This window comes from Ambystoma mexicanum, chromosome 8 (genome assembly GCF_040938575.1).
Source record: "Ambystoma mexicanum isolate Mex_15411 chromosome 8, UKY_AmexF1_1, whole genome shotgun sequence".
In the NCBI taxonomy this organism is placed as follows: Eukaryota; Metazoa; Chordata; class Amphibia; order Caudata; family Ambystomatidae; genus Ambystoma; species Ambystoma mexicanum.
The window spans coordinates 1,039,764,749-1,040,053,106 of NC_090929.1; positions in this window are offsets into that span (position 1 = coordinate 1,039,764,749).

The following is a 288,358-nucleotide window of genomic DNA, read 5'->3' on the forward strand; positions in this document are numbered from 1 at the left end:
ATGCGTCTACAACGACATATCAAGGAGGCCTGTGTGATCGACGGAACTTAGATACTGTTGTTATTCTGCGCATAACTCTCATTCCATCTGATACGTTTAGACTTTTAAATGACAATTAATAAGTCACAGGAACCTACACCCCCTTCCTAGAAGCGATCAGTGGTAATTCCAATATTCAGGAAGAGGGACAGAAGTGACCCTGTGAATTACCGACCAATATTGCCCTTTCAGATATGCTACAACAGCATATGTTACCCCAGGAACAGATAGTTATTTTTGATTCTTTGAGTCATTCCGGAAATGAGCTGGCAATGCTTCCTGGCTGCTTGGCATTGCTGGAGGAGACAAGCCCTACTAGCTCGAGAAAATGCTCTCAGTACGTAGACTTGCAGAGGTCCTTGCTGTGACAAATACATCTTTTTTTCTTATTGTAATTTCTTTCTAAAAACAAATAAAGCTGTTCCATGTATGGGGTGGTGGTGTGGAGTTTACTAGGAGCTAAAGCATCTCTGTAAAGTGATCCGTTGCTTCTCGAATCTAGGTCCACACTCCATAAATACAATTATAATTATTATTGTTATAAAGCATCTGGTGAGTAGGCCATGCAGGAGAACAATGTCACATTTTGATTCTAGAAAACAGATAGTGATGCTAGTCTTCCTGCCTAGTTCTGCCTCTGAAATCCTTACCTAAAGAAATTGTTTTAATTCTTAATCCAATGATAAGGCAATTACCCCCTTGCTCGACAGTCCAACCAGGGCACATCTGATCAACTGACTTGTAAGACTTTATAACGCTTCTGCAGGGTTATTACAAAATAGAGACTTTTAAAGCGAGGCAAAAACTGGTCAGATAGCTCAGTGAGTTCAGCGCCCACTTCAGACATCTGAGAGTAAAGCGCAGACCACCGATTTAAAGCCTGGTGGATAGGCGTGTCCCTTCTTCCCTTTGAGTCGAGTAATAATGAAAGCTCTTTATTAAGCAGCAAAAGACAACTTCAATTCTGCAAAGGGAGCCAATCACTGTTCTTGCCTGCCTGGCTATTCTTAGCTACAAGCAGGGGAACTCACATAGTGATGCATGGAATGCTCGAGCTGACTCCCTGTAGCCACTTGGACTTTTTCTGACTAGCACTCCATTGCTTTTAATAGGTCCATGTCACTAGAGAAGAGGACTAGTGCTTTGCAAATCAGTCTTGTCCCTCCCCCTGGCCCCCAGGAAGCAGTCTTGACAGAACTGCTAGGTCACGGCCCCTCTGCACAGGAACACAAACAACCACACGTGGGTTTTTGTCTCGTTAAACCCCATAATTTAAACTTAGGCTGAGCATCAAGAGTGGGTGCCACTGATTGGTACAGTGCGTAGAAACTGGAAGATTCTGGTATGACGCACTTTATAAATCAACAGGTATTATTGATTGATAGGTAGGGTAGGCAAGTCTGGGGGCGTTTAGAGAGGCTCCATGAAATTCCAAAATAATGGTGGTAAATGCTTAAGTGGCACATAACACGGCCGCCAAGGTGAGTATGTGTCGCTTAGCAACTCGTGCAGGTAATCAAAATACACTCAGTGCGTGGTCTCATCCGGACTGACGACAAGCGTTTGCCTGAAGTGACAGTGCTGTTAAATTATGAGTTTCTGCTGAGTCTTTGCTTCGAATCGTGGAGTCCCGCAGGGCAAAGGAGCAGACAAACAGCTTCTCCTGCCCTGATTCTGGGGTGGAAGCTCTTGAGTAAGGGCAGAAGGCGGATGCTGGCTTTACAGATGAAAACGGAGCTCTTTCTAGTCTACATTACGCTGAGTTGTCCCCTGCCTTAATGTTTCATTGTTCTCAAAGCATCTCAACGAGAGGAAAGCAACAGGGCAATGCATGTTCAATATTTAAACATAACCAGTGCCCCAGTGAAGCTTTTTGTGGATATTTTTTAAGTCCAAGAGAAAAGGCAAAATAAAAAAGGGGCGCAGGAATAAAAGACCTTCATATGGCACTGTGTTGAGAACTTACCTTCCAAAAAAGTTATCTCAAGCTCTACTGTGGGATACCCACCCTTGACCGACTAAGAGACAGCGGCCCGTACTAACAGAGCGTTTTCCAATGGGGTTTGGCCATTATAAAACGCTCCAGTGAATTAGGCCCTGTGTGTATTCTGGTAACAGCAAAAACACTGTTGCATGAAGGGGACCACCAACATTAGCACTTACATGTTATGTTATTTGATCTTTGCATAGCACCTGCTGCCAACAAAGCGCTGCAATGGATGAACTCCCTTCGGTAGACCATAGTCTGCGAAAACATGTAAACAAAGGAGCAATGCAATGCAAGTAAACAGAAATTGGCATTCTGTGATAAGAAGAAAGGACAAGGTTGATGCATTTTTAATCATGCAGCTCACATTTCATGCAGAACATATTGCAAAGTCATAAGGGAGACTGCTAAGTCAGTGACTGTGACAGCTAGGCCACATTTTTGGTGGGACTAAGCTTTATTCTATATGTTACGGCTGCAGAGGGGTCCAGGGTTTTGCAAATACTCTATCAATCCTTAGGGCAACTGCCTACGGTTGAGGGCTCTGCTATACTTAAAATGCAGAACACATGCATCAGTGGTTAACATGCAGTCAACATGCGAATTACATGCACAGTTGTCAGATAAGAAAAAGATACCACCAGCACAGGTCCTCTTGTTTGTACCATCTTGATATTGCAGAATAATTTAGTATAGTGGGGAAACCTCAAAATAAAAGCAGTGAAACCTCACAGTAGCAAAATTCAAATGTTGCAAAACATCACATTGGCAGCATACAGAGTAGAAACATTGAAATGCCGCAGAAATCAAAATGGTACAAACCTCACATTAGCAAAATTCAAAGTGGTGAAACCTAACAGTAGAAAAAATGCAAAGTGGTGGAACCTCACAGAAGAACAAATTAAAAACGGTGGAACCTCACAGTAACAAAATTCAAAATGGCAAAATTCATAAGCAGCACAATTCCAAATGACACAGGCAGTGCTCCTGCAAAATTCAAATATGGTGAAACCTCACAGTAGCAAAGTTCAAATGGCAAAATTCATAAGCAGCAGAACTCAAAATGATACAAAAAACCCAGTGGGAAAAATTAAATTGGCAAAATTTAAGATGAACAAATTCCAAGTGGTGAGACTTCACTTTAACATGATTCAAAACAGTAGATTTAAACATGGTAACAAATGATGGGTTCAAAACTTTTGTGAGTAAATGTTGCCATCCCTTACCTTGTTTTTAGTGGTCCTTTGGGTCAGCGGGGGGTTGCAGTGCCGGGTTGGACACCAGCCGAACAGGGAAGATACCCTTATCCACTGTCCTTTGCTGACTGGTTGGGTTATGTGACCCCCAGCAACACAATCAGGGTACCTTCCCCCCCAACCAGGCAGCCTACCATTGGAACAGTTTAACATGTATCATCAGTACAACACCGAGCCACAACCTCACTTCCACAACTTCAAAGATTCTCTGATACAAGAAGGACAAACAAACGAGGATGGAAAACAGAACAAAGCAAGGCAAAAGAAACCACACTCCCCACCAAACAACATGAACTACTTACCGGAATTCACAACACCTCTAAATCACCAGCACCACCCCCTAAAGGAACTCAATACCTCTCCACCTACAAGCCAGCCATACCAGAAATCAAACAGCCCACAATAAAGGACCCATGGAGTACTAGAGGAGGCCCCACTATACTATCCAACCACAGACCCCAACACAAAGAAGCCGACAGTGCTGTTCTGTCCCCCAGGTTCCCTCATTTGTAAAACAGAGTGCAAAGGCAAAGCTTAAAAACCGACATAAATTGCCTTTTGTCTTGCTTTTTGCATTCAATTTGGCAAAAAGTGTAAAGGCCAAAGGCCGTTTACCCTTTGTAGACTGCATTTTTACAATGGAATTAAACGGAATCCGCCTACTTTTAGCTCGTGCTAATAAACACGTGGATTCCAAAGGAATCCATTCACTTTACGCCTGCATGAAAATTGAATGCATGCAAAAAAACACACGCTCTTTGGTGACAGAGGCGGAATGCATAGAGGAAAAGTTATTCCCACTTATTGCCCCTACATTCCCTTTAAATGAAATTAAAGTCCACTTGAATGTAAAGGTGAGGCATAAACCACGTATTCCTTAGTTTAATGCTTACTTTCATAGTGTGACATTTACAAAATTACCCCAACAGTATGGGAGTCGTTTGGGAGGATGGGGGATCCTCCGGATTTGTAATTAGTGGTCGTAAAAGTGGTGGCTGTGGTTACTGACACCTTTCATGCCACTTTAAGCAATATGGAGGATTTTAGTGGGCTTACCAGATAAACTGGTGATGAGGAGCAGACTTAGCATGTCAGCTAGCTTTACCGAACCGCCTTGCATGTCCACCAACACTACCGCTCATCATGTGATTTGCATGCTGCTGGTAATGTAATGCATTACTATAAAATCCGCCTGAATGTATCACCTGGTTAAAGCCGGTGGATTCCATTTTAATTAATTGTAAATGCTTCCTGCAATCGTTAATTGCAAGAGGCATATACACCCTTTCCAAAATAAAGTGGGAAAGTGACGAGTAAAGGCAAATTTACCTGTATATTACTCTTTACACGTCCACTCAATTTTGTGAATGTATACCTTTTTTACCAGCCATACTCAGTATGAGAAATTGGGTATTTACCTCATGCAGTGTGTATGAAATACCACATTCTGTAAATACCTCATGATCGGGAGCTTGAATACCCCCTCCCCCCAAAAATACCCTGTAGTATTACCTTCCCTCATAACGTTGAGGGAAATACATGTCTTGTCTAAAACATTTTGTACCATAAGTGAAGGGATGCACTAGCACCGGGGTCTGCAACGTTTGGCTTTCTAGATGTTTTGGACTACAACTCCCATCAGTGCTGGACAGCAAAGCCAATGAAGAAGCATCATGGGAGTCATAGTCCAAAAAATCTGAAGAGCCCCAGCTTGCAGACCCCCGCGCTAGCACATCTGTCTACCTATTGAGCAAAACGATCCAGAGTGCCACAGGGGCGGGTGACAATGTGAGCATTCCAGGTGCTCCTGTTTTCACCTCCTCTGTGGCTGGGGATACGCAATGCACAGAAGGGCCCTTACTGACTTTTCTGTGTTGTGTGAACTACTGCTGTCCCTTGCACTTTTCCAGCCCTCAAAAAGAGATAAAAATGCTTTTTAAAAATGATTTCTGAAATGCTTTATCTAGTATTCCAGAAGAACCACCTTTGTGGAAAGCGTTTACCACCCTACCGGCTGTAAACCAGTGAGACAAGAGGGCACCCTAAGTTTTCTGTATTCAGTACCATTAGCTACCAGATGCTCCCTCCTGATGGGAAATCTGCAAAGCTCGCCACAATCCCATAAATCAGGTTCACATGGACCTTATCCCATATAACAGAACCTTTGCCCAGGTGAGGTGCAATTTTTGCACTAGTGGACACATTAACTGACACAAAACTTGCACTGGTGCTTTTGTTTGCACAAGTGAAACATTACACTGTGTTGCCATGATTTTCTGTAATATGTCCTGTGTGATTAGTGTATGAACCTTTTCACAGCAGCCACTTGAAACGATGGTATCTCCCCTATACATCACCTATAAAACTTTCCCTACACTTTCTGAGCCTACCTTCACCTGGCCACACATTGAGCATCATTACGAGTCTGCCGATACAGAAACAAGGGAGCCTGCAGCAACGTACCGGCACCCATTCCGGACCAGAAGACTACAACTCTCCCTGCCGCAGCAGGTCTGACCTGCCGCGCGCATCGGCTCCGGCAGGCAGGGTTGCCATGGAAGCACTGGCACCGCTGACAATGGTGCCGGTGCTTCCGTGCGCCCATTCCTATGCAGTCCTATGGAATCCAGAGGAATGGGATACAACATTTTCTGCCGCCTGATATCCCGGGCCGCCGGGACTGTAATGTCCTAGTGGCACCGGGATCTCAGGCAGAAGATACGGTGTTACGGGGTTGGCGGCAACCTTGCATTCAGGCCCATACTTCTTCATGCCTTTACATTGTCTGAATCTTCACATTGAGAAGGAGGAAATGAATGTGGTTAAGGTTAGCTAAAGGTTAGGGTTAAGGGTCAAAGGTTGGCAGGGGGTAGAATAAGGAGAAGAAGTAGGGTACAGGAGTTCTACCCCTGTAATGACAAAGTGAATTCTAGGGGAGGTAAAGACATACATCCAAAATGATTGCCCCAAGAAAATTAAACATGGAGTGCACCCCACCGAGAGGCTATTTTTGTGTGTTGATTCTGGTGGGCAGACTCTGACAATGTGCCCTGGGGGGGCGGGGGTCTATGGGCGATTACGGGTAATGTTTAGGTTTCAGTGCAATTACCACGAGTGCTTTTACCCCTTTTCACAACATTGACATTGTTAAGTATCCCTTCTGGACTGAAATGGAGAGCCCTGATGTGCTCGTGTGTTTTGTATTTTCAAACTTAATTTCTGCATTAGCTGTTTTCTCCGGGAAACCCGAGGCCCGCCTCACAGAAACAGGAGCCGGCGGTAATGGCTTTACCCTTCCGAGTGATGGCTCTGGCGGGGTATTTCCAGTAATGGCGACATCCTGCCACCAGCATAAAACACAACAATTCATTATAAAGCTCACAACACTTCACGTGGAAATGAAATTACTAGCCAGGGTAGAAAACATCGCGATAACACGGCGGCCCCTCTGGAGAAATCATGGCTGCTAATGGCGAGCAACACAGCAAACCCGCTTCTAATACTCCCTGGGAAACTGTAAACACCGATTTTAAGCAAATTAAAGCGTGTACGTCTGCCAAAGTGTTGGTACAAACACAGAGTCCGCCAGATACGTCAAGTCTCTACACGGCACGTTATGCTGCCTCCGTGACAGGTGTGGATTGCGAAATCTCGGATATGCACAGCAAATACAAGAGAGGAAACCGGTGCTAGCTCTATGGCTACTTTAGCCCCAGTGAGACAAAGGCTATTCACAATTCACCAAAGCCCTAGGAACGCAGCCTTACTTCCACCCTCGCCTTCGGCCTAGCTGTGTCTTCAGACCGGATAGCAACTGAGAACTACAGGAGAGGGAACCAGTTAGACTTTTAAAATTCCTGCAATTATTTTGTTCTAGTGCCACCAATCAACCTGAAGTAACTGCAAGTTGACAGATTCTACAAAACGACTAATAAAGAACGAAATACAAATACATTTAATTGTGTAACAGTCTTCCTTCGTAGATTTGCCTTCCATTCAAATTTCCTTTAGATCTGCAACTTTCATTACCAGACTTCGGTACCTGTCCCCACCTTACTTCCTACAGGCGGATCGCCCATCTCTACTTTACTTCCTGTAGGTGGATCGCCCGTCCCCACCTTACTTCCTGCGGGTGGATCGTTTGTCCCCACCTTACTTCCTACAGGTAGATCGCCCGCACCACTTTACTTCCTGCAGGTGGATCGCCCACCCCCGTCCAGGTTAATGACTGGAGCACCAGCCATTGGAGGAAAACTGGATGGGGGGTATATTAATGAGCCCCAGCAATAAGATTTCTCGGCTCTCTTTCCTCTGTTCCATTTCTCTGTCTACTAAGATACTGCGCATGCGTAGATTCAAATACAGGAAATGGAGGGTGAGTCGTGGGCAGTCTGTCCTTTTTATCCCCAAAAATAGCAAGTATGTATCCGCATAAATGCCCAAATCATTGTTAGGCACTGTTGAGGCGTAGACAGGGTAGGGCTTAGGTGGGCAAGGCCCACCCAAAATCTGTAAATGCCCACTGAGCAGCACTGTCTGGGCATTTACAGATGTTAATGTCACTGCGTTGGGCCCAACTACATTAGCTTCAGGCCCGACTTGCTAGACAAGCCTGACTACGTCTACAGATGTACCAAAACATTAGGGTGCCCTTACTAACAGGCCTCTATGACAGGCAAGGAACAGAAGACATGCTGTCCCTTCAAACATTACAATATGTGAAGACCCCTCGCGACTGTGCATTAGGATAGAGGGTGGGGGGTTGGTCATGGCAGACTGGGGGCCGCCACCCGCTAGGTGATGCTCAATCTGGGGAAGGAATGCAGAGGATCTCCTAACATACCCACCACGCTTCAGACCCTTGGCAGCAGATTGTCACATGGGACCAACAATGCACTCTTCCCATGTGAGCAGCGTTGGTGTTCCTAGAACCCAAATACATCTAGCGGCACACTCGTTTTGCGCATTCACCCAGAATCAGAGCTCAGAATTGTTAGATCAAGTTACGGGTGTCCTGAGGCACGGGAGAGAGGCATTGATGGCTTCCACTCTCCCAGAACAGTCGTAGGAGAGAAGCGTGTGCTTTGCGTGGGCGGTCAACCTTGTGCTGGAAGAATAGAATATTATGAATACAAAATGGAGGGCAAGGCTCAGCTAGGCTTGTGGTTAAGTAGCCCTTAGCTGACTCTCACAAAACGATTCTGTAACATTAATTCATTTTGTCATTTGTACTGCGCCTTTCACCATAATGATGTTGTTGGTTGAACACCCTCAGAGGGACTGGAGTCTAAATTCTGGAGTATTGGGAGGTGCTATTATGCATGTGTGCATTTTAGCCATTACATTTATGTGCGGGTGGCCAAGACCCTGCTAGTCACCCATGTCTGAAAGGCGTGTGGATGGGCTCCGCAGAGGTAGAATATGAACTAAACAGGGTGGATTGTGTTAAGGAGATAGAGAATGATGTGAGAAGCTACCGTTCGAATTGTTGTCATTAAAGTTAGCTTCATTCTTATTGCAGAGGAGTTGTGCGATAGTGTTTGTGTTATATGTGAATGCAGGGTCTGTGGTATGAGCCTGTGTTCTCTGCTAAATTACGAAAGTGTGGTATGAGAGGGGGCGGTGAAACTGCTGGAAGAAGCTAGTGTGCGAGTGGAGGGGGATTGGGCCTGGGGAAGGGGGAAATCAGGATGTGGGATGGAACAGCCAGGTTTTGAGGGCTTTCCTAAAGGACAGGTGATCCTCTATGAGATGGAGTGAGAGGCGTATGGAGTTCCAGAAGGTGGGTGCAAGGATGGAGATCCACGTGCCTCCTAGTCTGGAGAACTTGAAAGGGGGGACTACCAGGAGGTGTGCAGAGCCTGATCTGAGCATTCGGGTGGGGCGGTAGCGTGTGAGCTTGTTTGTGAGGAATCTGGGGCCTTTCTTGTGTATGGCACGGTGGGTAATGCACATGGCTTTAAAAGAAGCCCGGTGGCTGATGGGCAGCCAGTGAAGCATCCTGAGTGCAAGGGAGATGTGTTTCACTGGGGGATAGTGCGAGGAAGAGCCTTGATGTGGAGTTTTGGATCTGTTGGAGCTTTCTGAGGTGATATGCAGATGAGCCCAGGTAGAGGGAGTTGGAGTAGTTTACTCGAGAGAGGATGATAGCCATGATTACGGAGACTCTATGGGGGTAGGAGAGATGGGGAAAGATCTGCTTCAGGATGCAGAGGTGGAAGGTGCAGGATCTGGAGACTGTATTGATGTGACGTGAGAGGGTCAAGTCTGAGCTAAAAGTGCATCCTAGGTTTTTGACTGAGGGGAATGCAGTGGGTGCGGGTCCTAATAAAGGCGGCCATGGGATAGGTTGCCGCAGATTAGGATTTTGTTTTTTCCAGAGTTGGGGAGCAGATGGTTGTTCATCATCCAGAGGTCAATGTCTGAGAGCCAAAATGCCAGGTCTGGGTGGGGTGAGGAGGGGGGCGTTTGGAATCTTGAGGATGATCTGATTGTTATCAGCATAGTTGTAACCGGTGAGATTGAGAGAGTTGATGAGCGTGGGGAAGGGTGAAAGATAGCGTTTGAAGAGGAGAGGAGAGGAGAGGAGAGAAGAGAGGGAGGATCCCTGAGGGACTTGGAGAAAGGATGCATAAAGACAATTTGGGAGCAGTCTTAGAGGAAAGAGGAGATCCATCTGAGGGCGGAGTCCCTGATGCCTAGGTCCAAGAGTCTGTCTGTTCATGAGGAGGGAGTGGTTGATCGTGTTGAAGGCTGCTGAGAGGATGATGAGTGCAGCACAGCCCTCAGAGTCTGATGTTCTTTTCAGGTCATCCTAGAGACAGAGAGGATTCAGTTCCATGCAGGTTCGGAAGACAGACTGGGCAGGGTCCAGTTGGCCGTGCGATTCAGCGAGAAGACTGAGCAAGCAAGTCATAACGATTGCCCACAGGTGATCCCAGTAGTAAGGGGGCAGCCCAAGGTGAGGAGCCATTCTCCTGCATAATTTAAAGGTGATATATCCAGGGTATTGGGAATTATAATCCGGAGCATGAACCAAGAAGAGCATAAGGGAACTCCAGTCAACCTTACTGCCAGAGTGTGGCTGTCAAGCTGTTGATGGTCGGCCTGGGGGTCTTCTTACACTGTCTGATACTCAGAGCTTGCCTTGGTCTGTGCCTGTTATCAGGCATATGCAGACCATCAGATATCCAAGGCCTCTTGGAAGACCACAACGAGGAGACAAGAACCTGAAACTACAGATAAGAAACAGAGGACCTGAATTGACGCGCACCCAGACACAAGAAAGAAGTGGAAGGGACAATGTTAAAACCTTCTGCAAAATTGTGAGTGACTAAGAGACATTGAGATAGCCTGGAGATGATCCTGATATAGAATGTGCAAAAAACCCAGACACTGCAAGGTGTTTTTCTGGAAGCATTACATTGCTGAACTCCCAGTGGAGGAATATCGGGGAAGCACTGTCTCATCACTTGTTGTTGCCTGGGGAGACGTGGCATATCACAGCCTTTTCTTTTCTTGTCGTCTATGTTTCTTTTCCTAAACCTTGTACAGAGAAACACTTGTTTTTTTAAAAAAAACTTTATTTTTGGTTTGCATATCACATCACGTACGCTTCAATTTCCCTCCATCATTGAGATACAAATATTTATTAAAGAGTGGCTTTCTTCCCCCCGCATCCCAACAGTTCATACTGTACTCCTTCATCTTTGTACATTTGCATTGTTTTGGCTGTATTAGGGTTCCTGGTCACTGGGGATTCATGTTAAGTTCAATCAGTATCTGAGTTCTCCGTGTCCGAAGGAGTGCCACGTAGGTATGCTCTGAATGGGGATCAGATGTCTTTCGGTCTGCACGGTGTGGGCAGCATCCTTGTGTACATCTCCTCGCATTCATTAACGTATGTTAGAGCTGCAAGGAATTGCTCCATGCATGGGGCGTGATTGCTCTTCCAATTTTGAAGGATACACTTCTTGGCTATTGCGCAGGTGACATTGAACAGTCTCCTGTTTTTTTCTGTGGTTTTACCTATGTCGCCAAACAGATATTTTTGGGGTTTGAGCTGTGCCGGAATTTGTGTCACATCCTCCAAAATAATCGCCACCTCACGCCAGAACCCAACTATCAGGGGGCAGGCCCAGTACATGTGGAAAGCGTCTGCATGGGGGTTGTTGCATTTCAGGCATTTCCAGATAAGGAATTATGAAACTCTGCCATTTTGAATGGAGTGTAGTGGAGTTTGTTCAGCATTTTGAACTGTATTAGTCTTAGGCCAGCATTCAGCTAGACTTTCTTAGAGAGGAGACAGTATCTGGCCCATTTCCCTTCTTCTATTGTAGTGTCCATGTCCTTTTCCCAAGAAGCCTTGATGTTGTTCGATGATTTTGTGTGCCTTTGGACTATGTTATATAGTTTGGATACTCCTGTGTCAGTTTGTGAATACAAAGATTGATAACGTGTATGTTCGGGCGGTTCTACTGGGAATGTTAGCCATCGTTTCTTGAACGTCGCTTTCATACGATGGTATTGCAATGTGACACGTTGGTTTCCCCCTACTGTGTCCGCAAAGTCTTCTGGGGTTACGAATCTACCATTCGGGAACATGGCTTTCATTTTGAATTCATACCCCGGGATCCAAGCCTTCTGTATGCTGATGTCGTAGGTTGGCTTAATGCCCGGGAAGTTCCATAGCGGGGCCTGTGAATCGTAGGGAGTGTCTATGCAGAGCCTCTTACTGAAAGCAGCCCATGCTGCGATTGTACAGGATGCTGGGTCGAATTTGCAATCATCTTTATGAGATTTCTCAAATATTATTGATCTCAGGTCTGTTGGGCGGACCAAGTGTCGTTCAATGGGAACATGTGGTGTTCTGTCTGTGGGCTCCTGCCAGTATTTAGCATATTGTGCCTGTGCCACTTGATAATATAGCTCAAAGTCGGGCACGGCAAAGCCGCCCCATTTCATAGGGTTCCACCAGTTTATCCCAATTCAGCCTGTTGACTCCGCCATTCCATATGAAGGTGGTTGCCATGGAGCATAGGTTTTCGAAAAAGGGTTTGCCTGGCCATATTGGGACATTGCTGAACATATAGAGGAGCTTGTGGAGCACTACCATCTTAAGTACTGCGACTCAGCCAGCCAGTGATATGGGAAGTCTAGCCCAGATTTGGAGTTTGGTATGGATCATCTGCATTGGGGATTCGTAGTTGTCTATGTATAAGAACGTTTTGTCTCTGGAGACCAGTATTCCCAAATACCTGATGTGGTTAGGGGTCCATCTGAGACCGTGTGTGTGCGTAGGGCAGATAGTGGCCTGTGTTAATGGGAACATTTCTGATTTAGTGGTGTTTATTTTATAGCTTGAGTGTGCAGTGAATTCTTCTATCACTGTTAGTATGGGGCTAGGTTCTTTTCTGGTTCTCGTATATAGAACAGTGCTTCATCCGCATATAATGAGATGGATTGATAAACACCCACCATTCTTACGCCCCTTAGTTCTTGCTCCAGTCTGATTGCGGCCGCCACTGGTTCTATAGTGAGAGCGAAGAGAATGGGAGAGAAGGGACATCCCTGTCAGGTGCCTCTATGCAAGGTGAAATGTTTGGATAGGGTACGATTTGTTAGGACCCTAGCTTTGGGAGAGGAGTAAAGCAATCTGACACACTGTGTAAAGTACGGGCCAAACCCAAGTTTGTTAAGCACTTCGAACAGGTATGCCCATGAAACCGAGTCGAATGCTCTCTCTGCATCCAATGATACAGCTACTGCCTGTACTTCCGGGTTAATCTGAGCCATGATACTGAATAGTCTATGCAGGTTTAAGGCTGTGGACCTTGTTGGAATAAAGCTGCACTGGTTGGGGTGTATTAGGCTGGTCATTTTGGGTAACAGTCTAGTGGCAAGTACTTTAGCATAGATCTTGGCGTCTGTGTTAATCAAGGAGAGGGGGCGATAGGAGGAGCGCCCATGGGCGGGGCGTCTGGGCTTCAGTAAAACCGTTATTACTGCATCTGTCATTGTGTCCGGGAGTGAGCCGGAACTCATGGCTTCCTCCCACACTAGGGTTAGTATTGGAGCTAATATTGTGGAATATTCTTTATAGAGTTCAGACCTCAGGCCGCCTGGGCCCGGGGTTTTGCCAGCCGCCAGTGATTTGATCCCTTCAGCAATCTCTTCGCTAGTTATTTGCTGCTCGAGGGCCCAGTTATCTTCTAGCGAGAGTCTAGGGAGATTGATTTTACTCAGGTATTTCCTTATGTCTTCCTGCGTGCGTGTGTCCTGGTTTGCGTATAGTGTGTTGTAGTATTCAGTGAATTCAGCATTGATTTCCTCCTCCCCGTGTACAGCTATTACATCGCCTGTCAAGATGCTTGTGATTGGGGTATTGTTTTATTCATTTCATAATAAATGCGGCAGGTGATGTCACGTCCTGTTGCCCTCCCCGTATCTACGCGCCCTGGTTGGCGTGGCCATATATTGTTGTTCTCGGAGGTGTGCGTTGATATCGGCCAACGTTTGCTTATTATGTGTTGTGCTATATTGGTTTTCAAGTGTTTTTAGATGCGTTTCAGTATTGTCTAATTCTGCTCTGACGGTTCTAAGGAGTCCAGTGGTTTTGGACATTATGCTGCCTCTTATCCACACCTTGAATGTTTCCCATATTGTGGCCCACTTGTCTACTGACCCTTTATTCAGTTGGAAAAATTCTTCCATTTCAATATATAGTGATTCTGCCACACTTGGGTCCTTCAAAATATTTGGAGGCATTCTCCATCACTGACATGGTGGTTTAATATTATGCATTGATGCCTCGAGTATGACCGGAGAGTGATCCGAGAGGGTGTGGGGAAGTATATCGCAGCGCTCTACTGAGTTGATCAGGGACGAGGAAATGAGCAATTAGTCTATTCTGGATTCTGTGTCGTCTACTGACAAGTAGAACGTGTATTGCCTGTCTGTTGGATGTATCCCTCTCCAGGCATCGCTCAGGGTTAATTCCGCTAGGGATTGTTGTATGATGGTGGCCGATCTAGTGAGGGTCCTCTGTCTACTCAAAGACCTGTCTAATGAAACATCAAGGATCATGTTAAAGTCCCCTGCCCACAACACCCATGCATCCGCTGTCGAACCAATTTCAACAAGGAGTTGGACATAGAATTCGGGGTCATCTAGATTTGGGCCATAGGTATTGATCAATATCAATTTTTTGCCTGCCACCGTGCCCCAGACCACAGCATATCTACCCTGTGGATCGATTTTGCTTTTATTCGGTGGCAAACCCCAGTGAGGAATGTATTAGCGTAAGGACACCCCTATTCTGGGATGAATATTCGGTGTAATGTCTGTTTTTACCCCATTGTCGTAAAACGCTTTCATTGGTTCGCTTCAATGTGTGAGTCTCTTGGAGCATGGCAATGTGCGGGCGATGTCTATTGATGTATGCTCCCACTTAATTGGCTTTTGCTCTATTGTTCAGGCCCCGGACATTCCAGGTAAGCAATTTAAGTTTTAACCCAGCAGGTGTTTTGGTTTTCTGTGCCATTTCGCTGGGATCCAACAAAGCTTTAGGGGGGAGATCATCTCTTTGGGGGTAATAGCACGTGATACAGTGATTGCATTTTTGACTTCAAACAAACCAGTTAACCTCTTCTCCTTGTGCACAACTGGGGCCTCCACCGGGAGTAACTGTGTCTTTGAACAGTAGAACAGTCCCATATTGCCCGTGCCCACCCCCACCCACACCATCGACCCCAACTTGATGATGATCCCTTTGTTACTAACTTGTGGTTCTCCCGAAAGGGGGAACGAGTGCTGCAACGCCGCTTCTGTAGTCGAGCCATCTCATCCGGCTTCATTTACAATATGGAGGCTGTGATACCCCCTTCTGCCACCTTAACTGTGTATGTTCAATGTAGGGATATAATGGAGTTGGAAGCAGACAATGGACGCCTTTGAGGCTTATACTGGTTGTTGCAGATCATTTTGATCAGGTTCATGTCTTCCAGGGGGGAGAGGAATTGAGGCCTCCACGTATGCCAATGCCGCTGTGGGGGATTCAAAGAAGTGCGCCCGGCCGCCATGATCTATGCGTAGTTTTGCTGGGAACAAGAGAGCGTAGGGCACCTTTCTTAGTTGCAGCTGACGTTTGATGGATTCATAGGATCATCTTTGGGTTTGGACTCCTGCTGAGAAGTCGGGGTATATGTGGATGTTGTCATTACTGTGTTTCAGGGGACCCTTTTCCCATGCCAGCCTCAAGACTGTATGTCTGTCCCTGTAGTTCAGCAGTCTGAAGATGATCGTACGGGAAGGGGCCCCCGGTTTGGGTGGTGGAGCAAGAGCGCGATGTGCCCTTTCAACCAGAAATTGTGGGGAGAATGAGTCTTCACCCAGGAGGGATTTCAGTAGAGTTTCGATTCAAGATTCCACTGGGCCTTTACAAAAGGATTCTGAAAGTCCAACTATACGTATATTGTTCTGTCTAGATCTCGACTCCAAGCCGTCACACTTGTCTTACAGCTTATTCATTTCCCCTTTTAGGAGTGTGATGTTGTGGGTGTTTTGATGGGTTGAGTCCTCGTTCGCATTGATTCTGTTTTCGGAGTCTGTGATCCTGGCACTCTCTTTGTCTACTCGGGCTTTGAGGGAGCCTATTGTTGAGACAATGTCATCCAATTTAACATTGATCGCCAGGAACCCATTTTTCACCGTAGTAAGGAGGTGGTCGGATTTTGTGCCTTCAGTAGATGAAGATGAGGTGGCTGTCGGTGGGTCCGGGCTTTCGGAGGGTGATTGTGAGTTCGTGAAGGAATCCATTGGTCCGGTTTTCCTGCTTTTGACCATGTTTTTCCCAGGCATTTCAGGGTTATTTGCTATGATTGTTCTTGATTGGAATGATGAGCACGGATGCCCTATTAGGTTCAAAGATGTCTAATCTGAGATGCAGGTTGATGTGGGTGCCGGTTTCCTCTCCACGTTGCTCGGCAAGGATGTCAGAGCGCCTTCCCCCGGGCAGCCGCACTCGCCGGGCCCCGGAGTCCCAGCAGGCGCTGCTCCCTTCCAAGGATGTTTGCTGGGCGTATGTTGCCCGCTCGTCCAGTGCATAGCGCAAGTGCTGTGTGCTGTATGGGGGCCCTTCTTCTGCGTTCCACTTTCACCATCGGGTCAGGACGCCGCTGGATTTTGAGCCACGCGTGTGGCATTTGTGGCCGGCGTCTGGCCGTGTTTCCCATGGCGTATGGGCGGTCCAGCGAGGCACGGCCGGGATCAGCTGTGTTGCGGCCACCCTGGCCTGACACCGCCCAGTGGATTATCTCTTTCTGCGTCCCGTGGGCTCGCCCACCCAGCACGGTCCGTTCAGGGGACACGAGAAGCCCACCGATGAAGGGCGGGCCGCGGCGCACTGTTGGTGTCCCGCTGGGGAGTGCGGGGGGGGGGCGTCTGGCAGGGCAGCTGTTTCCTACCGGTACGTTCTCCCCTCTGGCCTCGAGCCAACCTATGTTGTGCGCTCCTGGGTGTTGCCGGCTCCCGGGGATGTCTAGGATGGTGGCACCGTCGTCTCGGATGTGCTCCGACTGCAAGGTCGGCTCTGCCAATGGAGAGGCCCGCGCGCAGCTTGGAGCCGCGGCCCTGGTGTTGATCTTCTTTGAGCCGTGGATCGGGCCAGAGCTGCTTCTCCGCGACCCTTGCACGGATTATGGCCCACAGTGTCCGATTTCTTCCGTTCCTTCGGCAGGTGATCGTCGGATGTCTCACGAAGGCAGTCCAATTATATTCGTGGTTCGGGGGGATCCCAAAATAGGATATTTTCTTGCAGGATTATTTGCCGGAGAGGAGCTCCACTTTTAGGCGGCCATCTTGTTGAGCAACAGTGCCCCCTCCAGAGAAACACTTGTTTAAAACATGGATTCAATCTGGACCAAATTAGTTTGGTGTTGATTTTTCTCGACTTTGTGACATTTGGTGTGAGGAGTGGGATAGAAGTGTTGAGGCCTTACTGAACCAACCGACCGCTAAACCTATTCATTTTGGCTCACTGGATCCATCCAGTGAGATTTCAGTATATAGTCCCATGCCAAGGTCTTCCTTGTTGGTACAGATAATCAACACATCCAGCATCCTCCCAACATGTGGGTTTTCCAACCATCCTTTGTTGGGACGTCAATCAAACCTCTTCCACCTACAGCAGTGAGGCTCCGGCTGGGCCAGTACATAGCCACCCCACCCGTTGATGATCTGCAGGCGGCCTTCAACACTCTCAATCCTGACATGCAGACACCATATGAGATCCTGATACATGGGATCCTAGAAAACCAAGGCTATAACCAGGAGAACCACAGAAAGCAACTTTGGGAGGTGCACCTACTATGTCATAAACCTCCTCTCCAGATGGCATATTGAGTCATGCACATCTTGGAGTAATGGCTTAGGAAGATGACGGTTTAGGAGATCAAAGATCAGTTTGTAATGAAGCAATCCCTGAGCTTCTTACCTCCTAGTCTACACCATCCCCTCCAGCAACTCCACCAGCAGACTTCAGATACAGCAATTCAAACTACTACTGATTTGATGTGATTTTGATTTACTTATCATGTGCAACCGAGCGGAATTAACTGCATCCGGACGCCGATCTTTATCAAGCTTCAACATTTCCAGCAAGGAGCCAAGTTAGTCCCTGTTAAGTGACCACTAGTCTTCATTAAAAACGTGGGTCTTCAATTCTTTCTGAAACTGTGTCAACACTTTCAGGTTTCTAATACTCCAAGGGATGGAGTTCCAAAGTTACGGTCCATAGACTGAGAAGCTTCTGTGTCCTTTTGTGACACAGCAAGAAGGGGGAATAACAAGCAGCAGCTTATCAGATGAACCTAGAGAGTGGGTTGGTTTGTATCAAATTAGCTTCTCTGCTAAGTAGGTGGGGGCAAGACCATGTAAGCATTTATAAAGCATGCACAGAATCTTAAACTCTATTCTCTGCTTGAACGGAATCCAGGAACCCACCGTCACACTGCGTCTATTGATACTAGCTTCCATAGCTCCCGTATCTATGTGTACCTATTATATAAATGTATTGCGACATATCACATTGTCTGATTGCTATCTGCAATAATTGTATTTTTGTAAACTGTATAAATGCGGCACAACTGTTCCAATGTATATATCTTTGTCCTGTAACCATATCCTTGAGCACCCATATACCCCTGGGTCTGGAGCGCTTTACAAATAAAATAAACAAACAAGCAAAAAAACAGTGTAAGGATTAATGCAACGCAGAGATGGATTTAGCTTTTGGGACTTTACAAATCCTCAGGAGGATAGCTCAGGGACAACGCGCTCGCCTTGGAAGCAAGACATCACGGAGCAACACAGGTTCGATCTCCGGGTCCGCGCTTAGAAACCTCTGGGTATTAATTACAATTAGAAATAAGTCTAACATCGGCATTTTGGGCTTTCTGCAGCTTGTTGCTACAGCTGGCACTTAGGTATACTGACTAGCATGCAGTTTCGTAGTCCAGTCTAGAATTAAAGTCCCTACTATCACGGTATGATCTTGAGATGGAATATATGGCAGTACCAAACACGAAATACGCAGAGAGTAGAAAACAAACTGCAATTTGGCCCCTACCTGGCTACTGCACCCAGAGTCGGATTGTCATATGCAACCCAAGTTCTTGATCTTGATTGCATAGTTCAACTTAGAACCCAGGAAGCTTTGGGGGGAGGACCCTCCGCAGCCTTCCTTGCCATTAATCCTGTTACTGCAAGTTAATCAAGGACCTTTGCCAAGTGAACACAAAATGTGAAATGTTCCTATTGCAAAGAATGAGGCTCTAAATTTCATGAGGTCAAGGACCCATTCGGTGCTGAATATTTGGAAGGTCGGGTGCCTGTTTTATCAATACTGCACCGAAACCATTCTCACTGGTATCAAGAGGACAAAAGATGCTGAAGGTCAGTGTCTCAACCACTTTCAACGTTCTAGATGCAAAAGCTGTCGCTGAGAAAGCAATGGCCTGTCTGTCTGCTATACAGACATTTACTGTGGTAGAGGTTTAGTGTTCTGCAGTGATCACAACCCCTTAGTCTCCATCTTTGATAAAAAGGGAGAATAGTGCCCAGAGGAATAGTCTGATGGATCACGCCATGATGGGAGCACAATTTTAATGTTAACAAGCACTGAAAAATCTGTTTGCATGTGCCCTTTTAGAGCAATATTAAGGGAGTATTTGGCAGCTCTTACGCAGTCGCAGATCTACCATCAAGGCGACTTTTGCTATCCAGCTGTGTGCTCGAGAGCAAATGGGATGTAAATTGACAGATGCATTGGATTGTCTGCAAAGAATGCCCTGTTGGGTTTTGAAGATCCAGACCACAGAAGTAAAGGACAAGGTAGGGCTAGATGACAGGAGGCTGGTAAGAGAAGTGCCTAGAAGCCTGTGTCAAACTTGTGTCTAGCCACGGCACTTGATTCCAAGACTAGGGTGTGTATCAGAATTATTGGCAGTCCCATATGGATGAATATTTGTACCACATGCAGTGCTAATGACCAGGTCTTTGGCACCAGGTTTGGTCTAAATTGCAGTCATGCAAGGAAATAGCAAATGACTTGTTGGAGCTACTCAGCCTAGTGCTCTCCCACAACTACTTTCTGCTTGTCCTGGTGGATCTATATTCAAAGTAGCCAGAGGTGGTTTTGTGAAGTACATGTTAAGGAGATGCAATTGCGTCAGGTTGCTTTGCAGCAAAGGGTCCCGAAGTTATCAAACTTCTGGACCCAATTTTGTACTACTTGAAATAGTTTTTTTTTAAAAAAGGGTGCATACAGATCATCCTCATTGAGCTAGATCTGGGTAATTTAGTTGGCCTTGGAGATGGTATATGTGGAATAAGCAAGGGTTGACATTGCAACTTAATGTGGAGCGATGCACAGGTGAATATGTGCCCTCTCCATTAATTTGCCATTCTGATGAGGGATGCTCGGCTTCTAGGTTGATCTGGTGTTGCAGTGTCATGGTATCTCCTAGGGTTTGCCTCCCCACATGTCTCTTCCCTTGCAACTTCTATTGGATTTGCCTTACACTGCTGCAAGGGGGGACTACCTTTTTGTTTGTTGCACGTGAGTTATTCTGGAACTTTGTAGCTCTTGGGAGGTCTGGAGGCGTATGCCTCGCAATTAAATTACTTGCCACAACACTCCCCAAAATTGCCATCTTGTTGCGCTTTACAACAGGTATCCTTAGAGAGTATGGATTCTGTTAACACTGTAGCTTACCCTTAGTTTTTCCCACAGCCCTCTGTTGCAATATCTATCCCAACTGGACCCATGGCCTAAAGTCCAGCTACCAACATCCACTTCATTCAAACAATATACTCTGTATGACACTGTGAACCCTCCTAATGGTTTGCTGAATACATTTTTCCTGCAGAACCCCCTAGAGTGATCACGCCTAATGAACCTTGAAGATGTCCTGAAATCAAAAGATGGCTGACTTGAAGGTACCAGAGTTGATCTTTACCAATGATGTCAACAGAGTGCATAATGGCAAAGTAATTCTTTCAAGACTTAAATGAAAGCAGCGCTTGAATTGATTGGGCAAGATTAAAACAAACATCTGTAGCTAGAGTGTGCCTGTATTTTATCAACTGGCATTTGGCTCACTTTAGTATGAACATGAATTCCACAGGATTACTATTAATGAATGTTTTTCGTTTAGCACATCTTGCTTAGATGTAAAACCTTGGAACCCCCTCCCCAGAGAAAAACAAACTATAAAGGACCATCTAAAATTCAGAAAACATCTAAAAACCTGGCTCTTCAGCTCAGAACGGGATGGAAATGATTAAACATCCATGCACCACGAAATGAACACACAACTAAGGAGTGAGGAGTACGCCGGACTGGAGTGAAGAGAGGCATCTGAATTGGAGGGGTGGTTTTTGGGACCTATAGAGGGTCAAAGGGGAAACAGGGGAGGGAGATGGGTCTAACTTAATTGGACCAATGATAAAGGGCCTAAGCTTCAAATACTGGGAGAGAGCTGTCCCGATCTCGGAACGGATGGACCGCAGGGCACAGGAAGCACCTCCCCCCTGGAGGAACCTGTGGGGTTGGTAATTTGCTGCACACCATAATGTACTAAAAAGGAAGCCGTGTGGGTGGAACTTAGTCTTAACACCGGGGTAGAAAAGGTACTGCCACTAAATAACCCTACTAACAACCCACACATCGGCATACACTGTAAGGATGGTAATTGCATAACACCAGAATACATGACAGGGAAGGGATACGGGCCACAGTTAGTCAGAACAGTGGGGGTAGGAAAGGGTACTGCCACTAACCAACCCTACTAAAAACTCACCCTTCTGCATAGATCTCCAACTCTGAACTAAACACAACCGTACCTCTACAGCACAACAAACCGCACGCACTTCACTACACCAACAAAACAAACCACACATAGCCTCGCCCAGCAGCACATGGTTGCTAGCAACTGAAAAACACACCTACACTCAGTTAACAGTGTCTACCAAACGGAAGATTCCAACGCACATCACAAGCTGTAGAAGAAGAGCCTGTCTGTGCTGGCACCTCAGTATCAGCATCATCGTCGTTGAGAGAGGGCAGGAGCCCCATCCCTCCAGGCTTGCTGCCTCATCGTCGATCCACCAGGATCACCGTTCTCCTCCAACAGCCTCTACGTGATTTGCTGTGCAGCAGCCTAGCTTTGAAACTCACCATAAGCGGCTTCACTTTATTGCTTTTATTACCTAAAAACTTGTTTGGGGCATTTCTACTGCCTTTAGCACACTGCCGCTGGTGCATTTCAACTGTGGGATTCTCTACACCATGCCATTTTGCCAGGCTACAAGGCGACATAAGAATGGCCGCCGCATTCACAGCATATATTCAAATTTGCCGCACTTTCCGCTACAACGCAGCCTGCACCCTGAATGGCTGAGCGCCGCCTTTTTCTTCCAATAGCCTGAGCCGACAGGCAGAAACCGGCACAATGAAGGGCCGTAGAAGATGGGCCTGTCTGTGCCTGTCCGGGCCGATAGGGCATTGGGCCCGTCCCGCTGCCCTACCGTACAACTTTTCTGCTACATAAAGTCTTCTTCTGACTTCATCATGGCTGTGACTTGGGGAAGCTTCCTTCTGAAACTCATCCATACAGTAACTTTTCGCGACTTGGCCCGATGATCTATGATCGGCCTTCAGAGCCCGCTAGCCGGCAGAACTATGAATGTATAAACTAGTTGACCTTTTCTACTTTTGCGCTTTCATTGTCTCTACCCTCGATGCTCACTTAGTAAGCATGTTATTATCAGCATTATAATTCCCGTATTCTGGTGCGCACACGATTTGTAAATACATACGACTGTTTTACAGATTTGCTAGTTTGAACCTGCTTCATTTCATATCCTCTTCTGCACTTCTCCACCTTTTGTCGCATCTCATTCTGTACCCTAACATTACCTTTGATCTTCTCGCACTGTATCTGAAATATTATGTTGCATAGACAACGTTGTACGCTGCACCTTGTTAAGCCTGCTACGTGTGTGAAGTGCCCTTACCTGCCCTTTGAAATGCCTGCTACTCTGATTTTCAGCCGCACATGACACAATAAGGCCTTCTTTTCTCATTGCTTCTATTGTGATAATAGTATCTCATGACTACATGTTTGTATGCTTATAGACAGACCACCCGTATGCGCTTCTGTAGCACTGGGCAACCGCTATGCCTGATCGCTACTTATGCATGCTCTCATCCAACACTGCTTTCATCCCTCATGGCATCCACGGCATTGCATGCCTATCCGATTAGGGTTGGATCCTGCTCTTAATTCTGCCTACCAGCCTTTTAGGGAATTACAGAACAACTTCCTTAGCCTCATCTCCGCTATCGATGATCACACTCACAACTGGACCGACTCATTACTTCAACCATGTATTCGGCTCCTATTAAGCTCACAGCTTTAATTTTGATAACCTACTACCTTAGTTCTCTCTTGTGAGTGGGACATACCCCTAACGCTAAGGTTAAAACTCTGCCACCCATGGCTAACAACACAACTGCTGACAATACGAACACCCCACTTCTAATTATCGTCGGCCACTACTTCATTCGAATCAAATCAGACCCACCTATTTTTTGCCAATATTATTTCCCACTCAGAACAAACCAATCTCAGTGGGCGGCACTGCCATTGCACCTACCGACCTAATGACTCCATCCCAATGGATTCAATTATTTGCAACCAGACCCAATCCTAATCAACCTTGCTCGACCAGTCTCAGAAACCACAGGCTGAGATCTGGGTTCAATAAAATCACACCTCCTACCCCCATCACATACAATAAACCTAACCCACCTACGCCTCGTAATAGTAAGGCTAAACCCAATGCAGAGTCCTTCTACCAACCCGTACTGCAATCTCAAACCTGCCATTCCGTCGGTCAAGATAAGAAACTGCCAATCATTAAAGGTCAAGATAAGAAACCGCCTGTGATTAAAGATCAAGATATAAAACCGTCAGTGGTTAAAGGCACCCTCATAAATGCCAGACAGATGGTTGCCCACTCTACTGATATCGCTGACCTCATCATCGCCAATCAGTTAGACTTCCTAGCCATTACAGAGACCTGGCTCCACCCTGCAGCAGGTCCCTCTCTTCCGCTAGCAATCCCCGAAAATGACTCCATCTTTAGGTTAGGTAGAGAATCTTCAAAAGGCGGGGGCATCGCCTTGATTGCCAAATCTAAACTGGGATTAAGGATCAACCAGCATCCCCCGTTCCCCTCGGGCGAACTCCTGTCAATAAAATACCCACTATCTGCTTCTCGCACAATTACCATGCAACTTGTACACAGGCCACCTGCCTCCATCTCCTCATTCGAGGAAGACGTAACCGCCTTACTCAACTCCAACTTGAAACCAGGTTCTCAAATTATAATACTTGGAGACTTTAACTTTGACCTGAATGATCCTAATGACGCGAATGCTACCACCCTTGCTAACACCATTGCTGAGGCAGGCCTCACCCTTAGAATCAACAAGCCTACTCACATTAAAGGCTGCACCTTAGATTGATTCGCAGACATTAACTGCATGACTGTTGTAACTTCTATTGAGCCCTGTGCTTGGACAGATCACCATCTTATCTCCTTTGATATTAAAGACAACCCACAACTGAACTCTAACACTCAAATTACCCCTCCAGCCTTAACGAGAAATAAATGTAACATCAAGTAAATAATCTACTACCGCTGCAACACGCTATCACAAATACTGCAGCCCTGACTACAGACCCTGTAGCGTTAGTTGAATTGTACAACTCCACCCTCAACCAAGTCTTGGATAAAATAGCACCTCTAAAACTATGCAAAGGGAAACCACATTCTCATCTGAACTCCTGGTTCACTCCTGGTCTTAAAGCCACACGCAAAGAAAAAAGACATGCAGAAGCCCTCTGGAAAAAAAAACCTCAAACGATATAAGGCTACTCCCCCTCAAATATCAACCAGATATAAACAGGAGATCCTTCAAACTAAGAGAGACATGTTTAATGAAAGAATCACAAAAGTCAAATCAAGAGAACTTGAATCTCCTTCCACCCCCAACCGGCACCTGCACCAAAAATAAAACTTGGTGCACTAATATTCAAGATGCCCTCTGTAACAAAATCTCCATGTTTCAAGATAGAATAGCAGCAAAAAAAAATCAACCATTCTACCTATGACCCAACTATATTAGAGGCCCCTGTAAATCAAACCAAACTAACTAATCCGTTTAAATTTGCCCAGGTCTCCATCCTTGAAGGGAAGAAAATAATTACTTCACTCAAACCATCTAGATGCCTAGGGGACTCCTGCCCTGCATCTATAATCAAAGAGGTTGCTAGGGACCTAGCACCATTTATCACCATACTAATCAACTCCTCCTTCGACATGTGCATTGTCCCTACAAACCTTAAAGATGCATGGGTTCTTCCCTTATTGAAGAAACCGAATTTAGACCCAAACATACCCACAAACTACAGACCGATAACAACTGTACCGTTTCTCCTAAAAATATTAGACAAGACAGCCTACATCCAGATTCAAATGTATCTAGAGACTGATAATTTGCTAGAATTCCGTCAATCTGGCTTTCGACCATGACATGGTACAGAAACTGTGCTCATTAACTTAAAAAACCAAATGGATGAACTGAAGGATAAAGGAGAATTAGCCATCCTTCTCTTTTTGGACCTATCTGCTGCATTCGATTTTTTGGTGGATCACAAAGTACTATGCAATCATCTTATTTCAGCTGCCCATTTCTCAAAGGAAGTTAGTGCATGGATCCAATCCTTCTTAGACAATCACTCCATAAGAGTGTTCTCTCCTACGTCAGCTGCAGAACCAGTACCGGTTACCTCCAGAGTTCCTCAGGGCTCCTGCGTCTCACCTACTATGTACAATATTTTCACGAAGCCACTATTTGACGACCTTGATAATATGGGCGTCTCCTACACTAACTATGCAGACGACACCCAGATTCTCATTCCAATCTCTGGCGCCTACGACTCAACAATATCAACATCCTCCACCTCACTCCCCTGTAATCGCTCCCACCCTACACACATATCCTAGAATCCCTACCAAGAGTTTGACTATTCCCCAACTACCACCTCTTTCAAGCCCTCCTCATGAAACTCACCCACTGCGAATAAAAACTCACCACACATGCCCACCCTCAAACCTACACCTTTCCTCCCACAATACAGTTAGATTACATTGTGAAGCTTGGCCAACTCTCAGCAATCAACAAAAAAAAAACATTCCTTCTCAGAAACATTTCCTCTTCTCCCACAGCACACTTTACCACTTCTCCCACAGCATACTTTACCACTTCTATGCCTGAAAATAAACTCCTGTCTTAAGCCAAAGAAATCAAAACTTCAATGTCAGCATTACTACTGGACTTTCCTACCCCATCATTATCACATATCCAATCTGTCCTACAAGGAGGGAAATGACCATGAATACCCAGGATCTGCTCGTACTACACCCTAAGCACAAAAACCAATGGCTTAATATCTCACCTCTCCCATCACCAGTATGCCAAAATCGACCCTTCCACATCTTCCGAGACAGCTATCAGTATCTCCAAGAAATTCCCATGAGGCTGATATACTAAATTACTCAATACCTTTACTATCTCTGGCAAAGCCTCTACTTTCTTAAGGAATTTCCGACGCCAAACACTGGCAGCCCACACACTGCCAGGTATGAGAAAAGGCCATTTCACTTTTCATATACACACGCCACACCAGCACTCTATCCAGCCAGGACAACCACACTTTTCTATGAAAAGACACAAGAAGTCAGGAATCTGGCGAGAAATATCTTGGAACAAGGTGCACCCATTTGCTCAGCAAAATCTTACAATACCTCCTCACCAGGAATCTCTTAGACGCCTTCTAAGGCCTATCTGGCAAAAAGGAGAAACTCTTGATGAACACTATCTAGTGTTAAACCAATTTCAGCATTTACCTTGGGCCTGTCACAATTACCTATATTGAATGCTCGCCTAAATTCACCCTTTGCCAACAGTCTAATAAGGGACACTCTTGCGATGAGGAGAATTTCCCTGATAAAGTCTCCTTCTCTACCTCCTAATCCAACAAATAACAGGAACCCTTCTCCTAATTTGTTATTTACACCAACCCTCTCCCCAAATCACTCAACTATAACAATACATCCACTCACATTTCTTCTGGTTCTACTACTTACCCCACATGTTCAATCCTGAATGTGGGATCATTGATCAACTATAAGTTTGAAACATTTGGCTTAATTTGAGAACATCAGCCAGACAACGCATTTTTAACTAAAACATGGCTTAAAGAAAACTACCCTCCCACAGTCAACGAGGACATTTTGCAAGGTTATACAATCATTCTTAAAAACAAGATAAAAAGAGGCGGTGGAATTTCAGTAGTCTTCAAAGATACCCTATCTATTTACTGCTCTCCCAAACTCTCTGATCCTCTTTGCAAATCAATGTTTTACGGTTGGAAACTCTACCGTTCCTATCCCATCAATGTCTTCCTTATTTACAGACCCCAGACTACACAGCCAAATTTCAAGAAGACTGAGAGGAATTTATGATAAGCTTGCTTTAAGTACATGCCAAGCGGGTGCATTCAAAATGGGTCTAAATCTACCATCAAACAGGCTCACTACGAACATAATTTCGACTGATTGGACCTTTTCCTACCGAGCACAGAAGCTAAAGACTCAGCTGAACATACACTGGACAGTCTCTTCAACCCACCAAATATGATCCTTATCTTTTTGTTATTATTGTTTTGATCAAACATTATACAATTATCATCAACCACAAACAATAGGGACTTCCCATAAGATGTGGTTCCATTCGTTAAACATAACATTACATCTGATCCTTACTTCACACACATTTACTATACCCTGGGTGGATCATTCCATTATTAATTATAGATATAGATGTTTTAATATTAAGTACTTTTGCTGGCCATAAAATCAATTTTTTTCTCATAATACTTCCGGGCACATGGCTGTACGGCATTCTTATAATATTTACCTCCAGCTCAGTTTGAGAACAGTACGTAATCTCCATTACTTTAACGTACTTAACATGCATGCTGGCAACTAGGCATTAAGAACCAGCAATAACAAGAGGGTCTTTATGATAACTCTTCCTTTTCCTATTTGTTTGAGTATCTCCTATGTGTTAGAAATCCACTATAATGGACAGGGGTCTCTGCACTGTCTCCACTCTCTCTTCAACGTCTGGAAATTAGTCTTGGAGACTGAACCCATAGCTCCATGTGGCCGACTGTTCAAGGCAGGTACTGCACTAGAAGAGTGTGTGTTGCAGTCCCACTGGGAAAGATCTGCTGTACCTCAAACACAAGCAAAGGTTAGGAAAATCAAGAGCTGCCATACTGCAAGAAAACCAAAATTACCCAAAATCCTAAAAACAACAAATGTCTGTTGCTTTTCTAGCCAGCAATTTTTTTTATCAGAATAGATAATATTTTATGAACACTGGCAGACCCTCCTTCCTATGCTGCAAACCCAAAGGGATTTCCAAAATCAAGGGTCAGTTTGGTCAAAATGTCACCTATTTCTGAATTATTTGAAGCTCTCACTTGTACGCCTTATATATGTTACAAACTCTCAGGATCGGATTGAGACAGACATGTTTTACTCTGCACCCAAAAACGTTTGCTCATAATCACAAATTACAATTCACAACTTTTTTGACAAAGGTGGCCATTATGATTTGGGCCATATCAGTAATGGGCAAAATATGGTACCTTTCAAATTCCTCCGTTTTTTATCTGCTCAGGGGAACATGTCGGATTTCACTCAGAGGTGGGGTAAATATTTCAAATTGGCCCCAAACATATTTGTAAGTTTTTGTGACTGGAATGAGCATGGTGCTTCCTTTCTCTACCGTGAAATGGTTTTCAGACTATTACAATGCAAACAGTGAAAAGGGAGCATCTCTGAGGTCCCTTTTTCACCACCATACTCTTTAAAGGGTAGACATTACCACTTCTGTGTATTTAAAAAAATGTGCAGTAGTGGTAGAAACCACGACTGTACATTATGCATTTCCACCACCAATTTTGGAAATCAATGAAAAAAAAGTTATTTAAAAAGGAAGGAAGTGGGCCTCAAGGCCAGGGATCGTATCTCTCCAGCTCTGAAATCTCTTCACTGGCTCCTCGTGGCTGTAAGGATCAACTTCAAGACACTCTGCACTGTCCACACGGCTTTCTGGGGCCTGGGACCGCACTACCTCCAACTTTCTCTTCCAAAACAACTTCCTTCTCGAGCTCTCTGCTCATCCACCTCCAACTCTCTGAGGGTCAGACGCGTCTCCAAGCAGAGAGTTGAGGGCAGATCTATCTCCTCGGCTGGGGCCTCCCTCTGGAACAGCCTCCCTGCCTCTCTAAAACATGAGCAGAACCAACTCTGGTTCCGGAAGCAACTCCAGACCTTCCTTTTCGCTTCCGCTTTCTCTCTGAATCTCCCCTGCTGATGCACCTGACTGCTCCGCGCACTGGTCACCTGTTCACCCTCTGAACTCAGTCCCAGGCTCCTGCATGTCCAGTTGCCCTTGCACTGCCTCTGGGCTCCCCAGCACTTAAGGGTCTGTATCTGCAACCCTTCAGTGCCTTCTCATTGCACTTATGAGCCACCCGCTGGCTGCACATGTGAGTTAACTGCACTTCCCCCTTCCCCTCCCCCCTGGCACTTCTCCCCTTCCCTCTTTCCCGCACTTGCGTGATCTGAATGACACAAGGCCTAGTAAGATCGTTATTTTGTCCTCCTTTGTTTCCCCCTCCTTGTCTTAGAAACACTTGTGTACAGGCAGTATTCCAGGAATACCACTATGTTACTAAGGAACATGGTGCTAACTTGTGATTGGGTGGATTATCAGAAATACCACCTGTGGAGGTATTCATTACCTCTGGCGATATTTGTATCCGAAAGTCTGCCCACCTCATAATGACTCCCAAATTGGTTGTGTAGTATCTCGGAGTGGGTCATTACGGACAATGTGTGGGGAAAGAGGCTGCATACATCATATTGGCCCATTAACATTGGTTAAAACTAGAAGAAGAACAATTGTTAAGGGGGCTACAGAGGCCCAGAAAACTGCCCTACAGTGGGATTTCAGGCTGGCCCTTTGGGTTTTGCCCTTCTGCCAGTCCGCACCTGCTGACTCTGCCCCATGCCTACTCACCATGCAGAGGATCCAGCTCGCAATATTTTTATTTTTATTTGTATTGCTTATAGCGCGTACCTAGCTCAAGATCAGAGGAGAGCTTTGCAACAGGATCGTGCCAGAACTGGGCTTGGAATGAGAAATCTCCCAAATTATCTGTGCCCCTGTTTTATATGATGTCATTTAAAACTGTGTGTGGTGAACGCAGTAGGGGTATGACACATCAGCAACTGGAAATGATGAAACAAACTTCAGTCCATTAAATAACATAAACTATTCGACTTAACAGCACCAAAGGCACTGTGGCTTAAGGGTAGATGACTCTAAACTAGCCTGAGGTCTATCCGTGCCTCTTATTCTTCTCATCACAGTAGGTAAGGGCCAGGGTTACTACTCAATCTGGGTTTCCTTGTAGGGGAACTAAGTGAGGGGTTACTTACACAAACAGTGGTTGTGTTTGGGCCAAAGGAACAAGCAGCCCCCCCTCCCCCACCAGCCCACCTGTGCCCTATAGAGGTCAATGAACGTGCCACCCCAAGTGATCTCATCAAGCACCCTTATGAAGCATGTCTGGGGAGCTACTGGGGGAGCTACTGGGAACAAGTGATGGGATATTTACTAGGTTTACTAGTTTTCTTAGGACAGCAGTCCTGTGTCTGTCTCTGTATTCCTTGGCTTATGGTTGCCGCCCTAGGTGGCTCGTGGAGTCACTGGCAGTCCATGGGATTCTGGATGGCTCCCAAGCACTTCTTTCTTGGGCTGGGACTTTCTTGGCTTGCATAGAATATGTCGTGGTGTCACGTTGATCCTCCTGGATTTTGTTTACCAAGCGTCAACGCAACTGCACCCTTACGCTGTCTGACGGGGTCAGGCCTCAGACTCTGCAGCAACAAGTGGGTGCCAGGGTACTTTTATTTCCCCCTCCATAGAAAGTTTTGGGAGGCCCTTCTACTCCTAGGGCTTACAAGCCTTCACTCCTGCTCTTCTCTTTATCTCACTTGTTTGTGGCCCTTTGGCTGCAATCTGCTCTAAAAACTCAGAAGCACACGCCTGATGCAGTTCTAAACGTTATCACCTTTTTCTTCCTGGTTGCCACTTCCCTCCTCCCCTCCCTCTTCTTTTGAAGTTCCTTCTTGCACTGGGGTATCACCTCTCACCTTTCCTTCAAATGGTATTTTCCTCCTTCATTATTTCTCCACCTCCTTTCTCTCTAGGCTCTGGTTCCTCATCTCCTGTCTTTTGAGATTTCGCTGCCTTCTCTTCTCTCTTGATATGATATGGCATTCATAACGCGCCTATACACAAGTGTTTCTTGATACCTTGAGGTCCCCCTTCCTCCTCATCTCTCTTCCTTGCTTCTCCCCTTTTCTCCCATGACGGTTTATATCCTCTCCTTCCTCTCACCTTAATATTCCTCCTCCACCGCCTTCTAATCCCCCTCTCTCGCTCATTCTTACCACTCTGTCCTCTGCCTCCTTTGTTTCTATCCCCTCTCCAGTCTTGCCTCTCTATGAGTCCACCATCCGGCTCCTACTTGTCACACTCTTCTGTTGATCGGGCTTGCTTTGACACCCCTTCCCTCTCACTGACTGTCGGGTTTGAGTGGGAGCACCAGAGCCTGGCGATCACTGACACCTTTTGATTGATTTCGGCTTGTTTGTCCTGCCTCCTGCCCATGTGCAGCAAATTAAGTATCACTTAGTCTTAAGCAGCGATGTCTCTGCAGACTGAAAGCTCAAAAAAGCTGGTCGGCCATCTTGAAGTCAGGTGTCATGGATTCTAGTGAAAGCGGTTGTTATTGTTCTAGTGCTACTTGGTCCGTGTGCTTTTCTGACCAGCGGTATGAACTGTGGACCTAGCCCTGCCGTAGCCGTAAAACTATGTACCTTACGTTTCAAACCCACTTTCTGCATCTGCCTCGGTAAGCACTTGATTTCTGAGGGAGACTCTGCAAGTCCTTCGGAATCTCTCAAACAGCCGCTCACTAGCCATAGGGTTTGGCATTTCTCTATTACAAAAATACACACATCACTGTGTACTGGGGAATCCTGGGGAAGGATCCTAGTAATTAAGTGGGTGGCAGCCCACAAGGATAGGGGTGGGATAGAGGCCAATGGGGATTCCCTATACGTACATCACATTGAGGGGGGCTGTCTGTAAGCATCTCCAGGGACCCATGGACTAGCCCATCTTTGTCACATATTTCCCTGGTTCCCCAAATCTCCCCTTTAGGGCTTGGGAATACATGCCAACCATACAGATTTAGTCACGAGACTTTAGTCACGAATTTTAAAATAAAAATGTTGCTATGGGTTTACTTTCTCCCACCTAAGACATAGCTCTCAACCATTTCTGTTGCAAAGGCGGGTGAAATCACCCGATTTTGTTTTTGGCGGGTGAGACGCCCATTGAAATGAATGGGCGTGCAGGAGGCTTGGCGGGTGAGTCAGCCCTTTACAAGGCGGGTGACACCCGCCAAAAGCGTGTGAGTTGAGAGCTATGCTAAGATAATAATAACCCCAATGCATTCCTATAGGAACATTATTTTCTCCTGATTTCTCTGATGAAATCTCCATCGCAGGTGTTCCAGAATGTTGGCATGTATGCTTGGGCCATGGCGAGAGTTTTGCTGCACTGGGTCCATTTAAAATGTACACTATACATTTCAGATTCCAAGGGCAAACCAACAAGACTGGGTGCTTAATCACTCATGGAACAGCGAGATTTGAGAACTCTAAAGGAAAGTATGTTGTATTGTACTATAAAAACTCTGGAAGCAACATCAAGGAACCTCCCAGCCTACCCCATGTACCTTTTCTGCATGCCTGGAATTCACATTTACCTCACACGTGCAGGAAGTGACGTCACTACAACCGTGTTCTTTAGAATCTGTCCGCTTGATCTAGAGCGATGTACCCTTCGTGTCCTATTTCTCTCTCGGTACAAACATCCTCTGTAGAAAGAGAGCAGTGGAGAGGGCAGAGCTTGCTGCAAGCAACGTTATCTCTCCAGTAATCTCCGATAGGAAATCTAGATTTCAACACGTAGCTTATATCAAGATATTTATATACTGGACTTCGAAAGGCACGTGCTCACCCTGGGCCCACCGACTTTTCAGAGGCACATACATGCCTGTCAGGAAATCTTCCCACGGGGCGGCAATGGAAAGAGGCCCACGAGGGTCTATGCGTTGTCAGGGGGCTCGGGATCATCCTGTTCTATAAATGGGAAAGCAGTGAATGCAGAGCATTTTACAGCAGCAGACCTTCTCACCAAAAGGGCAATAGGCAAGCCAAGGACACCGGAAGCACACGCAGAGGTCAGCGGCGAGCGCTCCTCGGATGCTGCTCCCCCATTGGAGGCATGCAGAGAATGGCAATGTACATATTCGGTGATCAAGGGGGCTATCCCACGGCATTAGGAGTTCAGGCAAGCGTGCCAATCAGGGCTTTGCTGTAGGCGTGTATGTCATCTTTACAGGAGAAGTGCTACCCAGAGTTTCATATAAAATACGCCCAACTCAGGTAGCGTTGCCACCTTTGTTTGAAGCAAAAAAAACGACGTTAAGCCATGCCCACATTTTAGAAGCCCCCAACCCTTTCATAGATTCAAAAACTGTCGTACAATAGCAAGGGGAAAGAAAACATCTTCCTAGCAGTTATGTTTTTAACTGACCTATATTCGTTTAAAAATAAATAAATCTGCAGTATTAAAATACAAAATAATTGACTATGGCTAAAATGACATTTCACAAAATGATATACCATACATTGTATTACCTTGGAATGATGAAAAGCTGAGCCGCATCTGTCAAAATGTTACCAATTATGTCAAGCCAGACCTGTTTTCAGTTTAAATAAAACCTCCGACTGACATTTCTGCTATTTGTGGCACACGTCTAACACCACTCCTAGGCATTAAACATTCTGCTATTGTCTTATGCTAGGGTAAAAATGTGTGGGTGTAATAATACACACACACATACTGATGGCAATATTTGTAGCTATCTAGAAAAAAATGTAACAATTGTAACTTATAATCATCTTTTTTAATTGATTTCATCTTAATAGAAATATATATATTAATTCTTCCTTCCTGAGGAATGATAGCTCGGGGGCAAAGTGTTTCTCTTGGAAGACAATACAGCGCAGCAAAGGTTCAAATCCCGATCCTGCGCTTAAAAACCACTTGCTGGTATTAAGCGCAGTATAAAAAAACAATTATAATTATAATTATTATTTGAAGGAAAAACAGGTCTTACGAAGTTCACATTAGATGTGCCACAGATAAGGAAGATAAAGATAAACTGATCTGTCCAGGATCACACACTTTAGTTAAAAGATGAAGCCAGGATTTGAGACTAGTCCACCACTCAGGGGCTTGACCTCATTGTACGTGCAAGATAGGAAGATTCCTCTGACTGAGCTGATGACACTGTGCATTGCAAGGGTTGATGGCAGGTAGAGGATCAACGCGTTATAGCTTTATTCCCCCGCCCCCACTGAGATAGGCTGAAAACCAGAAGTCTCTGGGCCAATCCCAGAGGTTAGGCAGGTCTGTATCAACCTGTTCGGATTTGATTAAGATATGCATTAACCCACTTGTCTATTTTGCCAGCTCAATAGGGGGCACTGATCATTTAATTAAAAAATTCTTAGTTTCAAAAGCAGCTGTAAAATCATTCCTAGAATCTTTATTTTAAGATTTAAAATCCCTAAGAAAGCTCAGCGGATTAAGAACCTGCAGCAGATATCTAGCTGCAGTCAGCACATAAATCACTGCAACTGGCACATTAATCCACCAACCCAACATTCCTAAAGACATTCATAGGGAGGAAAGATGTAAGTGATTCTTCAACCATTTTATAAAGCACACATCAATAACGGAATGGTCTCTTAAAACTGTTAAGCTATATTGCCAATGTTGCCCAAGCAATTTTATTTTAGAGGAGCAAGAACGTTTACAAGCTGATTTAGGTACATCAAACATTAAGCTGAATATTCCCAAACCCTATCACCCTTTTAGCGGCAAAGGTCAGTCAGAACATCCTGCCAGATAATATTTTCCACCAGAATCATATTCATTTTGTGAGACGAGATAAAAGACTGAGCAGGGTACACTGACTTGCGACTGACTTTCCCCCGTTCCTTCCAGCTTTTTACAGTAACATGCCTGTTATTAAAATTCCCCATTTTATCTTTGTTGTTGTACTTGGTAAGCAGATCATTCGGCAATATTATAGACATCTTGCTACCTTACACAATAGTGAAGTTTAATGTTCCTAGCGGGAATGCATATTTACAAGTAGCATGCTTGTAAGTTGATGTGGTCGGGAATCCATGAATGCTGCAACTCTCACTAGAAATTGATCAACTCGAAAAGGTCTACAGAGAAGGGGCTACATTCCAATAAAGCTGTCAGCATTGAGAAGTGGTCCCAAAAAACATCCCGTCCAGCCATAGCTGTTCATTCGACAGCGGTTTTCATTTGGGGCTTGTTGTTCAGCTTTTCCTAAATGTGTGTACAGTGTCAGAACCAAGTGCCTAACGGGCATGGCGTACTCTTGAACTCGTAGTGAAGAAATGAGTTCTTCCCACCAATGCAATACTCAGTTGTACTTAAGAACAGTGCTGAGCGTTTAATTGGTTGAAAGAGTAATTGACGATGGCTGGACACGCTGGACCCCAAATGGCTGCAAAGAAAACACTGGGTTAGCAACTGGTATATGGACGGTACTTAGTAACATAAATGACAAATGGTAACCCACCTGACTATAACCAAGATGACTCCTGGGATAGCAGGTACGAAATGGCCAGCACTGGAGTCAGATAGCGAATCTATAGTACACAACACACCACAGGTAAGCCTAGGACTGGAAATAGAATTGGATAGAAATAACCAGGCACTAGTGCCCTTTGCTTACCTATGTGTCCAAAAGCAGAAGCTCTTTTGTAGCACCAGCACAGCAAGACGTAAACTTGAAAAGCAAATTGTTCCAAAATTCCACAATGAAGCAAGAACTCCACCTGTACCGCCGAAACGAGGACGCCTAGGTTTCACAAGTGCTGCAGGCAGTCTCTAGTCCAACACAGTCGAGTTCCAAAGTGCTGCAGGCAGTCTCTAGTCCAGCACAGAAATAAACACCCTATTCCCACTGGCACAAGTACGCCTAGGAGATGGTATTTCCAGCGCAGCTGTTTGTAGAGGTGTTTAAGCAATGTCCATAAAGCAAAGCATTCCGTAAGCAATCCAGGTCCTCAATCCACGAGCAACAAGAAGAAATGAAATCACGAGACAAAAGCACAGCCAGTTACACAGTCCAGGTCGTAGCAGTTCAAGAAGGCTTAGACAGGAGGGCAAGACAAACAAAGTCCAAAAAACAAGCAAGGGTAAAAAACCAGGAGTTCAGTAGTACATAAGCGCTGCTATTGAAGTCTGAGGAGAAAACAATCAGAAGCGCCGGGGGAAGGAGCGGGCGTGACTATATCGGCGTTGCTGCGGCGTGGGAGTCACATGAGCAGAAAGCAGACGGGAACGTGACTGCAGCCGTGTGAAGTGCCAGCGTCACCATGGCAAACCCCAATGCCTTCGAAATAGTCCATTGTGCAATCGCCTGCCCGTATGTGAGATTGTTCATTTAGTATCACCAGGTGAGCGAGGGGAACGTGCCAGCGATTGCAACCTGACATACAGCAAACCAAATGCAGATTGGCATTGGCTAAAGAGCAAACACTAACCACTAGTCAGCTTCTTCCCCATCAGTGCCTCCTTACTCTATATGATGGTTGTGAAGCATAGATGTATATTCCCTTGTGCCATCTTAGTCGGGTGTGAGTAGTGCATCCCGTGCTTCTCATTTATCATTGCATAGCTGTAAGTCACAGAATGCAAAAATGGAGGTATGTCTGGATGCCCTATTCACACGTAACACTGCAAAAAGGAGGTGTCTGGAGTGTGGTGTGGGTTGGTTGTTTTATTTATTTATTTATTTATTTATTGGTTATTTAAATGGCACTTAAACAACAAAACAGTGTTTCAAAGCTCCAAAAGGGATGTTTCAAAGTTCCAAAAGGGAAGGGAACAAGGGAGCAAATAAGCCATGGAAATGACAATGAATAAGTGAATCAACGGTCCTAGTAGGTAGGCCTTGTGACATTCAGAATGTGCGTGTTCCAAAAAGGAGTGGGGGACGAGGGAGTAAGTGCTAAAGGACCCCTAAGAGAGGGTGGGGGGGGCAGGGTGCCTGTTGGGGTGGCAACAGGTAGGTGCATCGGCAGAGGCATCCCAAGCCAAGAGGGAGGTCTGATGCCCATCAGGTAAGTGCAGGGCTGAGACAAAACACAACTTGCAAGTGTAGGCCCAGAGGGTAGTGCAGAGGGGGTGGAAGCTGGTGGTGATTGGGCAGGTAGCCGGGACCCTATTGGACTCTTGAGGGACCAAGCCGGCAATCTCAGCAACTGAGGGGATGATTTGCACAGGAGGGAGAGAGAGAAAGAGGAGGAGAAGAGAAAGGTCTTGAGTAGTTTGCAGAATTTGAGATGATCGGTTCAAGACTGAGAAGGAGAGGGAGACTGATCCAAAGGAGGGAGCCAGCCGAAGAGAGACACCTGCCACCAGCTCTCTGCTTGAAGAAGCATTTGACCAGCAGAAAATGGGAGCAAGAAGATCCAAGGAATCTGGAGGGAGAGTATTTAGGGAGAGTTGCAGGTAGCGTGGTCCCAGGCCCCAGACAGCCTTATGGATGATGCAAAGGGTCTTGAATTTGATCGTTGCGGCAACCGGGAGCCAGTGGAGAGATTTTAGGGCTGGAGAGAAATGGGCCTTGGGCTTGAGGACAATGATAAGTCTTGCAGCCCTATTCTGGATTAGTTGAAGAGGACGGGGGGACGAAAGAGGTAGGTTGAGAAAGAGGCAGTTGCAATAATCAAGCCTGGAGAGGACCAGAGCTCCAGTGACAATGAGCTTCTGGGGGAAGGAGAGGAATGGGGGAGTCCCTCTAAGAGGAAAAGTTGAAAGTGGGCCTTTTTGGCAAGGTCCACGATGTAAGGAGTGAAGGAGAGAGAGGACTCGAAGATGACCCCAAGGTTTCTGGCTGCAGTGGAGGGTGAGGGAGGGGAGCCCATAGAGGGCGCACAGAGTGCAGGAGAAAAACGGGAAATAGGAGTCCCAAAAAGAAGAATCTCAGTCTTACTGACATTAAGACAGAGATCATTGGAGGTGCACCAGGACTGGATAGCAGACAAGAAATCCGGGATGAGACAGGAGGAGGAAAAAGAAGGAGGAGGGGAGCGTGAAGAAGAGCTGTCTGTCATATATGTATACCACTAGAAATGAGGAGAGAAGGCGGAGATCAGTTGAGCAAGAGGTGCAAGGTAGATATTGAAGAGCCAGGGCGAGAGGATAGATCCCTGGAAAACACCACATGAAGAGTGGGTGGTGGTGGAGGAGAAGGAAATCAGTACAACCTGGGACGGCCGGTCAATGAGGAAGGAAGTCAACCAGTCCAGTGCCCGCTCTGAGATAACAAGAGTATCTTGGAGCCGCTTTATGAGGATATAATGGTTGACCGTGTCAAAGGTGGAAGAGAGGTTAAGGAGAATGAGAACAGCAGGGAAGTTAGAGTCAAAATTTGCAAGCAGTTCTTTACGAGTGTTCAGGAGAGCAGTTTCCATGCCTCTGGATGCTCGGAATCCAGATTGATAGTGGTGTAAAAAACCAATGAGCTCAGCGTGTTGGGTCAGTTGGGGAAAAACCAACTTCTCCAGGAGTTTCCCAAGAAAGGGTGTGGTAGAGATAGGGCAGTAGTAGGGAAAGACCTAGATGCTAAAGAGTGGTTGCAGAAGTGAGCAAGAGTCGGAACAAGGGAGGGAATGTTGTCTTTTATGGTTCTGGATGAAAAGGGAGAAACCTCTTTGGATGAGACCTTCGTAGAGTGGACTACTCTAGAGATCTCATCTGTTGTGATAGGTGAGAAGGAGGAGAGAGTGTGCAGGGGAGGAAGTGAGGCCAAGGTAGGCAGGGGGACAGGGTTTGGAATGGAAGAAAGTGAAGATGAGAGAGAGGTCAGAATGTCCTGAGTTTTAGAGGTGAAGTGGGAGGCCAGTGCAGTACAGGGGGCCTGCAAGGGAAAAAGAGAGGTGCAGACTGCAGATGGATTGGGTAGTTCCTTGCAGATTTTGAAGAGTTAAGCCGTGTTGTTAGAGGCTCCAGAGATATGTGCATGGATGTGGGCCCTCTTCTTGGAGCAGATAGCAAGACAGTATTGCCTTTGGAGCTGGCGACAGAGGATGAGCCAGAGGTCTGCCACTTCCTTTCAGCCGCTCTGCACTTGCATTTCAGAGCGGCTAGATTGGAATTGTACCAGCTGTTATGCTCAGAGACAGGTTTAAGGTGGATCCTCATGACATGGGCAATAGTATCAAGAGTATTAGTGTTGGCAAGATGAATATTGGCAAGGACAGAGTCAGTGGGAGAGTTAAAAGGGGGGAAGGAGGAGGGATGAATGTAGAGGCAAATGCAGTAACTGACACCCATTTAATTGGTCGGATGTCTGCGAAGGAGGCTGGCAGTGCTGGTGGAGGCTCAGGTAACATGGGCCGCGAGGACCCAGGTGAGAAGAGACGAGACAGTAATCAGACTATGCAAGAGGGGCAGTGAGAAGATTGGAGAGCGGGGAGATCAGTGAGGGTGAAGGCATCAAGAGGATATCCCTACATATTATCCCCACCAAAAATATCGCCGTACATATGGTCGTTTGTAGTGCCATAGGCAATATTTTTGGGGGGGATAATTTGTGGGAGCAGGGGCTGCGGGGGTGTCCCCCACACATTTAAAAATAATTCAGGGGTTGCGGGGGTGTCCCGCGCAGGGTCGATGGCTCAATATCGCTGCAAAAATATGGCGATATTTTTGTATTGCAATATTTTTGCAGGGATATTAACACATGGAACCATCAAGAGTGTGTCTGGCAGCTTCAAGACACTCTGCACTGTCCACACGGCTTTCTGGGGCCTGGGACCGCACTACCTCAAACTTTCTCTTCCAAAACAACTTCCTTCTCGAGCTCTCTGCTCATCCACCTCCAACTCTCTGAGGGTAAGACGTGTCTCCAAGCAGAGAGTTGAGGGCAGATCTATCTCCTCGGCTGGGGCCTCCCTCTGGAACAGCCTCCCTGCCTCTCTAAAACATGAGCAGAACCAACTCTGGTTCCGGAAGCAACTCCAGACCTTCCTTTTCGCTTCCGCTTTCTCTCTGAATCTCCCCTGCTGATGCACCTGACTGCTCCGCGCACTGGTCACCTGTTCACCCTCTGAACTCAGTCCCAGGCTCCTGCATGTCCAGTTGCCCTTGCACTGCCTCTGGGCTCCCCAGCACTTAAGGGTCTGTATCTGCAACCCTACAGTGCCTTCTCATTGCACTTATGAGCCACCCGCTGGCTGCACATGTGAGTTAACTGCACTTCCCCCTTCCCCTCCCCCCTGGCACTTCTCCCTTTCCCTCTTTCCCGCACTTGCGTGATCTGAATGACACAAGGCCTAGTAAGATCGTTATTTTGTCCTCCTTTGTTTCCCCCTCCTTGTCTTAGAAACACTTGTGTACAGGCAGTATTCCAGGAATACCACTATGTTACTAAGGAACATGGTGCTAACTTGTGATTGGGTGGATTATCAGAAATACCACCTGTGGAGGTATTCATTACCTCTGGCGATATTTGTATCCGAAAGTCTGCCCACCTCATAATGACTCCCAAATTGGTTGTGTAGTATCTCGGAGTGGGTCATTACGGACAATGTGTGGGGAAAGAGGCTGCATACATCATATTGGCCCATTAACATTGGTTAAAACTACCAGAAGAACAATTGTTAAGGGGGCTACAGAGGCCCAGAAAACTGCCCTACAGTGGTATTTCAGGCTGGCCCTTTGGGTTTTGCCCTTGTGCCAGTCCGCACCTGCTGACTCTGCCCCATGCCTACTCACCATGCAGAGGATCCAGCTCGCAATATTTTTATTTTTATTTGTATTGCTTATAGCGCGTACCTAGCTCAAGATCAGAGGAGAGCTTTGCAACAGGATTGTGCCAGAAGTGGGCTTGGAATGAGAAATCTCCCAAATTATCTGTGCCCCTGTTTTATATGATGTCATTTAAAACTGTGTGTGGTGAACTCAGTAGGGGTATGACACATCAGCAACTGGAAATGATGAAACACACTTCAGTCCATTAAATAACATAAACTATTCGACTTAACAGCACCAAAGGCACTGTGGCTTAAGGGTAGATGACTCTAAACTAGCCTGAGGTCTATCCGTGCCTCTTATTCTTCTCATCACAGTAGGCAAGGGCGAGGGTTACTACTCAATCTGGGTTTCCTTGTAGGGGAACTAAGTGAGGGGTTACTTACACAAACAGTGGTTGTGTTTGGGCCAAAGGAACAAGCAGCCCCCCTCCCCCACCAGCCCACCTGTGCCCTATAGAGGTCAATGAACGTGCCACCCCAAGTGATCTCATCAAGCACCCTTATGAAGCATGTCTGGGGAGCTACTGGGGGAGCTACTGGGAACAAGTGATGGGATATTTACTAGGTTTACTAGTTTTCTTAGGACAGCAGTCCTGTGTCTGTCTCTGTATTCCTTGGCTTATGGTTGCCGCCCTAGGTGGCTCGTGGAGTCACTGGCAGTCCATGGGATTCTGGATGGCTCCCAAGCACTTCTTTCTTGGGCTGGGACTTTCTTGGCTTGCATAGAATATGTCGTGGTGTCACGTTGGTCCACCTGGATTTTGTTTACCAAGCGTCAACGCAACTGCACCCTTACACTGTCTGACGGGGTCAGGCCTCAGACTCTGCAGCAACAGGTGGGTGCCAGGGTACTTTTATTTCCCCCTCCATAGAAAGTTTTGGGAGGCCCTTCTACTCCTAGGGCTTACAAGCCTTCACTCCTGCTCTTCTCTTTATCTCACTTGTTTGTGGCCCTTTGGCTGCAATCTGCTCTAAAAACTCAGAAGCACACGCCTGATGCAGTTATAAACGTTATCACCTTTTTCTTCCTGGTTGCCACTTCCCTCCTCCCCTCCCTCTTCTTTTGAAGTTCCTTCTTGCACTGGGGTATCACCTCTCACCTTTCCTTCAAATGGTCTTTTGCTCCTTCATTATTTCTCCACCTCCTTTCTCTCTAGGCTCTGGTTCCTCATCTCCTGTCTTATGAGATTTCGCTTCCTTCTCTTCTCTCTTGATATGATATGATATGGCATTCATAACGCGCCTATACACAAGTGTTTCTTGATACCTTGAGGTCCCCCTTCCTCCTCATCTCTCTTCCTTGCTACTCCCCTTTTCTCCCATGACGGTTTATATCCTCTCCTTCCTCTCACCTTAATATTCCTCCTCCACCGCCTTCTAATCCCCCTCTCTCGCTCATTCTTACCACTCTGTCCTCTGCCTCCTTTGTTTCTATCCCCTCTCCAGTCTTGCCTCTCTATGTGTCCACCATCCGGCTCCTACTTGTCACACTCTTCTGTTGATCGGGCTTGCTTTGACACCCCTTCCCTCTCACTGACTGTCGGGTTTGAGTGGGAGCACCAGAGCCTGGCGATCACTGACACCTTTTGATTGATTTCGGCTTGTTTGTCCTGCCTCCTGCCCATGTGCAGCAAATTAAGTATCACTTAGTCTTAAGCAGCGATGTCTCTGCAGACTGAAAGCTCAAAAAAGCTGGTCAGCCATCTTGAAGTCAGGTGTCATGGATTCTAGTGAAAGCGGTTGTTATTGTTCTAGTGCTACTTGGTCCGTGTGCTTTTCTGACCAGCGGTATGAACTGTGGACCTAGCCCTGCCGTAGCCGTAAAACTATGTACCTTACGTTTCAAACCCACTTTCTGCATCTGCCTCGGTAAGCACTTGATTTCTGAGGGAGACTCTGCAAGTCCTTCGGAATCTCTCAAACAGCCGCTCACTAGCCATAGGGTTTGGCATTTCTCTATTACAAAAATACACACATCACTGTGTACTGGGGAATCCTGGGGAAGGATCCTAGTAATTAAGTGGGTGGCAGCCCACAAGGATAGGGGTGGGATAGAGGCCAATGGGGATTCCCTATACGTACATCACATTGAGGGGGGCTGTCTGTAAGCATCTCCAGGGACCCATGGACTAGCCCATCTTTGTCACATATTTCCCTGGTTCCCCAAATCTCCCCTTTAGGGCTTGGGAATACATGCCAACCATACAGATTTAGTCACGAGACTTTAGTCACGAATTTTAAAATAAAAATGTTGCTATGGGTTTACTTTCTCCCACCTAAGACATAGCTCTCAACCATTTCTGTTGCAAAGGCGGGTTAAATCACCCGATTTTGTTTTTGGCGGGTGAGACGCCCATTGAAATGAATGGGCGTGCAGGAGGCTTGGCGGGTGAGTCAGCCCTTTACAAGGCGGGTGACACCCGCCAAAAGCGTGTGAGTTGAGAGCTATGCTAAGATAATAATAACCCCAATGCATTCCTATAGGAACATTATTTTCTCCTGATTTCTCTGATGAAATCTCCATCGCAGGTGTTCCAGAATGTTGGCATGTATGCTTGGGCCATGGCGAGAGTTTTGCTGCACTGGGTCCATTTAAAATGCACACTATACATTTCAGATTCCAAGGGCAAACCAACAAGACTGGGTGCTTAATCACTCATGGAACGGCGAGATTTGAGAACTCTAAAGGAAAGTATGTTGTATTGTACTATAAAACCTCTGGAAGCAACATCAAGGAACCTCCCAGCCTACCCCATGTACCTTTTCTGAATGCCTGGAATTCACATTTACCTCACACGTGCAGGAAGTGACGTCACTACAACCGTGTTCTTTAGAATCTGTCCGCTTGATCTAGAGCGATGTACCCTTCGTGTCCTATTTCTCTCTCGGTACAAACATCCTCTGTAGAAAGAGAGCAGTGGAGAGGGCAGAGCTTGCTGCAAGCAACGTTATCTCTCCAGTAATCTCCGATAGGAAATCTAGATTTCAACACGTAGCTTATATCAAGATATTTATATACTGGACTTCGAAAGGCACGTGCTCACCCTGGGCCCACCGACTTTTCAGAGGCACATACATGCCTGTCAGGAAATCTTCCCACGGGGCGGCAATGGAAAGAGGCCCACGAGGGTCTATGCGTTGTCAGGGGGCTCGGGATCATCCTGTTCTATAAATGGGAAAGCAGTGAATGCAGAGCATTTTACAGCAGCAGACCTTCTCACCAAAAGGGCAATAGGCAAGCCAAGGACACCGGAAGCACACGCAGAGGTCAGCGGCGAGCGCTCCTCGGATGCTGCTCCCCCATTGGAGGCATGCAGAGAATGGCAATGTACATATTCGGTGATCAAGGGGGCTAACCCACGGCATTAGGAGTTCAGGCAAGCGTGCCAATCAGGGCTTTGCTGTAGGCGTGTATGTCATCTTTACAGGAGAAGTGCTACCCAGAGTTTCATATAAAATACGCCCAACTCAGGTAGCGTTGCCACCTTTGTTGGAAGCAAAAAAAACGACGTTAAGCCATGCCCACATTTTAGAAGCCCCCACCCCTTTCATAGATTCAAAAACTGTCGTACAATAGCAAGGGGAAAGAAAACATCTTCCTAGCAGTTATGTTTTTAACTGACCTATATTCGTTTAAAAATAAATAAATCTGCAGTTTTAAAATACAAAATAATTGCATATGGCTAAAATGACATTTCACAAAATGATATACCATACATTGTATTACCTTGGAATGATGAAAAGCTGAGCCGCATCTGTCAAAATGTTACCAATTATGTCAAGCCAGACCTGTTTTCAGTTTAAATAAAACCTCCGACTGACATTTCTGCTATTTGTGGCACACGTCTAACACCACTCCTAGGCATTAAACATTCTGCTATTGTCTTATGCTAGGGTAAAAATGTGTGGGGGTAATAATACACACACACATACTGATGGCAATATTTGTAGATATCTAGAAAGAAATGTAACAATTGTAACTTATAATCATCTTTTTTAATTGATTTCATCTTAATAGAAATATATATATTAATTCTTCCTTCCTGAGGAATGATAGCTCGGGGGCAAAGTGTTTCTCTTGGAAGACAATACAGCGCAGCAAAGGTTCAAATCCCGATCCTGCGCTTAAAAACCACTTGCTGGTATTAAGCGCAGTATAAAAAAACAATTATAATTATAATTATTATTTGAAGGAAAAACAGGTCTTACGAAGTTCACATTAGATGTGCCACAGATAAGGAAGATAAAGATAAACTGATCTGTCCAGGATCACACACTTTAGTTAAAAGATGAAGCCAGGATTGGAGACTAGTCCACCACTCAGGGGCTTGACCTCATTGTACGTGCAAGATAGGAAGATTCCTCTGGCTGAGCTGATGACACTGTGCATTGCAAGGGTTGATGGCAGGTAGAGGTTATAGCTTTATTCCCCCGCCCCCGCTGAGGTAGGCTGAAAACCAGAAGTCTCGGGGCCAATACCGGAGGTTAGGCAGGTCTGTATCAACCTGTTCGGATTTGATTAAGATATGCATTAACCCACTTGTCTATCTTGCCAGCTCAATAGGGGGCGCTGATCATTTAATTAAAACATTCTTAGTTTCAAAAGCAGCTGTAAAATCATTCCTAGAATCTTTATTTTAAGCTTTAAAATCCCTAAGAAAGCTCAGCGGGTTAAGAACCTGCAGCAGATATCTAGCTGCAGTCAGCACATAAATCACTGCAGCTGGCACATTAATCCACCAACCCAACATTCCTAAAGACATTCATAGGGAGGAAAGATGTAAGTGATTCTTCAACCATTTTATAAAGCACACATCAATAGCGGAATGGTCTCTTAAAACTGTTAAGCTATATTGCCAATGTTGCCCAAGCAATTTTATTTTAGAGGAGCAAGAACGTTTACAAGCTGATTTAGGTACATCAAACATTAAGCTGAATATTCCCAAACCCTATCACCCTTTTAGCGGCAAAGGTCAGTCAGAACATCCTGCCAGATAATATTTTCCACCAGAATCATATTCATTTTGTGAGACGAGATAAAAGACTGAGCAGGGTACACTGACTTGCGACTGACTTTCCCCCGTTCCTTCCAGCTTTTTACAGTAACATGCCTGTTATTAAAATTCCCCATTTTATCTTTGTTGTTGTACTTGGTAAGCAGATCATTCGGCAATATTATAGACATCTTGCTACCTTACACAATAGTGAAGTTTAATGTTCCTAGGGGGAATGCATATTTACAAGTAGCATGCTTGTAAGTTGATGTGGTCGGGAATCCATGAATGCTGCAACTCTCACTAGAAATTGATCAACTCGAAAAGGTCTACAGAGAAGGGGCTACATTCCAATAAAGCTGTCAGCATTGAGAAGTGGTCCCAAAAAACATCCCGTCCAGCCATAGCTGTTCATTCAACAGCGGTTTTCATTTGGGGCTTGTTGTTCAGCTTTTCCTAAATGTGTGTACAGTGTCAGAACCAAGTGCCTAACGGGCATGGGGTACTCTTGAACTCGTGGTGAAGAAATGAGTTCTTCCCACCAATGCAATACTCAGTTGTACTTAAGAACAGTCCTGAGCGTTTAATTGGTTGAAAGAGTAATTGACGATGGCTGGACACGCTGGACCCCAAAAGGCTGCAAAGAAAACACTGGGTTAGCAACTGGTATATGGACGGTACTTAGTAACATAAATGACAATTGGTAACCCACCTGACTATAACCAAGATGACTCCTGGGATAGCAGGTACGAAATGGCCAGCACTGGAGTCAGATAGCGAATCTATAGTAAACACAACACACCACAGGTAAGCCTAGGACTGGAAATAGAATTGGATAGAAATAACCAGGCACTAGTGCCCTTTGCTTACCTATGTGTCCAAAAGCAAAAGCTCTTTTGTAGCACCAGCACAGCAAGACGTAAACTTGAAAAGCGAATAGTTCCAAAATTCCACAATGAAGCAAGAACGCCACCTGTACCGCCGAAACGAGGACGCCTAGGTTTCACAAGTGCTGCAGGCAGTCTCTAGTCCAACACAGCCGAGTTCCAAAGTGCTGCAGGCAGTCTCTAGTCCAGCACAGAAATAAACACCCTATTCCCACTGGCACAAGTCCGCCTAGGAGATGGTATTTCCAGCGCAGCTGTTTGTAGAGGTGTTTAAGCAATGTCCATAAAGCAAAGCATTCCGTAAGCAATCCAGGTCCTCAATCCACGAGCAACAAGAAGAAATGAAATCACGAGACAAAAGCACAGCAAGTTACACAGTCCAGGTCGTAGCAGTTCAAGAAGGCTTAGACAGGAGGGCAAGACAAACGAAGTCCAAAAAACAAGCAAGGGTAAAAAACCAGGAGTTCAGTAGTACATAAGCGCTGCTGTTGAAGTCTGAGGAGAAAACAATCAGAAGCGCCGGGGGAAGGAGCGGGCGTGACTATATCGGCGTTGCTGCGGCGTGGGAGTCACATGAGCAGAAAGCAGACGGGAACGTGACTGCAGCCGTGTGAAGTGCCAGCGTCACCATGGCAACCCCCAATGCCTTCGAAATAGTCCATTGTGCAATCGCCTGCCCGTATGTGAGATTGTTCATTTAGTATCACCAGGTGAGCGAGGGGAACGTGCCAGCTATTGCAACCTGACATACAGCAAACCAAATGCAGATTGGCATTGGCTAAAGAGCAAACACTAACCACTAGTCAGCTTCTTCCCCATCAGTGCCTCCTTACTCTATATGATGGTTGTGAAGCATAGATGTATATTCCCTTGTGCCATCTTAGTCGGGTGTGAGTAGTGCATCCCGTGCTTCTCATTTATCATTGCATAGCTGTAAGTCACAGAATGCAAAAATGGAGGTATGCCTGGATGCCCTATTCACACGTAACACTGCAAAAAGGAGGTGTCTGGAGTGTGGTGTGGGTTGGTTGTTTTATTTATTTATTTATTTATTTATTTATTGGTTATTTAAATGGCACTTAAACAACAAAACAGTGTTTCAAAGCTCCCAAAGGGATGTTTCAAAGTTCCAAAAGGGAAGGGAACAAGGGAGCAAATAAGCCATGGAAATGACAATGAATAAGTGAATCAACGGTCCTAGTAGGTAGGCCTTGTGACATTCAGAATGTGCGTGTTCCAAAAAGGAGTGGGGGACGAGGGAGTTAGTGCTAAAGGACCCCTAAGAGAGGGTGGGGGGCCAGGGTGCCTGTTGGGGTGGCAACAGGTAGGTACATCGGCAGAGGCATCCAAAGCCAAGAGGGAGGTCTGATGCCCATCAGGTAAGTGCAGGGCTGAGACAAAACACAACTTGCAAGTGTAGGCCCAGAGGGTAGTGCAGAGGGGGTGGAAGCTGGTGGTGATTGGGCAGGTAGCCGGGACCCTATTGGACTCTTGAGGGACCAAGCCGGCAATCTCAGCAACTGAGGGGATGATTTGCACAGGAGGGAGAGAGAGAAAGAGGAGGAGAAGAGAAAGGTCTTGAGTAGTTTGCAGAATTTGAGGTGATCGGTTCAAGACTGAGAAGGAGAGGGAGACTGATCCAAAGGAGGGAGCCAGCCGAAGAGAGACACCTGCCACCAGCTCTCTGCTTGAAGAAGCATTTGACCAGCAGAAAATGGGAGCAAGAAGATCCAAGGAATCTGGAGGGAGAGTATTTAGGGAGAGTTGCAGGTAGCGTGGTCCCAGGCCCCAGACAGCCTTATGGATGATGCAAAGGGTCTTGAATTTGATCGTTGCGGCAACCGGGAGCCAGTGGAGAGATTTTAGGGCTGGAGAGAAACGGGCCTTGGGCTTGAGGACAAGGATAAGTCTTGCAGCCCTATTCTGGATTAGTTGAAGAGGACAGGGGGACGAAAGAGGTAGGTTGAGAAAGAGGCAGTTGCAATAATCAAGCCTGGAGAGGACCAGAGCTCCAGTGACAATGAGCTTCTGGGGGAAGGAGAGAAAAGGGGGAGTCCCTCTAAGAGGAAAAGTTGAAAGTGGGCCTTTTTGGCAAGGTCCAAGATGTAAGGAGTGAAGGAGAGAGAGGACTCTAAGATGACGCCAAGGTTTCTGGCTGCAGTGGAGGGTGAGGGAGGGGAGCCCATAGAGGGCGCACAGAGTGCAGGAGAAAAACGGGAAATAGGAGTCCCAAAAAGAAGAATCTCAGTCTTACTGGCATTAAGACAGAGATCATTGGAGGTGCACCAGGACTGGATAGCAGACAAGAAATCCGGGATGAGACAGGAGGAGGAAAAAGAAGGCGGAGGGGAGCGTGAAGAAGAGCTGTCTGTCATATATCTATACCACTAGAAATGAGGAGAGAAGGCGGAGATCAGTTGAGCAAGAGGTGCAAGGTAGATATTGAAGAGCCAGGGCGAGAGGATAGAGCCCTGGGAAACACCACATGAAGAGTGGGTGGTGGTGGAGGAGAAGGAAATCAGTACAACCTGGGACGGCCGGTCAATGAGGAAGGAAGTCAACCAGTCCAGTGCCCGCTCTGAGATAACATGAGTATCTTGGAGCCGCTTTATGAGGATATAATGGTTGACCGTGTCAAAGGTGGAAGAGAGGTTAAGGAGAATGAGAACAGCAGGGAAGTTAGAGTCAAAATTTGCAAGCAGTTCTTTACGAGTGTTCAGGAGAGCAGTTTCCATGCCTCTGGATGCTCGGAATCCAGATTGATAGTCGTGTAAACAACCAATGAGCTCAGTGTGTTGGGTCAGTTGGGGAAAAACCAACTTCTCCAGGAGTTTCCCAAGAAAGGGTGTGGTAGAGATAGGGCAGTAGTAGGGAAAGACCTAGATGCTAAAGAGTGGTTGCAGAAGTGAACAAGAGTCGGAACAAGGGAGGGAATGTTGTCCTTTATGGTTCTGGATGAACAGGGAGAAACCTCTTTGGATGAGACCTTCGTAGAGTGGACTACTCTAGAGATCTCATCTGTTGTGATAGGTGAGAAGAAGGAGAGAGTGTGCAGGGGAGGAAGTGAGGCCAAGGTAGGCAGGGGGACAGGGTTTGGAATGAAAGAAGGTGAAGATGAGAGAGAGGTCAGAATGTCTTGAGTTTTAGAGGTGAAGTGGGAGGCCAGTGCAGTACAGGGGGCCTGCAAGGGAAAAAGAGAGGTGCAGACTGCAGATGGATTGGCTAGTTCCTTGCAGATTTTGAAGAGTTCAGCCGTGTTGTTAGAGGCTCCAGAGATATGTGCATGGATGTGGGCCCTCTTCTTGGAGCAGATAGCAAGACGGTATTGCCTTTGGAGCTGGCGACAGAGGATGAGCAAGAGGTCTGCCACTTCCTTTCAGCCGCTCTGCACTTGCATTTCAGAGCGGCTAGATTGGAATTGTACCAGCTGTTATGCTCAGAGACAGGTTTCAGGTGGATCCTCATGGCAGGGGCAATAGTATCAAGAGTATTAGTGATGGCAAGATGAATATTGGCAAGGACAGAGTCAGTGGGAGAGTTAAAAGGGGGGAAGGAGGAGGGACTAATGTAGAGGCAAATGCAGTAACTGACACCCATTTAATTGGTCGGATGTCTGCGAAGGAGGCTGGCAGTGCTGGTGGAGGCTCGGCCCATGGGCCGCGAGGACCCAGGTGAGAAGAGAGGAGACAGTAATCAGACCATGCAAGAGGGGCAGTGAGAAGATTGGAGAGCGGGGAGATCAGTGAGGATGAAGGCATCAAGAGGATATCTCTACATATTATCCCCACCAAAAATATCGCCGTACATATGGTCGTTTGTAGTGCCATAGGCAATATTTTTGGGGGGGATAATTTGTGGGAGCAGGGGCTGCGGGGGTGTCCCCCACACATTTAAAAATAATTCAGGGGTTGCGGGGGGTGTCCCGCGCAGGGTCGATGGCTCAATATCGCTGCAAAAATATGGTGATATTTTTGTATTGCAATATTTTTGCAGGGATATTAACACATGGAACCATCAAGAGTGTGTCTGGCAGAGTGGGTAGGGCCGGAGGGGAGAATAGTGAGAGAGAGAGGTACAGAGATCACGGAACAGTGAGGAGGGAGGAATAGTGGAATCAAGGTGGATGTTTAAGTCTCCAAGAAGGAGAAGTTTACAGGTAGAGGTCAGAAGTGTGGAGGCAAAGACAGCACATCCAGAAAGGAAGTTAGACACGGGGCCAGGGAGCCTATAGATAGTGGCATGGGTGAAAGAGAAAGTCGGAGAGACAACAAGTTTGCAGACAAAACATTCAAGGGAGTTGTAGTTCTGGGTGGGTATGAGACAGGCAGGGACCCACTAAGGGAAGATCAGGGCTACTCCACCACCAGATTGGTTGGACCGAGGCTTGGAGATGATCTTGTAGCCATCAGGGAGAAGGGAGTCAAAAGCATTGACTCAGCTGGCATTGATTCACGTTTCGATGAGAGCGAGGAAGTTAATATTAAAGTCTTCGACAAGGAGGCAAATGTCAGAGGAATGTCTGACAGCAGATCGAGCATTCAGAGTGGCTAAGTATAGCTGGTCACCACCTTTGAAGGTTTTCTGAGAAGCGGTATAGGGAAGTGGTACACCCGTCGGAGGTGGTGACAGAGGTGCAGAGAGAGAGGAAGGAGGACTAGCAGGAGAAGGTAGGAAGTTGATAAGGGCTGGCAGGAGCCAGTTAAAGAGAAAAAGATTGGGTTGAGGACCCTGGGCCATGACAGTGCCATTGTAATAGGCATTGATGATGCACCTAGAGGATGAGAAGTGTGCCAAGAGTGGGTGAAGAGGAAAAAGGGGAGAGGGTAGAGATCAGTTGGGAGGTTCATAGGTCTGGAGAGGGGACAGAGAAGAGGATATCTGTGAAAGTCTGTCTGGAAGTAGCACTGACATAGGTTTCAGCAATAGATAGTCCAGGATTAGAGGACAGATCTTTTTTTAGCTTTTATCTTCCAGACTTCGTTAGAGAGGTGGGGTAGGTGATAGAGAAGCAGTTAGAGTAGATGGGAGGGATGGAAAGTGCCATTGGGGTAGAGAGGATGGACAGATGGAGAGGCTGCACAATGCATGAGCAAAGTCACCAGGCAGCCTAGCAGCCGAGGGGGGACGTGTGGATGCACAGATGGAAAGCACACCAAATCGAATTTACCACAGAGCACTAGAACACAGCACAAACTGGAAGGATGCACCGATGGAAAGCACACGTAAATTCGAATTGACCACAGAGCACTAAAATGCAGCACAAAATGGAATGATGCACAGATTGAAAACACACCAAATTCGAATTTACCACAGAGCACTAGAATGCAGCACAAAATGGAAGGATGCACAGATGGAAAGCACACATAATTAATAAATTAATAATGCCTGCTTGCTTATTTCATTTTTGAAAACAGGCATCCAGCATATCGTTTTTTTTAAAAGTGTAAATAGAATGTGTAGTTTTGTACAAAAAAATGGTTTGCGCTTACAACCAAACAGGCAGGCTTGTATTGTTTTTATTAATATACGATTGGCATATTCTTTCACAAATTACTATGTTATGTTAACTAATTTTGCATTTGTATAGCGCCTTATGTACCATTGGTATGATCTTAAGGCGCTGGTAGGTTTAACGCCCTCGGGAACCTCAGTTCAAGTCAGTTTAGAGAGAGAGACTCGTAAAGTGCGTGGGCGCACCAGGTATGTGTGCAGCTGGTGTGGTTGTTGCATAATAGCTGATTCTTAGCGGTAGGTGTGGTGCTGAGGAGATCAGTTGAATGTGTTCAGTCTGGAGGGTCGACATCCAGACTGAGTTTTGGCTGCGTTAGGCCTGAGGAGATGCCTGAGCTAGCCGGTATGTGCTAGCTAGCTGTGTTTTATTAGAATGATGGGTAGTTTGATGAGTCATGTCAGTATGAGAACAGCTTTACCGAATGTGTCATAGTACTTCTGTGTTCTAGTTTAATGGTGGTGTATAGGAGAGAGTAAGCCTAGTAGTGTGATATTGTTACGCTCACCTGGCTCCCACAGGGGCGACGGTCGGAACTGGATAGCTGCGGCCTCCACCAACGTGACTCGTAGAGAAGAGATGACTGACTGGACTGGCCTGCTCAATTTTGTCTGCTTGACCCCTAGGAGTATTCTCCTGAGAGCGGAGAAAGGGAATTAGCCACCCGTGGATTGAGCGAGCACACCTCCCCTCTGTTTTCCCACGAATCACCTCCGATATTCCCTTTCACCAGTCTCACCTTATGGTTTTGAATGATGAGCTCTCCATCCTGCGTGGAGTGCAGGGGCGCGTAGATAACCAGTTACTTCACTGGTCCGAAGGAATTGGGTGAGTTCCAGACAAATATTGACTCAGAGGTAAGTGGTGAGGAGCCGTAAGTGTTTGGTTCGTAAGAGTTCAAAATGTCTGTTATTCACTCTTGTCCGATTCCTTCCTTTGTCTTGCAGCTTGATTTGAGAGGAGATAATAATAATAATTAACCTGTTGCTTTCTCTTTCCTTACAGGTACAGCGTAAAACGATGTGGCGTGTAGAAGAATAATATCTCCAGCTTAGTAAGTCTATTGTGATAATTGAAATTGTCTTTGTTGGTTTTCACAGCTCACCTTTTTGTCTTTCTTCATCCCCTTTAGGTGCCCGGAGTTCGGCGATGAATGATGGAGCAGCGCCGGGTCGAGGAGGTGCTGTGAAGACTGGTAAGTATAGCGCGGCACTGCAGCTGGCGGTGCGACGCGTACAAATAAAGTATTTTTCCTTGTTCGGATACGCGAAGGATCCAGGATCTGTTGAAGAATGAAGGTAATGTTCTTGCTCTGACCTTTTCTTATTATTTCCCTTCTTTCTAGGAGCTCCGGATTCGAGGCGGGCGTGGCAGAAGACTGGATGCTGGACTGACAGGCACGGTAAGCGTTACGCTGCAGGATGCAGAATAACGCGAAGGGTGTGCTGCTCATCGGGCGTGGTTTAAATAGCCTCCAAAGTAGTCCCAGTAAGAAGTTCCCCAAGACCACACCTGAGTAAAAAATAGTCCCTGAAACAAAGTAGTTCCTTCCAGGCCTCACGTTGGTTTGGATTCTTTGCAGCATGGTCTGCATGAGGTAAGTTTATTCATATGAGCCTGGCGCCTACAGCGCCAGGACTGAACCCAGATAGCCCCTAGACGGGGTGGCTGGGTTTTCATTAGGTGTCTGGATGCCTGCTCCCTGGACTGATGGACCTGGTCTGGATGTTCAGGGATAGGCACCATGACAGCACTCCCCCACAAGGACCCCCCCTAAGTTCATTCTTCCCCTTGGTCCTGGTTTGCCTGGGAAATTTTGATGGAATCTTTCCACCAATTAAGGTGCATGAACGTGGTCACTAGGCTCCCATGACCTTTCTTGTGGCCCGTAACCCTTCCAGTCAATTAAATAAAAAAGTTGTGATTTGACCATCTTAGAGTCCAGGATGTTTTTAACTTCGAATTCGGGTACCCCGTCTATTAGGATGGGGTCGGGTGGTTTAGTTAACCTGGTTCCGGGTTGTACTGTCTTCAGAAGTGAAACGTGAAAGACGGGATGAATTCGCATATTGGAAGGTAATTCCAATTTGACGGCCACCGGGTTAATAATGGCTTTAATGGTGTAAGGTCCCAAATATCTAGGGTTAAAGGTCTGAGTTCCTTTTAGAGGTAGGTTTCTTGTAGCTAGCCAAACTTGATTCCCAACCTGGTATTGTGGGGCTTCACTTCTATGTTGATCTGCATTTTTCTTGTATCTTTCTTTTGCTCGTTTCAAATGTTCAGTTGCCTCCTTAAAGGCTTGTGTAATAGTAGCGTGTAGATGATTCACTGCAGGCATTTCCAAGTGTTGGGGCGAGTCGAGTTCTGAGGTCCAAGGATGATGCCCATATATGGTGTAAAAGGGGCTTTGTCCGGTTCCTGAATGTACAGAGTTGTTGTATGCGTATTCGGAAATCCATAAAATATCCTTCCAATTGCCTTGGGTTTGGTGTAACATGCAACGTAGGTATTGCTCACGAGTCTGGTTGGTCCTCTCGATCTGACCATCGGTCTGGGGATGATGACTGGTTGATAACCTCACGTTGATTTGCGCCAATTGACAGCATTTCCTCCAAAACTGCGAAATAAAATGACTACCTCGGTCAGAGACCAACACGGAAGGGAATCCATGTATTCGAACAATGTTTTCAAGAAATTCCTTGGGCAAAGTTGAAGCTGAAGGTAATCCTTTTAAAAGAATAAAGTGAGCCATCTTGGAAAAAAAAATCCACTATAACTAGAATGGTGTTGAATCTACTACATGGAGGAAGGTCAGTAATAAAATCTAGGGACAATGTGTGCCATTGTGTAGGCGGAATATCCAAAGGTTGTAAAAGACCAGCTGGTTTCTTCTTCAGACTCTTGTTTTGGGCACAGATACCACAAGATTGCACAAATGACTTTACGTCTCTTCGCCAGGTGGGCCACCAAAATTGTCTTTTAATTTTGGCCTCAGTCTTTGCAAATCCTGGGTGTCCCTCAATCAAGTAATCACGAAATTGAATTCCGCGAAGAACAAGGCCCACCTAAGTTGACGTGATGATTGGGCTTTGGCAGTCTTCAAATATTGTAAATTCCTGTGATCGGTGATTACAGTGATTGTATGCCTGGCACCGAGAAGATAATGCCGCCAAGCCTTGAATGCAGATTTGATGGCCAATAACTCCTTATCGGTAACTGCATAGTTCAATTCGGGTGCCGAAAATGTTCTTGACCAGAATGCTACTGGATGAAGTTGCCCGGTTTCAGGATCCTTCTGGGAAAGAACAGCCCCCATGGCTAAACTGGATGCATCGGTTTCAACTACGTATGGAAGTTCAGGGCGTGGGTGCCTTAAAACAGGTGCAGACGTGAATTTCAATTTTAGTTCTTGGAAGGCCCTTTCAGCCTCTTCGGTCCATAGGAAACGCTTATTCTTTCGCAAGAGTGCTGTGATGGGATGTACAGTATGTGAGAATTCTGGAATGAATCTGCTGTAGAAATTAGCAAATCCAAGCATGCTTTGTACTCCTTTAACTGAACTAGGTGATGGCCACTTGAGGTTTGCGTCCACCTTTCGAGAGTCCATTCAAACTCCTTTTGGGGTCAGGATAAATCCAAGGAATTCGACTTCTGTAGAGCAAAAAACGCATTTTTCCAATTTTGCAGTGAACTTATGCTAGCGCAGTTTTTCAAGAACGGCACGAACGTGCTTAACATGGTCTGATTCTGAGGAGGAGTACACAAGGATATTGGCCCTCATTACAACTCAGGCGTTAAGGGTTAACGCCACCGTTAACCCTTAACGCCTGATTCTGATTTTAACGCCTGCTTTTAGCAGGCGTTAAAATCCATGGCGCTAACCCACCATGGTGCTAATTACGCCGCCGTAATTAACGGCGGCGTAATTAGCGCCTTCCCCACTCCCATTATGCCCTATGGGGCAAAAATGGGAATGGGGAAGGGAAAATGGGAAATGGGGATTTACCGCCCCACTCACCTTGGAATGGGGCGGTAAATCCGCCACCCACCATGGTGTAAACAGAGTTTACACCATGGTGGTAAAGTTGGTGCACTTAGCACCAAGGTCGTAATGACCTCCATTGTCTATGTATACAACAACACAGACGTCAATGAGTTTTCGAAGGACATCGTTCATAAAATACTGGAAGGCTGCCGGTGCATTGCACAACCCGAAAGGCATCACCTGATATTCGAACAATCCATACTTGGTGCGAAAGGCAGTCTTCCATTCGTCGCCTTTCTTTACACGTACCAGATGATATGCCCCTCGGAGATCTAACTTGGTGTAGATACAACCATCCTTTACTTGGTCCAGTAATTCGGGGATCAGAGGCAATGGGTATCGGTTTTTTACCGTAATTTGGTTTAATGCGCGGTAATCTATGCACGTTCTAAGGTCACCTTCCTTTTTGGGCACAAAGAATAAAGCTGAGGCTGCGGGGGACTTGGATGGACGAATGAATCCATTAGCAAGGTATTGATCCAGGTATTGTCGTAGATGACTGTTTTCGGGCTCCGTAAGGGCGTAGATCCTACTGAATGGAGGTTGTGCACCGGGTAAAAGATCGATCTGACAATCATATGATCTGTGAGGCGGTAACGTGTTTGCCTGTTCTTTCTGAGAAACATCCTGAAAAACTTGATATTCCTGTGGTAACTGCGCCATTGAAGTAGCGACTGTGGCCAAGCCTTTATTTAAGGTTTTCTCCAGGTAACAGGTGTGTGCACAATCCGGGAAGGTCATTCTCTTCTCTCGCCAATCAATACAAGGATTATGTGTTTCCAACCACGGCATCCCCAGAATTATTTGGAACTGCAGGGCCTTGTTTAAGTCAAACACAATGCTTTCTCGATGCCCATCTTGACCCAACAGCTTCACCTCTGTAGTGGAGTGAGTTACTGGCCCGGAGGCAATTTCAGTCCCATCAACAGTGGTGATTACATCAGTTGTGGTCTTTTTGCAAAGAGGCAGGTTTATCCTAGTAGCCAATTCGTGGTCCATGTAGTTTCCGATGGCCCCGCGTGCACACGTGATGGCTGCCTTGGATCAATAAGGACCATTGGCACAATTAGGTGCGAGGTCTGAGTGTCCTTTTTTAAGCTCGGCAAGCAGACCTCTACGCTTGTCGGGCGTGTTTGTTTCCCGAGTCAGGCTCTTTATGGCTTTTGTCTGCAACTCATACCACCTTCTTGGGTGGTTTAACAGGGCAATCTCGCAGAAAATGTCCCGAAGTTCCCCAGTACAGACACAATTGCAATTGCCGTCTCTTTTCTTTTTCCTTTTGAGTCAAGGGTCCTTTAACCCCCCCCCCGATCTGCATGGGTTCTGATGCATCTGTTCCCTTGGGGGTAACGTTGGGTTTAATAAATATGCGATTCTCAAATTTAGCTCGATCAGCCTTTCTATTCTGAAGTCTGTGATCTAACTGGACCACCAGGTCTATGTATTCAGCACAATCCTGGGGTGGATTTACTACTTGAGCTAACACATCTTTGAGTTCTCCTCGGAGTCCACGATGAAATAACGTAATTCGTTTTGCCACAGGCCATCCGGTTTCTACCACCAACCTATTAAAGGTTGCAATGTAGGTGAGCAGATCCTGGTTACCCTGCCGTAGGGACAAAAGTTTGTTATCCAACGCCTGTCCTTGTAAATGTCGGGCGAATAGTCTTTCCATGCTTGTTTGAAAGCCCTGAAAATCCCGAAGAAGAGGATCATCCTGGTTGACTAGTGGAATTGACCAATCAGCTGCGCTGCCACTGAGATACGATAGTACAAAGGCTACTTTGGCTTGATCGTTCAGAAAGGCTCCAGGTCTACATAAAAAGTGAAAGCGGCACTGGTTCATAAATACTGCAAACCTTTTTGGGTCTCCAGCAAAGCGTTCGGGTGGCGCTAAAGGGATATTTCCAGATAAAACTATTTGCACAGGGTTGCTTGATGGAGCAGGATTTGGGATCCCCCCGAGTCCAGGTAAGGGTGTTTGCCCAGCTTGGTTTTGCAGCAGTTGCCTAGCAAGATCATCAGTGTGTTCCTTAGACATTAGTTTCTTGGCTGGCGGAATGTACTTCTGCCCTAAGTTCCCCTAATAAATGGGCCAGTTGGTCGGTTTCTGAGTTCTCCATAACGCCCGGGTGGGAATTTCTAGGGTGGCTTCATGTTCTGTTACGCTCACCTGGCTCCCGCAGGGACGATGGTTGGAACTGGATAGCTGCGGCCTCCACCAACGTGACTCGTAGAGTAGAGATGACTGACTGGACTGGCCTGCTCAATTTCGTCTGCTTGACCCGTAGGAGTTTTCTCCTGAAAGCAGAGAAAGGGAATTAGCCACCCGTGGATTGAGCGAGCACACCTACCCTCCGTTTTCCCACTAATCACCTCTGATATTCCCTTTCACCAGTCTCACCTTATGGTTTTGAATGGTGAGCTCTCCATCCTGTGTGGAGTGCAGGGGCGCATAGATAACCAGTTACTTCACTGGTCCGAAGGAATTGGGTGAGTTCCAGATGAATATTGACTCTGAGGTAAGTGGCGAGGAGCCGTAAGTGTTTGGTTCGTAAGAGTTCAAAATGTCTGTTATTCACTCTTGTCCGATTCCTTCCTTTGTCTTGCAGCTTGATTCGAGAGGAGATTGTCCCGTAGCAGCTGATTGCGTTTAGGTAAGAGTCTATATTACCCAACACTGTCCGGTAAAAAAATGCCAGTGCTTAACCTGTTGCTTTCTCTTTCCTTACAGGAACAGCGTAAGATGATGTGGCGTGTAGAAGAATAATATCTCCAGTGGTCACTCGGTAAGTCTATTGTGATAATTGAAATTGTCTTTGTTGGTTTTCACGGCTCACCTTTTTGTCTTTCTTCGTCCCCTTTAGGTGCCCGGAGTTCGGCGATGAATGATGGAGCAGCGCCGGGTCGAGGAGGTGCTGTGAAGACTGGTAAGTATAGCGCGGCACTGCAGCTGGCGGTGCAACGTGTACAAATAAAGTATTTTTCCTTGTTCGGATGCGCAAAGGATCCAGGATCTGTTGAAGAATGAAGGTAATGTTCTTGCTCTAACCTTTTCTTCTTATTTTCCCTTCTTTCTAGGAGCTCCGGATTCGAGGCGAGCGTGGCAGAAGACTGGATGCTGAACTGACTGGCACGGTGAGCGTTACGCTGCAGGATGCAGAATAACGCGAAGCGTGTGCTGCTCATCGGGCCTGGTTTAAATTGCCTCCAAAGTAGTCCCAGGTAAGAAGTTCCCCAAGACCACGCCCGAGTAGAAAATAGTCCCTGAAACAAAGTAGTTCCTTCCAGGCCTCACGTTGGTTTGGATTCTTTGCAGCATGGTCTGCAGGAGGTAATTTTATTCATATGAGCCTGGTGCCTATGGCGCCAGGACTGATCCCAGATAGCCCCTAGCCGGGGTGGCTGAGTTTTCAATAGGTGTCTGGATGCCTGCTCCCTGGACTGATGGACCTGGTCTGGATGTCCGGGGGTAGGCATCATGACAGATATTGTGGTAATCAGTGAAGTGTATGCAACCAGACACACTCAATAATGTTGGGAATACCTTCTAAATTCAACTTTTAACACAGTGACGCTATTAGGGCACACTCAATGATGTTGGGATTACCTTCTAGATTTCGACTTTAAAACAGTGACGCTTTAGGCACACTTTCTTAATTCAACTTTAGCACAGTGACGCTATAGGGCACACTCAATGATGTTGGGATTACCTTCTAGATTCGACTTTAACACAGTGACGCTTTAGGCACACTTTCTTATTTCAACTTTAACACAGTGACGCTATTGGGCACACTGAATGATGATGGGAATACAGTTAGCACAGTGATGCTATTAGGGCACACTCAGTGATGTTGGGAATACCCTCTAAGTTCAACATTAATACAGTGACGCTATTAGGGCACACTTTCTAAGTTCAACTTTAACACAGTGACGTTATTACGGCACACTTTCTGAGTTCAACTTTGACACAGTGACGCTATTAGGGCACACTCAGTGATGTTGGGAATAACCTCTAAGTTCAACATTAATACAGTGGCGCTATTAGGGCACACTTTCTTGATTCCATTTTAACGCAGCAACGCTATTAGGGCACACTTTCTAAGTTCAGCTTTAACACAGTGACGCTATTAGGGCACAAGCTATTGATCAGAATTGTGTCTAAATGTGGTACATGCTATCTTTCGCAATTCCGTCTAAATGTGGGACATGCTATCATTCACAATGCACCTACGCGAGCGATATGCTACCAGTCATAATTCTATCTAGGAGAGGCATATGCTAACATTTGCAATTACGTCTAAGTGTGGCACATGCTAACATTCACAATTCTGTCTGAGTGTGGCACATGCTATTTTCCACAATTCAGTCTAAGTGTGGCACATGCTAACATTCGCAATTCTGTCTGAGTATGGCACATGCTATTTTCCACAATTCAGCCTAAGTGTGGCACATGCTAACATTCGCAATTCAGTCTAAGTGTGGCACATGCTAACATTTGCAATTCAGTCTAAGTGTGGCACATGCTAACATTCGCAATTCTGTCTGAGTGTGGCACATGCTATTTTCCACAATTCAGTCTACGTGTGGCACATGCTAACATTCGCAATTCAGTCTGCGTGTGGCACATGCTGTTTTCCACAATTCAGTCTAAGTGTGGCACATGCTATTTTCCACAATTCAGTCCAAGTGTGGCACTTGCTAACATTCGCAATTCCAGCTGGGAGTGGGATATGCTATCATTCACAATGCACCTACATGAGGGATATGCTACCAGTCATAATTCCATCTACGAGAGGCATATGCTAACATTTGCAATTCCGTCCGAGTCTGGTACATGCCACTTTCCACAACTCAGTCTAAGTGTGGCATATGCTATTTTCCACAATTCAGTCTAAGTGAGGCACATGCTATTTTCCACAATTCAGTCCAAGTGTGGCACATGCTAACATTTGCAATTCCAACTGGGAGTGAGACATGCTATCATTCATAATGCACCTACATGAGGGATATGCTACCAGTCATAATTTTATCTAGGAAAGGCAGATGCTATTTTCCACAATTCAAGCTAAGAGTGGGACATGCTAACATTGTTACACTCGTCTTAATGTGAGGCTGGCTAATTACCACTATTGTCTCTGGGAATGGCACTAGTTAGTATTGCGGGTATGTTAGACTGTTATGCAGGATAACATTTACAGTCCAGCCTTGAATTATGTTGGTGCTCGGAACTCTCTAGGTGTGCATGGTGAGATTCTTTGGCAGTTTGCGTTATGGGAAGGTAAGGTAAGGTAGAGTAGCAAGGACTTTCTGGCATAGAGTAATTGCTCTACACCCCACACATGCCACTCTTACAGTTTGGTCGGTGTCTGTCCACTGCTGGCTTCCCCTGTTGACACCTGAAGGCACTTTGTGGAGCCGCTACTGTAGGAGTCACCCTTTGCCTTGGGCCCTTGGCCAAAGGGGCTGCCAGGCAGAGGGGTGCCTTAGGTGGGCGGTTTTGACGCTTAGGCTCGCCAATCACGGCATGGTGGCCGGGGGCGGGATGGGAAACGGGATGAGGGAGGGAGGGGGAGAGGAACAGAGATGCCAGGGACCGCAAGGGTCGCTGGCTGGATCTGACCGGGAAATGGAGGCCAAAGTGGTGAAAAGCAGGCCCAGGAGGGTCTCAGGCACGGCACACTCACCTGCAAGTGCTCATGATGGAAACGAGCGTGCAGGGAGCAGCCGGTGCATACACCAGGCAGGATACTCAAGGCAGCCAATCAGGGTCCGGTGAGGGAGGGAGGGGGAGAGGATCAGAGATGCCGGGGACCGCAAGGGTCGCTGGCTGGATCTGGCCAGGAAATGGAGGCCAAAGTGGTGAAAAGCAGACCCAGGAGGGTCTCAGGCACGGCACACTCACCTGCAAGAGCTCATGACGGAAACGAGCGTGCAGGGAGCAGCCGGTGCATACACCAGGCAGGATACTCAAGGCAGCCTATCAGGGCCCGGGGGCGGGATGAGAAAGAGCGGAACAGAGATGTCGGGGACCGCGAGGGTCGCTGCCTGGCTATGGCCAGGAAATGGAGGCCAAAGTGGTGAAAAGCGGGCCCAGGAGGGTCTCAGGCACGGCACACTCACCTGCAAGTGCTCATGATGGAAACAAGCGTGCAGGGAGCAGCCGGTGCATACACCAGGCAGGATACTCAAGGCAGTCAATCAGGGTCCGGGGGCAGGATGGGAGGCAGGATGAGGGAGGGAGGCGGAGAGGAACAGAGATGCCGGGGATCGTGAGGGTCGCTGGCTGGATCTGGTCTGCAAATGGAGGCCAAAGTGGTAAAAAGCGGGCCCAGGAGGGTCTCAGGCACGGCACACTCACCTGCAAGCGCTCATGATGGAAACGAGCATGCAGGGAGCAGCCGGTGCATACACCAGGCAGGATACTCAAGGCAGCCAATTAGGGTCCGGGCGGGATGGGAGGCGGGATGAGGGAGGGAGGGGGGAGAGGAACAGAGATGCCGGGGACCGCGAGGGTCGCTGGCTGGATCTGGCCAGGAAATGGAGGCCAAAGTGGTGAAAAGCAGGCCCACGAGGGTCTCAGGCACGGCACACTCACCTGCAAGCGCTCATGATGGAAACGAGCGTGCAGGGAGCAGCCAGTGCATACACCAGGCAGGATACTCAAGGCAGTCAATCAGGGTCTGGGGCGGGATGGGAGGCGGGATGAAGGAGGGAGGAGGAGAGGAGGAAAGATGGCGGGGACCGCGAGGGTCGCTGGCTGGATCTGGCCAGGAAATGGAGGCCAAAGTGGTGAAAAGCGGGCCCACGAGGGTCTCGGGCACGGCACACTCACCTGCAAGCACTCATGATGGAAACAAGCGTGCAGGGAGCAGCCGGTGCATACACAAGGCAGCATACTCAAGGCAGCCAATCAGGGTCCGGGGGCAGGATGGGAGGCGGGATGAGTGAGGGAGGGGGGGGAGAGGAACAGAGATGCCGGGGACCGCAAGGGTCGCTGGCTGGATCTGGCCAGGATATGGAGGCCAAAGTGGTGAAAAGCGGGCCCAGGAGGGTCTCAGGCACGGCACACTCACCTGCAAGCCCTCATGATGGAAACGGCGTGCAGGGAGCAGCCGGTGCATATACCAGGCAGGATACTCAAGGCAGCCAATCAGGATCCGGGGGCGGGATGGGAGGCGGGATGAGGGAGGGAAGGGGAGAGGAACAGAGATGCCGTGGATCGCAAGGGTCGCTGGCTGGATCTGGCCAGGAAATGGAGGCCAAAGTGGTGAAAAGCAAGCCAGGAGGGTCTCGGGCACAGCACACTCACCTGCAAGTGCTCATGATGGAAACGAGCGTGCAGGGAGCAGCCGGTGCATAGACCAGGCAGGATACTCAAGGCAGCCAATCAGGGTCCGGGGGCGGGATGGGAGGCGGGATGAGGGGGGGAGGGGGAGAGGAATAGAGATGCCGGGGACCGCAAGGGTCACTGGCTGGGTCTGGCCAAGAAATGGAGGCCAAAGTGGTGAAAAGCGGGCCCAGGATGGTCTCAGGCACGGCACACTCACCTGCAAGTGCTCATGATGACGCATCAACCAAATAGCTTCACAGACCTGTGTCTGGACTTGCCTTGAAAATACATATGAGCCATCAAAATGAACAACCCCAACATTAGCACTTTGGATGCAGAGTTGGTATTTTGCACTAGAAAAGTTCACTGAAAGTGACCTTGCTGACCCAGTTTCATTGATGTGCTGCCTGCTTGGCAGCCCTTTTCTTACAAAAGAGCTGTAAATCACAGCTCCAAAAAGAACACTGCACGAAGCCCATTCCGCTTGACTGACACACACCTTCAAAGGCCACAGGCCACTCCTGCTGCAACATCCCTGCCTTCTGAGTCTTGAAAACTCAGACTACTGCTGTCCCAGGAGACACATAACATCCAGACGTATTACACCTAAACTGGACAACCAGACATACCTAAACAATACGGTCAGACTGGTCGAAATCCAGCCATGTGGCAAACCGAAATAAAGGGGCGGGGCTACCCAGAGTGTCATATAAAATACATCCAATAATGCTACCTACAGTCTCATATGAAAGACATTCAACCAAGGGTCGGTGCTTCCTACAGTCGAAAATAAAATAATCCAATCAAGGGCTGGTGCTACCTACAGTCTCATATAAATACATCCAATCAAGGAGCTATGCTACTGTAACGCTCACCTGATTCCCGTAGAGGCGCCGGTCTTGACTGGGCGTATACCGTATCTTCAAAGGTGATGTGTAACACACGGCTGGCTCTTTGGGCTGGACCTCTGTGCACTGTATGTCTGACTCGAAGGGTAAGATGTCTGCAGATAGAAAATTTGGGATTAAGGAACTGGGTTATTGAATGTCTCTCTCTTCTTCCCTTTCTCTTCTCCTGTAGAACCCCAAAGGTTAACGCTCTCACCTTAGGTAAGTGAACGCCGTGCTCTCCATCTGCCTCGGGGCAGGGTGCTGTAACCAGTTTCTTCACTGGATAAGGGGAGCAGGCCTCTTGACTTCAGAGGACTGCTGTCCGTCGTTTACTGCACGAACGGTAAGTTTCGAGTAATTCTAATGTCTTCAAAGTCTTTAGTAATGATGTCTCTTGTTTTGCAGGGTTCCGGCGATGGCGGATGACGGGCTGAAGTGAGTTGAAGATGGAGCCCGTGTGATGAATAGAAGCGCCTAGAAGCACGTAAGTAAGCGCTTGTTGCCTGCTTCACGATGCGCTCTAACTGTCTTTTTATTTTGCAGGTACAAGTTCGGAGGGGCTGAAGGGTGCCGGAATACCCACTGGGTTAGATGTGGAAAGGAGTAATGGCACGTGAGTATTAAAGTTCCCCAATGTCTTTAAACGCACCTTGTTTTGTCTTTCAGATGCCGGAATGCAGTGTGAAGACCTCCGGAGCGCACGAAGAGTAGGTAAGCCTTTGTCTTTCAGATGCCGGAATGCAGCGCGAGGCGTTGGTGACAGCCGATGGACCAGGTAAGTGAAGAGCTGTCACTGAAGACCGTAATGCTAACCTGTTCTTTCTTGTCTTTATAGGTGTTGGTGAAGACTGGATTCAGGATGGTAAGCCTTTTTCCTTAGGCCCAGGATCAGATGCAGAAGACACGATGAGCGTTCTGCTGCAGAGGATGCAGAATAACGCAAAGCAAGATTCATCCATCGGGTGTGGTTTAAATAGCCTCCTGTAGTGCTTAGGTGTCTCCTTCCACAGCCACGCCTAGGTAAGAAAAGAGTTCCTGCTTTCCAGAAGAGTTCCAGTGTTCTGAATCTAGGGAGTGGCTCCTGCCCCACCCAACAGGAAAAGTAGTTCCAAACAGAAGAGGATCAGAGGCTCAACTGGCAGGCAAGTAAGCAGCATGGTCTGCTGCAGGTAAGTCCACCCAAGCATTATGAGCCCGGCGCTTCCAGCGCTGGGACTGGGCATATTTATGAGCCTGGTGCCACTGGCGCCAGGACTGGGTCCAAAAGGTCCCAATTGGGACTGGTTGGCACTCGGAACCTGGGTTATGGATCTGCTTCCAAGGGAGTTGGGAAAACCCTGACCTTTTGGAAGCAGAGATCATGACAGTACCCCTCCTCAAGGCCCCTCCCAAACCGGGCTTCTCCGGGGGTTTTGGCTTGTCAGGAAATGTTCGGTGAAATCTTTTGATTAGGCGAGGAGCGTGGACATATTCAGCAGGTTCCCAGGATCTCTCTTGGGGGCCGTAGCCTTTCCAGTAAATTAGGTAAAATAGTTTAGATTTGGAGATCTTGGAGTCCAGAATGCTTTTGACTTCAAACTCGAGTTCTCCATCAACTAGGATAGGTTTTGGAGATTTAGTTAGTCGGGTTTGAGGTTGCACGGGTTTTAATAGAGAGACGTGGAAGAACGGATGTATCTTCATGTGCGGGGGCAAGTCCAACTTGACCGCTACTGGGTTTACTATGGTAGTGATGGAATAGGGACCAAGGTATCTTGGGTTGAATGTGCGTGGCCCTTTTAGAGGTAGATATTTGGTGGATAACCAGACTTGATCCCCTACTTGATATTGAGGGGCTTCCTTCCGATGTTGATCTGCTCCTTTCTTGTATTGTTCTTTAGCCCTTTGAAGGTGAGAAACAGCTTCCTTAAAGGCTTGGGTGATTGTAGAATGCAGGTAGTCTACTGCTGGTGTTTCAAGATCTTGGAGGGGATCCAACTCCGAGGTTCGAGGGTGACTGCCGTACAAAAGAAAAAACGGGGTTTTCCCAGTTCCCGAATGGACAGAGTTATTGTAGGCATATTCGGCTATCCAAAGGATGTCTTTCCAAGTTTTTTCAGTTTGTTGCAGCATGCAGCGTAAATACTGTTCCAGAGTTTGATTGGTCCTCTCGGTTTGTCCGTCGGTCTGAGGGTGGTGACTGGTCGATAGTCTCACATCAATTTGAGCCGACCGACAGCAACTTCGCCAAAAATGAGAAATAAATTAACTACCTCGATCCGAAATTAGAACCGAAGGAAAACCGTGCAGTCGGACGATGTTGTCGAGAAATTCTCTGGCCAGAGTTGCTGCTGTTGGCAAGCCTTTGAGCGGAATGAAATGCGCCATCTTGGAGAATAAGTCCACGATTACTAGAATCGTATTGTATCCGGAGCATGGAGGTAGATCGGTGATGAAGTCCATAGAAAGCGTATGCCAAGGGCGAGGTGGGATGTCAATAGGGCGTAAGAGGCCTGCTGGTCTTTCCTTTTGACTCTTGTTTTGGGCGCATACTCCACAGGACATTGTAAAGTCTCTGATATCTTTTTTCCAAGACGGCCACCAGAAGTAGCGCTTGATCTTTTCTGAGGTCTTGGCCATACCGGGATGTCCTTCCATTAAAGAATCGTGATAACAAGAGATTACTTTTTTCTGTAAATCTGTGCTGGGTAGGTATAATCGTTCTTGGAAATACAATAAGTTGTCCTTTACTGCAAAGTCCTTTCCCTGCAGATGCCAATTCTGTATGTCTGCTGGAGTTACAAGTTGCCTGGCTTTATCCTTAACTTCCTCTATGGATTCTGTGGCGATTACACCCAGTATTTTTTGTTCGGGAATGATTGGTACAGGTTTAGGGTTGATCAAGTGTTCTTCCACTCCCATCCGAGAAAGGGTACAGCTTTACCGTTCTTTGTACCAGGTCGATAGGTAATTATGAAGTTAAACTCGGCAAAGAATAATGCCCAACGGAGTTGTCTAGAGGATTGGGCTTTTGCGGTTTTCAAATATTGCAGGTTTCGGTGATCCGTAATCACAGTAATGGTGTGTCGGGCCCCCAGCAGATAATGCCGCCAAGCCTTAAAGGCAGACTTGATAGCCAGAAGTTCCTTGTCAGTAATCGTGTAATTGATTTCAGGAGGCGAGAATTTGCGGGACCAAAATGCCACTGGATGCAACTGATTGGTTACCGGGTCCTTTTGTGATAGAACTGCCCTCATGGCAAGGCTTGAAGCATCAGTTTCCATGATGTAGGGGAGTTCGGGGCGAGGGTGTTTTAAGATTGGTGCAGAGATAATATTAGTCTTCAAATCCTGGAAAGCTTGTTCCGCCTCGGTAGACCATTCAAAACGTTTGTTTTTCTTTAACAAGGCAGTGATGGGCTGGACTATTCGAGAGAATTCGGGGATAAACCTGCGGTAAAAGTTAGCGAAGCCTAACATGCTTTGCACACCTTTTACGGAGGATGGTGATGGCCATTTGAGAACTGCATCGACCTTCATTGAATCCATACGCACTCCGCCAGGTGATAATATGAATCCCAAGAATTCAACTTCAGTCACGTTGAAAACACATTTTTCCAACTTAGCGAAAAGTTTGTGTTGACGCAATCTTTCGAAGACCATTTTCACGTGTTTCCGATGTTCAGATTCTGATGAAGAATAAACGAGGATGTCGTCAATGTAAACAACAACACACACATCTATGAGCTCTCTGAGGACATCTTTCATAAAATATTGAAAGGCGGCCGGGGCATTGCAAAGTCCGAAGGGCATGACCTGATATTCAAATAGCCCATACTTGGTGCGGGAGGCCGTCTTCCATTCATCGCCCTCTCTTACTCGTACCAAGTGGTAAGCTCCTCTAAGATCCAGCTTTGTATATATGCATGCTTTTCTGACTTGGTCCAGGAGTTCAGGGATCAAAGGTAACGGATATCTATTCTTAACAGTGATCTGGTTCAGGGAGCGATAATCTATACAAGTTCTAAGGTCTCCTTCCTTTTTTGGAACGAAGAACAAAGCTGAAGAAGCAGGGGACTTGGAAGGACGAATAAACCCATTTGCCAGGTATTGATCCAGGTATTGTCGAAGGTGAAGGTTCTCAGGCTCGGTGAGGGCATAAATTCTACTACAAGGAGGAGTAGATCCAGGTATCAGGTCTATCTGGCAGTCATAAGACCTATGAGGAGGTAGAGAGTTAGCCTGATCCTTCCGGAAAACATCTTGGTATTCTAGGTATTCGGGAGGTAACTGGGGAGTCTCTGAAGAAATTGCTGCCAGTGCAACACCAGGTGGAGGGTGACAAGTAGAGACACATTCTGGAAACTGGACCGTTCTTGCTCGCCAATCGATCAGAGGATTGTGTTTCTCTAACCAAGGTATTCCTAGAATAATCTGAAACTGAGGGGCCTTGATCACATCGAACACGATCTTCTCATGGTGTCCATCTTGACTTACTAGCGTCACCTCTTGAGTGGTATGCGTTACTGGCCCGGAGGCTATCTCCGTACCATCCACCGTAGTAATGACGTCCTTTACAGCCTTGGGACAAAGAGTTAGATTCATCCTCAAAACCATTTCATGATCCACATAATTGCCGATGGCACCGCTGTCAACGTAAGCTTCAATTGCATGTAATCGATCCGGATTATCAGGGCTAATGAGGACCATAGGTATCACGAAATGCGAGGTCACGGAACTGGTTTTCACGCTCGGCAAGAGGACCTCTATTCTTGTCGGGCGAGGTTGTTTCCCTGCTCAGAGTTTGTAACTTTGGTAACTGCAGCTCCTACTGCCTTCTTGGCAGGTTTCACCGGACAGTCTCGAAGAAAGTGCCCTGAGTTTCCGCAATAGAGGCATAATTGCAACTGTTTTCTCCTTTCCCGCTCCTTTTGTGTTAGAGGACCTTTCAGACCCCCTATTTGCATGGGTTCCCGGAGTCTACTCCTTTGGAAGGAGTTGGCGGTTTGGAAAATACTCGAGCATCAAACTTGGAACGATCGGCCTTCCTGTTCTGCAGTCTGTGATCTATTTGAACGACTAAGTCTATATAGTCCGAACAATCTTGTGGGGGATTCACTACTTGGGCTAACACATCTTTGAGCTCTCCACGTAGACCTCTATAAAACAGCGTAATCCTTTTGTCCTCAGGCCATTGAGTTTCCACTATCAGTCTGTTGAAAGACGCAATATAAGCCAAAAGGTCTTGATTACCTTGTCGCAACGAAAGAAGCTCATTGTCCAAGGCCTGCCCCTGTGAATGTCTTGCGAACAGTTTTTCCATACTGAGCTGAAAAGCTTGAAAATCATGGAGGACCGGATCATCTTGATTTACTAGAGGGATCGACCAGTCTGCCGCATTGCCACTAAGGTACGAAAGCACGAAAGCTACTTTAGCTTGATCAGTTGGAAAGGCTGCTGGCCGGCATAAGAAATGCAACCGGCACTGATTGATAAATCCTGCAAACCTCTTTGGGTCACCAGAAAATCGTTCGGGCGGAGCCAGAGGTACATTCCCAGGTAGGTTGATCTGCACTGGATTCATAGAGGATGTAGAAGTAAGATTTCCGCCAGATGCGGGTAACGGGGTCTGTCCGGCTTGTGACTGTAGCAATTGTCTAGTGAGATCATCTGTTCGCTCCTTGGAAATAATCAGTTCCCTTCTTAGAGCGTTCGTTTCCTGACGGGCTGCATGCACTTCTGCCCTTAGTTCCCCAAGTAACTGGGCTAGCTGGTCGGTATCCGAGGTTTCCATAGCTGCTGGACGGGAGTTTTGTGGTAGGCTTTGCGTTCTGTAACGCTCACCTGATTCCCGTAGAGGCGCCGGTCTTGACTGGGCGTATACCGTATCTTCAAAGGTGATGTGTAACACACGGCTGGCTCTTTGGGCTGGACCTCTGTGCACTGTATGTCTGACTCGAAGGGTAAGATGTCTGCAGATAGAAAATATGGGATTAAGGAACTGGGTTATTGAATGTCTCTCTCTTCTTCCCTTTCTCTTCTCCTGTAGAACCCCAAAGGTTAACGCTCTCACCTTAGGTAAGTGAACGCCGTGCTCTCCATCTGCCTCGGGGCAGGGTGCTGTAACCAGTTTCTTCACTGGATAAGGGGAGCAGGCCTCTTGACTTCAGAGGACTGCTGTCCGTCGTTTACTGCACGAACGGTAAGTTTCGAGTAATTCTAATGTCTTTAAAGTCTTTAGTAATGATGTCTCTTGTTTTGCAGGGTTCCGGCGATGGCGGGTGACGGGCTGAAGTGAGTTGAAGATGGAGCCCGTGTGATGAATAGAAGCGCCTGGAAGCACGGAAGTAAGCGCTTGTTGCCTGCTTCACGATGCGCTCTAACTGTCTTTTTATTTTGCAGGTACAAGTTCGGAGCGGCTGCAGGGTGCCGGAATACCCACTGGGTTAGATGTGGAAAGGAGTAATGGCACGTGAGTATTAAAGTTCCCCAATGTCTTTAAACGCACCTTGTTTTGTCTTTCAGATGCCGGAATGCAGTGTGAAGACCTCCGGAGCGCACGAAGAGTAGGTAAGCCTTTGTCTTTCAGATGCCGGAATGCAACGCGAGGCGTTGGTGACAGCCGATGGACCAGGTAAGTGAAGAGCTGTCACTGAAGACCGTAATGCTAACCTGTTCTTTCTTGTCTTTATAGGTGTTGCTGAAGACTGGATTCAGGATGGTAAGCCTTTTTCCTTAGGCCCAGGATCAGATGCAGAAGACACGATGAGCGTTCTGCTGCAGAGGATGCAGAATAACGCAAAGCAAGATTCATCCATCGGGTGTGGTTTAAATAGCCTCCTGTAGTGCTTAGATGTCTCCTTCCACAGCCACGCCTAGGCAAGAAAAGAGTTCCTGCTTTCCAAAAGAGTTCCAGTGTTCTGAATCTAGGGAGTGGCTCCTGCCCCACCCAACAGGAAAAGTAGTTCCAAACAGAAGAGGATCAGAGGCTCAACTGGCAGGCAAGTAAGCAGCATGGTCTGCTGCAGGTAAGTCCACCCAAGCATTATGAGCCCGGCGCTTCCAGCGCTGGGACTGGGCATATTTATGAGCCTGGTGCCACTGGCGCCAGGACTGGGTCCAAAAGGTCCCAATTGGGACTGGCTGGCACTCGGAACCTGGGTTATGGATCTGCTTCCAAGGGAGTTGGGAAAACCCTGACCTTTTGGAAGCAGAGATCATGACAGCTACGTACAGTCCCATGTAAAATACATCCAATCAAGGGGCTGTGCTACCTACAGTCGCATATAAAATCCAACCAAGTGGCAGTGCTTCCTGCAGTCTCATATAAAATACATCCAATCAAGGGGCAGTGCTATACAGTCTCATATAAAATACATCCAATCAAGGGGCTGTGCTACCTACAGTCTCATATAAAATCCAACCAATGGGCAGTGCTACCTACAGTCTCATATAACATCCAACCAAGTGGCAGTGCAACCTACAGGCTCATATAAAATCCAACCAACCAAGGGGCCGTGTTACCTAGTCTCATACGAAATCCAACCAAGGGGCCGTGCTACCTACAGTCTCATATAAAACCCATCCAATCAAGGGGCAGTGCTGGAATCCATCCAACCTTTAAAGGGGCAGTGCTACCTATATTGCTATAGATAATACCTCCGACTTTTAAAGGGTGGGTATTATCCACGGCAAGGTCGCACTGGGACAACGAACTGATCAGGGAAAACAAAAGTGGCCCACACTCATGAATCAGAAATGGAAATGGTAAATTTTAAGTTGCATTTTGCGATCGATCAAGCTTTATTTCGAGTGAAACCCTTAAAGCACAACAATTGGCAGCATTTAAAACAATCATGAATGAATTGGATAAATTCATAACAATTTCTTTGAGGTAACTTCATTGTTTGAGCACTCATTATTTAAAAAATGTGTCAACTTGATTTGATATGTGGATATATAGGCTGCGCCCAGTGTTAAAACAACATAATCAGTTTAATCAAAGGGTAAAAATGAATTCCAAAAATAGTCTTAAAATGGCACATCAGTTACAATTGATTTGTGCTAATAAAACGTATATAGGGCTTTGTGTACTGGGCTTGGTTCCAGGAGATATTCAGCTTTCTGTTGGTCAGCTCTTTTGGTCTTATAGGGCGCTATTGGCAGCTGAAAAGCAAATCTTGAAACACTGGAAAAGTGATGCAAAGCCTTCAGTTGACGACTGGTTGCAGGATTTAGCCATTCTTTCAAGCAGTGTGGGATATATTAACCCACTAGGCTCTGCCCTGCAACATCACTGTGTGCTGATGGCACCAGAATCAGCAAAATGGCTGCGTAAATCCCATGCGCGGTCTACCAAGCACAAAAAGATGGCTGCCAAACCTACCATGCATGTTGTCAGAGGTGAAATGGAGACCGCACTCTGAAACATGTCATTGGGGTGTCCAATATGTAAAAATGGAGCAAAGATGAAAATCAGTGCTTGCTGAAAGAAATCTGAAATCTGCTTTAAAATCTTTTCTTAGTTGCTAAAAAAAATACAGAATGCTGGTTTCAAACGCCCACAAACATCCCATCTTCTTGCGGGGTGTCCTATGCTATGGAATCCCAGGAATTATTGTGCATTTGCAATGTCCAGGAAAGTTGAATTGGTCACAAAAACATCCACAGCCAGTTTGCCTGCCTGGGAAAGCTGTCAAATCTGGGTGCAGTACCAACAGCCACCTGTGACTGTTTCAAAAGCCTGTTTTAAACTGTAAAAGTTGTACCACTAAGATAGAATATCTCAAATCTAAGTGACTTGTTATCTAGAGCAAACTAGGTTGTCACAATTTAAACTTCATGGTTTGGAACCTAGAATCAGTGTTCTCAGTGTTTGTTTTTAAAATTGTAAGTTTATTTGCAACAAATAAAAATGTAACAAATGTACTTTTAAAATAAGCCTGATTCAGCAAAACTACAAACAAGCTTCCCTCAACAAAAGGCACCTCCCTTCTGCTTCCCACCAAAAGGCTAGGAACTTACATTCAGGTGTTGATTAATTCAGGGGAGGAGATTTTGAGCTGCTCCTGGGATAGACAAAGGACCTTCCTGGGCTGAAAGAATATGCAGATTAAAGTGTCAACAGTGCTCTCTGCCAGAAGGAAGTAGGCGGAGATTACTGCTGGAGCTACAAGAGAGCCAAGGAGGTGGGGATAGACATTTTTGTTGATTCTCAATGGACAAAATGCAGATTTCTAATGAGACTGATAATTTATTGTGGACAATTGTTAAAAATATAGAAACCCCGGACTTCTGAATCTAAATTTTGGGTGCACAATTTAAGAGGTGCCAGAACTCTGTGCTATGTTCTGGGACATAACTGTCAAAATTGTGGTTTTATAGCTAATGCATTGATGTCAGAAATATGAAACTTCACACACTTATGTCCCTATGCAATGCGCACATGTGTACCAAGTTTGGACAAAATAGATATTGTATCCCAGACAAAAAGTGCGAAAATTTGTCAAATCCAGACCCAACATCCTACAGAGACGGGGCTTGGATGAATACTTACTCCACAAAATATGTGATCTAGATATGCTATTGCTATCAAGTTTTTAAAATTGTAAATATGTATTATATAAAAAGTAGATTTCATGTGCAAAAACAAAGGGGAGGTTTTTCCTGCCTCATAAACTACCTCATCATGATGACACACTGTTTTCTCCTCCAATCAAGGGAGAGAGCAGACCATAGCCAATGTAATGCCTAGGGGGTGCGCCTGGGATAATTCAGCTTACCCATCCCTTTAGTAAACGTATAAATAGACACAGCTGAGGGCTCACAAGGACACAGACATTCACCCACCAACCGATTGCTGGCAGAGCACATTGCAAGAGAAATCCATGTTCCAGAGTCCAGACTCCAGAAACTTTGAAAGCAGAAAGGCCCATTTCCAAAGCTGAACCCTTCTCAGCTTGGCCTTTAAAAATCCAGAAACCAGATTTTACCTCAGACCTCTAAATGGAACCAAAGAACAGACTGGCTGTGTTGTGCTGCTTTCCTGCTAAGAATTATTGCCAGAATCCAAAGATCCAACCCAGTAGAGCCGTGCTGTGATCAGATAGCTGTGAACCAGAGCCCATGAGATTCATCCAGTCCCACTGTGCGGTGTCCAGAGCGCCTTGATGATCATTGACCAAACCAGTCCGGTGTGCCCAGCAGTCTGTCCCAGAAAGTATCCCTGACCAGAGCTCTGACGGGTCCATTCAAAACATTGGTAGTGAGTATCCATAGTATAGGATTGTCACTGGCCTATGTACTGTCCATAGTCATCCCTATTCAAATCTCTCTTAGATCCAAAACTGTATTGTTAGAAATCCTTTTTGTCTTGCCTGAACACTCAATCTCATTCCCTATTATCTTCTGCACCAGTAGTGTTAAAATCATCTTTGCGCTGATATATTTTCTGAAGAAGGCGAGCATCTCGGCAGGCAAAACGATCCAGAGATATCCTGGGCTGGCGGCCGTGCTGTCGTGTAGTTTGCATCTTCATAGTCTACCCTTAGTGTAAAGAAACCTTGTTTGTAATTTTAAAAGTGCATTCTTGTTTTACAATTTGCCTCTTTCTGAAATAAAATGACCTCCACAAATATCCTTCATAACTTCTTCGTTTATACTAGAAACGAAATGTAAGTGTCTATTTGAAGCTAACCTCCTAAGCTTTCTAAAGGACCCAAAACTGCATCTCAACTCCTTATAGTTTTTCCGTAATCGCGCTTACCACGCGTGGAAAAGTTTCCCGCAAATTTTTCGTTTGGCTCAAATCTATAACATGTGAAATAGCTGTTCATTGCGCACAACCTCAAAATTAAGTTTTCTACTTGCTTCTTACTCTATGATCATTGCTAGTGGTTGTATGAACCCATACAAAGTGGCTCCCCTTAGTATTTGAAACAATTTCAGTGAATTAAAACCATTTTCAGTGTTTTCCCATTCATGTAAAGCCAACTTTAAAACCATTTTTGACAAGTTTGCATCATTGCTGTTTCACTTCTGTGTTAGCTGGGGGGGGGATTGGGATTGATACATTTGCTTGAATTCTGCATTCCTTAAACCTGTGCTCTCCTTCCATTTCTTTGTATTGCATTTTGGGGGGTTTGAGGGGTGTGCAGGGGAAATAGTAATCTCATTGCCATTTGATTGAACCCATACAAAAGTATTATTTCTATGCTGCATCATTTATCCTATCATTACTCCTTCTGATTAAAGAGATTGTTAGTGTGACATCACTCCTTTGCTGATCATTGTATAACCATTTAAAATAGTGTGATATATATTGTGCCATACATAAATAAATATTTTTAACTTTGCAAACCAGTCTGCTTCCTGTTTCAGTTTGACCCGGGGGGATTCGAAGAGAGGGGCGTGATATAAGTGGTACATCGTTCAGAAATAAAAGAACTTATAGACATAAATAAATAATTAAGGGTTTCAGCTGTGCATCACACGCTAGAAATTGACTTAGGTGGAGTGCCGGGTTGAAATCACTTACAAGATTGGGGGCTTGTGTCCGGGATTTCTGAATTAGATATACCACTTGTTACAGTCTAATACAGTGTGCTAACTATTGGGGTACATAAACCCTGTTGGGCTACCACGCTGTGTTACACTGTGAAAAGCACCCCTCAATAGGAACGCTCTAAGGAATTGGTCTGTTTGCAAAAATAAAATAACTCCTGTAAATCAGAAAGGAAATTAATATTTCCAGAATGGCAACCTTGGTAGATATCAATATGGCTAAAGAACACCTACTGCATAAATTATTTGTAAGGGGTGAATAGACAGTACAGGATCAGAATGTGTGGTTGCAGGGAATTAAAGAACAGGCCACTGCAACAGGATTAAATATATGGCAAGATCAGGGTCCCTTACATATGGCACTGAGTGAACTGTACATGGACCCTAAGGTAAAAGAAGAGCAAAGTAACATTGCCAAAATAGCGGCATATCTGTATCTCCACATTGGAGCAATACAGAACAAATATGCTGAGAACCTAGATCTGGCAAGCAAGCAACTACAATCATTACAAAAATCCGAAACTGATCTGATTCTGCAGAGCAAAGGCTACAAAAGAGCCATGAAACAGAAAATGAAACCAGGCAGCACCTGATAAAAATAAAAGAAGATATGGGTATCCTGTAGCAGGAGAAGGTAGAGCAGGATACCAAAGTGCTGGCCCTGCAGAAGGAGTACCAAGAAAATGTGGACTCCCTACTACAGAGCCAGAAAAGGCTGGAACAGCAAATACATTTTAACAGGGCATGTGCAGAGCAGGTAGTCACCCTGCAAAACAGCCTAGACCAAGAAAAAGAAGAAAATAATACATTCATTCTCAAAGACCTCGACACCCAGGCAGAATTTGATGAGGAGCGCCAGGAAGCTGGTGCGCTCCAAAGACAGAGGGACAACTTGGCTGCACAGTTGCATACTCTTATTCAGGAAAGGGAAACCTTTGGCCAGGAGGTCAGTTATTTAAAAGATAAAATGGAAGAAACTCACCTGGCCCTCCAGGGACTGGGTGAGCTCCAAAAAGATTACACAAAACTGTTAGAGCACTCCAGAAGGATGGAAGATGCTCTGGACTCAGGAGGTAACCCTCCTGCAGCAAAAACTGGCCCAGTACTCTAAAATGACAAAGGAAGCAAAAAGAGACAATGAGGCTCTCTGTGAGAAAAATGACAGGCTCCACAGACAGGTAGCTATGCAAGAACAATTGATAGAGACTAGCAAGGCCTTGATAGAAGAGCAGAAAGGTCAGGTTCTTGCATGGCAATAGGGAGCAGGGTCTGAGAGAGATGAGGTCCGCTGGGAAAGGGAGACACCTGAGCATAACCTCATGAACCCTAGTACCAGAGGCCTTCATCTCTTCCACTCCATGAACTCTGCCACCCCCATGTCCACTGGCGAACATGAGCCAAGTGCCACGGGGATGGCAGACTTCAATCCAATGAGGAATATGGGGCTCATAGATCAGCACCTCCCAGGAATGGATGGGCTGGCATCTGGGTATGGGTTCCCAAGTGCTGTAAAATTTAGTGGGGAACTCCATGAGAGTAGGCCTACTAAGGGCCTCCTGAAAACCTCTGCCCAGCTAGGACAGTGGGGGGGCGGATACTCGGCAAATCCTGGGAGCAAGGAGGAATCAGAAGACTCCTCTGAGCGCCACAGGACACAAGAAACTAAGCCCCACATTCTGCCAGCCATTCCCAGGCCCGCAGAATCCGGGAGAGCCTAGAAGACCAGACAGGCACCTCTTTTAGCAGTGCCTCTGAGTCAGAGGAGGAGTGGACCAGGGTGACCCGAACCAAGAAAGCCAACAAGGTCAAAAGGGCATTGCTCAAGGATCCCCTGAAGCAGATAAAGGCCATTAGGAGAGTCATCACGCCCTATCATAAGAACGCGAAATATTCAGTTTGGGAGCACCTTGAGCTCTTTGAACAAATGATGGAAACTTTCCATTTGAAGGACAGCCAAAGCTGTATTCAATATGTGAAATGGACCTTCTATCCCGAGTACTCCAGCTTCTTTGCAGGGCTGGAGGATCAGAATCATTCCAGATGGTCCACCTATGGGGCGGCCATCTTGAAACATTTTTCTGTGCACAGGAATCCTCAGCAGGCTTGCAAGCCAGCCTATAACTTGCAATGTGGGGAGGATCAGGCCCCACAAGAATTTGTTCAAGAATTAAAGCATGCCTTTGCGCAGACCACTAGAAGGATACGCACTGACAGCAAAGAGTTTGTAAATACTTTCTTCCATGGTCTCCCCAAGTACATCATGACCCAGCTAGTGAGAGATGTTCACGAGAAAAGATCACTAGACTGGGTCATCGAACAAGCCACATGCATTTATGAGGTGCAAAAGCCAGTGGAAAACAAAAATAATCAGAAAAGCACCAAAACAACCAACACCCCTGCTGCTGCTAAGGTGGCAGAGGTGAAGGTTGCCCCCATTTTAGATTTAGAGATGGGGGACCTAAAACCTGCCTGCACAGAATCAAAGCAACCCCAAGCCCAGAAGGCCCTCGGGCCAATCACAAACAGGGAGCCAGGGAGGCAACCCCACAAATGGGACCCCTAACTCCCCTGATTACATCAGCCCACGCTACAAGGGAAATAGGCCCATCCTGGGTTATGTGTGGACTCCTCCAGCCCAGCGAGGCGGGGGGGGTCCAACCAGACTGCAGATAACCCAGGGAACTTCCCTCCTCACTTCCCCCAGGAGGGCAGTAATTCCACAAATACTGGACAGAATTTCTTCCCAAGGTACCCGCAAAACGTCAACCCCCAAAACAATCCATCCTTCTTTCCCCAATTTGCTGAGCCCAGACAGCCCAATCCAGGAGAGGGGAGGCCAAGGGTGGAGGGGTACCCAAACTTCCCTAACCCAGGGTATTTTGTGAGAAGGGCTAGCTACCCTTCCTGGGATCAGCCCAGCGGAGACATGAGGGCCCTGTACCAGCCTGAGCGGGTGTCACAACTAGAGCGCCAGGTCCAAAACATGGCACAGGATCTGTCTGGGTCGCATGCTGAGGGCTCAACAAAACCCTCAGATGAGCATGGTGGTGCAGAATGCCTCAAACCCAGGACCTGGTGCTCCAGAGCAATGACGGGGAAGAACCCCGACAACCCACCGGTTCCCAGGGAGGAGGCACAAGGGGAAGGGGGATGTAAAGCCTTGGAGGAAGCTTCCTTCCCCACTTGTAGAAAGTCCCTGGAAACCCAGGACCCGGAACCAAAATCTCCTGCCCCTGAAAGTCTGCAACCCAAGGAGCAGGAGAGGGGGTAGGAGAAATAAAGAGCCCAAAAAAGAGCCATTTTGAGGAGGAGGTACAAGTCTTCCAGTTTGAAGGAGAAGGATCCTCAGAGGATCCTGGGAAAAGGATCTTCTCCTTCAGAGATGGGGGAAATCCTCCCAAACAAAAATGGGTCCCAAAGAATTCAAAACCAGACTGGGTAGGTCTGGGGAATGAGTTAGCACCGCCCATCATCAAACCCCAGAATCATCAGCATGAAAATCCCCCGGTGCAAACTCATCCTGGGGACTGCCTCCAAAAAGGGGGGGAAGCACAGAACCAGAACCAGGGGAAACCAAGACTTCCCCCATATCTAGCTGTCACCTTTTTCTTTCAGATTCCCAAGACACCAAACAGAATCCTGCCCAAATCACCTTTCTGTCAGCATCCAAAACCAAGTAACTAGCCCACCAGTTGTCCAAAAATGTACATTATCTTTGCACCCTTGAGGAGAAGAAGGGAGGATTCTATGCCCCGGTCCAAATAAAGGGGCAGTGTACAATTTTGCCAATGGTGGACACTGGATCCCAAGCTACCCTTCTGTCAAAAAGGGCCTTTGATAAACTGAATTCGGGAAGAGGGGGGGGATACCAAATCCCTCTCACCCCTCTTCCTGGACAACTTCAGAACTTCGACGGGAAGGAAATTCCCATCGAGGGGACTGCGGATTTGGATATTAAAATTGGGCGACACAAGGTGAAGCACCTGGTCATAGTGGTGACTCCAGAGGGCACACCTTGTTTACTAGGGAATGACATCCTGTGAAGGTTGTCACCCCTCATAGATTGTGCAAACAAGGTCCTCTGGACCCAGACTAGCCGACCAATAAAATTAAAACGGAGTGTCAACCATGTTAGTTTAAACGGCACATGCCACATGGTTGAACAAAAGTCTGACCAAGTAGAATTTCACTTACAGTATAATCAAATCCCAGACGTGACAGTAATAGCAGTAGGACAACAAACTGGTGATGGGGGGTCCTCTCTATTTCTGAAAATCAACCTTCCTTCCAGTCTAAGGTGGCATTCCACAATGGAAGAAAACACTCTGAAATTCTTTACAAATTCACAATCAGAAAATCCCACTCCTATAGTCCAGAAAGATGAGAAATCAGCTCAAAGCCTGGCTGATATTCAGAAAATTGCAGAGCAGTTGTTCATCCTTATTCAGTTAAATGAAGGGAAGGAATCTGTTCTCGCCCGAGTGTGTGTGAACAACGGTAAGAGCTTCATCAGTGAAGCCATGGTCCGCAAACTCCCAAAAGATCCAGCCATTCCCACATTTAAACTGATAGACAAATGGGAAATGGACCTGGAAGCACCCAATTCCAAACATCTCCTGCCTAGCAGGTGTATGCTCAGAATTTTCATAGGCAACAAGAGCATAGTCCATAAGTGTTGGGTCGTGCGCGATGTCCCTGCTGCATTTTACTTAGGCAGTGACATTCTCAATCGCTTTGCCATTAGTTTGGACCTAATAAACTTCAAAGCTTAGTCCCGATTAGCAGATAATCCCATGGGCTTTGATGACCCAGAGAAAGCATCTAGGTCAGCTAAACTGCTGCCATATGTAGTTGAAATTCAGATTGCATAGGAAGTCACCATCCCAGAAAGGACCCGACAATTCTCACTGGAAGTGGAAGTTAAAAGAGGACAGAAACTGAAAAACCCTGACGGCTATATTCATCTGAATGCTTATTTCCAACAGCAAGGGTTGGGGGTAAACCCAACACCACTAGTCAACATAGAACCACCTGCCTTTCCCACCTGAAGCCACCAGTCCAAATCAGCACTTTGACCAGGGACTTCTCCACCCATCTGGAGGAGGCCGCTGAGATAGCAAAACCGGAAGTCTTTCCAGGCTTAAGGCAGATGGTTGAAGAGCGAGTTAACCTAGCTGATGCCTGTGAGACTCTGGAGCAAAGGCAAAAATTGAAACAAGTTTTCTTGGATTTTCAAGATCTCTTTGCGGTGGACTCATATGACTGTGGTCGCACCGACATCCGCACAACAACAATTCCCACGGACCCTGGCATGACTCCAGTGTTTGTAAAGCAATATCGCTTGCCTCTTGCATCAGTGGAGTCGCTTGCTGAAATAATTAAGAACCTTGAGTCCCATGGGATAATTCGTCCAGTCTACAGCACCTTCAATAATCCGGTGCTGGGGATTTTGAAGCCAAACGGCCAGTGGAGACTCTGCGCCGACCTTAGGGAGCTCAACAAACCGATCCATACTTCCCGATGGCCTCTTCCCTACATAGACCAAGGGCTGGCCCAGATCCAGGGGTCACAGGTATTCACTGCAATAGACCTGGCCAATTGGTACTGGACTGTACCTGTCAGAAGGGAGGACCAATATAAGCTGGCTTTCACCTTCGGGGGGCAGCAATACACATGGACCCGGACTCCCTTCAGATACATCAACTCCGGCAGTGAATTTAACATTTTTTTACACAAGGCCATGCCCGACCTGGGTGAGAGGGGTAACCTGGCCTATGTAGATGATGTTTTAGTCAAAAGCTCAACTGTGGAGGAACACATAGCGGAGATCCGTTATGTTCTGACACAGTTGAGGGCTGCCGGAGCAAAACTCTCCTTTCAAAAGGCACAGTGGTGCAGAACCCGTGTCAATTTCTTGGGGCATGAGATTACTCCTCAGGGTCTCTGTCCCCAGCAAAAGAAAGTGGAAGCACTTCAGAAATTAAAAGACCCCACAACTCTGCGAGAACTAAGGAGCCTCATTGGACTAACTAATTACAGCAGAAAGTTCATTGAGGACTATGCAGAGATCACAAGACCCCTGTTCCATCTTTTGAAGGGGGGGGTCAAGTGGGAGTGGGGTCCAGAACAAGCCGAGGCAGTAAGACAACTCAAAAGAAGCCTCTCACAAGCGCCTTGCCTAGCTTACCCTGTCAAAAACAAGGAGTTCTTCTTGGAGACAGGGTTCTCAAATACATGCTTGACTGCAGTATTATACCAAAAGCATGACAAGGTCAATAAAGTAATCTATTCGAATAAAACTTTATCCTCTGTGGAGGAAAAATTCAACGATTGTGAGAAGGCACTCCTGGCAACGGTGTGGGCATAGAAGAATTACCGCCCGTTATCCAGGGGGAACACATCATAGTGGAGACTCCACACCAGACTCTTCAATATCCCCAAAGTGACAGAATCCGGGCCGGAAATGTGAGTAATTCCCGAATTACTTCCTGGATTCTGTCAATGCAAGGCTTTCCTGTGGAGGTCAGATATGGCCAAAACAAGAAGAGTCCCCTCGCACAAGGTCTGGCTGACTTACATGATTGTGCCAGAGAAAACTGTCTCGAGAACGAAAGTCTTAAAATCAAGGACAACATGGAGGCATACCTTAATTCCCCACAGAAAGTCTTTGAAGAAGACCAGTGTGAGGGAATGCCCACTGTCTATGTGGATGGGTGCTCTTACCATGTTGGCAACAACGGGGAAAAGGAACTTGTGGCCGGCGTAGGGAATGCATGGGTGAATGACGCCCCAGAACCCTTAGCTGGGTACAAAATCGGTCCCCGAAGTAGTCAAGTGTCAGAATTAATGGCTGTGCATCAAGCCATCCTCACTGTTGTCCAAGACCAACTCCACAAACTGGTCATAATCACTGATTCGGATTATGTACTGAACGGGTTCGTGGAGCACCTGGTTAACTGGAAAACCAGAGGCATGCTCTGTGCTAATAACAAACCATTGAAACATGGGAAATTAATCTAAAATATTGATGATCTGGTCACCTCGAATGGGATGACCATCTACTGGAAAAAGATCAAGGGTCATTCTAAAGTAGAGGGACCTGATAAAACTGGAAATGACCTAGCTGATCAGCTGGCCAAAACCAGAGCCATCCAACGGGATCTATTTGAGATCGAGTCCCTGTTGGGGAAAATCCAGGTCACTACTATCACTAGGTCCCAGACAAATGCTCACAATGAACGCTCAACTGCACAATGGAGTAAGGAGACCCGAGATGCTGATTTGATTATGGCTCAAAAAGGGGATCCAATAATTGGTAAGTTTTATCAATACATTGAGGACCCTGAGAACTTTCCCCTGACGGATACCGATTACATAGGGAAAGAGGACCTCAGAGTGTTGATGAAATGTCCAAAAATGTTCTGAATCCAAGACGGTTTGTTGGTGAGGAGATCCCTAGCTGGCCATGATCAGTGGGTGGTCCCTACCTCTTTCCGAAGCCTGATGCTAGGTCATGCCCATGATGTGGCCACAGCTGGTCATAGGGGATTTCATACAACACTTGAAATCTTAGGAGAGGTTGCCTACTGGCCACACATGGGGCAGGACCTTGACCAATACTTGAAGGGGTGTCTTGTGTGTGCACAATTCCAGCCAACATCCCTCATACAGCGTGCACCTCTCCAAAAGAGGAGGATGACACTGCCTTGGTCAGATTTACAAGTCGATTTTATCAGGCCCGTGATTCGCTCCTCTAGGGGGGACAAGTTCATGTTGACCGTGACATGCTTGTTCACTAAATGGGTGGAATGTCTCCCAGCCCCAAATTGCAAGGCAGAAACAGCAGCTGCCCTGATGATCAACCACATCTTCTCATGTTTTGGACTACCCCAAAGGATCGAGTCAGACCGAGGTAGCCACTTCACTAGCGAAGTAATGACAAAGATGTGGGAAATACTTGGGGTCAAAAGGAAATTACACATTGCCTACCGGCAGCCTCTAGTGGTGCAGTGGAGAGATACAACAAGACAATTGAGCATATTAAAAAGTTTGTGGCAAATTCTGGGCCAAGTTGGGACATCCGACTACCTCTCATCCTGATAGCCATCAGATATACCCCTTCTTCTGCAACAAAAATGTCACCGTTTGCGCTGATGACTGGATGAATGATGGTACTTCCCCAGTATCTGCTCTACAGAACCCAAGAGCAGACATTGATAAATGCCTCCACAACTCATGAGTATGTTGATAATCTGAGTAAACACCATCAACATGCTTTTGCCTATGCTCAGCAAAATCTAGAAAGATCTGCAAACAGTATGAAGACCCACTACGACCTAAAGACTACTAGAAAAGAATACCAAGTAGGAGAGCGGGTCTACTTATACAATTTTCCAACCAGGCCAAACAGCACAAATGTTTGCCAAGCTGGAGGGGTCCTTTTGAAATTGTAGACAAAATCTCACCAGTCGCCTACAAAATCCGTATCCCCAAAGGCAGTTTGGCAGAAGGGGAAAATAAGTGGGTCCACATCAACCAACTGAAGTGTTGGCATCCTAGGCACACTCTACAGCAACTAGATGATTCATCTGGAAACCCAGAGGGGGTCATTCCAGACACCTAGAATTCCAACTAGAAAACTATCCCGCCTGTTGAAAATGAGTAATAAATTGCAAACAGAAAAATATGTCATATATCTATCAAATGTATGTGTCTGCCCCACTACATGAATAGTGGTGGGGAAATCTCTACAAATGTGCTCTGTTTTGTCATCCTAGGACAAAAACCATGGATCCTAAAACCAAGGATGACCACTCGGGGACCTGAAGGAAACACCCAAGGGGCTCGGGGTATCACTCCATACACTTCCATCTGGAACCGGCGAGGAGAACCTGTCGATCAACCACGGATGATAGAAGCAGACACCTTTTTCCACTTGGACCAGAAAGAAAAAAAACTGAACATCCCAATCTCGTGACTTCCCCTTGACGACGGCCAAAAGTCAAATCGTGAGGGGGGGCCTTGGGGGATGTATTAACCCACTAGGCTCTGCCCTGCAACATCACTGTGTGCTGATGGCACCAGAATCAGCAAAAAGGCAGCGAAAATCCCATGCACGCCAAAACCGGAGGAAATTGCGCTCTACCAAGCACAAAAAGATGGCTCCCAAACCTACCATGCATGTTGTCAGGGGTCAAATGGAGACCGCACTCTGAAACATATCATTGGGCTGTCCAACATATAAAAATGGAGCACAGATGAAAAGCAGTGCTCGCTGAAAGAAATCCGAAATCTGCTTTAAAAATACAGAATGCTGGTTTCAAAATCCTGCAAACATCCCGTCTTCTTGCGGGGTGTCCCATGCTATGGAATAAAAGGAATTATTGTGCATTTGCAATGTCCAAGAAAGTTGAATAGGTCACAGCCAGTTTGCCTGCCTGGGAAAGCTGTAAAAATCTGGGCGCAGTATCAGCGGCTGCCTGTGACTGTTTCAAAAGCTGTTTTACAACTGTAAAAGTTGTACCACTAAGATCTAATGTCTTAAATGTAAGTGACTTGTTATTTAGAGCAAACTAGGTTGTCACTATTTAAACTTCATGGTTTGGAGCCTAGAATCAGTGTTTTCAGTGTTTGTTTTAAAATTGTAATTATATTTGCAACAAAGAAAAATGTAACACATTTACTTTTAAAATAAGCCTGAATCAGCAAAACTACAAACAAGCTTCCCCCAACAAAAGGCACCTCCCTTCTGCTTCCCAACAAAAGGCCAGGAACTTACATTCAGGTGTTGATTAAATCAGGGGAGGAGATTTTGAGCTGCTCCTGGGAGAGACAAAGGACCTTCTTGGGCTGAAAGAATATGCAGATTAAAAGTGTCAACGGTGCTCTCTACCATAAGGAAGTAGGCAGAGATTGCTGCTGGAGCTCCAAGAGAGCCAAGGAGGTGGGGATAGACATTTTTGTTGATTCTCAATGGACAAAAGCAGATTTCTAATGAGACTGATAATTTATTGTGAACAATTGTTAAAAATATAGAAACCCCGGACTTCTGAATCTAAATTTTGGGTGCACAGTTTAAGAGGTGCCAGAACTCTGTGCTATGTTCTCGGACATAACTGTCAAAATTGTGGTTTTATAGCAAATGCATTGATGTCAGAAATTTGAAACTTCACACACTTATGTCCCTATGCAATGCGCACATGTGTACCAAGTATGGACAAAATAGATATTGTATCCCAGACAAAAAGTGCGAAAATGTGTCAAATCCAGACCCAAGATCCTACAGAGACGGGGCTTGGATGAATACTTACTCCACAAAATATGTGATCTAGATATGCTATTTCTATCAAGTTTTTAAAATTGTAAATAAGTATTACATGAAAAGTAGATTTCATGTGCAAAAACAAAGGGGAGGTTTTTCCTGCCTCATAAACTACCTCATCATGATGACACACTGTTCTCTCCTCCAATCCAAGGAGAGAGCAGACCCTAGCCAATGGAATACCTAGGGGGTGCGCCTGGGATAATTCAGCTTACCCACACCTTTATTAAATGTATAAATAGAGACAGCAGAGGGCTCACAAGGACACAGATATTCACCCACCAACTGATTGCTGGTGGAACACTTTGCAAGAGAAATCCATATTCCAGACTCCAGACTCCAGAAACTTTGAAAGCAGAAAGGCCCATTTCCAAAGCTGAACCCTTCTCAGCTTGGCCTTTAAAAATCCAGAAACCAGATTTTACCCCAGACCTCTAAATGGAACCAAAGAACAGCCTGGCTGTGCTGCGCTGCGCTGCTTTCCTGCTAAGAATTATTACCAGAATCCAAAGATCCAACCCAGTAGAGCCGTGCTGTGACCAGGTAGCTGTGAACCAGAGCCCGTGAGATCCAGTCCAGTCCCACCGTGCGGTCTCAAGAGCACCTTGCATATCGCTGACCAGACCAGTCCGGTGTACCCAGCAGTCTTTCCCAGAAAGTATCCCTGACCAGATCCCTGTCGGGTTCATTCAAAACATTGGTAGTGAGTATTCATAGTATAGGATTGTCACTAGCCTATGTACTGTCCATAGTCATCCCTATTCAAATCTCTCTTAGATCCAGAACTGTATTGTTAGAAATCCTTTTTGTCTTGCCTGAACTCTCCATCTCATTCCCAATTATCTTCTGTACCAGTAGTGTTAAAATCATCTTTGAGCTGATATATTTTCTGAAGAAGGCGAGTGTCTCGGCAGGCAAAACCATCCAGAGATATCCTGGGCTTGTGGCCATGCTGTCGTGTAGTTTGCATCTTCATAGTCTACCCTTAGTGTAAAGAAACCTTGTTTGTAATTTTAAAAGTGCATTCTTGTTCTACAATTTGTGTCATGATCCGCCAAACCCGCCCATTTTGGACTTCATGGTCCATGATGCACCGCGGTGTAAACACTGCAGTACTACCAACATGGCTGGCGCTTCCGAAGTACTGCACACCAGCCTTTCCATGCTTCGTTTGGCTTCCTAGAAAAAGGCCACGCCTCTGCAGCGTTGCGCGTTTTACGCTACTGTTTGGTGTAGTTAGACGTGTGCCTCCGAAGTTCACTTCGCGCCCTCCTTGACACCTTAATTCCTTCCTTCCTGGTACTCATTACTCCTTTCCCCTTACCTTCTTTTCGTGGTCTACTCCTGGAAATACTTCATGCTCGAGGTCAGAGCCCAACTCCGTCAAGTCGACTTGTCTGCCTCCTGGTCCCTCGCCCGGACATTGAACGCTTCCATTTGGAAGGCTAAAACCTCACGCTGGATTCCGAAGACCCGCATCCAGGTTTATACAAATCCCGGACAGTAAGAAAAAAGGAAGCTACGTCCAAGAACGTCACCAGAAAAGAAAAACAAGTGAGAAGGGGAGAAACTTGTGACAGATTGAGACGCCTCAAAATTGATACAAAAACAGATATGGAAGCCGCAGTCCATGACCTCATGAGAGGCATGCAAGAATTAACCACTGAAGTTCAGAACCTGAAGGCTGAGAATGCTGCATTAAAGCAGCTGGTTTTGTCCAGAGATTCTGCTGCTAAGGAAAGTGTCCTTTTAGGGGGAGTAGTAGACAAATACAACGGATCATCAAAAAGTCTACGCGCCTTCCTAGATTTCTGTTTGGTACATTTCACTTTCAAACCATACTATTTTTCCACCCCACAAGCTAAGGTTGGCTTCATGATATCCCACCTTATGGGCAATGTGTTAACTTGGGCGACTCCCTTAGTCAACGCTGGCGATGCTCTCCTGGATGATTATGATGGGTTTGTGGCAGCCCTTAAGCCCATGCTTGAATTTCAACAAGGGACCCAGGACATGCTCACCTGTGTGACACGCTTCAAACAGTTAGTCAAAGAGGCTGACTGGTCCCTGGAAGCCAGGTTTACCCTCTTACGAAGAGGGTTACATGAGGAGATAAAGGACGAATTAGCCAGAGTAGCTCGCCCTAGCTCCTTTCAAGCCCTCATGGACCTCTCTCTACAGATTGATTTCCGATTCAGGAACGGAAGGCGGAGAAGAGGAAATCTAAATCAGCATCCCCTAAGACAGCCATGAACTATCCTGGTCCTAAAGAAGCAACCATTACACAAGCATCTGAACCTGACCCAATGCAATTAGGAGCCTTCCGAGGACCAATTTCCCCACATGAAAGGATCCGTCGGGCTATGCATGTATTTTGCCTCTGATAAACACCTTGTAAGGGAATGTCCCATAGCGCCACCCCGGCGTTCAGGAAACGCCAGCTTCCGATCCTAGGCAGAGCACAGCTTCAGGAGAAAGATGTTTGCTCCTCGTCTCCTCGTCTATTCCCTCCTTGAAATCTCCTGGACAGAACACTCTTGTGATCCTGCAAACAATCTTATCCTTTTCCAAAAAGGAATCCTATCCCATCCTGGCTTTAGTGGACTGTGGTGCCATGGACATTTTCATTGACCATGATTGGGTTGTCGAACATCACCTCCCATGAGAAACCAAAGAAGTAGTACAACCGGTCAAAGCCATAGCTGGCAGACCCTTGTCTTCTGGACCCATAACACACCAAACCAAGGACTTACTGTTATCAATAAACAATCATCAGGAAATCCTCAAGTTTGACACCATTAAGTCGGCTCATTATCCCTTGGTTTTGGGTATGCCCTGGTTGCAGAAAAACAATCCCTACATCAACTGGGCGGCAGGTTCTTTGTTTCTCGGTTCAGAACATTGCATGTCCCACTGTTTATGTCTTACCACCTTCTCAAGCCCTATACAAGACCTCCAGAAACCTCAGCAACCCTCAGTAACTGTCTCAAATATCATCCAGATTCCCCAAGCATACCAAAAATACTCAGATGTGTTTTCAACAGCCATTGTTCAATCTCTCCCACCTCACAGACCTGAGGATTGTGCCACAGATACAGAGCCTTCAGCGGTGATTCCCTTTGGAAGAATGTTAAATCTGTATGAACCAGAAAAGGGAGCTCTCCGGGAGTATCTGGACACCAATTTAACAAATGGAACTATCCGACCATCCAAGTCCCCAGCTGGTGCTTCTCTCTTCTTCGTCCCTAAAAAAGACTCTAAGGAGCTTAGACCTTGTTTGGATTACCGTGGCCTCAACCAATGCACCCTCAAGGACCGCTACCCATTAGCTCTCATTTCGGACATCCTGGAGGCAGTGAGGGGTGCTGTCGTCTTCACTAAGCTCAAATCTCAGGGGTGCCTACCATCTCATTCGTATAAAAGAAGGCAACGAGTGGAAGACAGCCTTCAGAACTCCCTTTGGCCACTTTGAGTACCTGGTAATGCCCTTTGGTCTCTGTAATGCCCCCGCAGTATTCCAACGCTTCATGGATCGGGTTTTTTCTGACATGTTGTTCCTTTTCGTCATAATATACCTAGATGACATTCTGATTTACTCCAAGGATACTCGAAAGCACCAAGAACACGTTAAGGCAGTTTTACAACATTTACGTGAACATAAGCTCCTGGCCAAACCTGAAAAATGTCTTTTCCATGTATCAACCGTTCACTATCTTGGCTTTGTTCTTAGCTCCAAAGGTATTGGAATGGATAATTCCAAGGTTGATTCCATCTTGTCTTGGCCTGTTCCTACTACTGTGAAACCCATTCAATCTTTCCTTGGGCTTGCTAACTTTTACAGGAAATTCATACCCGCATTTTCTGACATTGTACACCCTATTGTAACACTCTTAAGGAAAGACACTGCGTTTCAGTGGTCCTCAACCCAGGACTCAGAATTTCAACAACTGAAGTTGGAATTCACCCGAGCTCCCATCCTAGCTCAACCTGATACAGACCAACCAACCCTTCCTAGTTGAGACTGATGCATCCGGCTATGCCATCGGAGCGGTTTTGAAACAAGAACTTGATGACAAGATAGAACATCCTATTCCCTATCTATCCTGTACCTTGACTCCCAGTGAAACTCATTATTCCGTCCTGGAAAAGGAGTTGCTAGCCATTCGACAAGCTTTCACTGAGTGGCGCCATCTTCTTCTGGGAGCCAAACAACCAGTACAAGTTTGTACGGACCATTGGAACTTACAAGTGTTACAATCCCTGGAGTGCAGAAACAGCTGTCAGGCCCGCTGGGCCTTCTTTTTTGCCCAATACCAGTTTCAAATTCTGCACCTTCCTGGAACACATAACATCATAGCTGATGCCTTGTCCAGGACTTCTGATTACGAGCCTGTAGAAACGCGCTCCTTTCCCAAGATATTTCCTGATTCTGTAATTGTAGCTCAAGCTATTTCTCTCCTGGAGGACATTCGTGCCAAGACACTTTCTTCCGAACTCTGGAAGGAATACGAAAGGAACAATCTTAGGAACCTCCAGCAGAAAGACGGGTATCTTTTCAAGGAAAACCGGCTGGCAGTACCCACACAGGAACTCAGACATAAAATCACAAGACTATGTCACGATACCCTTCATTCAGGACATCGAGGCATTACCACCACCCTCCATCTTTTACAGAGACAGTTCTGGTGGCCACGGATGAAAGACGATGTAAAAACCTATATTCAGTCCTGTGCAGTCTGTAATCAGAACAAACATGATAACAGAAGACCGGCAGATCTCTTACACCAAACAGCCATGCCAACCCGACCTTCGGAAATCATCGCCACAGATTTTGTCGTGGAGTTTACCCCATCCCGATGATACACGACCATAATGGTTACTATTGATCTGTTTACACACATGGCTCACTTTACACCCTTATTCAAGCTACCTTCTTCATCTGAATTGGCTGTTTTTTTTTGCTGGAACACAAATTCTGACTTCATGGACTGCCTTCCAAAATCATCTCTGAAAGAGGCCTCCAATACATATCTCAATTTTGGAAACAGCTATGTCAAATATTGGGAATTCAGCGTGCATTGTCATCAGGATATCACCCACAGACCAATGGAGCAACAGAACGAGTTAACCAGACCTTGGAGCAGTATCTTCGTTGTTTCCCCACCAAAGACCAGGATAATTGGTCACTTCTAATTCCTGTAGCTGAATTCACTTACAACAATTTGGGTCATTCAGCCATCAAAACCAGCCCGTTCTTCTGTAGCCAAGAATTTCATCCTTCAGTTCTACCGTCTATCCTGCCTCATCCAACCCCAGTCCCTGCGGTTGATTCCTGGACTGAAATGTTAATCAATGTCCACAAAGACGCCAAAAAACGACTGGAGAAGGCCAGGAAAGATGTCAAACGTTATGCTGACACTAAAAGAAGACCAAGCCCTCTTTACGCGGTTGGAGACAATGTTTGGCTGTCCTCGAAACTTCTGCTTCGACATCTACGACCAAATAAATTGGCACCCAAGTATTATGGACCCTTCTACATAAAAGAAATCATTAATCCAGTAGCCTACCGACTCCAGCTTCCGGATTCGTGGAAAAGGATTCATCCAGTCTTCCACACTTCCTTGCTAAAACCATTTGTACAATCCACCCAAACTGCTCCAAGACCCCCTCCAATACTCGTCAATAAACAACTTGAGTGTGAGGTCTCCAGGATATGTGATTCCAGATACAGACGCGGTCAACTCCGGTATCTGCTTAAATGGAAAGGATACCCTCTTAGTGAGCCCACCTGGGAACCAGTCTCAAACATGAATGCCCTCGTCTGTTGCAAAGATATCATCGGATCCACCCAGGCAAACCCAGAGGTGCCGGGCTTAGGAGGAGGCATGCTGTCATCATCCGCTGAACCCACCCATTTTGGACTTCATGGTCCATGATGCACCGCGGTGTAAACACCGCGTTACTACCAACATGGCCGGCGCTTCCGAAGTACTGCACACCAGCCTTTCCATGCTTCGTTCGGCTTCCTGGAAAAAGGCCACACCTCTGCGGCGCCGCACGTCTCAACGCTACTGCTTGGTGTAGTTAGACGTGTGTCTCAGAAGTTCGCTTTGCGCCCTCCTTCAGACCTTAATTCCTTCCTTCCTGGTACTCATTACTCCTTTTCCCTTACCTTCTTTTTGTAGTCTACTCCTGGAAACACTTTGTGCTCGAGGTCGAAGCCCAACTCCGTCAAGCCGACTCGTCTGCCTCCTGGTTCCTCGCCATTGAACGCTTCCATTTGGAAGGCTAAAACCTCACGCTCGACTCCGAAGACCCGCATCCAGGTTTATACAAATCCCGGACAGTAAGAAAAAAGGAAGCTACGTCCAAGAACGTCACAAGAAAAGAAAAACAGGTGAGAAGGGGAGAAACTTGTGACAATTTGCCTCTTTCTGAAAAAAATGACCTCCACAAAAATCCTTCATAACTTCTTCACCGTTTATGCTAGAAACGAAATCTAAGTGTCTACTTGAAACTAATATCCCAATAAAACCGCATCTCAACTCCGTATAGTTTTTCCGTAATCACGCTTACCGCGCATGGAAAAGTTTGCCGCAAATTTTTCATTTGGCTCAAATCTATAACGTGTGAAATAGCTGTTCATTGCACCCGACCTCAAAATTCAATTTTCTACTTGCTTCTTACGCTATGATCATTGCATGTGGTTGTCTGAACCCATACAAAGCGGCTCCCATTAGTATATTGAAACTATTTCAGTGAATTAAAACCATTTTCAGTGTTTTCCCATTCATGCAAAGCCAACTTTAAAACCATTTTTGACAAGTTTGCATCATTCCTGTTTCTCTTCTGTGTTAGCTAGGGGGGAAATTGAGATTGATACATTTGCTTGAATTCTGCATTCCTGAAACCTGTGCTCTCCCCTTCCATTTCTTTATATTGCATTTTGGGGGGATTGAGGGGTGTGCGTGCAGGGGAAATATTAATCACATTGCCATTTGATTGACCCATACAAAAGTATTATTTCTATGCTGCATCATTTTTCCTATCATTACTCCTTCTGATTAAAGAGATTGTTAGTGTGACATCACTGCTTTGCTGATCATTGTATAACCATTAAAAATAGTGTGATATATATTGTGCCATCCATAAATAAATATTTGTAACTGTGCAAACCAGCCTGCTTCCTGGTTCAGTGTGACCGGGGGGGGGATTCAAAGAGAGAGGTGTGATATAACTGGTACATCGTTCAGAAATAAAAGAAGTTATAGACATAAATAAATAATTAAGGGTTTCAGCTATGAATCACACGCTAGGCATTGACTTAGGCGAAGTGCCGGTTTGAAATCACTTACAAGATTGGGGGCTCGTGTCCGGGATTTCTTAATTAGATATACCACTTGTGACAGTCTAATACAGTGTGCTAACTAACGGGGTACATAAACCCTGTTGGGCTACCACGCTGTGTTACACTGTGAAAAGCACCCCTCAATAGGAATGCTCTAAGGAATTGGTCTGTTTGCAAAAATAAAATAACTCCTGTAAATCAGAAAGGAAATTAATATTTCCGGAATGGCGACCTTGGTAGAAATCAATATGGCAAAAGAACACCTACTGCATAAATTATTTGTAAAGGGGTGAATGGACAGAACAGGATCAGAATGTGTGGTTGCAGGAAATTAAAGAACAGGCCACTGCAACAGGATTAAATATATGGCAAGATCAGGGTCCATTACATATGGCACTGAGTGAACTGTATATGGCCCCTAAGGTAAAAGAAGAGCAAAGTAAGATTGCCAAAATAGCGGCATATCTGTATCTCCACATTGGAGCAATACAGGACAAATATGCTGAGAACCTTGATCTGGCAAACAAGCAACTACAATCATTACAAAAATCCCAAACTGATCTGGACTCTGCAGAGCAAAGGCTACAAAAGAGACATTAATCAGAAAATTAAACCAGGCAGTACCTGGTCAAAATAAAAGAAGATACGGTTATCCTGCAGCAGGAGAAGGTAGAGCAGGATACCAAAGTGCTGGCCCTGCAGAAGGAGTACCAAGAAAGTTTGGACTCTCTACTACAGAGCCAGAAAAAGCTGGAACAGCAAATACATTTTAACAGGGCATGCGCAGAGCAGTTAGTCACCCTGCAAAACCGCCTAGACCAAGAAAAAGAAGAAAATAATAAATTCATTCTCAAAGACCTGGACACCCAGGCAGAATTTGATGAGGAGCCCCAGAAAGCTGGGGCGCTCCAAAGACAGTGGGACGACCTGGCTGCACAGAGGCATACTCTTATTCAGGAAAGGGACACCTTAGGCCAGGAGGTCAGTTATTTAAAAGATAAGATGGAAGACACTCACCTGGCCCTTCAGGGACTGGGTGAGCTCCAAAAAGATTACACAAAACTGTTAGAGCACTCCAGGAGGATGGAAAATGCTCTGGCAAAGAGTGACCAGGCCAGTAAGGACAGGACTCAGGAGGTATCCCTCCTGCGGCATAAACTGGCCGAGTACTCTAAAATGACAAAGGAAGCACAAAGAGACAATGAGGCTCTCTGTGAGAAAAATGACAGGCTCCACAGACAGGTAGCTATGCAAGAACAATTGATAGAGACTAGCAAGGCCTTGATAGAGGAGCAGAAAGGTCAGGTTCTTGCATGGTAACAGGGAGCAGGGTCTGAGAGAGATGGGGTCCGCTGGGAAAGGGAGACACCTGAGCATAACCTCAGGAACCCTAGTACCAGAGGCCTTCATCTCTTCCACTCCATGGACACTGCCACCCCCATGTCCACTGGCGAACATGAGCCAAGTGCCACGGGGATGGCAGACTTCAATCCAATGAGGAATATGGGGCTCATAGATCAGCACCTCCCAGGAATGGATGGGCCGGCATCTGGGTATGGGTTCCCAAGTGCTGTAAAATTTAGTGGGGAACTCCATGAGAGTAGGCCTACTAAGGGCCTCCTGAAAACCTCTGCCCAGCTAGGACAGTGGGGGGGGGGTACTCGGCGAATCCTGGGAGCAAGGAGGAATCAGAAGACTCCTCTGAGCGCCACAGGACACAAGAAACTAGCCCCCCCCCCTTATTTGATGTATTTAATTGTTTTTTCTTCTTTTCTTTTCTTTTTTCTTTTTTCGTCTGTCTCTCTCACTGTCTGCTCTTTCATTTCTCTTCCTGTCTATTATCTCTTTCGCTCCGACTATTTATTTCCTTTCTTGCTCTATATGCTGCTTGTAAAAGTTGTGTAAATATACTGTTATATTGTTTAAATGATGTTTATTTGTCATAATATGATGTTGCTATTTATCTTCTGTATGTTATAAAAATGTCAATAAATAAATGTGAAGAGAAAATATATATATAAGACAATTTGGTCCCAGTGCTATGCTGAGTGATAGGGTTCTCCTATTCCAAGCTTTGTCCGCATAGGTAGCTACTGCGTAGGTAATGCTCCACGTGTTGCGCTTTTGAGGAATTGTACGGCTTCCCCTGCTGCCCTTATTCCAGATGCTAGAAGAAAATGTCTTAAACACAGATTTCTTTAACCTAGAGGACTGTTATGAAATAGTCATCTCACAGCTGGGTTGTAGCAAATAGCTTCATTTGCATAAGTATCTACACAACGACCCCCAGCACAACCTAACATTCGGAACCTGGAACACAGTTCCTTGGTAAACAGTCATCACCACGGTCCCACCTTCCTCATTCCAAGACACTGCACAACATAAGGCCAGCTTCAGATTTTGCTCTAAGCAAGCAATGTGCACGTTTGTTTGTGTGCCTATTATCCCATTTGTACATGGTTTTGGGCTAGCCGCAAAGACCCGAACCTCACTTTGGTGTACAGGGCACGCATTGCTCTAGGGCTCATTTATCCAGATGGATCTCACAATCTAGCGATAGCTTCACTTCCCGGTACGTCATCAGCAACGCAGAGGAAGAAATCTTGATTACAAAAAGTAGAGGATCACCGCTCCCAAACGCTCCCACCCGTTCCCACCCACTTTGACCACTGTCTGTATGTCTCTTTCACACAGCTCCTGGCATTTATTCATGATATCCAGGAGTCAAGTCCTAAAAATTAAAGTGGGGGGACACATCAACAAATGCAATGGGATGCGACGTCTCCAGAAATGAGCATATCGAGGTGAAATATGCACATTTCATTAAATTGGATTTCTATAACTACCTAAATTGCACAGGACGAATGGCATTTGCCTTTCATAAAATCAACACACACAACACCAAGAGAAGGTCTTTTCTTCTAATAGGGTTTTTGAAAACTTTAAAAGGTGTGCATGTTTTAAACTCCAAGAGCCAATACAAATGTTGTTTCCCCTGGAACTTGCAGTAGCGAAATGGGACATTTCACCTTTAGTTGTTTGTTATTTTTCATCAGGTTATATAGTGCAGTGGTGAAGTGTCCTGACGACTGTGGTTCTATCCCATGGTCGGCTTTAATTAATAGCTTCAAAGAGGACATTCAATGTTTCTCATTTTAGCTGGGGGGGACTGAGTCCACGCTCTGAAAAAAGTGGGTGGACTCGTCCACCCGCGTGTACCCTCGACTTAAGCCCTAATGATATCCCGCCTTGTACATGTAAATACAGGTATTCTCATCAGGTCTTAAAAGACCTCTAACATGTGAGGCCGATGGCAGCGCCCGGCCTCCTTCCTGCTTCAGTATATCTGTCAGAGACTCCCTCCAGTTCCTCACCTCAGGTACCAATGAGTTTCAGCCAATGCAACAATGGTCTAATTGCTACCATTTGAGTTAAGTACTCTTGTCCCAATTCCCCAATGATTGAAAAGCCAGTCGGTAGGGCAAGGAATTTCTTCAGAATGCCATTCTGAATAGTGCACATTTCTTTTGCAGTTAATGTAGCCCCGCCCTTCTGCGCCTTAGAGGGCTGCCAGTCTGACTGCATTTGATATGCTGTTAATGCTGGGTTTAGGGCTCCATTACCATTTTTGATAATAAGGCTAGCTACTGTCCCTGGGAATCTCGATAGGCAGATGCCTGCTTTCTCTCGCTGGCAATCCCGTCTGCTGGAGCTTGCAAACGTTAACCTTAATAGTCGAACATGCTCACCCGTCTGACTTTCGAGGAATCTGTTATTCCATTAGGCGAGCACTTCCCAGTACTTGCAGCCAAGTTATGGAACTCATTGCCCTTCACATGCCAATGTCAAAACCCGGCTTTTCGCGCAGGAACCTTAGTTCATTCTGACCCTGGCCTGTGACCTTTGTAAATACTGTCATATCTTCTCTACCTGTGTAAATTTCATGTTGATCTGCTGCATATCTGAGCCTATGTATATTGTATATTTATGTAAAAATAGTAATCGTAAGATTGTTGCAACTTGTATTCCTGCACCCTGTTATCTTGTAATATTGCCACTGTACCATCTGTAACTATCTCTGTAAGTAATGCGCCCAGATGCCTTGGGCTTGGAGCGCTATACAAATAAACAAACTACACTAAACTAAACTTCCTTCTATTTGTTGAAAACACCATTGATTTCGTTTTCCCAATGTTGATTTCTAGGCCTACAAATACTTTAAATTTGAATGTCTAGCTGTCTGGTGTAAGACACGGCATCGTCTTCAAGACACTTCTATCCTGCGAGCATAGGGGCATGGACAAGAGTTTGTTAATGATATCATTAATATAGAGCAGAAATAGAGATGGTGCCAGTACACACCTTTGGCGTACTTTTCTATTCCAAAGGGAGCTGTAACTTCTCTGCCTGTTCCCCGCCGAGCTACTGACTCTTCGTTGATATATAGCAGTTTGATTGCGGCCAGAAAATCTGCCGGGATACCCTTCTTCTGCAGGCTAGACCACAGTTCCGCACGTGGTACACAGTTGAATGCCGTTCTTAAGTCTATGAACAAGACATATAGATTCATTTTTCGTAACTTTACGTACTTGCACTTTATTTATTTATGTATTTATTTATTTATTTATTTATTTGCATTTGTAGAGCACCCAAGCCCAAGGGCATCAGGGCGCTGTTTCAGAACATGTTACATTTGTCTTGAGAGCAGAAGAGGACAGGGGAGAAAAGAAGGAAACATAAACGTCAGCAAGTACAGTGGAAATATTGATCGACTGTGCTTGTGTTGTCTCTAAAGCCAGCGTGTAGTACGTTTCTGTCCATCCATAGCTTTAACCGCCCCCAAAAGTGCTCTTGCAAATGTGTTCCCCCGCGCATCTAGTAAAGGGATGGAGCGATAATTTGCTGGTGAGTGGCTCCCACCTTTCTTGTACAATGGGACAGCACCGGCTCTTGTCCACAATTTCGGGGTGGATTTAGACGTGGTTATCACTTTGAAGAGCCTTAAGAAATATGGCCCCTAGATATCTTCTTCATCTTCTAAGGTCCACTGGTTTTTAATCTGGACAAGTGGCCTTTTTTTTTTTACATTTTTGAGCATCAATTGCTAGTTCTATTTCTGTCAAAGTAAAAGACAATTTCTTGACATTCTTCTATGTCTTCGCTAGCACCTGCTACCATCTTGTTACAATCCCTTGTCTCTATGTAGAGGTTGCTGAAATGGCCATACCACATATCTCCTGCTATGCTCGCCTCTACGACCCTCCCTCATTTCCTGACTTTGGAGACATTAGCCTCCAAAACTTGCTTATAGCGGTATATACTCTCCCCATCAGCTCCACATTTTTACCACACCAAATCAGTTGTTTCTTTAAAGTACCAAATTCCTTGTCGTACCGGTGTCTCTCTTCATTAACATTTTTTTGACTAGTGTGCAAGACTATCTTACATATGATCTAATTGGTTCCACCAATTCCTGGTGCGTAGCAAGTATCATGGTGTTTGGTGGTGCTGGTGTGGCAAGATGCCATTATAAACCATTGGTAGCATCTCTTCTATATTAATACTTGACCATTTTAGGGATTGCTTTGCTTGGCCACTAACACCCAGAATGGAGCTTCTCAGTGTTACTTCATTGGGCCTCATTATGAGTGTTGCGCTAAGGCAACAATGGTGCTGGTAGTGCTACTGGCGCCGTTGTTACCTCGCCGCAACATTCCGAGTTCTGTTTGCGGGCCGTTCTGTACGCCTGGTCAGACCAGACGTGCCGAGCGGCACCCGCTAGCAGAACAGGATGGTAGCAACGGTCCCGTTATTAACGGGACCCTTGGTACCATTCTCCCCATTCACATTGAGCCCTATGGGGGCTCAAATGGGAATGGATCGTACAGGGTCCGGGTCCTGTGAATGGGAATTACCGGGCCCGCAAAGGTCGGAATGGCCTGGTAATTCCCATTTTTCAGGACCCGGACCCGAGTTTGGGGGTAACCATGCAGGTAAAAATAACATGGCTACCTCCAAACACATAATCAGGCCCATTGTGTTTGTGGGGATTAAGATCAATCATAAAAGTAGCCTTGAGAGGTTTATGGTCGCTTTCAACTCTTTGGACTACTAGGTGTTTTTTCAACCTGCATATTGTTTAAATAAACACCCTCGAACTGTGATCACTTGTATTTGTTGTCTTACTCTTGCCACCATGAGTTCCTTACACCGCCTCCAACTGCTCAAATTGCATGTTGTGGTAACCAACTATCACTTTAAAAGGGGTTTTAGCTGAATTCTTCCTCCATGTTTCTATCAAATCTTTTACATCCCTTGCACTACTTGTGCTACCCCTGTGGTTTACTCTATTGTAAATATTTATCACCACCAGGAAATTCATGTGATCCCGTAATTGCATGTATATTCCTTGTATATCATGGCTTTCGGATATGAGTGGGACACATTTCGCATTGAGCTAAGCCACCACTTGGTCTCCATGCTCTACCTTGCTTGGCTGGAACATCAAAGCATATGTGCATAAATTCAGCCACTGCTTTACTACTACCATTCTATTCTTACCATTGTGTTTAATCATGCTGCGCTCCAAGTTAACCACAGCACTTAGGTGCACCTTAAGTAAAGCCTATGGGTTATACTTAGACGTTATTTGAGTACACCCAGTGTATTGATTTTAGCTGAATTTTAGAGTATATGCAGTATATTGAATGTAGCTGAATTTTAGAGTATAGCCACTGTATTGAAGGTAGCTGCAATTTACAGTATAACCACTGTATTGAAGTTACCCGAATTTTAGAGTACAACCAGTATATTGAATGTAGCTGAATTTTAGAATATAGCCACTGCATTACATTTAGTTGAGTTCTGCATTGTTTGCCATTGGGTAGAATCAAGGTATCCTCTGAAGTTTGCCACTGATTTAAATCTTGCTGCACTCTGAAGTCTGCTAGTGAGTTCACCACTACTCTAAACGATGCTGCCCTCTGATGTTTCAAGCAAAAAAGTTATGGGTGGAAGGTTTGAATCTGAACCACTGGCAATGCTCTGGACAACCTTCCACACCACTGATTTTAGCCCGTCTGCATCATTGCAAAAGGGGTCCAGCCATATGCAAATCAGTTACGTACTGTAGCAGCTCAGCCCGAACTGCTAGGCAAGGTCCCCTCTGCATGGAAACACAAGCAACCCCAGACATATTTCGGCCTTGTTGGGCCTCCTCAGTGAGGTGCAGACTGGTTCCCTAGAGTGCAGCGAGCAAGGGACCCACATCTGGCCATACCCTCTCTCACACAGGGAGACAAACTACAAACAAAAAAGTAATGGGTGGAAGGTTTTGAATACACCTGAACCACTGGCAATGCTCTGGACAACCTTCCACACCACTGATTTTAGCCGTCTGCATCATTGCAAAAGGGGTCCAGCCATATGCAAATCGGTCAGGTACTGCCACCAATGATAGCAGCCCAGTCTGAACTGCTAGGTCAGGTCCCCTCTGCATGGAAACACAAGCAACCCCAGACATGTTTCGGCCTTGCAGTGAGGTGCAGCTTGGTTCCCTATGGCACAGCGAGCAAGGGACTCACGTCTGGGCATACCCTTTCTCACAAAGGGAGACAAGCTACAAACAAAAAAGTGATGGGTGGGAGGTTTTGAATCTGAACCACTGGCAATGCTCTGGATAACCTTCCACATCACCATTTTCTAGCCTGTCTGTGCCATTGCAAAAGGGGTCCAGCCATGTGCAAATCCTTCAGGTACTGCCACCGTTGATAGCACCACAGCACAAACTGCTATACCAGGTTCCCTCTGCATGGAAACACAAGTAGCCCCAGACATGTGTTGGCCTGTTGGGCCTCCTCAGTGAGGTGCAACTTGGTTCCCTTTGGTGCAGCGAGCAAGGGAACCACGTCTGGGCATACTCTCTCTCACATTGGGAGACAAACTACAAACAAAAAAGTGAAGTTCACCATTGTATTCGCCACTGCTTAGAACTTGCTGCACTCTCAATTTAGACATTGTGTTGAGTCCAAGGGCCCTCTGAAGTTTCCCACGGGCTTTTATTCTTGCTTCGATCTGAAGTTATGCATTGTTGCTGAATCAGGGCGCCCTCTGAAGTTTTTCCACTGCTTTAAGTCTTGCTGCACTCTGAAGTTAGACATTGTGCTGAATGCAGGTGCACTCTGAAGTTTACAAGCACTTTAAATCTTGCTGCATTCTGAAGTTATAGATCGTATTGTATTCAGGTGCCCTCTAAAATGTGCAACTGTGCTTAAATCTTTCAGCGCTCTAAAGTTTCCCATTGTGATTACCACTACTTAAAACTTGCTGCGCTCTGAAGTTAGAAGTGCCCTCTGAAGTTTGCCACTGCTTTAAATATTGCTGCTCTGAAGTTTGCCACTGCTTTAAAACTTGCTATACCCTGAAATCAGCCACAGTATAAAATGCAGGGGCCCTCTCAAGTTTGTATCCACATATCAATTGGACCGAGGCGGGTACTGCTCCTGAGATGTACCTTATTCAGTGTTTTCACACATAAAGAACTCAGGAAATGCAGTCAAACAAAATTATAAAAAACAAAAGTTTTAATAGATAAGCCCTTGGTTGGATTCTTTTAAATCCTTATAGCTGCCTGTCCCCAGTGGTGTATCGTACACACAAGTGCGGCATGCTATGGTGAAAAAAGCCCAATCACTGAAGTCTTCTTGGGTTAGTACAACAAAGTTTAGAAACATTTTTTTTAAAACGCATGTTGAAAATAATACCACATGTGTATACTATTAGTACAAGTGGAGGGTCTTGATCTTTATTGTTTCCTATGTCATATAGTCTAGAAAATAAAAAAGTGCTATTTGGACTTCCTTTCTATGATCAGGAGTGCCGCTAGCAAATGGCCGAGCTATACTCGGATTGTTTTTGTGACCCCCTATGTGTGCTAGTACAGAGCACAGAGTTTGGATCTGTTCTCTGTGTCTAGCAACGTCCAAGTTATCAACAAAGATTACAGAATGTCCTTTGTTGCAGTTGGTCATCAAAGGGTAATTCCTAGGCCTTATGTCCAGATTCTTGGTAATTCCTAGGCCAAGGAAAAGGCCTACCGGTTTCAGTGGTAAAATCCAATTGCACCACTTTCATCAGGGCCAGAAAGGTAGGGAGCAGTGAAGTATTTTACAGGCTGCTCCAATGTGAGTTGCACGGAGGCTGCTATAGTTGATTGAAGGAACCCACCATTAGAATGGTCCTTTCCGCATTTATACAGTCAGGTGAATGGGAGCAGCAACGCCTAGATTCGTATTAGTAGAGTGGACGCTGTTGATAGGGCATTCCAAGAGGACCCCTCGCCGTGTTGAGAAAGGAAGAATTCTGGTCAAACGGTCCTGGATCTGATTGCAGATAATCTAGATGGATCTGTACGGTACGGTGTGCGCGGAGCTTCAGCCTCGCCGTCTGCAGAAGAATGCTGCTGAATCACTCTGAGGTTTACCACTGCTTAAAATGTGCAACACCATGAAATCAGCCATTGTGTAGATTCAGATGTCCTCTGAAGTTTCTCACTGCTTGAAACATGTTGTGCTCTGAAGTCAGCCATCGTGTTGAATCCAGGTGCCCTCAGACGCTTGCCACTGCTTTAAATCTTTTTGCGCCCTGTAGCTAGCTACTGTGTTGAACCCAACTCCCACATAGAAATTCTCTAAATGTTCCTGGACTGTAGTCTGCCAATGTACTGAATCCTACGGCCTTAAGAACTCTGCCACTGCTTTAAATCCTGCTGAGTTCAAAGGTAGCCGGCCCCGGCAACCAGCTAAGGGCAACAGCAAAGGGCCCCTCGCCACACTAGGGCACCTCCATCACCATTCTGCCTGTTCGCCCTGGCTTCCAATCCTCAGAAGATATAGCTGTTGACGTCTGCAGTGACACACAGGTAAGGAACTTCATCACAGTGGTAATGTTGTATTCTGAATTTAGATAATATTGTGTTCCACCACAGTACATTCCTCGTCCACAACTCCTAAATCGGGCAGGTTTCATCTGACGCTAGTTGTGTTGAGCTACATCACATCAATTCCCTCCCACAGTGCAGCCCTGATTTAAGGTTGGTTACACCTTGTAGCTTCCTAGTATTAGGTCCCAACAGGGAGGTTTTCGCCACTGTGATCCTGATGGAACCAAAACAAAAACAGCAACCTGAAGCTCCCAAGTTCCACAAGACTCTGAAAACAACCACCACAGGGAGGCATTTGCCACTGTGAAGCATGTGAAGATCAAACCACAGGCCACCACAGGGAGGCTTTCGCCACTGTGAACCCGATAAAACTACGAAACTACAGCAACCTGCGGCTCCCAATCCCCACATGACTTTATAACTGAAATACAACCACAACAGAGAAGCCTTCACCACTGTGGCTGGTGTGGCTTTGGGTGTGACTGTGGCTGTGTGGGGAGTGACTGTGGCTGGTGTGGGGAGCAGAGCAATCACTTTAACCCGGAAGCAATGCCACTCTATTACCCGAGTCGCACCTAGATAGAACTGCGAATATTGCCTTAAGTCACATCTATTGAATTCCATACTGAGATAGGATTGTAAATATTGGTCTGTCCTACATTGAAATATAATTGTGAAAATTAGCATGCATCACTTCGAGACGGAAAGGTAAAGGTAGACTTGCATCGCTTCTAGACAGGATTGTAATAAATATTGCCACTGCCACACTTACATAGAATTTTGGATATTAGCATGCGTCTCATCTAGACATGACTATGAAAGCTGCCACTTCCGCATTTAGATGGAATTGTGAATAATAGTACGGATCACATCTAGACGGGATTGTAAAGGTAGGCTTGCATCACTTCTAGACAAGATTGTGACCAGCAGCCCAAGCCACATTTAGGGCCTCATTACACAGATGGCGGTAGGGATTTACCGGTACCGGTAAAATACCGGTACCGGTAAATCCCTACCGCCTTACTACGAGGTCCCTTTGCGGGTTGGGGGATTTAACGCCTGCTTTTTGCAGGCGTTAAAATCCAACCCGCTAAGGGACCTCGGAGCTAATTACGGCACCGCAAAATTGCGGTGCCGTAATTAGCGCCTTCCCCATTCCCATAGAGCCCTATGGAGCAGAAATGGGGAAGGGCAATGGCGGAAAGGGGATTTACCGCCCCTCCAACCTTGGAATGGGGCGGTAAATCCCCTTTCCGCCAAGGCGGTGCTGGTATTTTACCGGCATGAGCCATGGCACTAATAGCGCCATGGCTCACCGCCTACCGGGTAATGAGGCCCTTAGACAGAACAGTGAATGTTAACCAGTGCCACCTCCTAGTGTTACTGTGAATATTAGCCAGGGTCACATCAAGACAGGACTGTGAATGTCAGCCAGTGCCACTTTTAGATATATTTTATGATTATTAGATCGCGTTACATCTAGACAGGACTGTGGGCCTCATTACACGGATGGCGGTAAGGATTTACCGGTACCGGTAAAATACTGGTACCGGTAAATCCTTACCGCTTTACTACGAAATCCCTTTGCGGGTTGGGGGATTTAACGCCTGCTTTTTGCAGGTGTTAAAATCCAACCCGCAAAGGGACCTCAGAGCTAATTACGGCACCGCAAAATTGCGGTGCTGTAATTAGCGCCTTCCCCGTTCCCATAGAGCCCTATGGGTCAGAAATGGGAATGGGGAAGGGCAATGGTGGAAGGGGGATTTACCACCCCTCCAACCTTGGAATGGGGAGGTAAATTCCCGTTCCACCAAGGCGGTGCCGGTATTTTACCGGCATGAGCCATGGCGCTAATAGCGCCATGGCTCACCGCCTACCGTGTAATGAGGCCCTGTGAATGTTAACCAGTGCCACATTTAGGGCCTGATTCATGGAAGTGTTTTATAATGGCGCAATCCCATAGAAAAATGTTCCATGAATCAGGCCCTTAGTTTTACTGTGAATATTAGCTTGCATCACATCTAGACAGGATGAAGAATGTTAGCCAGTGCCACATTTAGTTTTTACTGTGCATATTAGATTGCGTCACATCTATACAGGACTGTGTATATGTCAGCCAGTGCCACATTTAGATGTATTTTGTGATTATTAGCCAGGGTCACATCTAGACAGGATTTGAATTTTAGCCAGTGCTATATTTAGATTTACTTTTTGGCTATTAGCTTGCGTCACATCGAGACAGGTTTGTGAATGTTAGCCAGTGCCACACTTAGATATAACTGTGAATATCATCCAGCACGGCTACAGTACATATAACCCGGAAGAATACAGTACGTATACCTTACACCACATCTGTGGGCACAGGCTGCGGGCACAGCCAAGCATCCATGCACCGTAGAATGCAGCTATGGCTATGCTTTCTGGTCTAGGAGCACACACAGCTGTCCAGACTGAAACACCTGATGTACCTCAACACCTCTGCCACTAGCATACGCAACTACCTACAAAATAAATCTGGTATAGCTGGTCACACATCGACTCTCTCAACAATAGCAATCTATCGCAAACCACCAACAGCGTCCACCCACGTGCCTGACCTCGTTTTGGGCAGCTTAGTCGGGCCTAGCCAGCCACCCATGTCCTAGACCGGCAAAATGCAAACATGCATCTCCTAATCTAAACTCTTTAGAATGTTCCAGCACATTGACTATGGTCACCGAGGGCGTTCCAACCCAAAAAGCACATTGAGGCCACACAAGTCGAGAAAGAGCGCTAAATAAATAACCAAATACAATACTGTAAGGCACATAACTCTACAGGACCCTATAAGGGAAGATCAAACCATCGGGGGAATAAAACCAAACTAAGTCACTCATCAATACAAGGGGATCAGGAACCATAACACATGAAACCCTGAGATGGAAATACATCCACCACAGAAAGGCTTTCACCACTGTGAACCCCATACAGCCCTGGGACAGTTCCGACCCTGAGACAGCTCATGCCCCTGGGACAGTTCATACATCGGGAATAGACCCCCAAGATAGGACCCAACTCCTGGGAAAGACACTGCCCACCAGGGTTAGTCCCTGACTGCCAGGGTTAGTTCCAGATGACAAGGGTCCAACCCCTGGTTTATTCCTTAACCCCTGCGATACCTCTGTCTCCCGGGATAGCCCTGACACCTGTGATAATCCTCACCCCTGGGGTAGACCCCACTCTCGGTATAGACCCAACCACAAAATGCCCTGCACCAGAAAAGATAGACGCACAAGGAAACCAAAAACAGAATTAACAAATTTGAACACTCTCAGGACACTGCACCCAGGAACAAACATATACTGTCATTTTGTAGAGGATTTGCGTGCCATCTGCACAGTTGTAGCAGGTGAGGCCATGTTTTTGGATGAGTTTAATCAGAGGGGCCATGTAGATGTTGAAGAGTAGTGGTGATAGTGATGGGCCCTGTGGGACCCCGCATGCAGTTTTGCGAGGTGCTGACTTGTATGTGGTATCCAAGTTGTTTCTGTTCTTTCTGTCAAGAAGGATTTTAGCCAGAGGAGTGCTGTGTGGCTGATTCAAGTACTTTCGAGTCTTTTGATGAGAGTTTCATGGTGGACTGTGTCGAAGGCTGCTGACAGGTCGAGTAGTATTCGAGCTCATTTGATTTTGGAGTGCGTGGGTTTTTAGATCATCCTATATAGATAGTGATGCAGTATCCGTTCCTCTTATGGGTCAAAAGCCTACTTGTGCTTGGTCTAGTATCCGATTGTTTTCCCTTTGTCAGGGTAGGCGGTAGGAAGACATTGGGGTCATTACCAGTTGGTCGGTATTCTGAAAGTAAATCTGCAGGAATATCACCCAAAAGAATTACTGTTACCACCACTTGGTCCGGCGTAATTACTACCGGATTGCAAGTGGGGATGGCGGAGTAACTCCCCATTCTTTCAGAGTACATTCGACTCTACAGGGCTTTTTTGGCAGAATTACCACAGCAGTAATTCTGCCACGGTAATTCCACCAAAAATGGGTGGAAAGTTGGCAGATTTACCTCCAGCTCATAGCTGGAGGTGAATCCTCCAACTTTCCCCACAACTCATAGTTGGGCAGTGTGGTAATGCAGTGGTATATGTTAATATTGCTGCATTTAACCCACTCTGCCCAACTCATAAATACCCTATTATGTATTCACTCACAATAGCCTCTGCAGTGCTTAATCCAGCGCGTTGCTTTTTTCAGCAAGGCTTCCTTTGTTTCTGCTGAGTTTTGGTACATTGACCATATAGACAAAGTGCCTGTTGGTGGTATTTACCCCGGGTCATGGCTGCTTCCTTTCTCACGCCTCTTAGGAAGCAAAGGGTTTTGAAGGCTGGTATTGTACCCTATAATAGCTGTATTTACTCTGTCAATAAGAAAATAACTAGCTGATTGCTTTGACATCTTGTGATATTCCCCTTTTAGAATATGGCAAATCCTTTGATCTTGGCTCTTTTTTCCCAGCCACAGGTCTTTTGGATGTATTTGTATCTGTTAATTCTGAGTGCCTATATAATTGGTCTATTTCTCTTATACTGGTTGCGTTACTAGGCAAGTCATCCTTGATCCTATTGGCCCCATTAATTTTATTAGTTTGCGATGGGTCCTGGCTGCCTATTCATTTCTCCTTCATTTCTTTTACATCTCTTTGTAGAACCTTAATCGTATAAGATATGTCCTTTAGAACTAGAAGTGGTTCACTACTGCAGACCCTGTTAAACTCTACTGTATGAGGTCCTGTTTTCCTTTCCTCCCTTGGCTCGTTGAAGATATTCCCCCCCTTTTACTATTCTCTGTGAAACCACATGTGCCCTCATGTGTAGTATCCACTACTGTTGCTGCGGTGGCATGTTCATGAGTGTCATTAGTATTTTCTCCAAGGACATCAAATCTATTTTTAATGGGGAGGTTGTAGGTCGTCCCTCCCCTTCTCTGGGGGTGGGGGTAACTTTGCATTTTACCCCAGCTCATATACCTCCACTGTGAGTCTGTACATGTTTTTCCCCACCTATGTCATTCCTTGTGACTTATAAAGGTGTTAGACCATCTTCAATGCTATCTAGGGAAATCAATGATTTCCCACCTTTAGCTGCGTTTCCACATTCCAACTCTGTAAGCCTTCTCGTAACCTTCGCTCTGCCTCCTCGACTACCCTTGTAGTCCTTGTAGTCCCAGAGCTCCTCACCCTCCCTGTGCTTCCTCTCACTTCTGCTCTTTCTCTCTTTCTCTCTTTTTGGTCCACTCGCATGGAATTCACTTCCCCCTGAACATCCAAGAAACAGTCCACACAGACCAAACTAAAAGCCTACCTCCTCGCCGCCGAGTTACCCCCTCTAGCTACCTCTCATCTGCCTCGTAGCTGACATTTTGCCCTCACCTCTAACCTGCTTCTGTCCCTCACTTCCTCTGCCTCTACTCTAGCACTTCACCCATCATGGTCACATCCTGAGCACAGCTGGCCGTACAGCCTACCATCACTTATAAATGTCCAATATTGGTTATCCTTAATCTATGTATGTCCACTTATGTATTGTCCCTGGTGACAGTTGCATTTACTCCCCTACACAACCCTCGCAGAATGTTCCTCAAACTCACCCCATTGTAAGATGCTCGATGCTTCCTGAAATCTGATTTCTCATCTATTTTACGTTCTTGTGCAATCAAAAGAGCATTGCTTTTCCTGTATATGAATAAACAAAACAAAACATTGTTTATCCGTGTTAGGGGATTTCCATCTAATCATTTCACTCCTAGTGGTTCCTTTCTGGATGGGCTCAAGAATGATTATTGAAACCTCCTCATTGTCCTCCCTACTAATGCAATTACAGGCCCTGGTTTATATTGTAATCGTAAAAAAATGGGGTAATGGGTGCACACCAGAGTTTACTGCAAAAGAGACTTAAAGTTTCAGGATCCAGCTATGCTTGTTTCAAGGTTTTGAAGGTGCAGGGGAGGAATTGACACCTTGGCACAAGGCCTTACCATATAATACATAAGAGAAAAGGAAAAGGATCCAAAATTGGAATCCTCCCGTCCCCTGCAAACCATCTAGATCTGCTCATGTGGCGGTTAGTCATCAATTTAGAACAATCAAAAGTAAATATTCATTGATACATAATTTCCATGTGTCAGTTCAATGAGGAGTATATACAAGCAGAAATTCTAAAGAAAAAGCATTTAATCATGAAGAAAATATAAATAAGCAAAATCACATCCAGTCGTCCAATGTCAATGGCCGACTCGTTTCGAGGCAATTCCTCTTCTTCAAAAGCCTGATAGGACTGTTGATAGATGTCATACATAAAGAAAAAACACAATAACTTCTGTTATAACCCATACATGGGAATTTGAGCATTTACCTTTCAAATATATCATATAAATCAGGCAAATAAAATACAGTCCATACAATATCAGCATGTTGAGGAAAACTTCACATGACAGCCTAAGTGCGGAGGGGCATGTTTAAAAAAAAATCCCTTGTGAATTACACAGATACGTCATGTTAGAGATGAGTTCTACATATAGTTACCCACGGTCCATAACTGAGGGTGCCTAGGTGCCTGAGGGTGCCAGGCACGCCGATTGCTCAAGGGTACTACTTTTGAGTGCCTGCCATTTAAATGAACATCTCTACCTACAGTCTAATTTAAAATATAGGAGCTGTTACGTTCTGGCTCCGCACGGAGGCAGAACGTTGAAGGCCTCTGAGGTAGGCCGCAGTGGCGCAGCTCCGGCCGGAGCGAAATGAAACACGCCACACGTTGTTAGAGTCTGTGCCCGGAACTGCCGCCCTTGCGCGGGGGAGGGGCTTTTATTCAGATACCCTGCGTCACCGCGTTGCGGGGCGCAGGGCGGATATAACATTCCTCCTTTATTATAAATAAACATAACAACTAAACACACCCCTATGAATATACCCATGCTTGTGAACACAACAAATACCAACACTTTTCACTTTCACAGTTTCTCGTGGTGCCAACTACCACACATAGTCCTTGAGCCGAGCAGGCGGCTGAGTGGCAGTTCTTAGTCCATATTTCCCACCCTGGGAGCTAGGCTCCACCGTCTCATCTGATCTCTCACCTTCCACCTCCGGCTCACCCAGGTGCGGTTCACTCCACTGCTCCCACGTCCTGTCACCTGCATTTACTTCACCCTGAAGATTGGCAGGTTCGTCGTCGACCAGCGGGGAGCCCTCATCTTCTTGGGGACAGTCCCCATCAGTCCAAAGGTTGCGCGGCACCGCCTTGAACCACGACGCATTTGCGCGTCACCTGACGGTGCCCTCTTTGCACGGTTATCATGGTCCCTTGCGTCTCGCGGACGGCCCATGGGAGAGTCTCATAGCGGGAGTCCATCTTGGACTTCGTCGGGTTCCGTAACATGACCACCTGGTCGCCCACCTGGTGGTTGGATGGTTTAGACCTCCTCTTGGCACTCATGTGGGCATTGGCATCTGTTCTCCTTCTTTTGGTGCGCCCATTGTCGAGCTCGTCGGGTCTTCTGCTGCGGTGATGTGGAATGGATGACTTTATGACGGTGCCGAACATGAGATCAGCTGGGGGGACACCAGTTGTGCAGTGCGGGGTGACCCTGTAGTTTCTCAGGAAACGATAGAGGTCGACTTTCCACGGACTGGCATTTGCTTTTGATAACCTCAACACTTTATTGATTGTTCTCATGAACCGTTCCACATCCCCATTCGCCTGGGGCCACCTTGGCATGATGTGGTGATACCGGATGTTCAGATCTTGCAGCTAGTGTTTGAACTCCTCCCCTTGGAAGGGTGCGCCATTGTCACTTTTGATCGTGGTGGGTAGTCCATGTGTCGCGAACATCTTCTCGATGGCTGGGATGACCACTTCCGCCGCTGTGGATTCAACCACCTCGACTTCGGGGTATCGGGAGTAGTCGTCGATGGCCACCAGGAGGTACAGGCCCTCTCGCAGTTTGCAGAAGTCAATGCTTATTGCGTCCCACCTGCCAGAGCCTCGTTCCGCCGACTGTATAGGTTCTGGATCCGATGGGCTCCGGTTATCAGACATGGTAGGCAGGTGTTGACTAGTTTTTCCACACTCGGTGTTGAATTCGACCCTTCGTGCGAGCCATCCCTTGGTGGCCCTCATGGGTGAGGGCCACTATTCGGTCGTGCAGGCCTGGCGGGATGACGATGCGATTTCCACGAAGCAGCAGACCTTACTCTGTTATCGTCAGATCCTGGCGGATGATTAACATCCCTGTGAGGAACGTCTTTGCTTCTTCCGTCCTGTTGTGCTTGTTTTTCATGAAGGACCTCCAGTCACCTGAAATGATGGCATCCTTTACCAAGTCGCAACAGGGGTCATTGCATGTTTCTTCTGCGATGTCATCAATGCTGACAGCCTTCGGCCTCATGGCCCGCACCACCTGGCAGATGTGCTCCTCGGTCTCTACGGCCACCTGAACCTCCTGTGGCGTCGCCGCCCGAGGGTGCCTTGAGAGGAAGTCCGCCGGGTTGCCGCTTCACGGCTGATACGTCAACTCAAAATTATACTGCTGGAGATGGAGCAGCCATTTGGCTATTCTGGCCGGCGGGTGCAAGGAGGTGCCCATGAAGATTGGTAGGAGGGGTTTGTGATCTGTGATCGCCGTGAACCTGCGGCCGTACAGATAGAGGTGGAAATGGCGGCACCCCCACAGTACGGCGATTGCCTCCTTCTCAATGTGAGAGTATCGCTGCTCCGTCGCCGTGAGAGCTTGTGACGCATAGGCGATGGGTCTCTTCTCGCCCTCTTTGGTGACCTGCATGAGGATGGCCCCCAGGCCGACAGGGCTGGCATCCACATAAAGTTCAGTCGGAAGCGCTGTGTCGTAGTACGCCATTTTTGTATCCACGGAAAGCGAATCTTTGATACTTTCGAAAACTTCCTAGCACTCTTTCCCCCATTCCCACTTCGCGTTGAGCTTGGTAAGTTCTCGAAGGGGTTCCGACAGTGTGGCCAGGTTCCGGATGAATCTCCCACAGTACATGGCCATCCCCAGGAAGCTGCGGATGTCGGTGGGTGTCATGGGCGGACTCGCGGCCTGTATGTCAGCAACCTTCTGGGGGTCCGGTGAGATGCCAGTGCTGCTAAACTTGCAGCCAAAGTACGATATCTCTATCTTGAAAAACTCACATTTTTCCTTATGGATGGTTAGGCCCGCATCTTCTAATCGGCCCAGAAGCATCTGTAGTCTTCTCGAGTGTTCACCTTTGTCCTGGGCATGGATCAGGATGTCTTCACTCACATTCAGGACACCTGGTATGCCCCGGATGACTTCTTGAATGGTCTGTTGGAAAACTTTGGCTGCCGAAGATATCCCAAAGCTTAGCCGCTTGTACCTTCGCAGAAATGTGTGGAAAATGTGGTTATATACCGAGAGTCTCGGTGCAGCTTCAGCTGGTGGTATCCTGCTTTCAAGTCAACCTTCGAGAAGACGCTCGATCCCGTGAGGTCAGCCACAATTTCGTTGAGGGTTGGCGTGATGTGGTGCTCCCTCTTGATGGCGGTGATCGAGAGGCGCATGTCTATGCAAATGCTGACCTTTCGCGGCTGTTTAGGTTTCTTAGTGACCACCATCGGGGACACCCATGGTGTCAGCCCCGTCACCTCCTCTATAATGCCAGCTTCTTCCAGCACTTTAAGTTCTATCTCCACCTGTTCGCGCATGTGGAAGGGGGTCCTTCGGTGTCTGACGGCCTTTGGCTGGACCGACTTATCAATATGGAGCTTGATCGTCTTTCCTTTCAGACACCCAATCCCGTTTTGTAGGTTGGGATACTGTACAAGGATGTTCTCGACCTCTTGGGCTTCCTTGACTTGACTGACGAACTGTACCAGCCCTAGATCCTCAGCTGCATCGCCACTCAGAAGGCATTCAATCCCCGCATTCACTACGTATATTTTGGACGGTAGCCTGTTTTCACCATGGCTGAGGGTGGTGCGGAATCTGCCAACCACCGGTAACGGCTTTCTGCAGCCATATGCAAACAGGATAGTGTCTGTGTTCTTAAGGGCTGGTCGTGGTTGCAGTGTTTGGAAGGTGCTCATGGGCATGACGTTCAGCGAGGCTCCCGTGTCTATGGTCATCCATACCTGCTGGTTTTGGAGGATGACCTGGCATTTGTGCCTTCGGAGCCCTTTCTTCTTCGGAGTGTGCCCACTATCCAGGGCTGACACCAGGTAGACTTTCCTCCCTTTGGTCCGCTGCTCTCTACCGGGGTCCTGTTGAGTCCCTGTGATGTCATCCCCTTCTTCCTCGGTCGACGAGTTAGTCGGTTCGACTCGCCTTGTGATCGCCTGCTTCTTTTTCTTTGTTCCACTCTTCTCCTGGGGGTTCGGTGGAGGCGGTAATGGAGCGCCCGATGATCGGCACACCTTGGCATAGTGGTCCTTTCTGCCACATGCCCCACACGTTGTGCCTTGCGCCGGGCAGTTTCACCGCCCATGACGCGATCCACCACACCATACACACTCCGTGGGTCCCGGGATCTGTGGCTGCCATGTGACCGGTGAGTAGTTGCCGCCAGATTTATCTCCAGTAGACTGTCTATTCGTGACATGGGCCACCATGGATGACGCGAGGGCGGGTTGTAGTTTTTGCAGAGTCATGCCCATGTTGGCGGCCCTGGCATGTGCCAGTTCCCTTTGACGACCCAGCTCCAGAATGCGTGTTAGGGAGATGCCCCTCTCACCCAACACCATCCTTCTTAGTTTCTCCGATTGGATGCCGTTAATGAGTTGTCTCTGGATTTCTTTCTCGACATCCGTGAACTCGCACGACATCGCCAGCTTCCTGAGCTGGGTGTGGTAGGCATCCAAGGTCTCCTCTTCTGCCTGAAATGTGGTGCAGAATATGAAAGTCTCATAATCAGGGTTGAGTTGCAGGAGAAAATGGGCCGTCAAAGCGTATTTCGATATTTGGTAAATGTCCTGGCCATCCACAATGGTTAGCGAGTTGAAGATTTGTAGCACCTCGTCCCCCACATTCAATAATAGGTGCGATCTCATTTTCCTGGCGCAGGTTACGTCTCTGCACTCCATTGCCATTTTGAATTTTTGTAGCCATAGCTGCCACCGGGGGCCAACCGAAGATGGATCCGTGAATGGGTCAAATGGCTGAATCATTGTGGAGGAGCTGCTTTGTGGGTGAGCCGGCGGTGACGTCATCGACAGATTCGGCGCAAATCTAGATGGCGTGCTGGGCCCAGGGGGGGACGTGCCGGTCTCCATGGTGGGGTGTCGTCGTCACTTGACGGACCCTTTTGGGGCCGACCTATGAAGTGATGGCGGATGGGGCCGCTGCCTCGTTCCAAGTGCCCGCTGCTGTGATCGCACGTGCGCACTGCGTGTGCGGTGGGCTCACACGACCAGGCGCGGTGCCATTGGCCCCTGGATGCCGATGGGTCGTGCGTTGCAGGAGGAATGAGATGGTAGGGCGCCGAGCACGTGTGCTGGGTCCCGTTTCCTTCTTCTCCAGTGTTACGTTCTGGCTCCGCGCGGAGGCAGAACGTTGAAGGCCTCTGAGGTAGGCTGCAGTGGCGCAGCTCTGGCCGGAGTGAAATGAAACACCCTACACGTTGTTAGAGTCTGTGCCCGGAACTGCCGCCCTTGCGCGGGGGCAGTGCTTTTATTCAGACACCCTGCGTCACCGTGTTGCGGGGCGCAGGGCGGATATAACAGGAGCAACAACATCTACATTTTCACATAGGTTAAACTAGATCTTTAGGTGGTGTGGCTTAGCGCCCACTGGGATGGTTGCCTGATTTTGCGCTCCTGCTCCGGTGGAGCTTCGTAATACTTCATTGTGGTAATGCGTTCTACATAAAGTCTTTAAAAGATAGCATTTGGCACCTTAAACATCCCTGGTGGTCCGTGGCATTGTCTCCGGAGTGCAAGCTTGTTGGAAGACTGCTTTAGGAGACATTCATAGGCGCGGCCTGTGATCGCAAGGCCTCATGATTCACAAGCTGACGTCTCCTGTCAGCTGTTCCGGTTCAACGCGGCGCGAAGGTGTGCTCACTCATAAGGAGCATGTTTGAACTACAACACTGGCTCCAGCCATAAATAAAGCCCGGAATCTGCTTTTTCAGATGCAAAAGGTACTTTCTGCCTCTTCTATGGCTACAAATGATTTATCTAACCCTTAATTTAAAGGAATTAATATTAAGTGCACAGCTCTTTTATATTACCTCAACTACTGAGGCATACGTTTCAGCCCAATATGACATCTAAAAAAAGGTCAAAGTAAAGAAACACCCTCATCTCCGTTGATTACTCACAAAAGGCAGAAGGGTGATTCACCTACATCAAATGAAGATATTTAAAATCCTGCCATGCAAACTATCCTGAAACTATCAAACCATGTGTGAAAGCCGCAAATGCTAAACTACACCTGCTTGATGATAAATGGTCCTCCTTTGAGTCAAGAATGAGTGAGGTGGAGAAACGAGTAAGTGGTGCCGAGGATGTCACCAGCAGGGTACAAATGCTAGAAACCACAGTCAAATCCTTACAAAAATAATCTGAAAATAGAAATAGGAGGAATAATCTGCAGATATTGGCCTTCCAGAAGGAATTGAAAAAGATAACACTATCCTGTTCCTACATACTATGCTTCCTAAGCTCCTTGATCTACCAGTGTCAATGCGGGTGGGCCCAATTAACTCAGTGTGCAACTCTAATAATGCCTCTGAAACTTTTATCTTTGCTCTACTAGACTATACATATGTTCTACTTATAATGGATAAAGTGAAGCTACTTTGGCAGCTTTCCTTGGAAGGTAAAAAGATTTTCATTTCCCAAGACGTAGCTAATGTAACCACTGCCAGAAGGAAAGAGCTACTTACCTTTAGACTTGCCCTCGCTGAATGCGAGATATGCTATTATACATCCAGCCATCCTTAAAGCCACTCTTAATGGGCACACTCATACCTTTCAGGATCCATCCAATTTAAGACACTTTATTCAGTGTTACAAGAGAGATGAAATGGATATGTCGAGACCACCTACTTGAATACAAAACCTTTACACAGGTTAACACTCTAATTTCTTCCACCGGAGCGGGGTGTGAGGTGGGCCGTCTCTGCAATGGCTCGCCACCCTTTATTTTTTCCCCTGCTATTTTTCAACATGGATAGGCATGGCTGTTTCCTGTTAGCCATAGTCCTATCTATAGTTTTTTTACCCAGTTGGATGTTACAAATATCCATGTTGATTTTGTTTGTCTACCCATCCCCCTGTCTCTCCTTCTGTGTTATTACCACCTATACTGTATATACTTATATACAGAAGGACAGCTCAGGGGCAACATGCTTGCCTTGGAAGCATGGCGACATGGAGCAAAACAGGTTTGATTCCCGAGTCTGCTCTTAGAAACCTCTGGGTATTAAGCGTGTTATAAATAACCTATCATATCATACCTACGCAGGTCAATCAATTCTTACTTGTTGGGGTGCTACTTAACTGTTTTCCTAGTCATGCTAGTCCCTATTTTAGTTGAGAATTGATATAGTTTCAGCTGCCTTGAAGTATATGTTTACCCTCTTCCAAACCATGGGCCTCATTACGAGCATGGAGGTAATGAAAATCGGAAGGCGGAATGGTATTACCGGCATTGTTAACGGGTCTGGGCCATTACGACGAGGCAACCCGCCAATACCACCACCGCCGTACTGTGCCGCTTCATACCGGGATGCACGTGTACACGTGCCCCTTCATGGAGGAAATACGGGGATGCTGGTAATAGGAGGACATCACAAGTTATGCGGGCATGCACTTACTGGCATCCCGAAGGCGGTAATTAGGGCCTGCACGACGGCGGCCATACAGGCATCGCGGACCACCCATAAATAGCAACCTGCAGTGAAGGCAACTGCCACAGGTGCACACAATCACCATAGGTGGAGTCAATGGCGCCTGTCCCAGTATAAAAGGAGTACACCCACACACCACACCCCTTCCCACACCAAAATGATACCACTAGCTGTTGCAATCATGGGGCTGGAGGACATTCCTGTACTGCTACAACTACAGCAACAACAGCAACTACAACAACAACTACAGCCACAACAACAGGCAGCACATAGGAGATGCAGGAGGAGAAGGAGGGTGAGACAGGCACAGCAATTACCACCAGTGCAGCCATTAGTACCTCGTAGGCAGCCACCAATCCCTCACATCAGACCCAGTCCATTCAATCTAACCCCTGAGCAGATCCACTCCATGGACCGGGACACCATCACCACCATTGTGAACATGATACATGACGATATCGTCAGCCTCATTGAAATACGCACTGCCATCCCCCCGCTACTAAAGGTGGTGTCTGTGCTCCACTTCCTGACCACAGGCACCTACCAGCACACAGTGGGCCAGCTGCATGGTATATCACAACCACTCTTTTCACGCATGCTGACCCAAGTGCTGGATGCCCTCTTGAAGCACGCTAGCACCCACATATCGCTACCACGGACTGCCCAGGAGCTTGCCGACACTAAAGTAGGCTTCCATGCACTGACAGGCATGCCCAATTGCGTCGGTGCCCTTGACTGCACCCATGTCGAATTGGTAGTCCCTCATGCCATAGAGGCGGTGTACCGCAATCGCAAGCAATACCACTCCATCAATGTGACTCCAGCAAGATCATCACACATTGTTGTGCCCGATATCCGAGATCGACACATGATGCCATGGTGCTGCGTAACTCCACGCTACCCCATCACATGGAGCGACATGCTGGACGACGTGCCTGGCTGCTTGGTGAGTTGCCTGACTGGCCCATGGCAGTGAATCGGGGTTATAATGTGGGGGGATGCATACTCCACCTGGGTGGGAATGGGCGGTGAGTGGAAAATGCACTCAGAGCTAAACACTTCTGACCTGAACCTCCCAACCCGAACATGACACATCACTGCCACACATTGGACCAATGCCGTACATCAATGACAATATGCAAGACGCACAATCAGGCCACCAAGGGTATGTCAAGCGATGCATGACTAAACATGATTACAACTGTGCCAATGTCGCTAGTGTGACTAGACACAGAGTAGCATACACTGCAATTATAGGAGGCAAGACATCGTTTCGCATCCACAGTACATCTGCATCCGCATGCAAGTGAGCACCCTGCATCATCTGTACAACGCCATCCAGACTAGCAGACCATATTGCAGTACACAATGGAACAAAATAATCTTTGTGCATACGTGCAGGGACATGTGCATGCCAACACCAAATAGCTGCGGCCATGGCCGTGAATCCTGAAGGTGGCAGCTCAGAATGACTCACACAGACCTCTTTGTACTCCCATGCAGGTGATGGAGGATATCCCTTGAAGCCGTGGCTACTTACCCCTGTGCGAAACCCGCGGAACAGGCATGAAGAGGAGTACAATCGGGTTCATACCCGTACCCGTGTCGTGATTGAGCAGACCTTTGGCCTGTTGAAGGCGCGGTTCCGCTGCCTAAGCAGTTCTGGTGGAGCACTCCTTTTTGGCCCTGAGAAGGTGGCAAAGATCACCATGGCCTGTGTCCTGCTGCACAATATGTGCATCCAGAGAAATGTACCACTGCCACCTGACATTGACATGCATGCACCGAGTGAGGATGATGAGGATGATGATGGAGGAGAAGCAGCACCCCTGCCAGTATGTGATGCACAAGATGGCCGTGTTGTACGCCAATCACTGATTGACAAATACTTCTGAACCACAGGGACGTTGATGGATATGTGTCAGTGCTACACTGAGCACTGGGTCCATGTGGACATGCACACAGGCTATGTGGGGAGTTGGGCACTGTGCACTGTCATGAATAAAATTAATACACACGAAATGAACAATGTCCAGGCATTAAATGATTGTTTACACAACGGGTGTATTAATGAAAACTACAGAAAAGTGCCTCACCCCTCCACCACTCACACGCCCTCCCCCCTCCGCCCAAACACACCCAAACTCCCCATACCCGCCAATGAACTCGCCATACCCCCAACAAACAACCCCTTAATCCCCTATACACCACCAACACCACCTCCCCCCACTCCCATTGTAGTACCACATGATTTGTGTGCTTTCTTTGTGTCCGGGAGCAGCATTTCGGACTGCCTCCCACTCCGCCTTGTCAGTCGCACAGGGCTGGAGGGTGCAGAGGATGGCCCACAATGTCAATCATGGTGTCCTGCCTTGCCTCCACCATTGACAGCTGTGCCTCCAAGTTAGTGGGAGCAGCAGAGGTTGATGGTACTGTGGCATTGCGTGCCATTGCAGGGCTGGCCTCTGGGGTGGTACTGAGTTCAGGGCTGTGCAGCAGAACTGCAGAATCCAGCATGGGGCTGGAGAGTGAGGCCTAAGTGGCGTGTTGAGGGGTGGACGGGGGGCTTGGGGTGTGTGGACATGCCACATGGATTGCACCTTCTTGGTCCACGTACTCCTCCGCTCCTATGTGAATGTCACTGAGTGGGGCTGTGGCTGCTGCCTCACCCACTCAACTTGTTGCAGCGGAATGGGTGCCACTGGCCTCCCCTTCCACTGTTGTTGGCAGCTCTGTGGTTGCAGTCTCATCCGCTGCTGTGGGGCCCTCATGTGCCGGCATGGCCTGTGCACTCGCCCTGGCTTTTACTGTGAGCTGCGATGCTGCCCCGGAGGTGGTTTGCCAGTGCTAGGTGGTTTGGCCCAGGACGTGGATGGCCTTGTGGCTGGGTCTTGACTGCCATCTTATCCGTCAGTGCCTGGGGGAAGAAGAGATGATGGGCATCAGTAATGGTGTTACATGCAAGATGCATGAGATGGTGTTGTGGAGTTTTTCATTTCTCATGCATTTATATCTTACAGGTGTGTCACACAGGGTAGTAGTTTGAAGGGGGGGGGGCCTTTTGGCATTAGCCGTGATGTCTCAATTCGGCAATGATGCATACCAGGCGGCATGCCATTGTATTGGGGTTTGTGTGATGTATGACATGGGAATGGTCCCTGTGTGTTGGCTGTATGTTAATAATGGGATTGGCACTCAGCATGCATTTCAGTGTGGCAGGGTTTGGGCCTCCATCTGGACATGGATATGTTAATGTGTGTGTGATGGGCCATGCATTGCCTTGCCTAGGCTCTATTTCACATCACTTGTGCTACGTCATGGTTTGCCCTACTGGGGTTTGCAGGGTCACTCACCTCCATCTCCAGATGTTGCGGCACCCGTCTCCATCTCCGAGAAGCCCTCAATCGACTCCATCTGGATGGTTGTGCTGCATGTCTCCTCCCAGCGCATGAGTTTGACCAGGGAGTGGGCACCCCTGCCTGTGGCCATGGCCTCCTGATGATTGCTGGCCAGGATGTTGCGGACCCTGAGGCAGAGGCCATCCCACCTTTTCTTGCAGTCTTTGACTGTGCGTGGGGTGGTGCCAACTGCAGACAACTTGCGGGCTACCTCCTCCCATATCTCCTTCCTCTGCTGCACCTCCATTTTGAGGTTATGGGTGAATACCTCATCGGCATGGGCAGCAAGGGTATCTGCCAACATGTTTAATTCCTCATCTGAGAAACGCTTCTTGCACAGGCGGGGGTTGATTTTTCGGGTTGCCTTAGACATGTTCTATTCAATGGCCATGGTCTCTCCTATGTAGCACTGGTGGATTGGGAGGATTGCAATGGATTGTGTTTTTGAAGATGGCCGCCGGCGCATTTCCCGTTCTGACGCGTTGAGGTTACTTCCGGGTATGGTATTACGAGCACAGTATTAACATGGTGGTATTACCGAGGCGGTATTAAGGGGTGCCTCCGAGCCGGTATCAGCGGATCCCCTGATGCCGCCTAAGGGGGAATGGAGGGCCTTTAGCGGCATGGTGGTGTGGCCATTACCGGCATGGGGTTCGCGTGTGCTCGCGCACTCATAATCATCCACTATTAGTGGCGTCAAACGAGCGCGGGCCCGCTACTTCCTCCATGGCGCTAATATGGGCCGTTTTTAGCGGGATTCTCGTAATGAGGCCCCATGTCCCTTAACATAGCCTCCTGGAATGTTAAAGGATTGCATAACCCTGTTAAGAGACAGAAAGTACTTTCCCACCTTAACAGAGCAAAGCCATTGATTGCATGTATTCAAGAAACACATCTCTCACAGGCAGAAGCTGCCACATCTCTGGGTAGGTCAGGTTTTTTCAAGTGTGGCAAATGGTAAAAAGAATGGAGTTATTACCCTTATCAATAAGGGTTTATAGCAACATCAATAACGGTTTATAGCAACAGAATCTGATGATTTAGGTAGATGTGCCTTAGTGCAACTGTTAGTGGATTCCATTAAATATACAATTCTAAATATTTCTGGTCCAACATCTTCAGACCCTTCTTTTTGGCAACATTTAAGAAAATCAAATTATTCAAACCAATCCTAACAATCTAATCGTATGTGGTGACTGTAATGAGATTATAGACCCTTTTTTGGATAGGAAGTCTAGTGTACGGTTCAAAAATACCAAATAACTCACCCGTCTCATTTAGAATTTACTTTTTCTCCAATCCCCACGACTTCTTTTTGAGATTGGATTACATATTAATTTCCAAATCCATGGTTAACTTTCTCCTGGATGCCCAAATTGATTGCATCACTCTTGCGGATAATGCGCCAATCCACATCCAACTTACACACCGTGGGTATTAATAAGCAGCGCTCAGATACCTGAGGGTTCGTAGCACTATATAAATGCAAAATTATTATTATTATTATTATTATTACAACTTCACAGAATATTCACTACAACAGATGGATATTCAATTCATCCCTCTTGAAAGATGATCTTTTTACACCCTTCATCACTCAGCAGCATAGCAATTTTTTCTGAGAGAACAAAAGTCAAGATATGTCTACTGCCAATAATTGGGATTGCTATAAGGCAGTAGTGAGAGGTAATTTTATTTATTTTGTTGCCAATAAAAAGAAAACACTTAAACAAGCATCAGATAATATCTTTAAGCAACTCAAATCTCTTGGATCTAATTACATGCATACCAACTCTATGCTCACTTGGTTACCAGACAATTGGTCGAAAAAAATTGGTCGACTGGACAAATGGTCGAACCAATTTGGTCGAAAACCAAATGGTCGAATTTTTCTTTTTTATTATTTTCACCCCTTTTTTTCTGGGGAGGTCCTCCCCCAACCCCCTTTTTTTTCTAAAAAACCCTTTTTTTCAAAAACGAAAACCCGTAAAATAAATATATAATAAAAAAAAAATTCGACCATTTGGTTTTCGACCAAATTGCGTCGACCAAATGTCTTTCAACCAGTTTTCAGTCGACCAAATGTCTGGACACCTGCTCACTCTTAGTAATATTACTAAGTTTACAGTGCAATATAACAAAATTATCACACAATACTCATATGCAAACTTAAAATAGAAAGAGCCAGAATTGCAGTCATTAAGGATAAGACTGGTAAAAGAACATTTTCAGATAAAGAAATCCTCCAAGTTTTTTTCTAAATTTTATCTGAAAATCGGATATACATATCGGATTCCCCTCATAACAATACTCATGTTCAAGACTTTATTCAACGTGTGCCTCATGTCGTGTATCCAAGAGTCAATCTTCAAGCATTAAATTCCCCTATCTCTACCGCTGAAATTAATACAGCCATAAAGGACCGCAAAAAAGGTAAAGCCCTGGGTCCAGATGGCTTCCCTATTGATTTTTTTGCTCACTTCAATAATCTATTGGTTCCCAAACTTAATTAACTTTTCTGTCACTACACAACAATCAAACCCAATGTCACAGAGATCCTTTTCTGAAGCCATGCTAATAGTTTTCCAGAAGCCTAATAAAGATCTTGAACTTCCCCAGAGTTATAGACCAATTTCCCTTATCAACACTGATTGTAAAATCTTCGCCAAGATCCTAGAAAATAGACTCCTCCCCTTCTTACCCAAGTTACTTAAAAATGATCAGGTAGGCTAGGTGAAAGGTAGGCTATCCTCTGCTAATATTAGACTATTTTTAGATGTTGTAAATAATAGCCACAAATCCAAAAACCCCTGTGCTGCTGTAGCTTTGGATGCAGAAAACGCACTTGATAGGGTGCAATGCGATTACATGATTGATTCCCTTAAAATGGCATAGTATTAACACTCCTTTTCTTTCCATGCTTGGTGTATTATACTCTAATCCTAAAACCACAGTCTTTATTAATGGACAAATGTCCCCATACTTCCCAATATTTAGATGTACACACCAAGGTTGCCCTCTTTCCCCACTTTTGTTTATTTTATCTATGGAACCTTTTTTAGAGGCAATTATACAAGACAATAGTATAACGGCTATTGAGTGTGGAACCAAACAAAACTGTGGTCTATGCTAATGATGTACTATTGCTTTTAAAAAATCCACATATTAACATACAACACCTGTTGGACATTATTTTGCAATTTTCACTAGCTTCAGGATATACGTTAAATACAGATAAATCAGTAATGTTACCTCTCAACATACATTGTACTAGAAATCACATTGAAATGTTGGGTATGAAATGGTGTCCTAAAGATATCAAATATCTTGGAGTTCATATTTCCATGTCCATTAAGGATATCACTAAACAGAATATCATAGCTCTACTATCTAAAAAAAGTGATCTAACAGACTTGTGGTCCCTCTTGATTTAACCTGGTAGGGTCGTTTAGAATCTATTAAAATTTTGATCTCCCCAATTATTTTAAACCTTCTGTACATGCTACCAACACCCTTTCCCTCATCTTTCTTCACGTCTACAAACTCCTGTCTAGTTAAATTCTGGTGGGGGGAAAAGACGCACAGAATATCTTTATATAAACTTTAAAAAACCAAGTATCTATGGTGGAGTTGGATTTCCAGATTTGAAAAAACATCATATAGCCTTTGTTTTAAGGAAGACGCAGTTGTGGTTTACTCATGCAGATTATGCCATTGCACCAAAGTGGCTGCTTGTCGAGAGGGTGATGGTAACTCTTGCTGATGGTTACATCATCAAGGGTAAAAACAGATCCATCAGCTGTACCAGTATCAGTTTGTATTTGTATTTGTATTTATTGTATTTATATAGCGCCTTAATCCAAGGTACTTTACAGTTGAACAAGAATACATCAAACATGGAACAGTAGAAGCAACAATATACATGAATCAAACCAAAAAACAGTATGTAGAACAATTTGCAAATGAGAAGGAGGAGAAGAGGGAGAGAGATTAGGGAGTAGAGTAAATAGTAGGAAGAGAGGTCATAGGAAAGAAGGGGGAAGATGAAGAAAACTAAGAAGGGGTACTAGAGGGAGAAAGAGTGTGAGAGAGAGAGAGAGAGAGAGAGAGAGAGAGAGAGAGAGAGAGAGAGAGAGAGAGAGAGAGAGAGAGAGAGAAAGGGGAAAAAGGGGAATAGGGTGTCAGGGAGGGGAATGAAAAAGGAGTGATTTCAAGGACGAACTGAATGAAGAATAGGTAGGGATGGAACGGATAGAAAGAGGCAGGGAGTTCCTGTGTAAAGGGGCAAGGAGCTGAAAGGAGCAGAAACAAGAAGAGGCACAAGGGGGTGGGGGAACAGAAAGTAAGAAGAGATAACCTATTAATGTCTAAAGCAATTGCTCCTAATGCTGAAAGAATATGACATATGCAAGATCTCAAAATGACTGCCTCCTTGTTCTATAAAGATCTTTCAGAAATGTCCTCCTCGGATTCTGTTTGAGATTGGTCTGTCGCTTGGCAGCAAGACTGCACTTTACTGGACAGTCAAGTACATTGGCCTCCTGTGTGGAATAATAGCCGACTCCAAACATTATACTTCTTTCACCACAGAGCTTGCATTACTCCTCTCTTACTTTATAAAAGTGGTGCGGCACAGAATGATAATTGCTGGAGTTGCCTTCGTACTCAAGGCTTGTTCAAGCATATGGTTATTGAATGCGACAATGTTAAATCATTCTGGAAACAAGTGTGGAATACATTTAAGCTCATTTTCACCTTGCAACATGACTTCTGTTTTACAATCCTTTTTCTGGGTAGTACATTACATAAAACATGCTTTAGATAGAAATGGATGTTACTTCTTTGACCTTTTGATAGCAGTAGCAATTCAAACCATAAGGTGTAATCGGAAAAACCTAAATTGCCTTCACTATGAATTGTGGTGGAATTCCATTTGTAACATCCATAGGTTGGAAAGATGTAATGCGTCCTCTCCCTCTTTACTATTAAAGTATGAGTTGAAGTGGCAGTGTTTTCTAAAATTCCCCAAATAATGAATAAAGTTAAGTGTCTTTACATCGCCTTCCTCTCCCCTTACCCCTGCCCTTTTGGACATGGTTGTTTTGTCTATTTGTGGTTTTTGCCCCATTGTTTGTCATATACCTATTCAAAAAATCCTAAAATTCATATGTATCGATGGCATCATCATACATGGCCTTCATAAATCTTAAACAGTTATTTCTTAAACTGTTAAATGTCCTTTATCATAATTGTGCCTCAAAATAGCTGTTGTAATGTTTATATGCCTTGTGTGCTTTCTGCTTCAAATAAAGAATTTCTCAAACTAAAAAAAAAACATCTCATTCTGATAGGAAATTACAGGGACAATGTTACCTTGAGTCCAATAGAAACTGCATGCCATGGGCAAACCTTGTCTAATTGACTTTACACACATTTTCTAGCTCTTACTGTCACGAGATTGAAACTTCATAGTAGAGCTGATAACATGTGTTGCCATTATGTCACCTTAGTGGTATTCATTTGAGAGACCCTGGAACGAAGAAAAGTTGAGTCACCAAGAGTCTGCAGGTTGCAGAAAGGCACGAGGCTCACAACCTACTGAGCTGTGTTACCAACTGATATTGTCCCTCTTTTTTTCCAAGTACACGAACGAGTCTGGGATTACAGCTTGAGAGCATGACTTTCTTTTTCTGTAACAGCTTATTCTCTTGAGGTATTTATAGACTAACAGGCAAGGCCTTCCTTCCCAGGTGTGGCAATGCATCTGGTAATATCTTGATTGGGAGCCAGTCTCCGCTCGCTGCATTATATGTGTACCATTGGATGTTCTGACTTTGGCCAGTGAGCCATGTAGAGCATCATTGCGGACACTGCTGGCTGTGTCACACTTGGCAGGTATTACCATTAAAAAAAGAAGCAGTATAATGCTGTGTGTCACACCTCTCAAGCAACATCTAGGAGGGGACCTGTGCTGGGTCAACACCAGACTTGCCCCTCGCTTCTACATTTCAGCAAGGCGCTAAAGACCCTCCTCTTCAGGGAATGGCTCTGCCTTAATGCCTAGGACCACATCCTCGCCACTCCCCCATCTAATCTGAGACTGGGCTACCTGCCCCCCACCCCTGTGTTTCCTCTCCTAGTTGCTTGTGGATCCCTTGTTTCCTAATTGCCCATTATCCCCCTGCCCCATTGTTAGTGCTCAGCTCTCTTGTATTTATTTATTTTTATTAGCAAACATATGACCGTTATAAAAAGGTCTTTTACGCATATACAAATTATCCATCACATTAATACAATAAAAGAGAATACAAACTGACATAAAATCACTTCTTTACCATATATATAAGTCCTCCGTTATCTTAAAAATCACATCATTCAATTTTGCAATATAGCACATTAAGTTAAAAGCGTTACCTTGAAGAAAGTTATACCACACTGTTTGCCTAAATAACTCTCTCATTATTATCCGCTGGTCAGATAGCACAGCGAGTAGAGCACTCGCTTTGACATCTGTGCAGAACCTGCTGATGCAGATTTGAATCCCAAATGGGCCAAACTCAGCCTTTCATCATTCTGAGGTTGATAATTGAGCCCTACACACTGTGGGTAATGAGCAGCGCTCAGATGCCTGAGGGTTTGTGGCACTATATAAATGCAAATTATTATTATTATTATATTTGTAGAGGCATTGCTGCCTCAGCTTCTCTAAGCTCTTACAGTCTATTACAAGATTGCTTATGGTTTGTAGCTTCAATTCACCACACATACGACAAAATCCGACCTCCCATAATTTCCATAGTCTACATTATATTAAATTTGATGGCAATATATCATCGAAAAGTATAACTGTGCGTATAAGCTCTAAGGTACTCGGGCATCACATTTCCACCGAAATAACTTTATAAAAACTGTCCACTATTGGACTTTCTAGCTAGATCTATTTTATTTTGTTCTCTCTGCCGAAGCCGCAGCAGCTTTTTCACAGCTGTTTTATACTTGCAAGTTGAGTTCAATGGCTCGGGATCCATGATTGTGTTACAAAGTTCAATACTTCTTATGCAACTAACTCTATATCGCAAAACTAAAAGGCCAAAGGCATGTCATAGTTGATACAATAATGTACCCTGGCAGAGTTTCTTTCGTAACAAAAAGTCTCTTTTGCAGAAACATAGTTTTACAACCAACAATGTTACATTGTAGCTTTAAGTATTTGATAGGTGAAGACAGGACTGCATTAACCATTTTTCTTATAGTTTTCGACTCCAGACTCTCCAATTTATGCAAGTATTTTTCCCCAAAACTCCTACTCGATATGTCATTAAGGCATTCATTGCACCAATCGTTTCAGTAACTTGCCAAGTTATCAATTCCCAATTCTTATCCCATTTTCAACCCTTGTCTATCACAACACCTAAGTATTTGTAATTCTTTACGGTTTCAACTTTATCCCCATTAATTTGCCATACAGTTTTCCTCATTTTCTCCGTATTCCCTGGCAAATGGAATACCATAGTTTTCATTTTAGTGGTATTAATGACAAGCTCCTTCTCCTAAGAATAGGCACCCAACCTGCCCAATGTGTATTTATCTCTTGCAGTCTGCTTCATTGCTCATACTTCCACATATGAGCTGTATAGCACTTTGTTGCTTCCCAAAGTTAGGTCTGTGCTCAATAAGTTCCATAATAATGATAATAATAATGAATAATAATAATAATAATAATAATAAGGCCACATATATATATGTTACTCTACTACTGGTAGACATGCTTAGCTAACTGCTTAAATGTGTGACATGGCAGACAGTCTGGCTTCAAGATTGATCAGTTTAACAGGGAAGTGTGAGGGGTCAGAACTGTGAGGCCGACAACATTTGGATGATTTTTCAAAATACGCCATTTTATTAAATCATAAATGTTATCAAACGCCTCACTATCCCTACTCTGGTGAGGATTTCCCAGCCTATCAAAACTAAAGGAAAACACTCTAACTCAGGATGTCTTGCCCCCAAACCTAAACATCAAATGCATAAAGAAATATATGGCAGCTCAAAATAACATCAACAATGATATTCACAGTCTCCGTTGGTAACCTCTTAGTAACCTGGGGGAACTCCCCTTCCCCAGGTTTCAAGGTAAACTCAGTTCCAGGGTTAAAAAAAGAAACAAGACAATCCATGTATGTAATATAGTCTCAATTCACTTCTTGATTTCTTCAGTGTCAAAAGTAAAGTTTTGTTAATCAAAGTTCCAATAACAGAAAAGCTGCTCTTCCTGGTGAGATAAAGATTTTCCTTGCAAAGATTTCTATTGTAGGGTACTGAAAAAATTGCTTCTTTTGAGAAAAATCATGCTCAAGGAGAGGAAATAATGTGGAGGGACTGGTTAAAAAAATATATACAAAGTGTTGTTCACAGTGCATTATATGGCTTGACTACCCTCCCAGAAAATATGTTGGAGGGTATTGAAAAATTAGAAGCCAGAATTCTGTGATCCATACTCAGAGTGCCCCAAAGTGTGCCGGCAGCGGTCCTTCAGATGGAGTTGGGTATTTCATCTATTAGACCCTCCTGACTGATACAAAAATGTACTCTGTACTTTTCTATTGTCTTAACTCTGCTGGATGACAATACTATTTATGGTTTCCTCGCGAGACAATATAAGAATAAACCAACAATCAATTTTATGAGGAATCTTTTTGATATTGTTGCTGAGTACATTGCTCAACTGAATATTAATCTTGATGAATCCTAACAGAATTTCTCTCCTTAAAAAGAAAGCAAGAGACTATGGTCGCTCAGCTAAAATTGACTATTTGTCTAGATTAAAAATCTATAAAGAATATAGCATGAAATCCTTTAGACAAAGATTGCCTTTGCTCACAAAAATTTGCTCGGAAATAATTGGAAGATTTATCATCTATCTTCGCTACAATATACTCCCAACGTTAGCGCATAAGGGGCGATGGATGAAGATCCCCTGGGGAAATCGATGATGTCGTCTCTGTGGGAATGAGGCTGAAACGTCTCGCCACATTCTAACACAGTGCAGTGTATTGAAAAAGGCATATCTCAATAGTTATAATAACTTTGTATCACAAATGGTATATATTGAGTGTGATCCGTTTGGGGCAGCTGTTAAAGGGGCTGAGTCCATTGTCATGTCTGGAGCAACCTATCATGTGTGGAATAAGGCAAATGCTCTCTTTTAGTTACAGGAGGCTATGGGGAGCTCTTTGTTACTATTCATTTGTCTAAATCATTCTTATTAAGGTCAAAGAGCTGCTATGATGAGTTTCACTAAATTGTATTATTTTAGTAAAGATATGAATTGACATTTCTATTGGTTTTTAAAGGAAACAAATTAAATGTATTATATTTTGACTGATGTTTCAATAAAAAAAAAAAAAAATGTATTGAATTGTATGTAGTACTAATTGTTTTAAATGTAAATATTTTACTTTGATTTTGTATGAAACAATATATTTTTAGAAATTATTGTGTAAAGGTTTGTTTGAACCAAAAACACAAATAAATACATTAAAAATAGATTGTCCACTTCATCAAAATAGCATCAGTGTCATTCCCAGCCACACTGCTTTTCCACAACTTCCAGTTGTCCAAGCAGAAAGTAAAGGTTTGTTGACCAAAGTTCCACTAACAGAAAAAGCTTCTCATCTTCATGAGATAAAGACTGTCCACTTCATCCCAATAGTATCAATGTCATTCCCAGCCATAATGCTTTGCGACACTTCCAGTTGGCCAAGAAGAAATTGGCCAAGAATACATACCACATTTCTTCGTTAGATCAAAGTCAATACAACCTCTGTAAATGTTACTGAAACACAGTTATTGGTTAACACTTTTTACACCTTTCCTTATAAGATTAGGAATTACAGTAGGCATCTTTTTCAGGATGACTTCACAGCACTTCTACCTCCACTTCAACAACTTTCAATTCTGAGCAACTTCTACAAGAGTTCACCATGAGGGCCTACTCCTCTGCCGCATAGTAGTCCACCTTCATTTGTGTTACTGAAGTCTCAAATCTACTGACAACCAAATACACCACCACAGCTTCAGTACTTTGTGACTTTAAATAGTGTTCAGTTATGACAAGATTCACTTTCGGGTACTTCAACACCTTCAAGTAGAAAAAGGCCCTCTTCCTCTGAATATTACTTTTCCAAAGGGGCAGCCTTGTTGCTTCTCTTGTCTGTCTGCAACCAACAACAACCTAGAATTGCCTTTAGGACACACCCGCTCTTCTTCCTTTTGTCTTTGGCAATGTAGATTGTGTGAACTACAAACAATAATTATAATTAGTAAGTTTCCCTTCCTCAACCATGGCTTTATCCCTCTGTCTACTGTTAGCCAGAATAATTACCCAGAAGCTTTGTCTTTATTCTCTTGGCTTCAGGTAATGCTTGCACACTCTTGGTTTAGACAATGTTAATATTCTCTTTGGATAAAAGTAACATTTAAACTGTTCTTTGCCACTGGTAAAGGCTAGTTTCAGTCTTAATTGGGGAAATACCTTGTTCATTCTTGGCTTGGGCAATGCTTGCTTTCTCCCACTTGAAATAACAATGTTTAAACAATTGACTTCTCTTGTTATAAATGTTTAACTGTTTAATACAGATTCAGAGGTCACTCTTCCTCTTAGAACCTTTGATTAGTCACAGATGACCACTTCTTTGTTTTCTTGGCAAGGTTTTAAGTTCAACAATGCAGTTTCACAGTGTTTTCTCTTCACGCAAGTGAAACGGAGAATGTTTGGCCACAGTGTTCTATTATCAAATACTTAACGATCAACTTGGCACCACGTCTACTCATACGCAAGTGATTATTTAGCTGGATACTGTTGCCGGCAGTTTTTACACAAGGAATCAGAATGCCTGGTTCAACACGCCAGCTTCTGTGTTCCTTTCGTCACGTGCTACACAACTTCTACTTCTTCTGGCTACGCTTGGGACCCACAACCTTCCTCACTTAAGGCATCTCTGGTCCGGCCACTCAATTACAGAGTCCCACTCACTCCTGAGACTCACTGCTTCATGGCAACTTCTCGCCTTGGTCTCTGACACGCTTCCTGCTGCGCAATCTATGCAATTAGGCTCACCTGGGAAAGGCAGCCTTCCTGCACGCCTGCCACTGCACAGCCTCTGCACATTAGAGTTTGAGGGAACAGGACTCTCACAGGACAAGCAAGTGAAATCTGCTGCATCAGAGTCCTGGCCTCCCTTCAGCTCTCCCACTTCTGCCTGGATTGCCAACACGGTGCCTTCCTTCTTCTGCTACTGCTGCATACACTCCAGCCACATTTCCAGCTCCATCTAATTGCTTATGCCTGAGGGGCCTTTTAAGCCTCTCACCTTCTCTCAGGTGCGGGTTATCAGACACAATTGCCTGACTACCACTGCAACATGACTCTTCAGCCCTCTTCTTCGTCACAGTTTTTGTGGGATTATAGAACTTGTAGTCCCCAACAACAAAATGAGTTCTTTTTGGTAACTTTTTTGCTTTAAGGGTAGATTTATTTCCCTTAAAGGTATTTAGGGATGAACCATCAGAATGTGTTGTTACGGAGGAAGACAGTTTATTTATGGCGTTCCTATTATTTACCTTTGGGAGCTCGGAGAATTTTTATCCTGAAGTGCCTTGAATGGTCTTTCTATATTTAGGGTTTGTTCAGGTTCATGTCATTTGTGCCCATAGCCACATATCGTATATGTGGTTCAGATACATCATAATGACAATAGGCCATTACCTGTTTTGGCAACTTTAAAAGGTTCTCCCTTTTAAAGGACAAATACCCTGTCTCATCCCATAGGATCTCCTCACCATCCTGGGCCTTGTCTCCCCCCAGGTGATCCTCCCGTTTTACACCACCCGCAAGGTCAGCATCAGGAAGTGTCTGACTTTCCCTGGATACCTGGGAGGAGACTTTAGGCCGGGATTTATTCAGGGATCTGTAGGATGCATCACACAACACATCACAATGGAATTATGTGTAGGTACCTCTATAGTACAACCTAGTTAATGAGCAGCAGATTGCTCCACAAACAGTGTTGTAAGCGAAAAGGACAAGGGTAATGATTCAAGATCGTGCACATAAAATAGGGTGGGTAGAAGGGCAAAGGAGTCTTCACGGAGAGGAATAGTGAGAAGGTGGTTGGAACTTTGCTGGGTGTATGAGTTGCTTCTTGAAGAGATCCATGTGTGGAGTACATTTATTCTAGATTCTGGGTGCGCAGTTGGAGAAAGCCTGTCCCTTAGTCCTTTCAGTTTTGCATGTTTTGATCTTGAGTCTGGTGATATTTGGCTCTTGCTTGCTGTGTTGGCCTCTTTACATCTTTCAAAGATAGTAAAAGTTAACTGATGTGAGCCTTAAAGCAACTTAGAGCGATTCCATGCTTTAGTTTTGGAGCTAAATTGGAAAGTGAACGAATGAATAAAGGTTGCAAGGCTGCACTCTTATCTCCCCATACTGAGGCTGACCAGTATCATTTATAAACAAAGAAAAAGAAGAATGGAGATCTAGAAAATTGTGCCAATTAAATGTTTATTAGAAATGCAGTTTTTGTAAATTTGCAATAATTATGTTTATATGTGCAATTTCTTCAATTTAGCGTACATGGTAAATTAGATTCCTTTTGATTGCCTCTATTTAGTTGCATAGAGGAAATGTTTCATAGAAGATGCTGTTAGCAAATGAAATTCCTTTTAGTTCCCTCTATTGAGTTGCATAGAGGAAACCGTGTTCAGTTGGTTTACTTTGAGGTTTAAAGTTTGCTCAATCGCTGTGTCTTTTGCTATTTAGGCAGGGTTATTTCTGTCCTTTTGGATTAACAAAGTCCTCAGAAAATACTCTTTACTAGGTTTTTGCCCTCAGTAGTTTGGCAAAATGATGCCGTCTTTTAAATTCAAAGGGTCCTCACAAAGTCCTCAATGGTTTGGCAACCATATGCCATCTTTTTAGATTGACAGTCTTCACAAATTTCTCCACACGTGTTTCCCTGCTGAGGATTACAGCGGTTCTTCAGGAGGATGATGGCTATGAATCCCTAAGCTTTTGAAACAGATTTTCACTACGAGCTAGTGCTGTTACTTGTGTGTGTTGAAAGGGAAATGACCCCAATGTAGTTGAAGCTATTCGTTTTTCCCGAGTTGTAGACCCCAATGTCATCCAAGCAGTCTACTCTATGCGATCCTAACCTAGTTTGGGCGCTGTGGGAAAGCTAGACACCATTAGTTTTGTTGTTCCATTAGTATGCTCTGAGAGCAAGGATCTATCACGTGGCCATGTTCAAATAGATATCCATAACAAAGATGTGAACTTTTGGATTGATCCAATAACTTAACGAGTACATACTAATTGAACAACAAAACAAATGGTGTTTTGCTTTACCACAGCGCCCAAACTAGGGTAGGATCGCATGGAGTAGACTCTAGATTAAGTACTACAATATTTGGTTTGCGAGGGGGGGTTCCCAGAAGTTGACTGTGTAAGGGGCTTCTAGGTAAACTGATGGCTATGCCTTGGTACCTTCCACATACTAGAGAGCTGTAGTTGTTCTCTGCTCTCTCCCACCATCCTGGACATGGGGGGGGGCACCTGCTGGGGAAAGCTCCCTTAGGTCTTGGCCCCACTGCTGCATCTGTTTGCTGCGTGCCTGACCCTTCCCACAAAGGGGACATGAGCCCACTTAATGTTCCCTACTGTGTCAGTCTTAGAATGATTGGTTGCTGGCTCATGCAGGACACAAACTTGTGGCCCGCAGAGCGCGGAAGCAGGTGTGTCAACCAAGTAGCGTGCCTTACAAGACATATTCAAATGATCTCATACATGGATTTCCCTCATCGAGGATATATAAAAATGAAGGGTTGATAGTTGATAAATGTAATTCTGGGGGCGAAAGCGGAATCAAATAATCAAAAGTGATCCAGTGCAAGGAAACTGGGTTGTGTATCGCAGAACTTCTTCCATATTTGGGAGGTATTTTTGTCAGTGCACAAGGAAGAGATGCAAGACGTTAAATTCTGACTGCTCTGGGCAGCCTTCGATGCTATCATTTTTTTAGCCCATCTACCCCAATACAGAAGGGGACCAGCCTGATGAACAGGAGACCCCATATGTTGTTTATGAATTTTCTAAGCGTTATGCTCGTCCTATTTGCATAGACTTGCATAATAGCCTGGCACTTAAGGGGTTAATATAAAGGATGACACTTTCAAGTTAGGCTTTCAGCCAGGCAGGAAGAGTGCAAGCTAAGGACGTCAGCTTCTCTCTCATTTCCTGCCATCTATGAGGGCTATGTTAGGTTGCCCAGAGCAATGCTATTGGTTGGCACTCATTTAAACATTACTTTTTAGTTTTGGGACAGGCACGTGCCTGTGATGTCACTTTCCATGCAATCACCTGAGTCAAAAGTTGCACCATAAGCATCAGCCCCACCCCGGGCCATTTTTTAAGTTTAGCACCCTTACTAGAAGTGACACGTGCATGTTGTGAAGACATGAGGAGTCCTAAATTGCTATACATGAAACAAATTGCAAAAACGATAGCAAAGAAACAGTCCTAATGGTTTAGAAAATGACAGAAACAAGAAGGGTCACAGATGACCTAAACATAGGTCAGCTTGGTTTCAAGGGGTAGTAGGAGAAAAACTCTGTGGAAACAAAACAGCTGAGCAAAGAAGCAACGCTGCCCATAGTAGCATTACAGTATTTATGATTATGTAGCAATACGGCCTAGTCTGTCTATGAGTAGTAGCAACTGCTGGGAGCCCCACACCCATTGAATATTCCTGCGAGCACCACCACCCTGGGTCATTTCTGCTGCTCTTACTCATGGCAAGCAACTCGGAGCAAGCATCAAGAAGTTAGATGCAAGACAGACCCTGAGTGCCGGATTATCTGTTAGGCCAAGTAGACACCCCCTATAGGCCCTACTCTTTTTAGGGGCCCCGGGAAGGCAGAGCCCATGATGCACTGCTGTGCTGCGCAACGGCCTGCGCTGTGTTAGCATTCTTTTAACTGGCGAAGGGGGGCCCAAAATGTTGACTGCCTTACCTCCACAGGATTGAATCCGGCACTGCAAACCCTGCTTCCACAGCAACACTTGCTTACACAGGTCAGCCCACTTCCTATTAGTGAGCACGAAACGGAAGGAGGGGTCACAATGAGCACCTGCTCTAACAAGCACAGCACTCACCTCATCATCGAGTTCACACCCTGCGCATGAATCTCCATCAGGGCACCACCCAACTGTAGGGGTCATTCTAGCAGTGTGGTTAGGCATAGGGGCATGGTTCCTACCACCCACCTTGGACAAGTGGTATCTGAAATATCTTCCATACCTGTGCTGGAGGCCAGTACTAGCCCATTTGCTCGCAGTACCTTTTCTTCTAGGCCCATTTGCTTGAAGTTTTTTGTACACATTTCGCCGCAAACGTAGATGGGCAGGGTTAGGCTTAGGTATATATTAGCGTAGGGCGGATTCGGTGAAACGTGTACAAATTTTTTTTTAAAAACATTTCTCTCGCAAACATCGTTGAACCCTTCAGGGGATGGGACTGTCAGCAGATCCTATACACGTAGGATGGTAAAGAGCCTGCCCCCTTTGTAGAAGCAGAGGCGCAGTGTAGTCGCCAGGCCGCAGTGATAGAACCCCACGCACGTACAGTGTGGCACCAAGCAGATGACTTGATTGTCTTGTTAGCATGGGCCTAGTTTTAGGGGAGGACAAAGGTGTTTGTCTCCCCCAACTTTTATGGCACACCATTTTGTCCCTCTCATTTGGCTGGGGCTCCTTACATTTACATGTCATGTCCCCACCACCTCCTCAATATTTTCAGAAAAGTTACTCCACTGCTTGTTAGAGAGTCAAATGGCTAGAGCCAGGCTGCAAATATAGCTAAATCAAAAAGCCGGTGTCCAAGAAAGAGCAAAAATATGACCGCTACAGTTGACAAGAGGTTACCACAAAACAACCTGGCCATAAACAACGGCCAGGTGACAGAGCCAGAAATGTGCGATTTGGAGTCCACAGATCGTGTTCTAATTCTAGAATCAGTGGATTATGCCTCTTAAAATGCTATCAAACAGGTAGCAGTGAATGAAATAGGTAAACCGGCATTACAAGGTTCTCCTCACAATCCCTTGCAGCGCCCTCCTTATGAGTTTCCATGATAAATCACAGCATGCAGTAACTGCCGTTACCGCATTTCCAAGTTCAACTAATACTGCAGCAGAAACTGAAGAGCTCACATGCAGAAAAACTCCCAATACATCAATCCACTGAAATGACTTCATGTGGTAGTCTCTGTTCTCGCTCGTGAGCTTGCTTCCCAGCACGGTCTGCGCATTATAAATCCCGTACAACATGTGGGTTTACCAGAAATGAGGGTGCAGCCATTTTAAATCGGGGAAACATCATTCCCAATCTCCAGAGATGGAATGGCAGCCAGTGGCCATGGCAGCACCAGGCATAGGACATTCAAGTCCTCTGAGCGGGAACTCTTCGTGCTGGCAGAGAACACTCCTGATTAGGCCCCCAGACTCTTCAGACACTTGATGGCCAACACAACCCTTGGAAAGTGGCGTGTCTTGTGTCGTCCCACACATCTGTCAGGGTCAGCATAGTTTCCAGTGACGCCAGATTGGTGAAAAAAATGAAGATGTGGAATGAGCTCAAGCTTAGAATCCGGCAGCCCATTGTGTGACACACGGCGGTAGGCGATGTCTACAGGAGGTGAATGTGTTCCTCCCCTGGTGACTTCGCCGTGGGGTGATGTCTACAGGAAGTGAATGTGTTCCTCCCCTGGTGACTTCGCCATGGGGTGATGTCTACAGGAAGTGAATGTGTTCCTACCCTGATGACTTCGCCATGGGGTGATGACTACAGGAAGTGAATGTGTTCCTCCCCTGATGACTTCGCCATGGGGTGATGACTACAGGAAGTGAATGTGTTCCTCCCCTGATGACTTCGCCAAGGGGTGATGTCTACAGGAGGTGAATGTGTTCCTCCCCTGGTGATGTGACCATGGAAGGAGACGGTCGCTCCCATGCGGGACCTTGGTAGACTGGGTAATTTGGCAGCCAGCAGGTTGGGGATGTCCATACACTCAATAGATCAAGTCATTGCCAGTGTATATGTACTGCACGCTGCACATGACCACAATCCTTTGGGAGAGCAGTGTACCTGCCCCACTCTATATGGGCCGTGAGGGCCAAACATAGCCTACATTTCTTTTTAGACATGTCTGTTAAAAGGCCACAAAGAGAAATAAACCAAAATGATCATATCCTCATGTGTAATAAATGTACGGCACATGTACCATCACCACCTCCCCCATATGATACGAACTCTAATCTCCACCGCCATGTCCAGCAAACTTGACTACTGTTTGAGCCTGCTCCATGACCTCTAGAAAAAGTCTACTTGCACTCACTACAACCTACCCACATCCTTCTCCACTACTACCTATTGACACCATGCGGGTTATCTCTGCTTCCACAACCACTCCATTTCAGAATTGCTTCTCCAAGCCTGCCAAGCTAGTAATGGGCTTGACTTCTGTCCACACACCATCTCATTCCCTCCCCCTCTGCACTCAAGCTCACTGTCCCATCCCCCCCATGTCTCCTCTCACTTCCGCTCTTTCTCCCTGCTCATCCCGCTCCACTGGAACCCGCTGCTCATCACAATCAAAGCCAGCCCAACTGTGGATCTTTTCAAGACTTGGCTTAAACTTCACTTACTTGCTAAAGAGGCACCACCCCTCCCCTCTCCCCATCCTCATTACCTGGTGCCACCTTTGCCTCCAATGATGCGTAATACGGTTGTTGCATATATGTATATAGTACTCCTCTGTAGTTTGAAGCATTTGTCCCCTTAATGAATGTTACCTTTGGAAGTCACTCCTTTCTTGTGTATATTTTCTTGTGTTTGTTTTGTCCCAGTGCTACTTTTTTACACCCTCATTAAATGACTCACTACTTGTTCTCATCTTTGTGCTATTGTACAAGCTCCCTTCTGGGGAATGCCTCCACCATCCGTACATGTGTTATTGTAAGCCTTTTCTGATTGAAGATAGCATCCCTTTTCTTTAAAAAAAATAATTGTGTAATAAACAATGCTCACAACTCATACAGAGGGCTTGCTAAATGTCATGTGATGTAGTCATCAGCCTCAGCATGTATGTGCAGCTACTGCTGTGTATTTGCTGTCTCAAAAAAGCTCTGGAACATCAGATTGGTAGGCTGGCAGCGATAGCGATAGCTGGTGCCTTTGCCCTAATCCCAATGCTTGGTATTCCTTGTCCTGGACATATCGGAGCAAACAGAGAAGCTGAAGCCTTAGCTTGCACTCTCCCTGCCACGCCCCCCGCCAGCATTAAACGCAGGCACGTACCTGCGTGCGAGGGATTCCCGGCCAGGTAATGCCCCGGCGAGGGCCAATCAGAATGCTTGTTACATTCTCATTGACCCACGCCAGGTACTCATTTTTATTAAAGCTTAGAAAATTAATTTAAAAAACATATGGGTTCCCCTGTCTATAGACACATCTCCTTTGAGGAGAGCTGCTTGGAGAAGGCTCACGATGAACACTTTTCATGATGCTGTGGATGCTTCTGCAAGCCATGGGTCCCCCAAAATTCAAAGAATGCTTCTATACATTTGGAGAATCAAAGCTCCACTTTCTGGAGAGTCAAAAGTGCTACTTAGAATGCTGCAAGAACCCTGAACCACCTTCAAACCAGCCCCAGCAATGGAAAATGTAGAGCAAATGCCCCCATGCATGGCATTGAGATAGTTCAGAATGTCAGAAGAGGCGTCGGGTTCTGGGATGCAAGAGTGAGGTGCCCCTCAATCTTGAGTTCCTCATGTGCATTGGCTGCTACCTTCTACAGAATCACACCCACTGACCCCTCTGTCACATTTCCCTGGTCTTTGTTCATAGACTTCGGCGCAACCAGCCCCTGTTCCTGTCACTCAATACAGTTGGCTTTTAGGCAACTGCGTCTGGGGACTTTGAGTGAGAGCGGTGGCAAAGGAACGGAACAATCGGCCCTCCGTTGATGCTAGCCATGTGTGGTGTTGCTCATGACCTGCCTTAGCCAATTAGAATGTATGTGGAGGATTCAGTTTTGACACTCGAAGTATGCCATTGTGAGAAGACTACTTTTGTCACCACCAATCCAAAGGGGGCGGGGGAGAAGGACTGCTGTTTTGCTGTACATATTTTCTTGTGAAGTGCATTTATTACACACAAATCACTTGAAATGTACATTAGAAAACAAAGAATTGGGACGGGCAAGTGTTTCGCAAGTAAAACGACTCCTCCTCAAGGCCACTTGATAATATAAACAAAGACTACGTTGCACTACATGTAACTGAACTTGTAGGGCTCTTGAATATCCGGCATGTTTCAGCTGGGACTGGCACGCAGCTCCACCACTTTTCTTCTCAGATACCAGGGCTGATCGTTATAGCTGTAATTAACATCAGGAGTCATTGGATAGTCTTCTCAATTGCCTAATTCAGGACCAGTACAGATTGCTGGAGCCTCTCTGGTCGCAAGGTGTGGCACAGGATCACGGTTCATGGCCTCCACAATCGCTTCCGCTACAGGGGGCTTCTTTGGGGCAGAAATTGAATGGATATGTTTAGTTGATATTTTGCAGGAATCTGTGTCAACTGGGATTGGTTTGGGCCGATCGGTCTCAGTGGGGGTCATTGCAACCCTGGAGGGAGCCATGCCGCTATTTGCGGCATGGCTACCCCATTCCGGGTACCGGGTCCGGGTTCCTGGAATGGGGAAATACTGGGCCATTCCGACCTTTGAGGGACCGGTATTTCCCCATTCCAGGAACCCAGACCCCGGCCCCCATAGGGCTCAGTGGGAATGGGGAGGATGCATCCTGGTCTGCTCGCGTGACCCGGTAAGGACGCCTGGTTTTACCAGGCGTCCTTACCGGGTCCCGCGAGCAAACCTTGTAATGCGGCAGTAGGGGGCAACGGGGCTGGCAGCTCTTCCGGCCCCATTAACCCCCCACCGCCAGGTTTGTAATGACCCCCAGTGTCACAATAGACCAGGGTCCAAGCTAAATCGAGAGGTGCAAACTGACCATCTACGTATCTACGTACCTCGCAGCAATCCTTGGGCTCCATATCGCCACAATCGGCTCAGGAACTCCATGTGGGATCGAGTCTTCCACTGCCTTCGGGAGTTGATGGTTCACTCCATATGACGAGGACCCAACTGCTACACAATGGGCACACAGTTCCCGGATACATTGTCAACCCCTGATCTGTCGAAGAGGGCACACTGGGGTGCAGATTGGTTGTATATAGGGTGAAGAGACTGACGGCCACCCCGGCACAGGATAAAATCCCATGCTATAGGGAAAACACAACAATCCTTTTGTAAAACACAGTCCATAAGAACACACTCTATCTGCTAGGGTTGGTCGCGTCACCGCTGCACCCAGGAAGTGCCATCAGTGGAGAGTAGGAGAGGTCTTCAGATCCATTACAGCATCAAAGACTAAAAGGTTTCATTTTCTTTTATTTTCCACCAACACTTCTGATAATCCAGCCACCCACTGATCATAGTAGTGCTACTAACACTACTTCTTCTGGTAGCTGTACTGCTACAGCTACTAGTAAAAAGGAATACTATTATTACACCTAGTACTAATTCAGGCATTATTTGTGGTACTCTTACTGGTGCTAGTAGTACTACTGGTGCTACTCCTATAACTAATACTACTCCTGATGTTAGTAGCAGTATTAGAACCCATATTGGTAGAAGAACTACACATGCATACGTTTATGATGTTTACTACTATACTACTAGTAGTAATATTGCTACTGCTGGTAGTAATAGTGCTGCTACTACTGGTGGTTGTACTATTACTATAACTAGCAACAGTACAAATAGTAGCACTACTATTTCTACTGATAGAACTACCATTACTGTGGCTGCTGGATGTTTGGGATGTGTGTGGGTAGTGTACGGTGGTAGGAGGTCTTAGAGGGGATCTGATTAGCCACAGGAGAAGACAGTAGGCCTTACAAGGCATAACGAGCTGGTGTCCTCCCTGCCATCCTACCACTGCCCAGATCCCAATTCCCAATCTCATGTTTCCACTGATAATGTCTCGCTCTATATATATCTCTGTAAGAGGATCTTCACAGTGAAATGGGGCGCAGGAACCAGAAACGGTGGTGTGTGGATTCCTCGAAAAGCCCCACAAAGCTGGGGGTACTATCGCTTGCAGCAGTGGGAAGGTGAAGAAAAGCATGCAGACAGTGAAAGAAAAGAGATTTGGGCAGGACGATAGGATGGGCAGTTCATTAACCAGTGCAATCCCGAATTCAGATTACCTCTGGCCCCACCCATGCTCGGTAATGATGTCAGCCTGAGCTCTTAGGAAAGCTTTGTGTAACAGTTCAATTAGAACACCAGGGAAAAAGCCGGTCCTCGAAATGCATCTCATTTTAAGTGCTGTCTTTTCGGAGATAGTTGGGGGGCTGTCAGGGATTAACACATGCACGCAGTGAGAGCTGTCCGCACCTGCGGACTCCTGGAGCCAGGAAGGTACTGCTTCACCCATTAGCAGCTATTCGCACTAAAAAGAAGGGAGAGGAATAGGGGAGGGGCTGCTTTTCTGGAGCAAGGAGGAGTTGGCAGATTTGTGCCTTAATATTTACACTTGCACACAATCTAAAGGGATTTCTGGGATTAGTTGCAGAAAATTGTGCGTACGTAGTTTTGAAGCTAATTCCAAAAACATAAAAAAAGCCATGTGGGCTCATTTGATTGCCTGCCCATTTCCTGCTTTCTTGTGACACGTCAAGGCACTCAAGGTGTGAGGGGTGACGAGGAAGGATGTAGGGGCAGCCTTTCTGGTCTAAGGTGAGGATGAATTCTTTTTTTCTAAATAATATACTCTATTTCAGAATCTGGTATGATTTCTAGCAATTTTCAGACACCTTGTGACACACAGGCTCTTTATGGTATCCAGATCTCCAAAGATGCTCATAGTGCTCTAGTGATTCACCTCTATCCTGACCTGCAGTATGAAGAGCTGTTCCACTATACAGATATCCACAGAGCTCCAGCGGTTCACCTCTATCCTGACCTGCAGTATGAAGTTATATCCTACTGTCAAGACATCCACAGAGCTCCAGCGGTTCACCTCTATCCTGTCCTGCAGTATGAAGTGCTATTCCACTATACAGACATCCACAGAGCTGCAGCGATTCACCTCTATCCTGACCTGCAGTATGAAGTGCTATTCCACTATCCAGACATCCACAGAGCTCCAGCGATTCCCCTCTATCCTGACCTGCACTATGAAGTTATATTCCACTATCAAGACATCCGCAGATCTGCAGCGGTTCACCTCTATCCTGACCTGCAGTATGAAGTGCTATTCCACTATCAAGACATCCACAGAGCTCCAGCGATTCACCTCTATCCTGACCTGCAGCATGAAGTGCTATTCCACTATCAAGACATCCACAGAGCTCCAGCGATTCACCTCTATCCTGACCTGCAGCATGAAGTGCTATTCCACTATCAAGACATCCACAGAGCTCCAGCGATTCACCTCTATCCTGACCTGCAGCATGAAGTGCTATTCCACTATCAAGACATCTACAGAGCTCCAGCGATTCACCTCTATCCTGACCTGCAGCATGAAGTGCTATTCCACTATCAAGACATCCACTGAGCTCTAGCGGTTCACCTCTATCCTGACCTGCAGTATGAAGTGCTATTCCACTATCAAGACATCTACAGAGCTCCAGCGATTCACCTCTATCCTGACCTGCAGCATGAAGTGCTATTCCACTATCAAGACATCTACAGATCTCCAGTGATTCACCTCTATCCTGACCTGCAGTATGAAGTTATATTCCACTATCAAGGCACCCACAGAGCTCCAGCGATTCATCTCTAGATTGGCTAGCAGTTTATGCTTCCACCCCTCTACCAAGACACCCATAAAGCAGAGCAACTCACCTCTGTCATGACCAGACGTCTAATCAACTAGCCATACACCCACAGAGCCCTGGCAATTCACCTCTGTTCTGAAGTGAATGAGGCCACCCATGTAAGGATGGGTCAGTCTCCATGAAAGTGTATGTAGCCCCCTGATTAAATGAGTAACAGCCCGGGTAAGTGAATGAGGCCACCCATGTAGGAATGAGTCAGGGGTCTAAAAATTAAAGTGGGGGGTCTCATCAACAAACGCAATGGGACGTGACGTCACCAGACATTAGCATATCAAGGTGAAATATGCACATTTCATTAAATTGGCTATGCATAACCACCCAAATTCCACAGGACGAATGGCATTTGCCTTTCATACAACCAACACACACACAAAACCAAGACAGGATATTTTCTTCTAATAGTGTTTTTGAAAACGTTAGAAGGTGTGCATGTTTTAAACTCCCAGAACCTATACAAATGTTTTCCCTGGGGCTTGCAGTACCGAATTGGGATATATCACCTTTAGTTTGTTATTTTTCATCAGGTTATATAGTGCAGTGGTGAAGTGTCCGGCCTACAAACCTGACAACTGCAGTTTGATCTCTGAGGTCGGCTTTAATTCATAAATTCAAAGAGGACATCCAATGTTTCTCTTTTAGCTGGGGGGGGACTGAGTCCACCCTCTGAATAAAGTGGATGGACTCCGTCTGCTCGCATGTACCCTCGACTTGAGCCCTGTGCGTAATAGCCTGTGTAAGTGAATAAGGGCACCATATAGGAATGAGGCAATCTCCACAGAAGTGTACGAGGCCGTCCATTTCAATCAGTGCACCTCCAGTCCACCCGCTGGTGCAGACTTTCCCTTTGCCCCTTTGCTGCTGTAAGGGATCTCCAGTCTGCACTCCCTCCCCCCTTCTAATGTCATTTCAGGTTTAATGAATTCAAGGCAATTCACAGAATGCAGGACAAAGAAAGTAAGTAAGATGTAATCAAACATGTTACAGATGAGATACACGTGCAGAGGTTTAGGCTGGGATAAAACATTAGTAGTATGGAAGAACATATTTTATTTTTGTAAAAGATTCATATCCACTACAAGGTTTGCTGCCTTCTTCATGTCTGCTCATTTTTAGAGGGGCCCTCTAAAAGTTAAAAACATAGCTAGAATTTGGAGGACAGAATATGTGTGATTAATAGCGCAAGAATCATGCTCAGGTGGGTGAGTGTTTTCTCGGTGCACCTTTGTAAATGGTTTAGCTACTTAAAGAGGGCTATCATTGGGAAACTAACCTGATACCCTTTGGCCTGTCCCTAGCCTTGGCGATCTCTAAATAACAGTGATGTGGTGTTCACAAGTTAAGAACACAATGATTGGTGAGGTCTAGGTCCCTGTCTATGAGGATGTAGGAGGCAGGGAGACATTACATTAAGTATGGCAACTGACATAACACCTTAAGGGCCTCATTACACGGACGGCGGTAAGGGTTAACGGTCACCGTTAATGGCAACGGTGACCGTTAACCCTTACCGCCGTACTACGAGGTCCCTTTGCGGGTTGGAGGATTTAACGCCTGCTTCTTGCAGGCGTTAAAATCCAACCCGCTAAGGGACCTCGGAGCTAATTACGGCACCGCAAAATTGCGGTGCCGTAATTAGCGCCTTCCCCATTTCCATAGAGCCCTATGTGGCAGAAATGGGAATGGGGAAGGGCAATGGCAGAAAGGGGATTTACCGCCCCTCCAACCTTGGAATGGGGCGGTAAATCCCCTTTCCGCCAAGGCGGTGCCGGTATTTTACCGGCATGAGCCATGGCGCTAATAGCGCCATGGCTCACCGCCTACCGTGTAATGAGGCCTAATTCTCACAACGCGCTGACTTCTTAAAGGACTCCCTGTCCTCTCACAGACATTTCCTACATCACCTTTTCTACTGAAGGTTTTAACTCTACACCTGTCCCTGCCTACCTCTGTAAGGCCCTCCTCTCTCCCAGGCACTTCCTGTGATATTCTATCTTTTGAGCAAGGCTGGTCTCATGGAAGGCAGGAAGCAAGGGGTTGTAAGGAATGTGGCCAGTCGTGAGTATTAAGGAGTAATATTGCTTACCATATGTAATAACAGAATACCTCCCATTTCCCCTCCTCACCATAGTCCTTACTTTTTGAAGGTGTGCCCAGTTGTGCCCCCAGCAAGAAGAGGCTTAGGCAGGAATGTATGCAAAGTGATTTCTCGAACAACACATGGTGCTTAAAAGGAAGAGTTCAGGACCTAAGTAAAAAAAGTCAGCTAAAAGGGATCTGCAAATACCAACTTGTAATGTGTATAAGGGAGGTAGATAAAGCCCAGGAAGAAGGGTTGCATGCATTGACCTCATCACTCCTTGTGCCTCAGCTGATGGCACTGCCGTGTTCGTAGTCAATTTTCTTTGGACGGACCCATGCAGATACCTGTGAGTAGAACTCTACAGTGGTGGGTAAGATCCATTGGTGGACAGCTTTTTATGGTTTGCTGAACTGTATAAGGAGACCAGCAAGTTCTCCATGGACCTGAAAGGTGAAGGTCTTTCCTGGTAGATGTTGAGAGCTTTTGTCATGACTAGGATATGTAGCATCTCTTTTTCTGGAGTTTGAGGGTCTTGGTGGAGCATAGGCATGATAATGTTCTGGATAATAAGGGATGAATAGAAGAGCTTAGGAATGAATTCAGGTACACTGTGCAGGATTCTCGGAGGGGCTATTAGATGAAGTTTTGGAATCAGGTGAGCTTCCTATTCCACATCTTGTCTGGATGATGTAATCACCAGAAGAAAAGCCAACTTCCTGGTAACGAATTTAAGATCTACATCAGCCGATGTTTAGAAAGGTACTCAATGTAGTTGATGTATCATCAGTGGTGCCCACCGAAGGCTAAAGCGCCTAGGAAATCAGATGATGTCTGGGACTATGTCCGAAAGAAGAGAAGTTGGATCTCGGCAGGCCAAATTACTGCCCATTGGGAATTTAGGGCTGCTGGAGTCCCAAATGAAAGTCATCATCATCCAGATCATCAACTCTACCGATGGAGTCCCGCAAGGATCCATCCCCTCCCATGTGATCTTCAAACCTTTGTTTACATGGAAACGCTCTGAACCCTCTGGACTCCACACACCATCCACATCCATCAATATGCAGATGGCATGCAGCTCTACAACAAGATATTCCCCATTGAAGACATTCACAGACTCCTGGGCTGCCTCACATTGATCCACTGCTGGATGTCCACTGCTTACTTGAAGCTCAACCCCTCCAAGACCGAATTCCCGACCAATAAGATGAACACCCTGACGTTCAAACCTGGCTCTCTACTATGAACCTCGAGGGCTTCACACCCCAGTGGCCACCTGTGCCAAGTAACTTGGATTTGACATCAACAGACACCACTCCTTCAAGCAGCACATATCAACAAAGACAGAAATGGCTTGGTGCCAACTTTATCTCCTGCAGAAAATCAAGCCCTTCATTTCAGAAAATGACTTCTGATCTGTTGTCCAAACCTTGGTCCTTTCCCACCTGGATGGTGGCAATGCCCCTCTGGAAGGCCTTCCGGCGACTACCCTCCCACCCCCAAGATGTTTCCTACCTGCTGAAGCACACAAATTCATCCACATCACCCCGATCCTCATCGAAGTGCACTGGCTCCCGCTGCAAGCATGTATCATCTTCAAATCATGATGCATCATCTACAAGGCTGTCAACCTTAAGTACCCAAGCTACCTCACTGGGAAACTCAGGATCTCTGAAACCCTATGTTCCACCAGAATTAAGGACACATGCAAACTTGAACTCTGCCAGTGCAGGTAGGAAACAACCAAAAGACCAAAATACAGGCTTTCTCTGTCTATGCCCCAATACTGTGAAAATTCCTACCCACCAACACCAGACTCACCCTTCACTTCTACATCCCAGGAAAGAACTCAAGACCCTCCTTTCAGAAATGGCTCCTCCCCAACACCTAGGTTAACACACCACTCTGCACCTGACCTGAGACTGGGTGATCGGCCTCCCCCTGTTTCTTTCACCTGGTTGCTTGTAGATAGATCCCTTGCAGCCAATCTGCCTGCCCTCCTCCACCCCGTTGTTAGCTCCCTGTTCCCTTGTATCTCTGCTGTCCTCACCATATCCTTCCCCTATGATTTGTAAAGTGCTCTTTTGCTCCGCAAAGCTAGGCCTGCGCTCAACACATACTCTAAGAATAAGGTAGGCTGGCCTTGTAAATTAGGGTACAAAAGCTGGTTTTAATGATGATTACAGCAGAAGTAGCATTGATCATCCCTGTGCTTGCCAGATTTGCCATGTTTTTGGACCCAAGCTTCTCCTGAATGGTTATCTCATTAGATCAATGCACATTGCACACCCACACTGCGCAGGCATTGTGGGTGCAGCAGGAGGTGGTTATTGCATCTGCTTTTAACAGTTGAATCTTCATGAGGTTTCCCTAATCTACCGCTCAATGTTCAGATGACTTTCCTACCAGGCTTCCTGTGCTGCTCATACCATTGTGACCACGAACACCTGCCCTTCATCCTACTGTAATGATGCTTCCACAACAAACAATATGTCATCTTTCTGCCGGGGAAGACCAATTCCCTAGCTTTCCCTCACTTTCCTGGCCCATCCTATACTGCCATTCTTCTTGCATCACTGTAGAACCCCCTCCTCCAACTGGGCCTCTGCAGAGTAGCCCAAAGCAACTTGCAAGCAACATTGTAGGGTTCTGCAAACAACATGCTACACGTTGGAGGATCACTGATCTAGGAAGTCCATATGTAGCCCCTGGTTTTATGGCCCTGACCCAGGTCCGTGCAATACTAAAATTACCCCCGGGCCAGTAATGGACCACAATGGAACCACCCCACCATCCCAGTCCAGTTGAAAAGATAAGGTGCTAAGCAACCTGTTAATAGAGGAGATGGGCCACTGTCCTGGGTTCTTGATATTAAATAAGGCACAGTACAACAGAGGGGACGTTTTTTGCTGTTATGAACGTTTATATAAAACCCTTTCTTTTGTTCCGTACATGCCCTAATTCAGATCCTCATTCATTGTTTGTGAATACATTTTTTAAACGTTTTAATAGGTAATTTTATATTTTAGCTTATTACAAACTTTTTATCAAAAAGAAGAAAACAGTTGTAATCCATCATCAATCACATGTTCATCCTAAAACCATTAAAAAGGAAAAGGGAGGGTGGTTCCTTGCGAATCATCTACTTTTTTATTTATTTTATGTATTTGCAATTGGTTTATAACAAACTTTTACAAAAACAAAAAACAAATAAATAAAAACGATAAAAAATTCTGCTGGTACAAAAAAATGAGAATTAAAACACATAATCATAAAATAGTTCATCACTAAAAACATACTATTGTTTGAAAGATTAAGATTGCCATGTAATTCATCAAACAGAATTCCCAAGAACCTTCCAGTACAAATTAATAGAACTTTAAATAACGTTCAGTACATTATAAGACAAAAGGAGATGAGCACAAAAACTGCCATCATGGTGTTACAAAAAAAGACTTCAGCAATTCATCAGTCAGGATTTGTCAGGTTCAGGGCTTTGATAAATCCTGCCACTGCCAAACCCTCCCGATGGAATAGACGGAGTTAATCGAACACCAATGACCAGCTTGACTCGTTGCATTAAAACTATTCTTCCACCTTATTGAATTTAGAGCTGTGCAATCAAAAACCAAATTTAGGGCGGTCTCAATCTGGTCAGATTTACATAATCTGGCATTAGTATCCATAATTAGCAGCCTTCCCCTTCTTACTAGAAACTCCTTCTTCAATAGAAGGTTCCATCTTAATCGCAACAAAATATCACAATAGAATTTATTTGGAAACTGCAGCAGAATCGTTGCTGGGGCGTCCCGCCTTATATGGTCTAATGCCAGATTGAGCATCAAAGGATATGAGGGAAGAGAATCCAAAGTACAGACCCAATCATAATCAAAGAGGGCTTTCTTCACTCTCATTGGGTTGGATAACAAGGACGCACTATCCATCACCAAATTATTCAAAATCAGAAGAGCTCTCTCCTCTAACTGAGAAAGATAATTTGTTTTGTTCTTTAACACAGATTATTGCTTTCTCAGTAAATCATATAGAGATGCTGGAATTGGATCAACTAGTTTGGCAAATAATGCAAATACACTCCATTCCACCCGTGCCTTCATTGAAACCAACCCCAACTCGAATATAATAGCTGCAAGAGGTATTGCGTTAGGTATACTCAGATGTTTGCGCCATATTTTTGCTTCGATACCGTCTAGAACCTTAAAAATAACAGAGTCAACCAGCTCCAAGCCATAAATCAGTTTTGGGACGATCTTAGCTTCAAAAAATGCAAGGGCTGTTTTTATAGAGAATCGTCCATACTTGCTATCACTTTTCACAGCCTGAATAGATAGGAGTTTCTCTTTATTTAAGAGGGACTTTCTAACGTTTCTAACCGCTGGCAGCGCACTGATTTGGAAACCTAAATAGACCAGTGTGCCCACAGTTCCAATTGCTTTATTTTCCAAAGGCCAGACCCTGCCTTTCCTTTCTTTCCCCTGTGAAATGGTTAGAATTTCGGTCTTACTAGGATTACCTGTAAGACCATTATCGATAGTGAACGCAGAGAATTTGGTCAGCAAATGCTGTAGGCCAGTCCACGAGTTATCAAATAATAAAAAATCATCCGCGTGAGCTAAACATTCCACAGTCATTGAGCCAATAGTTGGTGAAATCAAACCTGTCCCCGTCAAGTAGTTTACTACATCTGATACATACAGATTAAACAGACAGGGTGCAAGGTTACAACCTTGTGTCAGGCCTGTAACAGTTTTAATGCGTGCTGATAACTCTCCTTCATTGCTTAATCTTACAAAGATCCTGGAATCCTCATAGAGGGCCATCCGGAGTCTCAGCAAGCAACCCGGCATCCCGCATTGAGCGAGCTTACTCCATAGTCTATTCCTGATTATATTGTCAAAGGCCATGGACAGGTCGATGGATGCCACATAAGTACATCCCATCGCCTTCTTCCATGCTAATACGTGAAGTGTCTTCCCCAATAAACCATTGAGGTTGGTCGAATGCCCCTTATGAAAGCCAGTTTTAAAAGGACTTAAGCGCCCCTCGGCCCGTGCCCATTCATACACATGAATTAGGAGAAATGCTGAAATTATTTTACAATCAGCATCTATTAACAAAATTGGGTGATCATATTTAGGCTCGGACCTTAAGCCTCACTTAAAAATAGGGACCACATTCGCAGTTCGCCAATCAGTGATATAATGTCCTCAAAGTTAATCCTAATAGCCCATGTAGATTCCATAGAGTATTTCATAACAGTAGGGTCATAAACAATATTGAGTGGCCCACCGCTATGAATCTCACGAAAGAACTCCACCCATTGAGTCTCAGACACAGAATTAATAGTAGAGGCCTCAATCGACATGTCCAAATTGTTAACCAAAACCCAGAATGCACAAGAATCGTGCTTTACCAGGATACGAAGCATGCACTCTGTATCTAACTACAGCATAGAAGATTTAATGTACTTGCAGAAATGTTTATATTTTTGTTTTAATTTCTTCAAGTTGGATTTAAGGTCCATACTGTTCTTACCTTCCCTCATCACCGCCCTAGTCTAAGGATGAAGCTTTCTCTTAGCTTCAACCATGGCAGAATTATAGACGTGCAGAGTTTTCCCCCTTCCCCTACTCGAGAATTTAGAGTGCTGCTTGACTCTGCCAATCAAATCCCCCATAAAGTCATCAACGGCTTGTGAGTGAAATGCCCTTAACTTCCATTACAGGGGAGAACCTCTAATAACACAGTCAAGCTCCTCTTTCAATATTGCAATATTCCAATCAGATCATCGGATTGCATTCCCAGACGCGGGTACTTCCACGCTCCGTAGGTTGCCTGATCGTCTGTAAGGCAAATTCAGCCATAAGAATTGAGTGGTCACTGAAATTATTATGTTGTACTTTAAAAGTCACATGAGCACTACTTAGGACTGCATCCACAAATATGTAGACTAGAGTAGAAAGGTGAGTCCCTCGACTCCAAGTTGGTAACACCTTCCCTCCTACTATTGCCATTGTGTTGATAAGACTCAAACCCAATGCCTCCATCGTTAACCACCACCTCAATCCATTTTGGATTTTTGGTTCCTCAGGCAGATTTTCACCAATAGCCTCCCAGTTGTCCTCCACTTGATCTGGAATGATGCAATTCGAGTTTAAATCCCCACTCACCAGAATCCTACCTTCCGGGAACAGGGATACCAAGGTAGAAATCGACTCAGAGATTACCAGAAGAAAATCCTGCAAGTCGGCCACTCCATTATGCCGATAAATGTTCGTAATCAGTAAATTAAATTGGGCGTCCAAAGAAGACAATGACGTAGCTATGACCCCAAAAAGGGAGGTTAGGGAAAAGAGTCGCCCTCAAGCCAATGGCAGAACTCACTGCAATGATCAAGCCCCCCAAAGCCATGCCCCCTTTACTGAGGATTGCACTCTGTGTAAAGACCTGATAACCATCCAATACCAAAGATTGTAATAACTATGACTCGTGGATTAAAATAACATTCCCATACTCAGCATTTTCATTACTTCCATGTTACTATATAAATTAGGACTGCCAGGAGAGTTCCAGGAAACAACCCTCAGATTAGAGTGGCCAACATTGGCTACACTAAGTTTGGGCATGGTACGAATTAGTCTTTTTCCACAGAGCGGATGTAACTCGAGCCCAATTCAGATCCTCCTCCTCTGCTTGTAAATCGATCTTGTTACTCGCAATTATACCCCTAGATCCCAAATTTAGGGACATACTGAGGGCCCCATCACCCCATTGCTTGATGGACAATGGATCCTCCCCCCTTCTATATGAAGAGAAAAGCCCAATTCCTTAAAGTTCCTTGCTTCTGCTAGAACTAATTCTTTGATCACTCTAGACGTAAAGTAGAGGCAGGAGCAAATGGTGTCTGCACGGTTTGAGAAAGCAACCCGAGCTATGTCGGTAGATTAAACTAATTTAAGATTTGCATGTTTGCGAAAATTGTCAGCACATTGCCCCTGTTTAAACATACTTGGGTCGCGGGCCCCAGGATGCTGGACATACATACTTTGTGTTGCCCATTCATATACCCCTCATCCCACTCCTTAGACAGGTCCCTAATGTTAGCCCCCGACCAATCCCTGGATTCCGTATCTCTATATTTACCATTGGCATCCTAAGCATTTCTAAGTATACTATAGATTTTTAAGCCCTGTACTAGCAGCCTCTTTACCTCATTAGTTTGGGGGGTACATTTATATAGCTTATCCAATAGTTGTCCAACACCCGAATGCAGCCTTGGGTATAAACTCTCTGGTAAATTTTGACTTCACAGTACTTTTTGTTTCTTCCACTCCTCCCAGTTCATATTATTAGTCCCCTGACTAGGCAATTGACCGCTCCCACTTAAGTGAACAATATAAGAGTTGGTGGGGTTAGGGGCATCAACAATCTGGTCCTGAGTAAACTCTCTTTCCCATAAATCTGCCCACCCCCCTCTTTTTGGGCAAATCCAAAAAATTAAAAGTCACTCCCTTTTTCCCTCTATTTATCAAGGTTTCCCCGAGATCAATTTTACTAGCTTCTCCCATTAAGGCTGACTCGCTTCAGTACCACAATTCAGATAGGGCACCAAGCCCCTCATCTCAGAATTAGGACAGAGGTAACTAGGTTTCCCCAAGATCCCGCCCGACTATGGGTAAAAGTCAGAACCTCCCCCCCGCACTTATAGCCACTTCACTATTAATGTGATTAATATCCCTCCCAATCGCGTTAGGAACTTGATTAACCACCTGAGATAATGCCTTAGGGGTGAAAAGGGTACAAATTTAGACTTGCCCAACCCATTTTAAACCCCTTCAGTAACCCCAGGCTGTGTCTGAATAGACCTTAATTTTCTTTTACCACACTGAATTGGCCTAGGCATATCCAACATTACATCTACTTTGCCTACCCTACCAAGTGATCCTAAGTTATTTTTCTTTTGATCCTTCTTTTTAAGCGTTTTTTTCGCTTTGAAAATGAACGGAGCTAGATTCTTATTATCAAATCCTGCTTTTGCTGCCCCCTCAATATTTCCACAAATGATCCCACGTTCAAGGGTTTACAGAATGGAGCAACCACCACCACCAATTCCTGAGATTTTGGATTTAGAGTACCTTTTAACATTTCACACTTGGGTAAACTTTGACCAGGGCCAACAAATGTGCTAAAATTATTAGAGTCATCACTAATAACAATTGGTTCTGGGTTCACCAAACTCTTTGGAGGAAGCAATAATTCCTTCCTCTTAATAGGTGGGGAGTCCTCCCTGTTAATATGTTGTGGGTCAGCCCCCATCGGTAAAGGCTCTGCCACTGTTGACAATTTAATTCTAGTCAAGCTTTCAATCTTCTCACCCAGCTGCACCAATATCAAACTATGCTCTTTCAATTCATGCCAAATATTGTCATAGAAGTTGACGAACTAGCTCAGTACCATGTTCAGAGCTGACACTGTTGGGTGGGTTAAACAAATTCGCTCATCAACCTCCCTCAAAGTATGATGCATCCCCCCTCACCAAATGAATCTGAAGCATGAATCCTAGGGGGATGAGTCACACTTCCCAATCAAATTAGTCAGAGGAACAGGGGAGTTAGGCATTGAAGCATCACATGTCTACACGTCTACTGAGTCACTGTAAAGACTCCCCCAGTGGGCGGCGTCTGTACTCCTGCTCTCTATTTGGCAGAGTCGAAGCACAGAGCACCCCAATCAAGGTTCTTTATTGTTGGTAGCAATGGACGAGCAGTCAAGGCTTAGCTCTCAGGAGGTGATGCGGGCTGGTTCTTAAGTACAGTGTAGTCCCCAAGCACCCACAAAGGAATGTCCACACACTATGTTAGTGAAAACACAGTCTTTATATAGTTATGGTTCAAGGTTATATACACAATCACAATAACTCAATTTGTGCTCAGTTAATCTACAATGGTAAATATATACACAGTTCTACGTGGTACCACAATTGCTATCAGATTTCATTAAAGAGCATCAACTGGACTTAGTTTAAATGTCACACAAAACAAGTAATAAAGAGAACCAACAATAGACATAGGAGGAAAAGCAGTTGGTTAGAACAATAGACAGAATACCGGCCCCGTTACCTAGACACCATTCTGCGTGAGGATCCCTTCACCTGGGCAACCTGTAAATAAAGACATGTTGTACAAGCCCAGTCCATATGTTATTTCCCCCTAAATAGTTCTACAACCCCAATTTACCTGGAATAGCAGAGTTCGATGTTGGTTCATCGACGGATCCTTCTTGAGCAGCTTCCTATAAGGAAGGAGTCACGGATCGTCGAGATCCCACAAGGAAAAAGGGTGAACACTGTTGTTGCAGCAGCAGCTCCAGGTCTTGCGATGCTTGTTTTCCTTGGTCATCGGTGGCCATCGAAAGCGGTCGACGGTGATGAACAAGGGAGGCTTTGGATCAAAATGTTCTTAGGCAAAAGAGAGCACTGCGGCTCCGGTTGGCGATGGCAGTTGGCGGACGGCTGTCCGATGCTTCTCTTCATTCTCCTTCGTCGGTCCCCTTCTCCGGTTGGCAGCCTTTCATAGGTCTGTCTACCAGGGAGCTTTGGCAAAGATCAGCTGGCGCACGGTGGTCCCTCATAGCTCGGGAAGAGGTCTCCTAGCTAGGTCCTCTCTTGGATCAGTTCCTTGAAGGCACAACAGCTTTCAGATTAGCGAAGGACAGCAGCAGCAATGCTTCTTCTTCCAGTGGGCTTCAAATGTAAGCATCAGTTTCAACTTCAGCTTCTGAACGATTTCCAGCAGTGAGAGGCCCCCAGATATACTGTTGATCTCCCATTCACTCTGCTGGGTCACACTCAGGCAGCCAATCACTCAGAAGGGCATTCAGGCAGTCAGGCAGCCAATTGGCTCACAGTGCATTCAAGCCATTCTTCTCCATCAAGACACTCACAACACAGAATGTGGATACGGACAAGCACTCTGCCATTCAGCACTACACACTGCCTTCATACCAGTTTCGGGTAGGGCTAACTCAGTCATTGGGCCTCATTACACGTTGTGCGGTAACCATATTTTAACGTGTCCGCCTTGGTGGATGGCAGAATTACCGGCCTACTCCAAGGTGAGCGGGGCCGGTAATTCCCCATTCACCAAGGACCTTCCCCATTCCCATTTTTGCCCCCATAGGGCATAATGGGAATGGGGAAGGTGGTAATTACGGTACCGCAAATTGCGGTACCGTAATTAGCACTGAGGTCCCTTTGCAGCATCCTACTTTAACGGCTGGTAAAACCAGCCGTTAAGGTCGGGTCCCGCAAAGGGAACCCGTAGTAAGGCGGTAAGGGTTTACCGGTAAGGGTTTACCGGTACCGGTGCCCTTACCGGTACCGGTAAACCCTTACCGCCTACCATGTAATGAGGCCCACTGTGTCAAGCACCAGATGCTAGACACCCATAACACGGAATGCGTATTCGTCACATACTCCATTCATCCAGGTCCCACCCCACAGGCATACCCACAACATACAGTCATTGGGAAGGCTCCAGCCAGTCTGGCCTGGACTTCCCCACAACACCATATATGGAACTTCCACCCCAACAGCCAGTCAGCGGGAAGGGACGGAGTCAGGGCTTCCCAGGACTTCAGGAAAAGTAAGGTAACATGCGATAGAAAGCAAGAGGCCACAGGGGCCTTATTGTTTCCTATCAAGAATCCACTGATTCCAATGACAGGGCCTGGGCATCCCAAAATGGAGGATGCGCAGGGCACCTGTCATTTCAGCACGGAGCTGCTACCAGCCCGTACCCTGCTCTGTGGGCCACACATAGGTGCCCAAAACATACACAAGGAGTACAGGGTTGTACTCCTACCAATGGGTGCCATAAGGGTATCCCATGGGTCTGTTCACCAAACCAAATACAGGAAGAGCTGCACCGCCAGGAGTCCCACATGAACTGCTGCGTGGCAAACAAGGCAGAACATACATGATAAAGCAATAAAGGACAAGGATATGGAGGCCCTGTCCCTCCGATGCATTTCCAGCATTACAGTCACACTCATTGGGAGGCCACCAGACCCACCTCCCATCGTTCCCTCCATCGCCAAGTCTGAAAACTCGATGATACTTAGGTCATGAATTCCTCCAAAATCGTCCTTGTCGTTCACAGTATTCATTAGTAAATGATCAATAAAAGCCAGTACTAGTTCCCACCTTTTTACCATAGTAGGAATCAATTATACGTTTGCCCGCAATAGGGGACAGCGTAAAGGTTTGATTACCAGAATTCCCTTACAACTACATGGACGATTCATAGTTTTCATACCCATTAAATCCCCCCTCGACCTCATTGAAGGTTGATTCTCGGCTAAGTTCCCCCATCCCGAACTGTGACTTCCAGATTACAACACACATTCCCGGTTGCCTGGGGAAGGTCTAACAAGTGGCCCGCCATAGATGAGTGAACCGTTAGAGTTGGGTGCCCTCCCAAAGTCTTTTTTACTTTACCACCTATGCTTCCCCTTAACGCCGGCCCCGGCATTCCGGACAGCTCCATAGGGTTAAAAGTTGTCAGTTGGCTCCTCAAACCGTTACGCATCATATTTCTTCAACAGTGAATCACCTGAAAGAAACCCATTTAACTCTCTGCAAAAGTGGACACCAAGATGTCAGTGAGAACGGTCCCGCTGTCATCAACAGGAGGCCCCTCCAAAGGAACAAAGAATAAAATTCAAAAGGTGACCACATGAGATTTCAAACACGTTCCTATCATAAGAAGAATTTTGAGAAACCCAAAATGTGGAAATATACAGATGTGCAAAAAACAGAAGTATACACCGAACAAGTATTGGAAAAAAATACAGGGAAAAAGGGAAAGAAGTAGGGTTACAAGTTACAATTTCCTGACTATCGATCTATTGTTTGCTGGCCCACCACAAAAACAAATAGCAGCGCTAGTTGGCCCCTTCTGCACAATAAACCAATGTGCTGATATGCAGTTGTGCAAATATACAAAATTTCACAGCAACTATGTGCAAAATATGCAAATGTGTAAATATGCAGATAAATAGATAGTACAACGCTACCAGTACGTGCCAGTACATGCAAATATGCAGATATATAGCTGTGGAGATATTTCAATAGTGCAATAGTGCAGTAGGCAGATTACAACTTCCTAACCTCCTAACTAACAGTACATAAATTAGAGCTGCAATAACAAAGTACTGGTGCAAGTTAAGCAAACACAATAATTCACAGAATAAAACAAAGCAAAATACACAAATGGCAATGAGTTTTTGTTAAAAGTCGAATAGAAAAGGGTTAAAAAAGGGTTACTATGTAAAAAAGAAAAAGAAGAAAAGAGATAAATTATACAATTAGTGCATACACAACAATATAACAATTGATCCAAGATAATCACAATTAATCTCAATACTCATTAATATGAACCCTCAATATGATGCATGAGTGGAAAACGTTAAGTAAGGATAAAAGGCAAAAAAAACAAAAAACAAAACGAGTCCCAAATTAGTCCAAAAATTGTCCGATAATGACTCAAAAGCACACTCAAAAGAATAGATAAGAATACATTCAGATTTGAGTTGAAGCAGGAGCGGGAGCTGGGAGCTTGCTGTAGGCAATGCCAGGAGGACCAGGACAATTATGGTTTTCAAGTCGACATAGAATCTCACAACCAGTCCCCGGAGACACTAGGCTCTAGTCGCTAGCCACTGACCCCCGTTACCCTAGGGACCGATCCCGAATCCACCAAATACTCAAAATGCAGACAATACAGGCTATGTCACTGTTCAAAGCATCTACAGTGGCACACTCCCACGTTAACAATATATTTACTGCAAGCCAAGTTAGTCCAGGCCAGAGGCTCCCCCCTACAGGCTATAGTACTGTGAAAGCACTACCACCTGATACCACACTCCCGCGGTTCAAGGAAACCTCCCTGAAAGAGTTTGTGAAGAAAATACAGCCCAGGTTTCAAACCGGCGAATAACTGGAGAAAATAAATGTTTGTTGGCGAAACTGATTAGTTGCAAGGATTAGCTCACTGCATTTCCAATCACTGCAGGAGATAACAATTCAGTTAACCCGGTGACATGGGGGAGTCGGAGTCAGAGGCAAAGGAGGATAGAGGACACTACCTCACACCCTCACCCCAAACACTCAAAACACTCCCGCAACATTCTGCTTCGCTCTGCGAAGTGAGTGGGTATTTTAACAGGTCTCCTCCTCAGAACTTGAATGTGAGAAAAGACTGCTTCAGCCTGCAAGTTCCCCTGACAGCAACAGTAACAATAGTAACACTCAAAACACTCCTGCAATGCTCTGCTTCGCTCTGCAAAGTGTGTGGGTGTTTTAACAGGTCTCCTCCTCCTCAGAAGTTGAACTTGAGAAAAGACTGCTTCAGCCTGCAAGTTCCTCAAACAGTAACAGTAACAAATCATCTACACAAATATATAAAGTCTTATATGGTCATGATTCCATTGTCCATTGACACGTTCAGTTATGAAAATCCACCCTCCCATATTCACAGTGCCCCTCTAGGCAGACCTTCCAGGATTTTGCAGCATGAAATGGCAAATTTTGCGGCACAAACCTTTATTTATTGCGGCATTTTTGCGGGACATTTTGTATTAACTGGAGGGTGTAAGATTGCCACATTGCAGGAAATAGGCAGAGTGCAAGGCTACAAGAGAGCCAGGGTATCATTATTATGTATCTTTTGTATTAATTTAATAGGAAGAGTCCCAGATGTCTCTGGCTTGGCAGAACAGTGTTTAATTTGGCTACATTTCTGGTTTAATGTTCATGCCTATTTAATAGTATTAACTAAATTGATCATTATCAATTGTAATGCTGAAAATATTCCCCTTCTATGTTCTCCAATCCCCCAAACACCCACACACCTCTCTCACCAACACACATCTCACCAACTCTCCATCACAACTTACATTCCTTAACCTCTCACTCTGTCATACAAATACTCACGTGCTATGTCACACTGTCAAGTCACAATTTGCACTGCCCAGCCCCTGCCACACTCCAAATCATACTCCCAACTCACACCTTACACTCTACAATTCCTCCCGCAATATACAGTCCTTCATTCCTTTGTGCTGCTTCTGCATCTTGCATCCTTTCTCCCATTCTATCGCGCTCTTCCCTCATCCTTTTTCCCAATCTGCAGCTCACTGCCTCTTTCTGGCCAACCACTTCCTCCCTGCTTTCTGGCTCACTGACCACACGCTCCCTCTACTTTCTGTACCTCTGCTCGCTCTCAGATTTCTGGCCCACCGCATCACTGCTTCCTCTGCTCTCTTGTGCAGTGCTTCCTCCACTGACCCACTGCTCTCTCTCTGCTTTCTTGCCTATCACTTCACATCTCACCCATCACTCTTCCTCTCTCTCATAGTGTAACCATTTTCTTATTTTTTTTAAATGTAGATTTTGACCCAGTTCCTCAAATAATGGGCATTTAAAAAAAGAACAGAGGATATGCTATTTTTAGGCAACCCATTTTTGGAAATGAGCAGGTCACCTGCCTTGAATGGTGTTCTGGGTTGTTTGACCGAAGTGTAATTATTTGCGGCGGAATTGACCGTAGTCAATTTTGCTGCGAATTGATTTGCACTTCAGCCAAACAACCCAAAATGTACCTTTCACCACCACCCCACCCCCTCCCCTAGTTAACTGCTTGGTCGCTGCCGCTTCCCCTGCAACCCTGCGGTGCCAGATCCGTCCCTCTAACGCGGGTCGGTTCCGACTCCGCAGGGTCCCTTTTTCGTTCTTTTTTTTCTGTCCCCGCCTACAATTTTGAGGAAAAAGGGGAAACACTTCTGCAACCACCCTAGACCAAAAATACTGAACATGGGGAGCGGGTGACACCCCCGCAACACATGTTCAGTATTTATAAAAATCGATCGAATAGTACTGGACGAAATAGGTCGAATTGTAACATTCGATAGATTTTTGTCATCAAAATGGACAGTACTTTGAATCCAATCGCTCTCCCGACAGTGTACGCAATCTCCCAGCGCCTTTCACAGGGACAGGCCCTCCAGGTGCCTGCCGCTCTAAAATGCGACCCAAAAAATGCATTTTTATCCTGTTTGAGGAACAGAAATGCAAGCGACACAGCAGTGGTTCATACCTTAAAAGAAATGCATGACAGGGTCAGGAAAGACCCTGGGCCTCATTACACGGAAGGCGGTGAGCCATGGCGCTATTAGCGCCATGGCTCATGCCGGTAAAATACCGGCACCGCCTTGGCGGAAAGGGGATTTACCGCCCCATTCCAAGGTTGGTGGGGCGGTAAATCCCCCTTCCGCCATTGCCCTTCCCCATTCCCATTTCTGCCCCATAGGGCTCTATGGGAATGGGGAAGGCGCTAATTACGGCACTGCAATTTTGCGGTGCCGTAATTAGCTCCGAGGTCCCTTAGCGGGTTGGTTTTTAACGCCTGCAAAAAGCAGGCGTTAAAGCACCAACCCGCTAAGGGACCTCGTAGTAAGGCAGTAATGGTTAACGGTCACCGTTACCATTAACGGTGGCCGTTAACCATTACCGCCTTCCGTGTAATGAGGCCCCCTGTCATGCAGTGGCAGCTCCACATCCCGTGCGCGTAGGGTTGCCCACAATTTCTGCACATTTAAAGGTGCATCTTGCTTGGAAATGAGGGATGCGCTTTTAAATTGACAGAAACGCCACTTTATTTGATCAAGGAGGTGAAAAAGGCCATCTGTATGGGCGCGCATATAAAATGTGCCCATTCATGTGTCCCTTGTGGATTGGGCTGCACTTTTTTGGAGCGCAAGTGATGAGATGTGTTAGCGCATTTCATTTCTTGTGTAAAAAAAAGTTGAAAACCTGGCACCCTGAGTATTTTATTTAAAACAGTAATTTTTGCAGATTACTTTAAAAGAAATGTAAAAAATATATATATTTTTTTAAAGATGCTGTTTTTGCACAAAACGGCCGTTTTTGCGGCATTTTGCGCAAAACGGCAGTTTTCGCACCATTTTGCGGGATCGCAAAATCGCTATAAACTGGAGGGTCTGTCTAGGGTCTTTCCTGAATACAACTTCTAAAAATTGAACTGCAGCTAATACCAATGAAGGACAGTCCCCAGACAATAACAGGTTCCACCAATCCTCCAGAGTCATAGCAGTAAAATTATTCAAAAAACTCAAAAAGAATTTTGTTCTCAGAGAGGTAAAAGCAGTACAAAAAATCAACAGATGCCTCCAGTTTTCCTTGGTGTCCACCTGGTTATAAAACCGGCAATGTAAATCTCTTGGGCCAGAACCTGCCCGTACGGAAAGCTCCTATTGTGTAGGAAATAGACCGAAACGGATCCTCATAAACTGTGCTCTGTAGTGACTATTCAGGAATTTCATCAAGTATTTTGGAATCGAGCCATAGGCCCTAACTTCATACTTCAAACTTCAGATGATGGTATAGCTTGAAAGAAGAAGAACAAGAAAAAGAAGAAACAAAGCGACAAATCCGGACATGATCAAGAACTAGAGCTAGACAAGAACAAATTGAAAAGCTAGATTAGACACACTCGGAAGGCGGTAATCCAGGGTGCTATTAGCACCCTGGACCATGCCGGTAAATTACCGGCACCGCCTTGGCGGAAAGGGGATTTACCGCCCCATTCCAAGGTTGGAGGGGCGGTAAATCCCCCTTCCGCCATTGCCCTTCCCCATTCCCATTTCTGCCCCATAGGGCTCTATGGGAATGGGGAAGGCGCTAATTACGGCACCGCAATTTTGCGGTGCCGTAATTAGCTCCGAGGTCCCTTAGCGGGTTGGTACTTAACGCCTGCAAGAAGCAGGCGTTGATTCCTCCAACCCGCAAAGGGACCTCGTAGTACGGCGGTAAGGGTTAACGGTCACCGTTGCCATTAACGGTCACCGTTAACCCTTACCGCCGTCCGTGTAATGAGGCCCACTGTATTTTCTTCACACTACGTGGCTACCGCAAATATTTTAACTGTCTTTGGACGAGTAATTTCACACATGCACGAACATTAAAAAGCACTTCATGAACTCATAGCCACCTCGGAACAGATGATACCTGCAAAGGTCTTTGTCTATGCCTTTTATCTTTATGTTGCACACACAAATCCAATATTGACCAGAAGCAGCATGCCCATTATTACTTTGCTTGGTGACCCAAAGGTGCAATTTCATTTTGGGCGACTGTTTATTGCTGCATTAGCATGATATTACCACAGAATGGTTTAATTATTTAAACAAATGATAATGTTGAGCATTAAAAGTTCTGGTAAGTTCTTATGTTGAATTTTTGGACAGAGCCAGGAACGCACACACAACTCTACAAGACATGGAATCTGCAGCCAGAAAAATTGCATGGACATTTTCTGCATTCTGCTGTCTCTACCTCTTTACCCTCTTTGCATTACAAAAGGTTGCATTGTTTAACGCACTAACTGAAGTATATGCTAGCACAACCCCAATTCCTGCCATATCTGAACAGGTCACCAGCGCTGCCAGAGAAGTAAAAAGACTCAGGCGAAGCGCAGACATGGATTTTGAACATGTAAATGACTATCTAGCTGGTTCAGCCCACGTGCCTAACAATGTGTGGTATCAGCATATGATCAAGGTGGGGAGAGAAGCAACGAAGGAAAGCTGATATGTGTGCTCTCTCATCCCCTATGCCATGAGTGCTTCCAGAACATTCATAGCTACAGAGGGTCCAACAGCCAGAGCACAATGCCTCATGCACTTAGGACTCTGCACCACAAGAGGCCGATTCCAAGGAAGATTGGCCACTCTGCGATGGATGTCACAGAAGATGTTCCCATATGACGATAGCTACATCAAGACTCAAGCAATGATAGATGACTATTGGAGTTCAGACAAAACAATAGAATACATTTAAAACAATAGAATACATTTTGGACCGTACAAACAAATGAGAAGCAAGACTAGTGACATAAAAAGAGCTGCAGGGTCCAAAGACAGGACTTCCATAATGCTGCGAGAGACCCCAGCTACTGGTGTATGGACAAGTGTTCACAGGAGAAGGATGGATGGTGGGGTGCAAAGCACATACACTCTTAACAGTTCCAGTAGAAGTGGTACAGAAGGAAAATAAATGATGATTGCCTCAAGGTATGAGCCGCAAGCGCCAAGCTGCTCAAACGGGTGGTGAATGAGGTAGGTCCCATGCCAATCATACCACTCGAGAATGCTTCCCTGTGTTTCCAGAATGACGGTCCAGTGAAAGTTGGAGTGAACAAAGGATCGAAACGAACATCAAAGATACCAGGTATGAAGGTCGGTACTGCAGTGATAATGGATCACTACTGGCCCTGTGGGTCCACGGTATACATGCAACTACCACCAAACTGGGGAGAAATATGCTCTCTAGTACAGCTGAACACACCAGCATTAGTGGTGCCCCAAAAGGACATACAAGCAGATGGATTCCCCAAAATGTATGCACACTAAAGGAAGAAGAGATCTGTGGAGCTCACAAGAGTGAAAAGAGGAAACTACATCTCATCTAAGATGGTAGAACCACTTGATGCGATACCAGCAGAGAACAGACTGTTCAAAAGAACTGAAATGTTCTTCACATCAGTTGTTCCAGGGGTCCAGGCCAATTCAAACACCAAATGGCTCCAGATTACCAGATGGGAACTGTTGCAGACAATACATTCGACAGCGAAGGGGTTCAGTGCTATCAAAGATGAAATGAGAGCTGTCCAACTGATGACCATAAAGAACAGATATGTTCTGGACCTCCTCACAACCATGGAAGGAGGCGTGTGCACCAAGATTGAACCGTCTTGCTGCATGTACATGCCCTCCGACTATGGAGAGAATGGAACACTCACAGAGGCAATAATGCAGTTATCAGACCTGCCCGCTAAAATAGAGGAAGTAACCAACCCAGTAGGAGAGGATGAAGATTCACTAACATATATCTTTTCCTGGATACCATCATGGATGGCCAGTGCACTGAAGGTACTCATGGCCGCCTTAGTACTTGTACTGCTTTCCTTCTGGGTTAGTAGAGTGGCCATAGCGCAGTGCAAGAAGACCACAGAGGGATGAAAATATTGCTGGACGTAGAGACAAAAACCGATGGAGAGACACAGGGCCTCATTACGATTTTGGCGGCAGCAATGCCGCTATTGGCGGCATGGCTGCCGCCAAATTCGGGTCCAGTCTGGGTTCCCAGAATGGGGAATTACTGGGCCATTCCGAGTTCGGAGGGCCCGGTAATTCCTCCCTCCAGGAACCCGGGCCCGGACCTTCCCTATTCCCATTTCAGCCCCCATAGAGCTGAATGGGAATGGGGGAGGGAGAAAACAACAGGCCGATTACGAGCGGCCCGTTGTTTGCTCCCTCTTCCCCTCGCGGGACCCGGAAAGCATGCCTGGTTTGACCAGGTATTACTTACCCGGTCCCGCGAGGGGAGCTTGTAATGAGGCGGAACGGGTTTAACAGGTCCGCCTCCTTTAGCAGGTCCCGTTAACCCGTTCCGCCTCACTTGTGATGAGGCCCACAGACTTTCGACGTATTGCAGTCACATCTGAAGCAATGTCCTTCTGTTTCCTCCAGGCACAAGGTTCTCTATGGGGCAAAAATGGGAATGGGGAAGGGAAAATGGGAAATGGGGATTTACCGCCCCACTCACCTTGGAATGGGGCGGTAAATCCGCCATCCACCATGGTGTAAACCTAGTTTACACCATAGTGGTAAAGTATGCGTAATTACCGCCTGGGTCGTAATGACCCCCTGTGTGTGCATCAGCGATTCACACAATAAGACGTCCATTCCCAGATTCCTTGCTCATTGTTAGGAAAGATTTCGTAATTGTAGGGAATTTTCCTTCCATGTGGCAACCCCTAAACTTTTTGCTATTGTTTTTAACCTTGTTCTTGACTTTGCCAGAGAAGTGCAGCCTTCTGCCGCACTCCTCTGGGCTTTCGCTCCTTTTCTTACGGGGAAACTGACATGCCCTTAAGACAGTCAGTACCGGGGAACGCTGTTTCCCGTAGTTTCTTCTATCGTGTTGCGGCTTTAGTGCAACATGACACAAGAGGGCACTGTAAGCTAAGTTACAGCTCTCTTGGGTCTCTAGCCTTCTACAGACCCTAGATACTCTTTTAGGATGGTATTTGATCGGTGCAAGTCATTCAGGGACTGGAATGGTGGCAGCGATCGTTTTGTTTATTTTGAGCTCCTTTTGGCGTTCTGAGCACGTTTTTCGCACTGAACCCAAAATGGTGGCCTGGCTCCCAAAATGGCCAGACCACGAGGCTCCTTTGTCCTGTCCACTGACCGTCTTGCTCCCTTCACCTTCCCCAGGTCGGGCGACCCGGGGCCTTCCTTATTTGGGCATGTACTTTCCCGCGAAACGTGGTTGCTTTCGCGGGCTTCTACATGTCGTTTGTGTGCCTCCAGGGTGTGGGCTGGGATGTCTGGTCCCAATACACATCCTGGGTGCCAGAGAGTCTAGGGTGGTGTGAATGCCTGGGACCACCGTGGTCCGTGATTGGTCCACGTATGGTATGTGTGTTGATGAGCGGATCTCCCATTGGCTCCCCTCCGTTTTGGCGCGAAGGGAACCGTGGATAAGAGGGAGCTGGAAACACCACTACCAGGTCGATCTCCTGAGTTCTCACGAACGAAGGAATACAGGAGCCAAGTATCCTGCAACCAAGAGGCTGGACCGAGGAATCGCTGGTGACCCGCTGAAGGAATCCTCCTTTGCACTGCTGTCGTCCTGTGAAACCCTTTCCTCCTTTGATCGAACCAGAAGGCCTGTACTGGTGCTTCGACCTTTGGAATAGCAGGAACAGCTATTCCCGGCGACTTCATCCTCTCCTGCCAAGTAAGCCTTCGGAAGTGTCTCTGGGCCATCCAGTTGACTGACCAGCTTACAAGGGAGTCCTGCTCTGTAACTGCCGCCAGGTTGTGTTGTATTTCGAGTCCTTGTCACTCTCCCACGCTTCGTACACTTGGCGTTCCCAAGTCTGAAGGGAGGAGTGTACATTTGGCTTGAATACACACGGCCGCTCCGTTGTCCTGCTGCGGCAACAAAACTGTGCTGGTTTCGTCGATTGGGACGTCTTTTTGCTCTACACGACTACGAGGCGTTCCCTGCTCTTCTGAACCTGCCAGCTACTGAATCTAACGTGGAGAAGCCTGGGTCTGCTTGCTTCGGGGACCGGTGAGTAGATTAGCTAGGATCTGGTCGCCCTCCTGCAGTATCCCATTGCTTTTCCCTGCTGTGTAAAAACAGCACCCTTTTGGCCGTACTCGCGCTCTGCTTCTGCCCGCTGTGGAGGCTGCGCTTGAGTTGCGGAACCTGTTCTCCTTCTGCTGTGCACTAACCCGAACTGCCTGACTTCCTCCGAAGAGCTTCCCCTTTTGCCCGTTGGCACCGGCGTGGCAGGTACTTTGAGCACAAGGCTCCACTCTTCGCAGGGCTCGGACTTCCATCTAGTTAGGTGCCTCTGAAGGCGAACTGAGTCTAAAGCGTTATCGCACTGCCTGTTTTCCTTTCCTTTCAGGTGGACTACATATTTCGTGCTTTAAACGCTTGCGACTGTGTATTTGTATATATATTGTGTTGATATGGTATGTGTTGGTTTAATATTGTGATATTGTGCTTTTCTCGCTACGGTCATTATTTTAAAGGCCTTAAAATAAATGTGTATCTATTTTTGATATAACAACTGTTTGGAGTAGTTTGTCAGCGCTCTTGCTTTGTGTGCTCACTGCGGGCTTTCAGTCATCCTCACCCCTCTTGAGACCTAGTCTTGACCGCCGCGATCGCTACCTTGATTGGTCTGGCTTGTCCAGAGGTTACCCTGTTCCAAGTAATTAGGTTGGCCTTCTGAACTTCTGCGCCACCAGGACAGAGTTCAGAAATCCGTCTTAACAAATTGGTGTACAGCGGTGGGATACGACTGAAGGTATCCAGTGTTGCGCTCGAACTAAGGCATTTCGGGTTATTCCAAACAGTACACGTAGTGAATTGTTGTAATATAACTTTAAAAAGGCCATAGTCCTATCAAACAGTATGGAAACAAGTACCTTGTTAACTTTGAATGCTTCTAAATCAGAAACGCTGAAAAAGATGTGTGCGGAGAGAGGGGTTTCCTCTCAAGGCACGAAATTGGAAATGATCCAAAGAATCGTGGCGTGGCAAGAAGCGCAGCTTGACGCTATAACTTCTGAGGACAGTGCGGAAGGTGGTGGGGCTGCTCTCACTGGTAGAACCGACGGTTCTGCCGCCGCACTGATCCACCGCGACCACGAGGACAGGGAGGACGAGATGTCTAATGTTTCCTCTGCCAGTGCTGATGGGGAGGCTATGCTTGAATTCAAGAAGCAAGAGCTGCGGTTTAGGCAGCAGGAGCTTGAATTCAGCATAGCCAAACTAACAATCGAACAGGCAGAAAAACAGAAAGACAGGGATCACCAGTTGGAACTGGCCAAGCTTCAGGTTGCAAATGGGTCCAAGGGTCCTGGACATGGGTCTGGGGCTTCCTCTCATCCACGGTTTCCAAAAGATCTGCTCAGTGTGTATGAAGAAAGGAATGACATTATGGACTGGCTGAATGCGTTTGAGTATGCATGCGAGGTTCAAGAAGTTGACAATGCTGATAAGATTGCGTGGTTGCTCAGTAGACTGCCCCATTCTGGCTGTAGTGCCATTATGGAAATGTCGAAAACTGAGCGAGCTGATTTCGCAATGTTAAAGCAAACTCTCATTTTAAAGTTTGGGAAGACTCCGGCCCAATATTTAAAGCGTTTTCGAGAGTATAAGAAAAAGGAAGGTGGTACTTGGGTATCTTATGTCGCTGAATCCTTGAAAAACTTAACTGGCTGGGTCGAAGGTTATAAGGTTTCTACCTTCGAAGGCATGATAAATCTTGTCATGCTGGAACACATTTTTGGTTCTTCTTCCCCGGAGCTTAAGCAGCATTTGGCCGATTCGAAGGAGATAGATCCTAAGAAGCTGGCCATTGCAGCAGACTTATGGGTGTCACATCGAGTGTCCCATAAGGACAAAACTCATCCTGGTAAGCAGGAGGAAGGGAAAAAGTCCAAAGATATGGAGGGTGGGGAATCTGCTAAATCTTCTTCCCAAAAGGGCCACAAAAAGAAAAATAAGGGTAAGACACAAGAGAACTCACAGGGCAGTGGAGGTCCGCCTCCGAAACAGAACTCTGGTTACAATAAGCCTCCCTACGTAAACAGACCCAATGGGGCTTGTTTTTCTTGTGGAGCAACTGACCATGTGAAGGGGGATCCCCGGTGTAAGGTTAGACCTTTGGGGGTCCACTCCGCTAATCTGGCCTTCTCCTCCTACGAGGAAGAAGAGATTACAGGAGCATCCTTCTCCTCAGACTCATTTCCCAGCGGGATAGAGGCTGAGGTAGTTTTAGTGTCCCTGGGTTCCTGGGAGCCTAAAGTCGCAGAGGCTTATGCTAGGATTCCGGATAATACCAAGCACTACTTTAAAGACAGTGTGCTGATCAATGGAGTGGATACTCCAGCTCTTAGGGATAGTGGGTGCAGTCGCACTGTAGTGGATTCTACCTTGGTAGACTCAGAGGAAGTTGCCAGAGCTACTCTGATGCCCACTAAGTTGGCTGACGGCCCCCTCCGTATGTTTCCCGTGATCCCTGTAAATCTTACTTTAAATGGTACAGCAGTCAGGATTCCAGTGAGCATTCAGAGAAACGTCCCGGGAAAGGTCTTGTTAGGTAATGATCTCAGAGCTTTAGGGCTCGTAGGAGACACTGCCGAAAGACCCTACACACGGTCTCAAGCACGGGCAGCATTGGCCAAGTCCAATACGCCGCCCCAGCCGAAGGGGAAACCCAAGGCGAAAGGAGTCTACAAGTCAAAACGAGGGAAAGAGAATATTCCCCCGAGCTCGCCTACCACTGCGGTGGAGGAAGTTGGTCAATCGCCCGGGCCTGACGAGGAGGTGGCGATGCCTGAAGTATTCGACCCCAACGATCATCCTGAACTAAAAGACTTGTTAGTTGAAGGAGGTCCTGATAGGGACGAATTCAGTCAAGGCCAACGTGAGTGCCCATCTCTGGAAGGCCTAAGGAGACAGGCCTGCTCCCAGCTTGAGGGTGAGCCTCCTGGGAAGCATAGGATTTATTGGGAAGGTGGACTCCTGTATAGTGAGCCCACAGAGTCTACAGAAGGAGACCATAGGAGGTTGGTGGTTCCCCTTGCTGTTAGGCCCTTCCTCCTGCAGTTGGCGCATGAAGTTCCCATTGCTGGTCACCTCGGTATGAGGAAAACCAAGCAAAGGTTATCCATGCACTTCTACTGGCCCAAGATGGGGGAGCAAGTAGAAAGTCACTGCAGGAGTTGTGCCTCCTGCCAGTTGTCTGGTAAGGTTGGCGCGACAATCCAAGCTCCGTTGGTACCGCTCCCAGTTGTGGGGGTACCATTTGAAAGGGTAGGGATCGACATGGTTGGTCCCCTTGACCCGCAAACATCCTCAGGCAATAGGTTTATCCTGGTGCTGGTCGACCATGCAACCAGGTATCCTGAGGCCGTCCCATTTACAACTGTAACTGCCAAGCCAGTTGCAGAAGCTTTACTCGGCATGTTTACTAGGGTTGGCTTCCCTAAAGAAGTTGTGTCGGATCATGGCAGCAACTTTATGTCGAAGTATAGGCAGGCTATGTGGAAAGAATGTGGGGTCACCTACAGGTTCTCTTCTGCATACCACCCCCAGACCAATGGTCTGGGGGGGCGTTTCGACAGGACGTTAACGAGCATGATTGGGGCTCTGGAGGAGCCTCAGAGAAGAAAATGGGATCTTCTTGTTTCATGCTTACTGTTTGCCTACCGAGAGGTACCACAGGAGGGTGTTGGCTTCAGCCCCTTCGAACTTCTGTTCGGTCATCCCGTACGGGGACCCTTAGCCATTGTCAAGGAGGGATGGGAGATGCCCACTCCCCCTGTTACTACCAATGTAGTTGATTATGTGCTAGGGCTCAGAAAATGGATGGTACTTCTGATGGGCTTGGCCAGTGATAAATTAAAGGCAGGGCAAGCGCTGGTGAAACATTGGTACGACCAGAAAGCTTCCCTCATCAACTTTACACTTGGTCAGCAAGTCCTGATCATGAATCTCATAAGGCCTCGAGCTTTACAGGACAAATGGTCAGGCCCTTACCCAGTGGTGGAGCCCCTGGGTGAGGCTAACTATTCAGTGGACCTTGGAAGGCCTGGACAGGCTCCAAAAGTGTTTCACGTGAATAGGCTGAAGGCTTTCGTCCCAAGCGGCGAAATCGCAGCACTGCTATTTGCTTCAGACGTTGAGGAAGAGGAGTCTGAACCTCTCCCCGACCTGTTCAAAAGCAGTCCTTCAGAAAGCTCTTTTGAGGGTGTCCGAGTGGCCCCTCACCAAAATGGACAAGGCTCAGTGGTTTACCTTGGACATGAAGTACGTGGAGGGAGGAGACAGCCTCTATCCAGTAAGGTACCAGCGGTACAAGACTGGCCTACCCCCACTACGCAAACCCAAGTGAGAGCCTTTTTAGGACTCACGGGGTATTACCGCAATTTTGTGGCAGACTATGGTACCATAGCTGCTCCTCTGACTGCCCTCACAACTCCGAAGAAACCCAAGAAGGTAACTTGGACCGACGAGTGTGAGAAGGCCTTCAATGGCTTAAAAGACTCCTTGTGCCAGGCGCCTGTGCTTAGGGCCCCTGATTATCAAAGACCTTTTATCGTGCAGACGGATGCCTCTGACACTGGGATAGGAGCTGTACTATCACAAGTAGATGAGAAGGGTAAGGAACACCCTATCGGTTTTATTAGTCGCCAGCTTAAGGACAGAGAGCTCAGATGGTCCACGGTAGAGAAAGAATGTTTCTCTGTTGTGTGGGCCCTAAGGAAGCTGAGGCCCTACCTCTATGGGACCCACTTCACTGTGCAGACTGACCATAAGCCGTTAAAGTGGCTAATGAACATGAAGGGGGAGAATCCAAAGTTGCTTAGGTGGTCCATAAGTCTACAAGGCTTCGACTTCACTATTGAGCATAGGCCAGGTGTCCAACATAGCAATGCTGATGGGTTGTCCAGAATGTTTAACCGACCTGAACAAGAGACTCATCCAGGGGTGGATTAGTTCCCCCTGTCCATAGTCTGGGAGGGGCGAGTGTTAGGAAAGATTTCGTAATTGTAGGGAATTTTCCTTCCATGTGGCAACCCCTAAACTTTTTGCTATTGTTTTTAACCTTGTTCTTGACTTTGCCAGAGAAGTGCAGCCTTCTGCCGCACTCCTCTGGGCTTTCGCTCCTTTTCTTACGGGGAAACTGACATGCCCTTAAGACAGTCAGTACCGGGGAACGCTGTTTCCCGTAGTTTCTTCTATCGTGTTGCGGCTTTAGTGCAACATGACACAAGAGGGCACTGTAAGCTAAGTTACAGCTCTCTTGGGTCTCTAGCCTTCTACAGACCCTAGATACTCTTTTAGGATGGTATTTGATCGGTGCAAGTCATTCAGGGACTGGAATGGTGGCAGCGATCGTTTTGTTTATTTTGAGCTCCTTTTGGCGTTCTGAGCACGTTTTTCGCACTGAACCCAAAATGGTGGCCTGGCTCCCAAAATGGCCAGACCACGAAGCTCCTTTGTCCTGTCCACTGACCGTCTTGCTCCCTTCACCTTCCCCAGGTCGGGCGACCCGGGGCCTTCCTTATTTGGGCATGTACTTTCCCGCAAAACGTGGTTGCTTTCGCGGGCTTCTACATGTCGTTTGTGTGCCTCCAGGGTGTGGGCTGGGATGTCTGGTCCCAATACACATCCTGGGTGCCAGAGAGTCTATGGTGGTGTGAATGCCTGGGACCACCGTGGTCCGTGATTGGTCCACGTATGGTATGTGTGTTGATGAGCGGATCTCCCATTGGCTCCCCTCCGTTTTGGCGCGAAGGGAACCGTGGATAAGAGGGAGCTGGAAACACCACTACCAGGTCGATCTCCTGAGTTCTCACGAACGAAGGAATACAGGAGCCAAGTATCCTGCAACCAAGAGGCTGGACCGAGGAATCGCTGGTGACCCGCTGAAGGAATCCTCCTTTGCACTGCTGTCGTCCTGTGAAACCCTTTCCTCCATTGATCGAACCAGAAGGCCTGTACTGGTGCTTCGACCTTTGGAATAGCAGGAACAGCTATTCCCGGCGACTTCATCCTCTCCTGCCAAGTAAGCCTTCGGAAGTGTCTCTGGGCCATCCAGTTGACTGACCAGCTTACAAGGGAGTCCTGCTCTGTAACTGCCGCCAGGTTGTGTTGTATTTCGAGTCCTTGTCACTCTCCCACGCTTCGTACACTTGGCGTTCCCAAGTCTGAAGGGAGGAGTGTACATTTGGCTTGAATACACACGGCCGCTCCGTTGTCCTGCTGCGGCAACAAAACTGTGCTGGTTTCGTCGATTGGGACGTCTTTTTGCTCTACACGACTACGAGGCGTTCCCTGCTCTTCTGAACCTGCCAGCTACTGAATCTAACGTGGAGAAGCCTGGGTCTGCTTGCTTCGGGGACCGGTGAGTAGATTAGCTAGGATCTGGTCGCCCTCCTGCAGTATCCCATTGCTTTTCCCTGCTGTGTAAAAACAGCACCCTTTTGGCCGTACTCGCGCTCTGCTTCTGCCCGCTGTGGAGGCTGCGCTTGAGTTGCGGAACCTGTTCTCCTTCTGCTGTGCACTAACCCGAACTGCCTGACTTCCTCCGAAGAGCTTCCCCTTTTGCCCGTTGGCACCGGCGTGGCAGGTACTTTGAGCACAAGGCTCCACTCTTCGCAGGGCTCGGACTTCCATCTAGTTAGGTGCCTCTGAAGGCGAACTGAGTCTAAAGCGTTATCGCACTGCCTGTTTTCCTTTCCTTTCAGGTGGACTACATATTTCGTGCTTTAAACGCTTGCGACTGTGTATTTGTATATATATTGTGTTGATATGGTATGTGTTGGTTTAATATTGTGATATTGTGCTTTTCTCGCTACGGTCATTATTTTAAAGGCCTTAAAATAAATGTGTATCTATTTTTGATATAACAACTGTTTGGAGTAGTTTGTCAGCGCTCTTGCTTTGTGTGCTCACTGCGGGCTTTCAGTCATCCTCACCCCTCTTGAGACCTTGTCTTGACCGCCGCGATCGCTACCTTGATTGGTCTGGCTTGTCCAGAGGTTACCCTGTTCCAAGTAATTAGGTTGGCCTTCTGAACTTCTGCGCCACCAGGACAGAGTTCAGAAATCCGTCTTAACACTCATTAAGCACCTTTTACTGCACCTCCCAAATTCACAAACAGGATGTACTTTGAAATGTGCAGAAAAGAAACGCATTCCCCTGCACCTCTTTGGAACAGGTGCTGGTGGATGCACAATGCATGAACCGCCTCTTCAAGGAATGGCTCTTTCCTTATACCTAGGTTCTCACACACACTCCCCACGTCACCTGAGACTGGGCGATCTGCTCTGCACCTTTTCCTCCCCTAGTGGCTTGTTGATCCCTCTATGCCAAATTGCCCATCCCCATTGTTAGCTCCATGCTCCCTTGTATCTCTGCTTCCCTCGCGTGTACTGCCTCCTATGACTTGTAGTTCTAGGGCAGAAACAGGAAAGCAAGACGGGCTTGTATTGTTAAGAGTAGGGGTGGGTGAAATTGCCACAGACAAAGTGAAATTGCCAAACATTTCAACTTTACAATTTCTCAGCAATTTCAGTCAAGGTTGTGAATTTTTCACGCAGGAAGTGGCCTATGGCTTTTCTGCTCTATGTGCAATTTGTGAGGGGGCCGATTTCCTGTGAACCCCAGCAAAGTGTTCACAGAGCAAATACGGGGGGATTCTGCTTATGTGCGCTAATCTGAAGGACAGCCCAATATCAGTGCCTGATATATGCTGCCCAAAACGCTAGTGTGTCCTGACTCAGGCCCATCATTAAATCGAGCATCTCTCTTGCTCGCTGTTAATCAAGAGCTCCAAGCTGGGGGTAGATCTCTGTCTTCCGCCGGGGCCTCCCTCTGGAACAGCCTCCCTGCCACTCTAAAACTTGAGGAGAACCATCCCCGGTTCCAGAAGCACCTCATGACCTTCCTCTTTTCTTCTGCCATCGCTCCCCTCTCCCCTGCTGATCTGTTCTCTCTTGGCACGGTGCACCTGGCCACCCTCTGTCCTCCGGGCCCAAGTACCTGCTCACCCTGCACCCTCCTGCACCGCCTCCGGGCCACCCCTTGCACTGGGGTCTGTATCTGTACCCATAAAGCCCCCCCCTTTTTCTTCCTGCACTTATCAGACCTAGCCTGTCTGCTGCCTTAAACCTAGCACTTGCCAATTGCTGGCTGCACTACCACTGTTTGTTGCCTTTATTATTTATTTATTTATCTATTTCTCCTTTGCTTCTCACTTTCCACTTCTCCCCCTTCCATGCACTTTTCTCCTCCCCCTCTCCCATGCACTTGCGCGTTCTCAATGTCACTGGGCCTAGTAAGATCGTTGTTTTGTTCTCCCCTGTTCCCCTCCCTTGACTTGTCACGCTCTGAAACACTTGTGTACGAGCGCTATACATATAAAATATCAATATCAATATCAATACATCAGCAATGGAATTCTAAAAGTATAGAAGCTACATAACCATACCAGATATAACACATTGGGCCTCATTACAACCCTGGCGGAATGGGTTATCGGGTTCCGCTAATGGGTGCGGACCCGTTAACACCATTCCGCCTGATTACGAGGTCACCTCGCGGGACCCGGTAAGGACGCCTGGTAAAACCAGCCGTCCTTACCGGGTCCCGCGAGGGGAAGAGGGAGCTAACAACGGGCCGGTTGTAATCGGCCCGCTGTTTGCTCCTGCTCCCATTCCCATTGAGCCCTATGGGGGCTCAGATGGGAATGGGGAAGCTCCGGGCCCGGGTTCCCAGAGGGAGGAATTACTGTTCCCTCCGTACTTGGAATGGCCCGGTAATTCCCCATTCTGGGAACCCGGTAAAGGAGACCGGTTTGGCGGCAGCCATGTTGCTAGTAGAACCATGGCTGCCGCCAAACTCGTAATGAGGCCCATAGTCTTGGCTTACACTGTATATGGTCAGCTGGCAGCAGTGTGGCCAGGATTGCATGACAGAGCACATCTGCATAGTAATAACGGGGACCGGGGGTTGGGGTCCCAAAAAACGAATGAGATATAGGGCCTCATTATGACCCAGGTGTTAAGGGGTTAACGGCGCCGTAAAAGGCTGCAGCGCCATTAACCCCTTAACGCCTTACTACGAGGTCCCTTTGCGGCTCCCGACCTGAACGGCTGGTCTGGACCAGCCGTTAAATTAGGGACACGCAAAGGGACCTTGATGGCAATTACGGTACCGCAATTTGCGGTACCGTAATTGCCGCCTTCCCCATTCCCATTGAGCCCTATGGAGCAAAAATGGGAATGGGGAAGGGCCATGGAGAAAGGGGGAATTACCCCCCGCCAACCTTGGAATGGGGTGGTAATTCCCCCTTTCTCCATGGCGGACCCCGGCATGGACCATGGTGCTAATAGCACCATGGTTTAGCGCCGTAGTCCGTAGCTACTACAACAACTCCAGATATTCTTCACCAACTATGCTGGCGATACTCAGCTGGTCCTGGAACTGAGTGGGGATTATGCTAAAGATAGTACGACTCTAAATACACTTTACGAAAACATCGAAGACCGAATGGACAATAACTGGATGTGCCTGAACGGAAACAAAACCGAATTAATGATATTCGGTTCCACCCAGGCGCGTGCCAAACTTTCCGCGGAATATCAGGTTTTCCAAATCAAAGAAACCCTTATTCCAGTGACAGATAAGGTTAAAACATTAGGCATGGCACTGGAAGCATTCCTCAATTCTGATGCCCAGGCGACGTATGTTAGTAAAAATTGTAACTATTACATCCGGTTACTTAAAGCAATCAGACCACTATTGAGTGAGAAAAACTGCGCCACAATAGCAAGAGCGACCGTCATGTCACGTCTAGACTATGGTAATGCCCTCCTGGTAGGAGCTAGTAAACAAAACATTCAAAAATTCCAACTGGTCCAGAACAACGCGATCAGAATGGTCAAAAAGAAAGCAAGAAGTGAACATATAAGTGAAGCTAGACGAGACCTTCATTGGATGAGAATAGAGGAACATATTCAATTCAAGTCTATGTGCCTTACTCAGAAGTGCTTATATGGCAAGGCACCAGCCTACTTGAAGTCCAAACTTAAGTTTTACCATCCACATAGGGCATTAAGATCAGAAGCAAATAGACTCATAACAACCCTTAAATTCAAGAAAGAACTCGGCTTGAGCAGAGCTTTGCCAAAGCACCTTAGATTGGAGTCCAATCTTCTGGTCTTTCGCAAAAAACTCAAAACAGAGTTTTTCAAGTAACCTCCCGTCTAGGCCACTCTGAATTAGTTATCTGGTATATATATGCCTTCCGTCTCATCGCCTCTTTCTGGCTCCTTCTTGAGCTATGTTCATGTCTAATTGTAAGCGCCCGATACCTGTGGACAGTCGGCGCTATATAAATATAAAATAAAAAATAAAAAATAACGTTGGCCATTGTTTACTCCAGTCTTTTCTTTTCCATTGTCCTGGGGCACAGCCCAAGGTATTTGCTTTTACAAGCTGCCTTTGTTGCATTCATTCTATTATTGCCCAACTAAAGGAGATTCTTATTGTCGACTGTGCAAGGACCGGGCAGAAACCAGGACGCCGACTTATGTATGCGAGTTGCACAAAGATCTCTGAAGATCTACATATATGTGTACCCGGACCCATGGGATAAACCCACTTATGTGACATAGGCAAATGCTTTCTTTTCGGCCAATGAGTAGCAATCAGCATACAAAGTAATTGCTCACATGAACTTTTTTTTTTAATTAGGTGTTTTACAGTTTACAATGAAACCCACACCATTTTACCCATACAAAAAAAGAAAAGTTATCGAACACAATATTTATCATGCAATACTACAATAGTCCGCTAAAAGCGAAATACAAATAAAGAAAAATAAAATAAAAATTAAAACATTGAAATAGAAAAAAAAGAAATCGCATAGCTACCATAAATAAATTCATACAGAGCGGTACATTTCCAAGGGTAATTCTGCCTCGGTTTCCATACAGACTAGATCAAAAGCCGTAGAAGATATTCCTTCCTTACTTGATTGCTCGCTCATAAAACTTAGGTTGTCAGTCCAGGGCAGTGATCGAAATGAACGGGAACGGTCGGGAGCGGTGTTCCACTACTTTTATTTTTATTTGTTTACCATTCCCTCTACCTTTTATAACCATACTCCCCATTCTATATAGAGGATTGGTCCATTCACGTCCAGTGCAAGTGGCTGAAAATCCTTGTCACATGCTGCATTATGCTTCCACCTACCCTCCTGTTGCCAGGACTACAGTTCCACTACTTTGTTTGGTAAACGTCTACCACTGGTCCAGTGGGTTCCCTACAAAACTGATTCATCCCAGATCACTCTCCACTCGCTCTTCACCTGTTGTACTATCGCATTCAGTTCCTCAAAAATGTTTTCCAGTAATTTGGCCAAGGCTGAAATCAATGCCTGATTAGACAATAGCACCAGCCTGCCCCATAAGCACTAAATCAAGACCTGCGACGCATGAACTTATTAAAGCGAACATTTGTGTGCACGTTTCCCATCTTGGTTCTTACAATACGGTGAAACTGCGCTCTTAAATCATGCTCTGGAAATCCTGGCGGTTTTAATGCATGTCACGTTGCATGGCACAGGTTATTAATACAGGACTTCCAATCCCAGAATGCAAAATTTGTACCTAAAAGTCAAGAATGTTTTATTTATTTTTCTCCTTATATGGGACAACTTGAGATGCTGCGCTACTTTCAAGACGAGAAACACCTCAAAAGAGCAGTGTGATAAAGTAACATGCTTGTAGTCTTTGTTTGACACAGGCATGCAGCTGATTGTTATGCATAACATGAATAACACTTGGGGCCTCATTACACGGATGGCGGTAAGGGTTTACCGGTACCAGTATTTTACCAGTACCGGTAAATCCTTACCGCCTTACTACGAGGTCCCTTTGCGGGTTGGGGAATTTAACGCCTGCTTTTTGCAGGCGTTAAAAACCAACCCGCAAAGGGACCAGTGGAGCTAATTACGGTACCGCAATTTACGGTACCGTAATTAGCGCCTTCCCCATTCCCATAGAGCCCTATGGGGCAAAAATGGGAATGGGGAAAGGCAATGGTGGAAGGGGGAATTACCACCCCGCCAACCTTGGAATAGGGCGGTAATTCCTCTTTCCACCAAGGTGGTGCCGGTATTTTACCGGCATGAACCATGGCGCTAATAGCGCCATGGTTCACCGCCATCCGTGTAATGAGGCCCCCATTGGAGTTTCAAAATTAAAGTGAACATATTGGGCCTCATTACAACCCAGGCGGTAAGTTCCCTACTTTACCACCATGGTGTAAACTCTGTTTACACCATGGTGGATGGCGGATTTACCGCCCCATTCCAAGGTGAGTGGGGCGGTAAATCCCCATTCCCCATTTACCCTTCCCCATTTTTGCCCCATAGGGCATAATGGGAGTGGGGAAGGCGCTAATTACGGCACCGTAAATTGCGGTGCCGTAATTAGCACCAAGGCGGGTTAGCGCCTTGCATTTTAACGCCTGCTAAAAGCAGGAGTTAAAATGGTAATCAGGCGTTAAGGGTTAACGGCGCCGACGGCGCCGTTAAACCCTTAATGCCTGGGTTGTAATGAGGCCCATTGTCCGTGCATCGAACAAGCGACCTTTTTGATCAGCCAGCTTTGGGCATAATGGGCCATTTAATTAGTATAATCTATTACCTAGTGAGATACGCCTTACAAATGCACAGTAAATAAAATGTTGGGCGCTTTGAAACACAATTTCTTGATGTATAAGCACCTTTCAAATTAAAAATAAATAAATATATAATGTACCTAGGCTCTGCCCGTTTTAATTAAGCTTCTTAGGGCCTCATTACACGGAATGCGGTAAATCATGGTGCTATTAGCACCATGGTTGCCGCCGGTACCATACCGGTACCACCATGGAGAAAAGGGGAATTACCACCCCATTCCAAGGTTGGCAGGGCGGTAATTCCCCCTTTCTCCATGGCCCTTCCCCATTCCCATTTTTGCCCCATAGGGCTCAATGGGAATGGGGAAGGAGCTAATTACGGTACCGCAAATTGCGGTACCGTAATTAGCACCAAGGTCCCTTTGCGGGTCCCAACTTTAACGGCTGGTCTACATCAGCCGTTAAGGTCGGGTCCCGCAAAGGGACCTCGTAGTAAGGCGGTAAGGGTTTACCGGTACCGGTGCCCTTACCGGTACCGGTAAACCCATATCGCCTACCGTGTAATGAGGCCCTTAGTCTTGCTTATGTTGCATTCTTGCTTCATTCCTCGTCTGGTTTTAGCTGTGTTTTTTTATTTTAGTGTGGTATCCTGTTTTTATGGTGTTTTGTGCAGTTACTTTTATGTTTCATGTGTCTTACTGTGAGTGGGTTCGTTCAGCGCCCGTTTGCCTCAGGTACTTTATAAATGTGTAAATAAATAAATAAATCGCAGAGTGAATAGAAGAGAGCTGCACTGCAGTAAGGGATATGTATCTCTTGGGTCTTCATAGAGGGAAGGTGTAATAACGCAGGTGGTGAGGGGTGTAGCTAAAACATCCTGACAGGTTGAGCTTGCGCTGTATGCACCAGAGCACAGGGCAGAGATCCATGTGTGGTGTGCTGTGGCCTGCCAGATTGACAGCTTGGGCCCTGAACAAAAGGGGAGGCCCTTACCTCTGCTCTGAGGCCGCACCTTTTCTGCAACTCTGTGCACTGGGTTGACAGACGAAAAGGGTGCTGAAATGGGGCAAAGACAAGGAGACCAGCAAAAATGATTGAGAATCTTTATTGCAGCTAAATATTGGCTCTTATATTTGGGGGACTGGCAGACCCCACCCAGAACGATGACTCCTCACCTCCACAGTGGTGCCTAATTGCTGCCCCTCAAATCTTCTTCTGCTGTGGCACATGATATTGCTGTCAATGGTGTGCATTGGAAGTCAGGAGAGGCAGATTCACATGATACCACCCCCTGCTCCGAGTCGAACAATTATAACGGATAGGAACAAAGAAACCGTGGTAGTCGTTAGAATTGCTTTAACTTTCTCTGTATTCTTTTTCTGAACTTCTCCCTTCAAACGCCATTCCTCAACTGCCTTCCTCCCTCCTAACTCCTCCCCTTCCTCTTCCAACTCGTCCCATTTCCCCTCACTCCAAGTCTCTATGGTGCACTGTGAAGGACATAACACTTATCTGTTTACTTCTACATTTCTTCTACCAGCCGGTGCAATGTCATTTTTTGCTACCCGTCAGAAAATCCTACCAATAGCAACATTTGACAGTGTAGAAAGAAAGTGTAGGTGAATTTGAATGGGTTGGCACTAGGCACATTTGACAGGCTATGCAGAGGTAGGAGCATTTGACAGGGTAGGAACATTTGACAGGGTTCGAAAATCTGACAGCAAAGGTCGTCAGTTTTACCTACCCATCGGAAATTCCTACCTACAGGAAAATGTAAAACTGCAGCAGTAGGAACATTGACAGGGTAGGAATATTTGACAGCAAAGGTTGTCAATTATTCCCCACCCATCAGAAATTCCGACCTACTGGAAAATGTAAAAATGCAGAGGAAGGAAATTTTGACAGGGTAGGAAATTCTGACAGCAAAGGTCTTGTCAGATTTTCCTACTCATCAGAAATTACTTCCTAGAGGAAAATGTAAAATAATGCAGAGGTAGGTACATTTGACAGGGTAGGTAAATCTAACAGCAACGGTCTTGCCCGTTTTTCCAACCCATCAGAACGTGGGACTAAGCTGGCAGTCAACAGGTAAGTATGTACTCTGAAATGGGCAAGGGCCAAATTAAGAAAAGGGGAAAGAGTGGCAAGGGTGGGGAGGGAGGGGAGTTATGAGTTAACAATTTAAGCAAGGGAAGGGGTTGGTCAGCGGTTCTGGCTCTGCGCAGCATTATGTTTGCAATCTTATATGGATTAACTGATGTGAATAATAATATCTTTGCAGTCATGGGAGAGGAGAAACAGGCTGCCGTTAACACTATCACCGTGCACAGACTACAGAGCGAAGATGCCGGCAAATGGAACTTCGTAATGGGGTTCCGACGCCGACCCCCCCGATCTGATGTCCGTGCTCAACGTTATGGGCCTTATTACACGGAACACGGTAAGGGTTACCGGTGCCGGTAAGGGCACCGGTAACGGTAAACCCTTACCGCCTTACTACGAGGTCCCTTTACTGGACCCAACCTCAACGGCTGGTTTTAGCAGCCGTTAAGTAACGGGCCCGCAAAGGGACCTTGGTGCTAATTACGGTACCGCAATTTGCGGTACCGTAATTAGCTCCTTCCCCATTCCCATTGAGCCCTATGGGGGCAAAAATGGGAATGGGGAAGTGCCTTGGTGAATGGGGAATTACCGCCCCCATTCACCTTGGAGTAGGCCGGTAATTCCGCCATCCACCAAGGCGGTCACAGTAAAATACCGGCGGCAACCATGGCGCTAATAGCGCCATGGTTACCGCATACCATGTAATGAGTACCTATGCACTGTCAGAAAACCAGACGAGGAGGTAAAGAATTTCTTCACCGGCGCCAAGCAGTATCCTGTCACTGTGATGTCATATACACGGATCACCTGTAAGTTAACTCTTGCCATATAAAGCATGATGCAGGTGTTTCTCTCCCACGCACCACTTGTGTTGAGTGCCTTTGTCTGAGTATGGTGTTGGGGGTTTGGGGTTTGGGGAGTGGGTATCGGGAGGGTATCAGTGGGGGGCGGTGGGGTGGGGGAACCTGAAGGAAGGTACAGGTTACATATTTCCTAAACCTTCTTGCAGAGGGCCGGTTGTGGGTTCTCTGGACTCGTGCTCAAACACCACCTGGGTACTGGATGGGACTGCAGCGCCTAAAGTGCTGCTAACTATGAAACACCTGGTGAGAAGTGCTTCTTCCCTCCCATGCAAGTGTCACACCCTTCATGAGAAGTCCTGCACCACCTCACCTCACTGAAACAATTGCACTTATGCTGAAACCAACGTTGCAACTGACAGCACACTACACATCCCATCTTGCAAAACAACCGCTATCTGTACACTTTTCAAGACACTATGGAAGACCTCACTGCTGTCCTTGCATCCCTCAAGGCCACATTGTATGTACCGGACTACTTTCATACTCAAGACCCTTTCCGACTGAACCACTCCTCTCTTACCTGACAACAATGAATAGGTGTGCAGTCAAAATATCGAAAAAATAATGTCGAAAGTCATAATATAGAAAAAGAAAAAGTCGAATGCCCTTTTTTAAAATTATATATTTATTTTGGGGTCCGGGAATAAAAAATAAAAACAAAATGGGTAAAACAAAAAAAAAATTTAAAAAGGGGGGCTGGAGGGGAACCCCCCCATTTCGAATAAAAAACGTAATAAAAGAATTTGACTTTTTTTTCGACATTTTCTTTTCTATATTTTGACTTTTGACTTTGTTGTTTTTGACATTTTGACTATAAACCAATTAATAGCTCCCAGCAGGAGACAACTGTATTAGTTTCTCTCACAAGTGGCCTTCATAGAATCAGAGTTGGCTAGCCAGACCCTCTGAATGGGTGTATAGCTCTTTGGTGACTTTTAGCCAATTACGTGAGCAGTTCTGTTTGGGCTATGGGTGGAATAGGGACCCAAGAGTGTTAGGCTGTTTGCCTACAAATACACCCCAGTCAAAAATGTTGAGTGCAATAGAAAGGATTCAAAATATATCTAATGTATAACTTATGAATTATATCTTTTTTAGCACTACTAAGGAGTTCTCCTCGCTGAAGTTGCAAGGCACTGCAAGATACTTCGTACTGAACAGTATGCAATGTTCCTTCCCACTCTGTTATTCCTGTCAGCATACATAAATGAGCAAGACCCCATTTGCTTTACTGGGCCACATTCAGTATAGTTGAAGGCCATGTGTAGCAGGACAAGGCATGCTGATTTGATCAATGTTTACAGAAAGAAGCAAACTGGTAGAGAAGACATCCAGTTTTGTGTTTTTTATTATTTTTTTAACTGAAGGATGTATTAACACAAAAAATTGTAAAAGTAGCCAACATTATTTTTGTGACAACTCTAAAGCAATCCACTCCTAAGCAGATTGTTTGCAAATATCATGTCACCCACACAAGCCAACACTGAATGATCCACTTGAGATGACTTCTCTCTAACTGTAAAGATAGGAAAAATGTAAAGCTCAACAAAAGGTGGGATGCATACGATAACCAGCACAAGATAATATATGACAGCATCAACATATTAATCTTTTATTTATTTATTTATTGGGCATTTATAATGTGCCTATACAGCAAATGGTGTTTAAAGGCGCATTTATAATAGTGTGAAATTAAAAATTACAACGTACATTTCATCACAGTAAGCATAATGGTATGCAGGTTCAGGACCAGGTGTCCCCTGGCAAAGGATAGAGTAAATTGTGAGCCTATTCCCACGGTTCTTGGAGTCTGTTAACCTGAGGCCTTCCAGCACCCTGTTTGCCACAGTTCTTAGGTTCTAATCTCCCTTTTTTTCTCTGTGCCAGGTGTGTAGGGGGTCCTCTGGGGGCACTAATGTATAGGGGTCTTCTTCCCCCCCACCCCGCCCCACATCCATCAGACATCCATGGATTCTCATGCTCTCATCTCTTAGGCAGAAACAGGAAAAAACAAACACCTCAGAGCTCAACATGTTTATTCTTCAAAACACACTCAAATACATGTCAGCATCCAACCTATCATTATAGAAGTTTCAAGACAAGATTACGAAACACTTGCATGCAAATTAACACCTTGTACAGGGTATGATTTTGATAGGCCAAATTAGTCAAAGCACAAACATCCCTTCATTACCATTGGATAACTTATCACACATGTACAATTCCACATTCGCATATCTGGCATCCACAACTTTCTCTGACGCACAAAATTAATATGCTTATTTTAGACTTGGTTGGACACAACCCTGAAAGTGCTCAATTCCTGCCAAAAAGACATCCCTCATGAATCAATGTCTGCACCTTATCTATTTACTGAGGATATAGCAAGTTCTTTTTGGTACTTAACACCGTTGGAGAATGTATATCTTCTTATTTTATGGAGCCAAAATAATACAGCTGGGCTTTCAAATTAGTTTGTATGATACACTTTGTACCCTTCTCCATAATAGCACAGATACATGTATCTAAGCTTCTTATTCATTGCCTAACCTCGTCTTATTTAGTCTGATTTCTATGCCAATTCCATTTTTAACCTATCAAACCTCACTATCTCACTACGGGATGCTGCCAAAAACTGTCTCCAAGTGTGTCAGCCCGTCTTGCTTATCAAAATACCCTTGATATGGTTTATAGTTCCCTCCACCTGGCTTAGGAATGGAAACCATTTTACATTTGAATATACATTTTAAAATATATTTTTGTCTGACACTGTGCCTTTCTTCAGGGAGCTATATTCTTCATTTATTTAAGCATTTCTCATTTTGTTAAAACATTATTCATAATATATCCTTGTGCCCTTATGGAGTGTGTGTCATATTAAAGTACCCTTCATTTCCCATGCCACCCCAAACCAAGTGTGTGACTTTTTACGTTTAATAATGGCAATCTAATCCTGATTTCTACAATGATGGACTGGAAAGTGAACTATTTGACCAACCATTTTATCTATATTCATTTGAAAGGGGAGGTGTTGGCACCCCCTGTACACAGGGGCTAGTACAATTTTTGGAGCCTGTTAGTGGATGGCCAATGAGGTAATCATGAGAGGTGTATATGACCGTAGTATATATGCTACTTAGAACTTTGCAAAAAGAGCGAGAATTATTTCTCTAGTGAGAAAATCACCAGAACCCAGACAATTCCACTTACTTACATGTCAACACAAATGGACAACGAAAGTGCACGTAAGGAGCAAGCAGTGTTTTTATTTTGTGAAAAGCAAACCTGCACTACCACTAACAAACCTAATAGCAAGCCACCAGAAGTCCAATCCAACAATGAAGTGAGACTTCTCAGCGAACTAGAGAAGCTACAAAGACGTGAAATCAGCAAATGGTGGGAAGAATATTCTTTGCAGAACTACATTGATGTAGGACACATCTCCAGAGGCCTACGGATACTTACAACACCTACATTTGAAGAACAGGACCCTGCAATGTTAGAAGAATGGGGGGGGAATCAACCAATACTTGTTCTGTGACATCCCTTAACATTCTAATAAAATATGCAAAAATTGATCGACATAAAATATTGTCTAAAATACAAGAAATTGAAGAACAGCTACAGCCCATCAGTCAGAGTGAAGAAGGTAAAGCCATTCGAACAAACATGGAAAAGGGGTACAAAACATTTGAGAACGAGATAAAGCTGAGGAAACAGCAGAAATGTTTGCGGGCCAAGGATGACTATGAAAAGGGGAGGGTGCTCACGTTTGCCAAACGTTTTGACACCCTAAGACAAAAACTCCCCATACAAACACCAAATCACAAAAGTGATTTACCCAGTGAACCATCATCCTCAGAAGTAGACACCACAGAAAGTGAAAATGAACAGCCCCAGAGAAAATTGATTTTTATTAGAGGCGATGAGACTCTTAGGAATGGATGGCAGAAGCAACAACAACAGCATAAAAAACAAGGGGGAGCGGACAGGGAAAATCAACCGGATCAAGAGGTGCAAGAAAACAAGGAGGGGCAACTGCTACAGACATTGCAGTATTGGACAAAACAGAAAGGAAAACATGCTCTGCGACAAAAGAAATCTATGAAAGCACAAATTAAGGCACCAGATCTGTCCTTTATAAACATTACATCGTGACACTTCTCCTTTGAAGAACAAAAAGTATTCAAGCTGGGACTTAATTTTTGTCCCTCCTCACCCTACAACTATGCAGAAACCAGGATAGATTTTGACAGATATATGCGCAAAATATGCTTGAAGAAATTCTTTGCCATCAATCCACCTAATTCAAGGAAGGAAGAACCTTTGAGGGGGTACACCCCATGAATCTACAGACTGATTAGCCTAGCAAAAGTAAATTGAAACTTAAGTCACACTTCAATCCCATGTTTAACCCAGGGGAGCACGTTGAGGCCTTCCAAGATTTGGTTATTAGTGACCTGAAGAAATTTAGGAGAACAAAGATTTCAACTAAGGATAATTTAACTCGCTGAGAGCATGAGATCTTGTCCAAAATTTGCGCATTAGAAGACTATGTAATTAAACCATCGGATAAAGACACCAACATAGTCATCATGAATTGGCAAGATTACATCAATGAAGCCAACAGACAACTCAGAGATACAGACTGTTATGCGCTATTAGATGCAGATCCTACAACAGAGATGAATGATAAATTATTCAAGCTACTGAGTGTATGGAAAGAGATAGGTGAAATGTGCAAATATTTGCACCCGAAATTCCCAGTGATGCCCACCATCTATTTTGTGCCCCAGGTGCATGAAAACAAAACAAGACCCCCTGGGAGGCCCATACTCACACTCTGTGGAGCACTTTTTGAAAAAATTTCCAAATTGGTGGATGAAACATTAGTGAATCTTGTCACTAGCTTACCGTCATACTTAAAAGACACCAAGGACTTTCTAAACAAAATCGACAGAATTCCCTGGGAAGAAACCTTTTTTGTTAACAACACCGGATGTAGTCACTCTTTATACATCGATTAAACACGCAGATGGTTTGAAATCATGCGAGTATTTCCTTCAAACCAGATCACTCAACTATTTACAACATGGGAAGATGAGTCTAGAGATGACAAGATTATGCCTGACCAACAATAGTTTCCTGTTCAACAAGAATTTTTACACACAGTTGCAGGGTACAGCGATCAAGACTACCTTCGCCCCTTAGTATGACAATCTAAATATGGGCTGGTGGGAGAAGTTCACAGTATGGTGCCCAGAAAATGGTCACTATACAGACAAAATTGTACTTTGGCTGTGTTATATAGATGACTTATTCATTATCTGGGATGGAACAACTAGAGATTGGTTGGAGTTTGTTAAGTCATTGAATGTAAACTAATTTGATTTGCAGTTCACCGAATGTCACAGCAAGACTGCTATCGTTTATTTAAATATTCTTGTAACTGTGGCACAAGGTGTACTAGTGGCTGAACTCTATAGAAAACCCACAAGCTCCAACATACCATTACACGCTAAAAGAAACCACCCCATAGCCCTTAAGTGGAGCATACCCTACGGCGAATTTATTCACATAAGACGTAATTGTTCCCAAATGGAGACTTTTGACAAGGAATGTAGATACATGGCCACCAAGTTCCAGGAGAGAGGTTATCCTAAGAGAGTGTTGGAAAGAGCATACAGTAAAGCACGCGAGAAGGATCACTCCATTTTACTGATGTTGAATGTGGTGACCCAGGAGCACCCATATCTCACAGATACAAGACTTATCTTGACATACAGTAAAGCCTCTACCAATATACGCCATATAATGCACAAACATTGGTACATACTTAAACAAGATGAACATCTGGGTAACATCCTGGGCAGCAACATTAACATCACCTTCAGACGCTCTAGCTCGATCAAAGACAACCTAGTATCCAGTTACATGACCCCCAAAACCATTTCAGCAGGCCAAAGTTGGCTTATTATTAAATCAGATGGGTTTCAGAAATGCATGAAATGCAAAGCATGTAGATTTGCCAAAAATACTGAAGACTTTTTACTACCTAAAAATGTTACTATAAAGTTGAGGATTACATGTGAAACAGAGTATGTAGTTTACGTACTCACCTGTCCATGTGACAAATGGCATGTGGGGAGCACCATCGGCAAATTAAAACTGAGGATACTTCAACATATAAGAGCCATTAAAAATGTTGACCCCACATAGCCAATTGTGTTGCATTTCCAAGAACAACATGGAGGGAAATTAGAAGGTTTCGCCTACTTTGGTATACACACTGTCCCAAAAGCACCCAGAGGAGGGAATAGGGAGCTCCTCCTCAGACAATCTGAGACCAAATACATTTAAGACCTGGAAACCAAGAGACCCAAGGGTCACAAACTGGACAAGGAACTCTACACTTTCTTGGGTACCTGAAGAGTAAAATTGGAGCTGACCTAATATATATTTAATTCCGGATTAAGGGAAATGAAACCCCTTTATTCCCGCACTTCATTGACTTGTTTTGGACATTACTAGCACACGTTTTCTGAGTTAATTTTAATGACTCTTTTTCACATACTTAGCATGGTGGTCCACTTTAATAACATAGGGATACAACCCATGGCATACTTAAGGCTTCAACGTTTTAGTGGCAGGAATTGCTTATCTCATACAGGAATGTAATGTAATTTTTTCCAAAAAGTAATTGGGTGAACCCTTGATCTTCCCCTCCTTGCTATAATATTTGAATATTGCTTTTTTTCTTCAGGGTGAGCAATGTTTTTGCTATTATATATAGAAATATAGGACCGTTGGTTGCATTATCTTCTTGCATACTCTTTGTTTTAACTTTTCTGGCCTTGGCTGAACATAAAGATATTAGATATTTTAGGCGGTTAATGATGCTATAGGGCCAGACAGTGGTGGCTAAGGTTTTAAAAATATGCTTTGCACCAGCACTTTGTGTATGTACAAAATGGAATATTGGGCACCTGAAGGTTTGAGGCTATTTCTTGCAATAAGCACTTTATGTATTCTGCTATGGAAGAATAACCATTCAGCTGGTCTAAGCACTAAGTACTTTATGCGCATTGGGCAGCTTATTGCGTATTTGCACAAACAGTCTCAATAAGCACTCTGCACTTTAACAGACTAACACTTATTTATTGCATTCTTGTACATACAGCTGCTCCAGGCACCTTGCACTTTACCAAGAACATCGCAACACCATGCATATATTGCATGTAGTCCAGTGGTCCATTAGAGGACCTTTCAAGGCAGCCAGTATGGTTGACCCTAGACGCATCATTGTAAACTGCATACTAGGCACACAGATAATCAAAGATAGGCCTCACATTTTGTCACCTTTCCCAGACAAACGGGTGACATAAACATAGTCCACTGGGCGTTCTATTGGAACTCTTCTCCGTGTATATTTTTGCCACTAGTGCAGAACCGTTAAGGTTGCAGCTCCGTGCACGTTTCCGCATTTGGGAACGTAACGGCTAAGAAACCTCCATACACGTAGTTTAGAGACTGACTGGAATACAAAAGTCACTATTCACAACCACTGACTACACTTACACACTAGGTACGAACTGTGAATAATACTAGTGTTGAACCTTTACAATTATTGTTTTTAAACTTGCAACACAGTTTGGTAAACAGATAGTTTGCCTTCTGCACATGCGACATTTTGCCAATCCATGGAGTGTACACCACTATACATGGGAAGACCATAAAGAGTATGCAAGTTAAAAAGTCCTTCACCACTGTTCACACCCTTAACGTGACCAAGTGGTGTGTTCAACCCGAAACGCATCATTTTTGTGCATACTTTTCTTTTTGTCTATGACATTTTAAAACCAATAAAGGAATTACTTATTGCCTGGCTCATCTCTGGTGATTGGACTCAGTGTACAGAGTGGATTTCTACCCTGGACTGCTCTTTGGAGTGCACCCCAAACACTTTATACCAAGGTATAACGCTTTCTTCATATATATATACACACTGGCGATTTTCAGGGGGTTTTCGATTTTATTTGTAACCATAACGTAATTTTAACAAAGTTTTTTCATTAAATATATATATATATATATATATATATATATATATATATATATATATATATATTTATATATATATATTTATATATATATATATATATATTGGCCTTTATCCGCCATTTCCGGGGCTGCAATGGACAATAATGCCGGGGCGAGACACACCCTTGATCTAAGAGTTAAGAAAGGAAAGGAAGGGGCAGGGCTAAGAAGGCGGTGAGGTTTAATTCATGTGACCACAATCCACTTCCACCTGCTCACAAATTGCAAAGGAAAAGAGGCTACCTGGAAGACGTGAACACTGGTGGTGAGCGGAGCAACTGAGTGGCAGGGCGTGGTCATGTGACCAGCAGCCTCCTTGAAGCTGGTCCTGTGCACCAGTGCCGGATTAAACCGTGTGGAGGCCCCTAGGCAGTCAGAATCTCAGGGCCCTCCCTCGCAAATTATCTCCCAATACATTTTAAATGTTCTGCACCACTTTGATACCTCTTCTTTTCGGGTGGCGACTTTATGGGTCTACAAAAGAGCAGCAACAAACAATACTTACGCTTTGTTCAAGAAAATGAAAGAATTTTCAAGTGCCAAAAATAAGTCAAAGTGCCTGAACAAGATAGATGTGTTCTGTTACGGTAGAAATTAGATGGTGAAGTTAATCACACTTCATTATAACTCAGAAAAGATAACGTAGTAACGCAGATGTTGAGTACTGTATATATATTTGGTGTTCTCGAAGCTTCTAGTCGCGAATATTCTCAGCGGGAACTCGCGACATGCTAACTCACAGAAAGCTTTGTTTCTGGAGGTTTCGCATGCGCTCTAGTGGGATAACATTGAACTACGTAGTGTGCACGTCGGTCGCTAGATGGAGATGACCATCACTACTGTACATTACACGTACTTTGATTGTAATTTTCTTTCAAGATCAAATCAATATTATTTTGACCTGTTATCGCAGGGCCCCTAAAGTGTGTGGGGCCCATCGGCCGGTGCCTACTTTGCCTAGTGGGTAATCCGGCACTGCTGTGCACCAAGGTCATGGTGTAGCATATCTATGTATGAATATATGCAAATAATAGTCTGTTCCCGTGCATCAAGGATATGGTGTAATAGTTTGGGCTGGACTGATCTCCTTTGTGGTAGGATCGAGACTGGTTTGTCTTTGACTCGTCCCCTTCTGCAATGGCACACATCTACTGGAAGGCTGCCCAGAGCCACTCTCCACAAGGAAACAGGCAACTCCACACGTTTCAGCCTTGGTGGGTCTCATTAGTGAGGTACAACTTGGTTCCCTTTGGCCCAACAAGCAACACTCCTAATTGTTGCTCTACTCCCTACCACCTAGGGAGACAAAATAGAAACAAAATGTAATGGAAGGAAAGGTTTTGAATTAATCATAATCACTGCCAATACTCAGTGAGCATTCTTCCATTTTATTGTATTTTAGTCCATCAGCGCCATTACAGAGCGTAGGGGAGGTTGCCCATAGCAATGACAGGGGTTATGATTAATTAAAACGCATCCACCTATTTCTTTTTATTTTCACAAAAGCAACAAGTAAGATATGGGGCAATTCAGACTGTAATGTGCCCAGTACAATTGAACAATATTATTATAATGCATGGTGCAACACTTTAGTCTATAATGTACAAGTGAATCGTTTTATGTAGTAAACACAATTGGTCAATTAAAATACTGTGATTGTGGATCAATAATCCATAAAAGTGCATATATGAAAATGCAAAAGTAAAACATGTTACAATAGACAATACAGTACCATTTAAAACTGTCTCACATGATAAAAAAAACACTTAGTAACATATAGCCAGTACAAGATAAAAAAAATATAACAACATTCTCATATACTAATCATAATTCATAGACCACTGTGTGGCATAAAACATTATGGGGTAATTTTGTACTCAGGGGGTTGCTAAGTAAAATAGTAAAATCAAGGCTTAATAGGTTTCCACTTTCATTTTGCCCTCCAGTTTATTTTCATGCCCTTTAAATCCGCCGCACGATGCCATTACATAAGGCCACTGGCTATGTATGCAGCCTGCACCTAGTGTGCTATGTGAAAGCAGTGTGCACACACTTCCATCGAGAAAGAAAGCTTACGGTAGGATAGTGTGCAGTCTGATAGCAATGTGACCTACAGACTATCATTGCATCTGTGGGGAAAGGCGGCAGAGGAGCTTCCGCCTGCTACCTTCATTTCAGAGAATGCAGTCAGGGATCCATAACTTGCAGCTAAACTCGCAGGGCCTGCTGCAGAACCCACTGGAAACATTGACAGCTCTGCTTGCTTTCCTCGAGCGAGTCCTTAGCACAGCACCGCTGCATTCAGGGAGAGCCCCGGCCACTGCCCGAATGATTGCTGAGCGTCAGCTCCCAGCACTGGTGACCTAGTGAACGTGGGGAGCAGCTGCAACGTCACTACCCTGTGGTCACTTCAAATATACACGACCTTCTGCTGTGCATGATCCCGCCAGAGGGTTTTTAAGAAATGCGGGCTCGGTGGATGGAGTTTCTTTGCTTTTGCAGGGGGCTCCTTCTGCTACGACCCACTAATGTGCCTCTGAATCGTAACTTCCGTGTGTTCCCTGAACTGCCGTCCGCTTAGGTTGTGTCTTTTCACTCCTTTTGTTTGGTTTTGTGTTCATTTTGCTTCTGCACCGCACTCGAGGTTCTTGGCCCCCATTTGGCGGCTTATTATGGGATTTTTACACTGTAAAAAATCCTACCCTCTTAATTAATCACTGAGCATGCGCAGACGCAGGACGCATGCTCAGTGTTGCACTATCCAGGGTTTCTTGGTTGCCCTTCTCGATCTGCCATCTTGTATATGTCCTTCGTTCATCCCTTCATTGCAGGCAGTCGCTTAGTTCTCCGCTCCTTGTCCCACCATACTTCAGCCTTCTGACCTATCTGTGTCAGTTTCTTCTGATCTTTGTAAATGCCGGAAGTGTGATGCATTTCTGGGTATTTTCCCCTGTGCTAACTCTGTGGTAACCAGGTTTCCTTTTTGTCATATAACCTGGAATTATTCTGACTTGAATTTGGAATCAGTTTTCCGTGTTTGTCGCGGTTGCACCAGCACTTCATCACCGTCATCAAATGCACAATCTTCTGCATGTCTCAGTTTGTCGAAATACTCCCTTTGCCTTTTCTTTTCCTTGTCTTTTGCTTTGATCTCTGCATCTGGGAAGTTGGTCTGGGAAAGACTATCGTTAACGGTGTAGCCATCATGTGTTCCGCAAGTGACATCCCATTAGATCATCTGGCGTTGTACCATCTTGACTGAGTACTTTGCATAGGACCTGCTGTAATGACATATTGGGCCTCATTACGAGCCCGGTGGTAATCGAGCTGGAAAAACCGGCAGGTTACCTCCGGACTCGTATTACCATTCCATCTCCGTGATTCCCAGCAATTACCGGGTTATTATGACCCCGGTGACCCGGGAATTCAGGAGGCGGAATACTGTTGCTGCTCGTCCCAGAAGAGCCACATAACAGGGAGAAAACCAGATGAAGGAGAAGACTGAACTAAGGCAGGCAGACAGGGCAGACTTTAGGTCGACCGAGCATGCACCCAGTTTATCGTTCCGGAGAGCGTTCCGATTCGGTATCTTTAAAGGACAACCTCTCCCATCGGGATCTTGGTGAGTGGTTACTGTTAAGGAGCGAAGGGTGATCATATGGAACGCCGTCTCTAAGATTTTTACAGTGGCTATAGTCCATCTCGTTTTCTCCCCTGACATTAGCCTGTTCCACCATGTTGAATCTTCCTCTTCTAGATATCCTAAATAATCTGTACGAAGGTTGGACAGGTATGTGGCTCTTACGATTCTTAGCTCCGGGCAGTTGAGGAGAAGGTGTTTTATTGTTTCTGCGTTGAAGGGTTCAGTGCAGAGCCGACAGGTGTTGATGTTTGATTGCATCCTGATCGCCATGATTTTGCGTGTCAGGAGGAGATTGAAACGCGCTCTCATATATAGTTTTTTTAGCTGTTGATTAGGGAATTTGGTACAATATGGGATGGGTTCCTTCAGTTTGTTGAAGTTGGATGGGAGGTCTTTAGTCAGCTTGTTAGTTTGTGCTTTGGCCAACGTCTCTATCCAGTCTTGCACCTCAAGTTTCACTTTCACTCTTTCGGGGTTCGTTTTTAGATCCTCTTCTGTGCAAGCAATGACAGCAAGCTTTTCTCTGAGCCTGTCCGTCCATTTGTTCAGGATAGTTAGTTGCCGGTTTGTTATTTCCTCGGCTATGATCTTATATACAGACGGACTGTCTGGCATTAAGGTATTTCTGAGCAGTTGCATTGCGTTTTGGGTTACAGTCGCTTCAAGTGAGAGCAGCCCCAATTCTCTTCTGATAATGTCCATCGAGGTTGCGTTCGGCAGTCCAAGGACCGTCTTACAAATCAGGCTCTCTAATTTCCGCCAGATGTCATTTGGCATGCTTAGAGTTGCCCCCATGCCATACGTTAGGGCTGGCACCATTTTCCCTTTATAGAAAGATATCGCTGGAATTAAGGAGAATTTGCCGTATTTTCTGTCGATGATTTTCATCTGAGCGGCGAGATTTTTTGCTTTTCCCCATAGCACGCTTTGCATCGTGGCTTCTTTTGCTGAGTGATCAATATGCACTCCTAGGTATTTGAAGCTAGACACCACTTCAATTTCAACTTTGTCCAGTGCCCAAGAGAATCGTGCTTTGGTCTTCTTTGCGCTTTTTCCCAGGATCACTATTTTGGTTTTAGATTTATTTATTTTCAGGTTGTTCTGTTCCATGTATTGCGCCAGGTTTGCAAGTTGGCATTGAAGGCCGATTTGTGTTTGGTCTAATAATATCAAATCATCAGCGTATAGAAGGCGCAATATGTTTTCCTTGCCCAGCTTTGGTGGAAACGCTTTGACTGAATGTGCTGATTCTTTCATATCCCCCAAGAAAGCAATGAATAGCGCCGGTGCCAGTGGGCAGCCCTGCTTCACTCCTCGCTCTTCTGGTATCTCTCGTGACAGTAGGCCTTGATTGTTTAGGCGAATTCTTAATTTCGTGTTGCTGTGCAGAGCCATCACGGGATCCAGTAATTCCATTGGGCAGTGCCATTTTTTCAATTTACTCCACAGAATTTGCCTGTCCACTCTGTCAAAGGCCTGGGATAGGTCTACAAATGCCAGAAACACAGTTGGTGCGCCTTGGTTGACCTTTGCTTTTAACAGATAAGGCATTAAGATATTGACTGACGTACTCCCTTTCTTCAGGAAACCCATTTGAAAAGGGTTGTGTGCCGGGGAGGTTCTGGCCCAGTTACGGAAGTGGTTCAGGGGGAGAGTGGCGAATATTTTACCTATTATGTCCAGAAGGGCAATGGGTCTATAGTTGCCCGGATCCTCTCTGTTTCCATGTTTGAAGATCGGGACCACCACAGCATTGGCCCAGGATGTTGGAATGGATCTTGTCTGACCACACCGGGCGAAGATTGTACTGATGAAGATGGTCCATTGGTCAGGGTTTTGTTTTAGGTCAATGTTGCACAGGCCATCCGGCCCAGGGGCTCTAGATTTCTTTAATTTAAGGATGGCGCCCTTTATGTCGTCTCTCGAGGATAAGTCGATCCAGGTAGATGCAGCCGATCTTTAAATTTTCGGGGCGTGAGGTGAAGGAGCCCTAAACAGAAGAATGTGGCCCACACGTTTTCGCTGACTGAGTTTGCGATTTGGTTTATCGTCTTCTTAGCTGGTTTTTTTATAAGCGTCCAGAAGTCGCCATTTTTTTTGGAGCATTTCATGTCTGTGGGTTCGGATCCAGGATTTGTATTTTGCATTTTCTTGTCTCCATTTGTTCCAGGCCGCCGGTGACTTATCATTTTTAATTTGTCTCCTTAGTTTTCTCACTGATCTCTTTCTTTCCGCGACCAGTTTGTCGAACGTATGGGGATTTTGATGCACCATTCGGTTTTTCCCTGACATCTTCGTCCTGTATTGTAGAAGAAACGGTATATAGTCCGGGCTTTGGATCTTGTCCCCTTGCGACAAGTTACCTGTTCTGTACTTTTCAGTGATACATTGTATATTTGTCGTAGTCAGACGTAAACAAGTTTGTTGGTTATTTGATTCGATGGAGTGGCTGTAATAGACATTTGGAGATCGTAGGGTTTTCCATTTTATCGCCAACAGATTATGGTCGCTCTCTTGGGTTTTAGTTACTGCATAATCTTCTATGCCCGCCACTAAACTGTCGGCGTGCTAATATTCCAGGGTTTGAGTGCTGACACGTTATGTAGGTTTCTCGATTTCATCAGCGTCATCCATGCCACTCCCCTGTGTTCCCCTGGGGTTTTTGGCTTCTTCCCCCAAATCTCTATTTCATTGCTGCACTTTGCGTTAAGGTCACCACAGATTATTATGTGTGTTTCTGGATCTTCGACAATGATGTCGTCAATTGTTTTTGCGATTTGGTTACAGAAATCTGCTGTGGATGATTTTTCTGGGTTCCAATATGTTGTTGTGAGGGCTAGTTTTTCTTTGACACTTTGCTTACCTCTTCCGTCTTCCTGGACCCATGTCGTTGCAACTGCCAGTATGCCGTATGATTCAGTTATTGTTTTTATGATGGAGATTCCAAAGCCCGCCTTTATTGCTATCAGTAGCCCTGCGGAAGGCCGACCAAACAGGCCTTTTGAAGCCGGAGAAAAGGCTATCTCGAAGCTGTCTAGAGATGGTTTTTCTGTCAACCAATACTCCTGGAGACAGAGAATGTCAAACTGGTTTTCAGGGTTCGTCAGGTGTTCCACAAGGCCATTGAGATCAATTTTTTGGGTATCGATGGTAGGTAGTTCGTCGGAGGGGGAGTAGTTCTAGTCCCACCTCCCGTTGGTTGCTATTTCTCATTTTGAGGATTTAATGTTTTTTTCAACCAGTTCCATGGACCCTTTGGTTGTCTGGCTTCTGAACTGTCTTCGGTCTTTGTTTCCTGCTTTTTTCCAATTGTGTGGTCTTCTTCTGCCAGTTCTCTTCTGTTTCTTCTTGTCTTTGACTGGAGCAGGGTTTGTGCTCTGTGCCGTTCCCTTCGGTCATGCGGGGGACCTCCATAACCTGGTCGTTCAGCCTTTTGGTATTCTCTGGATACGGGTTCTGGCCGTCTATGTTTTTCGTTTCTTGTATCTCGTTTTTCCCAGTCATCGTCTCGGTGGCTTCCCTGCTCCGCAGTATCGTTGGGGAGTTGCTTTTTTTTATTGTAAAGGTCTTTTGTTCTGGATGTATAGTACCATTGATGATGCACTCCCTCCTTTGGAGTCTTCGGGTTTTCGTCGGTCTTCGGTATGAGTATTTCTGTCAGGGTAAAGCCTGCTTGTTTTAAGTCCTTATACGCTTCGTCCGGAGCCCCTTTTAGTGCCTTAGCTTGGATATGGAGGTATGTCTTTGCCTTTTGGTGTCGGTGGTAGGGTTCTATTAACACGAAATCTTCAGATTTTAGGTGTTGTAGACAATTTATTTTGCTTAATATTTGGAGTACCGTTTTCCTGTTTAGTATCATATATTTACTTTTGCATGACGTTTGCTCTAATTTAAACACTCTCGAGTCCTTAAGAGAGCTAGACCTGTTTTTGGTTGTCTCTGCATTTCGTATATGTGGGTTTTCCCTCTTTGCCCACTCCAATCCTTTTCTTATTTTTTCTTCGTGATGACGCTGAGATCTTTGCTTCACGGGGGTTGGTTGGGCTACGACTGCAGATCGTCGTGTCACACGCCTGGGCTTTTTCCTTTTCCGCTTTTGCCGCTGGTTTGGCTGGTATCCTGTCTTTAGTTGGTTCCTTCCTGCTCTCTGGGGCCGAATTGGACTCCTTCGTTGGTCCCTCTAGGCACACGTATTCATCTCCTTGAGCATCCGATTCTAGGTGTACTGATATGTCCATCAATGAGCTTATGCTCATAAATTCGGTCACTGTTCTTGGCGATTTGTCTGTCAAGGGTTGGCTTTTTGGCATGTCTATAAATTTGTGGCCCGGAGTTTTGGGGCTTTGAGTTAAGTTGATTATTTCCTCTTCTTTTTTGGCTTCTGCGGACTCTGATTTTGAGTTATTTGGGTGCCCGCTGGCATTTTCGTTCGTCAGCTGTAAGGCCACTTTTTTTTTGTTGTTTATCAGTGGGGGTAAGGTCTGAGGTTGGAGTTCAAGAGGGTCACTCAGGCTTTTTGGTTTTTGCTTACTGAAAATTGGTTCCAGGGCTCCAGTATCCATCTTCGCCATAGTTTGGCATGCTCTCTCCATGTATTTTTTGGCGTTCTTTTCTGATTCTGATGCTATTTTTTTTTTCGTTCTCTAGATTGAACCATTTTTCTTCCCATGCTACCCCCTGCTTGTTGCATCTTGCTTCTGCGGCTGTTATGTAGCCTTCCAAGAAGTCTAGCTTAGATTGCATCTTCCACAGTAGCGTGGTATTGTCTTTGGCCAAATCGCTTATCGTTTCGTATAATTTGCAGAACGGTGCGAGGGCGATTGTTAGTGCCGCCATAATTGTCGTCATGTCCTGTTTTTTATTCGGGGATGGTCTTTGAGAGTCCATCACAATTTCACTGTGTCTTCTGAACTTGACAGGCGTCTTCTGGTGCTCTCTACCAGTGCCCTTATCCGGGTATTGTGCAGAGATATAGAGAGTGGAAGCTCCAGCTGTTCCTGTGAATACTTCAGAGCAGTCTAACAATGTTTTAGATACGGTTTGGTTTCCTGAGTTTCCATCTTTGTTTTGGCTCGTTGTTCTTTCTCCTCTTTCTATGTGTTGCAGATGGATTTTTGACCATGATTGGTCACTCATGCGTGACCTTGAGCCAGGAATGCCCTCTTGGTGTCTCCAACCCTCCATGGTTAAACTGCATTTTGCGTGAATTTCAGGTCTTAAGTTGTGTCTAGAGCTGTCTGAGAGCTCTTGCTGGGCCACCTGATCTTTCCTTATGATATCACATAATAGTAAACTGTGCGGCGTCTTGGTGCTTGGTTGCACACCTACCTCTTCCTAATCTCTCCGTTCTTGGCCCCCGACCTGTGAAGGTATTGCCGACCTAGGTGACGGATCTACGCTCTGTTTCGGACTATTCACCGGGGAGATGGTCGCCCTACCGTCGGGGATCAGACAGAGCCTTACTTCCTCACGCCCCATTTGCTGTTGGTCCAGGGTATCGGTGGTGTTCGGCGTTGTCTTAGGTCGCTCAACCTCCTTCCTCGCGGTGTCTGGTGTGTTGTTTGATTCCTCAGGGATTGTGCTCGAGTTAATAGGCTCCATCAGTACACTTTTTTCTGCTGACTTCTTGGGGGTCTGAGATGCCCTTTCTTTGCGGGTATCGTCATTTGCCTGATTTCTTTCGCCTATGATAGCTTTATTTAGATCCGAGTTTCCTGGGATGTCTGTCCGCTTATCTTCTGCAGACAGCCCCTTTTCGACGTGCAGGATTGTAGGTTCGTTCGCTACGTCCGTTCTTCGCGCTTTTATTGCCGGAAATGACCCCTCAATCACTTCCAAGATTTCGCATCAGTGATTTCGTCATCTGCTTTCAGTTTGCGTTTTTTCTGTTGCGTCTTGAAAAAAGTGAACATGGCGTTCGAAATTTGTGGTTTTAAAATCGTACGTGACCCTGCTGCCGATTTTTTTCCTGTCGCCGAGTGAGGGTTGGTTGTCTCTTTTGCGGCTTGAATTTTCTGTTTGTTAAGGGTTGTTCTATCGGCTAGATGGTTTTGGTTTTCCGGTAAAATTGATGTTGTTGTTTTTCCTTTTTGTTTCTTTATGTATTGTCGTTTGATGGTACCCGGTTTAGAGCTCTTTTTTGGTCCTGTGGTCGATACAGAGACTGGGGTCCCCAAATCAACCCAATCACCCGTATCGTGATTCAAGCTATTGGGCGTTTGGCCAATCAATACAGCCTTGGTCTCTGTGATCGTACTCTCCTCTAATGATCTTGTAGGCTCATTGTTTAAATGGAGATTAGTCACATCTTTTCTTGGACTAAATTCCCCTGTGAGGTCGTACGGCTCATTGATTGGGACGGCCGCCACCAGTGGGGCCTTGGAGATGTGATTGACGGCTATAGTTGGAGTCATCGGCCTTTCTATTAACAGAGAGGACTCGAAGTCTATTAATTTGCTCTCTCCTGGCCTCACATCTCCTGAAGTTGAGGGTTCAGTATAGGTGTTTGGTGGATGGCTGGGCTCCGTCACGATTTTTAATTCCTCCCGTGCCTGGCTTGATTCCTTTTCACCTTCCATGATCACTCGGGGGTACAGGCAGGAGGCCATGGCTATGGGGCTATTTCCCTGCGTGCCCCCGATTTGAGTCTCTCTGACCTCCAGGTCGTTCTGCACTTCTGGCGCCCCCCCTCTTTGATTGGGGCACAGGGACTGAGCAAGGTCCAGGTCGGTCCACCCTCCGGTTGACCGAGCTGGTAAACCTCTCGCTGAGGCGGCTTTCTGGTCCTGTGCTGATTTCGTGCTATCCGGAATGTCCAAGGCGGGATACGAGATGCTGGTAGGCGTCTTGGGGGGGCCCTTTTCATTTTCAAGCATATTTTTTCCCATAGCTGTAGACCGAGGTAAGTCCATAACCCTCCCATAAGCTCCTTTATGGTGGCATTGAGCAGCGGGCGTGGTGGCTTTCAAAGGTTTTGGGTCTGCTGCGAGGGGCACAATGGGCTTACCTCTTTTCCCCGGCGACCTTTGCTCTCCTTGTGGGAGATTCTTGAAGTTGCTCCACAAAATTCTATGCGGCTCCGGTGACTCCGGGGGTTCTTGCAATTGCAAAAGGTCCGCCTCCGGGTGGGGCTGCAGGTTGCTCTCTGGCATGTCTGGAGCTCCTGCTCCCGGCATTTTTTGCCGTATCGAGGAGTTCCTGGGCGCTTGTACCGCTTGTACAAGCGGGGAGGGGTTCTTTCCTCACCCCAAACTCCTTGCCCCAGTCTGCCCGGGACCACACGGGAACACAGGAAACACTCGCCACACTCCGCTACGCTCCGCTCTGCGTAGCAGGGTGTTTTGAAGGGAAACTCCTCCTCTTCCTCAACGTGTCGCACAGCAGGCAGGACTCGGTCTCCTCCACACAGAAAACACTCGCCACACTCTGCTCGGCGTAGCAGGGTGTTTTGAAGGGAAACTCCTCCTCTTCCTCAACGTGTCGCATATATATATATACCTTTTTATGTGTGGGCCCATAAAAGTCGACAGCTGATGTGTTCCATGCTGTTTCAGGAAACTCAGTAGTTTACAATGGCAAAGTAAGGTTGGCTTTCACAGTTATTTGACATGTCTCGCTTCTTCATCCATGTTGAGAAGACAGGCTTGTTTCCTGAGGAGTCTTTTGTGTTCATCTCTCCCCAGTGTCCTTCATGAGCGATGTGTATAATTGACTTTCTCCCGGAGCTGCGAATGATATGTTTCGTGCCTCGGAGTAGCATTGAGGAGTCGGACACCACAAGTTAAGTATGGATTGTCGCTATGCATTGCAACTCCTTCATGTTAATTTCTCGTTGGTTGGGGGCAAGTCTTTGATACCTCTCGATGTTTTGTTCTTAGTTAAAGCAATCGCAACTTGAAACATAGGTTTGTTTCTTGATGCTGGGGATGTGTCTTTTTCTTGGATTGATGGTTTTAATGCTTTGGCCGCCATGGCATTGAGATATTCCTTACCTGCTGATGGCGTAGTGTGCACTACCTTCTGTACAGGGTTTATAGGTATATAGTGTGCCGGATTGGGGTCTTTCCCCAGCATGTGTATGTTTTGGTAGTTATGCTCTTGAAGCTGCTGCCCCGTCTCTTGATTCGCCGCAGCATTTATGTTCTTGCTTTCCCACACAATGACAGGAGAGCCTGGTGGTCTGTCACCAGCGTGAAACCCTTTCTATTGACAAAGTGGTGCAAATGTTCACATGCCTATACTGGAGCGAGCCTCTATTTTTTTGGTTGTGAGTGTGCCAGTTCAGCATCCGCAAAAATACTCTGCTGGCGTACGCAACCATGGCATTGGTTTGTGGCATCATGTCAGCATGCTGTGTCCCAGATCCGACGTGGCTAGTGTTGGCTGTGACTTCTGTGCAAAGGAACGGGTCAAAATATGCCATGTGGTGTGTGTTTGCCAGAGTGGTCCTTAATGGCGCCAAATGCTACCTGCCATTGAGTGGTCCATTGGAAAAGGGATTCTTGTTTTGCGAAGGTGGCGCAAAGGTGCAGTTGTGGTAGCACAGTCATTGGTGTACCTGGTACAGTATCCAGCCATGCCTAAAAATGAACGAACTTCAGCAACGTGTGTCAGCGGAGGCAATTGACATTTGGTATCAACCTTCATCAGGTCAGAGATCATTCCTTGTTTGCCGAAAATGTAGCCATAACATTTTAGGTTTGTCTTTGGCATACTTCCAGCAGAGTTTGGTCATGTTTTCTTGGGTGCGGCTGAAAAAGAAATGTCATCACTGTAATTAAATGCTTGGGAAAATGGAAGGAGTAGGCGCCAAATCGTTTCAGGAAATATTTCTGTTGCAGTTGAAGAATCGAAGTTCAATCTTTTGTATCTGATTAGGCCTCTGTGAGTTGAAAAAGTTGTGATGGCTCTGGATGCGGAATGTAATAATATCTGCTAGTATGTTTGTTTGAGGTCAAGCTTCACAAATCTTTTTGTTTTAAGATGTATTATGATGTCTTCCATATCGGGGCCTGGGTGTCGTTTGAGTTTAATCGCTGTGTAAGGGATGTACATGTCATCACAGAGGGCCTCATTACACGGAAGGCGGTGAGCCATGGCGCTATTAGCGCCATGGCTCATGCCGGTAAAATACCGGCACCGCCTTGGCGGAAAGGGGATTTACCGCCCCATTCCAAGGTTGGTGGGACGGTAAATCCCCCTTCCGCCATTGCCCTTCCCCATTCCCATTTCTGCCCCATAGGACTCTATGGGAATGGGGAAGGCCTAATTACGGCACCGCAATTTTGCGGTGCCGTAATTAGCTCCGAGGTCCCTTAGCGGGTTGGTTTTTAACGCCTGCAAAAAGCAGGCATTAAAACACCAACCCGCTAAGGGACCTCGTAGTAAGGCGGTAATGGTTAACGGCCACCGTTACCATTAACGGTGGCCGTTAACCATTACCGCCTTCCGTGTAATGAGGCCCAGAGTCTTATTTGCCCATTCTCTTTGGGGACAAAAAGTCTCATGTACTCATTGGAAATGCCCAGATTTATGCATAAACCTTCCTAACATCTGAGTAGCTTGAAATACTGCAAACACTCAAAAGGAAAGAAAATCAGATTGTGATTCAAATGAATTACAAATGTTCATTGCGTTTAATGATGCTATGAATTTTACAAAAAAACTATACAAAAATATACAATATGAATACGTTAAATATAAACTTAGTGTATTCTGGAGAGTGCAGTACATTGCTTTACATGTTATGAATTTGTTCTTTTTTAAAATACAAAGATATACAATATAGGGAAATTGAATACAGTCGTAACATATTCTGAAGAGTGTTATAAATAAAAATGCTTAGGGTTCAAACTTCAATCTTGAGTAATTCTACTGCAAATGCATGTACTAGGAATTCTTCAAGGGTTCTATGTTGTACGTGACTAGTGTATGTTTAACCAGCTTCCACTTGGAAATTAGTTTCCTTGGAGTTCGCAAATTGAGTTGTGGAAGTGTGTATGTAAGTGCAGCAAACGTGTAATGCTCCTTAGGTTCCTATAAAGGGTTGACCCTCTAGCCTACATGTTTCTGTCCTTTGCTGCTCCTAGTGCTGGATATTCTTCAGGGGTTGAGCTAAGCACACAATCATACTTTGCACCCATCAACTCGAGCTAAGCACTGTACCGTACTTTACAGCATTCAAAAGTAATCACTTTTCTGAGTATAATCTCCTCAACAACTGGTTTCTCTCTGGGTTGAATTTCCTTGCTTTGTGTGATTTTCATTATCTGTGACTATCAACCAAATATAGAATTATGTTATTGATTTCTCTCACTAACACATTGAAAAAACGAATAAAGGAGTATTATTATCTTCTGAGAGAGGTATGCATGTACTTTCTCCTTTAAGGCAAAGAAGACTAAGGGAATTATTATTCTTTGGTTTACTTGTACTTCTTCTGTCTCTTAATGTTTTTTTCTGTAATGGCTTAATGGAAAAACACATCATTACTGTGTTAAAATGATTGAAATCCTCTAGTGCTGGGTAGTGAGTGGTATATAAATAACCTGCTTACTCGTTAAGATCCTTTGCTGTTATCCTCTGTTATCTTAGGCAGTCTCTTCATATAGGAAGTGTGTGTCCTACCTGCAAGATTGGGGAAACCTCTGTATAATTTCAACTGATTATAGATTGTGTAAGACTTACGTTATGAATAATTTATCAAATTGAAAAAACAGATACACAGTCTACCTTAATATGGTGGAGTCTGTTATAGCATATGTTGAACTTTACTGTCCCATAGTTGATATCAAGTTTCCTACGAGAATCGGCTCTTACTTGCGAAAATGAGGCAGAGGGCATTTCAAGTTACTTATTGTTGTGCACAATTTAACTAAAGGTTTTTTTTTAAGTCTTAGGTGAAGACGCCTATGGGAATTATTATTCTTTGGATTACTGGTCCTTTTCCTGTCTCCTAATGTTTTTCTGTGATGATCTAATAGGAAAAAACACATAATTACTGTCAGAAAGTTATGGAATTCCTCTAATGCTAGTTGTTTAAAAACAGAGTGGGTATATAAATTACCTCTTTATTAAGGTCTGTATATTTTCTATTAACTATAGCTTGTGTAAGACTTATGAATTATTTATCAAATTGAAATCACAGTTTAACTTAATATAGTGCAGTCTGTTCTAGCATATGCTTAGCATTTAATCAATATACTACAGAAACCCGCTAAATGAAGGGACGCAGGTTAAATGTACTCATGTAAGGAACTTTAAGGTGAGCTTGGCAGTTGATTGATATACTGAAATTTTTGTTTTATTAATTTGTGGCACACCAATAAAGAACTGGAAATACGCTCTTCCTCATTTTCACAGGAGAGAGCAGAATCTCGTAGGAAAGGAAGTGTGTCCATAATGCGGACAACCTGCATCCTTTGAAGATACGCAGTCATATTGCTTCTTCATCCGAGAATGTGTTACATTGACAGTGGGTTCTTTTTTCATGGGACACATTCTTCTATGGTTTCATGTTCTCTAGGGGATAATTCACTGAAAGTATATATTTCATAATCTGTGTTCGGTTGTATGGCAAATAGTTTGCTGAGTGCAGCAATGAGTGTTGTCTATGACTGTATTTCTGGATCCAGGAGCCTTTTGATCCCAGTTTTGACTTCCCGACCCACTAGGTTTGCAAATATGTTGGCCATGTCTTTAGTGCCATTATCCCCCACTGCTTGAATGAACTCTTCAATATCCTCAACCCATTCGGTCCATCTCAAGCCTCTATTAGCTTGCGGTGCCAGTTCAAAAGGAGATGGTTTGCGTAGGAACGATGCCCTGTGAAAGTGCAGTGTAGGCTGGAGTGGGGCATTCTCATCTCATATGGTGGGATTGTGTATAGAGACTAGTGGAGACAGGGTGGCTCTAGGAGCACCCCTGAATTTTTGCAATTACTCAGTAGATCTGACGTAGAAAATTAAACGCTTGGGCATAGAATCTGTTACTGGGCGTCATTACGAGCGGGGCGGTAAGAGATACCGGGCACTGGTAAGGAGACTGGTGCCGGTAATCCCTTACCGCCCTACTACGAGGTCCCTTAGCGGGTCCCTCCTTTAACACCTGGTCTGACCAGGCGTTATGGACGGGGCCCGTTAAGGGACTTCAGAGCTAATAACGGTACCGCAATTTGCGGTACTGTTATTAGTGCCTTCCCCATTCCCATTGAGCCCTATGGAGGCTCAAATGGGAATGGGGAATGGCTTTTTCAATGGGGACTTACCGTTCCCGCAAAGGTCGGACTACACCGGTAAATCCCCATTGAACCATACCGGCGCCGGACCCGTTATTAGAGGCAGTCATGGCGCAAATAGCGCCATGACTGCCTCCAATCTCAGAATGAGTGCCACTGTCTCTTACTGGGGAAGGTAGCACTGACTGGTGTTGTTCTAGTAGCCCAGTGTAGTTGTTTTGTTTCTCACAGTGTGCCAAGTGTTCACTTGTTTTATTCTCTTTGTGTGTGTAGTATCATTAATTTACTGGTCTCACTTTCCTTATGTTTCTCCTTACCTAGGAGGTATGGTGTGGTGCAAAGGAATAGTGCGCCATGAGTAGCAGTTACTGTTCTTTTTCTCAGAGAGCCACACCCCTAGATGCATCAGATCTGTTCTCTGATCCATAAAATTAAAGTTTGTGTGAGGGGTAACGGGTGGCGGAAGGAGGGAGCAGAATTCATTGGCAGCGTGAATCTGAGTCGCAGGTGTGACAGTGGAAGTGTCGGCTTACCGGTGTGCACGGAGGGAAGTAGCCAGCGAGGCAGCCGAGCCTTGTGTTCTTTGAAGCAGCAACAGCATCGGTGGTGCCAAAAAGGGTAGGAAAGGAGTGGAAAGTCCTGGCAAATAGACGGGCGTCTGTGGATCTTCAGGAGTGACGTCACCTTTGTACAGTGCTGAATGCCCTGGTAAACAGGCAGGCGTCCACGGATCCGATTTTCAGTCACCAAAATTCCCAGCACTGTATCGGGAAAGCAGGATGCTCGTCCCTCAAATTCTCTTCTGCTGTTGCCACATGATCTTGCTGACAAGTGCAGAGCAGGCCTTAGCACTGGCAGAAAAGTGTGTCGCCCCTATCCAAAAAAGACGAATACGCACGCCAATCTTCAAACACCTGGAAACACGAACAACGTATGGCAAAAAGTTCCTTTGCAATCTAGCCTTGCCTCTGTACTGCCTGTTCCACATAATAAAACAAAATACACAACATGGCTTACTGTAAGAATGCAGGATAAAATGAAATCACAAAAGAAAAAGCCTGCAAAAATATTGAACAATGTTTGGTAATGTATCTGTATTGGGATGGAATAGAGCAACAAAACTATTATTGATGGGTATACAATGTTTATATCGAATCCTTTAGATGCGGCAGGAGGGAAACTGTCCTTCAAATGAAAACAAACCAAATTGGCAACAAAAAATAAATCTGGAGTTGAAATGTTAGTTTGTCTCGATGGTATCACAGGCCAACTCATTTAAAAGTTGACTTTTCTCGCCTTCCCTTTGGCAAACTCTGTCATGACATCAGAAAAACCTATTCTGCGAGCATTTCCAATGAGACAAGCCTTTCTTTGCTCATGTTGAGCAGAGTTGATTTGTATTGAATTTCAGTTTGGTGAAGCTCCTTTCTCCACTTGATACAGAGACATCTGGGTATTTTCTTTCCTCTATCACTCTAGCAGCTGAGTCATTCACAGTCAGGGCTGAAGAAGTTGAGGGTACACGTGGGGGATGGAGTCCACCCACTTTTTTGAGATGGTGGATTCATTCCCCCCCTCAACCCCCCCAGCTAAAATAAGAAACATGGATTGTCTTCTTTGGATTTATGAATTAAAGCCGACCTCAGGGATGAAACCTGCAGTCGTCAGGTTTGCGGGCCGGACACTTCACCACTGCACTATAGAAACTGATGACAAATAGGAAACTAAAGGTTAAATGTGCCATTTTGGTACTGCATGCTCCAGGGAAAAACTTTGTATTGGTTCTTGGAGTTTAAAACATGCACACCTTTTAACGTTTAACTATTAGAGGAAAATATCCTCTCTGTTGATTTTATGAAAGGCAAATGCCATTCTTCCTGTGCAATTGGGGTGGTTATGCAAAGCCAATTGAATGGAATGTGCATATTTCAGCTTAATATGCTAATTTCTGCCGAGGACCTATGCCATTGCGTTTGTTGATGAGTCCCCCCACTTTTATTTTTAGGACTTGACCCCTGTTCACAGTCTACCCTTTGACTTACGGGATCCGCAAGAACTATTTCCTGAGTAGTGAAACGACAAACTGGGTTAGGTGATTGCTAACTGGTAGGTGATGCTATGGTAGGTAAGCGTGAGGTGAGTGGTGGTGGTTGAAGCAGAGTTGTTAGTGGGTTTAGGAGAGGACACAAACACAACAGGATACAGTGTTATATATTTTGCACTGAAACAACTATAAGCAGGTTAAAATGGGCATAAAAACAAAAAACACAAAAAGCAAAAAGATTGCAGGAAAAGATGCTCATACAAGTAATGGTTTTACTGGCGTCAGAGAGATCAAAAGCAGAGCTGTGTGTATCCTTTTCCTAACATGTGACCTGAGGGTTAAGCCATAGTGGTCCTCTGCAGTAGTTGCATTAATCCAAAGAGCTACTTCCCAAATCGAAGACAGACGATAGCCTAAAGACAGTGATAATAAAAATGAGGTAGCATTCAAAATGTATATGGCACTCACCACCCCAGGGGCCAGATTACAGAAACGTTGCACCACTGCAGGTGCAAAGTTGCACGGTATTAGCACAAGGGCAAAGTTTGCCCTATTTTTTAAAACACTGGGACACATTATAAAACCATTGCACCACGACAAGTGCAGCTTGGCATATTTATAAGCTCTAGTGCAAAAAAAAGATACATTTTTGATGCTTTTTTGCACCAGGGCAAACTTTGCCTTGATGCAAAAATGCATCAAAAATGTATCTTTTTTGCACTAGGGCAATTTATGCCCAGGTGCTTATAATTTGCCAAACTGCACTTGCCGTGGTGCAATAGTTTTCGAATGTTCCCAGTGTTTTTAAAAATAGGGCAAACTTTGCACCAGTGCAAAGTTTCTGTAATCTGGCCCCAGGAGTTGTTTGCACCCTAATATGTGACATGAGACCCTCAATGTAGTGCTATGACTCCCATGATAACTAGACTGGCAGGAGTGATAAGAAATGGGAAGGGTGCATAATGCAGCATAGTGTGTGTGAAATAAAACTAAAGTGAGATTTGTTTCTTCTCGTTTACTTTGCCTGCTGCTACTGTGACCTTCCATGCAAGACGGGGAAAATAAACCAAAGCCACGCTCCCCTTGTGTAACATGTATCTATGACAATTTATGAAGTGTATGTTTAGTTAACTTAACTGCCAGGCTATTATGCAAGTCTATGCAAAAAGGATGAGCATACTCGTCCTTGGCACTAAAGGGGTTAATCACAGTAACTTGTTGTAATGTCACTTCCCAAGTAGCCTCTAAGTATCAAAGACTGATGATGCTTCTTGCAGTGCCCTTTCTGTAAGTCAAGTATGTTGGTGGCAATGCATAGGCAAATTGGGACGATGGCATATATATTCACCATTTACTCACCTGCTACCACCAATGGCCAGTTAATACCACTGTGGCTATGCCTGGCAAGTGTCTTTCCCATGCCTACACAAAAGCCCAAACTGTTTGGCACGGTCAATGCTTGTTCCACTTGCAGCAGTAGCTCAGGCAGAGAGTGGATGCTCTGCCTTAACAGACCTAAAAGGAATCTGAGAATTCATTCTCTTAGCACAAGAACCACAAAAGTATAAATAGGGCCATGGAGACTAAGCAAAGAAAGACACTGCTGGATTCTGAGCTGCTTGCTAAATACTGAAAGTGAGGCTGCCCTGTTTGCTACAGACATGCATTAGAATGCTGAAGTGGCATGGCTTTGTGATCGCCATGGATTTGCCCCTTTTATGTTTGTGATCTGCTTCAGAAGACACAGCTGTCGAAATGCTCAAGCATTTAAGTCTATGTTCTTGTTGCGATTCCCAAATCTGGCTCACAAATTATGAATAACTCAGATTTACCACAACATTTCTTCTAAGCATTTAAACGCATGAAAATCCCCAAATTCCGTCATGCTCGAGCGCCCATCCCTGCTGGGATACGTGCACACACATATGAGAAGGGGCACACAGCTTGCAGGTGTTTGATTATTTTCCCACCCATTGACTGCCCATGGCCATGCCAAGCCCTATGGTCCTTCTGTCCCAGTTCACCACCTCCCCCATAACACCTTCTCATCTGAACTCTTTGGGCTTGTTTTACTCAAGCCTTACCATCAAACTTGCCTGCCAGTTAGTGTTGTTAATGGACTCCCCTCTTTTTTAAGGTTTTTTCAGCCAGTCGCTGCCACCTCTTCTTTGTGCGCCTCACCGGATCCGTCTCTCAGGTACCTCCACTGGTCTAGTCCTCCTATGTGGGGAGGTGCACGTCAGGTACGCCATCGTCATCCTCCTTGCAGGGGTGATTGCCGCCCCTTGATGATGCTCCCGGGTCCCTCTGGTCATTCAAGTGCCGTTTTTCACTGCAAGACAGTGCAGGTTTGTCCGGGCCCCCTTCATGCTACCTCTCCAGGCACACTTTAGTGTCATCTCGTGCAGAGGCGGGTCGAAGAGGTCACCCCAGCTGGGGGACCGCCTTCCCCGCACCTCTCCAGGTATAGCTTAACACCACAGGCTGCCCGAGAACGTTTCTTTACTTTTCTCCTGCCGGGCAACCTGTCGCGTGACGCGTCACTATGTTGCACCTGGAGAGAACGGGAAAAGGGGGAGAGAAGGGGAAAAGGGGCAGAGAGGGGAAAAAAGGGTGCACCCTTCACCCCTCCTCTCCAGGTGCAAATTAATGAAGTGTTCTTTATTTTTACACCATGACGCGCAGCCTGTCGCCCGACTAAGGTGCGCCTCGAGAACCGAGGCATGCCATGGTGACGCGACGGTCGAAGGCCGCCTGCCATGGCAACAAATAAAGAAAACTTCCAGGGCGACCTGAGGGCTACCGCTGTACTGGGTACTTGGGCGCCCCATCATAAGCCGGTGAGTTGGGCACCCTGGACGGTTGCGCGGGTAGCCCTTCAGTAAAGCCGTCCCTGGACAAGGATGTGCATTGAAATCCAGGAGAGGCAGATTCACATGACACCACTCACTGTTCTGAGTTGAGCATTTGTAACATCCAGGAAGGAAGAAACAGCGGGAGCCGTTAGAATTACTTTCACTTTCTCTTTTTCCTTTTCTGAACTTCTCCCTCAACTGCCTTCCTCCCTCCTACCATCTCCCCTTTCTTCTTCCAACTCCTCCCCTTTTTCCTCATCTTAGGTCTCTAGGGTGTCCTGGGAAGGGCATAACACACCCCAGTCTTCTTTTCCCCAGTAACATCACAGGGATCACTCCCCCGGAACGATATATGTAGCCATGTGTATCAGGAGAAACGCCTACACACGCGGGTCCACGCGCATGCGTACAATTGATCCAGAAGTTTCCTCTTGAGTTCCAAGCAATGACAATGTGACTAAGCAGATGAACAGATCACGGGTAAGTCATCCCAATGGTCTGTACTATGAGTAGCGAAAACCTTTTATTAATTTATAACAAACATACATAAATGGAAATTATTTGCATTACCATTGCACTCTAAAAATGCACACATTGCCTTTACGCCATTAAACTCTCAAAATGTACACATTAGCCTGAAGCCGACACGTGTTTCGACCTTATACTGGAACAATTCTATATAAATCAGCACTCGGTAAAGATACAGTGATAATAACAGATTAGTTAGTCCTTGTGTTGTGAACCTTTTATCTGATGTTAGAGTTGCAAATTAATATTGGAAAACACATGTTCCGTGTTTAGGGTCTTTGAAATGGATAAGTCCAGTGCTTTAAGTGGGCAGTCTCCAAAAAGTGGCCCCTGTCGGGGCCCCCTCCACCCCTCCCACCGCAACATTGGCGGGATGCATTATCCCGTTGCGGCCGCAGCCGTGATGTGAGATGTGCCTGCCATGAAGTCAGGCTAGCTGACAGAAGTGGCAGCCAGCCACAGCGACGCTGTGCCTGGCTGCCACTTCCGTCAGTCATAGTAACTGCCTCTGGTGGCAGTTACTGTCCCTTTGTTTCCCCAAGTCACCAAGGTGTCTTTAACCCTCAGAGAACCTGGGGATTCCTCAACATTTTTCGAGGTTTATAAAAGGTGGCTTGAATGTACTTTCAAAGCCATCTTTTATAAACCCGAAATGTTTAAAAAGATGGCCTGAAAACTAGGCAAACCGTAAGGTATGCACACAAATATATATACATGTTACATATCTGTGTGCGTACCTTACTATGGTGTGTGTACTATGCAAGCCATCTTTTCTAAACATAGAAATATGTTACATCGTCATCCTTCTTGCAAGGGGGCTTGCCGCTCCTTGATGATGCGGCCTGGTCCCTCTGGTCTTCCAAGTGCCGTTCTTCACTACAAGACAGTGCAGGTTTGTCCAGGCCCCCTTCACGCTACCTCTCCAGGCACACTTTAGTGTCGTCTCGTGCAGAGGAGGGTCGAAGAGGTTACCCCAGCCGGGGCACCGCCTTCCCTCCACGTTTCTAGGTATAGCTTAGTGATACCACAGGTTGCACGGGAACTTTTCTTTACTTTCCTCCTGCCTGCAACCTGTCGCATGACGAGTCACTATGGTGCACTTGGAGAGAAGGGGAAAAGAGGAGCACCCATCACCCCTCCGCTCCAAGTGCAAATTAGTGAAGTTTTCTTTATTTTTACACCATGGCGTGCAGCCTGTCGCCCGACTAAGGTGCGCCTCGAGAACCGAGGCATGCCATGGTGACGCAACAGGCAAAGGCCGCCTGCCATTGTAAAAAATAAAGAAAACTTCAGGGCGACCTGAGGGCTACTGCTGTATGTAACATATTTCTATGTTTAGAAAAGATGGCTTCCATAGTGCACAAACCATAGTAAGGTATGCCTACAAATATATAACATTTATATATATTTGTGTGCAGACCATACGATTTGCGTACTTTTTAGGTCACACCCATCCCACAAGCCACGCACCCAAATGAGGGCCCCACCTCGATTTCTTATCCCACTTAAAGTCCTGGATAAGTCCAAGCTTGACAATATAGATTGGTATTGAGGAAATTGTGTTCCATAAACAGCATCTGACACGTCGGGGCCCTAATGCAACTTCTCACCCAACGCCACGGCATGGATTTCCTCCTTCCTTAGCGGTAGAGCAATGAAGGTCTTCTCAGACCAGGTCTGCGCCCAACTTCACCTGATCAAATTCAAATGTGGAGTACCACAAGGGTCCTGCATTTCACCCACCCTGTACAACCTCTTCACAAGGTCACTATTCAAGTATATAGACTCCATGGGCATCACATACACCAATTATGATGATGACACGCAGGTCCCCATTCCTCTCACGAGAGACTACGATGCGGATCAGACAACCCTCGACACCATCTATGCCACCATCCAGTCTTGGATGGCTGAAAACTGGCTCTGTCTGAACAGCGAAAAGACCGAACTCCTAATCATCGGCTCTCCGAACACAATCAGAAAGATGGGTTCACAATATAAATCCTTTCTCATAGACAACACTTGCATCCCTATATCTCAGTCAGTCAAAACACTTGGAGTATATCTGGATTTGAATCTCACCATGACCAGACAGGTGAACGCAATATCCTCATCAGATACCTACCACTCAAAACTTATCACAGCCGCAGACCATTCCTAACGCAACAAAACTCCCTCACCATCACCAGAGCAATCATCGGATCTCACCTTGACTACTGCACCGGGCTCCTACTAGGCGCGTCAGCAAAGAACATCAGGAAACTCCCAACAGTGCAAAACAATGCCCTCAGAGCAGCCACAGGCATCTCCAGAAGAGATCATATCTCAGCCACTAGGAAATCTGTCCATTGGCTTCCTGTTAAGGAGCGCATCCTCTTTAAGTCTCTGGCACTTACCCACAAATGTCTCCATGATACCGCACCACGGTTCCTCTCTCAGAGATTCTCGGTGCCCCCCTCGAACAGACTCACCAGATCCAGCCACACCAACCGTCTTGCCATACCCAAAAGCTTCAAAGCCCGGGCAGGCGGCTCAAGCTTCCCGGTGATAGCAGCCACCAACTGGAACCTGCTCCCTCCCACAATCAGAAGTATTGAATCCCACACTGCCTGCAGAAAAGCAATCAAAACAAGACTGTTTGTATAACTCCTACCCAGGATCTCATGGTAGGCACTTGCTACCTGTAACCCATGCATTGCCATGTACATGTTGTAACTAAGACACTTTCTTGAAACAGCGCCTCGATGCCTCCGGGCTGCTAGGCGCTTTACAAATACAAACATAAATTAAATAAATAAATAGGATAGCTCGGGGGCAACGCGCTCGACGTGGAGCAACACCGGTTCGATTCCCAGGTCCGCGCTTCGAAACCTCTGAGTATTAACTGCGACGTAAATAACCAATTACAATATATGCAGCCTCCTGTGTTAGGGGAAACCATGCCTGTTTGGCGTTCCTCGTGCTTTCGCCATGAGTGGCTGGCAAGGCAGACAGCACCGTTGTGTTCCAAGCCAAGTGTGGGTGATTAATTAAGTTCTGAGAGAGGAATCCATGGCGTATTGATATCTTCTTCACACCAGCCACCATGGACTTGCAGCTATAGGCGGAATTCCTACTTTTTCCATGTATTATGCATTTCCTCCCTGAGATTAAAGGACAGCCGCCGCCCGCCCCTCTGTGGTCGGCGGCTGTACTGCAGCTTCAGCAGCTGCCAGCAAATAACAGGTCTGAACATGACTTACTTACCTTTGGCAAAAGTCCCTGTGGCAATTAGTGCGGGCCATGGCCGCACCTGGCCCTTGCCACTGGCACCTGATCCAAGCACTGCGTACGATGTTATAAACCTGCCTACAAGCTGTATGTAAAAGCTATTCATCGCTGCACGTGCGAGTGCGACAGCCAGCCCCGAATTCCCGCTCTTTGGGAAAATAGGCCTGTTCCTGTTACAGGGCTTACAACAGAGGGGCCCGGCAGAGCGCATTTTACGCACGCAGTCTTGGCATCACGTTCCTGGTCTGGCAGCCCCCGCTTCGAAAGTATGCCCATTAGCCAGCTGCGCAACTCGGCGAGGCAACAGCTTGAGCTGAGGGTGGCCGTGACAGGAGGAAGGCCTCGGCTGTGGCAACTCGCCAACTGTCGCTCGGCAGGTAAAGCAGAATCCGAGAGACGCCTCCCCAGCTCTGACACCCTAGAGCTAAGGAAAGAAGCCAATATTCCATCATAATCAGCGACACACACACGCTCCTGGGGATCTGAAGGCCACCAGATTGGCTGATTAATTCATCTTTTATAACGCGCTTAATACCGGAGACCAGTCTCTAAGCTCGCGACAGGTATACAAACCTGTGTTGCCCTGCGTTGTCTTGCTTCCAAAAAAACACGTTACCCCTGAACTATCCTCCCAGCAAATTGCAGACAAATCATCTGGTTGAGAATGCGACTATGCCATGCTGAAAGGGGAGAAGGGTCATTTACAACAGGGAAAGGTGCGACCCCACTGCCCCTGACTAACTGTCACAGCACTGCAGGAAGCGGGAAAGCATCACAAACCCCTCCGTTTTTTGGCCACTGACTGCTGTGAACGCGCTGAACGGCCTGGCCATGGCAGCCAAGACAATGGTCCGGTCTTGGCCCCACATTGACACCACAGGGGCCGGACAACATGAGAATGCCGCCTCCTCAACTCTGTGGCCTGTGCCCTTGGATGACCTTCTCCATACTGCTCATTCAAGCTTCTCCCCACATTGTGGGCTGCAACAACAGTGCTTCAGTTGCAGAGAAAATGGTTTGGGGTTGGGAGTTAAAGGCAAATTAGACAGAATATTTTGAAGAGAGTCATTATATTTGCAAAAAAAGAAAAGGAAGACATCTCTGCAATACTACATCAGAAACCCCAATTGTGTCTAGCTGTCTAGGGCTGGGCCTCGACATATACGAGCTCCCCTCCACCTTGGCAGACATGGCAAACCTCCAGGCTAAGATGCAAACCTAATCCCGATGAACATTGTTTATTCGTCTCTCGGGTGCAAAAACCTTTTTCTTGATTTTTCACTTCTCCCCATCGTGGGTTACTTTATTGCTGTCATTTAAATGGGTTTTGGTACCAACATGTTTGTTGCTCTATTTCTCTTTTTTCTTTAGCGGCTATCTACATATTTTCTTGATACCTGTGTTCTGCTCAAGCAGCTAGCCTTTTTTCCCCCCGCATCCATCTGCTTCAGGCCTCCCAGACACTATGTTTTAAGATTTACGGCTCCTACTCCCTAGCCCGCTCTTCCTCTCAAGCTTCTAGCCTTTTCCCAGAATGCATCTGCTTTAGCCCTCTCAAACAGAATATTTTAAGAGTTATGGTTCCTACTCCCCAGCACACTCTTCCTCCCGAGCAGCTAGCCTTCTCCTAGCTGATGGAGGCCTCCCAAACACACCATTTAAAGAATTACGCCCCCTACTCTGTAGCCCACTCTTCCTCTCAAGCAGCTAGCCTTTTCCCAGAATGCATCTGCTTTAGGCCTCCCAGACATCATATCTTAAGAGTTACAGCTCCTGCTCCATAGCAAAATGTTCCTCTCAAGTAGCTAGTCCTTTCCCATCATACATCTGCTTCAGGCCTTCCAAACCCTATCAGCCTCATCACGAGTTGGGCAGTAACCCTTAAATGCGGCGTTAAAGCTATTACCGCCGCATTTAAAGGTCCACCCAATCACGAGCCTGGCAGCATTTACCCCCAGCTCCAAGCTGGAGGTAAATGCGCTTGAAAAATTCCCATTTTCTGGCGCAATGGACCCAATGGGGAATTACAGTTACCGCCCGACCCTTGATCCGGCGCTAATAGCGCCAGACCGGTTGGCAGTAACGCTATTAGCGCGGGCAGTAACCCAGCAGTAATACCGCCGGTTTACTGCCCAACTTGTGATGACGCCCTATATCTTAAGATTTACAGCTCGGACCCCCTAGCCCGCTCTTCCTCGCAAGCTGCTAGCCTTTTCCCAGAATGCATCTGCTTTAGCCCTCTCAAACACCATATTTTAAGATATACAGCTCCTACTCCCTAGCGCACTCTTTCTCTCAAGCACCTCCTTTTCCCCAGCAAACATCGGCCTTGGGCCTTCAAAACACAACATGTTAAGATCTACAGCTCCTACTGTCTAGCACGCTGTTCTGCTCAAGCAGGTGGCCTTTCCCCAAAATGCATCGCTTTAGCCCTTATATACACCACATTTGCGCCCTAACCCTGTGTAACGTTGTGGCATCAGTCATCGCCTGAGGTCCTCTGAGTCTCAGAGGCTCATTTGAAATCAAATGTTAATTGCATGCTGGGGACCACACACGCTTGCACTTACATGCTGCTGGACCTCCTGCATGCAACTGTGCACCTTGGCAAGGCAGGGGTTGGGGTGGTTGCAAGGGGAGGAAAGAATAAAAGCAAGGCAAACTCGCTTTTACGCTTTCATTTTTCCTTTGCAGGCAGCCTTTGCTCATGGATTCTGCCTGGTTTTTCGAGCAGTCTCAAAATCAAGGCGGATTCCATAGGAATCCATTTGTTTCATGACTGCATGAAAATGTCACGCAGGCATGAAATGAAATGCACTGACAAAGTGGAGGAGAAATGCACCGCATAGATCTTATCCTCGCTCTGTGCCCCTCATCTTCCTGGTCACTGCAACAAAATAGGGTATAGAGGTAAATCAAGGGGTAAAGAATTATGGGCCGCATTATGAGACCGGCGGTAGCTGGCACGGCTGCCGCCGGTATCATTTTTTTCCCGGTTCCCGGGAATGGGCAATTACCGGGTCATTACGGCCCAGTCGGACCCGTTAATTCGCCATTCCCGAGCGCTGGAAAAAAATGCCCCCAGTTCCCATTCGAGCCCCATAGGGCTCAATGGGAATGGGGAGGCCGGATGCACCGCCACCATTCAGGAATGGTGCCAGTGCATCCGACATGGTCTGCTCGCGGGTGCCGGTCCGCAAGCAGAACTCGTAGTTTGCCGGTCTGGTAAAAACAGTACTGGAAAGCTTACCAGTACCGTTGTTACTGGACCGGCAAACTTATAATGAGGCCCTATATCTTGTTTTTACGCTCTGATTTACCACTCTGCCACATTTAAAATTAGGCTGTCCATCCTAAGTATCCTGCCCCTACAGGTCCATCTGTTCCAACCCCACCTCCAAACGCTTATTGACAGGCTGAGGAGACAGTCACTCTCTGCAACTATTGTCCTCCTGGCCCTGTCTGCATCTTGCTCTGCAATCAGTCAGAAGTTCAGCTTATGCTCAGAGTAGCTCGGCAGGTGCACCCCACACTCACTTATATTTTTCCTTGTCTTTTTATAGAGAGGAGTAAATTATGTGTATTTAATGTGCTTACTGTGGTAAGAGCTGGCGGTAAGGCAGGTGCCCTGCCGGCAAAAAAAGTCGCCATTACCCGCACCGGCATTGCCGGTGTTGGTAATGACGGTAAATCCTATGGGACTCCATGAATGGGGATTAGCACCGTCCTCTGGCAATGCCGCCGGACCGGGTGCCCGGAAACGGTAACTACATTTGCCGGTCTCTTGGCAGCTCTACCGCCAGGATACCGTCAGGGTCAGAATGAGGCCCAACGTTAGTCATATGCATCCACTAACACACTAGCACACACACACCTTCCTGCTAAGAAAAACATTACATTTAGCAAGCTCCCCCTCTATCTAGTCACATGCCCTTTGAACAAGAAACCATGTTAATAATGCAATGTAAAATACTTTTGAGTACACTCAGTACCTTTTGGTTCCATTTACACTGATATAAGCACAACATCATAGACTTCCCTGCAGACCTTTAGACACAAAAAAAACATTGTGCCTCTCTCCTATCACATTCATTCCTTACAGCCTCAGTTTTTCAAACCCTGAAGGTCTTTACCGAAGTTATATTGATCGCTGGTCCTGTAGGAAGAGGTCAGCAGAATTGATCCTGTATCGAAAGGGGTTAAACATGATTAATTGTGCAGGGGAAAGACAGCTCCCACCTTTAGCACTGCATGAACAGGTGATGGCCATCATTATTATTGCAGGGAGAAGCACCCTACTTCTTCCCCCACAGAGGGCATCAACGACCTGAATCATCCCCAGAAACACTAGGACTTGCTTCCCTTGCAAGAAGAGTTACATCACTCCCTCTCAATGGACGAACAGACTGTCACCAGGAGACATATTTCAATTGCCATTTCATAACACAATACGAGTTGTCCGGTACATGGTAAAACTTCTGGTAATAACGTTTACTGGCAATTTTACCGACCGGTCAACGACAACTTTGCTGGTAGGGGTTAAGGATGTCCCTCCAGCTAAAAGCTGGAGGTAAATCGGACCAGTAGCGGCAAAAAACGTCCTATATTACCAGCACGGCTGGCAATAGCGGCACATTTCCCCCGTGGACGCCTATGGGGCTACATGGAATTGGGATTTACTGTGTAGACCGGCACTTGTAATCTGCCAATAATACCAGCAGACAAGTGCTGGTAACAGTAATTGCATTTACCGGCATTCCGGCAGATTTACCGCTTGAATACCGCCAAACTTGTAATGAGGCCCTTGTTTTAATTATAAGGGAGCACTGTTATTTTTCTTTAATGCGCACACTAGTCCCTCTTGTTTAGAAAGACGGGCTCATTCACTGCAACTTCTACTTCTACAAGCCGCGGAGTGCAAACGTAAGGCGTAAAAGCAAGACGTTAGCAAACTACCCCTTCCTTTGACACTCCAGGGCATTGTAGTGCCATGTGGAGGCAGAGAAGGAGCACGAGATGGAATCAACATTGCCGCCATGTTGTCTTCTCTGATTTCAACGAACATATAGTTTAACACCGCATTAGATTCTGCTGCAAGCGTTAAACCAACGATTGCCTCGAGTTTGCACGAGTTCAGCTGGAATCTGTCTGTTTTCAGCACCTGGTAAAAGCAGGCGATAACCGTAGGAATCCATTGTAAATACCATCTGCAAAGCGCAATACACTGGTGGCAGTTACATTTATTTACTAAATGGAGAATGCAACTGAAGAGTGAAGGCAATTTCACACGGTGTTACTCTTCTGTTTTGTTAGTGTTTCCAGTTGCAGGTGGTGCCTTGCATGCAATTAACATTTCTTGTAAAATGGCCCCCATTTTTCTATATTAGTAATTGATGCTTTCCTTCACCCTGTACAGGTTTCAGTGCACCGATGAAGCCAACTCTTGTTCTTGGATCACGATGTTCTCAAACAAGCGGTCTTCAGATCCCTTCTGTCATGATTTTTAGGAACATTTTGCACCTGTTCTTGCGGTGTGGGGTCTTCTTCATTGCCGTTTAATCTTAAATTACCCCCTAGTGAGACAATCACTTAACACATATTTAACTGACACTTATGTGCTGGTGCGCTGTTTATCATCAGGAACTGGCAAGAAAGTGCTTCTAACAAACCACCCACTGATTTCCAGCAGCAGAGTTTAAAACATAGCTGGCATTGGCAGAACAGGGAAGATAGGCCTTTTATTGCATGAAATGTGCACGAGTAGCTGCGTGCTCTGCTGTATGCACCACTGTATTTGTTTATGTGTATTGTGTTTATATAGTGCTTTGTTTTACACAAACTAATTTACAATGTGAGGCAAATGGGACAGGCATTGGACAGTTTGAAAATGGCGTACATTTGTCTGCAAGCAAGATAAAAGCAACAATTGTGGGGGGATAATATTTAGTATGGTAAGGGGGCAAGACAGCTCAGTGCAACATATGTTCGAATCCGATCCTGCGCTTAGAAACCAATCTCTGGTATTAAGTGTGTTATAAATAAATAAAAAAGAAAGAACAATTATGGTAGCAGATGAATTTATACATTTTTCTCTCATAAATGAAGCCAAAGCGTCGCAATCTGTTTTTGTGTTAATATCTGATTATGACAGATTGTGATCATTGTCAGGTAATGATGCTGGAGCGAACCGGAATATTAAGTACTGGGCACATTATGAGCCAACCATCATCTCTGAGCAAACAGATGATGCCAGAAAGCGCGCCAGATTTCATACCTTCAGTCACATAATTTTCAGCATACATTACCTATTTAATATCACATCATACATTCAGTCCTGCTGCAAAATGTGGTCCTGCCTTGTGCCATACTTTCAGTGGCTTGGCACAGAAGCTCTACAACAAAATTGACGACACAGTTAAGCAATCCCTCTACAGGTTACTAATCTTACACAAACAACGAAGCTACTGAGTCTACTCGTTTCAGAAGAGTGAGGGTCCCACCTTACATGAAAATAATATTAATTTCACTCCAAAAGTCTAAAAAAGTTAATGTATTAATATACAAAATATATTTAATTTAGTGTATTTTTTCTAAAATAAGACAAACAGGAGAGTGGCCACAGCAATACAACACAGTAGAATTGGTAACGTACTTTGTGATATACAGTACAATATGGTCAACTACACGTCGCTATTCATTCGTTCAAAAACTCAATTCTACTCAATTCACACTCCATACACCCAACATGTTTCATTCCTCTCTCTACTAATAAAATGAATCTACAGGAACTTCTTCAGGGGCTTGCTGTCTCCTGCTTTCCTTGTAAACACTGTCTGGATATTATTTCTCAATCCAAGCACACCCAAAATATCTTCCACTCTATAAATATGGGTGTAGTAAATCCTGATGGACCCAATTCTTTCTTCTGAAACAACAGGAACATAGGTGTATATTACCATGTGGTAGCTTAATTTCTAGGATAATATATGAGTTATTATTTCTCGTTTGAAGTCTACATTTTAGTTGTAATTCTTTACAAATTCTAAACTTCTATAATTGCTATTAACTTGGCATGCGTGCGTGTCAACCTCCATTCTACCAATAGTAATTCTCCTGGTGCGCATTCTTATTTATTTGGATTAATCTGTAGTTCCCCACTTGGGTCTATAGGTAGTGTTAGTATGTTACCAATTTCCTGGTATTGAAGATTCAGTTGTTTAACATGGCACATAAACTGCCTCCAGATGATCCGTTAGCAGGATTCTCCTCCATCCCTTTGCCAAATTGCCATAGGGGGCCCGTCCTGTTCAGCATTAGTAGCGTGATCGGGAAGTGCAAGGGCCACACCTGTCCATGGTGCCTCCTGCATGGGAACATACTAAGACAAGCAAACAATCATCTGCTAATTTGATGGAGCAGGTAGCAACATGTGTACTCCCCACTACTCACTGGTGGTGATAATTCACTCTTGGCAAGAGAGAAATTATGTGTTGTGTGTATGTGGAAAACTGGTATTGATGCCACGGAGCGAGCAACGTTTTTGCCTCGTTCGTATCTTGCAAAGTGACGTCTTTATCTCTCTGAAGTTTCTGAGATAGTGCGTCTTGTCACAGGCCCAGGCTCATGTCTGCTTATAGCAGACCTGTCTCCTAGCCATACAGCTTATGAGCCCCACATGGTCCCCTTTTCCTTATCCACTTGGCAGGTAAGAGGGAACATTGATTGAACTCTTTTTTATTTCTTCTGCCGCGGGGGTCAGTGAAAATCTCTTCCATGGTTTCACTTGAATGCAGCCTTCCACCTCTGGAACGCTCGCCCAGTCTTAAGCTAACGCCTAGCCCTTGCTTGGCCTTCAGCCAGCTAACTCCTCAGTATCTGTACACAGTTGCTTTGTACTTCATTTTTGATGTATTAATAAAAAAAAGAATTTCATCTTTGGAGACTGTTGTATTCAACACATGTGGTTATCTAGTATTTGAGGCGATCAGAATGTAATCATTGACAATAGGATCACTCCCTGGCCCTGTAATAGGTAACGGTATTGTTCCTGTGGGAGGTGCATGTTGCACAATTGACCAGAGCGGTCTGTGGTCTGTAGCTGGACGTAGTCATTATTGGAGTTGTGTTTGCGTGAATCGCTGAAATTGGCAGTCTAGTGGATGGTTCGATCTGCCACCTGGAGGCCCCTTACTATTTCTCTCATGGTTGAGAAGTTCTGCTGTTCTTCCACCGTGAGGTCCTCTAAGTACTGTAGGTGTCTAGGGGAAATAGAGTGGCGAGCATCATGCAATATAGGCATGGGGCAAGATGAGTTGGCACTTGTTACATGCATGTAGGCACACAAAGAAGAACACCCCTCCTCTGGGACACTGGCTCTGGAAATCTCCATGATAGACCTCCCACCCCATGCCCTCTTGGCAGGATCAGGTAGCTGATGCTGTCATAGAGTACAGAACACAAATCACAAATTCTGTATTGATGCATGACTAGACGTGTTATTCTGTGCCCCGTGCTTTCGTAGACTGCCATATCATATGAGAGATGCAGAATCCACAGGGAGGAGCCCAAATGTTACGTAGTCTACGGTGCCTGCTCTGCCACATGAAACCTGATGAGTCAATGCTTGATACGCTATTGGCCATTGGGATCTGCCAAGCACCCTGAGTTCCTCTATTGGGCACTGCAACATGCAGCAAATCTGCTAACACCTATGTGGGGCACTGATGTGCACATGTTGGAGATCTGCAATGGGTGTTGCCAGCACAATCAATCATATGTACTGTGGTACGTCAGACCGAAGAGGCGAACGCAGAGGCATAGTCCAACAATGGTTTATTAAGTAAATTAAAGAAAAACCTATTCTAATCCCTACTTTGAAGATGAGTTCCCTATGCTACAAAATAACAAATAGTTGCTTGTCAGGATGTCTCACAAACCAAAGTTAGTCCTCCGTCCCAATCATAAGCTTACATAACACTATTGTATTCTATCAAAAAGAAGATAGAGCGAAGCAGCGGTTAAGTAAGGGTTACTTCACCTCGGGAAATATTGGTAACTGGTTTCTGACCTTCACCCCAAAGTTCCCTGAGACTCTGGTGTCTCAAAAAAAAAACCCAAAAAGTTCTCGAATGAAAAATGTCTTTTAAAGTTCCTGTTGTGTTCAAAATAATACTGTCCTGCAACCATAGGATTTTGTCCCTTCTCCAGGGATATACTAATATGCACCGGGAGTCTATGTACCCCCAAATACACAAGTGTTTGCTCCTGGACCCTCGTGGGGCTCCCATGCTTGACATTCCCAGTTAGATACCTGGCTTCCTTGCTCTGAAATACTGTCTGCTTACCTTCTAGCTGTTTGCTAATTTTTTTTCCCGGGTGGTCTCTGTGCAGCTCTGGACCAATTGGTTGTTCCGTTTCGTTTACTCGCTCCTGCGCTAAACTCTTAGCTAGCCCCTCGTGCAATAAGGGCTTCTCTGGCCCCATATCTCATTCAGTTTTGTTCACCCCATCCTGAGGTCTCTTCTCAGTCTGCCCCTCGCGGGCTAGGCCTTCGCTTGTCCCTTTGTTCATTCTCTTTTGTTCACCCCTTTCTGGAGTATGCTTTGTGGAGGCCCCTTGCGGGATAGGGGCTTCTATTACCCCTTTGCTTACCCTCGTTCATTCACCCTGTCTTGACGTATGCGAGTGGTAGGCACCTCTCAGGCTACAGGCTTCTCTTGCCCCTATGTTTGCTCTCCTTCATCGCCTCGTCCTGGGGAATGCTCTTATTTTATTTATTTATTTATTGATTTCTATTGGGCTGAAAGCCCGCAGGCCTCGGGGTGCAAAAACACAGACACAAATTACAAACATGTCGTTCTACGGGACAAAGTGAGCCCTTACCTAACAGATCTTAACTGGGCAGGAATCTACCCATTACTTGAAGAGGTATGTTTTCAAGCTTTTCCTGAAAGCTATGTCATTGGGTTCCAACCTGAGACATAATCGAAGGTTATTTCATATTTGTGCTGCCAGCACTGGGAAAGCTCTCCCCAGGCCGTTGGAGCGTTTGTGAGCTGGAAATGAGACATGACCCAGCACCTCCGATCTTAGAGATCGCTTGGGCACATAAAGGGTGGTTCTTTCCTTTAGATACACCTGTGCTTTCCCATAAAGGCATCTGTGTACCAGGGTCATGGATTTAAACTGAATCCTGTCCTCAATGGTTAGCCAGTGTAGGGCTATTTACTAGTAGTAGTGTGTTACCATAGTCAACACGGAACAGGATGGAGGCCCTTACGATGGTGTCGCAATTCTCTTCACTTAGGAAAGGTTGCATTGCTCTGAGGAGGCGTAGATGATATACGCAGTTCTTATGTAAGTAATGGACCTGTGCCTCTGCACCCATTGAGGCATCCAGGAAGAGCCAGAGGGTTTTCACTTTCCCCGAGACCTGGATGGGGGAGTCTTTGATGCTGATGGAATCATAGTCTGATCCCAACTTAGCACGAGCCTGGTGAGATCCAAAAATCATCATCTCTGTTTTACTGCTATTGAGGCACATCCAGTTTTTTCTATCCATTTCGCAGTGGTATTGTATAACATTGCCACTTTAGCACTGTCCTTGATGTAAGTGCCACTCAGTTGCACCACCAGTTGGGTGTCATCTGCGTAGTTCCTGAGGTAAGCTCCAATTTCATCGAGCACTACTCAGAGACACCTCATATAGAAGTTGAACAAGAGGGGTGACAGGCTCGTACCCTGCAGGACACCACACAGAAAGTTAGCCTATTTGGAGAATTTCTCTCCCCAATGAATTTTGGCTTTCCTCTCTGCGAGAAACGATGTCAGCCATCTAGTGGCCTCTTTATAGCAGTGAGCCACCTTCTCCTGTGCCCTTTGGAGTAGTTGGTGGTCCAATAGGTCGAAAGATGCACTCAAGTCCAGGAGTATAAGTACGCCCGGCTTTGCCCTTGTCTAGGATGCTTAACATATAGGTCTGCAAGTCCAGCATCGCCGTCTCCGTGCTATCTGCAGCTCGGAACCCGGACTGTTGGCAGTGTAGTATGTTATTAGACTCAACATGATGTTGCAGTTGTGCAGTCGCTACCTTATCCAGCACTTTAAGTATAAAATTGCAGTTAGATATTGGTCTCATAGTCCCTGAATCCTTTTGGTCTAGCCCTGGATTTTTTAACGGTGGCGTGATGGTGACAGTTTGATGCTCTTAGGGATTGTTCCGTCTCTAAAGGAGGCATTTACTATCTTGGTGAGCATTGGTGCAAATATCTCCTTATTGTCCAGGATCATTTTCAGGGGAATTATGTTTTATGCACATGAAGTGGGCTTCATGGCTGACAATACGTTTACCATATCCTCTGTCGTTATGGGGTGGAAGTTACAATTTTCTTGCTTGGCTTGTGGTTGTCCCTGTGTGGGTGGGGCTAGCTGGACATTGGATGCGGTTTGAGCTGCTATTATTGCCTCCCTGGCTTTTTAAATTTTATTGGCAAAAACCTCTTGTACTTTTACGCAATCTTCCTGCGACAGGTGGGGACAGAGCCTTAGGTTTCTCAATGGCTTTTAAGATTTCAAATAGCTTACTAGTGGAGTGTAACGCTCACCTGATTCCCACGGAGGCGCTGATCCCGGCTGGGCTGCTATCGTTTCTTCAATTGAGAAGCGTAGAGCTCGGACGACTCTCAGGACTGGGCTTCCTCTTATCGAATGTCTGACTTCAAGGTAAGTTTTCTGCAGGTGGAAGAAAAAGGGTTAATCACCGTTTGATGGGATTCCTTCTCCCACCAATCGCCAGTTTCTCCCACAGCCTAGCTTTCTACTTGTCTCGGCGAGCTCTCACCTAAATGCTGAGCTCTCCATCCTGCGTCTGGTGCAGGGGTGCGTGGATTCCAGTTACGTCACTGGATGAGTTCAGTGTTGAGGCTCAAGTCTTTTGCGGCCTTAGTTGTGGCACTGGTGCTGGGATGCCGAAGAGCGATGCCGCCGTTACTGCATGAGCGGATGCCTGTAAGTATACTGTAGTCTTTAGGCTTTAAAAGATGGGCACCTCAATAATGTCCCTTTTCCTTTGTTTCAGGCCTCGGGATGCTGTGGGTGTAGTTTTCCGTTGCCGCTGCACGTGCCGATGCACGTAAGTATAATGTTCGTTGGCCGCTTTTAATGACACCTCTAATAATGTCCTTTTCCTAGTTTTCAGGTGCCGGGATGCTGCGGGCTTTATATCCGTTGCCACTGCACGTGCCGATGCACGTAAGTATAATGTTCGTTGGCCGCTTTTAATGGCACCTCTAATAATGTCCTTTTCCTAGTTTTCAGGTGCCGAGATGCTGCGGGGTTTATATCCGTTGCCACTGCACGTGCCGATGCACGTAAGTATAATGATTGTTGGCCGCTTTTAATGGCACCTCTAATAATGTCCTTTTCCTAGTTTTCAGGTGCCGGGATGCTGCGGGCTTTATATCCGTTGCCACTGCACGTGCCGATGCACGTAAGTATAATGATTGTTGGCCGCTTTTAATGGCACCTCAAATAATGTCTTTTTCCTGTTTTTCAGGTGCCGGGATGCTGAGGTTGATGCGGCCGCTACTGCGCGTGTAAAAACGGGTAAGTTAAGATGAATGCGACTGCCTTCACCCAAACCCCTTTTTAATTATGTCCTTTGCCTTTCAGGTGCAGAGAAGCTGCCGAAGAGAAGGCCGTGGTTAGCTCCGTTGCAATCACGGATGGATCAGGTAAGCGGGCGCGGCTGCGAGTGAGTTGCACTTTTCTAACCTTATGTTTATTCTTTGCAGGTTTTGCCGGTGACTGGATTCCGGGATCTGGTAAGTATTGTTCTGTGTCTTCCTTCATCCACAGGTTGCTGCGCGGAAGCTGAAGATGACTCTGGACCTGGAATGCAGGAGCTGACTCGGTGAGCGTTCTGATGCTGCTGCAGAATAACGCGAAGCACGTGTTTTCCATCGGGCGTGGTTTAAATAGCAGAGAAGTGCTTCCAGTGTGTGTTCTTCCACCGGTTCCACCCAGGTAAGAAAAGAGTTCCTGAATGGAGGGAATAGTTCCTCCCAGCCCTGATGGCTGGGGACCTCAACCAGACTGGTTTGTTCTGGGTAAATATGCAGCATGGTCTGCCTCAGGTAAGTCCACCCAAGCATTATTACACTGTTTAACAATATGAGCCGACTGAAAGCCTTCATGAGCCTGGCGCCAAAGACGCCAGGACACGGTCCAAAGGGCCCCTGTAGGGGTCTGCTGGGTCCGGAGTAGTGGAAGATGGGTCTGCTTCCGAGGGCGCTGGGCCAGTCCTGGCCCCTCAGGAGTAGCGCCCATGACAGCACCCCCCCTCAAGGCCCCTCCCAAACTTGTCCTCCCCGGGGGTTTTGGTTTATCGGGAAAGGTTCGGTGAAATTTCTGGACTAGACGAGGAGCATGGACGTGGTCATAGGATTCCTATGACCTTTCCTGAGGTCCGTAGCCTTTCCAGTCGATTAGGTAGAATAGCTTCGATCTGATGATTTTAGAGTCCAAAATGTCTTTTACTTCAAATTCGGGCTCCCCATTCACTTGAATGGGCTCTGGAGGATTGGTCAATCTGGTTCCAGGTTGCATGGGTTTCAAAAGAGATACGTGAAATACAGGATGTATTCTCATATGGGTTGGCAATTCTAATTTAACGGCCACTGGATTAATTATGGCCATAATTGGATATGGTCCCAGGTATTTGGGATTGAAGGTGCGAGGCCCTTTAAGCAATAAATGTTTGGTGGACAGCCAGACTTGATCCCCAACCTGTTATTGAGGGGCATTGCTTCGGTGTTGATCTGCTCCTTTTTTGTACCTCTCTTTAGCTTGTTATAGATGTGCAGTCGCTTCCTTAAAAGCTTGGGTAATAACGGTGTGCAATTGATCCACGGTGGGTGTTCCAAGATCTTGAGGTGGATCAAGGTTGGAGGTTCGAGGATGAATCCCATACAAGATGTAGAAGGGACTCTTCCCGGTACCCGAATGAACTGAATTGTTGTAAGAATATTCAGCTATCCAAACGATGTCCTTCCAGTTACTCTCCGACTGTTGTAGCATGCATCGTAAATATTGCTCGAGAGTCTGGTTTGTTCTCTCGGTTTGCCCGTCGGTCTGGGGATGATGGCTGGTCGAAAGTCTTACATCGATTTGAGCTAATCGACAACAGCTACGCCAAAAGTGGGAAATAAACTGGCTCCCCCTATCTGAGATTAGTACTGACGGGAAGCCGTGTAGCTGGACGATGTTTTCAAGAAATACTTTGGCTAGGACTGATGCTGAAGGTAAGCCTTTTAGCGGAATGAAGTGGGCCATTTTAGAAAACAGGTCCACAATAACAAGAATGGTGTTGTACCCGGAACAGGAGGGTAAGTCTGTGATGAAGTCCATGGAAAGGGTATTCCAGGGACACAGTGGGATGTCTAATGGTTGCAGAAGACCAGCCGGCCTCTTCTTCTGACCCTTGCTTTGAGCGCACACACAGCAGGACATCACGAATTCCTTTATGTCTTTTCTCCACGAAGGCCACCAGAAGTGTCTCTTCACCTTTTCTGTGGTTTTGGCAATGCCAGGGTGACCCTCAATTAATGAATCATGATAGCAGGAGATTACCTGTCTTTGTAAATCGGCGTGTGGTAGGAACAATCGTCCTTGGAAATAAGGCAAGTCATTGCTTACGGTGAAATCTTTTCCTTTTTGTAACCAGTTCAGTAAGTCTGGTGAGGTTACAAGTTGTTTAGTTTTTTCTTCAATATCCTCAATGGATTGTGAAGAAATCAGACCCACGATCCTTTGTTCAGGAATTATTGGTACAGGTTCAGGATTGGCAACGTTATCTCCCATTCCAATTCGGGAAAGAGCATCCGCTTTGCCGTTCTTGTTGCCGGGGCGATAAGTGATCACAAAGTCAAATTCAGCAAAGAATAGAGCCCAGCGAAGCTGTCTGGAGGATTGAGCTTTGGCGGTTTTCAGATACTGCAGATTTCAATGATTGGTGATCACTGTGACAGTGTGTCTGGCCCCGAGGAGATAATGCCGCCATGCCTTAAAGGCTGATTTAATCACTAGAAGCTCTTTGTCTGTGATGGTGTAGTTGATCTCAGGCGCCGAGAACTTCCGAGACCAGAATGCCACAGGATGCAGTTGGTTAGTCTCTGGATCTCTTTGTGATAGGACTGCTCCCATTGATAAGCTGGAGGCGTCGGTTTCAACGATGTAAGGGAGGTCCGGGCGTGGGTGTTTCAGTATTGGCGCCGAGGTGATTTAGCCTTTAGCTCTTGGAAGGCTTGTTCTGCTTCTGCGGACCATTCAAAGCGTTTATTTTTTCTTAAGAGGGCGGTGATGGGTTGTACCACTCGTGAAAACTCTGGAATAAATCTACGGTAAAAATTGGCAAAGCCTAGCATGCTTTGAACGCCTTTCACGGAAGTAGGAGACGGCCATTTGAGGATAGCGTCTACTTTTCTCGAGTCCATGTGGACTCCTTTGGGTGTCAGAATAAATCCCAAAAATTCGACCTCAGTGACATGAAAAACACATTTTTCGAGCTTGGCAAAAAGTTTATGTTGGCGAAGTTTTTCAAGGACCGCCCTAACATGATTTCGATGATCAGCTTCTGAAGATGAGTACACAAGAATGTCATCTATGTAGACGACAACGCAGACATCAATGAGCTCTCTGAGGACATCATTCATAAAATATTGGAAGGCGGCCGGTGCATTGCATAGTCCAAAGGGCATCACTTGGTATTCAAATAGCCCATACTTAGTGCGAAAGGCCGTCTTCCATTCATCTCCTTCCTTGACCCGTACCAAGTGATAAGCTCCCCGGAGATCAAGCTTAGTATAAATACAGGCGTTTTTTACCTGGTCAAGGAGTTCCGGGATCAGAGGTAAGGGGTACCGGTTTTTTACTGTTATCTGGTTCAGAGCACGATAATCTATACAGGTTCTGAGGTCACCTTCTTTTTTTGGTACGAAGAACAGAGCCGAGGATGCAGGGGACTTCGACGGACGGATAAAGCCATTGGCCAGGTACTGGTCTAAATACTGTCGCAGATGAAGGTTCTCAGGCTCGGTAAGGGTGTAAATCCTACTGCAAGGGGGAGTTGCACCGGGTACCAAATCTATCTGACAATCGTATGATCTGTGAGGTGGCAAGGTGCTAGCCTGTTCCTTTTGAAAAACATCTTGGAACTCTCGATACTCTAGAGGTAATTGTGGACCGTCAGCCGTTACTGACGCTAGGCCAATGTTGGGTCGTGGATAACAAGTTGGTGTGCACTCTGGGAACTTTATCGTCTTTGCTCGCCAATCAATCTGAGGATTATGTTTCTCCAACCAAGGAATCCCTAGAATTACTTGGAATTGAGGAGCCTTGATCACGTCGAACACAATTACCTCCTGATGCCCGTCTTGGCCTAGTATCGTCACTTCAGTAGTGGTATGGGTCACTGGCCCGGAGGCGATTTCCGAACCATCCACCGTGGCAATGACGTCTTTAACCACCTTTGGACAAAGAGGTAAGTTCATCCTGGAAGCGGTCCACATAATTTCCAACTGCTCCGCTATCAATGTATGCCTTAATTGCATGCAAACGATCCGGTTGCTCTGGGTTTACGAGGACCATTGGCATTATGAAGTGCGAGGTCAAAGAACTGTTTTTTACGCTCGGCAAGCGGACCTCTACACTTGTCGGGCGAGGTCGTTTCCCGGCTCAGGCTTTTCAGAACTCTTATCAGAAGCTCCCACTGTCTTCTTAGGTGGTTTCACCGGGCAAACTCGAAGAAAATGTCCTGAATTTCCACAATAGAGACATAGTTGCATTTGTCGTCTCCTGTCGCATTCTCCCTGGGTTAGGGGACCCTTTACAAACCCAATTTGCATAGTTCGACGGCTTCAACTCCTTTGGTGTGACTTTGAGGCTTAGGGAACACTTGTGTTTCAAACCTGGATCGTTCCGCCTTTCTGTTTTGTAGTCTGTGATCCAATTGGACCACCGAATCAATGTACTCTGAACAATCCTGAGGAGGATTCACTACCTGGGCAAGGACGTCTTTGAGCTCGCCACGCAAACCCCTGTGAAAAAGCGTGATTCTTTTGTCCTCAGGCCATCTGGTTTCCACGATTAGCCTATTGAATGATGCAATGTAGGCCAAAAGATCTTGATTGTCCTGTCGTAGGGAAAGGAGTTTGTTGTCCAGGGCCTGCCCCTGGGAATGCCTTGCAAAAAGTCTTTCCATATTTGCCTGGTAGTTCGGGAAATCACGAAGGATCGGGTCATCCTGTGTAACCAGAGGGATCGACCAATCAGCGGCACTGCCGCTAAGATACGAAAGCACAAAGGCTACCTTAGTCTTGTCAGTCGGAAAGGCTGCAGGTCTACAAAGAAAGTGCAATCGGCATTGATTTATAAACACCGCAAACCTTTTAGGGTCACCAGAGAAGCGTTCAGGCGGTGCCAATGGCACATTTCCGGGTAGGTTGATTTGAACAGGATTGGCTGAAGCCGCTGGGATATAGCTCCCTCCTGAATTAGGTAGCGGGGTTTGCCCTGCTTGTGTCTGTAATAACTGTCTGGCGAGATCATCAGTTCGTTCTTTTGATATTATCAATTCCCTCCTAAGGGCATTCGTTTCCTGGCGGGCAGCATGAACTTCAGCTCTTAATTCCCCTAATAACTGGGCCAGTTGGTCTGTGTCGGAAGTTTCCATAGCGCCTGGGTAGGAGGTTATTGGTGGGCTTTGCGTTCTGTAACGCTCACCTGATTCCCACGGAGGCGCTGATCCCGGCTGGGCTGCTATCGTTTCTTCAATTGAGAAGCGCAGAGCTCGGACGACTCTCAGGACTGGGCTTCCTCTTATCGAATGTCTGACTTGCAGGGTAAGTTTTCTGCAGGTGGAAGAAAAAGGGTTAGTCACCGTTTGATGGGATTCCTTCTCCCACCAATCACCAGTTTCTCCCACAGCCTAGCTTTCTACTTGTCTCAGCGAGCTCTCACCTTAGGCGTATAAATGCTGAGCTCTCCATCCTGCGTCTGGTGCAGGGGTGCGTGGATTCCAATTACGTCACTGGATGAGTTCAGTGTTGAGGCTCAAGTCTTTTGCGGCCTTAGTTGTGGCACTGGTGCTGGGATGCCGAAGAGCGATGCCGCCGTTACTGCACGAGCGGATGCCTGTAAGTATATTGTAGTCTTTAGGCTTTAAAAGATGGGCACCTCAATAATGTCCCTTTCCTTTGTTTCAGGCCTCGGGATGCTGTGGGCGTAGTTTTCCGTTGCCGCTGCACGTGCCGATGCACGTAAGTATAATGTTCGTTGGCCGCTTTTAATGGCACCTCTAATAATGTCCTTTTCCTAGTTTTCAGGTGCCGGGATGCTGCGGGCTTTATATCTGTTGCCACTGCACGTGCCGATGCACGTAAGTATAATGATCGTTGGCCGCTTTTAATGGCACCTCAAATAATGTCTTTTTCCTGTTTTTCAGGTGCCGGGATGCTGAGGTTGATGCGGCCGCTACTGCGCGTGCAAAAACTGGTAAGTTAAGATGAATGCGACTGCCTTCACCCGAACCCCTTTTTAATTATGTCCTTTGCCTTTCAGGTGCAGAGAAGCTGCCGAAGAGAAGGCCGCGGTTAGCTCCGTTGCAATCACGGATGGATCAGGTAAGCGGGCGCGGCTGCGAGCGAGTTGCACTTTTCTAACCTTATGTTTATTCTTTGCAGGTTTTGCCTTTGACTGGATTCCGGGATCTGGTAAGTATTGTTCTGTGTCTTTCTTCATCCACAGGTTGCTGCGCGGAAGCTGAAGATGACTCTGGACCTGGAATGCAGGAGTCGACTCGGTGAGCATCCTGCTGCTGCTGCAGAATAACGCTAAGCACGTGTTTTCTATCGGGCGTGGTTTAAATAGCAGAGAAGTGCTTCCAGTGTGTGTTCTTCCACCGGTTCCACCCAGGTAAGAAAAGAGTTCCTGAATGAAGGGAATAGTTCCTTCCAGCCCTGATGGCTGGGGACTTCAACCAGACTGGTTTGTTCTGGGTAAATATGCAGCATGGTCTGCCTCAGGTAAGTCCACCCAAGCATTATTACACTGTTTATCAATATGAGCCCGGCGCCTAGGGCGCCGGGACTGAAACCCTTCATGAGCCTGGCGCCAAAGGCGCCAGGACACGGTCCAAAGGGCCCCTGTAGGGGTCTGCTGGGTCCGGGGTAGTGGTAGATGGGTCTGCTTCCGAGGGCGCTGGGCCAGTCCTGGCCCCTCGGGAGTAGCGCCCATGACATGGAGTTAGCCGCAGATCTAATATGGTAATTGTAGAAGTTTTTCTCTGCTTCACAGATCCCTTTCTTGTAGAGTTTCTCTGTGTTTTTCCACATCTCTTTGTTGGTTTGTGTAGGATGTTTTAACCAGCTAATCTCTCTTTTGCTTTTTTCTCTCTTGAGCTTAGTAAACTCTGAATTGAACAATTTTTGATGGTTTCTAAAACTTCTTAAAGGTTTGGACTTGAGAGGCACCAGTTGCTCCAATAACTCATGTACAAAATGCAAGTATTTATGAAAGATGTCCTCACATGTGTCACTCTCTTTGTAGTCCCCAATACCTTGTTTATGCACTGTTCTAAATGTGCTTGACCAATTTTCTTGAAATTTCTGTTGTGTGCTTTCTTTTGTTCATTGTTACTCTTTTTTTATTTTTTTATTTGCACGGCAAAGACCACTTTAAAGTGGTCCGACCAAATACATGGGGATGTCCTTTCCATCTGGATGTCAATATTGTGTGTAATAACACAGCCTAGCTGGTTCCCCTTAGCCGTAGTTTGCTCCAGGTTGATCACTTTAAAGTCAATGGGCCTCATTACAAGTTTGGCTGTAGCTGTGCCCAGGGGTGCCAAGTAAGCGGGGGCTCCGGGGCCCGGGCATCCCCCGGCAGAATGAAGTCGGGGCTGAGCCCCCCCCCCGGGTGGCAGAGAAGAGACACAGTACGGATGGCCCTTTGTTCCATCCATACTGTGTCTCTCTGGCGGCCCGGGTGAAAGCCGGGTAAAAAACGATGTTTAAAAAATTGCAAAGCATCTGTCCCTCAATTTCTAAAAAATCGTTTTGGGTTGGGTGTATTTGTACATCTGTGCACCCCTCTTTCTAAGAGGGGTGCACAGATGTAGAGGTACACCCAACCCAAAAGATTTTTAGAAATGGAAGCACAGATGCAAAGCAAGCCTGTCCCTCAATTTCTAAAAATCCCTTTGGGTTGGGTGTATTTGTACATCGGTGCACCCCTCTTGGCAATAGGGGTGCACAGATGTAGAGGTACACATAGCCCAAAACGATTTTTAGAAATGGAGGCACAGATGCAAAGCAATTCTGTCCCTCAGTTTCTAAAAATCGTTTTGGGTTGGGTGTATTTGTACACGATTTTTAGAAATGGAGGAACAGATGCAAAGCAAGTCTGTCCCTTAATTTCTAAAAATTGCTTTGGGTGGGTGTATTTGTACATCTGTGCACCCCTCTTGGCAAGAGGGGTCCACAGATGTAGAGGTACACCCAACCCAAAACGAGTTTTAGAAATGGAGGCACAGATGCAAAGCAATTCTGTCCCTCAATCTCTAAAATCGCTTTGGGTTGGGTGTATTTGTACATCTGTGCACCCCGCTTTGCAAGAGGGGTGCACAGATGTAGAGGTACACCCAACCCAAAACGATTTTTAGAAATGGAGGCACAGATGCAAAGCAATTATGTCCCTCAGTTTCTAAAAATCGTTTTGGGTTGGGTGTATTTGTGCACGATTTTTAGAAATGGGGGAACACATGTAAAGCAAGTCTGTCCCTCAATTTCTAAAAATCTCCTTGGGTTGGATGTATTTGTACATCTGTGCACCCCTCTTGGCAACAGGGCTTCTATAATTGTAATACTATGCTTTTGTTGAGGCAATGCTAGTTCATCTTAGTGGGGCTGCTATACTTTTGATGGGACAACATCAGCACTTCTCATTTGAGCTGCTTATTGACAAGGCCCCAGCACTTCTCTGCAGTTTTATTTATTTAAATTTTAATTGGTTATTTATTATGCACATAATACCCAGAGGTTTCTAAGCGCAGACCGAGGGATCGAACCTGTGTTGCTCCATGTCGTTTTGCTTCCAGGGCGAGCACGTTGCCCCTGAGCTATCCTCCCGAGACTCTGAAGATCTGAAGTACATTTAATGATAGAGAACCAGAACTATTGAGCAAGTCTGATATCATCTTCATCATCATCAGAATAACTAAACACTGTTGTGGTTATACAAGAGCTAATATATTTAAAGGGATGGAATTACTCAGAATGTAGCAGCACTATTCAATAACCCAAAGTGCTTAAGCATAGTTAATGTGAAAATACTACACTTCTCACTGTTGGGACAGCACTGCCACTTCTCACAGAGGCTTCTACAGCTTTTATGGGGCAGCACTGATCCAGCCTAGTGAACAGCTTCACTTTTAATGGCACTTCTCAATAGGGCTGCTATACTTCAATAGAAAATGACCAACACTACCCCACAGGGAATTGCATACTCTTGATGCTACCAAAGCAGCACTTCCACCCACCACAGCTGCTTTATTTTTAATGGCACAGTGCGTGTACTTCTCAGCCACTCTGCTTTACATTTAAACAGACCAAATTGTCATTTCTCAGCAGGACTGCAACACTATACCATTCTGTTCTGTATGTTGAGTACTTCTTCACCACCAATGTGGGTTCATGGCACTCTCCCAGTGTCTAAATAGTAGAACTGACTACATTCAATTGGCAACAGGCATGTTCCGAGCTGCCTGCTGTACATAAACTGCCGCTCAGAATGTTGGAAGCCGTGATGGGACAAGGGTTAGAAGGCTCGAGCCTGTCGGATAGCAGAATCAGCAGGGTCTTAAAACCTGCTCACTCCTTCTGGAGGGGCCATGGGGAAAAATGAGCCTGATCCCACATACAGGGGGTTGTTACCCCATTATCTCTCCTTAATGAAAGAATGAGCTCTCCCAGACACAAGTTATCACCCGTGCACACACAATGAATTAATATGGTATGGATCTATAGATCGAGAAAACTGGAGTGAGAATTCAGAGTGTTTTAACAGAAATATAATTGTCTTCCCAGATGGGAGACTGTCTCCATTAATATACATGGGGTCACTGAGATGACCAAAAGAGAAACTGTACGTTCAGTTGTAAGATTACCAGCAACGGGTATACTTTGCTCCAAGGAGTGAGGTGCCCACTCAATATATCACACTGTTTAAAGGTGTGAGACCCATCCTGAATGCTTGCCCAAAGAGCCTTGGCCAAAGTTTCACACTGAAGAAGTGAGCATGTGATCCGGGGTCTGCAGCCCACACACACGCATGGGATTCCCATGCACCCACTTGCGAGATTTGCACCAAATTAGTGAGATTGTGCTCCAAGGTAGGAGGCACACGCATAGTCTTTGCTCTGAGGTTTGACACACTCACAGGATGGGATGGTATTTCGTTCTCCCATCCTAGTTGTGTTGCTCTGCCTTTTGAGGGTTACTACAACCTGGATGATTATAGAGGGGTGGAGTAGGGGCAGTGTTGACCTACTGGAATGCAACTGGAGGGTTTAAACCTCCTTCTTACTTGACTTTAGTATATTCAGTACAAGCTAGCCAATGTTTCCCCTGTTCAGCGCTCCCCCAGCCCCCTCGCAACAAGTTGGCGACAACGTTCAAATGCGGTTATATAACTGCTGGTGAGGTCACTTCCTATATTTGGGCCCCCCCCCCCCCCGGGAATTTCATAAATCGGCTCCCCTGGCTGTGCCCTTATTAAGGGCATGGCTACCGCCAAACTCGCTACCGGCCCCGGCACCCACGAATGGGCCATTATCGGCCCATGACGAGATGAATGTGCCAGTATTTGCCCATTCGTGGGTGCCGGTATGGCCGGCCTCCCGATCCCGATTCTGCCCTCGAGGGCAGAATGGGGTCGGAAGCATGGTTGCACCGGCACTGGTGCAATCACAAGTTCTGCTCGCGGGTGCCAGTCTCCACGCCTGGTCAGACCATGCATGCAGTCCAGCACTGGCAAGCAGAACTCGTAATGTGGCAGAGATGTAACAACGGCGCCAGCAGCACTACCGGTGCCGTTGTTGCCTTTCCGCCACATTCGTAATGAGGCCCAATGTTGTTTAGCGCCTTCTCAAAATTAAGGACCTCCTTGTCTTTTGGGTTACCTCTCCATCTATTGAAGTCTCCCAGCAGCAGTGTGGCAGTATTAGGGCTTTTTAGATTATTGAGTTGTTGGATGATTTCTTCCGTGAAATCTGACATAAGGGATGGAGGTCTATATACCACTATGATGTTAATACAATTGTTCTATGTTGGCGCGTGTTTGATGTGTAATACCTCACAACCACTACATGTCGTGATGGCAGGGAACATGTGTATGGAATCCCTTACTATGGTTGCCACCCTAACCCTGATCCAGACTCTCTGTTTCTATGAAAAATTGTAAATCCCCCTGGTAGCGCAATCGTAGGCCCCTTGCGGGCTATGTGCTAAACTGGCCCTTTCGGTGACCTTACTGCAAGCAGTCTCATCCTGCTGGGAGCGTGGGCATCAGTGCACCAGGATGCCAATACTTCTCACCTTCAGTGGTGGTGGCACTTCCTGCCTCAATGGACCGTCTCTGGCTCAAGGGCCTAAATTGAAGCTACAGTGTTCTCCGTGGTGCCTTTGGTTTCCACCAACCATGGCGTCTGCTTCGTACTTGGCTCCTCCTCTGCGCGACTCTGCAAGCCCATGTTACTCAATCCACAGGGGATGCTTGCTTTCTTACTGTTTGTTCATCTGTCTTTAAGTTCCTCCCTGAAACAAAAGATTACATTTGATTGGTGCTGGTTTCTACAAATAGGTGATGACAAATGCAGGTCAGAAACTGAGCTTTCCTCCAAATAATGACTGTGCTCACTTCCCATAAAACTGATAAACGTGCCAACTTTAAGGGGAAGGGAAGGTGGGGTGTTATCCTTCTTTGGGCATTCCTTGTCCCCGGAGGGGGTTGTCACCCCCAGTGAGATCCCACTTTCCCTGTCCCCTAGGGAGGGTGTTGCATAGCGGGCTCACCTCCTGAGTCCCAAAGGGGTGGCTATTTAGATTTAGAATCTTCCTGTAGATCATGATCACTCTACTTGGAGAGCTATTCAGGTAAAAACTCCTTTTTGCCAGACCCATTGTGGTTCAATGTCTTCTTCTGGAAATTCCTCCCAGAATAATAAAGGGGAGCAGCCCTCAACTAAATTGTAACAGGTTGGTGAATGTTGGGAAATGGGCCCTGATAATTACCTCCTTGGGTAACCCAGCGATGACAGCACTTACAAGTCTGTTGGATCTCCCCTGACTTCCAAGGGTGAGTGGGACCTTAGGGTATACCTCTGTCTTTTTGGACACAAGTTATTTTTATCACCTGATGCAGGTGAAGGTTGTTTGCATATTCTAAGGTATGTCGACTACCAGAATCGACTTTCTCCCGACCTTGAAATGGGCCGTCTAAACATAAGAGGATATCGGCTTCCTACAGGGTTTCCTCTGAGGCTTGTCCCAGTACTTCCATTCTTCCATGCCTGTCCAACCTATCTACATAGGTTCCTTTAATTTGTTCTTGGACAGGCATGGGCTAAATGACCTTTCCCTCTACACGAGAAGCATGTGCGGATAGTAGGGTGAATGGGCCCCACTCTGGCACCCATTTCCTCTGTTGTCCCATGGGGTTTCGAGGAAGGAAAGGATAATGGTCTCTGGTTTACCTCTTCCACCCTAAGAAGGTGTAATATAGGTTGAATGATCTTCCTCCTTGATTGGAGAAGGTTGCATATGCCTAACCGGATGGCTGGGATCTCTCTTGGGTTCGGGTATCTTCCCATGATGGTATCTGAGGTATTTAAACATTTCTTAGTGGGCCTGGGCGATCTTGATGGCCATCTCCATGGAAGGGTGATGTTGTTGTAGAATAGCCTTCCAGGAGAGGTTGTGTTAAGGTGTTAATAAACCTTTCTAATGTCACAGGCTCCAGAATCTCAGGCCAACTGTTCTTTACTAACCACTGATTGACAACTTTTTGGATGCTCCCTACTAGTTCTATTGGGATCTCATTTGGGAGTAACTGTGTGGTTCGGAATTTCCCAAAATCGGTAGTGCCATTCAGGATGCTATTCTGATAGGACAGTTGTAATTCTCCTTTTAAGGGGGGGAGGGCAAATAACACATCTTCATTGTTCATTCCAATGAAATTGGGTCGCTAACCTCCCAAAATTCATGAACAAAGTTACAAATTGTCCCCTTTCCGGTAAGGCTGTAGTACACCACATGGGAGTTCTCGGTTTGCTGGACTAACACTCAGATGGTCTAGACTTTCTTGATGCCGTTGGTATGCCCTAGCCTAGGTTTAGATAATCCTCTCGAGAAGTGTCTCAAGGGAGGGTTGAACTGCCATCATCAACTTTGTGGATGTGGTTTCAATATATTCCAGATAATCAAGTGATGAGGGGAAACGTGTTTAGAATTAACAGGGCTCAATTCTTAAGGGGAAGGGAAGGTGGAGTGTTATCCTTCTTCAGGCATTCCTTGTCCTCAGTGGGGGAGGCACCCCAGTGGGATCCTGCTTGCCCTATAACCTACGGAAGGTGCTGCATACCGGATTCACCTCCCTAAACCAAAAATGCGTGGCTCCCCCTTGGGAAGAAGGGACATATTTGTTGCATTCATCACAGTACTCCACTATTAGCAGAAAACAAAAGCAGCCACATTCTGTGGTCATATCTGACAAAATAACAACTACTCTGTAGTAGTACAGGAGTGAATTCTAACTAAAGTGCCTACTCAGCCCCACACTACTACTACTAAACCATCAGTGATCTCAATCATATAGGTGATCTGACCATAGCCAGACCGATAAACCTCTCATCTATTTTAGTAGAGGGCTATGGGCAAGCTATGCTGTTCAGGAAGGGTGCAAGCTGATACAGAAACCAACACAAACAAGAGAGGAACCAAAATAAAAGAATGTCCAACCAAGCCTCTAGCAAAATAGGAATCTAATAAAAGTAGCAATGCATACAACAAATTAAAAACAATAAATACCCGTCCCTGTAAAGGAAACACAGAGAATGTAGGATTTGGGAATAAATTGGCACGCTGGGTGAAGACAGGGTGCAGGCAAATTACTTGTAACACTAAGGGTATTGCTAATTGGACCTACGAGAGGTCTGATTTACATTTCTACCGAGAAATTAAATACATAATCACACGAAATCACGGTCTGTAGAAAAATAGTTCTGTTCAACATATTTAATATGTATGCTCATTGAGTCTATCACACAAAGCAGTAAAATACTTTTTTTCTCTCTGTATCTCAGTGGGCTATTTCCAACAACGGAAAATACACCACTTTTCAACAACCAAAGGAAGAGGATGAGAATGACCTTCTACCTATTGGTGCAATCACAGTACATACAATTAAGAATCAGCCCCAAAGGTTTGAGAAGAATCAGTTGGTACAGTCACAGTGTATACAATTAAGAATCAGTCCCAAGTGTTTGAGAAGAGATAGGCATTTTACATTAGATAATGCCTAGTGCTTAGAGTTTTTTAGGGCTATATCTGCACGACAATGTATAACTTTATTGGCCAATGTCGTGCCAGCCACTAGAAAAATCTAACAACTTGTACTGATAACACACAATACTTCTAAGGCACCTTAACTCTAAGGTTCTTCTACAACATCTAAAAATGTACAGACAAAAGTCTTTGTGAGACCCGGTGTAAAGTACAGGTCTAATTGGATTAATTCAGTCTATGGTCGATTATTCTGTACACAGATCATAAAAGTGCATGAGACCAGCTCATGCTACATCAAGGTCGACCGGTTGTCATGTCACGCGGGAGACTGGGGTCTGCCGCTCCCATTTCCTCCTGGCGAGTCTACCCGCGCGTTCGCGTCTGGGGACTCGCCGGGAGGGGAGCGACGGGTTACGGGGCCGGCGGCCTTCGGCGCATGCGCGGAGGCCCTCTCTCTCGGTTCCGCGCATGCGCCGTGGGGGCTTGCCTCCCAAGCCTCGTTCTGGGTTCGCCGGCGCCCGGAAACGGAACGGTTTGCGTTCCAGGCCTCTCGGGCGCCGGCGGCCCATAAAAGAGGCCGCGAGTCAAAGCGGGCCGCGTCTCAACGCGGTTCGCTTTGCTCACCTCGTTGTTCCTGCCCAGCCTTACCTGTGGCCTGTCCTGGGCCTGCCTGCCTTCAGCCTTACCTGTGGCCTGTCCTGGGCCTGCCTGCCTCCAGCCTTACCTGTGGCCTGTCCTGGGCCTGCCTGCCTCCAGCCTTACCTGTGGCCTGTCCTGGGCCTGCCTGCCTCCAGCCTTACCTGTGGCCTGTCCTGGGCCTGCCTGCCTCCAGTCCTTACCTGTGGCCTGTCCTGGGCCTGCCTGTCTCCAGTCCTTACCTGTGGCCTGTCCTGGGCCTGCCTGCCTCCAGTCCTTACCTGTGGCCTGTCCTGGGCCTGCCTGCCTCCAGTCCTTACCTGTGGCCTGTCCTGGGCCTGCCTGCCTCCAGTCCTACCTGTGGCCTGCCCTGGGCCAGCCTGACTCCAGTCCTTACCCGGGTCCTGTCCTGGGCCTGCCTGCCTCCAATCCTCACCTGGGTCCGGCCCTGGGCCAGCCAGCCTCCAGCTACTACCTGGGTTCTGCCCTGGGTCAGTCTTCCCTCAGCCCATTCCGGAGTTCTGTCCTGAGTCATCATTGTGTAGATGGGACTTATCCCACACTAGCCTGCATTCCCCCTGTTCCATCTTGGGCACGTTCCTACAGTTCTCTAATTGGCCAGACTGCTAGTTCCAACTGTCCTCACTCTTTCCTGTCTTGCCTGACTCCGAATCTCATCCTGTGTACCATTGGAACCATCTGCACCAGCCAAGCTCCTTTTGCCTACTGCGAATACCTTTCTGCTACACTGGTCTATCTATCAACTGTCGCTGCACTGAGGTTCTAGGAAGATTCATGGTCTTGACAACAAGCTCTACCTGGACTATGGTTCCATCCATCTGAGCCTACATCCTCTTGTCACGCTTACCTGGGAGAGTGCCTTCGTGACATTGGGGGTTGGTCCATCCTTCACCCAGTTCCTCTTTTGGGTGGTGGAGAGGCTGATTCCTCATGCCGCTATCTCATCAGTTCCTGGACTCCAGACTGGCGACCTCTGCGAGACCAACCACCAAGACTACAGGTACGCGGTCCTCTCGGGCCAATCAGCTTGACAGATTGAGACGCCTTCCTCCTGATTCAGAGATGGATGAATCGCAGGACATGAGGAACGAGTTGCTAGCGCTCAGGGCCGAGATGACCGCCCTGCGTCAGGAGAATCAAACATTACGACAAATGATAACGCAAGGAGCACCTAGTACCTCTCAAGTAGAGGGATCATTGGCTCATACAACACCCATCAAATTCGACGGAGACCCTAGACGGGTGGCAGAGTTTTGTAACCACTGCAGGATACACTTTCTCTTCCGGTCTACCTACTTCAACAACGATAGGGCCAAGATTGGTTACATCTTGGGGAACCTAACTGGGAACGCATTAGCTTGGGCAACTCCGTTTGTGGTTACGAACAGTCCTATTTTGAATGACTTTGCTGCCTTTGAAAAGGCCTTTCTTGAGGTATTTCAGACGCCTAACCTGGCCTCCGTTGCACAGAATCAATTGATGGACTACAAACAGGGAAGCAATGACGTCATCACCTACATCAGCCGTTTCCGACTTTTGGCTACCGACTCCCAGTGGCCCGAAATTACACAGAAGACACTGTTTCGTCGAGGCCTGAGAGAGGAGTACAAGGATGAGTTACTTCACATCCCTGAACCAGAGAGCCTTCAACTCTTGATTGATCAAGTACTCTGTATTGACCAAAGGCTAGCCGAACGAAAGGCTGAGAGACGTCGGCTTGACAACACACCCGCTGGTTCGTTTGGGTCGACCGAGTCCGGACCTGAGCCCATGCAAGTAGGAGCCATGAGGGGACCTTTGACGGAAGAAGAGAAGAAACGAAGGAGGTCTTTGCGTTTGTGTCTTTACTGTGGAGCAGCTGGACATTATTTGGGTACGTGTCCTTTGCGTCCGCAGAAGAAGAAGTCGGGAAACTAGGAGACCTGTCGTATACAGGAAGGGCAACGACAGGTCCCATTCCTTCCTCAGACCCTTCTGTTATTTGTTCTATTCGTCTGCCCATGCAACCAGCGGTGCTACAGACCCTGAAGGTCCGAATTAAACTACCAGACAAGAACCTGGAAGTATCCGGTCTACTGGACTGTGGGGCTTCCGGCAATTACATCGACGAAACGTTCGTCACCAGACATAAGATACCACTCGTTTCCAGACACACGCCCCTGTCGGTGGAGCTTATTGATGGTACTCCCTTGTCTTCTGGACCCGTTAGTCAGTTCACAGTTGGACTGGCCCTTCTGATTGCTGATCATTACGAGGAACTAGCCTTTGATGTTATTAAGTCACCAAACTACAAGATGGTCTTGGGATTACCTTGGTTGCAACACCACAATCCGTTGATAGACTGGAGAACCCAGACCTTGACCTTTTCATCCGAAAGGTGTGCCCAAGAATGCAAGCTACCGGTTCCCACCAGGACCGTCTCGACTTCTCTAGTAACGGACAGCAATGGGGTTCATCTATGTTCCACGTCTCTGGTCCCACAGGAATATTCCGAATTCAAACAGGTGTTTTCTGAACCCGGCAACATACCCCTTCCTCCACACCGTTCTTTTGATTGCTCCATTGACCTGCTACCGGACCACGTTATTCCCCATGGGAAATTATATGCTTTGACACGTGACGAGAAGCTAGTTCTTCAGGAGTATTTGTCGGAGAGTCTAGAAAAGGGGTACATTGTGCCGTCAAAATCACCTGCAGGATTCTCCCTTTTTTTTGTAAAGAAAAAAGAAGGTACATTGAGACCCTGTGTCGACTACCGGCAGTTGAATGACATAACAGCCAAGGACCGGTATCCTTTACCCTTAATTCGCAGTATCCTTGAAACCCTGCATACTGCGCGAATCTTCTCCAAATTGGACCTCCGCGGAGCTTATCATTTGGTGCGCATCAGGAGTGGGGACGAGTGGAAGACAGCTTTCAAGACATCTTTTGGGCATTTTGAATACAGGGTTATGCCTTTCGGCCTATGTAATGCCCCCGCTGTTTTTCAACGATTCATGGACTACATCTTTGGTGATCTGTTAGGATTATCCGTTTGGGTTTATCTGGACGACATATTGATATTCTCTAAATCCTTGGACGAGCATGTGGAACACGTTCGTGAGGTCCTTCATCGGCTGTCCGTCAATAACCTGTTCGCCAAAGCGGAGAAATGTAGCTTTCACCAACCCAGCATTGAGTTCTTGGGATTTGTTATCAATCAAGAAGGCATTGGGATGGATCCCAAGAAGGTGCGAGCCATACAAGAATGGAGACATCCACACGATATCAAGGCTCTCCAACGCTTTCTGGGATTCGCAAACTTTTACAGGCGCTTTATCCCACAGTTCTCACAGATCTCGGCGCCCCTCACCAGGCTAACCAGCAGCAAGATCACGTTCGAATGGGATCTCGTGGCTTCCCGGGCTTTCGACGTATTGAAGTCGGCCTTTATGGCTGCCCCGATCCTGCGCCATCCCCAGGAAGAGTTGCCTTACATAGTGGAGGCCGATGCTTCCAGCTTTGCTGTAGGAGCAGTCCTTCTTCAGAAAGATCCAACCACGTTAGTAGAACATCCAGTGGCCTATTATTCTCGCAAGTTGAGTCCCAGCGAACGAAACTACGCGGTGATTGAAAGGGAACTGTTGGCCATCAAGTCGCATTCGAGGAATGGAGACATTTTCTCCTCGGAGCACGCTTTTCTGTGGAGGTGCGGACAGACCATCGCAATCTGCAATATCTTCGCTCTCTGCAATGTCGGACTCCTCGTCAAGCCCGGTGGGCCTTCTTCTTCTCTCCGTTTGAGTTCCATGTTACTTATATCCCGGGAACCTCCAATACAAAGGCGGATGCACTTTCCAGGTCCCTGGAAAACGTAGATGGAACGCCTTGTCCAGAACTGCCACTGATTTCTCCTCGCCATTTTCTGCTGGCCTTGTCCTCTCACCTTAAGTCCATCGCGGAAGCCACTCGGTCGGATCCAGAAAGAACGTCCCTTCTTAGTCGGCAATTGGTTTCAGAACGAGATGGACTGTTGTTTTTTCAGAGAAGACTCTACATACCTAGAGGAGCCATTAGAAGGGGCATTCTACATGGATCCCATGATTCACCCATAGGAGGACATCGCGGGGTCAGAGCCACTCGAGAGTTGATATCCCGACAGTTCTGGTGGCCTGGTTGGGCGACCGAGGTCCAGAAGTACATCGACAGCTGTCCAATTTGTGCCCAGTGCAAGGTTCCCAGAAGACGACCATTGGGTTTGTTAATGCCCACCGAAGTGGCTCCCTATCCATGGCATACCATCGCCACCGATTTCATTGTGGATTTGCCTCCATCTGAAGGGTACACCTGTATAATGGTGGTTGTGGACAGCTTCACCAAACTGGCCCATTTCATCCCATTCCAGAAAATCCCTACAGCTACTCAAATGGCTTCAGCGTTTCTGCACGACATCTACCGGTTGCACGGCCTACCGGAGAAAATCATATCGGATAGAGGTACCCAGTTCCTTTCATCATTTTGGAGACAGGTGTGTGGTCATCTGGGAATACATCGAGCTCTAAGCTCAGGCTACCACCCACAGACAAATGGGCTAACCGAAAGGACCAATCAGACTTTGGAGGGGTACCTCCGCTGTTTTGCCAATGCCACACAGTCTAATTGGAAAGGTGGGTTAGATCTGGCCGAAGTATCCTACAACAACACTGTTCATGCTTCCATTGGAGTCAGCCCATTCTTCTGTTCCACTGGTCTACATCCTCGGTTAATGCCTTTTCAACCAGTTCCATCTAGTACTGTTCCCTCTGCTGATGGTCTGGTCTTACACATCCGGGAACAGCAAGAACTTGCACGCAAGATCTTAAGTGAAGCCAAGGATCGGATGAAGAGACAGGCAGACAGGAAGAGGAGTGCAGAACCTAATTTCCAGGAGGGCGACAAGGTGTGGTTGTCCTCAAAGGACCTGCCTCTCCGCAATCTGCCCGTCAAACTGGCCCCTCGATATTTGGGACCCTTTGTTATCACCAAACGGTTGTCCTCTGTAGCCTTCCGTCTTCGCCTACCCTCTTCCTGGCGTGTACATCCCGTTTTTCACGTGTCCCTGTTAAAGCCCTATGTGGTCGATGATTACGGCCGCACCTCTCCTCGTCCGGCCTCTGTTTTGGTACAGGGCGTCCCTGAGTTTGAGGTACACGAGATCTGTGATGCCCGGTACCGTAGAGGGGTGCTCCACTATTTGGTTGACTGGAAGGGGTACCCAGCCTGTGATCGTACCTGGGAACCGCGCCAGCACGTGCATGCTCCCCGGCTGATACGTGAGTTCTACGTACGGTTTCCCTGGAAACCTGGAGCCCCGGGTCTTCCTGGGAGGGGGCATAGTGTCATGTCACGCGGGAGACTGGGGTCTGCCGCTCCCATTTCCTCCTGGCGAGTCTACCCGCGCGTTCGTGTCTGGGGACTCGCCGGGAGGGGAGCGACGGGTTACGGGGCCGGCGGCCTTCGGCGCATGCGCGGAGGCCCTCTCTCTCGGTTCCGCGCATGCACCGTGGGGGCTTGCCTCCCAAGCCTCGTTCTGGGTTCGCCGGCGCCCGGAAACGGAACGGTTTGCGTTCCAGGCCTCTCGGGCGCCGGCGGCCCATAAAAGAGGCCGCGAGTCAAAGCGGGCCGCGTCTCAACGCGGTTCGCTTTGCTCACCTCGTTGTTCCTGCCCAGCCTTACCTGTGGCCTGTCCTGGGCCTGCCTGCCTTCAGCCTTACCTGTGGCCTGTCCTGGGCCTGCCTGCCTCCAGCCTTACCTGTGGCCTGTCCTGGGCCTGCCTGCCTCCAGCCTTACCTGTGGCCTGTCCTGGGCCTGCCTGCCTCCAGCCTTACCTGTGGCCTGTCCTGGGCCTGCCTGCCTCCAGTCCTTACCTGTGGCCTGTCCTGGGCCTGCCTGCCTCCAGTCCTTACCTGTGGCCTGTCCTGGGCCTGCCTGCCTCCAGTCCTTACCTGTGGCCTGTCCTGGGCCTGCCTGCCTCCAGTCCTTACCTGTGGCCTGTCCTGGGCCTGCCTGCCTCCAGTCCTACCTGTGGCCTGCCCTGGGCCAGCCTGACTCCAGTCCTTACCCGGGTCCTGTCCTGGGCCTGCCTGCCTCCAATCCTCACCTGGGTCCGGCCCTGGGCCAGCCAGCCTCCAGCTACTACCTGGGTTCTGCCCTGGGTCAGTCTTCCCTCAGCCCATTCCGGAGTTCTGTCCTGAGTCATCATTGTGTAGATGGGACTTATCCCACACTAGCCTGCATTCCCCCTGTTCCATCTTGGGCACGTTCCTACAGTTCTCTAATTGGCCAGACTGCTAGTTCCAACTGTCCTCACTCTTTCCTGTCTTGCCTGACTCCGAATCTCATCCTGTGTACCATTGGAACCATCTGCACCAGCCAAGCTCCTTTTGCCTACTGCGAATACCTTTCTGCTACACTGGTCTATCTATCAACTGTCGCTGCACTGAGGTTCTAGGAAGATTCATGGTCTTGACAACAAGCTCTACCTGGACTATGGTTCCATCCATCTGAGCCTACATCCTCTTGTCACGCTTACCTGGGAGAGTGCCTTCGTGACATTGGGGGTTGGTCCATCCTTCACCCAGTTCCTCTTTTGGGTGGTGGAGAGGCTGATTCCTCATGCCGCTATCTCATCAGTTCCTGGACTCCAGACTGGCGACCTCTGCGAGACCAACCACCAAGACTACAGGTACGCGGTCCTCTCGGGCCAATCAGCTTGACACCGGTTTCATAACCATATCTTGTTTAGGTCATCTTCATCAGGACTTTGCTCCTAACGGAGGGGTGTTGGCTCCCTGTGTGGGTAAGCTGCTTGCTCCCATACGTGTGTTTTCCTACTCTGCACTTTACTGGTACTAGCACTGTTTCTCAATGCCCAAAACAGGTGAGGGGCTGCAAGCTCCAGCTCGAAGGTATGGACTCGGGCGCTCCTTGATGGTGCACTGTGAGTGAAAAGGCATGTTAACAGCTGTGGTGCTGGCTCTTAGGCAAAACCTGAGATGATCACGAGTTACTGGCGTGTAACTAAACACGTCCGGATAGTTGCTAAATGCCGGAGCGCACTGCTACTCAAATTAATTGAGCAGCAAATGATATGATATGATATGATGTGATATGCTTTTTTATTTTATTTGTATTGCGCTCGTACACAAGTGTTTCAGAGCATGACAAGCCAAGGGAGGGGAACAGGGGAGAACAAAACAGCGACCTCACTAGCCCCAGTGACATTGAGAATGCACAAGTGCATTGGATAAGGAAAGGGGAAAAGTGCATGGAAGGGGGAGAGTGGAAAGTGCGGAGCAGAGGAGACCAGATAAATAATAATAAATGCAAATAACTAGATAATGAAGGCAATAAACAGTGGTAGTACAGCCAGCAAGTGGCAAGTGCTGTGTTTACGGCAGCGGAACTGGGTAAGTCTGATAAGTGCATAAAAAGAAGAAAATGGGGTGTGGGGGAACTGTATGGGTACAGATACAGTCCCCAGTGCAAGGAGTGGCCAGGAGGCAGTGCAGGAGGGTGGCAGGGTGAGCAGGTACCTGGGCCCAGGGGACAGAGGGTGGCCAGGTGCACAGAGCCAAGAGAGAGCAGATCAACAGAGGAGAGGGGGAGCAAAGGCAGAAGCAACGAGGAAGGTCTTGAGGTGCTTCCGAAACCGGAGATGGTTCTCCTCAAGTTTTAGAGTGGCAGGGAGGGCGTCACAGGAAGGGGTAGACGCCTAACGCAGTTGAAACATACTATAACTTCTGTATGTGGTTGATTCTATTCAAATCGGTGGTGTATACAAAAATTCACCTATGATTCATCCTAGTGATGTAATCTAAAACCCCCTGGGGGGGTGGGCAAGACAATATAAATTGTATTGTATGGGTATGCTCTATATTATTACGAGAAACCAATTTTCTGAGGTACAATTTATTTTATTATTGCACTCCACTTTCATTATCACAACAGCAGAAACCAAAATACAGTGTCCTGATAAAAATGGAAAAGCAAAAAGTACAGGCAGTAATAGAGCATAAGTCTCAGGCCTGTTCTGTATGCAAAGGAATACAGTAACCAGAAAGCAAAATGACTAGATTATGGTAATAAACTTTTGACCAAAACTCTGCATAGCATCATCACTTGAGTGGTAGAATTCTTTACCAAAAATAACAGAGATACATTTGCTTTTATTACAAAAGAAATTAAACAAATTATTTTCCCATTCGGGGAATTCTGCAACAAGAGTAAAGCAGGACAGAATGTTGAGTGTTAGTAAATAGTGTACATTTGCATATAGGTAAGGAGCAGTTTTCCTTAAATTGTCAATTGTGAGTCCTATATAATTGTACACTGATTTTTCGATCTATGAGTGACCAATCCTCAGAGTGGCAGGGAGGCTGTTCCAGAGGGAGGCCAAGCTGAAGACAGAGATCTCTTCCCAGCTTGTTTCTTTGAAAAACGACTGCTCTGAGGGAGTTAGAGGTAGAGGAGCAAAGAGCTTGAGAGGGGAGGTATTTGCAGAGGGATAGCTGATGGTATTTTGGACCCAGGCCCCAGAAAGCCTTGTGGACAATGCAGAGGGTTTTTTATTTAATCCTTGCATCCACTGGGAGCCAATGGAGTGATTTCAGATCTGGAGAGATACAATCCCAGGGCTTGAGGCCAAGGACAAGTCTTGCAGTCCTGTTCTGGATTAGTTGCAGAGGGCGAAGAGTAGAGGCAGGTAGATTTAGAAAGAGGCTGTTACAATAGTCCAACCTAGAGAGAACCAGAGCTTGGGAGACAGTAAGCTTCTGGTGGAAGGAGAGGAAAGGCAGCGTACCTTTGAGGAGGTGCAGTAGGAACTTTGACTTTTTAAAGACCTCAGAGATGTGGGCGGAGAAGGAAAGTGTGGAGTCAAAGATGACCACGAGGTTCTTAGCCTCGCAGGTGGGGGTAGGAGGAGGGCCAAGAGAGGCCGGCCAGAGAGAGAGGGGAAAGGATGGTGAAGGTGTGCTGATGAGGAGGATCTCCGTCTTGCTGGCATTCAGACAAAGATCATTGGCGGCACACCAATCTTGAATGGCAGAGAGGCACCGCTACACCTTACTGATGAGGTTCAACCAGACCGAAACACGTGTCTGGGGTTGCTGTTGGTACTCTTGTTCGGAGGAGAATTGCCTAGCATTTCGGTGCTGGACTACCCCAGGGCAGGACAAAGACTGATATGTTTGGGATATTTCTCCTCTGTGAAAGATAGTGAGCTAAAGACTCTGGGTAAGGCTCTTGTAACCAGGACTCATGTCTGGCAGAGAGTCTCCCAGGACCCCCCTTGTTATCTAAACTGAGAGATGGCCAGCTTTTCCAGGTGTTTGTCCAGAAAGGGAGTAATGGAGATTGGGCAATAGTTAGCCGGACAGGAAGGATCAGCTGTGGGTTTCCTGAGAGGAGCATGCACCAGGGAGTGCTTCAGAGGGGAGGGGAAGGATCCTGAGGCAAAGGAATGGTTGCAAAAATTGGCAAGGGCCAGAGCGAGGGTGTCAATGTGGTCCTTGATGGTTTTAGAGTAACAGGGATGAACCTGTTTTGACGAGGTTTTCAAAGATCGAACTCGTCTAGCGACCTCATCAAGGGAGATAAGAGGAAAGGAAGAGAAGGAGGGCGGGGGGCGGTTAAAAGGGGGTCAGCAAGCACAGACTGAGGGGAAATAGGAGGGGTAGGGGAGGAGAGGGTGGACAGGATGTCCTGGGTTTTTGAGATAAAGTGAGTGGCAAGGGCATTGCAGAGAGCCTGGGAGGCAAGAGGAGGGGTAGAGACTGCAGAAGGGTTGGCAAGCTACTTGCAGATTTTAAAGAGTTCAGCCGAGTTGTTAGATGCTGCAGAGATACGAGCTTGAATGTGGACTCTCTTCTTGGTGCGGACAGAGAGTCAGTATTGCTTTTGGAGCAAGCGACAGGCCAGTTTGTCAGAGGATGAACAAGAAGCCCTCCATTTCCTCTCAGCTGCCCTACACTTACGTGTAAGTGTAGCTAGGTTGGAGTCATACCAGGAATTACACTTGGCTTTGGACTTCAAACGGATCCTCATGACAGGAGCAAGAGCATCAAGAGTATCAGAAATATAAGAGTAGAGAAGGGACAGGGTTGTCTCCGGGTGTGAGTCAGCCAGAGGAGGAGGGTGGGGAGAAGGTGGTAGCGAAAGCCTCAACTGACACACGCTTCATAGGTCAGATGTCCGAGAAGGTAGGTGGCAATGTTGGGATGTGCTTGGCTTGGGGGGAAGAGAGCCAAGCACACTCTCCTATCATTAGAGGAGAGAAAGCAGTGGTCACTCCAGGAGAGAGGAGTGGTCAGATGGATAGCCAGGGTGAGGCCAGAGGAGATCAGGACATCAAGTGTGTGTCCTGCAGAGTGCATCAGGCCAGAGTGGAGGATAGAGAGGGAGAGGGAATCGCAAAGGTCGCGAAAGAGCAGAGATGAGGGACAGGAAGAATCGAGGTGGATGTTGAGGTCACCAAGGAGGAAGAGTTGGGTGGTAGAGGTCAGGAGGGAGGAGGAGAGGTCAGCCCACTCAGAAAGAATGTAAATGTTCAAGGATATGTCTTTTAAAGGCAAAGAAGGAGGCTGAAAAGTCACCAAGATATTTTAAGGTGGACGAGAGGGACAGGGACTCTTCAAATACATTTGGTTCTTGTTCAAGGGCTCTAGAGCATTGAGCCAGGCTTCTAGGTACTCCCTGAGGCTGCGATTTGACTCAGGTTGGTGAGCTTTGTGATAGTGATAGACTGGTACCAAAATGCGGACAGTCCACAGGACATGGCATGAACGATCTTGGGAGACAGGCGATGTCTGGGTCAGTGTAGCTCACAAGCGGACTGAGGCGGTAACCAGGACCCAGGGCTCTTCCTTGTCTTTTGGGTTGCTGAGAAACCCAGTACAGGGTCTCTGAGGTCAAGGTGTTTCCTTTTATCAGCCCTTCCGAACTAGGAAGAGGGCACTTGCTTGGGTTCTGTTACCTGCAGTGACATGGTCCTGGGTACAGTGCCTCAGTTGTAGTAGGCCTTGCCCACACCGCAGTTTCACCCAAATGTGCCCTTAGGAAGGGTAGGGAGGAAAGCTTGTCTTTGCCTTTGCACCTTCTGTCTTCATCCCTATGACAAAGGAATTTGGACTAGACTGTATCCACATCAGAGTTCCATTAAATCATACTTCTTTTGAGAGTCCAAAGACGAATCAAATAAGAGACACATTTCCTTTCCTTCTGAAGGCAGAATGTTACAGGGCATTGGTCCAAAGCAAGGCTGCTGCAGCAAGTGTCCTTTGCCTTTTGACATCATACCTAGAATGCAGGAAGTGGGGGTGGGCAAGAAGTGTAGTGAGCCCAAAATGGTGGAACCTCTTTCCTGGCTTGCCCTCTTCTCTATTCTCTGGGCTGCAAGAACTCCATCCCCTTCCCATGTTAGCAGACATTAAATGGACTCCAGTGGTCAGCACCCTGATGTGAGAGGGGATTTGTTATGTCAGGACTCCCTTTGAAGCATCGGTTTCCAGGGGACCTTCCGGCGAGGCTTCCTGTGCCCTGCAAGGAATGTGTTGGCCCTCGATTAGGGGATGGAAAGAGCAACTATCTGTGCATTGTCCCATATGGCTGTGTGGAGACACTCAGGCCAGACGGCTAATACACATCAGCTCTGTCACAGCGCAGTCCTGCTCACCAAGTTGACACTAATATGATATCCAAATGCTGGGGCTGTATAATTGTGTGAGCTCAGTAGCTACCATACGTGGCTTATATTTACAGTTTAGCATGTCACCAGTTTGACTAGGATCCACAATTACTGCAATTTGAATTAGAGGTGCAGATGATGAAAAAGCCACTTCTACATGTTAGACCTTTATGTCCTAGGAGCTGTCTGGAATGCACATGTGACCTTTGGACCTGCCCTGCTGCCACTGCAGGGATGTTGCTAAGGGATGTCAGCAGACGAACTCAGCAAAGCACACATATGTTTTTGTTTTTGGTATCGAGCATTATAAAAAGAGGGTCCGGGGGTGCCCTGGGACACCGACGAACATGGCCGCCTAGCTGTGTAGCTACGCCACATAACAAAACTCATCAGATCACATTCTGCTGAACGGGACCTGCTGTCAGAAAACTATACCCGGATTCGACTAGGGGACACCCTTGGGCATCCGGGACTGCCGCTGCATCCCCATTTGGACTTAAAACAATCGAAAACTAAGGAGTTTGTTGACTGCCCCTTCATGCCAGTTGGCGCGAATATAGGCCACAGATCCCATCCCCCACCACAGATACTACAGTACGCAGAAGCAATGCGGGTCGAACGGCTCGGCCTGCCTGCATACCCCTGTCCACCAAAGCGGAGAGGAGGAGTAGCGAGTGGCAGGGACCTGGGAATCGGCAACCAGAGAAAGCCGACAAACACCGCGGGCCGCGGTGATCATACGGGCTCCCCTCCCCAGTGCCTGCTATGTGCGCTGTGAGCAAGTGGCACGGGCGACCGGGTCGAGGGGCACCCCACGAGTGAGGCCGTCGCCCAACTAAAAGGTACGTTTGGCTGGACCCCCCCCAGGGCCAAGAGCGGGACGGGAATCTAAAAAATAATTAGCCCACACGCAAGGCGCGAGAAGCTGACAGAGGGGCTGGCGGCTCAATACACCAAGAAAAAGAGGCTAGCACCTCCAACAACGATGGGGGAGGACCCGCCGGGTAACAGGCACTGCCTCCAACCTCTGATTATCACAACAACCTGAGACAGACCTGGCAGCTACCCACACAAAGCAAAGGTGCACAGAAACATCCATACGCCGCAAGCACCTGCTTACCCACCATGTACACCATTGTACCAGCCTGCAGCTGCTCCCTGGCAAAGACTGAGGATCTGTACACAGAGGTAGGAAACCTCTAAGAACTGGGCTCTGGCAGAGACACTCCAATTACGCAATACCTTTGAAAACAGCCTCTAACACCCAAAGTGCATCTATAAATCCTGGGAAGACAGTGTCATCAGACTAATACTGCCACACTCTTTTGGTGAGCCCATGTGGGAACAGATACATCAGTGGGTGGTGAGGACGAACCCCTGAGGCTTCCAGGACCTACCACACTAACTTAGACCAAAAATATAGCACAGCACAAACTCCGCCCTGGGACATACTAGATCTCTGCTACTCAAACCCCCTGCCGAGACCGCAACCCGACCCGACCAGACCGGTAGAACAGCAAGGCATGAAAGCAACATTGCCCAGTTTCTCTACCAATTTCAAATCAAGTGGGACAAAACAGATACTAAACCCAGTCCACAAAGAAATGCCCAGGGGCAATAAGAGCGGCAGAAAGGGCCCCATCGACGCCTTCACGAATGCAAACATGGAGACACGGGTGGACAAAACAACCCAAAGGTCGACTGCTAATGACCAACCCCCTAAAGACAACACCTCGGACCCCTACATGACTGCTCTCCAGGCCGGATTTGCAGCGGTCAATAAAAGACTAGAGGACATAGGCAGTACTATATCCTCCATCAAATACGACCTACAACAGGTAAATGCCAGGGTCTCGGAGGCGGAAACCAGGATAGGGGACTTGGAGGACACCTCCGTTCAACATGGCAAAGACATTGAGGACATCAGGAAGAATCTGAAGATGGCCCAGACGAAATGCGAAGACCTAGAATCAAGATCACGCCGGAACAACATCAGGGTGGTCGGCCCGGCAGAGAAGCACCTTAATGTCCCAATGGAAGTATTTCTGGAAGAAGTGATCCGCACCATCCTCCCGGATGCACAATTCTCCCAGCAATTTCTGATTGAAAGAGCCCACAGATCTCTTGCTCCCCCTACCAAAACAGGGGCTCCACCTTGAAGTGTAATAGCCCACCTGCTTAATTACCGGGACAGAGATCTAATTCTGAGGCTGTCCAGAAAGAAAGGAACCCTATCGTATGACTCTGTCAGGATACATATATATCCTGACTTTTCCAATGGAGGGCAACTAGCCCGCCGATCATTTGACCAGGTAAAGAGAGCACTCAGAGCCCACGCTATCCCATATGCCATGTTATTCCCGGCCAGACTCCGCCTACAGATCTCAGGCAAGACACAGATATTTGACACTACTGAAGAGGCAATGGGCTATATTGAACAAAACATCCCGCTGCCCCCAGACAAAAATACTAAACCTAGCAGCTCCAACACTTGAAAGAAGTTAAACGCAGATCCCATTCTACTACAATAAGGCGTGGTGGCCCCCAAGGCGGTCTATCTGTCATAAGAAAGGGACGTGCTCACAGGACCACCCGCCATTGCAAAAGTTGACACTGTTTCAAAGGGTTACAAGTGTCCAGTTGGGGGGATGGTGAGGGAGGGGGGAGGGGAGAAAGGGCATGTTGCCCAGTTGGGAATTGAAGAAGAACAAACAACAAACCCTATGTAAGGGACCCGAACCACAGGCCTAACTATAGGCTAATTCTTAGAAAGGGAAAGTTGGCGAAAATGAAGAAACAACTGACAGATGCAAGGAATACACTGCACCAGTCCAGGGGAAGGTCACCAGAACTTAAAAGACAACTAACCATTAATGTCCTCAGTAAGAAAGACACAGGGGATTAGACTCCTAACATGGAACGTTAGAGGTCTGGCACATCCGATTAAAGGACGAAAACTGTTAAGCTATGCCAACAGGCACAAAATAAACATTCTTCTCCTACAAGAGACCCACGCCTCTAAGAAAATCACAGACACGTTTGCCCAAACTTGAGGTCCCATGAAAGTCGCCACTAACTACTCAACCCAAGCAAGGGGTGTGCTTACGGTGATACATAAGCGCATAAACTACCAGATAGCCAGAACCGCAATAGATTAGGAGGGCCGCTACGTGATCATACGTGGAACATAATATAACGTGTAAACGATCATAGTAAACACCTACGGTCCTAATATCGACACCCCAAGCTTCTACCTGGAAATCCTAAAACTGATATCGCCGATTGGTCAGGCCAACGTGATATGGCGAGGCGACCTGAACACTATCCTAAATCCAAACCTGGACCGAACATCGAGTGGCAACAGAAGCCAATCTGAAGCCACCACGATCATACTCCAATCATGTCCACGCTCCCCTTAGCTGATGTATGGAGGGAACTACACCCACAGAAGAGGGAATACACTTTCTATTCCAGTGTACATGGCTCATGCTCAAGAATAGATTACTGGTTATGCTCACCATACATCATCACAGATGCAAATGACTACATGATTCTCCCACGCACAATGTCCGACCACTCCCTGGTCCTCCTTGAACTGTTCCCGCAAAATTCATAATCCACTCCCCGTAACTGGAGAATGCCCCCAGCCCTACTCAAAGACGACACTGTGATAGAAACACTTACAATAGAAATAGAAGACTTGTTCGAGCGGAATGCCGGCACTGTCAGTTCTAACACTACTATCTGGGAAACCTTCAAAGTATGGCTGAGAAGTCTATTGATGTCACGGACATATGGTACACTGAAAGAAATAAGAAAAGAGTTAAACATTACCGAACACACGCTGAAGGAAATGGAAGCAGCACATGCAATGAGCAATAGTGAAACCCATTTACTCAAAATATCGGAGCTACTAACAAACTTCAAATCACTAGCTGAACGCGAACTCCTATATGTGATGCAATCTGTGAAAGCAAGAAGATACGGCGAAGGAAACAAAGCCAGCCGAACTATAGCCAACCTCGTTAAAGCGGAACAAGAATTGAGACACATAACTAGCATAACCGACACTGACGGAACATTACAAAATAGACTGGCTGATATAAACGATGTGTTCTTGAACTTTTACGACAAACTCTATACAAATGCAGACACAGAGCTCCTGGAAGAACTACAGGAATATATGAACTCCTTCCACCTGCCTAAATTGGACGAAGCGGAAAAAACAGAACTTGCTCTCCCCCTAACCCTCGAAGAGATAGAACAAGTCATCACGGATCTACAAGCAGGCAAGACCCCAGGTTCCAATGGTATCCCAGTCGATCTATACAAAACTTTCAAGACAGAGCTCTCCCCGAAATTGCTAGATATATGGGAAAAGGCACTGACAAGAGGGTCGTTACCAAACACTATGAGAGAAGCAATAATCACAATCCTTCTTAAGCCACATAAGCCACCCCAAGAGCCCATGTCCTATCGACCATTATCATAAATCAACTCGGACGCCAAAGTATACGCCAAGGCAATCGCTAACCGGCTAATAAAACACATGAACAAGTTAGTCCACCCCGACCAATCGGGATTCATCCCCACCCGATCAACCGCATTAAACCTCGGGAGATTCTTCTCTATTGCCTCACAAACGGACCCGAAAACCCAGACCGTAGCGGTCACCCTAGACGCTGAAAAAGCATTTGACTCTGTATCTTGGAGGTACATGTATGCGGTTCTGAGTAAAATGGGGTTTGGCCCAGTATTCACCAGATATATTTGAGTCCTATACACCGACCCGAGGGCAGTTGTCAGGACTAACAACATCCTATCAACAAGCTTTATGTTTGGAAGAAGCACTAGACAGGGATGCCCGCTATTCCCCCTCATTTTTGCACTCACAATTGAGGGAATGGCAGCCAAACTAAGATATGAACATGAATGGAGGGGAATTCATATCAGGGGACCCCTCCAACTAGTCTCACTATATTCAGACAATACTATATTATACCTGAGAAACCCCGAAATTCATCTACCATCAGTGATGCAGGAAATTCAGACTTTCGCCAAGTACTCGGAATACCGGATAAACCAAGCAAAATCTGAAAGTATCCCCCTTACACTCTCCACAGTGCAGTTCCCTGCCACTACACAATTCAAATGGTCGCCCACTACAGCTCGATACTTAGGGATCATACTATCCACAAACAAACAGACCTTAATGGCAAGCAACTATGACCCCTACCTGGAACTCCTAGAACACAAACTCAGGGTGTGGGACACACTTCCGATATCGCTATATGGGCGTATAGCGCTACTGAAAATGGCGATTGTACCAACATTGTTATATTTATTTTGCAATAGCCTAGTAGATCGTTCTTTCAAAAACTACAGAAAATGGCGACAAATGTATGGAGCTGGGGAACAATGCGTATCCAATGGCCCAAGATGTGTGAAAGATATGAAACAGGGGGACTAGCTGCTCCAGACTTTCTACTGTACTTCCAGAAGGCCCACGCACATTTTGCTAAATACTGGGCGGCAACTGCGGAACCACATGCACACATAATAGCTTAATCTCAGGGCTATGCCTTTTGCTAAAACTACAAGGGAGAACTTGACCTGGTAAACCCCACTGTACGAGCCTGGTCCCAAAAATTTGACAGCGTAGAATGTCAGAACCCATTCTGGTCCCATGCCGCATTATGGCATTATCCAGATCTTGAACCTACTTTAGACTCAGCCATACAGACAAGATGGGACCCCGGGAAAGAAAGGCAAGTGGGAGATCTATACCCAGAAGGGATTTAGCATCCCTAGAAATTGTTCGAGCAAAGGTGGGAACCGGGCTAACAACATTGTTACAATACCATAGACTAAAAGCTGCATGCAAAAAAAAGTGGCCCTCCTTCCCTGAAATCCCCCCCACACACCCATTCCTCACTGAAATCATGACACCAGAAGGCTTCACAGGAGGTATCTCCACACTATATCAGGCCGCACAGCGACACACCCCTTCTAAAAACACGATGAAAGCTAAATGGGAAAAAGACCTGGGTGCCCTCATAGAAGAAACTCAATGGACAAGATACTGCCAATACACCAAATCTGTCTCAATATGCGCAAACTTCAGACTGATTCAATTTAAGATATTGAATCACCTACACATCACACCCAGCAAAATAGCTAAATGTAACCTCACACTGAAACCAGAATGCCCCAAGTGTCAGACCCTAGCAGCAGATTCCTTTCACATGTATTTGGGACTGACCCCTGATAAAACAGTTCTAGATGGAGGTGGCCGAAACGGTAAGTGATATCATTGGCCTACAGATCCCAGCCACCCATCTGAAATACCTATTGGGAGACATAGGGAAAGCCCCAACTAAAACACGGCGGCTCTTTGCGGTGTCGGGAATGGTCGCCAAGATACACATCCTCAGAACTTGGAAATCTAAAATACTTGGCTGAAGGACCTCAGACACGTACAAGAGATAGAAGAGACATATGTCAGAAATATCACGGCTACATGTCGACCAAAGGATATATGGGCCCCCCTGCGGAACTACCTGAGGCCATTCACGGAGACATCCAACAACGAATCACTCAACTCGGAACCCGACTCGAATGCAACATCCCCGGGATAAACAATGCCACCAACTCCGAGAAGGAAGAAAGTGCCCACTCGAGCTCAAATATCCAAACGGTTACTCACCGGAAGAACTGTCCCCCTGGACTTAAAAACAATGTGCATCCCATGTCATGTGTAGAGTATTTGTTTGTTATATGTCAGTAAAAAAAGAAAGATATTAAAAAAAATAAAAAGGGGGTCCAATTAGTAGACAACTCTTTCAGGAATATAATTACCTGCATCATTTTATTTCTAAAAATCAAAAAGGTTCCGGCTATCCTGCTCTCATTCTGTCACATCATCACTGTCACATCATCACTATCTTTCCATTGGCACCTACGTAGCACCATCACAATTTCTCGAAGAAGATCTGGCATGAGTATCCAGTGTTCTATGGACTAACAGTCCATATGACAAGGGACTGTTAAAGGGAGTAGGTGCTGTCAAAATAAAACTCAAGCCAGAGGCTATTTTTTCAAGGGCGAGACAATACTCTCTATCTAGGGAGGCAGATGAAGGCATTTATGAGGCAATTACTGCACTAGTGAAGCAAGGAATTCTTGTCCCTTTCGAGTTACAATGTAAAACAGCTGTGTACCTGGGGAAGAAGGCGACAGGGGGATCAAGGCTTTTTATCAGGATCTACACCCTTTAAATCAAATTGTCGAGTCAGAATTTCCGTTTGTTCCCAATCCAGTCACAATTCTTTGTAGCGTTCCATCGAAGCTACCCATTAGGGCAATAGATTCGAAGAACGCCTTCTTCTCTTCGCCACTCCACTAAGAGTCACATGATTTAACCTACTTTCTATATAGAAACCGGAAGTGGAAACATACGAGATTACCACAGGGGTACTGTGAATCACCCTCAATCTTTAATAAGTTCCTCCAAATGGACCTAGGCGCACATGCAAATGGAGAGTACTGTCATTCAGTACATAGATGAGATTTTTCATCATCATCATCATAAACTTTATTTCGGTTGGTGAACCATAAAGTTACACAAGGATAAAAAGACAATGAATTCATGGTACAAAAAAAAACAAGAATTCAACCATAACAACACCACCATATAAAAGGTTGACGTTACCACAGAATACATTAAAATTCATTCAAATACAAAAAAGACTACAGGTAGATCTTTGCTACATAGTACATGTGCGTTTCATAATTAAATAAAAATGTTAAAAAAGAAAAAGAAAGATATAGGGCCTCATTACGAGGCTTGTGCTCCCGTTATGAAGGGTGCCGGTACGGGACCGGCACTGTTCCTTACAGGATGCGCAATTACGAGGTTCCCTTGCAGGATCCGGAACAGACATCTGGTAAAACCAGACACCCTTTACGGGTCCCGCGAGGGGACCAAGGAGCTAATAACGGGCCCGTTATTAACGAGCACGTTATTAGCTCCATCCCCATTGAGCCCTATGGGGGCTCAAATGGGAATGGGAAAGGGTTTTTCCAATGAGGACTTACCGGGTCCTCCATGGTTGGAATAGCCCGGTAAGTCCTCATTGGAGGAACCCGGTACTGGAGCCCGGAATGGAGGCAGCCATGCCCTTAGTAAGGGCATGGCTGCCTCCATACTCGTAATGAGGCCCACAGACTAAAACAAAATTAGGAGTGTCAACAACTTGCAGCCTCATCTAAATTACATCAATAATCTCAGCTGTATACTCGCAATTACACTCTAAGCAGTCAAGCTCTATGGATATAATGAGCCGTTGCTCGGACTACATGCATGTCCAAGCACTTGCTCAGGAATCGCACAGCACAGGCCGATTCTCTAACCTCTGCCTCTCTTAACATGGACAACAAATTCATTTTCCTCAGTTTAACAGTCCTACTGTGGGATAACAAAACAATGCATAACTGTCACATTGCCCTCCTCATATAATGGGCACAAGCTGGTATTTTATTATTTTTTAAATTTTATTTATTCATTTATAGGGCGCCGAAAGCCCATGGGCATCGGGGCACCAAAACAAAAACAGAAGGTGCACCAGTAATAAACGGTACAAGTGAAAGGCACAGGCTGGGACCTAACAAAGGACAGTGAGGGATCTCAGTGGAATAATAAGATTTTCAGTTGTCGAGAGATTTTTTTTTAATTATTTAAGTAGCCTTAGATCTGATGGAAGGCAGTTCCAAATTTTGTCAGCCTGGACAGGGAATTATCTTCCCAAGCTATTTGCACATGTGAAATTGGGATTTCTGACCAAAGCAAATGTAGATTAATGTAAACTCCTTGGGGGCTCATAAGTAGACACACGATGTTTAATGTAGTGTGGAGGTTACCATATAAGGATTTATGAACAAGAGCTGCTGTCTTGAATTTTAGTCGGGCAATGATAGGGAGCCAATGGAGGTCCCATCGACAATGCGAGATATGGTCTCTTCTGGATTTTTCCTTGACAATGCATCTGCATTGTTTTGCATTACCTGCAGTGCCTGTATGTTTTTTGGTGGGTGCCGATTAGGAGGGCATTCCCGTAGTCCAGCCTGGATAAAATAGTTGCGCGAGCAACGGATGCACAGTTGGACTCAGAGTGGAAGGGTCATATATTTTTCAGTAGTCCTAGGTAGTAGGAGCAGTTTCTCACAGTCTGATCCACATGTGCATCACAGTTTATTAAGGAATCTAGATGAAAGCCTAGTATCTTAACTCTCTTAGAGACTTGAATGCAACAGTCGTGTATGGAAAAAGACAGGTATCTAGGATCAAGTTTGAAACTTGCATGTGCTGTGCCATATGTCAATAACTCTGTTTTATTGCCATTGAGGCACATCCAATTTGAGTTCATCCACGCCCGCCTCGATGTAATTGTATGAAGTTTGCAAGCTTGCAGAGTCAAGATCATAATCTCCAGAAAGCTCAAGAGCTAACTGAATATCATCTGCATAATTCATGAAGAACACATTAAGGTCGTCCAAATGGTCACACAATGGCCTGATGTACAAGTTAAAAAGTAGAGGGGACATACATGCTCACTGGGGGATGCCACAGGCTATAGATGCCGATGGTGAAGTTGCATCACTCCAGCAGACTATGGGTGTACGCTGCGAGAGAAAGGACTGCACCCATTTGATCGTATCCCTGCTACATAGTCCTATTTCTCCAAGTATATGGAGCAGGCGGTCATGATCCAAAAGGTCAATGCCACTGACAAGTCCAACAGTACAAATAGACCAACTTTGCCTGTATATGAGATGCCCAACATATGAAAATGGAGGTCCAAGAGGGCATTTTCCATGCTATAATGTGGACAAAAGCCAGATCGTCTTAAGTGAAGAATGTTGCTTGCTTCAACAAAAGATTGGAGATGCGTAGTAGTGCCTTTGTCCAGTATTTTTAGAAAACAATTTGTGATGAGATGTAAGTTGCTTGGTTCTTTGGGATCAAGGCCAGGTTTCTTAACCAAGGGTGTGACATTGACTTTTTTTATAGAGTCACGGACCTGGCTGCTGGCAAATGAGGAATGAATAAGTCTGACAAGGAAAGGGCGAACATTTCTTTTTGTTTGAGGATGAGATTAGGGGGAATAACATTTTCCAGGCATTTCAAGGGGGTAAAGAGGACAGCGTATTCATCATGTCTAAAACAGAAATAGGGGAAATTTGAATTTAGCAGACTCCTCCTTATGTACTGATTTGTGGGGAAGTAGAGGGATGATTGTGTTCTTATTTAGTTTGTGTTTAATCTTAGAACGTGCCTGTTAACTTTTGCCTCAAAGACCAGTTGTATTTGGAGGCAGTCTTCGTCAACTGGAGCCACGAGTGTAGATGGAGTGCCGGTACCCAATTTTGGGTGAAGGAAGCCACCAGAAGTATTCCCAATCGGAAACGCATGTACAAGGCCTTTTCATAGGTTGGAAAGATCTCATCCAGGTATGGTATAAAAGCCTGGGTGGTACCACCAATCAAGGTAATCAGAACCCAGCTTTGAACATGATGCATCAACCAATAGGTATTCATAGCTTCTCTACTTAACCCTTTTTTATATTCTCGGTCAAAAGGGGCCCTGCAGTAGTAGGTTGCAACGACAAATCAGTCATGTTGATCACATTTTGATGTGCATCAGGTCTGAAGAGCAGTGCCAAAAGGACTCAGTGCACATGTTGACAGTACAAGCAGAAAAAGGGTAACAAGGTGGACAAGGCAAAGTTACATTATTGCCAGAAAGAAGTGTTGTACATCAAACAGTTCATATCACATAAAGGCGTAAAGGTAACCCCAGAAATGGTGGTGGCGATCTTTAGAATGCCACCACCATGGACAGTGAGAGAGATGCAGCAATTCTTGGGCCTCTGTAATTATTGCAGGGTTTGGGTATTCGGTCATAGCACAGACATTAGCCCCTATTAAGCAGGCTCTGTGAGGCTCAGAGGGGGGACGGTGCTATCAGTCATGAACACAAAATGACTGAGGCATTTGAGGAGTTAAAGACAGGTATCTGCACAGCTCCAGTGCTAGGGATTACCAATTACAGTGACATATTTTACTTGTTCTCACACTCCAACAGAGTAGTGATGACTGCAGTACTCACACAGAGGACAACCTTAGGGCACAAACGAATAGCTTATTATAGCGGACGTTTAGACCCAGTGATGAGTGTACATTATCTTTGCGAACAAGCTTTGGCTGCTTCTGCTTTTGCAGTGGAAAAGTCGGTGAGTATCACGATGGGGTGAAGCACCACATTTGAGGTGGAGCATGCCCTCTTTGTGATCCTGGAAAAGCCCAAAAGCGAACTGGCAACCCAAAGAGCATCTGTATATGAAGTGATCATTTCGAATCTAGAGATAAAAGTAGTGAGATGCAGAGTTGTAAACCCAGCGACATTTACAGCTGAACCAGTGAAAGAGGAAGATTATGTGCATAACTGTACTACGTACATGGAGCAATATGATGACATTCCAAAACTGAGGGAGAATGCCCTTGAGGGAGGGGAAATACATTTCATTGACGGTTCATTAACGATAGACCAGGCGAGAAAAGAAAGACATACTAGGAGTGCAGTAGTAAAGACGAAAATGGATGGGACAGTTGAAGTAGTAGCAAACGCGAGATTGCCCTCACATTTGTCAGCACAGGCAGCTGAATTAGTGTCTCTCAAAATGGCATTAGAAGCACAGAAGGACAAGGAGATTACAGTGCATTCCGATTCAGCCTATGTGACATCTACAGTACATGCTTCACTGTCACAGTGGCAGAGGAGGGGCTTCTGACGTGCAGGCAGCACACCAGTGCAGCATGCGCCCCTATTGGGCATTCTCATAGACGCAGTACAGCTCCCATCAGCCATAGCATTTGTGAAGGCCCACACAAATGCCCCTCTTATGAAGGCCCACACAAGGACCCCTGTCTGGCCCTGTCTGGTTCTGAAAGGCACCCCCAATGCTGCTGCTGCCTGAGCTTGCGCACCAATCCAGCTACTAACTGCACCCAGGACCCTGCCGTTTTGCCCTCCATTTCACCCGATAAGCATAACAACCCACCAACTGTGGACTATGACTCTCTTCGTGTATGCTCAATATCGTCTTTGACCTGCCGCCTCACTCCTGATCTGTGTTCCTTCTCCTGCTTGTAATGGTCTACTTTGTGGGATGTTTTTACCCATGCATCCGAGCCGTACCACAAAAACTGTGCAGTACTGGCATGGAAAACATCATGATGGCCAGAACTTCCCAGAAAATGCACAGGGAAATGCATGAAGAATAGGCTGCCACCTATCTTTGCCTATGTTGTGAGCACAGAAGGGCACAGAGCCTAAAACCATTGTAAAAGGGGCAATGCTGATTGCCAAAAGCAACCCATAACTGGTGGGAATTCGTTTTCTTCAGGTCAAACATGTCTAATTTATGGGCACAAAATTATTTTACTGCAGAACTACACCAATGCCATTTGTTGAACCTGGACAATATACTTCCATGTAATATCTCTTGTTTGAAATGCTTGAATTCAAGACTGATCCAAAAAAATTGCATGCAGTACCCGCTTTTGACTGAGGGCGGCGCTAGCGGTCTAAACTCTGACAGGGAAACTGCATGTCAGGAGTTGCAGGAGAGGCCTTTACATCAAAGGCTGGGAGTTAATTAAAATCTTAACCACATGCTGTTCCAAGAAGACAATCTGATTTAATTAACAGGGCAAAGGCTGGGAAACCTCTCACCTCCAGAGATTCACACCAGGAGTTAGAATCTCACATGACCTCTTGATTGATAGAAGGTAGACTGGCTGGGAGCCTCCTCGAGACCACACAATAGGCTCTCGCACTTGAATAGAGTATGTTGATTTTGACTGTTTCCTGTCAACAAAGGCCTGCCTGCCAGAAGACACATGTGATCACTGACCCACCCAAGTCTTGGAGGCGGACTCCAACACTCTGAGAACTGAATTGAAAGCAAAATATATATTTTACAGAAACACTGATAACTCTTTGTAATCAAATGACAAGAATGTATAACTTTGAGAGCCTTCATTTAAAAAATGTACCTTCCATTCAAGCCCAAACTCCAATTTGTGTGATGTTCTGGGGCAAAACCCCGCTATTTATTGATACTACAGACTCTGTGTTTAAGCTAGAGACATGGGAATTCACTGGAGTATGTATGGACAGGCCGTGTATATGTGTATAATTTTTAATGAAAAACCAATATTGCAAAACCAGTTAAAAAACGCAAAATGTTGCCATTTCTGAATGCGAGCTCTTAGGAAGAGCAGAGTTTGAACGGAGTATACCTCATGTGATATGTGATGGGTGCATGTAATTTCAAACCACTGTGTATCTATGAAATATGTCTTTTTGATCAAATATAGATTTGTGTGCAATTTGACAGGGGAGTGTCCTTTCTGCAGGCCATATAATGACATCGCTCTGACACTCCACTTCTTTTCCCCAATCAAGAGAGAAAGGAAAGCTTGACCAATGGGCAGTTGAGAGAGGGGCTGGCTAGTGATGCTGCACACACACCCACTTTCAAAACACATAAAAAGAGACTGCTGGGACAGGTAGAGACATTCAATTCCATTTGCTGCGGAGCATGCTGACCGGCGACTTCACATCCAGAGATCCTACACTTAGACTTCCAAGCTAAACAGAGACTACAGAACTTTGAACCAAGAAGGCCCACTGCAAGCAAAAGTATTTGTCAGCAGGCCCAAAAATCAGTTGCAGATTATTCACAGCCGGACCCAGGTGTTGATTCTGGCCTGAAACCCTGTGCCAGAAAGATCCAGAAGCAGTGCTGTACCCGGAGAAAGCAAAGCAGTATCCAGAACCAGAGGCCAGAGATCCAGAGTGACCCAGACCGCTGTTCGCAGAACCAGAGAGCTGACCCAGATCACTGTGAAGTGCCGAGACCAGAACCGGAGTCCAGTTCAAAACCTGACCAGATCCGTGGCGAGGCTTATTTCAAAAATATATTGTGAGTACCTAGCAGAACTGTGCAGAACCAATCTCTTAGTTAAAATAATATAATTCAATCTATTTTAATCTAACCAGAACTGCCTCCTAACTGTCACCTGTCATTTGCAAAGCTGTCACCTGTCATTTTCTAGCTGCAAGCTGTAACCTGTCGCTTTGAACTTTTAAAATTTCAAGTCCAAAAAACAACCTTCACAAAATCGTTCATAACTCCGTAACCGTTTGGGCTAGGAACTTGGTTTAACTTTCCTCTGAAAGCTTAGAATCTTACCTTTCGAACAAGCCTAGAACCGACTTCCTACTCCTTATACTTTCTCCGCAATCACGATTCACGCATTCACGAATTTTGCCGCAATTTGCGATTTGGCCCGATTTCTTTACTTGTAAAAAGATAGCTGCTTTTGCCTGAACTGCTAAATTTCGTTTGCCTCTTAAGAACCATCCCTGAATCATTGCTAGAGTGAGCCTGAACTCATATTAACTAGATACCACTCAGCCTGAACCTCCTGAAGGGAATTAAAAGCATTTTCAGCATATTTCTCACTGCATTGTCACCATATTTAAAGCATTTTGCCTGTGTTTCAAAACTCCTATCTGTTGTATAAGCTGCTGGGGGGGAATTGAACTGAATTCTATTTGATTGCATTCCTAAGAACTGTGTCATCTTCATCTTCATCTCCTTACATTGCATAAAAGGGGGGGGTGAATTGTCCAAGAAAGTGATTACATTGTCTTTTGCTGAAACTCTATCAAGTTTTTTTCTGTACTGCATTTTCATTCCACCTTGCATCCATTTGAAACCATAAAAGTATTGTTGCTATCTTAGCCATCCTATAACCACTCATCATTGATTATAAAGAAGTGTGCTAGTGCCAGACTATCCATTATTGATTACTGCTCAGATTAAGTGTGATATTCAATTATTAATTTATTATAAAGTGTGATATATATATATATATATTTTTTTTTTTTTTCAAAAGAACCGACTAAGCGTCAGTCATTTAAGGAGCACTCTCCTTCTCCTTCATACCAGGCTTCAAAAAATAGGCGGTTATCTTCGTGTCATTAATGGCTTCTTTATTCGTTTAAAATACATCTTCCATGCTTCCCAAGAAAATCGACGCGTTTCGCAGCATTACTTGCCGCTTGTTATATATATTGTTTAAATTCTCAAATAAACCTTTTAACTTGCAAAACAGAACTACTTCTTGGCTCAGTGGGGTCAGGGGGATTCCAAGAGAGGGGTGTTATATAGGGGTAGTCATCCAGAACTCATGAACTGGACATAAAGATATATCAATAAGGGTTTCCATTCAGTATCCCAGACTAGGCATTGACTTAGCTGTAGTGTTGAATTGAATCCTCTTACAAAGTGGGGGCTCGTCCGGGATGTTTGGGTTAGATCTATCACTTGTGCAGATTAATACAGTGTGCCAGCTGACCAGATACACATATCCGGTCGGATCACCACGCTGTGTTACGCTGTAAAGCACTCCTCAAAGGAACGCTCTAAGGAAAAGGTCTGTTTTGCAAAAATAAAATACAAACTTCTGTAAGTCAGGAAGGAACTCAAATTCCAGAATGACGACCTTGGTAGATATGAAAATAGCCAGAGAACACTTCTTACATAAGCTATTTGTGAGAGGTGAGTGGACTCATCAGGACCAAACGGTCTGGTTCCAGGCAATCGCGCAACAGGTCACTGAAACAGGGTCAGATATATGGGGAGATCAGGGTCCCCTACATGTGGCCCTGAGTGAATTATATATGGCCCCTAAGGCCAAGGATGAGCACCACAAGATTGCCAGGGTAGCGGCATATTTATATTTACATATGGGAGCCATGCAGGACAAATGTGCTGAAGGCCAAGATCTGGCGAGTAGGCAACTGCTGGCACTACAGAAGGCCCAATCTGATCTGGACTCTTCTGAGCAGAGGCTGCTCAGGAGCCAGGAGTCAGAAAATGACAGCAGAAGGTACATCACTAAAATGAAGGAGGATATGGATGTGCTGCAACAGGAAAAGGCGGACCAGGAAACCAGATTTCTGGCCTTGCAGAAGGAGTACCAAGAAGGTTTGGACTCCCTACTGCAGAGCCAGAAAAAGCTGGAGCAACAGTTAGACTTCAATAGGGCATGTGCTGAGCAGGTAGTCACCCTGCAAAGCCACCTAGATAGGGAGAAGGCAGAGAGCAATAAACTGATTTTGAAAGACCTGGATACCCAGGCAGAGTTTGACCAGGAGCGCCAGAAAGCTGGTGCCTTCCAAAGGCAAAGGGACGACCTGGCGGCACAGATGCAGGCTCTTAGTCAGGAAAGGGATACCTTAGGCCAGGAAGTCTGCCACTTAAAAAGGAAAATGGAAGAAAATCACCTGGCCCTCCAGGGACTGGGTGACCTCCAAAAAGAACACCAGAACTTGTTAGAGCACACCAGGATTGTGGAGGATGCTCTGGCAAGAAAGGAGCAGGCCAATAGAGACACAGCTCAGGAGGTAACCCTCCTGCAGCAGAGACTGGCCCAGTACTCCAGGACCAATCAGGAGGCACTGAGAGAAAATGAGGCTCTCTGTCAGCACAATGATAGGCTCCAACAACAGGTAGCGATGCAGGAGCGACTGATAGAGTCTAGTAAGGCCTTAACTGAGGAACTGAAAGCGCAGGACCTGGCATTGCAACAGGGAGCAGGGGCGGATAGAGACCAGGTTCGCTGGGAAAGGGAAACTCCTGAGCATAACCTCAGGAGCCCTAGTACCAGAGGCCTTTATCTCTCTCAGTCCCTGGACTCTGCCACCCCCATGTCCTCTGGCGCACATGAGCACTGGGCCACAGGGATGGCAGATTACTATCCAGCCAGAAGCATGGGGCTCATAGGCCAGTACCTCCCAGGAATGGATGGGCGGGCATCCGGGTATGGGCACCCAAGCACAGTGCAATTTAGTGGGGAACCCCAGGAGAATAGGCCCATTAAGGGCATCCTGAAAACTTCTGCCCAGTCAGGTCAGTGGGGGGGGTACCCATCAAATCCTGGCAGCAAGGAGGAATCTGAAGACTCCTCTGAACGGTGCAGGACACAGGAGACCAGGTCCCCACATTCTGCCAGCCATTCCCAGGCTCGCAGTATCCGGGAAAACCTGGAAGATCAGACAGGAACCTCTGGGAGCAGTGCCTCTGAGTCAGAGGGTGAATGGACCAGGGTTACCCGAACCAAAAAGCCCAATAAGACAAAAAGGGCCTTGCTTAAGGACCCATTGAAACAGATTAAGGCAATCAGGAGTGTCATCACGCCTTATCATAAGAACGCCAAGTACTCTGTTTGGGAACACTTGGAGCTCTATGAGCAAATGATGGAGACTTTTCATTTGAAGGACAGCCAAAGCTTTATCCAATATGTAAAGTGGACATTCTCCCCAGAGTACTCCAGTTTCTTTGCGGGGCTGGAGGACCAAAATCATTCAAGGTGGCCCACCTATAGGGCGGCCATATTAAAACATTTTTCTGTTCACAGAAATCCCCAAGAGGCTCGCAAGGCAGCCTACAATTTGCAGTGTGGGGAGGATCAGGCCCCACAAGAGTTTGTGCAAGAATTAAAGCGTGCTTTTGCGCAGACCACCAGAAGGGTGCGCACAGACAGCAAAGAGTTTGTCAATACATTTTTCCATGCTCTCCCTAAATATATAATGACCCAGCTCGTGAGAGATTTTCATGAGAAAAGATCTTTAGACTGGGTCATTGAACAGGATACCCAGATCTATGAGGTGCAGAAGCCTATCGAAAATAAAAATAACGCGCCAAAAAACCCCAAAACCAACAGCACCCCTGCTGCTGCCAAGGTGGCAGAGGTAAAGGTTGCCCCCGTTTTAGATTTGGAGATGGGGGGGGCCTTAAAACCTGCCTGCACCAAATAACTCACAGCCCAGAAGGCCGTCGGGCCAGTCACAGACAGGAAGTCGAGGAGGTAGTCCCACAAATGGGGTCCCCCGCTCCCCTGACTATGCAAGTCCCCGCTACAAGGGAAACCGACCAATCCTGGGTTATGTGTGGACTCCTCCAGCCCCAGGGGGGGATCCAGCCAAGCACCTGACCCGGGGAACTTCCCTCCTAACTTCCCCCAGGAGGGCAGAAATTCTCCAAATCCTGGGCAGAACTTTTTCCCCAGGTATCCACCCAATTTCCATCCCCAAAATCATCCATCCTTCTTTCCCCAATTCCCTGAGCTCAGACAACCTAATCCGGGAGAGGGGAGGCCAAGGGTGGAGGGGTACCAAAATCTTCCCAACCAGGGGTACTACCAGAGAAGGGATAGCTACCCTTCCCGGGATCAGCCCAGGGGAGAAAATAGAGCCCCGTATCAGCCTGAGCGGGTTTCCCAGTTAGAGCGCCAGGTCCAAAATATGGCACGGGATCTGGGTCACATACTGAGGGCTCAACAGAACCCTCAGATGAGCATGCCACCGCAGAATGCCCCAAACTCTGGACCTGGTGCTCCAGAACAATGACGGGGGCAGCAACCCGATAACACACCGGTTCCCAGGGAGGAGGCACAAGGGGAAGGGGGGTGTAACGCCTTGGAGGACGCTTCCTTCCCAACTTGTAAACAGCTCCTAGAAAACCAGGAACCGGAAACAAAATCTCCTACCCCTGAAAGCCTGCCTCCCAAGGAGCAGAGGGGGGGGTAGGAGAAACAAAGGACCCAAACAGACCCACTTTGTGGAGGAGGTACAGGTCTTCCAATTTGAGGGAGAGGGATCCTCAGAGGATCCTGGGGAAAGGACCTTCTCCTTCAGAGATGGGGGAACTCCTCCCAAGGAAAAATGGGTCCCAAGGGATTCCAATCCAGAATGGGGAGATATGGAGACTGAGCTACCGCCGCCCATCATCTCATCCCAGAACCCACAATACCAAAATCCCCTGGTTCAAACCCATCCTTGTGACTGCCTCCAAGAAGGGGGAGGCGGCCCAGAACCGGAACCAGGGGAACCCACAATGGCTCTGATCTCCAGTTGCCAACTTTTTGTTTCAGATTCCCAGGGCTCTCCACAGAATTCTGCCCAAATCTCTTCGCTAGCAATGTCCAAAACCAGAAAGTTAGCCCACCAGTTGTCCAAAAATGTGCATTATCTGTGCCCCCTTGAGGAGAAGGAGGGAAGATACTATGCCCCGGTACAAGTACAGGGGCAGGGTACAATTTTGGCACTGGTGGACACTGGATCCCAAGCTACCCTTCTGTCCAAAAGGGCCTTTGAGGAACTAAATGCAGGAAGGGGGGAGAATTACCGAATTCCTCTCACCTCTCTTCCTGGACAACTGCAGAACTTTGATGGGAAGGAAATTCCTGTCGAGGGGACTGCAGATTTGGACATTAAAATTGGGCGACACAAGGTGAAACACCCGGTCATAGTAGTGACTCCAGAGGGCACCACTTGTTTACTCGGGAATGACCTCCTGAGAAGGTTGTCACCCCTAATAGATTGTGTAAACAAGGTCCTCTGGACCCAGACTAGCCGACCAATAAAATTAAAACAGAGAGTCAACCATGTTAGTTTAAACGGCACCTGCCACATGGTTGAACAAAAATCTGACCAAGTAGAATTTCACTTCCAGAACAACCAAATTCCAGACGTGACAGTAATAGCAGTAGGACAACAGACTGGTGATGGGGGGTCCTCTCTATTTCTGAAAATCAACCTTCCTTCCAGTTTAAAGTGGTATTCCACACTGGAAGGAAACACCCTGAAATTCTTTACTAATCCACAATCAGAAACTCCCACTCCTATAGTCCAGAAAGATGTGAAATCAGCTCAGAGCTTGGCTGATATTCAGCAAATTGGAGAGCAGTTGTTCATCCCTGTTCATTTAAATGATGGGAAGGACTCTGTTCTCGCTCGAGTGTGTGTGAACAACGGTAAGAGCTTCATCAGCGAAGCCATGTTCCGCCAACTCCCAAAAGACCCAGCCATTCCCACATTCAAACTGATAGACAAATGGGAAATGGACCTGGAAGCACCCAATTCCAAACATCTCCTGCCAAGCAGGTGTATGCTCAAAATCTCCATTGGCAACAAGAGCATAGTCCATAATTGTTGGGTCGTGCAAGATGTTACTGCCGCCTTTTACTTAGGCAGTGACATTCTCAATCGCTTTGCCATTAGTTTGGACCTAATAAACTTCAAAGCTTGGTCCCGATTAGCGGATAATCCCATGGGCTTTGATGATCCAGAAAAAGCATTTAGGTCAGCTCAATTGCTACCTTATGCAGTTGAAATTCAGATCAAAGAGGAAGTCACCATCCCAGAAAGGACCCGACAATTCTCCCTGGAAGTGAAAGTTAAAAAAGGACAATATTTGCAAAACCCTGATGCTTATATACATCTAAATGCTTCTCTCCAACAGCAAGGGTTGGGGGTAAACCCAACTCCATTAGTCAACATAGAACATGACACCATTCCAATAGAGGTGGATAACAGCGACTTAAAGAGTATTACTCTAGCCGCAGGCACCATTATTGGAATGGCGGTTGATGACTGACATTTTTCCATTGATCTAGGAAATTAACTGTTAGGACCAATCCCCAAGGACTGTTTTGACAGTGACAGTGAGGACAATACAACACCAGACAGGATTTTTACCCGGCATGGGGGGAACTTCCTGGTGTACACTTCCTGCCCCTATGGTAAGGAAGATGTGACTTGTGACTTCAGGAGGGATGAGGTGATTTTCCAGGTCCATGAGGGCTGCCTTTCCCACCTGAAGCCTCCAGTCCAAATCAGCACTCTGACCAGGGACTTCTCCACCCAGCTGGAGGAGGCCGCTGAAATAGCCAAACCAGAAGTCTTTCCAGGCTTCAGGCAGATGGTGGAAGAGAGAGTCAACCTAGCTGATGCCTGTGTGAATCTGGAACAAAAGCAAAAGTTGAAACAAGTTTTCTTGGATTTCCAAGATCTCTTTGCGGTAGACTCATATGACTGTGGTCGCACCGACATCCACACAACAACAATCCCCACGGACCCTGGCATGACTCCAGTGTTTGTGAAGCAATATCGCTTGCCTCTCGCATCAATGGAGTCCCTTACTGAAATATTTAAGAACCTTGAGTCCCGGGGAATAATTTGTCCAATACACAGCACCTTCAATAATCCGGTGCTGGGAATATTGAAGCCAAACGGCCAGTGGAGACTCTGCGCCGACCTCAGGGAGCTCAACAAACGGGTCTATACTTCCCGATGGCCTCTGCCCTACATTGACCAAGGGCTGGCCCAGATCCAGGGGTCACAGGTATTCACTGCAATAGACCTGACCAATGGATACTGGACCGTGCCTGTCAGTAGGGAGGACCAATACAAGCTGGCTTTTACCTTTGGGGGCCAGCAGTACACATGGACCCGGACTCCCTTCGGATACCTCAACTCCGGCAATGAATTCAACATTTTCCTACACAAGGCCATGCCCAACCTGGGTGCAAGGGGTAACCTGGCTTATGTAGATGATGTCCTCATCAAAAGTTCATCTGTGGAGGAACACATAGTGGAGATCCGTTATGTTCTGACCCAGTTGAGGGCCGCCAGAGCAAAACTTTCCTTTCAGAAAGCACAGTGGTGTAGAACCCGTGTTAATTTCTTGGGGCATGAGATTACTCCTCAGGGTCTCTGTCCCCAGGAAAAGAAAGTGGAAGCACTTCAGAAACTGAAAGACTCCACAACTCTGCGGGAACTAAGGAGCCTCCTTGGACTGACTAATTACAGCAGAAAGTTCCTTGAGGGCTACGCAGAGATCACCAGACCCCTGATTCATCTCCTGAAGGGGGGAGTCAAGTGGGAATGGGGTCCAGAACAAGCCGAGGCAGTAAGACAACTCAAAAGAAGCCTCTCACACGTGCCCTGCCTAGCTTACCCTGTCAGAAACAAGGAGTTCTTCCTGGAGACAGGGTTCTCTAATACGTGCTTGACGGCAGTATTATACCAAAAGCATGACGAGGTCAATAAAGTAATCTCCTATGCGAGCAAAACTTTATCCTCTGTGGAGGAAAAATTCAACGATTGTGAGAAGGCACTCCTGGCAACGGTGTGGGCATTGAAGAATTACCGGCCGTTTATCCATGGGGAACAGATCATAGTGGAGACTCCACACCAGCCTCTGCAATATCTCCAGAGTGACAGAATCCGGGCCGGAAATGTGAGTAATTCCCAAATTACTTCCTGGATTCTGTCAATGCAAGGCTTTCCTGTGGAGGTCAGATATGGCCAAAACAAGAAGAGTCCCCTCGCGCAAGGTCTGGCTGACTTGCATGATTGTGCCAGAGAAAACTGTCTCGAGGACGAAAGTCTAAAAATCAAGGACAACATGGAGGCATACCTTAATTCCCCACACAAAGTCTTTGAAGAGGACAAGTGTGAGGGAATGCCCACTGTCTATGTGGATGGATGCTCGTACCATGTTGACAACAACGGGGAGAAAGAACTGGTGGCCGGCGTAGGGAATGCCTGGGTGAAGGAGTTTCCAGAACCCTCCTCTGGATACAAAATTGGTCCCCGAAGTAGTCAGGTTGCAGAATTGATGGCTGTGCATCAGGCCATCCTCACTGCTGTCCAGCATCAACTCCACGAACTGGTCATAATCACAGATTCGGATTATGTACGGAACGGGTTCGTGGAGCACCTGGTTAATTGGAAAACCAGAGGCATGTTATGTGCTAATAACAAACCCTTGAAACATGGGAAGTTAATCCAAAACATTGATGATCTGGTCACATCGAATGGGATGACCATCTACTCGAAAAAGATCAAGGGTCATTCCAAAGTAGAGGGACCAGACAAAACTGGAAATGACTTAGCTGATCAGCTGGCCAAAACCGGGGCCATCCAAGGGGATCTAATAGAAATAGAGTCCCTGTTGGGGGAAATCCAGGTCACTGCTATCACTAGGTCCCAGACAAATGCTCACAATGATCTTTCAACTGCCCAATGGAGTAAGGAGACCCCTGATGCTGATTTGATTACAGCTCAGAAGGGGGATCCAATTATTGGTAAGTTTTACCAACACCTTGAGGACCCTGAGAACTTTCCCCTGACGGATACCGATTACATTGGGAAAGAGAACCTAAGAGTGTTGATGAAATGTCCAAAAATGTTCCGAATCCAAGACGGTTTGCTGGTAAGGAAATCCAAAGCTGGCCACGATCAGTGGGTGGTTCCTATCTCATTCCGAAGCCTGATGTTAAGTCACGCCCATGATGCGGCCACCGCCGGTCATAGGGGGTTTCACACAACACTGGAAATCTTAAGAGAGGTTGCATACTGGCCACACATGGGGCAGGACCTTGACCAATACTTGAAGGGGTGTCTTGTGTGTGCACAATTTCAGCCATCATCCCTCACGCACCGTGCACCCCTCCAAAAGAGGGGGATGACACTGCCATGGTCAGATTTGCAAATCGACTTTGTAGGCCATGTGATTCGCTCGTCTAGAGGAAACAAGTACATGTTGACCGTTACATGCTTGTTTACCAAGTGGGTGGAATGTCTCCGAGCCCCAAATTGCAAGGCAGAAACAGCAGCTGCCCTGATGATTAACCACATCTTTTCCCGTTTTGGTCTACCTCAAAGGATTGAGTCAGACAGGGGTAGCCACTTCACCAGTGAAATAATGACAAAGATATGGGAGATACTGGGGGTCAAGAGAAAGCTACACATTGTTTACAGGCCAGCTTCTTCTGGGGCAGTAGAGAGATATAACCGAACCATTGTGAGCATATTAAAGAAGTTTGTGGCAGATTCTGGGCCAAGTTGGGATATCCGATTACCTCTGGTCCTAATGGCCATCAGATCTACCCCTTCATCTGCAACCAAAATGTCACCATTTGAGTTGATGACTGGACGCAAGATGGTGCTTCCTCAGCATTTGCTCGACAGGACCCAAGAGCAGACACTAATAAATGCCTCCACAACTCATGAGTATGTGGAGAATTTAAGGAAACACCTTCAACATGCTTTTGCCTATGCTCAGCGGAATCTAGAAAGATCAGCCGAGAGTATGAAGACCCACTATGACCTGAAAACTTCCAGGAAGGAATATCAGGTGGGGGACCGGGTCTATTTATACAATTTCCAAAGGAACCAGGCCAAACAGCGAAAATGTTTGCCTACATGGAAGGGACCGTTTGAGATTATAGACAAGATCTCCCCTGTGGCCTACAAGATCCGCATCCCCAAAGGCGGTTTGGCAGAGGGGGAAGACAAGTGGGTCCACATCAACCAGTTGAAGTGTTGCTATCCCAGGCACACTCTGCAACAACTGGAGGAGTCCTCTGCAATCCCAGAGGGTACCGCTCCAGAGTAATTCAATTCCAACCCTAAAATATCCTACATATAACCTAGCAAATTCTGTGTTTCTCAAGTTTATGTGTTCCTGTCGCTTAATTTAAAAAAATGTGCATGTTCATATCTGTTGAGTTCTAAAATATATATGCCACCCCACTATATCAATGGTGGGGGAGAAATGTCCATGAATAGGTATTGCCGCTCTTCCTTTGTCGTCCTAGGAGAACGAAAACCTGGAGACTGGCCAAGGAGGACGATCCGGAGACCGAGAGCAGAGACGCAAGGGGCCCGGGGTACCGCCCAATATTCCCATCAGGACCGGCGAGGAGAACCGATCGATCAGTACCGGATGGAGGAAAAGATGCTGAACTGTGCCATCTACCGGAAGAAGATGAGGAGAACATCCCAGATCTTGCGAGTTCCATCAGTGAAACAGAATGGCCATCGTAAGAGGGGGGCTTGTGGGATGTTTTTACCCATGCATCCGAGCCCTACCACAAAAACTGTGCAGTACTGGCATGGAAAACATCATGATGGCCAGAACTTCCCAGAAAATGCACAGGGAAATGCATGAAGAATAGGCTGCCACCTATTTTTGCCTATGTTGTGAGCACAGAAGGGCACAGAGCCTAAAACCATTGTAAATGGGGCAATGCTGATTGCCAAAAGCAACCCATAACTGGTGGGAATTCGTTTTCTTCAGGTCAAACATGGCAAATTTATGGGCACAAAATTATTTTACTGCAGAACTACACCAATGCCATTTGTTGAACCTGGACAATATACTTCCATGTAATATCTCTTGTTTGAAATGCTTGAATTCAAGACTGATCCAAAAAAATTGCATGCAGTACCCGCTTTTGACTGAGGGCGGCGCTAGCGGTCTAAACTCTGACAGGGAAACTGCATGTCAGGAGTTGCAGGAGAGGCCTTTACATCAAAGGCTGGGAGTTAATTAAAATCTTAACCACATGCTGTTCCCAGAAGACAATCTGATTTAATTAACAGGCCAAAGGCTGGGAAACCTCTCACCTCCAGAGATTCACACCAGGAGTTAGAATCTCACATGACCTCTTGATTGATAGAAGGTAGACTGGCTGGGAGCCTCCTGGAGACCACACAATAGGCTCTCTCACTTGAATAGAATATGTTGATTTTGACTGTTTCCTGTCAACAAAGGCCTGCCTGCGAGAAGACACATGTGATCACTGACCCACCCAAGTCTTGGAGGCGGACTCCAACACTCTGAGAACTGAATTGAAAGCAAAATATATATTTTACAGAAACACTGATAACTCTTTGTAATCAAATGACAAGAATGTATAACTTTGAGAGCCTTCATTTAAAAAATGTACCTTCGATTCAAGCCCAAACTCCAATTTGTGTGATGTTCTGGGGCAAAACCCCGCTATTTATTGATACTACAGACTCTGTGTTTAAGCTAGAGACATGGGAATTTACTGGAGTATGTATGGACAGGCCGTGTATATGTGTATAATTTTTAATGAAAAACCAATATTGCAAAACCAGTTAAAAAACGCAAAATGTTGCCATTTCTGAATGCGAGCTCTTAGGAAGAGCAGAGTTTGAACGGAGTATACCTCATGTGATATGTGATGGGTGCATGTAATTTCAAACCTCTGTGTATCTATGAAATATGTCTTTTTGATCAAATATAGATTTGTGTGCAATTTGACAGTGGAGTGTCCTTTCTGCAGGCCATATAATGACATCGCTCTGACACTCCACTTCTTTTCCCCAATCAAGAGAGAAAGGAAAGCTTGACCAATGGGCAGTTGAGAGAGGGGCTGGCTAGTGATGCTGCACACACACCCACTTTCAAAACACATAAAAAGAGACTGCTGGGACAGGTAGAGACATTCAATTCCATTTGCTGCGGAGCATGCTGACCGACGACTTCACATCCAGAGATCCTACACTTAGACTTCCAAGCTAAACAGAGAATACAGAACTTTGAACCAAGAAGGCCCACTGCAAGCAAAAGTATTTGTCAGCAGGCCCAAAAATCATTTGCAGATTATTCACAGCCGGACCCAGGTGTTGATTCTGGCCTGAAACCCTGTGCCAGAAAGATCCAGAAGCAGTGCTGTACCCAGAGAAAGCAGAGCAGTATCCAGAACCAGAGGCCAGAGATCCAGAGTGACCCAGACCGCTGTTCGCAGAACCAGAGAGCTGACCCAGATCACTGTGAAGTGCCGAGACCAGAACCGGAGTCCAGTTCAAAACCTGACCAGATCCGTGGCGAGGCTTATTTCAAAAATATATTGTGAGTACCTAGCAGAACTGTGCAGAACCAATCTCTTAGTTAAAATAATATAATTCAATCTATTTTAATCTAACCAGAACTGCCTCCTGTCACCTATCATTTGCAAAGCTGTCACCTGTCATTTTCTAGCTGCAAGCTGTAACCTGTCGCTTTGAACTTTTAAAATTTCAAGTCCAAAAAACAACCTTCACAAAATCGTTCATAACTCCGTAACCGTTTGGGCTAGGAACTTGGTTTAACTTTCCTCTGAAAGCTTAGAATCTTACCTTTCCAACAAGCCTAGAACCTTCCTACTCCTTATACTTTCTCCGCAATCACGATTCACGCATTCGCGAATTTTGCCGCGATTTGCGATTTGGCCCGATTTCTTTACTTGTAAAAAGATAGCTGCTTTTGCCCGAACTGCTAAATTTCGTTTGCCTCTTAAGAACCATCCCTGAATCATTGCTAGAGTGAGCCTGAACTCATATTAACTAGATACCACTCAGCCTGAACCTCCTGAAGGGAATTAAAAGCATTTTCAGCATATTTCTCACTGCATTGTCACCATATTCAAAGCATTTTGCCTGTGTTTCAAAACTCCTATCTGTTGTATAAGCTGCTGGGGGGGAATTGAACTGAATTCTATTTGATTGCATTCCTAAGAACTGTGTAATCTTCATCTTCATCTCCTTACATTGCATAAAAGGGGGGGGGGGTGAATTGTCCAAGAAAGTGATTACATTGTCTTTTGCTGAAACCCTTTCAAGTTTTTTTCTGTACTGCATTTTCATTCCACCTTGCATCCATTTGAAACCATAAAAGTATTGTTGCTATCTTAGCCATCCTATAACCACTCATCATTGATTATAAAGAAGTGTGCTAGTGCCAGACTATCCATTATTGATTACTGCTCAGATTAAGTGTGATATTCAATTATTAATTTATTATAAAGTGTGATATATATATATATATGTATATATATATATTGTTTAAATTCTCAAATAAACCTTTTAACTTGCAAAACAGAACTACTTCTTGGCTCAGTGGGGTCAGGGGGATTCCAAGAGAGGGGTGTTATATAGGGGTAGTCATCCAGAACTCATGAACTGGACATAAAGATATATCAATAAGGGTTTCCATTCAGTATCCCAGACTAGGCATTGACTTAGCTGTAGTGTTGAATTTAATCCTCTTACAACTTAGATTTGTCACTTTTCAACTATGCCTTCTTCGGGGGCACTAGTGAGCCCAAAGCCAAGATGGCCGCGTTTTAGAGAGCTCTGCAGTAACCTCGCAGGAGAGAGCACAGTAAGCAGACCCATTGTGGAGGAAAACAGCTAAAACCGGTATAATAGCCCGTCTGACAGACTGGAGGGATAGAGGACCGAGTTTGGTGAGCCTTTGATGAGCAGAACCAGAGCAACTGTGAGGTGTGTGGCAGGTGGAGGAAGGCAGAGAGCGGGGCTTTGAGTACAACGCATCCCAGTACCCAATTACTTGTGTGTGACTTCGAGGGAGAAACAACCACACACAGCCTCGAAAGCTGGCACCAGTAGCAGACACTCCGGGCAGGGGTGGACAGAAGAGGCCCTGGAAACAGACAGCCTGACCAGGGAGCAATGAGTCCTGGATACTGGAGTCTAGCACCCAGTAGCAGCTGTGAGAGGGATCGGCGTAGTGAGGCAGAGTGGTGCTGCCGCAGGGGGCAGTCTGGAAAAGATTTGACCCCCCCCCTGGTCCTGCAGTGCACCACAGCAGCCGGTCTACACAATCGGGAATAAGCGGGGAAGACAGGCTGCAGGACCGGTACTGAAGGGGGAGAAGACGTGTGGCTCTGATCAAGTGAGGCACAGCGGCGGCAGGCATGAAACAGTGAAAAGAGGGAGAGGGGCCAAGCCTGCTGTGACCGCCGCCTGGATCGGGGACCTGGAGGCTCAATTGAAGTAAATGGCAAGCCCTGAGGCGATCCAGAAGGACTTAACGAGTACTGCAGGGATTGTCAAGCAAGCGTCCACAGCGCCCAGTGCAGGCAGCGGGGAGAAGGCACTCAGAGAGAGGGAAGTGGGAAGCAGGAGCCTGTGACTAGTAATAGAGCGGAGGACTGACGGTCGGCGAGCCCACGAGGCCTGGGAGAGCCGTGGCTTTGTATAACGCTGGGGAGCCGGGCCCCCGGGTGGCAGTGGGGTGCAGGGCGCAACGCAGAGACCCAGAGCAGCGGCTCGTGGGGTGTACTCCACCAAGTCTAGGCAGAGGGAGGGGAGCAGAGTGCGTCGTCCCGGGGTAGCCACGGCCCTTAATGAACATTGTGAAGACAGATCCTTGAGCGGGTGAGAAATGCGACGCAGTGACCCGGAGCGGCAACCAGCAAGGTGCCACATATCAGGCACAGCTTGAGGACGAGGAGTGGAGAATATCGCTCTGAAACAGTCTTTGTCTAAATCGTGCACACAGAGGTTTAGAACTGAGGCCAGATCTTGTGGTGAACAGTGGCATAATAGGAGGGAAAGTGCATCAGAGCACGTGACACAGGGAAAAGGGTGGGACCCCCGGCACCCATTAAGACCTAAACAGGCTGCTACAGTTTTACATGGACAGTGAGTGTCCCTGCATATCTTAAAGACACTGGCGAGTATCCTGTTGATTGCTGGTTAGTGCACTGGGAATTGGGAACAGGCACAAGAAAATTGCAGCTGCTCATGCTACACTGGCACCACAACAGAAGGGGGAAGTAGCTTAAGGTGAGCCTCCAGAGCACCAGGGCCAAAGCATGAAGACGTCAAGGAAGAGTGACATGCAAGGCAGGCTTAACATACAAGGTGGACAGAATGCAGGAGCGGATCGACAAGGAGAGCAGCAGAACATCCGAGGTGGAAGTCAGGGTTGGCGCTCTGGAAGATACTAGCAATGAAACCGCACAGGCTGTGCAAGAGCTACGGAGAGAGGTGAGGGCAATAAAGCACAAGAATGAGGACCTTGAGGCAAGATCGAGAAGGAATAACAGCAGGGTGGTGGGAGTTCCGGAGATGGTACCACAAAGAAATATGGAAGAGTTAATGGAAACTTTTATGAGAGAAGTACTACAGGGGCCGTCTCTGTCTCCCCAATTCTTGGACGAGAGAGCCCAAAGGAGATCACAGCTCGCCCCGAGACTGTGCCAGAACCCACGCCCAGTGATCACAAAGGTATTAAACTACCGGGACCCCATACTGAGAAGGGCGAGGGAACTCAGAGACCTTACATTTGAAAAAAGCAAAGTGTCCTTCTATCCGGACTTCACCCCGGCTGTCCAGAAAGCGTACATGTCCTTTGCGGCAGCCAAGAGGGCACTACAGAACAAACAGCTACAATACTCCATGCAATACCCGTCCAAACTGCGGGTGCAGCACAATGGAAGGGCACACTTTTTTACCAGTCCGGAAGCAGTACATGAGTTCATTGAATTGTTGCTGAAATGACTGGCTATTGCCTCATAGCAGAGGGAACTGGGACGTGACGAGTTAAGGCTGGCAGTCAAGAGGCAACCAAACAAATGCAGAGAACAATAGCCGATATTTGGTGCAGCTAGGAATACGGATGTGTCAGAGTCAAACTCCAAATCTCCCTCTTCCTCTTCTAACTCCAACCCTCCAACCTCCTCCTCACCTGTGGCGATGGTTTCCTGGGGCGGTTCCAATCTCTTCTTCCACCAAGCAGTTTTTTTTGACGGAGGATAGGGCCTACCCCGGGAGGAAGCCACCCTGACCTGGTACAATAAGGTCTAGAGGGGGCCTCTCTGCCGGAGCAAGCTAAATGGGGGAAAAAGCCTGATGGCATAAAAAACCCCCTATCGAAGCGGTGGTAAGTAGGTCCAATGATTAGGTAAGGAGGACTGATGAATCGAGAGCTGCCAAAGCGGAAAGTCCGAAGCACTGGAGTATGATGAAATACTAAGGGAGGCCAGGAGGAGAGAGAGTAACGAACAGAGTGGGGAACCAAAGGGGGAACCAGTAGAGTAGCAAGGAACAAAGGAGGGAGCAGGAGAAGGACTGGATAAAAGGGCAGGCAGACAAATTGAAGGACAGAAAACGGGAACGGAGAATACTAGCGTCTCACCCGGAGTCTGGCTCGAGAGGGTTGCAACGCGCAGACTTCCGGGTGTGACGGGAAGAAATAGGCGTACCGCGGCAGACGCCGCGGAAACAACTAGACCGCTGAACACAGTGCGTGGTGGGACGTGAAGGGGTGGCTAATGGCCGCCTAGTCTCCACCGCGACCATATTCCCCAACGTTGGCGGCGCATGACAGTATGCCCCCTTCTATACCTGGACCACCCAGGCTTGCCTGGGTGAAAACGATGGAACCTCTGGGTAAGGAGGGGGGCATGAACAAAAGACCCCGGTTCCCAGGAATCCTCTGAACGGGGATAACCCTTCCAAGCCACCAGATATTCCAGTCTTCCTCTTCTAAATCTGGAATCTCTAATGTGGGAAACTTCATATTCTTTAGGAATAGGGTCGGGATCCGAAGGGAGATGTAAGTTTCTATTTCTGGGGGTATTGGGATCAGCCGAGCGTAGAAGAGAAGAATGGAAGACCGGATGTATGCGTCGCATATCTTTGGGAAGACTGAGCCTAAAGGCTACAGGATTTATCCTCTGTGAGACCTTAAACGGCCCCACGAAACGGGGAGACAATTTTGTAGGATGCAACCAACGAGGCAGGTATTTAGTGGATAGCCATACGCGATCCCCTTCCTTCCACAGGGGACACGGCTGGCGATGTCGGTCGGCTTGCGACTTATACCTTTCCCTAGCTGAGGTCAAACTGACCAGGGCGCTCTTATGGGCAGTGGAAATGTCGGCTAATGTAGACTCGATAGAGGGTATGTTGGTCGGGGAACCGAGTAAGGGAAGAATACCTCGGGGATGGAGACCGTAGGTACAAAAAAAAGGGCTAAGGTTGGTAGCCGAGTGTACGGAATTGTTATAGGCAAATTCTGCAGTGGGCAGAAGGGATACCCAGTTGTCCTGGTGGCGATTTATGTAACACCTCAGATATTGTTCTAGAGTGGCATTGAGCCGTTCGGTTTGGCCATTGGTCTGGGGATGAAACCCTGAGGACAGTGCTCTGTTAATTTCTACGCGATGACACAAGGCTGTCCAAAATCGAGAAGTGAACTGACTCCCCCTATCAGAAATGATCCTATCAGGGAGTCCATGTAGTCGGAATATGTCCCTGAGAAACACCTCGGCCAATTCCGGGGCAGTGGGGACCCCAACTAAAGGGGAGAAATGGGCTAATTTCGAGAAGGAGTCAACGGTGACCATGAGACAAGTATAGCCCTCGGACACGGGTAATTCCACGATAAAATCCATCGAGACAAGAGACCAAGGACGTGATGGTATTTCAGGTTGTTCTAATAACCCCAATGGTTTACATACAGAAACCTTGCTTTGCGCACAGACTGGGCAGGCCTTACAGTACATCCTGACATCCTTAGACATAGAGGGCCAAAAGAACGTACGAGATACTAGCTCCAAAGTGCCCTTCTGTCCTCGGTGACCGACCGTCACATGGTCGTGACACCATCCCATAACCTTCATGCGCAAAGCTTGAGTGGGAACGAACAACTTCTGTTTGTACCAAAGGAGCCCCCCTGTCCTTGTTAACTCTTGTCTCTTTTTTGGAGGTAGCATGTCTTCCATACCCTCCGTGGTTGCGGATTTCACTTCTTGAAGGAATGTAGATATGATACCCACTATCCTGTTGCGGGGAATAAGAACTTCTGCCGGAGAGGTGGCACCCATCCCTGGGGAATTCCGCCGGGAAAGGGCGTCGGCGAGACCATTCTGGGAGCCAGGGATGTAAGTTATGACAAAGTCATATTGACTAAAGAAGTGTGCCCATCGTGCTTGTCTGGAATTAATGCATTCCATCCCCCTGAGAACCTTCAAATTCTTATGATCAGTACGCAGAGTGAAGGGTGATGCGCTACCCTGTAGCAAGTGTCTCCACTCCTCACAAGCCGTTTTGAGCACTAATAGTTCCTTCTCTATAACCGAATAATTCTTCTGACTCACCGACAAGGTCTTAGAGAGATAGGCCACTGGGTGCTCAATCCCCTGATGTTCTTGTAATAACACGGCTCCCACAGCTTCGGCGGAGGCATCGGCCTCAACTACAAATGGTATAGTCTGATCTGGCTGGTGAAGCACTGGAGCAGAGCAAAACAACTTCTTCAATTGCTCAAAAGCGTTGTCAGCCTGGTCAGTCCAAACAAAAGAGCCAGCTTCCTTCTTGAGTAAAGCCGTGATAGGTAATACTGTTTGAGAAAAGTGACTGATAAATTTCCTGTAGAAATTCGTCAAACCTAGGAATCGTTGAACGTCCTTCAGTGAGGTGGGTGTGGGCCATTGCAGTATGGCAGATACCTTTCCGGGATCCATAGAAACACCTTCTTTGGATAGGATAAATCCCAGATAGGAAATTTGTTGGTCTTGAAAACACACTTCTCTGGTTTCACCATGAGGCAGTTGGCCCGAAGGCGATCTAGTATGCTTCGTAGATGCTGGTCGTGTTCTTGTGGGGATCGAGAAAAAATCAGGATGTCATCTAAGTACACAACCGCAAAGATAAAAAGAACTTCAGAGAATAGTCGATCCATGAAGCGCTGAAAAACAGCTGGGGCATTCACTAAGCCAAAGGGCATAACCCGATACTCATAGAGCCCAAAAGGTGTACGGAATGCCGTCTTCCATTCATCACCCTCGCGTATTCGGAGAAGATGATAGGCACTTCGTAGGTCCAGTTTAGAAAAAACGGTAGCCCCCTGCACTGCCTCCAGTATGTCGGCGATAAGCGGCATAGGATATCTATCTCTTATTGTGACCTTATTGAGACCCCGGTAATCGATACAAGGCCTCAATTCTGCAGAATCGCGCTTGGGGATGAAAAACAATGGGGCCCCTGCGGGAGATCTTGAAGGTCGGATCAA